This window comes from Tripterygium wilfordii, chromosome 2, assembly GCF_013401445.1.
Source record: "Tripterygium wilfordii isolate XIE 37 chromosome 2, ASM1340144v1, whole genome shotgun sequence".
Taxonomy (NCBI): domain Eukaryota; kingdom Viridiplantae; phylum Streptophyta; class Magnoliopsida; order Celastrales; family Celastraceae; genus Tripterygium; species Tripterygium wilfordii.
The window spans coordinates 10,913,390-11,157,182 of record NC_052233.1 but is presented as its reverse complement, the minus strand read 5'-3'; the positions used below and the strand labels follow the sequence as shown (position 1 = coordinate 11,157,182).

Below are 243,793 nucleotides of genomic sequence, written 5' to 3'. Positions count from 1 at the left end.
TGTGTTATCATAATAACCTTTACCATATCAAGGAAAACTTATATTTGTTTAAAAAGACACACTAAAACGTAAACTTTAATATATATATATATATATATTAAATTTTCTAATGAAATTTTATTGAGATTCTTTTAATTGGTCCATTTAAAGCATTTTTTGGGTTACCGTACCTGAAATGCCCCTCGTCAACTTTGAAAAGCCGAGCCTGCTGAGAGGGAGAGACAACAACAAAATCATTACATGGAGGAAACCGGCGACGTGGCGGAGGTCAAACAACGAGGAGGTAAGACCGCCCCTGTGTTAAGCGTATGATTTTTTTTTTTATTTTTGAAAAAAGAAGCTTCATCTATTTTTCTCCGTAAATGTTTTTTTTATTACTAAAAAAATATGAACGTGCTGCGAAAACATTGGGAGCACATGCATGCTGCATGCACACGTATGTTTGGCTTTAATTTTCCAAATCTTGACTTTATTGTAATACCCTGTGTATGTATATATCTTCTTCACATGGAGTCATTGGAGTGGTGGTTCAAGTATAGTTACATACATATATACATATACATATATACATATATATATATATGTATGTATAAAATGGCATTAGCAATCGATACATGGAGACATAATTAAACATTTTGAGATAGACAAGTGGATAGTGTAAGAGCCTGTCATTTTGTTTTGGTAGACCACCCTCTTTTATGGATCTTTGAATTAGCCTCACCAAACTTCTTTTTCGTAATTATAGTAAAAATGAAATTTTTTTAAAATACTAATAAATGATTCAAGAAATTTTGATTGTGAAGACTGAAGACTAATATCTCATGTCGAATTGACAAAATTCAATCAAATAATATATAAGCAAAGTTCTTCCACCTCTCACATAAGTACGTGTTTAAATAGAGCTTTGAGACCATATATTGGGGTACCCATTGAGAAATCGAGTCATATGTTTGATCAAAGAAGACAATAACTTTGTGTGAACATAGTGCAGCCGTTGTGCCGTTTTGATTATCTCAGGATGCTTTTTCTGAGTCTAAAATCAATGATGACGACTCATGAACAACAAATCTGTGCGAGCCCGTGACCCATAGAGGACACTATCCTTGAGTTTGGATTTCCAACAAGAGACTTCAATTTTCTTCAAGAATATTTATGTTTTGTCCTACGCGGCTTGACTGCGTAGTTACCCAAAAAATGTCGTTGGCATAATTCTAGAAGGCCAACACGAACTTGGTTACCTTTGTGGAACCATCCTTGTACAGTAAAACATTAGGCATTAATACTGAGTTTAATTGCCTTAATTATCACTTGAATTTCAATTAAAAGATAAAATATATATTATACTTAGTTCTATTCTTCTATTTTGTTAAACTCTTCCTAATGTTGGATTTAATTATTATTTTATATACACTTGTTGATATAAAAGCACCTAATTTGATTTAATTAAGTGACAATTTAAAGGATAAAGAAATTATTAGTGATTAAATAAACAACTGTTAAGTGTTAATGCTGATTTACTTTGATTGGAATATTGTTCTTTTCAATAAAATTGGGATAAATAAAAATAGAATGGGGCCCAGACTGAATATGGAGAACGACGTGTGCAAATCCTAAAAACGGCATCTTAGAACATAAAAACAGTGGGACCCTATTTTTTGGCATGTAATCATATCTCGACGGTCTGTCTCGTCGCTCAACCCCCCCTCGTTTTAAGAGAATCCATGAATCTTTTACAGACAACGCAACCCCCTTTCTTTAGGAGAATCCATGAATCTCTTACGGACAACGCAACCCTCGTTTACGAGAATCAATCAATCTCTTACATGCAACTTGTCAAGACCGTATAAATAGTCTAATTATCATATTTGACTTTTTTTTGTTAACCGATATTGATAGTATAAAATTACAAACTCGTTTTTTGGACATCCAATTATATGAACCTAAACTTGAGGCATCACGTACGCATGCATGCACAAAAGTTTCCCACTATGAAAAGTTGGGGTAAAGACTCACGCAGTCGCACGCTATTAGTAAGAATCAAAATGAGTATCTTCCAAGTCAATTATCTTATTTTACCTCTCAATACTATGATATATATATATTCCCTATAATATTTTGTTGACTTGGGATATGGAAACGATAACGACACCATTCAATTTTACTATTTAACAGCCAAGGTCAAGAGCAAGCAGGAGTAGACCTATCTACCTAGAAGGATTCGATAAAGAGAATGTGAGTGGGCACGAGATCAATAGACAAAGAAATAGAAGACCAAAAACATTCGATATAAACCTAAACTTAGACATCACGCCTGCATTAACCTAAGTTTTCTACTATGCTAAATCGGGTCAAAGCCTCGCACATGACCACATGGATACAATTGATATTAGTAAGAATAGAACTCACTAGCTTCCAAGTCAATTATCTTATTTAAACTTTAGTTCTCAATACTATGATATATTCTCTAGAATATTCTATCGACTTGGAATATGGAATTATGATTTGAAAGAAATAAAAAAAACAAAACAAAAACTAATTATTAAATTACAACATCATTTGCGTCCTAGAAACATTGACCAAGCACCCTAAGTTCTTAACCTCATCATGGCATTCTATACTAAAAAAAAATAAAAAATAAAAAATAAAAAATAAAAAAAATCTCATCATGGCATATTATTTACCATATAAAAAAACCTTTATAATTGGCGTATAAGCCCATGCCAAAAAGGGGCGCCACACAGACAGATAAACTTGTATATAATATAATAACAGAAAAAGACAGGCAATAATGCCAACAATATAATAAAGCAATTCTAATTTAATTGTCATTGAAATGGACTTCTTGAAAGATCCATTATTGTCTTAACATGACAAGACTCCTGTGTTGTAAAATTCATGTTTTAAACATGAATCAAGTGAGGTGAAATATATTGTTTAATGTGGATTAGTGGTGGAATTATGAGGACATTGCATAATTAGTATCATGTAATAATTTGTTCAAATTCATGATTTTGAATGAATAAAAATTGACTTCAAAGTGAGCACTTTGTAATGGTAGACACATGACTTGTCCCACATAGAAAAGATAAGGATATATCCATCTGTTTATAAATAAGCGTCAATTTTGAAAAAAATGCTTCGGTCCAAGAGCACCCAAGTTTTTGATGGCATGAACTATGCTAAAGTGTGACCATGGGCGTACCACCACATGTTGCGGCCAGCTCAATTTAGTTCGCACACATGGGCTTGACTCATAAGGTGTTTGTGAGAGGATGAGGGAATTCTAACACATGAGATTCGAATCCTGGTTATTAGAGGAATAAACGTCATTCTTCCTGTTACATCAGCAACCAATAAGATGTATTATAAACTACAGATGTAAAAACTGTTTTTTTACTAGGTGGCCTTCTTGTTAGATCTCATTAGATGATATCATTAGTCAATTATCATCTAATAGATCTCATGGGGGAACTCTAACATTTACGAGATTCGAACTTTGGTTAGCAAGAGAATACACTATTAATCTTTGCCATTCCACCATGTAGCTCAAGTGGTGTGTTTGTCTATGTTAATTAAACATTTTATACCAACTATATATGAAAAATACGATTCACACATTTTATGCTATTATTCCCAAAAGAGTTGACAATTCTCCCCTCCCAACGATTGTTAGAATTCATGCTACTTTGTTGTCATGTTGTGATTATATGAAAAATTCCTTGACTTAGTTAGTTGGACTTTTTAAAAAAAATCAGTAGTACAACTGTAAAAGGAATATGATTTTGTTTGAATACATATAATTATATTGTTATATAGTGATTAATCAATAACTAATTATTGACTAAAATTAAGATATCCAAATAGTATTAAAATTAATATGGAATACTAGATAAGATGCCTCTTATTGGAATTATCGCCCACAAACCACAATATGTTCCCAAGTCAAACTAGGTTGGTTACTAAGCAAAAGAATCACTGAAAATGATTGAAAACGAAAGCTTTAAAGATTGTCCCAAAACCATGAAACCTCATGACCTATATGTGGGTTAAGTTAGGTGGGACTTGAGACTTCAATTTATTTTTTTTTCAGACTTCAAATTTGGTTAGTTTTGTTTCTTTTGTATTATAAGAAATATTGTGTTTCCGAGAATAATAAAGATCTCAGTAGTTGATATTCTAGTTGTTGAGTTAAACGCATATGATTCAAATGAGTTCGTGAACTCCACATGTCTCACATGATGCATATGAAATCACGTGCATACAACTCAACAACTGAGATAATTAGATTACTAGTTGATGAGATTCCTATCATAACTGTTGTATTTATGACTTTATGCATTGGTCATAAGACTCATAACACACTAACATTGCTTTCAAAGTAGGTTTTTTTGTGCTCGTGGGCCTAACAACTTGAGTTTAGGTTTATATTGAATGTCCAAAAAAATGGTAAACTTATATGCTACATCGGTTAAAAGAATGTTTTTTTTTTGGTGAGGGCATTAAATCAAATTGTTTAATGCAATGACCAGTCACATCCAAAACTAACATGACAAATCCAATTTTTCGGTTTAGGCAGGTTAGGCCTTGTTTACGAGGCTTGGCCCAGAAAATTAAATGAGGCCATACAATTGTATTGGGCAAATGGGCAGCACCTGCAGGGCCCAGATGATCTAACCCCATTTCTTCATCAGGAGGCCCAAGTCACCGGCCCATGATTAACCCAAAATGGCAAAATCAGAGAAGAGATAGAGGGCCATGGTCCATGCCACTTCAATTTGACCGAGTTAGCTCAGCCAGTCAACCCAGACGATTCTCCACTGCTCGTTCAATTTCATCTGCAAGGGTCCAATCTGTTAGATTGTTTCAACGGGAAAAAAGAAAAATAATTTGAGGGAATCTGATCTACGCATGGTTTGGTTTGCAGCTTCAAAAACTGCTACTAAGCCTGCTTCCCACATCAAGGTAAGCGCCGGCAAACACTTCGGTCATGTATAATACATATACTAGCTCAACTTTACTCTCTGTTAGGACAAAAGGGTCTGTTTCTTTTTCCTTCAATGACTACTCAAACTTGTTGAATGAAAGATTTGACAAAAACCCACTATCACAATCGCCTTGTTGTTGTTCGTGTTGTTTTCATTGTTGTTCGCCATCATTTGCCTCCAATAGGGTGGCCTTAAATCCTGCCTTATTTTATGGTTTGAGACAATCCACCCTTATCCAGTGTTCTCCCTCGAGAAGGCTGATCTTGGGTGGGAGGGATCGTTATCATTACAGGGTCCCAATTTATGGCTTTGATAGTGAATGTTTTGAGGTTTATTGCTCTTTGAAGCAAAGGGGTTGTAATGAAGGGATTGGCAGGAGAAGAAAGAGAAGTGTTGGGTATGCAAATTCGAGTGAAAGGCGTTGCTTAGGTGATGCGGAGGCTGTGATTAGCTTGTTGAGTGAGGAATTTAGTGAGGAGTTTTTAGGTGATACGAAAAGAAATGGGCGGATGTCAAAGAAGGTGGAAGCTGGGAAGAGAGGGGATTATGTTGTTGGTTCTTATAGGAGGAAGAAGAAAGATGTTGGGTTGGGATTTTCTGACAACAATTCAAAGCAGCAAGCTATTAAATCAGTTGGTGTTGAGTCGAGAGAAGAAGGGTATGGGAGGAAGGAAAAGAGGGAAGAAAAGGAAGCTTCAACTAGAGGAGAGAATCTTAGAGGAAGGAGACAAGATTCTAGTTGTTCATCTTATTACTCCCTTTCATCTTCCGGGGATGTTGAGAGTGATTTAGAAGTTCAGGATAACCCTGAGCAACTCATTGAAGAATTGTCATCTGGGCTTCAGGAGTCGAGAAACAAAAGCAAGGGTAGATTTGAGAAGCAAATGGTGGGAGAGTTAAAGAGGCATACTGATGATATAAAAGATCATGCAGAAATTTCGGAACAAAGAAATTCTGTGGCAGCAAGTTACTCTGGGCAAGATTGGAGAAAGAAGTCTGAGAAGAAGCTGACTGAAGTATCGATTGAAGGAACACATTCTAGAGAGGAAGCCTCTAAATTGCATGGTGAAAATGATCATGTTGAGGCTTCCAGCTCTCATAATCACATTGATCAAGAGGATTCCTCTTTTTCCATGAATTTTGAAAATAGAACAAGAAACCAATTTGGTAAAAAAGATGAGGAAATTAGACAAAAGTCTTTCTCGCAAAGGCAATACCAGGAAATTAGTAAAATTTCAAGGACCAAAGACAGTGGTGTCGAAACAACTTCTCAATTGCAACAACAGTTCAGTGATAGAGAAGGAAGCCACCGAATCGCTACAGAATCTACTTTGGAAACTAGAGATAATTATCATAATATAGTCAGCCATAGGGCTGAAAATTCTAACTTGCAAAGGGAGTCTGAATATAAAATGAAGATCAAAGAAGAAGATACAGCCTTGTTCCAAAGTTCACACCAAGAATCTGGAAAGCACATCTCGCAAATAGATCGGAAAGATCTTGAGAGAATGCAGTTTAGAAGAGAGTCCCGAGATATCACCAGTTTGTCGGTTCAAGCTAGTGATAGAGATACCAACAATACTTCTCAACGAAATTCTGAAAAGAGAATGATTGATCAAGGTAGAAATTCAACTTCAGTTGTGAAAATTTTGAGGGAAACAAAAGAAAAACATACTCAAACTGATGAAACTGAGATTCAATTTAAATCAAACAAGGAGCATCAAAGAGCTACTAAAGTATCAACTCATCTTGAAAAAGCCTCAGAAGAGGCCTCGGGTATCGAAGCATCTTTAAATCTGGTTTCACAAGCTAGAGTGCAGCATGTTGATGTAAAGGAAGGTAGTCAGCAAAACGTAAGTGCAATGTTGATGGCTCCACCATCTCAGTTGGTGGCTAGAGATTCACAGCATGTTGATCCAGTTGATGGGACTGCAGTAGAGCTTTCCTATGAAAGTGACTCCAGTGCCTTAATTCCAAATTCAGCAGGGAGCACTCCAGCTATGCAACATGAAACATATGGCAGAGATAGGCAGAGTGAGAATTATGAGAGCCCTTTAAACCACAGTACCCATGAAGATGCTCTGAGTTCAGTTCGTCGTTTTGAGGAATCATCAATGCATTTTGTTGGAGAGTTTTTTGAGAAGGCAAGGGTTGAAGTCTCAACCTCTAATGTCCATAGAGAGAAGGTATCTTTGAATGAAGAACTTATGCATGAAGGTCAGGGCCATGTGCGAAAGAGGTCGGATGAATATGGTTTTGTTGAATTTCAGTCAAAGGAACACGACTCAAGGCAATCATCTGATAGTTCTGCGGGAAAAGGACCTTCTGATGCTATGTGGGATGTACGAGATACATCTGTTCAACAACCTCCAGAGGTAGAAGAAGCACCAGAGTCTGATGGGAGTGCCATTGTAAGAAGAACTGGCAGGTCTTTATGGAGCATTATTGCAGATGTTGTTCGGCTGCGGTGGCGCTCACATGCCGAAACACCTAAATCAGCTGGAAGATCAAGACAAAAGAACTCGTCAAATGAGTCTGTCAGCAGTGAGGCATGGTTCTCTGGCCGTGACGCTGATGAAACCAATGATGAAAATGTAAAGGGGGAAAGAAGAAGAAGGTTGCATGAAGCCTCTCGTCCTTATCAGCCAGAACTGGAGAAAACTTCAATTCAAAGTGAAGATGAAGATCCTGAAAGGATTCGATTAAAGGGCAAAGTAAGACAACCTAGAGGAGAAAAATCATCTTCATCTGCTATATTAAAGAGTGAATTGCCATCTAGAGGTGTTTTTCCAAATTCTGAGGAGGGAACTAGTACGAATGAAGATGGACAGAGTTCTCAAGGTGCCTCTGTTGTTGTGAGAACAGAGGAACAATTGCAACCAATGCCTTCTAGAAGCACTAGTGAATCTCCCATCATAGAAGAAATTGGGGGCACCGTTAGAACTAATATATCTGGCAGTGGCTCAAAGGAGCTGATGGTACAACCCATTAGTTCTAATTTAAGTGAAGTGTCAGGGTCTGGGAAGAAGGAGGGGGAACTAAAACAAAGAAAGCTTCAGCGTAGTACACAAGTACCACGAGATAAATTTGATGATTGGGAAGAAGCATATAGACTAGAAAGTGAGCAGAGAAAAATTGATGAAATGTTTATGAGGGAAGCACTAATAGAAGCTCAGAAGGCAGCTGATACTTGGGAGGTGCCTGTTGGGGCAGTTTTGGTGCGAGATGGAAAGATTATTGCTCGTGGATACAACCTGTAAGTTTTATAGGCTTATTATTTGATGCCATATTATTGGATGCTTTCTGTTATTGTGTTATTTACACTGATATACATTTTAGGGTGGAGGAGCTCCGGGACTCCACAGCTCATGCTGAAATGATCTGTATAAGGGAGGCTTCCAGCCTACTCAGGTCATGGAGGCTCACGGTAATTTCTTTATCTTTATCTATGTAAATATCTCAACTTTAGATATTTGGCTTATTTTGTTATTATCTTGAGTTCCAGTGTCAATAATGAATTACAAATTTACCTTAGGATTAATCTCTTGCAATTTGCGCTAGGGGTGCTCTTACATTATGATTTCAGATAAGTGATTGTTGAAAGTATTAAATAACTGATCTCCTATAATCCTTTGAACCAATCTTCTATGCAGTGGACCTTGCTTTGATTCATGTATAAGGGATTCTTTTGACTTTTCTTCAAAGACATGAAGGAATCCATGGTCCTAGTACCCTTAAAGCATGATTTTTCCCTTTTGTTTTCAAGGATGCCATTCTGTATATTTTGGCCATTTATGGCTGAGAAGACATGTTATGTGGGGATAAGGTCTACATACATCTTGCCTATCCCCAACCTATCGCCCATTGCGGGAGACTTATGCACGGGAGTTGTTTACCTTTTTTACAGCTGATAGGACATAAAAATGCCTCTAACATCACATGATTAAGCAAGGGGTTCATGATTTCGAAGATCATGACTTTCAAAGAGTGTAGTAGCCATCCTAACCTATATGATGCTAACTAGTTTCAACTGGCAGAAATTTAATGACTGAAATCTATCAAAAATCGCTAGTCGGTCACTAGGCGGTTCACGGGGACTATGGATTAATTGGGGACTAGTCGAGGATTAATCGGATTAATCATTTTGAGTTTTTTTAATTAAAAAAATATATATATGCAATACATATCATATATTAATGAGTAAAAACTTGTTTTGTTTTGCTAATCTCAGAACACAAACACTATTACCAATACCCTAAGAAACAGCAGTAGTTAAGCCAAGAGGCTATAGTGAATGATCAAAATCTGAATGGAACAGTGGTTGAAAATTGTGATCCTCACTCGGAGGATATCCGCTTTTTCCGGCCTCAGTGGAAATTGCAGAGGAAGGCAACACTGTAGAAGCTAGAATGAGTAATTTAGATGAACCCTCTAATTTGTCATTAAAGACGGATCTTGACTTACCTATGGTGGAAGGATGCAATGAGGGTATTCAGTCGAGCATTCCTTCTCAGGCTGGATGTGGTCTTGTTGAAAGACTCAGAAAATTGATGATCAATCTTAGCCTCTCAGGTAATAGTCGGGGCTGGCCTCTTGAAGAAAGTTGGGTTGCAGATTTTTTTTTTTAAAAATCCATCCAAAACGAGGAACTCTGTCAAAAAAAAACGACTAGGCCGACTAGTTGGGATTTAATCGGGTCACCGATTAAGTGACCCTATTACCCTCTAGTCGAAGCAGCAAGCCTCGACTAGTGACTAGTCGCCGACTAGAGGGATTTTTGCAACATTGCACTATACTGACCAACGTTGATGTATATGGTCATGATATAAGCCATAGAGGGACTAGAGCTTTGTATAATAAACAGACCTCGCGCTTGTTTAAATCCCTTTTATTATTTTTTACTTCAAAGAAGTTGCTGATGTTGACTTTGTGATAGTACTTTCCTTTTTATATCAGGATCTGAGGATCTTATGTAAGGAATTCTCATTGTTACTTATTTTTCTCTTACAGGAGACAACATTATACGTAACCCTTGAACCATGTCCCATGTGTGCTGGAGCAATACTTCAAGCAAGAATCAACACTCTTGTATGGGGAGCCCCCAACAAACTTCTTGGAGCTGATGGCAGCTGGATCAGGTACAAAACATTACCTCATCTTCTCAGCTTATTCGTTTCGTCCCAGCAATATGAAGTTGATCACTTATGATCCATCTTCACATTCCTTTTTACTTTCCTTGTCTTTCTGTCTTTTGTTTGGATAGGAAAAGCGAGCTGGTCTCTACCAGCCATTTCAAATATTTTTATGTTGAAGAGATTTTTTGTTTGTTTTAAAATATGACTGGACTGCGTTTTCTCAGACTTTTTCCTAGTGGGGGAGAAGGAACTGGTTCAGAAATGTCAGATAAGCCAGCTGCTCCAGTTCACCCATTCCACCCTAAGATGACAATCCGAAGAGGGGTTTTGGAGACGGAGTGTGCAGATACAATGCAGCAATTCTTCCGGCGTAGGAGGAGGAAGGAGAATAAATCAGACCCATCTTCCCCGCCTTCAAATCTTCCCACGTCAGATCATCTACCAAAACTTCTCAATAAAATGCAAGACATCTTCCACATTATGTTCTGTTCATAAAGAATTGCAAAGTGCAAACTGGTTTTCTCGAGTTAGTAAAACTCTTATCAAAGAAGTTATTATCTTAAATCATATCAGGTTAGAGTTATTTGTGGTCTTTAACAGAATTTGTGGACTGCAGATTATCATATCGGAGAGTGAACCATATGACTGCTTTGAACAAGATCCTGATTCCTGAATGTTGTGACCGTGATGATATTAGATAACAGCCCTCTCATGAACATGACTTTCTTAGTTTTCTACTTCAAATAGTTTCCCTGCATTACATTGAATTGTTGATAAGACCATTGTTGCCTTCGGTTTTCTTTTATGGAAACTTATCTGCATGGATCGCTAGATCTCATGGCAGTATCCACTTTTGGTATTTACCTTGTCTGAGCTTTATTGATGTGCAACTTGCTTCCTTTCCTCCAGGCCGCACTTTCTCGATGACTGATTGACTAGATCTTCCCAAACTAAATAGTTATTCGCGAAGAAGGTTCGGAGACGGTGCCGGTAGAGGAATGTTTAACTTAATGTTCTTCCCTTGGCAACTGAAAATGGAAATGGCTCATCAATATCTTCCTCTGAGTCATCTGAGACTCTCAGTTGTTGTCTTGCAGCTGCTGCTCTTGTTCTGTTCTGTCCTTGAAACAGAGTCCTCCTCTGTATTCAAGTAGAAAATAATATGATGTTAATGTTACAGATCATCCATATAGATATACCCTTCAGTATGACATATAGATATAGTGTACATGATATGTGCAATTTTTGTCAAAATTTCCTTCATATTGATTATTTCAGGTTTTTCTCATTGTAATAGACGTTAACAAGTGAATGGTTGTACAACAAGAAATTACTAGGCTTGGTCCCACCAACTCAAGTCAGGTGCTACAATCTCCCTCTCAAGGGCTAACGTCTTCGTGAGTCCTACCCCCTGAACCCTAGGATCTTGACTCCGATATCAACTAGAACAACCTTTCCCTCCGTACTAGTAATACTTTGTCGAATCCCATGAAAACCTTGACTGATAGGTTGAGAAGACCTACCGCTTATAAGCTAGGTTTGGTCCTCCTATTTTAACGATGTGGGATTCCCATCAGACCACCCCCCTTGGGCGGCCGACGTCCACGGCGGCTACGCTCGCCTGGCGGCTGCACTCGCCCGACAGACGGTAGCCCTTTCCCGGACGGCAGCCCTCTCCGAGGACGGACGACCTCTCAATGAAAGCACCGATGATGGAAACCCACACGTGCCTACAGCACGAATCAACCCCCCTGCCAACCAAAGCCCAACCGACGCCCTTACGGGCCGGCTGTAACCAAGGCTCATGGGCTGCATCCCATGAAAACCTTGGCTGATAGGTTGAGAAGACCTACCGCTTATAAGCTAGGTTTGGTCCTCCTATTTTAACGATGTGGGATTCCCATCAGAGATTTAGAACACCGAATCACAAAGTGATTCGGTAACTTGCCTAACATCATCAAAATTTACACTGCACAATTTGTGACTCCCCCGCACTTGAGCCGGCTGCTACATCCTGCCTTTGTTTTTTATAAAAACGCAATACATATGCTTATCGGCTTATGTATCATCTTGTTGGCATTCAAATCTATTAGGAAACCTAGAGTTCAGCCAAACCCATTACTTGTATTCACAGTCAAACACAAATAATACAATTAGTTAAATAATATTTATATCGACAAGAAAATGAAAGGCAATTCCCACAACGATGGATTAAAGACGCAAATAGAAACACGCCAAGTGCCATTCAAGAATTGGATCTTTAACTATTATAGACTTCTAGTCAATAATTCCATCTACTCTGCCTTACTTGCCCTGCCAATCGATCGTCTCTCTCGCTCTGTGAGCGATCTCATTTGCGATTTCGGCTTCTGCCATGTTTGATTGCTTCTGCTTCTTCTTTCCATGCCAACAAGCATGAACACCCACTATTTTACTCGATTGTTATTGATGCCAGTGCCTCCATCATCTTCCCTGCTCCGAATCTCTGATTGAAAACCCAGCAAAAGAAAATTTCGAAATTAGCTGTTAGGATTCCTAACAATACAACTCAAGATTGGCTCGCACAATAGAACTTTCTCAATCACTCTCTATAAAAATGCCGTCCCAGATCTTACCCATATCAATCAAGCATCCACAATCTTCCATTGGGTCACCCACCTCTGTGTCCGCCGCAGATACATTGCTACTCAAAACAGAGATTATTGATGACCCAGCTACCAGTCTCCTCATCTCTTCGTCATTTGACGATGAAACTAGTTTATCCATTAAGCCCCTTTTGCCTAGGACTTCCAGTTTTAACGGCACTTCAGCTAAGGCTAGTAGCTTATATCAGCATCGGCGGCGCCAGACTGCCAGCGACAACTCTTTATCTTCTCTATCTGATTACAATGGCCGCCGCCATTCCGTTGGCGAGGACGTGGGGCACGCCGCAGAAGAAACTCTTATGGTGACTCGTTTGAGTTTGAAGCTATTGAAATATCTTGGGTACTTTTATCTTTTTTATCTGTTTTATGACGAATTCTTCCTGTTTTGTTCTGTTTGCGGTGGTTGTCGATACCCATTTTGATTAATTAATCAGCGGGTAGAGAGTCTTGTGTTATATATGATCTATTCATTCATTTAATTTGTCATTGTAGTTGGCTTCAAGGATAGCTCTGTCTTGTGTCCTCTGGGGTTGGTTTTGGCAATCCATATTGAGAATATGGACTTTCGGCAATCCTTGCATGTTCATTTTTTTAAAATTTAGTGGAAAGCTTAGTAGTTAGTTTCCTTGATGCTCCCCCCATAGATATTCGCACAATAATATCTTTCAAAGTATAGCTGAGTATTTGGAGCAAGTCCTTACTCCAAAGAGGTGGAATTTGAAAAAGACTTTGAAGTTTATTGGAGGAAGTTAATAAGAAGAATTTAATATTAGATTGACAAAGAACTGCTTTGGAATTTTAGAAGTAATGCACAGTTGGAAGTGCTTTGAAAAGGTAGTTAATGATAACAAGCCTTTGTTTCTTTTTTATTGGCGTCGGCTCATCGTTCTTCGCTACTAAGGCAAATTAGAAGATTCTTGGCTTATAGATATGGCCCATATGGGTATCGCTGATGACACGGAGATCTCCCCATCTAAAATTTCATGCAAAACTTTCAATTCAATTAATTTGGATTCCCCTTTGCAGTTTAGAGCAGTTCTCCCCTAAGCTTTACTAGAACCTGTTATATGTTTTATAGTTCTGAAAGAGAACGAGAACATGATTACTTCTAATTTGATTGAAGTTTTATGGGGATTGGTTAACTTATTATTACGTGAAATGGTTGTTCTTATGTATCCTTTTTTCATATCTATCCTACGTGGCATTAAATGCATCCTGATCTTTTTTACTTATTCAGGGTAGGCTACCGATGGATTGCAAGGTTTCTTGCCTTGAATTGTTATACTTTGCTGCTTTTCCCAGGCTTTGTTCAAGGTAAAAAGTCCACAATATATTTTCCATGTTAATCCCGTTTTATTGCTTTAATGTAGTTATAACACATATCACTGGTTTTGTAGGGCGTTTTTACCTTTCAATATTAGAGAGCTGATATTTTGTTGGATCTAGCTGTAAAAATTTGACGAACCTTGACTGATCCATTTGTCCTTTGCAGTTGGATATAACTATTTCTTCTCTAGTCAGATTCGTAGAGGTATAGTTTTTGGTGATCAGCCTAGAAACCGGTATGCCTTTCACTTGACTTCTCTTGATGATTTTCGTTGAGAGTTTGTACGGTCTGTGATTTCATGCTACCATAAATGCTTTGTCATCACAGGCTATGTTACTTCTTTTTTGCAGACTTGATTTATATCTACCAAAAAATAGCAATGGGCCAAAACCTGTTATTGCATTTGTAACAGGTGGAGCCTGGATTATTGGGTGAGCATTCCATGCTTCTTGATATTTCCTTCTTGATTTTGCATCAGAGATACTTGATCAAATAACAGTTTGCATATATGGTGGTTCTGGGCATATATATGATGGTTATAGACATGTTAATCTCATGCAGCAGATAATGGTCTATTAGCTAGATGATCAAGCTGATAATGGTCTGATATTATTTTATTAGTACCATCACAACATTATTGTGACTGTAGAATCAATCCCCAAATTAACAAAGCAAAGGTCGGTGAAGTTGTGCATGATCTATTTTTTATTCTTCAGTAACAGTAGTTGGGCTTTATAGATTAACAGACGGATGCCTAATCAACTGTTTTTGCAAACTTTAATATCATTGCATGATACATGTCGTAAGTGTCTCTCATAACTGTGGGTCTGTTCTTTGCATTTTTTAAGGAGATTTTGTTGATGCAGTTATAAAGCATGGGGCTGTCTCTTAGGGCAGCAGTTGTCGGAACGAGACATCATAGTGGCTTGTATAGATTACAGGTGATTTGTTCTGGCTTTTTCGTTATACTAGAAGCTAGGTATGCTATACATAACCTTCATGATTGACATGATTTATTGCTGCGTACCATTCATCAATGTGTGGATATTAGGTTCACTTGGCATAGATGTTTTCTAACTACGCTTGCTCTGCAGTTTATCTTTGAAGATCTTCATACCATCTTGTATGTTTACTCTTAATACAAGACTCTTGTTTTTGTACTTATCCTGTTTGGTAATATTACAGCTAGTCAATTTCGCACTACAAAAAAAAAATGTATAGAAGTTAAGGCATCACCTCCATGGCATTCCACACATATATAAAAGACGTGTATTTTCTATGAATTTTTTAACATTTGGCTTGAATCAAAGAGAAATAGAGGTCTGTAATAGCAGTTTCACTTAATCTGTGGAGTTATGCTCGTCAATGTGCAGTATACTTCTCAGCTATGACCATGAGCTTAAATTGTCTTTGTTTCTGTTGAAATAAATTTTATTAATTGTTCCACCTAGTTATATTCGCAGAAATACCTAAATTGTGAACAAAATTTTACCCTTGGCTAAGCCATTTCATGATCACTTTATGTAACTCCATGATCATGAATTCCAGATCCAATATCATTGATTGAAATTTATTCTTTTGTAAGGTGGGTAATTTGATGAAGTTAGCATCACTGTTTGTGCTTCTACTGCAATAACAGCTATGAATTGTTACCCCATTGTAATTTTTCGAACATTCAGGAATTTCCCTCAAGGGACTATGAGTGACATGGTGAAGGATGCTTCTCAGGGTATTTCATTTGTGTGCAACAATATTGCTGAATATGGAGGCGATCCTAGTAGGTAATAGGAAAATTGTTTGTTTGTTTCTTTCTTTCATTGACGGGAGGTTTGTTTTTTCTTACTCTACTCATCATTTCTCTAGGATATATCTAATGGGACAGTCAGCTGGAGCACACATTGCTGCTTGCGCGCTCCTGGAGCAGGCAATCAAAGAGGCTGGGGAAGGGGAAAGCACTACTTGGAGCGTCTCCCAGATAAAAGCTTATTTTGGTTTATCTGGAGGGTAAATAAACAATATTGTATTTCTGTGAATGCTTTCGAGTTTTTCCTATATTACAATGGCAATTAGCTTCTTCATGGTTACTTTGATATTAATGGAAGTGGTTCTAAAGCAATAGTGTACTGGTCCATAGAGAAGATTATAATGTTTGATCATCTGGTTTAGAAGAGATCCTAACGAATCCTGAACGGCCTAAAAATTCGTTATTAAATTTCCTGTCCGATTTAATCTATTAGTCTTTTTTTCGAAAGCATAAAGGATTCAATTTGACCGTGGTCTGGTGTGGAAGTGGATTAAGTTGAAATTATGCTTTGACTCTAGCTCTCTGCCTTCTCAGTGCAATCACAGTTCAAAAAACTCATAGTTGTTGTGCCTCAAAGCATAGCTTTCTTGTTAATGTTTCCTTTTGAATATTGTTCAACCTTTTCACTAGTTTGCCGGTAATTTCTTGAACAGCTACAATTTGTTTGATTTGGTTGGTTACTTCCACAGTCGAGGTCTTTACCGGTCCATCTTTTTAAGGTACATTATTCTTTAATTCTCAGTGACTCTGGATATGCAATCATATCCCTTGGTAGTTCTTTTAGCTGCCCTATATATTCCTAAATTGAGCACTTTCCCCGTTATTGTAATGATCTAATGGCTCTGAATTTTTCACTCAGCATAATGGAAGGTGAACAATCTTTGCAAAGATTTTCCCCTGAAGTCGTGGTACAAGACCCGAATATTAGAAATGCAGTTTTGCTTCTGCCTCCCATTGTTCTTTTTCATGGTACTGCTGATTATTCCATCCCACCAGATGCCAGGTCCGACTTTTTCCCGCACTTCATTGTTTTATGAGACTTCTACTCTGCCTATGTTGGAAGTGAGCTGCATATCTAAATGCTTTTAATTGGCTTCTCTAATCTGTCCTTTCATATTGCAGTAAGAATTTTGGCGATACTCTTCAAAGAGTTGGAGTTAGAGCTGAAACGATACTGTACGAGGGAAAAACTCACACAGACTTGTTTGTTCAGGTAAGCAATATCCGGATAGCCTGCCTGGCTTTAGTTCTATTTTTGGATTCTGTGGCTTATATCTCTGCCAACTGAACTTACTTAAAACTCCTTGGACATCATGGACTCTGCCAGAAGCTCTGCTTTTGTTCTTAGCAGTTTTGGCCCGGAAAACATTTCTAGCATATTTTGACATATCCGACCATCGATTTATATGTTTATTGTCATCGATTTACACCATTTCCTGGTGCTAACGAATACTTGCAGGATCCAATGAGAGGTGGCAAGGACCAGATGTTTGAAGACTTATTAACCATTATCCACGCCAATGATGCAGACGCCCTTTCAAAAGATGCGGTGGCTCCTCCACGAAGACGGCTTGTACCTGAATTCATGTTGCAGTTGGCTCGTAGTGTCAGCCCTTTCTGACCATTTTCCTTTCATTCCAACTATCATACCCCCCAACAAACTTATAAGTTGTCGATTCAATGTCCTTCGTACATACTGTAATAGATCCCAAATTACAAGTCTCTTTGTTCTGTGTTTAGCTTTATACCATTTTGAGAAAACTTGTAAGAAGTCGATTCGTGTTGCAGTTAGCGCGTAGGCACCATCACTGGCTAGGCATGCTCTTTCTTGACCTGCCAAAGAAGAAATATAATTCTGTTGTAGATTGCTGGTCTCTTTGATGCACCGTCTTCTTACAACAACAGTCCTATTTATAGCAGAGTTGTGCAACTGTCATTGGGAATTAGGACAAAATTTAAGATAAAAAGTTGGTATTGGCAGAATGACAGTTGATTAGAATGGAATAACTGATCACTTGGAGAGCAATTACATGTAATAGCATCAGATACGTTGCTTAGGCTTTATTTATATTGTCAGTTACCAACTTATAGTATATTCTGATGCCATGCACGATGCATGAATGAGCGGACGCAGGGTTTCTGTTAGGGGGCAAAGTTATGTGGGAGGTCCGGAGGTAGTACCCTAGGAAAGTTTTATGATTGTCTATTGATTATGCCTTCAAATCATACAAAAATCAATACTAAAAATAAATTTTTTTATAAAATAGCGATAATTAATACTCTAAAGTTGATTTACAAATTTTCTCGATGATTTTTCATATTTTTCATGCTTTCATGCATGCTTGGCTTCAGTCTCAAGAGCAACAAAATGAATTTGGTTCTTGATTCGGTTTTGACATGATTGGATTGTTTTCAGTTAAGCACAACAAATCAATTGCAATGACAGATTAAGTTAAAAAGTCATTATCTCTGCCAAGGAGAGCATAAAAATGATATGTCACATTGATTTGAGGCACCAGTTTACATATAAGCTATGGTTCAAAATAGCGGGCGAGTACTTTCATGGTCACGTCGCTCAGGGAGGATTGCTATACTAATCGCCCCTACACGTCTTTTTCTATACCAAAAAAATAATTAGATGAATCCCAAAGACTGTAAATCCTCGCTAATGAAGGCGTTTATTCGATAGATTGATTTAGGGTTGTAGACTTGTAGCCACCTAAGGCTAGCTCATTACTTTTGCTTTGAAGAAATTAATCAAAACTTTGAGAGCTTTTTCTCTCTATCTCATCAATTCTAGTGTTGATGTTCTTGGCTAAACGTTGGTTTAGCCTTGATCGTAGTTTCCAACTGCGTCATGTGTTTTCTGAGGCTTGAATCATGCTGCATAAATACTGTTAAATTTCCAACAGTGAACACAATGACTTCTTTAAATACGTATTTTATTTAATAGGCCAAGCCTAAAAGGACATAGACATGGATACAAAACATGATGAAAAACTAGTATAGCTCCTTAATGTTAATAAGGACAGCCATGAATCAACTGCTTCATGGACATATTTTCACATGCTGCATCCACTAGCTCATTCTCTTATGCTTTAGCAGCTGACTTGCCTCCTGTTGCCTGTCATAATTCACCAAAAAAAAAAAAACAATCAGATCACTGCAGAAACAAATTGAATGAGTATGGATATAGTTTATGTATGTGTGTGTGTGTATGTATATATGCAACCTTCTTCCTAGGCTCCCGAGGCTTCTGCTCGGTTTTCTTAGGCGCCGGCTTTGAGGCCGGGGCTTTGGGGGTAGTAGCACCAGGTTTAGTTGCAGGCTCTTTTTTAGTCTGACCACTTGATTGAGTCCCAGCAGCAGGTTTCTCAGCCTTCATTGATGCCATTCTTCTTAAGAAAATTAAGCTGCTTTAGAAGAAGAAGAGTATTTACTAAACGTTGCTGGACTGAGTAGAAGTTACAACAATACATGTGTATTTATAGCTGATCAAAGGCGAATAATAATACACAAAACAAGTGGTGATAGATGGGTGGTTGATGGAGGAATAGAATAATAGCTGAAACTAGAGAGCTTTTGCTTGTTAATTATGCATACTTTCACTGCCATTATTTGATGCTTATTCTAGTTTGATTGTAGATTTTTCCAGGGCACAAACAAAAGTGGAATTGATGTGAACATTTCAGTCTGAAAATGAATTGGGTGGCTTAATACATTAATTTGATGTTACACCATTTTTTACAGATGCTGAATTGAAATTTTCTATCTTCTTCATCCGAGAACAACTCAATAGACGTGTCCTTTTTGGATATAGCCCACTAACCTCAAACTCAAGCCGGCCGGCTGGCCAGACGAGACACGAGCAAACCCGTTCTACAGATTAGTTGGGTCGAGGCCTAGTATAAACTACTTGGAAATAATTGCGGCAATTTAGAATCGAACTTCCAATATCGGGTGAGATGTCCTAGGTTGGGACTAGTTAGGCTATTGCCAAATGGTTTCTATGTTCTTCATGTTTAATTGATAAATAAGAATGGCATGTACCTAGAAACTGTTAAGAGAAAAGATAGATTAAGAGATTGTCAAATGTGAAAGAAATCCTGAAATTCACAAGGTGAAGAATTTTGTCTAATTATAATGAAGGGATTGATGCCAGAGTTTTGGTAACAATAGACACTCATGCGGCATGCATCAAACAGGCCTAAATTTGGGCTTGATACTTCCAAGCCCAGCCCAGCCCAGCCCAGCCCGCCTGAAAGACAGCTTTATCACTAGGGCTTTTTGGACAAATGATTCTCCATGTTCCACCTTTCCAATTTGCAACTTTTCAGACCGAAAAGAAACCCAATTTCTAGGGTTTAGCTTTTTGAGATTCAATCTCGTTCATGGCTGGCTGCCAAGGAAATCGAGGTCGATATACCTGAAGATGTGATGATTGAAATCCTCTCGAGGTTCCGGCGAATTCTCTTATGCGATTCAGGTGTGTCTGCAAAGCCTGGAAGCTTGGTGTGATCTCTTCAGAAACTCTCTATCACCCAACACCATCTCAGACAAATCGACATCAGCAACAACAATGTCAGCTTCTCTACAAGGTGAATGTGTCTTTGTGAAGCATGATAACTACCTACAAGGTGAATGTGTCTCCTTGTTCTCTACTGCCATGGATGTTGGTAATGACAAATTCAGTCTCAACGAAAGCATTGAATTACTCAAATTTCGGTATCCGAGGTTTCTCGGTATGCAATGGATTACTCTGTAGAGATTACTATTCGCTGAAGATTGCACTTTTTCCCCTATCAAACTTCACGAAGACACTGACATTGATGAAGGTTTATATTGGCCGGCTTTCAGAGAAGATGATGCTACATTTATCTTGTCCTTTGACTTGGCAGATGAAGTGTTCGAAGAAGTGCCACTGCTGGATTTTGGAGTTCCTTTGATTTATGCTCGGGAACTTACAGTCTTCAATGGATTACTTGCTGTAATTCTTGATAGAATGAAGGGGACGGATAAATTTTTTGATGAAGCCTGGTGTACAGGAATATTGGGTAAAACAAGTGAGTGTTGGACCTATTGAAGGTCTTAAGAGGCCTCTAGGATTTTGGTTCAACATGGGATAATTTTTGGAAGGCATAGATGGGCAGTTGATCTTGCATGACCTGCATACTCAAGAGATGATAACTCTTCACGGCCTTGGTAAGTATTTCAAAGTCGTAAACTATATGGAGATTCTTGTTCCAATCAATGGTAGTCCAGAGGATGAGGTTGGAACTTTGTTTACAGTTCACACAAGGAACTACGAGTGAATGAAGAATCAAATAAGGAAGAAAGGTACAGTCCTTTTGCTTGGCATGCATGAATTAGATATTTTGTTGTAGTTGCTTTTTCTTGAACAGAATGAAAGCATGAAACTCTTATTGTCCATGCTAGCTAATAACTGTTAGGATGAAACCCAGATTTTATAACTAGGCTAGCTATTAGTTAGAGCAACTTGAAACTCTGAACTGAAGGAGAGACAGAACAGGGTTTGTACTTTTACATGGTATGTAGGAATTACAATAGTTGCATCAGTCACATATCATGTTGTAAAACTTCTTGGAGTTTTAATAGCAAAGGTGTTGTTTTTTATTTTCTTCTATAATGTATAGGATGGAAAACAAAAAATCACCAATTGATATGAATTACCCCTGTGAAATTTAAAAGAAGTTGGTTTTTCAAATTTCAATAATCAAGTTTGGTAAAATTTGCTTGTATTTGGTTGCATGAGCCAACCTAAACTTCTTGAATCACATTTACCAGCGGGATTAGTTAGGTCTAATTTTGCTGATAACTTGATTAGTTTCTCTACTCCAACAAATACAATTTGGTGATCTGAAACTAAATGGTCAGTGAGGTTGTCCCAATCTTAGAGCTACATAAGCCAAAAGTCTATATCCCACCAACATAAGCAGCAGAGCTGACACATCCATCCATTTATGATCAAGACCCAGGTACTTGATTGCTGGAAAATCCATTACTCTGCAATGCATCCTTAGTCCACAATCATAAACCTCATTTGCTGAATACTGTACTCCAATCAGAAGCTTATAGCAATAGTGACTGAATGAGATGTACTTCAGCCAAGATATGAAGGGTGGGATGTGCTGAATGTAATATCCCCCAGCTAGTAAGAACACAAGCATTGTCACAGATGCTAATGTCGTCGCCTGCTTTACTTCCATCAGAATTGCCCCTAGTGCTAAGCCTAGCCCTTGAGAGACCAGCACATTGAAAAGAATGATTAAGAGGGTTAGTATAAATGTGACTAATGAAGGCTTGAGACCACCCATCCAGTATGAGATTGTAACAAAGACTGTAGGGAGAACAAGCTCCATTGGCAAGTCACCGGCTGTTCTGGCGAAGAAGTACGAGGAGAGACGGTACATCCCAGAGGAACGTTCTTTTATCAGCATCGGTCGTTCTTGAGGGAACGTGAAGATGGCGTTGAACATTGGATAGAAGCCCCAGAATATTGAGAAAAAGAAAAGAAGTCCAACCTATTCAAAAGTTTGGACATAAACAGTATTAGACTGCTGATGAACGTTCTTTTATCAACAATTAGGATAGTTGAGGCGAAAAACACTGAGATCTATAAAACTGCTGATTAACAGGGAGAATGTAGGGTCGTAGTACCTGATCTTGGATGTGCGACGTATCAGAATGCCACCACAGAAGGCCTGACAGGATTGAAACAGACAATACTTGAAAAATTCGGAGAGCCGAATAGGATTCATGTTTCCTCTCTTGTAAACCCCTTCTCAGCAGCACCTTGAATTCCAACCACCAGCTGCTAGTCCATTGATTCTCCCTCACTGCATACAACTCAAACCAATTGATAAGTTCAAAATCTTTTAATGTATGCAGAAATTTGTTTACTTTTGAGATTTTAATTCTCTTACATCTCAGTTTCCCTGACTTGAAATGGATTGGATCCTGAGAAGTTGTTTGAATCTCAGCTTTCAAGAGAGGATATAGGTTCTTCTTGTAAGATGATATCAGAGACTGTTTGATTGAATTCTGATCATCATGATGATGTGATATGCCGGTAGTGGTTAAATCTAGTTGGTCATCCTGTTTGGTGTCCGGGGCTATACCTGCATAACAAATATATATATAGAAAATAATATGTAACTTAAAATATAGCAACATCAAATTTCATTTTTCAACTTGTTCAAGCGACCAAGAAAATATTCAATGGTCCTAAAAACACTACGTTATCTTTGTTAATGTGGTGCTCCAGAATCAATATGGTCCTAAAAACACTACGTCATCTCTGTTATTGTGGTGCTCCAGAATCAATAAGATACAATGGATGATCAATTTTATAAGATACAACGGATGATCAATTTTGTTTTATAACCTGAAAAATTCATAGCCCAACGGTCACTTTGTGATCTTTGGGCCAGATCTAAATCCCGAGCTGCACCCTCACTATATAACGGGTAATCATAAAGAAGTGTAGAAGGAATTACATACCATTAGCTAGATCAAGCAGAAAATCAGCAGGGTTCATGAAATTAATTTCGGGCTCGAACCCAATGGAGCCGAAATACTCCATGACCCGACCCGCATGCCCGCTATAAATCGGGCACCCGTCCGCTAACACCACGACCTTATCAAACATCCTATACAACCTACTCGAAGGTTGATGGATCGTAGTAACCACGGTCCTACCTCCCCTTACAAGGCCTCTAAAAGTGGCCACAATGCGCTGGGCCGTGGTTGAGTCCAGCCCAGAAGTGGGCTCATCAAGCAATAACAAACTCGGGTTCACCAGCATCTCCTGCCCAATACTGACCCGTTTACGTTCCCCACCCGAGATCCCCCGGAGCAGGGGCCCACCCACCACACTATTACGACACCGTGTTAGCCCGAGTTGCATAATAATCAACTCAGCTTGCTGAATCTTTCCTTCCTTGCCAAGTTCCTTCGGGAGTCGCAAGAACGCGGCGTAAGTTAGCGTCTCCAGCACAGTCAAATGGGGATATAACACGTCATCTTGGCTCACAAAACCCGTCTTGCGCTTCATGGAGCTCGAAAATGGATGCCCGTTATATGTTATCCGACCCGATATCTTCCCTGGTAGACGACCCGCGAGTGCGGTTAAGAGAGTGGTCTTTCCGCTACCGGATGGGCCCAGCATCGCCACTAGCTCACCGGGTCGGACAATTCCGCTGATGCCATTTAGTATAGTTCGGGTTGGTTTTGGATCCTGCGAAGAGCAGCACCCGCCTTTTCCGGGTGCCAAATCAACATTATATGTCACATCTTCAAACTGCACCATCCAAAATGTACAATAAAATTTAGTTGAATCAATTAAGGTCAAATAAATTATGTGATGAAGATTTTAATTAATGTTCATATATTATGTCAAATAGGTCATTTGAAATATATAAACATTTGTAATTGGGTCTCTGAAAGAAAAACGTCTCAAATTAGATTATTGAATGATTCGAATTTCAACAATTGAGTCACCGCTTGTTTCCATGCGTTTTTTGTTTTCATTTTCCAAAAAATATTTTAAAAATCTGGAAAATGCGTTTGTTTGTTCATTTTAGAAAACATAAAAGTAGTTAAAATGACTTGAAAACATAAATCAAAAAATTAAAGTTTCCTATTTTATGTTTCCAAAAAATAAAAACAGAAAACAAACCAAACTGATCCTAATAATTCTTAAGTTTTAGATGAGGGAATGACATCATATTCCAAGATCACTGAATAACTTTCAAGAAAATTAAGGGTACTATATAAACATAGCGAAAATTGAAAGAAAAGAGTACCTTGAGAGTCACAGGGAGTAAGGATTCACCTAGAATGGAGAATCTTGGGGGATCATGTTGTTTGTTGTCTGGATCTTCCAAGCATGGACTGACATTACCAGAAGAACTGGAAGGCATGGTGCTGTTAGCAGGATGACTATTGTTGCCTGGAAGAGTACTACTGGTTTCTTGCTGATCAGGGGGCATCATTTTGAGAAATGTAAACGTAAGGTTTGAATTTATGGAGAAGAAGAAGAAGAGAAAGAGTAGAACCAGTCACATGCAGTGCAAGAACTAAGAAGAAGAGATGAATAAGTGACTTTATATAAAGGGAGAGGAAAGGCACGAGAAGTGGGTCTTGGTGGGTTCCATGCTGTATATAAGTAAGTAAGTAGTATTAATTATAGGGGAGATGTATTGATTAATGATTATTGATTATTGATCAAATTGTAATTATTATTATTATTATTTTTTTTGCATTTGTGTCTACGTGTTTGAATAGAAATCACTAGGATATCTTGTTACGCCACGTGGATTTAAAGAGTTGAATTTTGTAACAAATATAATAAAATCATGGCAATTTCAGAATTTAATCATTACCATTATTTCCATAATATCATATTATTATTATTATTATTATTATTTACATCCAAATTATTAGTTAGAGTAATAAAAATGGTGTGTATCATCCAAGTGATCAAGGTTCGAATCCCTCTCCCCTGTTTCAAAAAAATATATTATTATTATTTATACGCATATGTGAATGTAATTTCGAGTATTTTGAGTCCTAAATATGCAATATATTCAAGATTGTCAAGCATATTCTATTAAACTTGTTTGTCTAGTTTCCATTGTTATTATTGAGCCCGCAAAACTTTCTTAGGCCGAGAGTGGGTGAAAAAAAAAATATTTTCCGAATAAGTCCTAAATATTTTGAATTATCTAGTATACCCTATTAAACTTAATTGTTTGTATAGTTTCGATGGTAATTTAAATTCCTAAAAATCTCAATCTGAGCCCACAAAATTTTCCCAAATTGAACCTTCTTGAAATTCTTAAAAAAGAAAACTACGCAATATATATATACGTATATATGTTATATTCCATTTATCATGGTTGTTGAAATTAAGTACACGACACGTTAACCTCTTCGTATTGTCAAATTACTATTTAAGGTTACCCAATTGGTTGATGAACAATGATAGCAGATCATATTGGCACTTACTTTATTCAATCTGCATTATATGTTGTAATAAAAATTAAAAACTAAAAAGAAAAATCCATGCACAGCCTGTGTTTGAGGTGACCATCCAATAGGGCATTTTGTTTTTAATTATAATATATATATAACGACTTTATCTCATGTCGAATTGGGTAATGCATTTTCTAAATCTAAGAATCAATGACGACAATCCAAATAGAAGAAAGTTGTGCATGCCTATCACGGACAATATTAATTTATAGTGTTTGGATTAAATTTCCGATAAACCTTAATAATGTTGCAATATATTAATTAATTAAGAAGTCACATACAAATTATATGTGTAGGTGTTGGATAGAAATTGAAGTCCAACCAACACCAGCCCCCAGTGTGTTTTCTTTATAAGGTAAAATAGCATCTCCTTTTGCCTAACTAAAGTTGAAGGTGTTGGGGGGTTCCTCGTGCCCTTTTTGAGGTGGCAAATGCCTATTCACTTAGAGAGATGGTGGGGCTCTTATTATGTTGTGGTTCCCATACAAGACTTCTAATTCATAGTCTATCTTCTGTGTACTCCCACATCGGTTAGTTTAGTTCCTCTGGAGTAGTATATAAGTTCCCACTACAACACACTTTTTTGCCTGTGATGAAATATTCACGGGTAGTGTGTTGTAGTATTGCTTACATCTACTTTAGTTGTATCTAAAAAAAAAAAGACTTCTAATTCATAGTCGAGTCACCATCATTAAAAGCCTTACCCCCCTTGTATATACGTATATAATATATATGTATACACATTGTTTTTCAGTCACATGATATATAAGTTTTGGAGGCCTCTAAATACCCAACATTAACAAGCACTAGTCTTATTTGTTGTCAATATAGAGCGATTGACGGTCAGAGTTAAATGCTTGCCCATCTATTCGGTATAGTTGGGATTCTGAGTTAAAAAAAAAAAAAGGAATATAGGAGTGCTCAACTACGTCTAATATTATTGTGATGTTCCTATTTCTTTAATTTTTGAATACACAGAAAAAATGGACATCTGTAAATTTAAAGTTGCCGACATCTGCACCTGATAACTCGTGTATTGGAGTGTGTGTATATATATATATATATTCATGATTATCAAAATCATTATGAGGTCTAGTTTACTGTATCAATTTCAAAAGATTAAAGTGCCACACATGCATTGTCTATAAACCTAGACCATCAATGTTGCTAACATTATCTACAAAACCAATGGAACTCCTTCAAAAGTCATAGACAAGCACTTAGATTCTCTGGTAGAAAAATATTGCACATACTTTTAATAGGAAAGCTTTTACTGTGTAAAAACAGTAAATCAGATTCTTATGAAACATATAGTTTGGCACCATGAACATGAGACAAGTGTCCATGGGTTCTTTTGCAAAGGCATGCACTCTTTTCTTTCCTTCCACTACTTGGAGATAATGCATCTTTTAGTGCCCTTTAATTTGTTTTCCTTTCCTTTTTTCTTTTCCTCTTTTTTTTTTTTAAAAAAAAAAAACGTGTGATGCAAACATGATGTGATTGGAACTGTTTGAGATCCTTTACTGAAATTGGAATTTGTGAGATTAATTTAGGTCAAACTTCCTAACTAATCACAAGCGTTTTTCCTGAAGTCAAATTAGTATGAACTGATGCTGGGTCTGAAAAGACAAAGTCATGCGGGTCAATATGGATTAATCTAAAGTGGACAAAATATTACTAGCGCGAAAGGACAAATTGATACAATCTCTCTCAAATAATTATATTGCCTCCAACTAGTTTGCAATTGGAAATCACAGTATTACAGTTTTTTGGATACAATGTTGTCTTGATTACATATATGCACATTGCAAATATTGAATATATACTTTAACAAATGTGATGTAAGTATGTAACAACAGAAGATCATTCAATATAAACACTTTTTTTTTTCATCCGATCCTCGAAAACAAATTTTCAAAATCACTATTTATAAGATGAAAATATTGAAATGACATGTCTATTCACAAGTGTTTTAAATATTTTATTTTCCAAAAGAAGCAAGTGAAAAATTAAAGAAGGATAAAGCTACTCGATGTCTATCCAAAATCGCGATTTTGTTTCCACGTACGTCCATGCATATCAAACCAAAAAAAAGGTGTAAAATTCAAGAACAATAAAGATAGATACGATATCACATTTCTTCCATAGCATCCATTGTATAAACTCCATTTGTTAGGGAGTGTGGATTAAGAGATTTGGGGAGAATGGAAGAAAAGTGAACGAAAGGAAGAGAAGGGGAAGAGAATGCGGAATGTATAGTATTTTTTCTCTCTCATGTTTGGATAGATAAAAAAAATGATTTGTTATTTCTCTTGTTTGGATATCCATTATAAAAGAAAATAAAGGAAAGGAAATTTGTTTAATTTATTAATTTATCCATATTTTTATGTTAAAATATTACATACAACTGTACAAGTGTAAAACAAATTTTCCACTTATAGATAATTTAATTCTAGCTTCATTTCCCTCCAAATGATCCCATTTTTGGAAGAACGTATTTTGATAAAAATTTATTGAAATTTTCCGGCCTCAATTTTCATTTAATCCTTTCCTTTATTTATTTTTTTGAAATTATCCAAATAATGGGTTTGAAAGGAAACATCATTCTCATTCTCTTCTCGATCCAAATACGCTTTAATAGTTTAATAGGCACGCATTGAAAGTTGGAAAAAGAAATAGAAACAAACTTTTTCTTTTTTATTTGCATGGTCTGGTACTCTGGTTTACGTTATTTTCTCAAAAGATTTGAAAGTGAAAAAGGTTTTAACATTACTAACTACAGTCGTGCACGGTACCTTGTTTGTTATGATATATATATATATATATATAGATAGAGGACGACCATGTCAAATATTAAAGCTGGGAAACACACCCGAGACAGCCACCAGAAAATGCACTAAATTACAAGGGCTTTTTGATGAAAAGTACCTACCATATACCAATTCATAAATCATGATTCTTTCTTTTGAATCTTGTCTATTTTGGTTGAGACCAACAAAGGACAATAAGTGATACAAAACTTAGTACAATCTATGATTGAATGCACACACAAGCCATATGCATCAATGTACTTACCATATTGAAAATTATTAGGGTTTTTACGAACACATTTTGAACAATAGATGTAGATTGCTGCGAAAAACAAACTATCTTACGAGAGACTTAGTTTTGAGAATCAAACTGGAATAGCCTAGTTAGTTATCAGTCTTGACCAAAGGTGTATATCTGTCGGGTTTGGCATGTTGTGCACGTGGTTTGTTCAGTCCGAGTTTAGGTCTAACTTAATTGTCAAAAAAGAGAAGTTTGGTGGTGCCGTTCTCCATTTTTTTTAAAAAAATAGTTATGAGATTATTAGGGTTTCATCAATTATCGAAATTACAATGTTGAAAAGGTTCATTAATGATGTCATAACTAAACATGCATGAATGGCCACCACATACTAATTCAAAATTATATGATAAGAGTAATAGAGAGAGGCAAGAAATTAAAGTTTGTCGATGACGTGTAACGAGAACGCCAGCATACGTGGACAAAAGGACAAATCAAATGTGTGTGCTGCCTAAAATACCATTAATTTGAGGGTGCAATAAGAGCACTAAGAGAAAGCACCATATATCTAGTAGCTAGTGCAAATTGGCCTCCACCATTAACAAGGCAGATGCCAAACAATGCATTCTATATGTTGTTCTAAAGTGAAGCATCCACTCAATTAACTATATCTATTGATCATATCCAAGTTAAACCCACTACTACATATAATTAATGCATATATAATGAATATTATTATTCATTATAATCTCTTTTCTCCCTAAAATCAAAGACTTCTAAAAAATATCTATTATTTTTACTTTTTTAGTGTGTAAATCGATTGGCAAATTGAATTTAAGTAGAAAAAGTATCGTCTTAATTTAAAAATATTTAATATCACTCTCTGCATTGTACGGATTGCCTAGAAAAGGGTCAGCAAAATTGGACGCTTGAATATTATCGGGTCTTTTTAATTAGATAAGGATGTTACGTGTACTTGTTTGATTATATCTTTGGGCTTCGGGTTGATGGTTGTTTTGGTATGCCACCACGATCATGAGTTCAGACCAATTGAGAGTATTTTTCTGGGATTTTCTCGATTTCGTGGGTTTTAGTGTCCACTTTTAAGGAGGGGTTAGGTCTGTTGGGCTATTAGGGTGGAGTTCAGACCAGCATGGGATCAAACTATTTTCATCATTAATTAAGATATATTTTATTTGACCAACAAAGATGCATATATTTATTAACTATGTACATTAAGGGTCCGTTTGGATGAGCTCTTTTTGGAGCATTTATACTAGTTAGTATAAATGTTCCATGTCATCCAAACAATAATTTTTTGGCACCTATTCCGAAGCATTTTCGTGGAGCATTTCTACTACTTTTAAAATGCTCCAACTTTGTACAATTTCACAATTTTTGACAAGCTTTTTCCTATTTTGTCCCAGGTCTATTATTGATATGTCATATACCCTTATTTGACATAAGTGACGAACTCGACTCTCACCTCCAGTTACCGTGTTGCTCGTACTGAATAAATAAATAAATTAATTAATTAAATTAAATTAAATTGGTAATTGATTAATTACATTATTTATTATTTGTATGTTTGGATACAACTTATACAATTAAAATATATAATACCCCTGCACGTAATTTATCACAATATGCTACACAACACAAATGTTAACAACAAATGTTCAATCAAACACCTGCCCAGCATTCAAGCAGCATATCTGCTACTAAAATTGTCCAGCATTTTTGTTATCACCATTTCTACTGGCCTATTTACAAATGCTCTACCAAACTAGCCCTAAATATTGGAGATTTGATCATAGCTAGTCCACATTGGTATTATTATATGATTTTGTACTTGTTTTGGAGGCAAACAAGTGTAATGTTGGCTATATGCGTCCTATGTGTCAATGCCACATCGATCGATGATATGTTCATAGGACGATTATATATTTACTTTTTTAATTATTACTTTGAACTTGACCTAGCCCTTCTTAATTAATACCAAAATTATCACTTTTGCTTTCGGTAATTGTCTTTTAAGGTCAAATTGATTGTAGAGATTTGGTAGGCACAAGTTGAGATGATAAAGTAGCTTTTGACTTGAAAGCAAGATTAATAAAAAAAAAAAAAAAGTCATTAATGATCATGTCAATTTACATGCTGATTTTGACTAATTGGATTTTCCCATGTTAAAAAATTCAAAAGTCCAAATATATCAAAGAGTTTGTTCATTATGGGTCACAGGCCCCGCTCAGATTTGTTCTTCATGGCATTGACATTGGTTCGTAAGCCCAAAAAATGCATCCTTACGAGATTGGAGTGACGCAGTTAATGCACTAAGATCACACAAGGATATTGTTGGCTTTGATCCAAGATATTGTCCGACTCCTCAACGAATACCCAATATGTAGATGTATTGACGGTTTGATCATAATTAAGGTGGTGGAGGTGGTGGTCATTATCATATATGCATCGATCACTCGTGATCCTTATATATGTAGTACGCACATATGTATATATGGGTTTGGGCCGTTTGGCCTATCTCACTAAGCAAAGTCATTATTTATTAATTAATTCCCATATAATTAATTAGTTTCTTCTTTGCCAGCTATGTACGGCCTCCATTTTTTTGATATGATTTCGATTCTTTATTCAACTCTAAATAAATGGAGCACTATGATGCATGAATTACTTAATAAATAATGACTTTGCTTAGTGAGAGATATACCATTATATATGTCATATGTGTAAAATATATGTAATGGTATAAAATATATGTAGTCAAAAAGCATGATTAATGTTTTCACTTATTAATATATATGTATAAAAAATAGCACATGATCATGTTTTTTCTTCTTGATAAACAGCATATCGTGTTTAGAATGTATCTCTAATCCAAACTAATGCATATTTAGTTTTGTATGAACATGTAGAAGTCAGGGAACCAACCACTTCGGGGATAACCTAGAATTTCTTGAGATAGACTAATTACACAAACTCTTTCAAGCCAAGAGTTGGCAACCCTAGCTATTACTATGCGTATGTTGTGGCTTCGTAGAAACAAGTATGTCCATTAGGGTACCCTAACGCATCCTACTCAAGTAGCACATCAAGGTATTCTCACAGCTGAGGGTTAGGGGTCTGTTCAAGTGGTGGAGGGTAATTTGTCTAGTTCAGCCTCCATTAGCAATGTTGACTCAGATTTACAAATTTGGAGAGCTCCTACGTTAAACTTCATTAAGGCAAATTGGGATGCAACCATTAGTTTGCAAACCAGACGTACGGGATTTGGAGTAATTTACAGAGATGTTTGCGGTGATGTGTTGGCTTGTAGTTTAGAGGTGAGGAGGACGATGATGGAGCCTATTTTAGCTGAGGTTATGACAGCATTACATGCGATTAAGTTGGCGGGTGAGTTGGGGCTTCATTATCTTGTCTTTGAAGGTGATTCTTCAGTAATTGTTGAAGCAATACAACGAGGGGGGAATAACCTGTCAGTGTGTGGACCTGTGATTATAGAGATCCGGAGACTATTACAAAGTTTTTCAAGCTGGAGTATTGTTCATGTGTGGCGTACAGCTAATAGGGTTGCCCATTCTTTAGCCAAATTAGCCCCTCAATACAAGAAATGCATGTGTGGATTGAAGACACCCCGAGCTCAATAATGCAGATTGTTCAGGTTGAGAAGGAGTCAGCTGGAGTTGTAAATGAAGATTGATATATTGATATTCTACAAGTAGTCATGCTATAGGGTTGGAGCAGCTCTATCTTTCTTTTATTAGTGTTTTGTTAAAGTTTTTGTTTATTCCACCTTAATGGTAGTCAGAGTGTCTGTTGGCCTCCATTTCTATTACTCCTTTGGTGGGTACATGAAATATATATCTGGGCTAAGACCTTTCAAATAAAAAAAAATCAAATTTAGAAGGATATCTACAACAATTGTCTTGCAAAAAACTTGTCAAAACTCTTTTAACATACCAAATGTTAATTTTTGGCATGCATACATGCACTATCTAAACTTTATAGCAAAACCAATTGTATATACCAACAAATGTAAATTAATTGTGTCACCTCGAATTTTCAACTAGTACATCTCCATCTTCCACCAATTTGGTTCAATCTCAACCTTTCTTTAGAGCAATAATAATAATATCAATTATAGTGTGACATGACTAGCTATTATATAAACCACTCAAATCGGTAACCAATTTGTCAAAAACACTATAAATGTTCGTATATGTCACGTCGAAATCATCACAGTAGTTGGAGTGATAAAGATGATGTATATTACCTTGATGATCAGATTAATCTCTCCTCCTCATTTCAAAAAGAAAAAAAAGAAATGATCACACTATACAAATGAAAATAGTAAGTAATAAGTTTACAAGAAATATTCAGTTTGAATCAAATCAAGTCAGAGTTGTTGATATAAAATTAGGGTTTTTGATACTGTTTCTGATCGAGACATGTGAGGCAAGAGTTCCTAGTTCGTCGCCTAACAAAAAGAAACTGTTTGATTGATCACTTGTTCTTTATTAACAGTAAAATGAATCTGTTAGGCAGGCCGGATATATATATATATATATATATGGATGTATGTATGTATGTATTGTCATTGTGTTCAATCATGTGTTAATGCAAGTCAGAATCCAAAGGAAGGAAATGGAGAACTGACCTTCCACTCATCAAAAACATCTTCAGACATTCCAATACGAAAGCTGCACACGCACACACGCTCGAACGCACTAGTAGTTTGGAGGGGCTCCAATTCTTTGCTTCAATTTCCCAAAAAAAATCATACTAAATCATAATTTTTTTTAAGCATTTAGGGTTTAAGATTTTGAGTAAAGACCTTGCAACCTACTTATAGGGAGCTTCGGCCCACTTATCCCCACAGGTTTAGACCTAGTCTAAAACGCATGTCGTCGTGGTGGAGACTATGACAATCAGACCCAGGTTTAAAACTGACCTTCCACTCATCGAAAACATCTTCAGACATTCCAGTACGAGAGCTGCATATACATACGAGTAGCTTGGAGGGGTTCCAATTTTTAGATACAATTCCCCCAAAAAATCATATTAAATCTTTTTTTAAAATGACATATTAGAGTTTAAGATTTAGGATTTAAGTTTTAGTGTTTAGCGTTTAGAATTTAGGGTCCAGCTTGATCATGTGTTTTTGTCTAGCTGTATGAGAATCATGCCTGCACCTTCCAACTCAAAAACATCGACGACAGTCTGGTACAGGAGCTGCATATATGAGTCACCATGAATATCTGGCTCTAATTGGTGTCAAAAGAAAGCTGGACTGCACCATAAGAAAGCAAAAAAGACTAGTGGAATCGATAATCACAGCATATGTTTTGCAGACATATTCATTGTAACTCACTTTCCACAAGGAAATCACTTGCATAAGTATACAACATTTGGCAACCGGCATCAATGCCAAAGTGTAAATCGAAATGCATAATTCTCACGGCTGGTACATATTTAGGTCTGGAATATCAGGTCATGCATATGGTGGTAAGGACAATATCTTTATGAATAATTTGGGTGGCAACTAAAATGCAGTATCACATTCCCAATAGTTTCAACCTTATTTTTCGCACGGACTTCAACCCGATCTTTCATGTTGCCAACGTATTGAATTGGTGATCAGACTTTAGGGCTAATCTAACTGTCTGATGGACGTGTTGGGCTAGGGAATTCTCAATTATTAAAAAAACACTAATACTTACACGATCAAAGATATGACTCATGCAAAGACACTCCATCTCAGATATACTACCGAAGCAACTCAGATATAGCATTACTGCTGAAGAACCAGCCATATAAGAATTGGAGATAAGAACACTCTTTATCTTCATAATTTACGCTAATACTTTGTTTTAGACAGAGCAAATAGTTTTCTGGACTCTGGCCATCAAAAGGACTGTAGAACTTAAACAAAAGATGAAATGGAAAAGATGGTGCAAGTTTTTCCAGTAAGTTTCACAAGCATTACAGCTAAAAATTAACCCGTGTTTCTCATCCCTGCAGCGATCCCGTTTATGGTGATGAGCAATGCATCTCTGAGTTTATAGTTGTCATCATCACGTCTCAATCTCTTAAGTATCTCCACCTGCAATATGTTCAGAGGATTGAGATAAGGAAGCCTGCTCTCAATTAGTCTCCTCAAGCTCCGGTTATTCTCGGATAACTTCTCATGTTCACTGACCACCAATACAAATTTCTCTGTTGTTAAGAGCTCTTTCCTTAAGTCAGAACCAATCTCTCTCCTGCTCTCTGACACGAGTACTTCATCATATTGTTTAGCTATAGGAATGTCTGCCTTCCCCAAAACCATTTCTATAAGGTCTACAGTAGATTGAAAGAAAGGCCACTCTTTGTACATAGCTTTGAGGTCTTCAGTATGTCCCTTCTCACAAACACCCTTCAGACCTGCACCAACTCCAAGCCAAGCGGGAAGAACAAATCTGGTCTGGGTCCATGCAAACACCCATGGAATAGCACGAAGATGACCAATCCCTGTTGAGCTCTTCCTTCTCGTAGGGCGGCTTCCAATGTTAAGATAGCCAAGCTCAGCCTGGGGAGTAGCCTCGTGGAAGTAGGCAAGGAAATCTGGGTTTTCATAGACTATATTTCGATAGCTCTGGCAACTGATTTTTGAAATCTCCTCCATGAGATCTCGCCATTTTACTTCTCTAGGTGGGTGTGGGGGACGTAGGGTTGCAAGCAGCACAGCAGTTGTGTATATCTCTAGCTGTCTAACAGCAGTGAGTGGCAGCCCAAACTTGGCCTGCACCATCTCTCCTTGCTCAGTTGATCGCAGGGTACCCTGACAATTTAATGGCATTATTTTATGAATAAAAATGTGACTCTATTATTTCAAAAGCAGTCGAGGAAAGCAAGGTGAAAAGACCCTCACAGGTTTTAACGGGAAGAAAAATAATTTCAAGTATGGCCAAGTAATCATTATTCATTAAAAGATTAACTAACCATAACTGAGCCTGGAGGTTGGGACTGAATAGCGAGATATGTGGGCCCACCTCCACGACCAATACTCCCTCCTCGGCCATGGAATAGAGTCACCTTTATACTAAACTCATTGCATGCAGCAACAACATCCTCTTGAGCTTTGTAAAGTTCCCATGCAGCAGTAAACCGTCCAGCATCTTTACCAGAATCAGAATATCCAACCATCACCTGTGCCCCAAAACTTTTAATTTTCAAAAGATTCAAAGAAACTAAGATACTACATATTGGAAATAGATTAAGAAAAAAAGTAAATTACTACCTCTTGATGCCCATTATGATTCTTTATTATGTGTTCTCGGTACCAATCGATTGACAATAATTTCCTGATCACAGAACCTGCTTCCCTCAGGTCCTTCACAGTTTCAAACAGAGGAACGACCCGCAGCCTATTCCAAGATATACATAAAACAAGTAAATGCATTGAGTTCATCATGTGAACAGCACCTAAAAGGGGAATCCAGGAATGGACTAAGATGTCAACATATTGTCCAGCAATTTATCTGAAAGAGATGACAGAATCTAAGTTTCACTCTTCCTATTCAGTTAGTTTTTATACACCCTGCCTAAGTGTGCTTAACTCTGAACCAGCTAAACATCACTTACTAAAACATGACTCGATCAAACTCCACCTTCTGGTAAGAATAGTTGCTAATGTAAGGCTCGAGCCTTGGGGTGGAAATATCCATCCTGCTTTGTTATTCAAAATTCATAAAGATTGAACCATACAAAGCTACAACAACATTCAATGAGAATAGAATTGGTGAAAGAAAAAAGGATCAGCAACATAGAGAAAGCAAGATGAGGAGATTCCTAATCACTATTGACACAGGAAACGACAGCGAAGCAGAGAACAAAAATGGATCTTTATTAGTTGATCCCAACATTTTTACCATCAGCAAAAATTGAAAAACAAAGTTTCTGGAGACGAGTATAGAAATATGCGAAAACTTACGTTCCACCAGGACACGGTCTACCCAGCTCCCCGCTAATGGCGAGTCGGGCATCTTTCTGCAGAAGCTCCACAGCAAGGACATCACTTGCCTGCCAAAAAGCAATATCATGATAATCATGTATGCAATTTGAGAAACACAGGTGGCATTCATACATCATGACAAACAAGGTAGCATTCGTACATTTGAAGCCATTGAAATCACGTACGCTCCAAGTGAATCACTCCCTAGCTCAGCAGCAACACGGAATGTATCCAAGACTTCTTTAACATCAGGAGCAACCTAAAGAAAAAAAAATAGAGAGAAAAAAAATACATGTTTAATTCAGGAAATTATGAAAATGCAAGGGAAAATCAGATAATATGACAATGTACTAGTTCATTTTCCACCATCAAGTATCTAGTTAGTTGGAAATGGAAAATACTGCAAAAAAAAAAAAATTGACAAGAGAAACTTCAAAAAGGTACAGCAAGCAACCACAATTTCCATTAACTTTTAGGACCCAAACATAATTCTTGCAAAAAATAAGTTTCCAGTGAGTGGTTCAACATGGGAAAAAAATTCCTCCCTTTCCTTTAGGGAATAAGACTCAGGGTTTCAAAAGCTATCCCAAAGACAAATATTGACCATGTTCTAGGGCACCATAACTGAATACCTCACTACTTTTTCATCAGATGTCCACAGCGGGACAACTAAATACCCTACTTGGCCGGGTAGGTAATATGTCTTAACTATTAACTCCAAATAGATTCCAACTGATTTTATATATAAAAATGTTCAGCTAATAAAACCAGAGACATTAGACAAAGATTTTTTTTCCTTGATCCAGGCGAACATGTAGCCTAGTGTTAGAGTTGCACAAGGGTGCAACTTAGAGGTCACATGTTCAATTCCTAAAAACACTTTCCACATATTATGTGGAGCTAAGATCTAAGTACATCATACCTGCCCCCGACCATCATACCTGCCCCCGACCCCGCTCACTGCGGGAGCCTTGTGTACGGGTGCTGTTTATCAAGATGAAGGAAAACCAAACAATTCATACAGAAAGAAATGGTGTTCTGTCATCTGTGCCCCCCAGAAAAGGATAACAAAAGGTGAAAAGGTGTCAATCTGTACATCTCGTGCCTTAGGCTAGAGCACCATTGACAAGGTTCAGCTCACAAACCCAAACTGTGAGTCCCTGGAAAATATTTTAACAAGAACATGACGAACTTTTCCTGTCGCATCCACAGAAACTAAGGAATCGTTCTATCCTTTTGGGTTTCCTTTTGACAAGAGAAACTTAGAAAAAAGAAACACAATACCTTGATAGTAGGGGGAACTAGTGGCCTCTTCCCTTTCAGTTCTCTTGTTAGGAACTCCAACTTCTTCTCTTCATCCCACTCACTATATGAACCCATGTCTAAATAATTGGTAATCGCATCCAGTGTTTCAGCATGTCTGCTAGATTCCTGGTACATTTCATAAACCCAGGTTAGATATATTTCTTGTCCAAGTTGTAGCTCATAAACCCCAACTAATATACACACCTGACGCAAATCTAATTTCATTAAAACCATTCCAAAGGTAGTAACTCTTCGTATTAAGTCAACAAGACGACCATCAGCAAGCACCCCAGATCCACATGATTGCTATAAGAAAATGATTATCACATTAAAATAATAAAACATCAACAATTTTTAGGAAAAAAAAATTATATAAGAAAATGAAATAATACCAGAGAATCATAGCATAGAATCAGTGGCTCCAAAAGTTGATCTGCTGTCTCATAGTAATCCCAAGGATCATACTCACAAGGAAGATCCTCGAGAAGAAGCTCCAGCCTCCTCCTTGTCTTCAGGAGCTGAAACCACAAGACATAAAATAATTGTTGATAATTGTCCACGAAGTAGTAGATAAAAGATCACTTTCCTAATAATTATTGGCAAATAAAATGCCTCAAGTGGCAATCCTTTCAATTAATATTTCATCACCACAAGGTTTCTATCATAGGTTGAACAGTTTTTCGATCACTCCTTTAGTTTCAACCTCAATAGCTCAACTATTGGGTTGTACGACTGTTTTCTTCAAAGGGGAACATGACCCCGCGTGAATCACACGAATTGTCCCGAGAGATTGGATAATGGTCGGGGACCTGGAAACTGTACTGAAAAAAAAGGGGATCAAAACTGAGCACAAGGCTACTGTCAAAGCGATGATCCAGTGAAAGCAGAAAAATTATCTGCTTTCACTAGAAGTTTTTACTAGAGGGCTTGGTTCAGGGTGCAGACTCACCACCCCCACCAAAAAAAAACATAGAGAGAACTGAGATCGCACGTATTATAAGTAACTGCATTCTTGTTTTCCTATATAGTTCTTTTGGGTGCTACCACTTGGTGCCTTGCAATGAATTCTTTTTCATTCCAAAAATAAATAACTGCAACCATGCGTTATATGTACTTGAGTAGGTCAGCAAACTCATGGCCAGGCTTCTTAACTTATGAGTCTGGACTTGTTTAGGCTAATGAGACTGGTTCCAGAGAACATTTCAGCTGGCATGCTTATCAGGCAAAGCTGAGGTCAAGCAGCTAAGTCTGGTGCCAGCTGTAATAATCAGACAGCTGGTGACTGGTGAGCATCAGAGTACATCTGACAAGATTTAAGAGCACTACCCCCATATATGGGCAATTGGAAACGTAAATTTATATCCCAAACATCAATTATGGTCTTCCGCTGCTAGGTTCACCAAATTCTAGTACTCTTTATTTGACAACATAAGGGTTTGGTAATAGAGCAAAACCTTTTCTTTAACATTTCCAAGAAAAATTCTGTAAGGAGCTATTCCAGAACGCTGAGGCAGGCTTGGCTCTAGAAGCTTCTGGAAGCTGGATCTTCCAACCTTAGATTCAGCAAATAGCTTTCTCTGAGCGAGGAGTTGACTAGAGGTGAAAGAAGATCCCCGAGGAGTTGTAACAGTCACAGAACCATTAGTATTGTTTCCATTAGCCAGCTTGCCTAAATCGTTAGCGGTATCCTGGGAAGAAGATTCTGAGCTTGAAGAACCCTGACCATCCTTGATGAATTAAATGAATAAACAGCAAAAAAAAATCAAACCATATATATAACACAAGAAGAAGCATGCAATTCAATCCTTGCCTATAAAATAGTCACTGGCTTTACCTGACGATTAGATGGCACATTCGGAAGTTCCAGTTTGGGATACTGAGATCCACCATGATTGCACTCTACATAAAGAAATAGGGTCAAGAAGGGACAACTGACTATGTTATTACTGGGTGTCAGTAAGATAACAGTAACACTATACAGATCCAAAATTTTAAGAAAAGCATGGTTCAACTGTTCAAGTACTGTTTGAGTCAATTTTAATGTAAAAAAGAAATACTACTCAGCACAGGTAAACAACGCCTATGCACAAGGATCTCGCAGTGGGTGGGATCAGGGACATGCAAAAATACTGAGGGAAGCTCATATGTTCGTCGAATTTCAAAACACTATCAAATCCTGCAGTTTGTCAGTTTCTTTTTCTTTTCTTTTTTTCCTTTTAAGGATTAAATGGTACAAACTAAAAACTCCACAAGCATCAACAAAAAGAAGCATTAAGACTTCCTCAAAATGGCACCACAGTAGTCAACGGAAGAAAACAAAACTTCTGTAGACAGTTACAGGTTCATAAATAACAAGATTTGATGCTTCCATGGTTTCAAAGAACTTTCTTTACCAGTGCATGCGGGCAGATCTGCTCTGGGTGGAAGTTGTGTGGGAAAAGGCCGAGCTTGTTGGCTAGGAAATATTGATTGACTTCTGCTTGAAGGTTGATTCCAACTGTCATGTCGGTCCTCTGATGATGTTTCTGGAGAGAAATTAGAATCCACAAGGGCACTTAGGTAGAGGCTGAGAATGATTTGCTAGAATTTTTCAATGTCGCATTTTCTGATATGAACACAATTACAAAACCAAGCAAATGGGCATAATGTAGCACATGAAAGAGACAAGAAAAAAACAAACAAACAAAATTTGTGACAAATGACTTCATCAAACTAACGGCAATACGGCATGGTTGTATTTTGTCATCTCTACAATAAACATTGGCGATCTTTAAAGAAGATGTCGATATATCTTATATCTTCCCACTTTCATTACTTGATTAACAAAAAAAAAAGCCATTTATTTAGCTAACCCCAATGAAGTCAGGATTGGAGACAAATATAAGTCTAGCTGGCACCTTGAACAGAGCAAAATTTACATAATTATCCTCCTCACAAGCAGAAGCAATTATGTCACAAGGCATTGAAACCTACAAGCCAACAGCTATATAATCTATGCAATGACAAACTGCAGATTTGAAGAACAGTAGAGAAATCAACTGTATAAAACAAGGTCCTAAATTGAAGATTCGAGGACACAAGCTGATATAGATCAAATCAGAGTGCACGATAGCATAAAGTATTCAACAATGAGAACAACTTTTTAGAGGCCTCTAGATTAGCCTCCTCACCTACTTGGTGCCTTAATAAATTGACTTAACATTCAAAGAAAAGTATTAAACAATTAAAACAAAAGGGAAAGTTGGAACAAGTACTTGAGATCTTATCATACCAAACTGATTTTAACATCAGTCAAGGGTAATTGGAAAAAAAATTAAAATTAAAGTTAAAATTGCAATTTTGAAAATAAATGCATTTAGATATAAGGCTAGAGAATGAACACCACACCACTTCCTTTTACTTTCATTTTTTGCAATTACAGCTTAACAGCCTATCAATTCCATATTAAAATTCTTAGGTCTCATACAATAAATATAATTCATATGAAAAAAGTTAGTGCACAAGTAAAAGCCAATGCACTTAGAGCACCAAAGCACTGTCATCTAACATTGAGAGCCTCTAAATGGTAATTATTCACTGAGTATGATGTTACTCGTTGAATTTTAATCAGTCTCTAATTCATATTATTAAGATGTGAAGATAATATTTCAAGATTGAATCTCCATGCATAATGCTTAATCAACACATTAATCAAAGGTTTATGACCCGTGCAGGAAAAGATTAGTACCACAACAAGCTAGGACATGCCAAAAACAAACCTTTTTCTAAAATCTCATGTGCTAACTTTGACAGATGGTCACTGCAGCGGCTCATGGATAATTCAAATCTAAGGCTATCAATTTCCCGGATGTAAAGATCAATGGCCATCCACCTAGATAAAAGAGACACATCTCTTGTGACCTGAAAGAAGACACAAGGCCGTAAAATGAACTTGTACCTTCATGGAAACAGCATTTCATGAAAATAATTTGGACAATTGTTAACAGTACAATATGTAATTAGAAAGATGACAAATAACTAGATAAGCAAAACGATAACAGATTAGATCTGGGGAACATAGATTGAGCATTTGAGTATAAAAGTTTAACAATTGAGTTCTTTTGAACATGGAAAAACATAATCTCACCTTTACCTATATAAGATCTTTAGAGTCAATGAAATAACACATAAAGCCTATCTTAACATGCGAATGTTTGTTTTTCGTATAATAGTTCATTAAAATATGTTAGGAACATCACATGAAGCCCACATGTTGAACACATTCAGCAGATGTTTGATGCTCCAATAAACAATGAGATAGGCCAAAATGTGCGAGTTTTTGTGGAAATATTAGAACTATTGATATGGAATGTTAATATTGTCTATTCAATGCCTGCTCGGGAAGGAAGGAATCAAAAGAAAATATGGAAATTTGATTTTATTAACTATTATGACAAAGGCGATGTGTGGTACGTAAATATAAAAAATGGTAGAAGAGGTCAATAACTATGTACTCGTGCTTATTCATAGATTTATCAGTCAGATAGGGTATAGCTTAGTGACCGTAACTCTTTTTTTTGCATTTTCTGTTTAAAGGCAAAACTATATACCTCCCTTCTTTACAATGGCATGGTATGCTACCATTAGACATGATTTTCCCGGAGCACATAAGATTTGCAATCACTTAGCCTATACATGAGTAAATTATTTATCAAGAGAGCAGAAATATCACGTCTCTTAACCTGGAAAATTCTTATGATCCACAACTTAAGATTTCTCACTTTATCAAATCAAAATCTTCCTAACTCAAGGGGAACATATCACATGGCACAAAGAGCAAATACACGATGTTAGAAGCCAAACCTTTGCGGTTACATTTGGGTTTCCATCTCGGTCACCCCCCATCCAAGAGCCAAACTTTATTGGTGTGCAGGTTAAAGGAAGTGGCTTTCCTGTGTGCTGAGAAACCAAAACGCAGAGGAATCATAGGAGAATAAGAAAGCAAAAGAAGATCAAATGTACATCTAAAAGACAGTAGTCAGAAAACACAAACTGAAATCATACCTTTTTCAAAGCATTGCTGACACGGCGTACATAATGAGGTACAGCTTTCCATAGAGATTGCTCCACAATGTTCAAGCCTGAGATGGCAAGTAGTCAGTCACAATTTCTATATACAAATAAAGCCAGAGATTTTAACATGACTAGAAGGTCTAGTCATATACCAGCCCTAGCTTCATCCACTGGAGTTGGTTTATGGCGCCTAAGCTCATCTGTCTGCCATATCGAAGTTATCTCTCTAACCTAAAATAGTCACAAATGAATCAAAATACATGAAAGACTAATATAAAATTTGTTGACATGATCATGTAACCCCTTCCTTGCTGAAGGAGGCTTTGTAGATAGAGAAGGTTTTCATAGGGTTTGTGAGCAGTACCAGATCTTCAATCAGTGTCTCACGATCTTCGTGACTAAGATCAGGGCGGTCATTATATTCCAAAAGATGCTACAAGAAAATTCATATCAATAATAAGAAGATATATGGTTTAAAATATCAACAAATGCATCACCACCACTAAGAGCTTACAGCAATTCTAATGTGTTTGTATTGTAACGTGCGACGGTTAATTTGCGTGGGATGTGCAGTAAGAACAATTTCGATCTCCTGCAGCAACAAGAATATGACAAATAAGATGCCAATATATTTACAAAAAAAAAATCATCTCTGTAAGAGATCCTCAAAAGTAAAATCATATTACGCTCCAATATTTTCCATATTAATGGAAAAGGTTCAGAAATCTTGATTTTGATCTTAGATGTACATTGGGTGGTTCTCCTTCGACAGGATCATTACCATAAGAAACATAATAGAGTATGCCATGGACATAACCAAAGCAAGTTATGCAGAAATCATAAGGCCAAGCAGCATTTATGTGTTTCATTAAATTATTGTTCTGCCATCATTAATCATTACTATAACAACCAACCAAACAATAATAGAAACAAAATCAAAAGCAACTGACCTGCTTGCAAAATGTATTATAGAGCTCATCCGGCGACACTCCGCCTTGTATCAACTGATTAAAAATATCATCACAAGACTTTGATAGGTGAGCCACATTACGTACCTTGCGAACCCTGCAGCAAGCGTTTTCACATTTTTCAGTCAATTCACTTAAATTGAAAGGGATCCGAATGTGCATTCCCTAATGATCCTTGACTGTGGCAGGGAGCATGAATAAGGAGTAAGGAATGAGGTGTGATCCTAATGCTTGGGCAAAGGATTTGTCCTGGCTTGGAGGGGAGGATTAGGAGGATAGAGGTTTTAGAATCTCAGGTCGGCTAGGCAGTAACTGTGCGGACCCTGTCAATCTGCATTATTTAGTCCGCCCAGTAGGACATAGATAAATATCAAGGACGAAATCTCACTCCCCCTATCCCTTAGATATTCAAATAGATCTATATCGAAGTAGTCCACTATAAAGGGAGTCAATGCACATCTCCGAGAACTGGCACTATCGCCTAAAACAAATGATTAACTTCGTAAACTACATAATGATCAAATTTATCTGACAGTGAGGACTTCCAACTATGCACCAATTTCCATTGGTCAGTTTTGGTCATAGAATGCATGAGGTCAAGCCAATGAAATGAAAGAAAAATGCCAGAACAACAAAAATGCTCACTATTTCCCTTTCCAGTTTCGATGCAATCAAAAACTACACGTTGTCAATAACAATAACACTCCATTTGGTGTAACTCATACTGGTGGTCTGCAGATGACTGTTGGTATCTAGGGTTTGCGTCTGCATGGATGGGTCAGATGTACATAGAGGTTCTAGGTAAAAAAAGGTACGACACCCTTCACTTTTCCTTGAATTTTTATGGTCCATAGTTGGTATCACGCCCTTCTCTTTTCGATATTATGTTTTGAAACTTCGATTATTCAATTGTCAGGAGCCATCATCGTTCAATAGAGCAAACAAGAGGTTAATAATCAACCCAATAAAAAAGAGTCAAGAGCAGTGGCAAGGGCAATGTTACCTATGATGGGTCTCAGCAATACCCATCAAATTGAGGTATTGACTGAAGGCACGAGCCAACGTTAATGCTTCCTCTAATGTCATCTTTGACATCTCCGATGAAAGCTGTTTCTCCAACAGCTCGGCTGTGTCCTCTATCCCTGACAGCCTCATATTACAAGCACTCTGGAACATATAGCAAACATCATTTGCATATAAATTATTTTGAACTTCCATTTCAAGCATATTTAAACTTTGAACCACATTTTTGTTTGCCAAGAAAATGCAGAAAAGAGTAAACAAAACATAATTTTAAATAAACCGCTCATCCTTGGTCCCTGGAAATTGTGAGTGATACGACTATTCAACTAAGCTGATCTTACTTTTTTTCTACAAATAATAATGGATCCATAACACATTAAGTCTTGTAGTCTTCGAGTGATGGTTTTTCTGCTTAGTCTTCGAGTGATGGTTTTTCTGCTTTTCGCAGCAGCCAAACAGAGGCAAAGAAAAGATGCGAAATGCATGCAATCAAAAAAAAGTGATCGAAACAGAAATCAAAAAGAGACTTTTCGGTGTTAAACTGCGAGAAACTTCAAAAGGAAAGCATTAGACAAAAATCAAAAAAGTTAAAAAATAAAAACAAAAAAGGAAAGAAAGAAAAACCTGAGCGAGGATTCGATTTCTTTCGAGTTTCTCCATCAATCGGCTTCCGACTTCCCTCTGCAAGACATCGTTGAGAAGATTCCCAAGGAGTTTACAGTCATCATCGAAGCTCTGGAACGAGATTTCCTCAGCTATGTCGTCCGTCGTGTCCGTCATTTCCTAACACCAAACAAAAAAAACAACAAAGAATGCCTGTACCGATTTCTCTCTACACTCAACGAGATTTAATATGCAGAGGTCTTCGGAGAGAGGCAGTGAAGCAGTGGAGGAACGATTGTGATGGTGGTGGAGAGGTTGGGAGAGTGAAGAGCTCTCTGCCACTATTGTACGAAACTTTCTGTTAATATGGGGCCAGAAATTTTGTTTCCATGTGAGTGCCAAGGATTGGTTAACACGTGTCTTTGTCTGCGTGAATTAAGGTAGTTTTGACTTTTAATTTCTTTTTCTCTCCTCTTTTTACTTCCCGGAAAAGACTTGGGTGTGGAATCATTCCAGGAGATTCTTCGCATACAAAATCAAATGCTGTGGATTTTTTATTTTTTTTTACTTCCATTTTTTTAAAAAAGGAATTTATAGCTTTAACTTTTAAGGATCAGATTAATTTTCGATTTTTCTGTATTAATTCTCCATAATCGGATGACACAAGATTAGGAGATCAAGTTATTCACTTATTTGAATGCCAATGAGATAAATTGATGTTATTAGTTTACGAATTTGACTTGTGATAAGGGTATTAAGAATTTAAAACTAATTAAGGGTCTATTTGGTATATTTATTTTTCATGTTTTTTATTTTTTGAAAAACAAAAAACCATACCAAAAACTCGTATAGTTTTCCGTTTTAAAAAATATGGGATATAAAAAAAAAATTTACTTGAAAACAGCTCGAAAATAAAAAAGAAAAAATACATGTTTTTGGGAAAATAAAAAATTGGGAAAACATAAAAAAAAATAATAAAACTTTGAAATTGTTCCTCCTTTTGATGGATTAATTTGGAAATGTAGAAAATAGAGGTGTTTGGGGTGGAGATAAGATTTACTAGGTTTTTATACCCAAACACATTGATGATGTGTATAATCGAACTGATTTCACGAGTACTCGGTTTTGCATACATCTTAGATCATAGTAAGGATTAAGGTGTTGTTATTACGTCTTTGTACAAGTAATAAACGTGAGTTTTTAGGGTTCCAAATGTGTACCTCAAAGTGAATATTCCAACGCTCAAGTTAGATTAGTATGAAATGAGACTAGTGAGACAACTTGGTATTTAGAGTTCTCTCTTTAACTAGTAGTAAATATTGAAAAAATGAGATAGATTTACTTTAGTGAAGATATCATTTTATATGAATTTTGAAATATGGATCTTTCTTGATTGCGAAATCTTCTTTCAAAAGGACTTTTGCTTCTTCAATGAATACCTTGGTAGAAATTTTAGATCCTAAAGATTTCTTGAATATTTCTTATCGATCTTCTTCATGTTTGGTGTTAAGGTCTTCTTGATACTTCGATGTGTTTTGGTCACTTGGGCTCCTGAAGTCACGCTTATTATGGAATGCCGAGGAGTACGTATTACATACTGAGGTGACATCTAGGTGTATCGAGATGCTCCCCAATTAAATTTCCTCTCCTTCCTCCTGTATGATGACACGTGGGAGCGTTTTATTGAAAGTGTATTTTAGTATTACAACACACAATACCCAAAAATTTATAGAGTAAAAAAAAAAATCATGCCATTGCATTGTTATAATGAAAATACCCAATTGATTGTGGTATGTGGGCCCAGAGCGAGTCGTATAAGTGTGTGTTTGTTATGGGACAATCTACCAAGACGTCTCTGTCTCAATCGGGCCTGAAAGGCACATTTCATTGTCCCTATTGGACAGACATTATTATAAGACATATATTATATGGGACAAAAAAAATTATACAACCACATATATGATAACTTATTACTTATTGTCCCACTATGATTTTTAACACTTATTCTCCGCCACTGGGATCCACTGCTTTTTAAATCATACTGGGAGTGGGAACCTTTGTCCCAAGTTGCCAACTTCTTATTTTCTTTGTACTGAAAGCTCTCATAGTTGATCTTTGGGCTTCTTGTAGAGCCATTTTATGATAACCACAATCACTTTTTTATGAGGTAATGCAATTTTTTATTCCTGAAAGTGTTGTCAAGTTCCAACACATACCCCAAATGTTCAAACGTTTTGATTTGGAAACCAAGAATAAAAAGTTATTTCAATATGCACAAATGAGTAGATTTCTCATTGTTTAGGCACTTAAATCATTGATGTGTCATAAGAAAATCGATATAAGAAATATGCACATGTGTGCATATCAGAATAATTTTTAATTTTTAAGTTATAATGTTTGAACATTCGGCGGTGATTTGTGTTCTACCTCACAACTCTTTTAAGTGAACAAAAATTACATTAATTCAATTTGTATCTTTTAAGTTTGACCCTTTTTTTAGTGAACTAAGACTGAAATTTAACCACTAATAAACAGCTGGTTACCGTTCGTGTATTTCTATTCGATGTGTAGGGTTCGAACTTTGTGGACAGCATTTGTGTGAGTGTGTGTGGGTTACATGTGTGAGTTGGAGGAATATATGTGTGCGCTTCTATTGTAAAAAAAAAAAAAAAGACCCACTAATCTCAACTGGGCTTTATTGGGCTACGGCCCATTTTAGTAGTCCATAATTCAAAGATCTGATTCGGCCCTTTTCTCTCCATTACCATTAAAAAAATCATTAGATTACATTAATTACGTAGTCTTAATCAAGACCATGAGTCATACTAAATGGGCTTGACTACTCAGAAAGGTCCAAGATCCTCTACTTGGAGCCCAAGCTTGAAGCATTGACAGAGAGATACAAACGAACAACGATTATACAGAGGATTCCTGCTTGTAGTTGGCGGGAGCTGTCTCAGGTGGGCGGGGACTAAATCGAGACGAAAAAGATAAAAAAAAAACAGAAGTACCAGGAGAGGTTGTGAACCTTTGAAAGAAATTCGGTTTTCACTTTCGGAGTGTTTGAAACTCTAGATCGGAAGAATAATAATGGATAATGGGACGGTGGCGGCGCCGCCTCCAGTGCCAAGAGTAGGCGTGGCGGTGTTCGTATTGAAGGGGAAATCGGTTTTGTTGGGACGTCGCCGCTCTTCCATCGGTGACTGTACCTTTGCCCTACCCGGCGGCCATCTCGAGTTTGGTTAGTGTGTCTGTCTCTGTCTCTCTCTCAAATTGCACAAGATAGGCCTCTAATTTTCTGAAAATAAATAGTAATGTCCTTGTTAGGTTAGGGTATGATATTTTGGGCATCACTTTATTGATTTTGATGTAATGATGTTTTGGAGATCAAAGCATGAATTGAATTTTCAAAGCTATGCATCATATTCAACTATGGAGTTCGGGTTGATTGAATTTCAGGGGAAAGCTTTGAGCAGTGTGCTACCAGAGAATTGAAGGAGGAGACGGGCTTGGACATTGGGGAAACAGAATTCTTGACGGCAACCAGCACCGTATTCCTGGAGGCACCAAAACCTTCACATTACGTGACCATCTTTATGCGGGGAGTTCTGGTGGATCCAGATCAAGTGCCTCAAACTCTTGAGCCCGAGAAGTGCTACGGATGGGATTGGTACGACTGGGATGACAGTCTCCCCAAGCCATTGTTCTGGCCATTGGAGAAAATGGTGAATAGCGGCTTTAATCCCTTCCCATCCAACTAGCTTTTGGCTGGGTTATTGGTCTTGCTCCTTTCAGTATGCTTAATTAGGTTAGGTGATGTGCTCTCTTAATATTGTTTGTGCCCTGGCTCAACCCCTGGCCTTTTGATCTGCTAATACATTGAGCCTGTTAGCCAATGTAACTTGTTAGCATTTGCATTTGGCACGAGCTACAAACGTAAATGGTTGTATTGCATGTTTGAATGACGAAGGAAACATACTATTTGATGTTTTTTACTACAAATGCTCTATATTACTTCTTGACATTATGAAATATGATGCTCTAAAATTTTTTTTTTTTTGTACTTGTCGTCTGCTCTTAACGTTACTATGATTATTAAATCGCATAAAGAGAGCTTGGGTTGAAGAGCATTTACACTGCCATATTTCATGGTTAACTGACCTTCTCTAAGTTGGAAATTGGTTAATATCAGGATCTTCCAGTGATTCTGTTTTTGGCATTGAGAAAACATGTTGGTAACCTCCTCGGCCCATGTATATTTGGTGTAGAGAAAACATACGAGGTAGGATACAATGCATTTCTTGGAATCATTTACTTGTTCTTTTTTGGTATTGCTGAGGTTTGTGCTTAACATAGCCAAGTTACTAAGTTGCATTGTGTTGCATCAAGACTTGTTATGAGAATTATTTAGTTTCACTGTTTTTTGCCCCACTCGGGTTTGTACTTAACATCAGCCAAATGTGTAGTTGTCATTGAGTTTAAATCAAGAGAGATTCTAAAGAGTTCAACTTTTTCCTTCTGAAGAGGTTGGGGACCTCAACTGACCAAATGCTGTTTCTCCTTATTTGCTGTAAAATTTTCACATTTTGAGGTATTTCAAATGGCATTAAACTTATTATGGTTTCAAACAGCAGTAATCCCTAGGGAACTATATTTCTGGTCCTTGCACTCCTGCTAAATATTGCAAAACTTCTAGTTATGAAATGTATGAGGGGATAAACTAAGATTTCATTAGTCTTTGGACAGTAAAGTCTTGAATTTTGGGGAATTACAGCTTATTACCTTCACTGCAGCCCTTCCATTAGTTTACCATATTCAGTTACTTGATAGCCGCGTTGACTTTGATCCTTGTATTCTAATGAAGCATCCCAGGTTGTGATCTTTCAGTGCATCAACATCCTTTGTTCATTGGTGGTATTATAGTTTCTAGCCTGTTAATGTCATTTCTATTTCTTTTTCTTTTTCCCTTTTTTTTCCAAAACTTGTACTAGTTTCCCTGTATTTTGGGATTCAACTTTTTATAAAAAATATTTTGGAACTTATATGAATTGTGATTCTGTGAATAGTTCTGCTTGCTTTTTTTTGGTTTGGGACGCATTCTTTATCTTTTATGCTTAGGTTCACTATGGAAATGATATATTAAAGAGTATTGTTATAAGTGGGTTCCTCGTTAAATCTAATTCTGTTTTAGTTTTTGTCATAGTTGTTGCCGTGTTGGTCATGGATGGTCAGGGTTAGTTGACCTGTGGCTTTGGTTGGTCCATGAAGAGCCATATAATATATGGTTTTCAGATTTGGTGCATATGAAGTGATAGATGGACCTACCATGCTCATCAAAATTCAACCCGTTTGACTATTGAGGTCAGGACCCTATGCACCTTAAAGAGACAAAATTATGCAGTAGTCTTTACCTAGGGATCTAACACGCCCAAAATTTCAACATAACTGGATAATTATTGAAGCTACCCTGTCTGTCTAGCACACACTTGGGTCTGATTTTATTGGCTCAATGTATGATTAGATTGCTTTTTTTGACATTGATACTTGTTAGTGGGAACTGTAATCATCATATGAGGGTAGCTCCTAATGCCTCTTAGTGCGAACTGTTTATCATGTGAGGGTAGGTGGTGGATTCCTGCTGGGACGTTCATAGACCCAGCAAGGAAACAACTCTGAATTTGTTTTAGAGATTGCATAATTTCTTTAGCCAGATGGAGAGGGTATCATAGTCATATTTACACCTGCTTAAATCTCATAGGCTAAAGAGAGCTTTGAATCCAGACCCTTCTGAATTATTCTCTCCACCCAAAAAGATAAAAGAACAGCATTGAGGACTGGAGTTTTAGGATGCAAAACACGCTGTTGGCTCATGGGTCTGTGTGGATGGTTGCTTTGGCAGCTTTGGTTTGGGTTCTTGGTTGGTATGGTTGGTGTGGTTTTACCTGTTTCCAAGGTTAGTTAGATTATACACGGTCAAGTCTCTCTCTCTCTCTCTCTACCACCACCCTCCTTATTTTCAGCTGATTAGTCCCCACTCGTTGTCAGCTAGTGTCAGCTAGATAAAGAAATAACAAAAGCATTGTCTCCTTAGTCCTTAGAGTCTGATTTAGTCTCCATTCTCATCCCAAATCTCTTCCATTGTCAATGCCATCTGCTGCTTTTTAGCTCAGTTCTTGTCCCCATAAGGTCTCTCGAGTTCATGTTTTCCTGATACTGGTAGGTGGGGCTGCTCAACATCTTTTTGTCAGCATTTTCTGGCTAGCTAGTCCCACAAGGCTGACAAAAAGAGGTACAGAACCCAAACAATAAATTTTTACTGACTCACTTGAGCACTATATAGAAGCAAACACAATCAAACTCTTTCAATCTTATTTCCTTACAACTTTCTGTGCTTAAGTCCAAGCCTATCTATAAAGAATTGTCACTTTTGTTGCTTCTCTCAATTTTCTAGATGCAGCCAATAATGGCCAAGACCTCCCATGACTCTTCTTTCTCTTTCTCTAGAAGATACTTCAACTGGAGGAAGAAAGTTGAGGATGAAGATGACATGGAAGAGAACTTAACTTTCAGCTCCTCTTCACATTTCTCTTATGAGGATGACAGAGCAGAGGAGTTTAGTATTCCAATATCCACACACACTCCTTCAGTGCCAGCACCAAAGAAAAAACATCAACTTATGGCAGTCTCTAAGCTCCGATCCGCTCTTACTGTATTCAGCAGGAGCCGATCAGGCAATCGATCCAGTGTCCGCACTCGAATGATTGGCACCCTTTTCGGGTATCGACGGGGTCATGTCCACCTTGCTTTTCAAGAGGATCCAAGGCTACCTCCAGCATTCTTTATTGAAATTGCAACACCAACAAGTGTACTTGTTAGAGAAATGGCTTCTGGGTTGGTGAGAATTGCATTGGAGTGTGAAAAGAAGTTGGAAAAGAAAGGGCTGAAGCTGCTGGAGGAGCCAATATGGAGGACTTACTGCAATGGAAAGAAATGTGGGTACGCGACCAGGCGCGAATGTGAGGCAACAGAGTGGAAGGTGTTGAAAGCGGTGGAGCCAATTTCAATGGGTGCTGGTGTTTTGCCAGGAAAGGATGGGGATGGAGTAGGTTCTGAAGGGGAGCTCATGTACATGAGAGCAAAGTTTGAGAGAGTTGTTGGTTCTAAATATTCAGAGGCCTTTTACATGATGAATCCTGATGGATCAGGAGGTCCTGAACTCAGTGTTTATTTGCTTAGAGTTTAAAACTTGTGCTTTAATGTTTCTGGTGTTGGTTTCTTTGAGCAAATGAATGGACTTCAGGGTCAGATTTCTCTCCTGTATTGTGTTCTTTGAGTAATTCATTTCCTTCATTTGGGGACTAGTTTAATCCCTTTTGGGCTGTTGAGATGAAACAACAAAGGTAGAGCATGGATGGTCGATGGTTGGTGGTGAGGTTATGGTTATAATTGTACCATTGTATATAGGTTCTTATCTCTGCTTTTCTTACTTAGCTGTGCTATCTCATCTCAAATGCTATGATGGACGTACACGATTGAATATGGAGCCATGATTTCACATAGATAATTTGCATCTATCTCATCATTTGGAATAATGAGATCAAAAAATGCTGGGATATTTAACATTTTTTTGTCTCGCGTGAGGTGAAAGCAGAAATATTCAAATACCGGTGAATCAATAAAAATAATGAACGTAATCAATGGTCCAAAAATCATAAGGCTGTGGGGAGCTCTAGGAACAATGGTTTCCCCCCATTCAATAAAATAGCTTCAATTTGGTTTTGAAATTTCCAAAGATTGTGTTCTTCAAGAGAAAATGCTACGTTCAAATGGTTTTGCTTGGTATCATGCGATTGAATCCAAAACAATTCACAGTACGGATGCTGGAATCACCACATCAATTTTTGAAGAGGGAGAGAGACACTTCTTGTTACAAGAACTTCTTGGCAGTCGCCTGTTAAAACCATCATAACAAAATGCCTTCCTTTTTCCTTTTATTTTTTTTTTCCTGTGTTTGTGGGCTTGTGCTTGGAGGTGTAAAGTGGGCCGTGAGCCCGGCCTACATTATTTTTAGGGGCTGGGTCGGGAATCCTGACTTTCAAACGTGCTGGCCCGGGTTGTTGCTAAAATAATATAATATTGCTTTTTTTTATTTTTATTTTTATAAGGAATATAATATTACTTCTGTAAAATATATTCCTAAGATCTGAGCATTATCTTGGAACTGTAGCAATCCAGTTTTTCTTCATGGAGCCAAGTTTGTTCTCGTAAAGTTGATGTATTTTCCAATGTTTCTACTTTCTTGGGCTTCTTTGGGCTTCAAATTTCGTGTTCGTGAAAGCCTGATTTAAGCCCATCATATAGTGGTTTATCACTTCATCGTGTGTCCATCTAAGCAACGGGTTGACGTCGGCCCATGAAACCCTATACCTTGCATCTTAGGCCCAAAATAAATTTTGTCGAAAGTATTGTCAAGGGCTATGATTGAAATTCCGGCCCAAAAGTTTCTTTTAGAAAAAAGAAAAGGAAAATGAGTAATGAAATCATGAGGAGATCATTGTTAAAACTTGCATCCAAGTCGGTTAGGGTGTAAGTGACCGGGGATTGGGTTATAAGTCATGGATTTAGAGAGGGGTAGGATTCGAACCCACAATCTAATGGGTGGATGATCTTTTATATGCAATGTAATTACCGTTCAACCAACAACTCAATCGCAGTTTCAACCCTCTTTTGCTCTTCATGTATGTCTAACCTCTTGTTGGCAAAAGTTAACACCCACATTATATATATTGTGCTTAATAATCAAAATATTCTTTTTAATTTTACAAAAAAGTTGATAATCTAGCCTCCTTGTAAGGCGGCTACATATATATATATAGTTAGAAAAATCAATCCATTAAGTTGACTTCGAAACAAACTTTACAAATGGAGCCCATATGAGTCCGATCCCCACGAGCAGGCAAGTCATCTTTTTAAGGACCACGGCATATATATAGGGATTTTTCTATGCACACTTAAAATACACATCACCTTTTAAGGGTGTAGGTGAGTGAAATGATAAGTGAGACCCATTTCTTTGGATCCCACATATTTTAAATCAATAGTGAAGATATAAGTGAGTAAATTAGGTGCGCATATACTAAGGATCGTAATATTTTGGTGCCAGCTATCTCTAATATTTAGATAAACGCGCATGATCCACGTGAAATCGTGGGTCTCACATGCCCTACATAATCTATATGAAATCGTGTGCGTTTATCTCTCACATTTGGAATATGTGATGAAAAAAATGTTCAAATCCATAAAACCGCTGATAAAATTAATAGCTATAGAATTGTGGCATTGAATTTGAATAACATACATATATCAAAGAAATACAGACGTTGAAATCCAAGCTCATAACTGTAACAAGGATGGATATATAATCCTGACCAAGTCATATATTAATTAATTACTAAGAGAAATTCATGAACATAAGCATCAAGAAGTTGAATGTTAGCATTCTCAATTACTTGTCCAAATACAACAACTTACATTAATTGTTGGTTGATTGGTAAATTAGGTACTCACCCTCCCACTTTCAAGAGGTCATGAGTTCGAGTGTGGGAGACGAGATATTTTCTTGAAATAAAATCTTGAGGGGATGATAGAAACACTCGTAGAAATACCCTAATAGTGAACAATATCTGGATACAAAAATCTCATCAACAGTTACATATATGTATTATTAATTATCACTTGGATTTGACGATTAAATATTGAAGATAAATATCGTATTTCTTAGTTTGTTAGGTATTGGAGAATTGTCAAAGAAAATGGGGTATTCCGTACAACTATATATTTAGTTTTAAAAGGGAAAATAGGTGGGAGATTGAGTAATGAATTTGAGATGGTCAAAAGAGTGACAACATATATATGAAAGCCTTGAATTATTAAAATAAAGAGATTGGTGAGAGCATGCCTAGCTTGCATATGATTGTTTTATAATTTGTAAGGATCTTTGACACTTCAATTTTCATACCATTTGATAACTTTCTTTTATTTTGTCAAATCTCTCTCTCTCTCTCTCTCTCTCTCTATATATATATAGAGAGAGAGAGAGATGAACAATCAAAATCAATCCAAATGGTCACTTTTTTTCTTCTGAATGATGACATTCAAAGTCAATATTTGATAGAGCACCTCTTTTTGAAGGAAATTTAACCTAAATAAAGTCTCATTTTGAAGCAATACTCTCATGGGTATTGGGTTTTAATCCAATTTATCCCATCATTATGTGAGAAATTTCTATGCGCGTATGATATGATAACTTGAGTTTAGACTCATATAAAATGTTCATTGGACAAACTCCTATGATTACATGCCCGATTACAAAGAAAGATAATTATATGCTAATATCACCTCATCAATAATTCAATCAAACCTTATAATCTAAAGCTACATAAGTAGTATATAACTTCATAAAATGAATACCCTGTGTGTAAATAAATAATTAAATCTTCCCCTATACAATTATGCAAACCACAAAAAGAGAAAGAAAAAAAAATATAGGAAAATTACGGATATGCCATCTAGCTTGTGAACATCAATCTTGAGGAGTAGAGTCGACAACCGAATTGTGCTCCTTCGATGGAGCTGAAGGTGGTAGAGGGACTCCTTTAGGGAAGAAATTGAACAGCTGATGATCTTCATATCCAAAACCCCTCACGCGAGGCTCCAAAATCATCGTCGCACCGGGCCTCGTTGCCCCGCAACCACCGACAAAGAGGAGGATGAGGAGGAGGAGGTGGTGGATAGGAACAGAAGAAACTGAAGCCATTATAATCGTAGGAGAATATTAAGCAGTTGGTGTAGGAAGGTAGGGTTCAAGAAAAAAAAAATGTGATTTGATTTTATTTTAGGGAGACAGAGTGAATATGTGTATATATATATACACACATATATACATACATACATACATATATATATATATATATATAGAGAGAGAGAGAGAGAGAGAGAGAGTAGAGAAGAAATTTTGGCAAAAATGGGGAGGCAAGTAGTAGGAAAAGTAAGGAGAAGTGAGGCACACGCTAAAGACTAAATTGTATGTTATTGCCGGCTCCGACTTTGCTTACTATAGCCATGCCCATGTATATACCTGTTTTTTTGTTTCTTCTATTAGAGTCAACTACAGAGATAAACTCAAAAAATGTAACAATCGCTATCGTTAATTTAAATATTGGTTGTGTAATTGGGCTAAAAGCCTGCACATTAACTTGTCAAATGTTATTGTTGTGGATGCGATTTTTTACCTCTACGGCGCTTCTACTCTCCTCTCTAAGTTTTATTTCAGAAAAATTATCTCGTCTCCTTCACTTGAACCCATAAACTCTTTAGGAAAGTGAGTGCCTTAATACCAAGTAGAGTAGATGGTAAAGAGGTTATGAGTTTGATTTTTTTACCTCTAGGGCGTTTCTACTATCCCCTCAAAATTTTATTCTAGAAATTATTTCACATCCATCACTGAAACCCATAACGTCTTTAGTTTGAAAAAGTGACCACTCAAATACCAATTAGATTAGATGCTAACTTGGGTACACTTTTCCCAAACTAAATAGATTATGAATTCGGGTGGGGGAGACAGGATGTATATATAATTGTGTAACATATTTGAAGTGTTTTAAACCATTGAATATAAATTGTGTAACATTATATTTTTTCTATTTTGGTTGTCAATTCCATCATCTAAATAAGTTTCAATTTTTTCCTCAACAACAAGAGGATGATGTTTCGGGGTGGCAGGGGTCTGCTGTAGTTTTTATTACAGCAGACCCCGCTGTAGATGTTTTGGGTGACAAAATTTTTTTATTTTATTTTGAAAAAATTATAAATGTGTAGTTTATGATCTAACGAACCCAACGATATATTTTTTGTTTGAAACAAAAATCAAATTCATCTTGATCCAGACAGCGAATGTTTTGAGTTTATATCCGACGGTCTAAAATTGTTAAGCATTTTTCATGTAGCATATGATTTTTGTTTTGAACAAAAAATATAAGGTTGGATTCGTTAGACCATAAACTACACATCTATAATTTTTTCAAAATAAAATAAAAATTTATTTTATCTTAAATTGTTATTACAGCGGGGCCTGCTGTAATTTTATTACAGCAGAGCCCCGCCACCCGATGTTTCGTGCTTCAACTTTGCTATTATACTTGTAAGCTTAGCAATTTCCATCACTAACAAAGCGACACGTGCCAGGTTTTGATTTATTAAGAGAGTTCGATAATTTATATGGATCTTTTGCGTGTGATGGTCCATTAAGACAAAAACTGGAAAGAGATTGAGTTTGATAAATTACAGGATTCATTCATTCAATGTGACATTGATAGCCAATAGTCTTCCAAAAATGTTAAGATCTCAGTCATCCCAATAATTCATCTTATTCCTTGATTGATATAAGTTTAAGGGTCCATAAGACCTGATGATTGAATCAGATAGTGACATGTCAATCACTAAAATGACTGTGATCCTATTTACTGAGATCTTTATCATCGTGGCAGCATCAAAAACCTACAATGGATACACTTGAGTCAACACTCCGTACTTATTTTGTCTCTCTTCCTTTTTATCATCTCTATTCCTTTTCAATATGTGGCATTATTTGATTGGTTGTGTTTATCACTATTCATCTATTTAGATAAACATCAAACATAAAGTGTGGGTTAAATTTCTATATGTTTTGGAGTGTGAAATGTTACCTAACGCACACAAGATCCAATAAAGTCTTTTCCTTGTGAAGTCCGTTATACATGCATGCTTTACCTGGTCAGTTCTCCCACCGCACGATGACCTGTTGACCATTACGCGTTGAACATCTGTCAAGTTTGGGTTGTTGGATTTTGAGATATTCTAATATTCACAAGTCAACGGAGATCCAAATTACACAAAAAGGTCACCGAAGGAGACTTTTTCCGTGTTGATGGGATCCTAACTATCCCAATGTCGGTTGGGCCTTGGGTGCTGAGCGTGTATGGGCACGACTCTATCAATGGTATCGGAGCATGATCCTGTTGTACCTTCAACTTGGGACCGTGCCTGCGGAGTGGGCGGCCATGGTGCTCGACCAACGGGGGTGCGCCTGCCGGAGTGATCGGCCATGGTGCTCGACCAACATGGGCGTTGGTCTTGAAGGGGAGGGTATTGATAGGATTGTCCCACATCGAAAGATGTGGGAGCTAAGATGTTGTTTATAGGGGGAGGTATGGGCCTCCCTTAGTACCCAAGGTTTTCTAGTATGGGCTAGGAGGCCTTGGGTACAACTGGCCCATATGGATGGGTGTCGGTTGGGCCTTGGGTGCTGAGCGTTTATGGGCTGTATTCAGAAGTTGAGGTAACTGAAATATCAATTATTGAGATATTTCATATTTGTCATTTTTGCCCAGATTATTGTACCAAATTACCTTCATATATATATACTATTTATTTATTACGGTGACTTGAGAAGGGAAAAAAAGAAACTAATTTATCTTTAAATTTTTTATTGAGAGAATTTAATTTTAATTATTCACACGCGTTGTCTTACGAGTCATGACTAATGACACGGCATATGGGTTGACTTAGGACTCTAGAGTCCAATAGCCCATTCCTGCTTTAAAGTCCAAATAACGACTGGGCTTTTGAAAGGATTTTAGGTCCAGTTTGGCGGGCATAATAATAATGACGTGTACAGAAGAATGTGTGTGGTCGTCGTCTTCGTTTTCACACGACTTGGGGTCACAAACATCTTCCTGGACAATTAATGTATAAGGTAGACTTGTGGTCGTTTATCATTAATTATCATTCAAACTTGGACATGACTGAAACAATCTATGAACTTTTAATGACACAAGAATAAGGGGTACTGACCTAGGAGCAGCCACTACAATTTCCCACAAACATCCAGTCTATTTTCCAGTGCGGGATCCACACAAATCTGTGATGGTCACTACAATGTCATCTACTGCAGGGCCCTCGCCTGGGGTAGCTGCGCCAGAAGGGCAAACACTACCTGTTGGAGGGAGGGCTAGACATGCAAGGCCCCTCGTCCGGGGGCACTTACACCAGAAGAGCAGACGCTGCCTGTTGGAGGGGGCGCTAGACATGCAACGTCTTGAGCCCTGAGCTATGCAAGCCGAGTGTTATGAGTGATATGCTTTAAACGCAAAAGATGGAGAAACAGTAAAACGCACACAACCCTTAATAGCAAATGGGGTTACTAAGCCTTGAGGAAGAATTAATGGCTCAGAGAATCTGCAACTGTACTAACCACAGAAAGGGAAAAAAAATTATTATATTGTCGATTACTCGGCCGTATTTTGGAAAAAACAATGTCAAGGATAGGAATAAAATAGCTTTCATTTCACTCTTTCTACCTGGTTCAGTGGCTACTGCGTGATCAATGAAAATAAGTTTTTCATGCCTGAACTTTATATATAGTTCTGCTAAACTCTCTATTAGCTGCGACGATATACCAAGTGATTTCTCACACAGATAACTAGAACTTACATCTTATGTCGCCTGAGATTGTAGCGCTTTTCTCCCACAGCTTGGATTGTTGGAGTCACTGGTTTGCTGCCTCTTCCTGCGCCCACCAGCTGTAGCACTGTCAGAACGTCCTTCACTATCACCACCATCATGTCCTATTTCATTGGTTCTAGAAGTGTGTGCTCGCTCCCTCTTCCTTTCGTTGCCGGATGCTTTCTCAGGACGACTAGAGAGACCCTGATTATCCTTTGCTTCAAGCTTGCTATCATTCGGCTGCAAACTTGCATCCACTTCTGCTTTCCCTGGACTTCCACCGAAGAACACTTTAGCATCTTCAACCACCGCCTTTACGGAGCGTGTTCGATGCAATCCAGACTTGCGTCTCCCACGTTTAGGCCCACCACTCTTCAGCTCTTGTTGCACAGAAATTTCTGGAAACTCTTGTGCCTTACTGCCTATAGAGCTATGATCTCCAACAGACACTGAATAACCATCACATGCCTCTCTAACAGCGTGATCATATTGGAGCTGTTGGACATCAATGGTGTCCTTAGACGTCCCAAGGGATTGTAGCCATTCATCTTCTGGAGCACCAGACCCCATTGCCACATCATAACTAGACCCCTCAGCTTTTATTTCCTCATCATCCCTCAAATCTAACAGAGACGAATCCTCTCCCAATATTGAACCGCAAACAGGCTCAGCCTTTTTTGTTGGGGACATGCTAAATATTATTGAAGTGCATTTGTGGAGCCAAGACACGCTCCTCCCCGACTCTCCATCAGATCTGTGGGTAGCTTTAACATTAGAATTAGCTTTATCTCCTTGAGGATTCCTCATAAATTTACAATCCAGCCCAGTTAAAAGAAGAGCCTCCCTCTCTTCAATTTCAGGTAGTTGGAGATCAGGAAGCATGAATTTCCTCGTGATTTCTCCACAAGTATTGCAACTACTATGCTTCTCAACAAAAGCAATGAAGCAATTTCTTTCCTCTTGAAACTGCTCTCGCCAGCACTGGATTTTCCGGCTAAGCTTAACCAGTTCATCAATGTCCTTCTGTAGTCCAAGTTCCTTTTCTTTTAGCAAGTCCTTGTTCATTACAATTTCCCGCTTTTCCCTTTCTATTCCATGCCTTTCAGATACAATGTATTCCAGTTTCCTCTCAGCAACATCCTTCAAACAATTAATATTGTTAAGTTCTTTCTCCCTCTCCCTCTCAAATGCTCTTTCCTTTCCCTTCAGATCTTTTTCGATTTCCTCCTGCCTATTCATCATATCAATCTCAAGATCACTTTTCCGAGATTCAAAATCTTGAAGCATTTGACCATGATCATTTTGGGCCTTTTCAGACAAAATCCATTGCTCATGTTTCAGTGTTTCTTCTAACAATTCTTTCTCCTGTTTAATTGCCTCAAGTTCTCTCTGAATATTCTCCTGAATTTCATTTTCCAATTTTTTCAACCTTTGCTCATCAGAAGATTGTATTTTTTAAAAATTTTCTTTCTCTTCTATGATTTCCCTTAGCTCTTTGGTAATATTAGCTCTTTTCTCATCAAGCTCTTCCCACTGTCTTTCAAACTTCTCCCTTTCCTGTTTCAAATCTTCACTTTCTTTCAAAAGAAATTCCCAATGAAGTCTGCACTTCTCCAACTCCTGTTTCAGTTCTAATGGCAAATGGAAGTATTCAGACCTCTCCTTTTCACTTATCTTAAGCCTTTCGTTATCCACAACAATCTGCTGCTCCTGCTGTGCAATATCAGCCCTTATCTTCTCACACTCATCTTCGACAATCTGCAAGCATTGTTTATCACCAAGCAATTTTTGCCTTTCTAACTCCAACTTTTTTTGCTCAGCCTTCATAGACTTCTCTTTCTCCTTTACAGTTTTCATCCTCTGTTCAAAGTCCCTTTCGTGTACCTTCATTCTCTCCGACTTCATATCCAGAGCATGCACCTGTTTTCCTCTCTTTTCTTGCTTATGTTTAATTTCAGCGTCCCGTGACTTCACTTCATCTACTCTGCTTCTTAGTTCCTCATCAAGAGCCTTCCTCCTTTTTTCAAAATCTGACTCAACCCCCTGCATTTTAGCACCAAGGGTGGTCTTATATTCATCGAGGATATTCTGAATCTCCATCTGTTAAATATCCATAGAAAAACATTATCTCAGTAAACAAAAAACTAATATTCATCCAAGTTCACATTGAAGAGGTAAATTACCATAAGAATCAAGCCATATGCAACTGATCCCTGAAAACATATCAGATACCAGCCACCGTAACAAGTATAGGAGGCACCCTCAATTACACACACAGTCCACCCCCAAACACACAAACACAGGTAAGAAAAAAAAAGATGATGTTTTGTTTATCCCTAGTACAATTTCTAAACTATCTTCATGAATGCTTATAATAACCAACTCTTTGAAAACCCTTCAACACCTGATAAATTAAAATGCTATTTGACCAACATAAGAATGCCCCTCAAACCTATCAATAAAGAATACAAACTTCACACCCTATTTTAAAAACATCACAACTTCAGCCTGCATCACTTAAGAATAAAAATAAAAAATAGCTGTTGAAGAAAAATAAAGAAATGCAAAGGGATCTCAGTGTACTCTAAGCACTCCATTGGCAACTTTTGCTAAGAAAGGGTTAAAACCTGTATCTTATACAGTATAGTAGGAAGATAACAATTCACAAACAATATATATGCCGCATGTAATGTGCCATGATTGCAAAATTTATTCCAAATAGAGTGCAAGCTATAAAAAGTCAATTTTATATGTTGAGAAATATAAAAAAGAGTTGTACATAATTTAGAGGAAAAATTGGGGGTTTGGACTCACTCTTTCTCTAGCACTAAGCTTTTCTTCCAACGCAAGTAGTTCCTTCTCTTTCCTTTCTAAAGTGCTTCTTATAGAATCAGATTTCTGAAACATTACAAGATAGGCAAAGAATTACACACAAACTTCAATGGCAAACTTAAACTAAGATATGTGGCCCAGAAACCCAAGAAACTCACCATCTCTTTTGCGGCTAAATCGGAGAGTTCAATGTTTAAACCATCTTCTGTCCCTTTCATCTTTGAGCTGGATATATCAATCTTATTTTTTTGTTCTTCAAGGTCCCTCTCTTTCTGCTTAAGAATCCTATCAATTTCATCTGCACTTTCCTCTCTCTGGTTAAGGGCTCTCCTAACATTACAAAACCTCTCTTCTCCTTTTTGTAATCTACTCCCCCATTCTCGTAGGTCTTCCCTCTACTTATAAAAAGCTGTCTCGTGTACTTTTCTCCTAAGAGCAATGCAGTTGTAGTTGATCTAAATATCAATCACACACTAGAGAAAATGTAAGAATATGAAAGCATTAAAGAGAAATCAGAAAAGTTTAAGCATAACATACTCTGTATTTAAAGAGAGGCACTCGCTATGAAGCAGACTTTCCCGATTCTCTAACTCCAGCAATTTCATCTCCAACTTTGAACTCGTTCTGTTCACCTCGGCAATCTTGGTTTCAGCAGCAAACATATTTTCTTTCACCTCAACAGATTTCTCTTCTATTCTACCAACCAAGCCATTAACATCGGACAACTTTGTCTCAGCATCAAGCTTGATCTTGTTGTGTTCCTCTTCCACATCGTGCAAAGCCTTTTCAAGCTGCAACAATCAGATGCATGATGTCAAGAAAAATAAAAAATTTCCAATCACACTGCTTAATTACGAAAATGTACTGGAAACTTCAAAAAGTAAAAAAAGACTTAGGAAAGGTAAATATTGTCAAATGCGCCTACACTTGACAAACATTAGAAATATGGGGTGCAATATACACGCGTTCTTCATACGAGATTCCTTAAATATAGGCTAAAGTGCTAAACATCAACAGAGAATGTTTTAAATTCTTAAGAAAATGTTGTTTATAAACGGTTGCATATAGCATTCACATAATCTTGCAGAATAATTATAATACCAATAAGCAAAACCAAACGAAAGTTCAACCCAATATTATAAAACTATAAAAGTGAGAAAAATAAGAGAATAACGTACATCTACCACACGATGCTTCTCAACTTCCAAGGCTCTCCTTAGATTTTCCACCCGCTGCTCAGATTCAGACAATTCAATCAAATGTGTCGTCTGTTCGCGCTTGAGGATCTCATTAGCTTCAGCCTGTGCTTGCCTTAGCTCTTCATACTTTGAACTCCACTCCTTTTTCTCGATGAGTAGAAGCCCCATATTATATTGATAATCAAATACCTGTACCAAGAAAATAGTTTCTCAAATAGTACAAGACAGATGCTGAAAATCCGGTTGCACAAAGTTCATGCAAAACCTGATGAAATCAAACCTAAAATAGAGATAAAGAAGGACAGTAAAATTATAAGCAAAATAATATAAAATCCTTTCTACCTATCACAACCCTAAACCCTAAGCAGAAGCTTCCCGGAAAGAGAACTGAGTAAATAAAAATTCAAAGGCCAAGCAACATAAAAGTATAAAACACACTTGGATACCACAATCGAAACTAAACATCAAAAGCCACCATAATGCACCAATTCAAATATACAGCGAAAAAAAAAGAGAAATGAAAACGAAACCATGGGTCCTCAACAAACCTCCTTTTCAAGCTTCGAAGCCTTTTCAAGCAGTGCTTCGCGGTCTCTCCTCTCCATGGCGGCTTCATCCAAGAGACCCACCTCCTTAAACTTCTTCCAATCCTCCATGTTTTCAGCGCCCAACCCTATCGCAGCTTCGTTTTCGTTCAGTGAACCCACCAGTGAAGGCGGCGGTAGTAGACCGTCGACAGAAGCAACCGCTTTGCCTTTCTCAACATTCTTCGGATTTGTAAACCTCCCAAAGCCACCGCTTATTCGGGCCTCACTCCGCGGCGTAAACGCCTTCCTCTGTGGAGTGAACATGGCGCAATAATTTGAGGCAAATCAAGAAAAATAAACCGAATTCCTTGTAATTCCTACAAACCCTAATTCGAAAGTTCCCTCGCGAAATCCACTTAACAAGATTAATGTCAGCATGAACAACGACACCAGATTCTTGAAGGTATTTTCAAGTCTGAAAACCAAAATCGATGGCGCCTATTAGAAAATTTGAACTTTGAGTGTTGTTTGTCTCCGCGAAACGAAGAAGGCCCGAAGCCTGTGATTTTGATTTCCGCGGTTGATTCTGCGAAATTAACCGCGGTTGTTTGGCAGAGTGGAAATCTTAATTTTCGCTAACGAAAATGTTAAGAAGAATATGATGAGCTTAAAGCTGTGAAATATGCTGTGAGATGTTTGGTGAACTAAAAACTGACGCTAACGAAAAAATGGTTGAAATAAAGTATTATAATATTAATTTTTTATATTAAAATTAATCTAATAAATATAATTCTGATTAAAATTAATTTTAAGTATTAATTAATAAATATTTTTAATTATTAATTAATAAAATATTAATATTTCTTTATTTTAATTATTATAACTGTTAAAATATTTTTATAGTATTATAACTGTTAAAATATTTTAAGTATTAAAATTATTTTAATACGTAATCTAATAAATATAATTTATATTAAAATTAATAAATATAATTTATTATAAAAAAAATTAAGTATATTAGAAAACTGTATATATAATATTAAATAGAAAACCGTATATATATTAGTAAAATTGTGGGGCCCACATTAATTATTATAAAAACTTAAAAACATAACCATTACGTGGGCCCCACAATTTAAAAATTTTTTTTAAAAAAAAGTGTTGGTGGATCCGCCTAAAGAAGCTCCAAAATGGAGCTTCTTATATTGCAGCGGCCGCTGCACCGTTTGGTGCAGCGGAAGTGGAGACAGCGGGGTGCAGCGGCAAACAGGCAGTAGGATTTGTGATTTTACGCTTATACCCGACTGGATTGGGCTATAGAGAATGTCATGGAAGAGGCCCGTGTCCAACTTCTTGGGCTGAACAAGTTGCCAAGGCCCAAGATTCACATGTGTCAAAACACCCCACTTTGGGCTTCAGCCCTTTTTGTAATTATTTTCTCTTGTTATGTCATTCGCTATACAAATCAACTCATTTACCATGCGTAGTACTTACCAAGTTTAGAAGATTTCGTTAATTTTTATAACAAAAATGCTAGAGATTTCGATAATTTTTGTGACAGTTATCTCAAGTATTGGGATGGAAAACATGTTATTCTCGAGCAACAAGAGGACATTACAAATCAACTCATTCACTGTGCCTAATACTTACCTAGTTTAGAAGATTTTATCATAATGTCCCCCAATTTCAATAGACTAGTTATAATTGTTTTTAATTGCCCCACATGAGATGCTTTTTTAATTTTTATAACAACAATGGTAAAAATTCTAGTATTTCTATGACAATTATCTTAAATACTGACATGGACATATGGTTCATGTGAATCGTGAATCTCACATGTTTCGCACCATCCATATGAAATTGTGTGTATACATTTTCATGGAAAAAAATTATTGGGATCCTGATTTTATAATTAATAGTCTCAAATGAGGTATAATTGCCATACCAAAGATAATCATTTTTTTTAATGTTTGGATTATTTGCCAAGGAAAAGAAAAAAAAATTCCAACTCAAAAGTCAAAAAGACCAAAGAGTCCCAATCCGAGGACGTGGCACTACCCAATTGGCGGTGCATCAAAGTTTAAAATATCGTAACGCACGCAGAAATACAGGATATTACATCTTTCCATTCTGCAAATACTAAATAGGAACCGATAGACAATCACAGAGGGAATCAACAAAACTACCCCCAAATTTCCTGAACCCTAATTTCTAATTTTCTCTCTATGCTTTGACTTGATTGCCTCATTGGCGAATTACAAACACTTGCATGAACTTAGTCTGTGCTTAGAGTGAAGAGATCGATTATGACTACTGAGAATTCTAGTTCCGGTGCGGGTTCAGCGTCGAGATCGAGTTCGGCGGCGGATTCTTACATTGGGAGCTTGATAAGCTTGACATCAAAGAGCGAGATCAGATACGAGGGTGTGCTCTACAATATCAACACCGAAGAGTCCAGTATTGGATTGAGAAACGGTATTGCTGTTCTGCTTATCCAGTCAAACGCCCTTCTTGTTTCTTGTCGTTTTCTTAATTTTGGCTCTCTCTTTTTTTTTTCCTTTCCTGTGGGGTTAGCTTGTGGTTTCGATGGTTTTGTGGATTTAGAGGTGTTTCTCTTAGATTTACTTTTAGCTCACTGTACTTTATTCCTTCTAATTTTACTGTTGAAAGTTCGTCGAATTCATGGATTTTATATGTTTAATTTGCTGTCCATATTTTGCCCATTATCATTTTCGTTATGTATATTATTCACTGCGTTAGTTTGCCAATAATGTCATAATTTGTTCCTTTGACTTGTTTTTTTAATGAATTTTCCAAAGTTCATATGATCTTGGATACTTTAATAACATGTTTTACCCTAATCCTTGTTAACTTGAGTTTGCCAATTCAATTGTATATGTGATTTATCCAATATTTTTCACCATCTCCTATTGTGCACACGTTTGTTGGATATATACCCAAGGTATCCTGACACATTCGTGCTTTTCCTATGTTTTTAGCTTGAAATTGATTTGTTAGAAACTTGGAATTTCAATTGACTTCTCGTTATGAAAATTTACTAGATTTATGGTTTAATGGAGTTTTTGTCCTTAGTTTGTTTGTTGTTTCATCGTCTTCTTTTAATAATTTATTTTTGGATAAGCAGTTCTTCATTTCAATGTTGAATCTGGGTTGGGGATAATGTGGACTATATAGTGAATTTTGATTTTGGATATAATATTTCCTGTTGTTTCCTTATGTTGCCTTTTCATGCTATTTTGAAATTTTATGTTCGGCCCTGATTAGTTGGTTTAATATGGCAGTGAGATCATTTGGAACCGAGGGAAGGAAAAAGGATGGTCCACAGGTCCCTCCAAGTGACAGAGTCTATGAGTACATATTGTTCCGAGGAAGTGATATCAAGGTAGTTTATAAGCAGACATTTAGGATTTTATAACAGTTTCAGGAGTTGTCATCTTACAAAGATAATGGTAGTTTCAATCGACTGGAGCAACATGTTGCATTTAATTACCCTAACCACCCTGTATTTGATTGCTTTGTGCAGGATTTACAGGTGAAATCTTCTCCATCTGTTCAACCTACACCGCCTATAAACAATGATCCGGCTATAATTCAGGTAATTAGAAGGAAGAGTGATTTTAGTTGCATCATATATGATGCATTGGATCAAGTTATTATCACTATCATTTAATTGTAAACCTCTTATGTAGTCTCACTATCCTCGCCCAACATCTACAAGCATGCCTTCTGCTGTTAGTGGGTCTTTGACCGATCTTAGCGCACATAATCAGCAAGTTGGACTAGCCGGTACAAATTTCCAAGGTGGGCTGCCTTTGTATCAACCTGGAGGGAATTTAGGTACCTGGGGAGCCTCACCTTCTCCTGCAAGTGCAACTGCTGGTGGGCTTGCTATGCCAATGTATTGGCAAGGGTATTATGGTCCTCCAAATGGGCTTCCACATTTGCACCAACAGTCTATGCTACGACCTCCACCTGGACTGTCAATGCCTTCATCAGTGCAACAGCCAATGCAATATCCGAATTTTAATGCTTCTTTATCCTCTGGAGCGCAAAACTTGCCAGTCTTAAATGTCCCTTCTTCAAACTTGCAGGAAGTTTCTTCTCCTTTTATATCAACCAGCACAAGTTCCCTTAATTTGCTACCCACTTCCTTACCTCCATCAGCTTTGCCATCAACTTTACCTGCTGTTCCATCTGCTACATTAACATCTGAAGCATTGCCTAGTTTGCTGCCTAATAAGGCTCCTAATTCTGCCCTTCCTGCAGCAACGCCAAGTGGAAGCTTACCATCACAAACAATTTTGACAACTCCGGGTCCAGAATTAAATGCCATCATGCCTCCCATCTCTAACAAGGCTAATTCAGTTACTACTTCAACTTTGCCGTATCAAGGCTCATCCCCACCTATGTCTTCTATTGTTGGGATGCCTAATTCTATTCGCGCAGAAACACCAACACCTGTGCTGATAACCCCAGGTCAGCTTTTGCAATCTGGGTCTACTTCATCACCTGGTTTGTCTCAATCTGTGCTAGCAGATCATAAAGATGTGGAAGTGGTTCAAGTGTCCTCATCATCACCATCAGAAACACCAGTACCCATTGTGACAGAACCTCAGCCTCCTATACTGCCTCTGCCACCACCACAGCAGGCTAGTCAAAAGGTGCTCCCAGCATATACACTTGTGCACATTTACATACAGTACATTCTTCTTATGTGTATTAATTTGTGTGTAGGCTTTGCATGAGCTATCACGTGCACATTGATTGTGCATTGTTTGCGAGGTTAATTTTAAAATGGCCACTGGACGATGTTTTTCCGAATATTACATGCAGTATTGTGAATGCCGTCAATGTTGAGAATGATGGTACTTGATATGATGTCAATGTTGTCTACTTGACAACATAGAATGCTCCCTGTGAATAATTCTTTTGAGAAGTCATATCACTGATTGCTGTATTGGCGTATTGGTGAGTAAATGATGATGTTCAGTTTGGGGATGTGGATGCTAGATATCTCGAGGGACTATCTTTTGGGTTTTATGGTCCCTGTGCTTTTACTTGCCCTTTTCAGTGTAGTGACCTTTGTAGAACGGTATTTTCAACAAATTTTTTTCGTCTCAAATGACGGTTTTACTCTTTAAAGAAATTGCTTAAGGTTTAAACCGGAAAATCATGTAATTCATTCTTTGAGTTGGGCAGTATACAAAGTGTTTTCAGCATTAGTTTAGGGAATGATGTGTTGTGGAGCCTTGTGCACTCGGTGTTTTTGCGTCTTTTCTGGATCTTTTTAAAATAGTTTCATAACTCTTTTCTTCTTTCTTTTCTCCAGCCAAATGGGGTTCCTTTCCAAAGTCGTCATGGCTACATAGCTCGTGAAGAAAGAGGAAGAGGAACTGGGGTAATATGCTACATTCTGCTCTTCTATCCCCCCCCCCAAATAACCCCCACTTTCTCATGTTATATGCAGATTGAAGATTGTCTTGACCTAGCTTTAATTGTTTTTTGGAGAATTATGTATGAATTTTAGCCTTATATTTTTCTGGTAGATGTATGAACTGACTTAAATTTAGATTTGGCTTTGTACGATGCATATATTACCCATGTGCATTGTTGGGTGGGTATAAAGATACTATATGATATGAAGTGTTCGACATGTCAGAGGAGTTTTTCTTTGACAAAATTTTGTATAGCCTTATTATTTTGTTTGATGCAAATGACATTTAATGGGGGAGTTGAGCTTGATACATTGACCATTTATGTGCAGAGCTCACGTCAGGTCACAAAATTTACTGAGGATTTTGATTTCACTGCAATGAATGAAAAATTCAAGAAGGATGAGGTGTGGGGTCATCTTGGTAAGAGCAAAGGAGAAGATGGAATAATTAGTGATGAAAATGACCCGCAGGACGAAGCAGATAGTGAAATACCCAACACTGTGGTCAAGGTGGTGGTGATATCTTGTTCTGTTGTTCACTCTTGGCTAGTTTGGTAGATATAAATTTGATATTTCTTTCCCTTCCCTACTTCGTTATTCTTAATTTTTCTCTGTTTTCCACAGCCTGTTTATAATAAGGATGACTTCTTTGATTCTCTATCAAGCAATGCACTTGATCGCGACACCCAAAATGGAAGAATCAAATTCTCTGAGCAAAGGAAGATAGACACGGAGGTTTTTTTTTTTTTTTTTTTGGTGTTACAATTTCTCTAGGTCGGGGAACTTCATTTATAATCATCATCTGCTCAATGGATGCAGACTTTTGGTGACTTTCCAAGGTATCGTGGTGGTCGAGGTGGCCGTGGTCCTCCGCGTGGTGGTCGTACTCGAGGATCATATTATGGAAGAGGCTATGGCTATGTTGGAAGGGGTCGAGGTAGGGCCATGCCCAGTCGCGGTTTTTAGGTAGTGCTGGTATCTTGAAATGTATCTTACGCGCAGCTGCCCACCCCTGTGCCGCAGATTTAGGCTATAAGCTGTAGCTTTTGAGCTTTTTATTGGTGACTGTCCAGAAAATAAGGTTCTTAAATGCTTGTTTTTCGACTTTCTTTTGCCTTCCAGATCTTCAGGAGACCTTTGTGGAGTTAATGGAGAAGCATTTGATTTCAATTGACTGTGAAATTGTTATTGTTGTGTTCTTTTTCCTATGTTGGCATCATCTTTCCCTTATTGTCCTAATGACTGCTCATCATATGATCTGTTTGTAAGCACGAGGAGTGAATTCAGTCTCGTGTCTGGAGGAGAATTTAAGAACCCGAACAAGCGTCTCTGTAGTAAAAGTCACTGCACAGCGGCCATCAAATATTGTGTGAATCTCACACCGTAGCCACTATCCTTTGAGCGTATTAATTTACAAATTACGCATACACCTTATCGTTAGGCTAACAACATGTTAATCCATTATTCTTCATGTGTGACTCATGCCTAGAGAAGATTGAATCCGGATGAAAGTGTGATTATCATACATCTTACGCCATGCGGACACCATCATTGGCCTTGTACACATTTCTATACATGTTTTTCACCTACATTTGTACGTTAAAGGTGATAAAAGTAATTAACTTCGCCAAAGGTAATAAAAGTAATTAACTTAACAAAAGGTGAGGGTAAAACAGTAACTTCGTTGTGGGTATTACAGTCATAGCAACATCGCCTGAAATGGTTCAAAAAGTTGCAACCTTTGGCGCTGCAAATCTGCGCTCATAGTTTTATAGTTCGTCTTCTATACAGTATGTTGTGGACCTGTGGTTCCTCTCCAAGCAGCCACGCAGAAAGTATGGTTTTCGCCTGCAGGTATGCTGTTCTTGGGCGCAATTTAATTTTGGTTTTACCTGCAATTTAGACTATTCTTTCTGCATCTCTATGTAGATGGAAGTCTTAGATTCAATCATGTTTATGCTCCTTATGTTTGTGTGATTTCACTGTTGTTTTAGGTCGCATCACAAGGAACAGTGAGACAATGAAGTCCCCTTTAATGGGACAGTTGAGAAGAAAACGGAAGTTAAGAGAGCGCCTCTGAACCACTGGTTTGTGTGGATAATGGTTTGGCTGCTGTGGTAGCAGTGGATCCCATACATTTTATGCTTACAGGTTTTATTTTTGTTTCTTCATTCTCTGTTGTCCCACATCTTTACTTAAAGTTGTTGTCCCACATCTTTACTTAAAGTCTTATTTATAAGGCTAAAAACCCCACCCTTAACGCCATACAAAGCCTTTTCCTAGGCTTGGGTGGGTTGGGCCTAGCCCACCTGCTTGGGCCTAAGGAGAAACAAAACCGTGCGGGCCCGATGTATCTACGGGAACCGGACAACCGAAAGCGGACAATATTGTTGCTGTGTATGAGGGTGTGGATTTATAACATGGTATCGGAGCAATTCATTCTTGTTAGACATGACATCTGCTCCACTTGTTGGGTCTGGCATAACCCAGCCCACAAGTCTCCAAACAAAATTGAAGGAAAAAAACTGAATATATTGAAGATTGAAAAGTTTACACCAAGAAATTCCTCGGCCAATTAGTGGATTCCGAATGTTCCATCTATCGATTTTGTCTGCATCACATTCCAGATAGATTGTTAGTGGTTTAAGTTTCTTGTTCTGGGGTTTACTCCTGGTAATAATCAAAGTTAGTTCCTTTGTGTCTATAATCTATATAGACTTGTAGGTTAATCACATATCCGAGCTTTTTCATCTGCCATCCAGAAACCACTAAAAAGAGTGATGGGTGAGAGAATTATCTCCAGAGAAAAGGCAAAATGGCTAATACGTGAATTGGTTGTCTATCACGCAAAAGCTTTGGCTTATCTATATTTGCTTGGCTATTTTTTGCATATGTGCCTCAGTCCCATTAAGTAAAGTGGATGGGAATTAAATTTTAGGCTTACTTTTTAAGCAAACTCATCTACCTTTTATTCTTTGTTTTATGGGGCGGTTGGTCATCTACCCTTTTGAACTATAATGGGCAGTAGCTTACTTATGGGGTGTTGTCTATTACTCTCCTTTTAACTCATGTAGTGGATATCATCCTTAAACGAGACAAAAAGATGCAAAGTTTTACAAAAGTCCATTTCAGTTTCTTTCTTTTTGCCTTTGTTTAACTTCATAAACTTGAGAATGTAAGATACAAGATACATCCATAAGTAAATTGTAGAATCCTTTTGGGGCGAAACTGGCCATTAGTTATTGGTGGTTGTTGTTGCTCTTAGCATGACAATTTGTGGTGTAATTCTTATTATCATGAATTTGTTTCTTTCAGACCAAATATTCCTTGAAAGGTATATAAACCAGATAAGATGGTAGTTTTGACTCTGACAAAATGCATATAGTTGGATATGACAATTAATTTTAAATTGGGATATAGCTGCAAATTTTCTAACCTGGTATTTGTTAGAATTGCACCAGGATTTCCTTGCTAAGTTCTGCACAATTACAGATTCTGGGTACCTGCCGTTGCATTTCCAGGACCCAGATGGACTGAGCGCTCAGTTATGGGGAGGGTAGAGATGCATGGAGTGTTGTTTTGGAGTTGGGCTCTGGCTATGGATGAGCAGGAGGCAAAAGATTTCCAGTCAGCAATACATACATGATAGTAAGGTTAGGTTTCCTGGTTGCTGCTTCAATTGCAGCTTTTGCTGTTAAGCAGCGCAGCATCAAGGTTTCAAGGTCATCTACATCTTTAACCGAGCCTGCAGGTAGCTAAGTCTGCTTGTATTTTTGTCATTATTTTTTGATTAATTTGGCTTCCCTAGTTTTATTAGAAACAAGCTGAAACTTTCTTCATTGGTTTTGGCTTTTGGGGAAAAAACTGGCATAAATTTATGTCAATTTGGTAACCAGAATATGAACGTTTCATCCTGCTATTGTCTTTGTCACTTAATTCCGTTGTATTCATCTTTTTACTGGTGAAACTGTAATCCAGAAAATGGTGAAGGAAGCTTGCAACAGCATCAGCTTGAACAGGAAGATAAAGAGCAGTTCACATATTCTGATAAATGTCTCAAAGAGAACGATGTGAGTATATATGAAACTGTGTCAATAACATTAGCATGTCCTTTTGAGTATCTGTACAGTAGGCAAATCCTTCTTATATTTCATGGAGATTGTAGACTATCCTTAGTTTTTCTCTTACGTATTGTAGGGTATGGAAGAAGAGGAGGAAGAAGAGGTGAAACTGATCAGTAATGTATTCAACTGGGCTCATGGTGATGCACTTGATACTGACGATGACGATATGCTACCTGAATTTGAAGGTCTTTTATCTGGAGAAATTGAATATCCCCTACCCAGTGATAAGTTCAATAATTTGGAGAGAGAAAAAGTTTATGAAACTGAGATGGCTAACAATGCAAGTGAACTGGAGAGATTGCGCAACCTCGTAAAAGAATTGGAGGAGAGAGAGGTGAAGCTTGAAGGTGAACTGCTCGAGTACTATGGATTGAAAGAACAGGAGTCTGACATTGCTGAGTTGCAGAGGCAGCTCAAGATCAAGACAGTTGAGATTGACATGCTGAATATTACCATAAACTCCTTGCAGGCTGAGAGAAAGAAGCTTCAAGAAGAGATTTCTCAGGGAGCATCTGCCATGAAGGAGCTGGATTTGGCAAGGAAAAAGATCAAGGAGCTTCAGAGGCAAATTCAGCTTGATGCTAATCAGACAAAAGGCCAGCTATTGTTGCTCAAACAACAAGTCTCAAGTCTGCAGGCGAAAGAAGAAGAAACCATCAAGAAAGATGCTGAGATTGAAAAGAAGCTGAAGGCCGTGAAGGAGTTAGAGGTCGAAGTGGTGGAACTTAAAAGGAAAAATAAAGAGCTTCAACATGGAAAGAGGGAGTTGACTGTCAAACTGGATGCTGCTGAAGCTAAAATAGCAACCCTCTCAAGTATGTCAGAGGTAAAAGCTGTAGTTACATCTGTAGATATTTATGTGGGCTTTCTTCTCCTTAAGTTTACGAGAGGTCTAGTGTTTCATCATTTAACTTGCTTTCTAGTCCCCTCACCCTGTGTCTCTTGTTTAATTTCAATGTACAGTTTTGTACAATACAAAAATTGCTGGCATGTTTTTGTTAGAATGAGTACAACAGCTGCATACTCATGCAGCCATCTGGGAAAACTATCAAACTCCTTTTAAGATAGAGACACTCATCATGATCATCATCCGAGCCTTTATTACAAAGGTCATCTATTTTTTGTTACTTCTTTCTCATCTAATTCAATCGTTTGTTCATTCCCTTGTTTGCTCTTACTAAATTTACATTTCATACATTCTGCTTTTGTCCTACACAATTTAAATCTTTTTGACTCTTAGGCTTGCTTCCATATCTCGAGTTTTGAGTTAACTCCCAATATTGTCTTATCCACTAGATCTATATCATCCGCAAACAACATGCGTCAATGTACTTCACCTTGGATTTAAGACAGAAATACTATATGAATTTTATTTTGTAGTGAACACCTGTTTTATGTGCTTGCTGTATTGCCCAAGATAGCATGTTTCTGCATCATGAATCTTAGCAATACGAGATTTTTAAAAGAAATAACATGTTGTGACTCTTCTGTAATGAAGTGATTCAGAAATTGCTTTGGACGAGTTTGTAAATAGTTGTGGGAATAGGTTGCATTATGCTTATTATTGTTCTCACTTTACTTTTATTTGGAATGTGATAGAGTGAAATGGTTGCAAATGCTAGAGAAGAGGTTAATAATTTAAGGCATGCAAATGAAGACCTGTTAAAGCAAGTGGAAGGACTTCAAATGAACAGGTTCAGTGAAGTTGAAGAGCTAGTATACCTTCGTTGGGTCAACGCATGCTTGAGGTTTGAACTCCGGAACTACCAAACACCTGCAGGTAAAGTTTCAGCCCGTGATCTCAACAAAAGTCTAAGCCCCAGATCCCAAGAGAGGGCTAAACAGCTGATGGTAGAGTATGCAGGATCAGAACGTGGGCAGGGAGACATGGATCTTGAAAGCAACTTCTCTCACCCATCCTCTCCGGGAAGTGAGGATTTTGACAATGCTTCTATTGATAGTTCAACTAGCAGATACAGTAGTCTCAGTAAGAAGCCTAGTTTGATCCAAAAGCTGAAGAAATGGGGCAGAAGCAAAGATGATTCCAGTGCCCTTTCTTCTCCAGCCAGATCCTTTTCTGGAGCTTCTCCTGGCAGGACAAGCATGAGCCATAGACCTAGGGGTCCATTAGAAGCCTTGATGCTAAGGAATACAGGTGATACCGTAGCCATCACTACTTTTGGGATGATGGAGCAAGATCCAACTGATTCTCCTGAAATGCCAAATCTTCCGCCTATTAGGACAGAAGTTTCACCTGGTGAGTCGCTGAATTCTGTTGCATCATCATTCAAACTGATGTCTAAATCAGTTGAAGGTGTTCTTGAAGAAAAATATCCTGCATACAAAGACCGGCATAAGTTGGCATTAGAGAGGGAGAAGCAGATAAAAGGAAAGGCGGACCAAGCAAGAGCAGCAAGGTTTGGTGACAATTCAAACTTTGAGTCTAGAGCAAAGCCAGACAGAGAGAAACCAATAACTTTGCCACCAAAACTTGCACAGATAAAAGAGAAGGCAGTTGTTTCTAGTGATTCAGGCGACCAATCTAGTGATGGGAAGGCTGTTGATTCTCAATCGATAAGCAAGATGAAACTTGCCTACATAGAGAAGAGGCCTCCTAGGGTCCCTAGGCCACCTCCAAAGGCATCTGGAGGTGCTCCTGTAGGCACAAATGCCAATCCTTCAAGTGGCGTGCCACGTGCTCCACCCCTACCACCGCCACCACCACCACTTGGTGCTGGGCCACCCCGTCCACCTCCTCCTCCCGGAAGCCTGCTGAAAGGTGCAGGAAGTGGTGATAAAGTTCACCGCTCTCCTGAACTTGTTGAATTCTATCAGTCACTAATGAAACGTGAGGCAAAGAAGGATGCACCATCTTTGACTTCTTCAACATCAAATGTTCCAGACATCAGGAGCAACATGATTGGGGAGATTGAGAACAGATCATCATTCCTCTTAGCCGTGCGTTAACCTTTCTTTTATTTCACTCTTTATACTTGCATTGGACGTACTTGGTTAGTGTTTATCGCAGTAATCTAACAAATAGAAACTGGTTGGACTTTGTGTAGGTGAAAGCTGATGTGGAAAGTCAAGGTGATTTTGTCCAGTCATTGGCTACTGAAGTTCGATCTGCTTCCTTCACCAATATAGATGATCTAGTTGCTTTCGTAAGCTGGCTGGATGAGGAACTTTCTTTCTTGGTATGTAACTAAAATTGTATCGAGTAGACGACATAGTCATGGTTCAAACTTGGCTTTATTACACACTATTAAATGATCTAATTGGAAATAAAGAACAAATTTCCCCCCTAATAAAACCATGATGATTACCTTTTGTTGTTAACTGTCTTGTAAGAACTCTAACCGAGCAAGAACTAGGTACTTGAACTCTGCCCTCACACTAAGCTCCATTTAACTAGTTCTGTGGGAGCATATGAACAAACTTCAATAGCCATATAAGTGTGCCTAGGGATTGTTTTAGTTGCTTGACATTTTTTTTCAGTTCCTCTTAACCAATTCTAATTGGCTATCCTATTGATCTGCATGTGATTAGGTCGATGAAAGGGCAGTTCTAAAGCACTTTGATTGGCCTGAAGGAAAGGCTGATGCTTTAAGAGAGGCAGCTTTTGAATATCAGGATTTGATGCAACTGGAGAAACAAGTTTCCTCGTTTGTTGATGATCCCAATCTCCCATGTGAAGCTGCTTTGAAAAAGATGTACAAATTGCTTGAAAAGTATGTTCATTTTGCTCACCGTCTTACACCGTTCCAGGAATTGAACTTGTGACCATAAGTTGCACCCATCCTTTTTTTCACCTCATGCATGCTTAAGAGTAGTGTCTTATGCAGATGTAGTTTGATGAACTGGCCAAAACATTAATTTTGTATGGTACCTTGATTTGTCGTCTTATATTTCTCTCTTTTGCAGAGTTGAACAGAGTGTCTATGCACTTTTACGTACAAGAGATATGGCTGTTTCACGATACCGGGAGTTTGGAATCCCTGTTGATTGGTTATCAGATTCAGGAGTAGTTGGCAAGGTATGTTTCAAACCTTGAATAACCAAACTCCTCTCTTTTTTGAATTAGGGAATTGGTCATAAAGATCTTAGTAATTTAATTAGCCTGCTCTTTGGGTCATTGAAACCCTTTATCCTGCAGTAAACTGATATATAACAAATTTTCCATTGCAGATCAAACTCTCATCAGTACAATTGGCAAGGAAGTACATGAAACGTGTAGCATCGGAGCTTGATTCTCTGGATGGGCATGAAAAAGAACCCAACAGGGAATTTTTGGTTTTGCAAGGAGTACGCTTTGCTTTCCGGGTTCACCAGGTACATTGATCCCATATTTTTTATGTTGAAGCCTTATGTGAGAAACAAAATTGATGAAGATACTGCCATTTGATTCTTCAATAACCTGGAAAACCTATTTCAGTTCGCTGGAGGCTTTGACGCAGAAAGCATGAAGGCCTTTGAAGAACTAAGGAGTCGAGTCGGCTCACAAACAGGAGAAGACAATAAGCAGGAAGCATGAATATTTTTTACACTTGCTGCAGAATACAATTGGGTATTGCACCAGTGCAGTTCAGTTGTTGCTTCTGTGAAAAATAGAGGAAAGGACTCAAAGGAGCTATATACACCTTAAATTTCTGTACACACTAAAACCATGCTTTTGTCTCTTTACTACTGGACAACAGTAGAGGACCTCAAATTAAATAAAATACCAGTAAAAGAACGACCAATCGAGAGTGAAAAATTGCTCCCTTTGCTGTTACTCATACGGGAGATCTAATTGCATTCTCAGGTAACAGAAGAAATAGGAATTGACACCAAGCTATCAAGGTATGGGAAACTGAAAACCTCATCTTTTTCTCAGTATCAATCACTTTGATTGTTCTAATAAGACTTTAGTGCACAACTTTTTTTTTTTTTTTGCCCCCTTTTCAGAACCCTACCTTAGAGCAGTGCGAAATACACAAAATCAGTAAATCGCCCAAAATCAGGGACAAGGAGCAGTAAATTATCACTATCACCGGCCATTGTAAACATTCCCATGAAACATGACAAAGAAGTTGGGGGAAGAAAGGTAACACTTTTCCTGTTGTAATTACACTCTCACTACCGCATGGCGATTACAAGACTCCTGTCTATGAACTTGGCACCTCCCACCTTTCCTTGGATTTTTGGTGGCAGATGAATTACGCGTCTTTGGTCCCCTGCTGCCACCAACAACTCAGACCCTCCTCTGTACTGGATTAGTAAATAATTAAAGCATCATTATCACCTTCGTTTGCAGTTAACTAAAAGGTAATATATATATATATAAAACAGTTTCACCACTTGCAAAACATTTCCAGGATCACAATGTAAAAGATGAAGAACTGAATGGATATGGACGCACCTGATATAGCTTGATCTCTGACTTGTCAAAACCTGGCATAAAAAGGGTAACTGATTTTTTAGCTGCATCGAATTTTACTGGGGATGTCAAGGTACTGCCATGTCTGGCTTGCAAAGAGAAAAGATCCCGTGCATCTTTATGGAAACTGTCCAGAATGATCTCCTTCCAATTTAGAGGAGAATTCATCGAAAGACTTGGAATGAAAGCAAGTGGCAATGGTGAAAACTTCTTCTTAAGTTCTTCAACTGATTCTACATTCATATGTTGAGAGGTAAAAGCTATTGCACCAGATATATGTGCATCAGATTGGATTGTACAACCCCAATATCGTAATGCAGAATTTACAGACATTATACTGCTTGGATCCATCATAAGGAAGCAGCAAAAGAGACTTGGATCCAAGAAAGCAGAAGACCCTCGCTGCACAGCACATAACCAAAACAGAATTCAGTCACATGATTTATCTAAGTAATAGTTTTAAAACGTTGGGATCATAGTTACCTCCAACATGTGGTCCAACGTCTCCCATATTTCTGCACTCAATTTCCCATTAACACGGGAGCTGCTACTTATTCCCATTGCTTCATCCACGAGTCTCAGTATGGAAGGACCAGCCAACCTCCCAAGATCAGTCTTCTCAGCCAGGCTCCGCAGATATTTCAAATATAACCTGTGGATGGTCAACTGGTAAACCTATAGTAAATGGGTCACTGTGAGAGAGAAAGGGGAGGGGGTTCCCAACCTAGCTTTACTGGCTGCACCGATCAGTCTTAGTGTTTCCTCAGTGCTAATACCATCATATATTACTACATCAAATTCCTTTCTTTTGCTGCTCTTCTGAGCCACATTCCTAAGGTATCCAAGGAACCTCTCCAGCGCAAACCCTGAAAAGATAGAATCCATCCCAGGAAGCACCCCAAGCTCTTCTCCAACCACCTAATCCACCACAAATTGAGATTTCTTGTAAAGTTCTCAAATGATAAAAACGAAGCAGTCAAGTAGACCTCTAAATGCACTGCATCCAATGAATAAGACAGCTATACATACCTACCCCTTCTAGAACTCCTTGAGTCATATTAAGTCGAGCATCGGCTTGCTTCAGCAGATTGAGAGGTTCAAGAATGATCTGCAATTATGAAAGATAAAGCACCTTGAATCATAAGAGTTCCAAATAAGGATCTCAGTTTCACGTATGGCCTTAACTGAAGGAAGTGGGAAAAACACACTTTAGTCGTTTCCAACCTAACGGCTGAAAGATTGTCACAACACATGACAGGAGAAGTTCCAATCTTACAGTTGAGAAGAAACTCTGCAGTGGGGTCTTGGCTCTGTATTACCAAGCATGTATCAAGCCCAGCCATTGCATAATGCTGACCAACAGGACGTCAGAACAACATGTAAATTATCTGGAGTGAACTCCAAAGAAATCACTGATTAACACAAAGTAGAATAAATCACTGAAAGCTCAAGGCTGCAAATAAATAACTGAGTAATTTTGCTTATGCACCTTCTTTTGTCTTTCATAAAGGGACTATGATTTCGTGTTTGTTTTTTTAATATCAAATCCTAACAAAATTGGAAGAAAAAGAAAGTTCCTTGTCAGCCAGAAAAAGGCAATAAAGCAAACGTTTTTTTACATACATTGATTGCCAGTTCAACTTAAGGATTCCAAAAATTAGCAACAGCAACCTGTCTTTGACAACGAAATCGCAATTGAGATCCACGAACTACCGATATACAAATGCATAAAAGAGAGCATATTGAGAAAAGAAAAGAAGCACCTGAGCAGCGAATACAGCGGAAGTGGTCTTGCCGGAACCACCTTTGCCCAAGAAAGTCACCAATTTTGTTGAACTGCTACTACCTCCGTCTTTATTTGAAGAAGAAGGAGAAGATGATGACGAAGAGGCCGCCATAGCCGGCGCAGGAACTCTTCTTTGTCGGATTTTCATTGCACGGTTCCGAAATTGGGAATTAGAATTAGGGCTTGCCAGGATGAAAGAAGAAGAAGAAGAAAGGATAGACGCCATTAGGGCTTTGCCAGGATCAAATTGCTACTACCGCGTTTGCAGGGTAACGGTATCGAAGTTGTCCGGAGAATGCTTTTAGCCCGTTAGCCGTGGGTCCCATACACATCATATGATGGGCCTTGCTCTTTTGATGATTGTTAAGCACAGTGGGCCTTTTCCTTGTTTTGATGTCGGTTTATTACTGCGTCCTCTTGTATGCTTTTTATCTTTGGGTCCATGGGCTTGGCTTTGTTCAACAAACCCAATTGAGAAATCGAAAGGGGGCGAAAGAACAAGTGAAAAACAGAAACCCAAAAAGATAGAAAATTCCATCGATTTTAATTTCTCTGAAGAAGCGAATCGGCATAGCTCTTAGCGTGGTTTCTACATCGCTGGTTTACGATGGTATGTGATTTTGCCTCTGAATTTCTTTGTTATTTATTATTCGAGGTTTTTTTCATACGCTTTACCGTCGATGCTCGTGTTGTATGTTTAGATTGTCGTAGTTGTATCTTTTGTCTGGGATGATTAGGGTTTCAATTTAAACGAGGGTTTTGTTGTCTGTTAGTCCAAATCTGTTGAACGATCAGTTGATATTGGAGATTCAACTTTCATGTTGTTCTGGAATTTTCTTTCCGTGGAATCCAACAGAAAAATCGAAAGAAGGATATTGAAGTTCTAAGATGTAGAAACCCCCTAATTGGCAATTTGTTTAGCTGATAATTTTACGGAAATTGCTGGTTTTACTAATTTTAAGGTAGAATCACTGAATCAGGATCAACTGATCAAGCAATTCCATGGATCACCTCTTTTTCTTTTACGAAGAACGAAAATTTGACGTTTTCTACAGGAGATGGAGTAGGTGGTAAAGAGCCGACTAGGGGAAATACAATATTGGAAAGAAGACAACACGTCTAGTTATTGTGATAAAATTTATCGGAGAGGTTAAGATATGCTAACCAACAAATCAGTTTACTGTTTGAACACAGAACAAAATACCAGTGTCTTCAAATTTCTCTGAGAGTGTAACATATACTAACGAACTCATCAGTTTGCTGTTTGAATCTTGTTTGGTACAAAAAAATTATTGAAGTTATTTCGTGTGTTGCAATGATGCCTTTTCTTTTTGCCTTGTTACCGTTTCCCTCACAGAAAGAGTCACCATTAATTTCAAGATACTGATTGTGATGTTTGGTGTATGCAGTCTTCACTTGCAGCTGCTAGAGCCGATAATTTTTACTACCCCCCAGAATGGACCCCGGATCAGGTATGTTTTTATGGTAAACATGAATCATAACCAATTATTTCTAATGTTGTTTATCAATCATCAGTTTTGTGACTCCTCAATTTGGTTTCTATTCCAGGGTTCTTTGAACAAATTTCATGGTCAACATGCTCTGAGGGAGAGAGCAAGAAAAATAGACCAGGGAATTTTGATAATAAGGTAATTAACTTTAGTGTTGCTATTTTTTTGTTGTGGTTTTAGGGTTTTACTTCAAAATGTTTTTGTTATGTAGTGGCAATCTATTGGAGGCTTATGTATGTCAATTTTGAATTCCCAACTGTAATATTGATTTCTGTCTTTCTTCTGCCCTCAAGGTTCATTGTTAGTATAGACTATAGAGATATGCCATTTTGTGTTTGTAATTTCTACATTGCATTTTGTAATATTGGTGTCAATTTGTCTTGGATTGAAAGTTTCGCTTATCCGAGGAATCTGAATTCTTTGGGAAAAAGTAGAGAATATTACCATTTAGTTCTTCACCTGCTGATCGCCAAGTCTTTTCCATTTAGTTCTTCACCTGCTGATCACCAAGTCTTTTTACAAGGGGCTAATCTGATTTTACTGTTCTTCAGGTTCGAGATGCCGTACAATATCTGGTGTGGTGGTTGCAATTCTATGATTGCTAAAGGTGTCCGGTTTAATGCAGAGAAGAAACAAGTGGGGAATTATTATTCTACAAAGGTATTTTCTGCGACTAGTTTTAAATGCGTTTTGACTCTTTATCTAGTGTTGTCTTGAAAAAATGTGCATCCAAGCATGCACATTAAAACAGACACACAGATAAAGGCTGCCGATGTTCCTGCCGGTATCTGTTTACTGTTTGCTTCATGGCAATGTTACGCATCATGTATTTATCTTAGCAAATGGAAGAATTTGTTTTATGATTTCAGCCACTGGGATATACAAATTAATTTGATCTGTAGATGTGTCCTGCCTATATTGTTTCTTCGCTTATTAAAGGTGGACCTTTTTCCCTTTCAGATATGGAGCTTTTCCATGAAATCAGCATGCTGTAAGCATGAAATTGTTATTCAGACAGATCCAAAAAATTGCAAGTATGTGATTATTAGTGGGGCCCAACAGAAGACTGAAGAGTTTGACATTGAGGATGCAGAAACCTTTGAACTTCCTGCAGATGAAGGTTGGTAGTAAACTGAGAAAATTGTGGGTTTTGGTACATATGCTGGAAAAGGATCGAGTTGATCGTGCTTTACTGCATTGTGGTGTTTCCTTGTTAGACCCCACTATAAATGTTAATTAATGAAAACTCTTATCATTTCCATTGAGATGTCCGAATACAAAATGTAGCTTAATTGGAATTCCTGAATGAGAGACTTATTTAATTCTTTGTTTTCCAGAAAGAGGTAAGCTTGCAGATCCATTTTATCGTCTGGAACACCAGGAAGAGGATTTGAAAAAGAAGAAGGAAGCGGAGCCAGTGCTAGTGCGCCTCCAGCGGGAATCTGATGCGCGACATTCAGATGACTATGCCCTCAACAAGGCTCTTCGGGCCAAACTTAGAGTATATCACTTAACCTCGTTAGTCCTTGTTGTTCAATTTTCTTTGCTTATATCAACATTTCCCCTTACTCATTCACTCTTATACTTTCTCAGAGTCAAAAGAAACGAGTTGCCAAAGAAGAGGCTGCATCCAGGAGCAAGGGTCTTGCCATACGGCTGCTTCCCAGTACTGAAGAAGATGTTGCTACTGCAGCAAAGGTGAAATTTTCCTCCAAGTTTGATCGAAACAGGAGGGATAAGCGAGCATTGATTCATGCTGGTTCCATCTTTTCCGAGTCATCTGGATATTCATTGCCCAACAACAAGCAAGTAGACCTAGCGTTGAAAAGGAGGAAGATAAGTGCAGCTGCTACATCTAAGTTGCTTGTGGGGGGATTCAAGCCATCGTCATGGTCAAAGAGTGCTGTTCCATAGAGGGCGTGATTGTTTATTATCGTGAGTAATGGTTTTTCCTCCAAGATTAGATTGAGAACATCTCATGTTATGACTCTCTTGTAACTCAGCTGGCTTAAGACAGTGTGTGTATACATGTGTGTGCTAGTTAACTGTAATAGCTCAACAGTTTCCCCTTGTTTCATGATCTTTTGAGGTTGAAGCGTGTGATGTTTTTTCAATGCGAGGCTCTTCAGGGTAAATGCAGTGAAATGAGTGCGTCTTGGATGTGCTGGTATATCCCTAGCGAACCTTTGGGGTTTGGAGGGGTTCCTCTTTTAAAAAAGCAGGGAGCCCTGTCTTATCTTCAAGTTTTGGTCAAACTCAAGAAAATATTACAAAAAAAGAAAAGTTTACATAATGGTCTGAAATATGGGCGACATGTCTCACATGGTTAACATGAAATTCTATGTATACAATTCAACAGTTAAGATAATTGAGATATTAATTTCTCGGATGAGTCGAAAGGCGACAGAGTAAGTAAGAAATGCTTTAATTGGGATATTAACTGCTCAAATGAGTCAAAAGACAACAAAGTAAGTAAGAAATTCATTAAAGGAGAAAAAAGTACAAATACGAGGGGCATACCCCAAGATGAGTCAAAAGACAACATAGAGTAAAGCACTCAACATATAAACGAGGAACTAGAGCATAAAGAAAACCAAAACTCAAGAAAACCAAACCATCTTTTATAAGCATTGGGAAAGCATTATCATGCAGCTCCAGAAAATGCACCTTGCAGCTCCAAATGAATGGGTTACCACATGTCTCACATGATGCACATAAAATTCTGTGTATACAACTCAACAGCTGAGATACCAACTCTTCAAATCCCTATCATAACTATTTTTTTTCCCTCGATAATGGTAAGCTAAAGAAGTTTTCTTTTAACCTAATAGGCCCGCCACCATATATATGCAACCATCTGGTAACTTTCATTACTCCCCTGCTGCCACAATTTTTTGCTTTGCTTCTGTCGATTTTTCTTATTTCTTTAATTATTTGTTGCATGTCCTTTTCTTTGTATATTATTTGTCAAATTTTTTTTCAATTTCCGCTTCATTAATCCGTCAAGGACTTATTCTATGGTGAAGAATTGACCGCAAGTCCGCAACTGTTAATGTTGTGAGTATTGTTTACTACAGTTGAGAAGTCAACTAGTCATTACAGACATGACGGTTAAGCATTACAGTTGAAAAGTCAACGTCCCACCCCATAAAAAATACTACACATTGATAGCTAGTTAGAGAAATTATCTGCTAATTTTGATTAGTAATTTAATATCAGCTTCCATATCATATGATTATGAAGGAGATGTATAAACATAAGGATTCATGTTTCGGGTGTATCATTTTTTATTCTTAGATGATTTTTCATTGGTAATTAATTAGCATGGGAGTACACACTCGCTGATTGAAACTAACACCCTCATCCTCCCACTCCGAAAATGGGCAGGTCAACGGAACCAAAAAAAATTCCAAGAAAATATTCTCATCAAGTTAGAATTTTCGACCTTAACGTCATCCTCTTTAAGCTTAAAGATATAACCAACTGAGTTATTGATCCTTCATTGATATCATAAATTAATCTCGGAGTACTAGCTAGCACACAAGTTGTTGAGAGCCCAATATTGCTTTCTAGTTTAAAACTTAATAAGCACATATATATATATATATATATATATATATATATATATATATATATTGATCATTTTATAGGATTTTATTTTCCTGTGCAATTTATGGTTATTAATTATGAGATCTTGCAACGGGTGGTGTAGGCGTGGATAATCTAAAAAGATCGTCGAAGTTATCCAGTGGTACTATAGTTGTGTAGGCGTGGACAATCTATAGATATAGCCATAGACTATATAGTACGAAAAGAAAGCAATATTAATCATGAAAAAGAGGTGCATTTCACTTGTATTGTAAAGGACAGGCTAAAACCTACAATGTTGCAGAAACCTTTATACCATATTTAGAAACTTATATAAGCTTGCTTTTACAAAATCTTCAGTAATATTTGTTAGTCAATTTCCATGGAGAAAACTCATCAGCACAAGTCATGAACACCTAGGACTAGAAACCAGCTTGGAAAGAGAGTTTAGGGTTTAGGAACAGCAGCCTTGTTGATGCATACATTTGAGAAACAGAACTTCAAAATCTCAATCCATATTGGCATTGAAGGGCGGAGGGAGGGGGACTACACTAGGTTGTAATCTCCTAATTTTTTGGAAAAAAATTACTACTACTATGTATTTATGTGTATGCTTATGTGTATGTATGTGTTTATATATATTTTATGTTTATATATATATATATATATATATCTTTTTATGTGTATTCTTTAGTGAGTGTATGTATATTTTTGTATATTTAGACTAAGATGTTTGAAAAGTTTCCTTTTTATTTATTATATTTTTGTATATTTAGACTAGGATTGATGTTTGAAAAGTTTACTTTTATTTATTACCTAATAACAATGAACAATAATTATGTGTTCTAATTATACATTTACATATTATTTCATCTTACATGCATGGTTTTTGATTAATTTCCATCAATTTTAATATATAATTATGCTAATGTTTTGGGTTATTTTATGCCACCAAATATCAAGACGAATGTACATCGACAATATCATTTTACATAGAAGTAATGTTGTAAATAGTCTTAAAAAAAATTTGAGGGTGTTACCCCGAACCCCCGTCAACTTCTACTAGCCCCCAACCTCAGTTCTTGCTCCTCTTGGGCCATTGCATGAATGTCCATTGTAATGAAGCAAACCAGCTTGCCTTCCTATATTTATGGCATTGTTTTAGTTTTCTAATCCAACCGTGAATAGTTTTCAATGATGCCCATACTATTATTAGACTTAACTAAATAGGAGAACAAGCCAAGAACACAAAAGGACAACATCAAGAGATCTCCAATTGTCAACTGATTCCATTTTACAGCCTGCTTTAGCTACTTAGTCACTTGAAGTGATTATTTATTTTGTATATTCTTCAAGTATTAATAATATTTGCGCCTTTTATAAAAAATAAAATAAATTGCACAGCTATTAAGTCATTTGTATTAGCGAATTGCTGCATCTCTTTTCAATATATGTACACCATACACTGCTAAAATGTTCACTGAACAGAAATCAAAACCATCAAACCAAACTTTTGTTGGCTCATTTTTTTGAGGAAAAAAAAGGGTTTGTTTTTCCTCAAGATTCTAATATAAGCAGCCATATTTTGAGGGAAATTTAGAATTTCAGAAGAAGTGGTTGTCCTGCTGCAGGAATTGATGATCAGAATGCAAAACAATCTCCGATGATGCAAGGCCCGGATATATATAGTGACCTGCAGGGTTTTGTTCTGAGGAGGAGGGGTAAAGTGCTGAATTAGGGTTTTATCTCTTCAGAATTTGAATTAGGGTTTTGATGTATTGTTGAAACCCTACTTTGTTGTTGGCCATTTGGGTAGGTCACGATACTTGCACTAGGGTTTTGTACTTGATGATGAGGATCAGCATTGTAGATCTCCCAATTTCCAGGAATAACTATATCCTTGGATTTTGAGATCCCAATGTTGTCGGCAGTACTAGTGCCCAAGAGTTTCTCCATAATTATGTTGACTGAAGCCATTTGAACCCCTAACAACACATCACTCGGTGCTTCATTCGTTATTTCATGGCTGCTGCAAGACAACAAATCTTGTTTGATCTTCATTTTCTCCGTTGTCCTCTCCCTTGCTCTTGCTCTTGCCTTGTCCCTTGATTCTCTTGTTTGTAATAATTGTACCACCCCTTGTTTAACCACCTTTTTGTTGTTGTTCTTCTTCTTATAATTCTTCTTCTGTTCTCCACTAACAACATTCTCTGAAGTAGATAAAACAGTGCTCTTGCCACCAGCAAAACAAGTGAGATCCTTGATGGCAGGCTCTGATTTAGATAAGAGCCACTCAATGGTTTCGCTTGCTTTGTCAAAACCCAGCATGTCTTGGAGATCAAAGAACTTTCTTGCAATTGGTAGTGAGAGTGTCATTCTCCTATCTCTTGGTCCATGAGCAGTGTAGATCTTGGTGTGCCTGTCCTTCTTCCACCTTTTACTACTTGACTTCTTCCCACTTCTTGTGCTTACATTATTTGTAACACTAGCCTCGTTTGAAGCCAAATCATGACCATTCATTACTATCTCACCAGATTTGGACCCCTGGATCTGCTGCTGCTCTTCTTCTTCTTGTTGTTGTGATAACAAGAGATTCAACAGAAAATCTTGATCATCATTGTCATTATCAAGAAACAGTGGAGGGAGTTCCAAGAATGGTGGAGGGTTATTCATGTCTTGGTGTATGGAGGAGCTAGGGTTAATAATGTTTTTGGATTGGTTGTATGAGAAGGATAAGGAACCTACTTGAAGGAAACATTGATAGTGATGATATACCTAATTATAAGGTCCTCTTCTTTGTCTTCTTCTTTAAAAGAAAAAAGCGATCAAATATGTGGTGTAGCTTAGAGAGAGATGATTGGTTTAGATGGTTAAGTTAGTTGTTTGAACTTCATAGCATATATGCGTGGGAGGCCGCAAATTCTAACACCCACTCTGGCACGATTTGGAGTTATTTTCTCATTGGGTTTCGACCCAGGACTTAACCGGCTCATGCATATGGTTTACAGGTATTGCATGTGACCCGTAGATTTACATTGAGGTGGAATCCAGTGAACTGTGCTTTCAATGGATTTCCTTATCACACAAAAAAAGTAGCTTAGATCGAGAGAGATAAAGATATAAAAGCAATAAGACTGTTGGAATAGAAAACATAAGGTGGTCACCATGTGCCAAAAAAGATGATGAAAGTGAAGGCACACAAATATGAAAAAAAAAAAAAAAAACCCTACTACTTCTACTACAGTGGCTGGACTTTTCCTCCATTTTTCGGTGAGATTCATCACGTGGTGCAGGGGGTACGTGGTTGCTTGATAGTTGATGGCCACCCCCGTGGCCCTTGGCATTGTGTGTCTGAGCTGCCATGACTATGATCTAGAGCTAAGAGACCTAGCCATATGATTTAGAGGAGGAATAATTGTTGTAAATAAACCTCGTAGACAAGACACAGACAATAAAACAATAAACAGAGCAATCAAAACAGAGAGAAAAAGAAGAACACAAGGTTTATATGGTTTGAAAAGAGTGTCTACGTCTATGGCTGGTTTCTCTATAAGAATTCTAGTAGTACAATTGAATTAAGGTTTCTCCCTTTTATAGCAAGCTACTTAGGTACTCAAAAATACAATTATATCCCTACTAAAAATAATCAATACTCATCAATAACACCCACTCTGACTCGACTGGTATGCTTCGCTCCCTTCTCGCCCAACTTCCCCTATTCTAGAGATTTTATATATTAAATAATTTTTTCTAATATGTGTCATTTTATTTAACAAGAAACTTACAATCACCCATTTGTATCTTCATAGACCAATTTTGACTGCACGGCCAAAGAAGTTACCATATTTAGCAGTTAGCACTGCTGTACTCCATTATAAAGCGTCCTGCACCTGAAACGGTCCGTGTTAGGCACAGTCTTGTACTATATGGATATAGAGTTCCTTTTATAGCAAGTATATTGTTGGAGGTGTTCAGACCCCAGAATGTATGGGGTTAGATTTGGAGGGAAAATCCCATGTCCAATGCTTCTGGAAGGACAAGGCTAGGCCCAATGGTTCCTGCCAAGACCGGGCTTTAAAACTAAGGTACCAAGCTCAAGCCCGGACTCAGCTCACATTCTTAAAATGGCTCTACAAGTCCGGCAGGACAGATTTCATGCATGATGATCAACTCTACCTACTTTCTAAAACTCTGTTGGATTGAAAAATGAAGAGTTAAGGTAGAATTAACGGAGGGAGAGTTAACAGAGGAGAGTTAACGGAGGGAATTTCTCTTAAATGAAGAATTAAGTAGAGTGAAGGTCCTTAGGCCTTAATCAAAGGGTGTTGACTGGGCTCCGAATAATAATTGGGCTGGACTCTAAAATTGAGGTCAGATTCCTAGCCTGATGGGCCTTGTTACATCTCGTGATGAGCATTGACTATTGAATCAATGGGAATTGTTAAAAATCTCACAAAAGAAGCCACGCGGGCCATGGGCCCATAACGTGAACAGTAACTCAGGTGCATTTGATCAAACTTTTCTCGCTTCTTCTTTTAATCTCTCTAAAATGGTTCAAACTACAAACAGGGATAAACTTTCTTTAGAAATTTTGTTGATTTTTTTTTTTGACTCTTGCATAATGTAAAGGAGCACCCTTGGTCCTGCTAGACAAAGGATACAAACTTTGTTCTTCACTGCTTAATTTATATATCCCCTAGTTATTGCAGAAGTAAAACTTTAACACCAATTTTATGAGAGAATCACGAGTGACTTAGATGACACTCATGTGTGTGATATTTCATAAATGTCTCGAGTTTTTCGAACCTCCCGCATGGCCCCATCTGCTTCCCCTATATTTAAAAAAAAAACTCACCAATTTTATGGAATTTGTGTGAAAAAGTGTGATTTTGTTCGGGTCCACAGAGATCTTTACTGACTAATTAAATCCTAAGCGATCCGATAACTTTAACCAGTTCAACCTGCTAGATTGTGATTCCTAATTTGGTCGGATACATATTAAGCACATCATTAGTATATAATGCGACTTCTCAAAGGCTAAGTGCGGAATCTTGGAAGTGTTTGGATCTAATATCCTATTGCGTAGACATGGCCCATATTAACACAAGGCCCACATATATACACACACATGACACATATATATACATAGGAGCCTAAAAAGCCAAACGTCATGACAGAGTGGCACTGATGTCATCATGAGCAAACCACACACCAAGGTCCTTTCTCGAGGGCTTGCAAATGTTGTTAGTGGTGCTGCAGCTATCATCAAAGATTTGAATAAGGGTTTTTCTTCTTCTTCCTTTTTTTTTTTGTGTAAAATATCAATTACACACCACCATGGCACCATGTATATAAAAAATAAAGTGTACTTATAAAGATGATATATACAAGTGTAAGGAATGGGGACCAAAGCAGCCATGCGTGTGACCACATTTACAGTAAAAAAAAAAAGGGCTAAATCTTTCAATATCCCTGGTGGTTTAGGCCATTTCTAGATATCCCTCGTGTAATTCATAATTTTTGATAGGTGATCCCCTATATTTAGATTTATCTATTGTGAGATCATTTGCATTGTCTGAAGAAGAAGGTGGTTAGAGAGGGAGGTATTATAAGAAGTGAAAATTTAGTTTCATACGACAATGTATAATGTTTAAGCGTATTTTTCAATGAAAAAATTTAAATGGATGAAGGAACCTCGCAAGAGAAAAATTAAGTACAATCATTGTTTCTCAAATTTCTATAACTACAGAAAATGTACCCAGAAATGATGCAAACCATAAGCGGTATTGTTAACATTTAGCCCAAATAAAAAAAAAAAACAAAATCAACCATTCCTAAAGGCTTCCTCTTGTTCAAGCCAATAGAGAAACATCACGAGGAGAAAGAGCCAACAGTGTTTTTTTTTAGACGTAACAGAAAAAGGGACAAGAGTGTTTTTTGAGTCTAGGTAGCTTCCGCCCTCAGATTGGTCTAAACAAGTATGGTGTCGAAAAGGGACACAAAAAGGTAAGTTGGTTAAATGATTTATGTTCAACTTTTGTTAGCAAAACCTACTTATTAACTGTGTATTTACCAAGACCATGCATGCTGGTCGACTGCATTGAGCCTTGTTAGCTTATACTCTACTTCTGTTATATATATCTAGTAGTATTTTTTTTTTACCCAAACACATGATGGTTCAGAAGAGTTGCCGAAACTCTTCTGGACCAACAAACACAGCAGCCCAGCGGCAGCCTAAACTTGGTACTACTTGATAAAAGAAAACAGTGATTAGCTAGAAGCTCGGAATACCGTGCCACTTGCCCAAAGTCATATCAAACATCTATCATACCTATGGATTCTAGCTCTTAAACTAACCATGCAACAACTTTTTTTGATAACGAGAGAATCCACCGAAAGCACAACTCAAGAGCCACATGTAATATCCGCAAATCATATGAGCCGGTTGGGTCCTAGGTTGACACTCAATACGAAAATAACGTCAAATTGCGTCAAGGTGGGCGTTAGAACCTACGATCTCCCATGCACCATTGCAACAACCCAGTGATGATGTTGTCATTTTACTTCAATATATTCAAAACTTAAACAACACACCAAACAATAGTCGACTCAAGTTCAACTTATGAATAATAATTTTATATAAGCAAATCAATAACATTTAATCTTTTTGTGAATTCTGAATATGTGTCGATGTGTGTATTGTCCAGCTTTATAACCTAAAGACAAACAAAAACTTAACCAAACAAGACACTCACATGCTGTTGGAGAAAAGGGGGGCCCGTCCTTCCACTATAAGAGTTGAGTAGTGTACGTGCTCCAAAATTCTCCTATACCTACCAAAACTAAAAAAAGATCCAATAAGTTCCAAAAGAGCCATGAATGTACATGTAACTGAAACCAAGAAACTAAAAAAAACTTGTGGCCAGAGACAGAGAGAGAGGGAGAGATGGAGTGTGTTCCAAGACACAATGATTACATGGTCTTGGGGAAGCAGAAAGGTTGGCGTGGAAATAGCCCAAGAGTATGGAAGAACGTGGGGAGGTCTTGACTAAGCTTATAAACAAAAACATTTATGATAGGAATCCCATCAGTTGAACATTAATTCAATTATCCTAATAGTTAATTTGTATGTATAAGATTTTATATGTATTATGTTGGTTGTTGGACATGTAGAACCTATGAATTTATTTGAATCTTGTGCGTTCAACTCAGGCAATTGGGATAACGTGTTGGGATTTCAAAACAAAAGAAAATGTTTTATTTGAAAATTATTTAACAACAAAACAAAAAGGGAAAAGAAAAAAAAGAAAGGAAAAGGTTTAGCTAAGGCTTTTATCATGATGATACTATCAGCCTTTTTTGGTCTTTGGTCGGTCGACAATCTGTGTGTTGTGTCTTCACTCTGTTTTTCGTCTTTGTGTTTCCAATCCCACTCTCTCTCTCTCTCTCTCCATTGCACTACTCACATAGTGTAATAATACACTTTGAACCAATCACAAAGGAACAATACTTTTTCTTTTTTTATAATCAATAAAATGAAAAGATCCCCACCCACACCCCCCACCCTGATAGATCGATAAACGAATGTCATAAGCATAAAGTTTAACAGTACTCTCCCCCTCTACATCAGTTTTGATAGTGATCCCAATAACTGAGACACCGGTTATGATGAGGATAGGGATGTCAATAGTTGATATTTCAGTTATTATAATTGTTGAGTTATATATACAAGATTTCATGTAAGACATGTAGAATTCATGAATTCATTTGAATCATGTACGTCAAACCCCACAACTTGAGATAATTGAAATTCTAACTGTTGGGATGTTTATGGCACACCACACACCCACAAGACTCTATATATATATTTAGCGTGGTGAACCAAATAGAGCAAAAATACAACAAAGAGGAAAGCTTAGTTCCTATCAATAAAGGATAAAAAGAGATAAGAGCACTCAAGTGTCCATGTCAAAGCAAGCCCTCCGTTGAAGCCATGAAAGAGGAAGATTATCAAGGAGAGTGTTCTCAGAACATCCAAAACCTTCAAGCCTACTATGGAGGAGGAGCTGGAGGAGGAGGAGGAGGATTGAATGATTTTATTCCAGAAGTTTCTCCAATCCAGCTTCCATGGTCTCTACCTCCGGTCCGGGTCGACCAAGACCCTTTTCTAATCCATCAACCCCAATTACCTCCGCCGTCTTATTCTGGTTTGTTCAATAGAAGAGCTCCCGGGCTTCAGTTTGCTTATGATCATGCCACGTCAGCGGCTGATCATCTTCGGATCATCTCAGAGGCGCTTGGAGGACCCGCCGGTGGCTCAGCTCCTTTCGGTCTTCAAGCCGAGCTTAACAAAATGTCCGCTCAAGAAATCATGGACGCCAAGGCTCTCGCCGCTTTGAAAAGCCACAGCGAAGCTGAGCGGAGAAGAAGAGAGAGAATCAACACCCATCTCGCTAGGTTAAGAAGCTTGCTTCCCAGCACCACCAAAGTAAGAATAATAATTATATTATTATTATTATTATTTTGCAAGATTTTATATACCAAAAATCAAAGATCTAGGTTATAAATAGGACTTAATTGTGTAGTCATGACATTCTATTATCTCTCAGTCGTGTCTTACGGATCTCAGTTTTTTTTGTCTCATGCTATCCTAAATATTGAGACGATGAGATCGATGAACGTACGTCAAGTATTTGGCATAATTGAGATAAAAAATAATTGGATCTTTAGTATTTTCGATTCTCGTTCGGTGTGGCAATTGTGGTACCTATTTCCGAGGAAAAAGGGGTTGATTTCCCTGGTTTGTTATGATAAAGAGGAACCAAAATGAGCTCAAAAAAGCTTACACTAGAAATTTCTTGCCGGCTATAACTCAGTCAAACTACTAAATAGCTAGCCGCTCCTTCTTGTGACTTGTCATAATCTTCTTTTTTATTTTACAGACGGACAAGGCGTCATTGCTGGCTGAAGTGATACAACATGTGAAGGAGCTGAAGAGGCAGACTACGTTGATCGCAGAAACAAGTCCGGTGCCAACGGAGATGGATGAGTTAACAGTGGATGCGGCGGATGAGGATGATGGTAGGTTTGTGATAAAAGCGTCGCTGTGTTGTGAAGACCGGACTGATTTGTTGCCGGACCTTATAAAGACATTGAAAGCTTTACGTTTGAGGACATTGAAAGCGGAGATTACTACGCTTGGTGGGCGTGCTAAGAATGTTCTTTTTATTACTGGAGATGATGAAGATTCTAGTTGTGATGATCAGCAGCAACAACAGTATTCAATAAGTTCAATTCAAGAAGCGTTGAGAGCTGTGATGGAGAAGACGACTAGTAGTGGGGATGATCAGTCTTCTTCTGCAGGGAATGTTAAGAGACAAAGAACCAATATTAATATCCTTTGAAGTTTGAACCGTTGTTTGTGGGGGCGGTTTCTTTCTTCGAAAATGATAAAGATCATATCAATTGGTGTTTCAGTTATCCCAGTTATTGTATTGGACGCAAATGATTCAAGTGAATTCGTGGGTTTCACATGATACACGTGAAATCTTGTGCGTACAACTCAGCAGTTGAGATAATTGAGATATCAGTTGTTGATCCTATCATTATTGTTTTTTTCTAATTTTCTTTTCTTCTTCACATTCTTCTTCTCTTGTTTTTTGTCTTTTTTCTTTCCTTAGGGGGTGTGCTTACGTGTATTTTTTATCAGTGAGGAAAACAGGTAATGATGGTGTGTTTTGTGTACTTGCATGGCTAGTGCTACTCCATGACATAGGAAATAAATAGAGAGAGGCCGGTATGATCATGAACATCAAGTGTGGTTAGGTTTTCAGTTTGTTGTGTGTTTTTGTTTAGTTTTGAATATTATATGAATCTGAGTGTGACTGTGTAGAGGGGAAAAGGAGTCAGAGAGAGGTGTATGAAGACATTTAACGTATGTACTGGAGAACAAAACAAACACTCTGACTATGGTAGTGTATGTTTGTAACCAAACGAAATCAGCAGCAGAGAGGAACAAAGTCTACATTTTCTATGTTAGGTCTCGATATAAGGTTTATCTTCCCAAGAAAAAGATATTTGCTATTTCTTTACCCCTCTCTCTCTCATATATATGTGTGTATATATGGTGGTGGTGGTGGAAGTTTATATATATGAATCTTGATCATCATAAGATATTGTTGTTGTTGTGACTTCTTATTCTATTTTCTTGTCCCCACCCACCATGATCCCTACATACATATATATAGTTCCTTTCCGGACAATGTTGTTTCAGGCTTCCCACCTCTATATATATATATATAGTTTCAGGGACCCAAAAGAACAAAGATGGTTATGGTCCTTAATTTCCTTGATTGAGGTTTGTATTTCCTTCTGAAATGGCAAAACCATACTTGATCAGCTGTTTGAAAGGTTTGCATGCGCTAATCAGTGGCCTGCATGTGACACATTACAAGTTTTCATGGCAATATTATTCTGATGGATGGTAAAAGGGGAAGATTGTTGTATAATTGCTTAGAATGAAACATGATAGACTTCCCTTGTCCCTTCTAGGTAACCAACAAAATGGTAGTAACAAACGCTCCAAAGTTATTATGGTGTTGGGGTGAAAGGATATGGACAATGATTGTGTAATATTGGTGGTGTGGAGAGGTATACTAAACAGATTCGGGGGCTTTTCAATTACCTAGAATTTACAATTCATATTTAATAGTGGTGAAAAAATGGGACATTTTTTTTTTGATAAATGTCAGACAAGTTTAAAAAATGGAAAAACAAAAGTGTGGAGCCCCGGATTTACAATAAGCATGACATTATTATAAATGTAACATTTATACGTAAATGCATGCTTGGAGCATTACTTCTTCTTTTATTTCATGAAGAACAGAACTTAATTTGAATCTGAATAGCCCAAAAGAGAATTAAGTTTGAAGCCTTTGAAAATGCAGCTTAATTACCTATATATGTGAATTATCAAAACATGCATGCATATTATTCTTGCCTTCATGGTATATGAGTTTGTCTACATGAGTCTAGTCAAAGTCACGCACCAAAAAACCCTAATTAAAGTCATGACGTGGCAGCATATTCTTGGTCTAAAATATCAATATGACAATTATTGTTGGGAGAATAATGAAGATGAATATTGTTGAGGTATTGTTTTATTTTCCTTATCCAGAAATCGGTTGAGCAAGGCCTGGTATTGCATAATGTACCGGGCCCGTGTTTGGTCAACAGCTTGGGCCGTAGAAAAACCCTCTTCAATGTTGACTATTGATCTAGCCCACGCTTAGTCAACAAACTTGGGCCGAAGCTTGTGTATCCACAGGCAGCGGAACAAAAGGAATGCCAGATAGATATGAGGTTGCTTTCTCCTCTTCCTTTTTCCTTCAATGAAGTCTGCCTGCATAAACAAATTCGGTTAAAATTCACTCTATTTCTTTCCTTTTTTTTGTGTTGACGAGAATTAAACTCCGCCTCTCAAGTCCGTGTGTACAAAAATTTCTTATCTAACAATAGAATAAATTGAATCAAAATTCAACGAGTTGCCATAAAAATATTACCCCTATTGATTTCGAACTCATGATATTTTGAGTCATAGAGTTTGATCTAAGTGAGATTGAGATTTGATGTTTGATTAGACTTGGACCATATTGGAAGTTTGGCGATAGTGGGGCTCTTTCGATGGTTGTTAGGAAGCTTCCCTTGACAATAATTGATTAATTTCTGATCAGGATAAGGTACAGTACAAACAACCAGTCCATGATGTCGACAACATATTGCTAGAGGATAGAATAAAGTATAAACTGTTTATTTATAAGATAGGACAACTACACAAACATCAAATGTTTTATTTTTCTTTAATTGGAATATATCATTTTCAGTTGTTGAGTTATACACATATGATTCAAGTGAATTCATGGGTTTTACATGTCTCACACGATGCACATGAAATTCTGCAAGTACAATTCGACAGCTGGGATAACATATTAACAACTATTGAAATACCTACCATGACTGATATTAATTCACATATCTTTGAATTTTGCATATTTAATTGTAATGTAAGATGAAGTATCCGTAGGGTAAAGAGGTTGCCTAGCATCTTTACTATGAGAAACGCTAAACGACGCTCTCTACCAAACAGGTAGGAAACGACATTGTATTTCTTCACTACCACTTTTGCTATTCACGATCCTATAACTTCCTTAACTTAAATTTTAAGTTTTAAGATTTTAGATTTAGATGAGTGTCAATCGTGTATGTTAACCCCATGCACGCACACGGGTGCACAAACATGTGCGAGCATGCATACAAATACTCCCCCGATCATATCCCCCAATTTATCGATTAGAATTATCAACCAATCAAGTACATTCAAACACGTTTGCCACCTATAGCACCATAGAATTATTTATTTAGCACACGAATATCCACTTACCTAATGATGGACAAATTTTTTTATTAAGCAAATTATTTATTTAACTACTAGTTAATCCTTTGAACTTTTATTTTATTGGAAAATATCCCCAACAAGAATAAAGAAGGCAAAAAGGTCATTTTACAGAATATTATTATAGGAAAATAAATAAATAAACACTTTGCTTTAGCTTGAAAGCGAAGACACAAAGACAAAGGTCTCCCCATTCAAAATCCATTCTCTCGCTTTCGTCGATGTTCTTTCTCTTGTAAATTCCGTCTCTCTGCCAATCCTTTCAAACCATCTGCCGCAATTTGAATCTCAATTACAGACTCCGAGTAGAGAGAGATCGCCGGAGAGGAGTGTTGTGTCTGTTTAGTATTATTGGGAGTATGCTGGTTCGGAGGAGAGTGGTGATAAGCTGGAGGAGAGTGGGCACGTCGCTTCACGCCCTCGTTGCTCATTCCTTGCTTTTCTCCTTCACGGTTTTGCTTGTTCTCAAGCTTCAACTCGCGAAGTTCTACTCCTGGTGGTTAGTTTTATGTTCTTTGTTAATTTTATTAGACACAGAACCTTTTGTTTTATGTTATTAGTTTACAGAACGCGTTGCAAATTCTCTCTGGTGATATATCGCATATCTGGAGAAATTTCTCTCGCAGATTATGTGCGATTTGAATGGTCTGATTACACGAGTCTAATTTATTCGGTGCTGAACTGCTGATAGAATTTAAGTTTTCTTGTTCAAGTTTTCGCAGTTACTTGTTTATTGACAATATAATTTAGCGCTTAGATGTGAAGACATGAATAACCTAGTATACCAATTAATCTGGTTGGCTAGCCATTGATATTGAGAACAATCTGTAGTTGCGAAAGAAGAATATCATTCAGGAAAGACTGACACATATGTTATGCTAATCTTAATAGAATCTATTGACCTCAAATACACTTAAACAATTGCCTTCTTAAACAAGATTCCTGTATTAGTCTTGTCGGATTGAAGGACCTCCTTATTCAATGTACATACAAGCCAATACGGTGATGCAATGCAATCCGTTGACCTTGTGATTCCCAAAAAATTAATATGATCAAGAGAAACGTTAAGAGAAACTATGGTTGATGAAGAATTACCAGTGCTGTGTTACCGTCGAGGAAAATGTAAATCATGTCTGAGGCTCTGAGAATGCCAACTAAGATTGCCATCATATACTTGGGGGTTTTGCCACTTTGCCTCTTTATTGTTTGCGTGATTGTCGATTTGTCCGAATTTTCTCCCCAACATTTTTTTCCCATTGTGATGGTAGTTTCTAAAATAACGAGTATTTTCCAAATACGAAGAGTTCATAAATAAAATAACGAGTATTCTCTCGTTGACAAGAAAACATACTGCATATATTTTTGAAGTTGGTAACACATTATTCTTTCTTTTTATTGGCCAATAGGACTTAATACATGTTAATCTGACACATAGAAAAGCAACTAGCCCGGAATTTTTCATATCTACATGACAGTAATTTCTTTATTTATTCTCTTAATCTAATGATTCTATTTCATCTTGCAGGATTGTATTTGCACCATTATGGCTATTTCATGCTGTTGTTTCACGAAACAGGTTTTCGTTGCCTGCTCCATCAAAGCCTCATGGTCGCGAAGTACTATCTTCAACTTGTTTGGGATATAATCTTACTTATTTGGAACATCAAATTTTGATTTTCAAATCTATCATGTTAACAATATGTTAATCATCTCTTTTTCATGGAAGTGGGCGCCATTTCATGCTGTCATGGCAACACCGTTGTTTATCGCTTTTGAACTACTCCTTTGTATACATCTTGAAAGCCAATATGGTAAAGATGCGCCATCCTTACTAGCTATTTCATTGTTTAGAAATTCTTGCTTTAATCATTCTTCCATTATTCAGACATTGGAAACTTAATTGTATATGTTCTTGACTGTATTGCAGTTGTGAACTTGAAGATTGTGTTTGTGCCCTTGTTGGCATTTGAAACAGCCATATTGATTGATAATATCAGGTATGCGTCTTTTCCCAAGGTATGATAATTTTGTCTTGAGAGTAACTACTATTTAGTCATTGGGCATTAGTTTGGATCAGTCTGTTGATTCTCTCTTATTGGATGATTATGTAAAAAAAAAATTTGTGTTCATATGCTGTCCAACGAGGTGGAGTTCTCACAAACTTTTCTTGCATTCAAATTGTAAAATATGTGCATACAATTATCACCATTCACTTAGTGTTGATTGTGTTTTTTGTACCTTTTGTTTTTCCTTTTCTTCCCCTCAAACAGAAAGCATGCTATTTCAGTGACTTTGTTGTCTACATGAGTCCTTGCCCCTTATTAAATTGGGAACTTGCCAATTATGGTATGAGGCCAGCCAAGGAGCTAATTAGAAAGAGTAGGCAAACAAGGCAAAATAATTTCCTCATTTAATATTTTATTGTGAGTATAGCAAAGAACCAAAGGCATAAAGTTATTTGAAATGTGCATATTGCCCTGACTTTAAGATTATATTATATAAAAAAAATTCCTTAGCCATGCTAACCAATGTTTGTGCTTTACATAGGATGTGTAGGGCTTTGATGCCTGGAGATGAGGAAAGCATGAGTGATGAAGCGATATGGGAGACCCTTCCTGTAAGTCTTAATCTTCTTTGGGTTCTGTTATTATTTTTATTTTTGGAATGGAAAAGAATTTTATTGAGAAAGTGTCAAGAAGGTGCAGAGAAAAATACAAAGAGGTCAGGCAAATGACCTTAAGGAGATTGTTACAAGAATTCTGTTGTCACTCTGCTTAAATATAATCATGATAATTGAAGTTTTTTTTTTTTTTATAATCATGGTGGTTGCTGTTTTTTTTTTTTTGGATATAATTGATAATCATAGTTGTTGTATATCTTGTATCCCTTTTTTTTATATAACTTGCATACTAAAAACCAATTTTTGGATTCCAGCACTTTTGGGTTGCAATATCAATGGTCTTTTTCATAGCTGCAACAACATTCACTCTATTGAAGTTATCTGGTAAGTTGTTTATTTCTCTATTGAAATAATAAAAACTCCTCGAGTTACCACTGCATGCTTGAAAGAATGTTAAAGCAACTATGATACGTACTGAAATCAATGGGAAATATTCGTAGGAGTTGGAAGTGGATATGGTACATCAAATAATGTTGGCCACTAGTAATTGGTGAGCAATACAGTTATCACAGGAAAAATTCGGTGTGTGTTTCTGCTTTTCTGGTAACACTGAAAAGTAGATACCTTTTCTATGCAGAATTTTGAAGCGCTATAGTGTCTTCATTCTGTTCATTTTGCACTGGATCACTGTTCTAATATTTACACAAGGGTAAACCATTCAATGGATAGGATATATTCATGAGCCACGACTATTTTGCTACAGACCCCTAGTTTGTATTCTACAATCTGCAGCATCTTGATGCATTGTTTGGTAGCTTTAATTGATATGCATTAATAAAGGAACTGAAAAAATTGTGGTTCCTTGTGAACTCATGAAAAATAGATGTGTACTGCTAATATCCAAACTGTATCTGGCATGCACTCTAGCATTACTCGAGGTTATCATATTTTATCTTCGCAATTTATTTGGCGAAACTATTCTTAACTTGATTCCTGGAAATAGCGCATGTAATGCTAGTAGTAATGCATTGCAGCTCTTTTTACTCTTTTTTTCGACTCTTTGCTTTCCCTGATTGCATTTACAATTTTTGTAGGTGATATTGCAGCTCTTGGTTGGTGGGACTTATTTATAAATTTTGGGTAAAGTAGTGTTCTATTTACCATAATTTTTTATGGCTTGTCCCCATTGTCTGTGTGTTTACCTGTTGCACTAATATCTTTGGATCGGCTTTGACAGTATTGCAGAGTGCTTTGCCTTCCTTGTTTGCACAAAATGGTACAATCCTGCAATTCATAGGCATTCTTATATTGGAGAATCTAGCTCAAATTCAGTGACTATTAGATATCTTGATTGGAATAGAGGGTTAGTATTTACTTCGGAAGAAGATCAGGAACAAAGCAGGATATGCAACTTGCAGGATATTGGTGGACATATTATGAAAATTCCTTTTATTATATTTCAAATACTTCTTTTCATGCGCTTAGAGGTATTATGGTTGTCGTGAAGCCTCTTGTGGAAAGTTGCTCAAGAGCTTTTTGAGTTGATATTGATACTGTTTACTTGTTGCTTCAAAAAATTTCAGGGAACGCCACCTAGTGCTAGAGATATCTCATTTCCAGTTTTATTTGTTCCGCTTTTTCTGCTACAAGGAGCTGGAGTTCTGTTTACTGCATATAGATTGGTAGAGAAAATTTTTCTTTTGCTTAATAGTGGAGCTGTTTCGGGAAGATGCTTTGCTTTAGCATCAAAGGCTAGAGATTGTTTTGGGTTCTTGCACCATGGATCAAGGTAATGAAGGACATTAATTGAACTTCTGATATATACAAAGTAGCTGTTATTGCTTATGCTTTATCCCTGTCAACAGATTACTGGGATGGTGGTCAATTGATGAAGGAAGTCGAGAAGAGCAGGCCAGACTTTATTATACTGGAGTGTCTGGGTGTGTTTTTGTGATCTAAAAATTTTACTTTTATGTACTTTTTTTTTTCCATTCCTGCACCACGATGCCAATTATTTGAGTGTTAAGTTGGAATGTGCTTGATATCCTCAAATGTTACAACTTGAAAGTTTAGTACCGTTACCATATGGTTGTTGAATGAATTTCTTGGGTTAACTTTGTTGACCTTTTCTTGGATCCTGGTTATCTAGGTATGACACTTTTTCATCTGATGCTATGAAGAAAATGCCTAAATCGGATCTTGTTGAGGAGGTAAATTCAAGAGTTATTTATAGCGTGAACGCTGAAGTTTTTGCTCCCAATTTCATGATTTTCTCCTTAAGCAGCGGTTGTCATCTTTTGTGCGCTTTAAAGCAATACTTTTGGAATTGTTGACCTAATTGAACACAACTCATTTTCTCGCTTTTTGTTTTTTCCTTATAATTTTAGTTTGTTTTTTCTTCAGATTTGGAGACTACAGGCTGCCCTTAGTGAGCAAACAACAGTTACAATGTTTAGCCAGCAGGAGTATGAAAGGCTACAAAATGTAATATCTAAGAACAAGCTCATCTTTTTTGTTTTCGCTTCTTGTGCTAATGCTTGTTTCAAAGGATCTAGCGAACTGCGCTAACCTCCATATTTGAAAATCTCTCAGGAAAAGATCCTTTGTAGAGTTTGCTTTGAAGAACAGATTGATGTAGTTCTGCTTCCATGTAGACATCACGCCTTATGCAGGTATTTCCGCCTAGACTTATGGTAATGTTGTTGTCATTTTGATTGTTTGCTTCTGCTTTCTCCTTCGCTGTGATGAAGATGAAAAAACCACACTGACCGTCCTCATCACAACCCGATTTATGTTTGGTCATACAGATGCTTTGCTTACCTTTCACAAACTAATAAGGTTTCACCACTGACTACCCTTCTTGTTGATGCGCAGCACTTGCTGTGAGAAATGTAAGAAATGCCCAATGTGCCGCGTTCCCATAGAAGAGCGATTGGCTGTATATGATGCGTAGCTTCCCCTGTTTATTGCAAATTACAGATGTATGATTCTCCTTTCAAAATATTCAACCATTGCTTGTGATTTTTAGAAGCAAGCACTGAGACACTGTTATGGTTTCTCCCATCATTTAAGATGCAGTGTGTGCCCACTTCAACAACTGTAAATATTTTTCTGCACAATTTAATGAAAGACTCTCATGGTTTCAAATTTATACTCAATCCATTATTATTTGGAGGTTTTTTTTTTTGTAATAGAATATTCAAGGGTAAACATGGCTAGTTTTTTTTTTTAAAATTTTTAAGCTAACATGTATGTCGGATAGTTGGGTCAGGTCTAAACTTGGGTGGGGAGTGCGTTTGGTTTACATGTTTTTTAGTGTTTTTTTTTTCATTTTTTAGAAAATAGAAAATAAATGGAACATGTGTTTGGTTGGTCAATTTGAGAAACATCATAAACGGAAAATTCTTAGAAAATAATAAAAAGACGTTTTCTATTTTTGTAGAAAACACGGGCTCATTAATTACTCCGTCCTCTTCGTATCTCAACCTCTAATGCTAACGCTCTAAGGTTGGCGTATTTTGAGACGTATCGGAAAGTCATAGAGAAATAACAAAGTCATGAAGTGACTAAAATGCCTTATTAACCAAGAAAGTCGAAAGTCGAATGAAATTATAGCCTTGGATAGTGTGTGTATATGTCCACTGTAATGCATGTATATATATATACTAGTGTCGTGCCCGCGCGTTGCTGCGGGGTTGTTAGATACACATGTAGTACAATCGATCATGTTGATAGTATGTTAGTTAGCAAATGTAAAAAAAAAAATATTACCGACATTAGACATGATCTTCAGAACTTAGAGTACTCTATATTTCTTCATGGGTTGCTTGTTTTCCATGCTTTCCTAGCAACCAAAAAAAACAGTGTATGATTACTGGAAGTCCAAGTTTCATCAAAGCACATCGAAACATATAAGGCCATTAGTCATTTAGTAGCACTGGGCATAATCTGTCTCTTGAAAAAACAATCACGGCACTGAGTGTACAAAAAGTAGAGTAAACAACTTATGGAAGCAAAGAAGGTCAACAGCTGCAAAGATTATGATCAAAAGATTAAATCTGCGGAAGAAAACGTGAAAGGATAGGTGGATTTGATATGAAATGGGGGCGCATGAATCATGAATATGAAAAGAACAAATACATTAGCTCTTAACTGAAATTCAAGCCTCCTGAGTTAGCATAAATGCAAGTTCAACAGACATGTCAAATCAAGTAACTCTGCATAGGTACTGATAAATATAATATTCACTGCAAGCACACAACTTTCAACATTCAATGAAAAATGAAAGTTAGTTGCTTAAACATCTGATTAATTGCAAGCATATGGCTTTCAAAATCCAACTAAAAAGGAAAATTACTTACTTGACCATCTTTTTGGATTAGCACTTCGAAGTCGAGTTCCCTGCATTATTAATTTGAAAATCATGGAAACGCATACAAAATCAGCGAGTTATATAGCCAAAAAAAAAAATATATAAAGGAGCAACATATCTGTATTACAGGTTAGGAAAGGAAAGGCAAAAGTAACATTTTATCTGGTAGTGCAACAATGGAATTTATCAGATAGCCTTACTATAAGTTCTTTTGGAGGCCTCGAAAGGATCCTTCTCACTCTGTTGTATCCCACTCAAACTTGCTCTTGGTCCCCTTTGTCAAGAAGGAGCTGATCATCCTATTGAAGATAAGCTACCACCATGGAACATTGATGAACACCTTCACAAACCAAAACACAAATGATTGTAGAAAAGGTATAAGGTGGACTGACTTACCGGGAAGGAGGAAAATAAATTTTGATAATTATCTGCACAGATATTAAAAAAATCCAATCACAGATCGAACTATATGCATTATCACTTTCCTTTGAGGAACCAACAAATATGCTCAACTAAGGAGCATCATATAATGTGATTAAAATGCAAGTTTATCTTGGCACAAATGCTGGATATTCTAAGACTGGTAAAAACAAAGTAGGAGTTATACCATCGGCTCTAGCATGCTTGGTTGCTGGCGAATTTCTGTCCTCCAGTCACTGAATGATATACAAGAGTTAATTGAGTTGCAGTTTTTTCATATTTGACAGGATAGGCTTCCAGCAACCATTACCAACAATGATACTAAACGTTATCATGTGGTTGCCACAACCGTAACCTCCAATGCCAGATTCTCAGTCAACTCGCTATAAAACAGGAAATAAATAAGAAAACCTAAAGCTCAAACATGATAAAGTGAACTTACATGATGGTTCTTTTTTGCATACCACTATTGCTTCATCTTTGTTTGAATTTGTTGGATCTATGTTATACACTCTTAATTAAATGTACAGAAACTTTCGCAAACCAGCCTATTAATCAGAATAAGAAGCTGAGCTTAGACTCTGTCTGATCAAGCTATGGCTTATGTGATGATTCCATTTTTCTTTGTTACCGATATAGGAAATCCTGAACCAACAATCATAGGACGATTAAAACAGCACCTGTAATAAATCATTACAAATCAACACAAAAGTCAATATTGAAAAACAACCTCTTATCATTAAAATAGGAAACACCCTCTCATCCTATCAGGTGTGTATTTTTGTCTCGCATAATAATGAAAACCTTTTTCAGTTTTGCTGTGGTGATAATGTTTGATGTTTAGGTGTTTTCTTCAAAAGCAAATGTCTCACACATCCACCCACCAAGTAGGACTCAAATCCTGCATATTGTAGGCAAGAGAGGCATGTGAACCATCTCATCAGAGAAAAGATAAACAAACAAATATTACAAGGATATTCCTAAGCATCTGCAGCCCTGGATAAGTTCTTCAGAAAAGCGATTACCTGGTGAAGTCCTGCTTCCCTCACAGCACCAAACAATTAGAAAAAATTGATATTCAATAGCATGGTATAAATCGACAACTAACTAATCCATAAAAAATTAGTAATTTTGAAAAAAAATGACAAAGCAGTGGTTCTTGGCCCATAAAAGGATACCTATTATGCTTTAGAAAAACCAATAAGAACATAAATTATCCCTACAGAGAGAACAACAATGAGAAAAAAGTCAAAATACGAAGGAAGCAAATGGAATGACTGGGAAATAGAAATGGAAGTAGGCAGTGACTAACAACTCCCAAATAACAACAAAACCAAGGAAAGATGGTCCAGGATGGTCTCTAATCGACATATGTTTCTTTAATGTTATGGTTTATGAGCTTTGTTTACTTGATATTGCTTTCATCATTGCCCTTGGGTGGTTCTGCTAATAAACCCTCAAACATTAAAGAAAGGGCAGAGGAGTATGGTAGTATGCAGCTTTAATCTTGGAACAATTGGACCCAGATAAGCTTGGATACATGGACGTCGTTACACAAATAATCAAAGCTCACGAAGAGAACGACAACGAAGATAAAAAAATGACAGATGCCACACCGACAATAAGTGAAGATGAGCGAACTAAATCAAACACCCAACGAAATCAATGAAGGAGTTTACGAAATTAGCCGAACCTCGCCCTCGGTGAAAAAAGCCAAACAAAAAAGTTGTAGTTGTGAGTGCGGGAGTGAGGAAGAAAGAATAATAGCTTCTCAGGAAGAGTGTAGAATTTTGGGGTGCCGACAACTTAACAGCTTCAGTTGGATTGTCAGTATAGTGAACGCAACGTACAACGGACATACATGCACCGCAGCAGTGCACTAACCAAAGTAGTTGAGAGCAGATGTGCCAGACGCGAGCTCAGCAGAGGAAAAACGAACCGAGACGACGTCGCCCCGCGAACAGAGCTGTGGGAAGGAAAAAACGAAACAGAAAAAGGAGCGGTTCTGAAAAATGAGACGCGAAAGCAAAAAACGGGAAACAAAAATGGGGAACAAACACTTTCACGAGTATGCAAACAAAATGAAATCACCATCTGAAAGAGGGAAAAAATATAACAAAATGAAATCTAGAACCATGACCTGAAAGAGTCACCTCTCTGGATTTTTTTTTCACAGATCGGCGGAGAAGCGATGGTCAGAAAAGAGAGGAGAGAGCTGTGAAAGCGACGCCAATCACCCGTAGAGATACTTCAAAACCAACACCAAAACCTGCAAAGAAGAGAGAGGAGGTCAGACAACCCAAGAAAAATGACCGTGTAACAAAATTGAAGAACAACATAAGAGAAGCACACAACGACAAAGAACGAAGGGAGGACTGCACAAAATTACCCAGATTCAAAGAGAAGAAGAGTACGAAAGCTAACCCAAGCTGAGGAAGGCGACCCAAGGAAGTAAACACCGACAACTTAAAAGTTTCAGGTGGCTTGTCAGAAACAACAGTGGAGATACATGCACTGCAGAAGTGCAAGAACGACAAAGCGGTTTTGTATGTAGTGAAAAAACTAAGAACAAAACGGCGTCGTTTGGAACAGAGAGATGACAAAAAAAACAATAAACGTGCGAGTAGGAAAAATACGTTGAACTCGCGTCCAAATCTAGGAACTTTAAAGTAAAGTATAGATAGATATGTCTACATGTATATGTTATATATATATACACACACGCGTGTCAAACAAATAATAATAGCTAAGCCCTATCCATTGGCCCGACTCATTTGGGCCGGCCCCAGGCCTAGACTTCCATTTTCGTCTCAAGCTTGGCCCGAGCCCGACCCAAATAGTAAATTCAGGCTTAGGCTTGGGCCTCATATTTATGAGCTTGTCCGGTTCAATACCGACCCTTATGCATCGATAAATTGAGAGGTGAGATGTGTAGAAAGAGGGGTTGCTCGAGAAACAGTATTGTGATAAAGTAGCATAAATGTGGTATTTGGTACAATGATTAATTGACATGCAGGCAATTAATCCATTCTAAAGACAAGATTAAGTTAATTACTGTGACTTTCTTATAATATTTTGGGAAACCTGTGTCATATTTCACGTGTACTTGTATTTGTATATGCAATATACATTGTCAATCCATTTTTTATTCTGCTTCAACCCTGAGTATGCATGACGTCGCTTTTAAAGAAATAGAAAATATTTTTCTAAACATGTTTTCTATACTTTGGAAAATAGAAATAAAAAATGAAAATAGAAACAGAAATAGAAAATAAAAAATAGAAAACAAACCAAACGTACTCTAAACATCGCTGGTTGAATAAAATGCAGAGGCATTACAACAAATCCATGTCAAGCAGGGATCTAAACATCGCTAATTGAATAAAATGCAGAGACATTACAACAAATCCATGTCAAGCCCAAGTTGCTGACAGGCAGCGAATCCCCCACTGGATTTGTGTTGGTATTTTCATTGTTCCGCGTCCCCGACGGACCTTCCAGCTTTGCTTTGACAAGGAAGTCTTCGAAACATTCGTCCAACGTACGAAATGGTTCGTCTGGATACAGCTTGCATACTTCAAGATCGGCAGAACCATCGACGGAAAAGTTAGATTGACAGCCCCTAATGAAGATGTCGTGCGTGAATGACGCCACCACACTCTGTGGTATGCGATTCTCTACACAAATTTTTATTTACAGTTTCAAATTTCAATCACAAATTTTTGAAAAATTAAAAATAATTTTTGAAAAGTGGAGGAATTGAGGGAAGACCTGCAGCTGCGGCTATTAGGTTTTCTTCAGTGACGGTGACTCGAGGGAGGGTGCGACCAATTTTTCTTTCCCACAAAGAAGCAAGCTCGTTCATGTTATAGAAATTGCAACTTGGTCGGAAATGGACTGATTTGTTGAGAGTTCGAATGTCATCCACAGTTTTCATTGTGAATTTTCCAATATCAGTCCCAGCAATAAAGTAAGCTGCATAATAACAATAATAATAATAATAATAATCACGTCATTATTTTATGTATTTAATATTTAATAGTTATTATCTTAAAAGAAATTGGTTTAGATTTCTTATCATGGGTCGGGTCCACTGCCATTACTCGAACCTTTTGACGGTGGTGCCATGGACATATGGAGTGTGTTGGGCCCAATTACCTTATCAAAAACGGTCATATGGACAAAACTAGATAAAGGCCCACTGGTCCACAACCATTGGGCTTTTAGCCCACCTACCCTTATCTACAGCATAGAGTCTATATATATATATAGATTTTTTTCCCTTTTCTACGAAAATTGAAGAAAAATTCCAAGGAAAAATAAAGTTACAATTTTTAAAGAAAATAACAAACATAGCATATATATATATATATATATATATACACGACTATATAGTATTATATTCTATTTTGTATTGCCATTTTCAATATAAACGTCAACATCAGGATAAATATTACCTTTGACGCTCCCATCACCGTAGATTTCGAACTGATCCAACGGTGGAATGACCTCGGAAGGGTGCTTGTTGTTGTGGTAGGGCCAAGAAGCAATGGAGTTGCAACAGATGTAGGTGTAAGGGACATCGTACTTCTCGATCAGGCGCCTGACGAGTCTCTTGTGATTGTACATGGTTAGCCCTGGCTCCACCGGATCAGCCCGGTCCACATCATGCCCGAACTCCGATGGCAAAAATCTCTGCATCACAAACGTAAATATGCATTAAAAGTCTTATACATGCTTTTTTTTTAAACCTAAAATTTCTCATCGTAATATGTCCACTAAATAGTTAGGTCTAACCGTTGGACGTGAGAGTTAAACTTACGACTAGGGATGTAAACGGTCAGTTTCAATCAATTTTTTGATTTTTTGACAAGACTTTAACTGACCCATCTATCAGTTTTTGATTATCACTAAATATTTTTTGAACACAGTCAATGTCACCATTCTAACAAAAACGTATGTGTTAATAAAAGTCTTGCACAAATTTAGCAAGTCATTTATTGCTTCCTTGTCTATGTTTTACCTTAACAGTGCCGACAGCATTGATTGCTTCCACAAGAGGAAGCTGATCCAATATTTCTTTACCACCAACGGCAGATATAACTACATCGATCTTGTTCTCCTTCAGAGTCTTTTCCACGAATTCCTTGTCATTGATCATCCCCTGAAATCAAAACCCTTAAAAATTACAACATATATATACCAACGTAGATTTAATATTCTTAAGAAGTTCAAGGGGCCTAGAACGTACAAATAATATGATGGCGGCCCTGTCTTGAAAATATTTGACGGCTTTGGATTTAGAAGGGCAGCCGGAACTTGAACGCACGAGAAGGAAAGTGGGTCGACCGGAAGCAAGGCTGGCTCCGGTGATGAAGCGGCCGATGAAACCAAGTGGTCCGGCGATGAGGACCCGGCTACCATTGGCCGTCGAAACAGTACTATGATGGATGGTCATTTTTCTTTTGGTGGTGGTTGTTTCAGCCTATGTGATATGTGTGTTGGTAGTAAAAGATGTTGTTACACCTTTATAAATAGGACACAAAGAAAGTGCACCAGGATTAGTTGGAGGATGAGACGAGTCGTAGTTGTATAGTATATATATATATGAGGAAATATCATTCTTATCCGAGTCCTTATTTTAAAAATCTAAGGTCAGGAATCTATGAGAAATCAATAAGAAATCTTGTCATATTAAAAATGCACCAAACATGTATTAAAGTGAGGGCAGCGAACTCTTTCCGGCCAGCTACCGGTCATCACGTCTCCTAATTTCTTTGGGGAATATAAACAAAATGATTAATTTAATAAATAATTTACAAAAATTATGTATATAAATGGGAATTTATATTTATCAATATATACATGTATATATAAGTTATTAATACTTTCTAAAAAAGCATAATAATATTAATCATTCCAAGTAAATTTGTGTTTTATTTTAACAAATGTGTTGACCATAAATTGTTAGAATTCATAGAAATGGAAAGAAAAAATTATTTTCTTTATGTCATTGTATGTGTTGACCATAAATTGCTTTTTATTGTCATAAATTTGTTGACTCTTAGATCACTTTGACTCGTAGATAAGAAGCTCGTGCAACCAAAACAAGCTCGAATTGGGTAGCTGTCGGACATTTTGGGCCCAAAATTTTGTGTTTTCTTAAAAATTTGTTGTATTTAGGTTCACGGATACAACATATATTTTTGGTGCAAAATAAAAATAAATTCAACATAAAAAGTTGAAGACAATTAATTCTGAACAGTTAGATATAACCTCAAAGTATTCTACTTCCCTCTTACGATTAATTTCAATTTTGTTTCATAAAAAATTTATATAGTTGAATATGTTTAGTTGAATGCTAGACATCGATAATTTTTTAAGAATTTTTTTATGTCACCATAATTACTTACAACAGAGTCCCGACACTCGGTCAAATTAAGCATGAGTCTAATGCGACCAAATTTGGACCAATCGAGGAAAGAGAAGCACTTAATTAAAATAAATTAAAGATTACTTGACAAAATGGAAGATGGTTTAATCAAGATTAAGCAAAAAAAATGTCGATGCTTCATAACCAATTGTGCTGTGTTATTATGAATAATTATTAATAATAAGTTTCTATTTTCATAACTTTGTATTTGTTACTAATGACTCTTCTCAAAAAGAGTGATATTTGTCACTCTCAAGTCTCAATGACCACTAGCTTTATGAATTATGGTACTTTGTAAACCAATAGAAGCTTGATATGTGTACAACTCAATTAGGGCCTCAACTAATTAAGATGGGTGAGGTTGATTGTCCAACCAAGTCTAATCAACGGTTAATGGCTTTCCATACCCATCGAGGTAAAAATGTCATTGCATATTTTCTCACTCGCCTGTGAATCTCCATCAAATAATACACATTATCGCAGTGAGTTTCGTAATTTAGTAATTATCCAATGTGTATTGACAAGAGAAAATTAATTCAAAGACATTGCACAACAAAAGATTTGTTTTTGTTAAACGAGGAATCATCCAGTTTAGCATGCACTTCGGACAATTGAGTGAGTATAAAATTCGGGTCGTCAAAACAGCTCGCACTACGTTGATGATATGTAAGACTATACTAAAGCTCATGAGGATGAAAATGGGCCTACTAACCCCTCCCCGAAAATGAGCTGAAGACCACGAGACCATAAAAATCACAAGAAAATACTCTCAATTAATTCGAACTCCCAGTCTTAACATCTTCACGAAGCCAAGAGACATTACCAACTAAACTATCGCTAATATATAGCTAAATTTAATCACGGGAAATATCATGTTTTCCATCACTTCAATTCAGAAACTTCTTATTATCAATTTTTGAACAGGAAAAAAAGAATGAGCAGGCTAGGGATGACCAGTATAGCTACTCTTCCTGAGCATACCTTATTCTCTCACAATAGTTTTTTCTCAAATAAGTTTATATAATTTGGTAGTTACTCAATTTGTCTATTGACAAGAGAGGAGAGAATTACTTGGAAAATTCATTAGATTGCTTTGAAAACGTCAATCTCATTGCGGTTAAAACATGGACAAAAGACAACGTGCGTTAAAAACAGAGAAGCATTGTTGAGTGCACAGATATGTGGATCCATTATTCAACCGGATCGATCGTACAAAGAGGATTTTGAACTTATTATGCACACCAGGAGGCAGGATGTCCCTCGTCGTCAATGTGTATATAGAAAATAATGCATGCATAAAACAAGAAACCAAAAAGCAAAACAAGAAACGACATCACAACTACTTGACACGTCCAAGCTAGAGCCTAGACCCACTTACTAGGTGTACGCGATGATTTATAATAGGGTGGTGCTCTTAACACCCCCTATTTTACTTTATAAACTCTCCCTATTAAAAACATGTCTTGTCTTGTCACTTACAAAATGTCAGTTAGATGGTCCCCTAGCAGTAACTATCCCTTTGGCCCCTCTACAAATATAGATATATTTCCGTTCAACCGCCGTTTCCGTTCCCCTGGCCGAAAGTTTTTGAACTTTTGAGTGGAAATTCTTGTGTTACTGTTACCATATAATGATGCATCTATTTATAGTGTTCTTCCTGGGTTTTTTTTCCTTTCTTTTTCTTTGTGATATAGATGAGCTAGGTTGATATAATGTTGCGTCCAAGTGCATGGATGTTTATAATTTCAGACTATGGTACATTGCATTTGTACCATTGGTTTGTTATTGTTATTAAAATGTCAGAGATTGGTGGATTCGGGAGGGGACACAAATTATTGTTACAATATGATCGTGGTGGCACTTACAATAGTAAGAAAACCTCCATAAGGTTAACTGGCACAAGAAAACGAGATTGTCCATTCAGAGTGAAAATGATGAAATTGAAAACAGCTGATGATTAGATGGTAAGAGTAGTGTGGAGTGCATGACCATTCCGCGACATTATATATGGAGGGTCATTCATATGTCTCTCCTCAATCCGTTTCTCTCTCTCCTCTTTCTCTCTCCTCACTCCTATCTTTCTCTCTCCTCAATTTTTTTCTCCCCGCATCTCTCTCCAACAACATCTATTCTTCCTAGATCATGAAATCAAGCAAAACAAAAGTTAAATTTCTCCAATTTTTAATAACATTAATTTATTATTTTAATTAATTTATTGTTTTATATATAATTAATCTATTGTTTTAAATGTAATTAATTTATTAGTTTAAATAGAAGTAATTTATATGAATAGAATAAATAAAGGAAAGAGAAAGAAATATTATTTTAATAAAGTAAAGAATATGATAGGTAATTTGATGCAGTGTTGGTTAGATAGGAAATCTGTAAAATATGAAAAAGTGACATTTTGTCTATATTTTAGGGAATCTGTTAAGGGAAACTGATGCAAGTGCTCTTACATTGAATATCTAAACCATCACATAAATCATCTATTTTTTAAAAATTAAGACAAAAACATCCCTTCATCTCTTATTTTGTCACATCAATAATTATTTTATTATTAAAATTAAAAAGGCAAACTATTTCTGAATGACCCATTTATATATATATATATATATATATATATATATATATATATATATATATAAAAGTCTGTCTTGAAAAATTCAAGTAAATCCGGTTAATTAGTTAGTCAAATGTGAGTTGTACTTTCGCTAGAGCTAGGCCACCTTTTTATAGAGTAGGGGGGTGAGAGAAGTAAAATGAAGGGTGAGAATAGTCACGCAGTTTATAATAAGGCTAAGGAAGTGTCCAACGACTACACACACATGAGGAATTATCTTATCATCATATCATCAATCAAGTCTTTATTCGGAAAAATTTAGGATGAATTACATGATTCTATGAGAAAATAATTGAGAATCCATCACATGTATTTGTTTTATCTATTCATTTCTATCATGAATAATACATGAGGAATTATCTTATATGGACTTAAAATGCGGATGTAAATTGTACGTAAAATAAAACAATTTCCTTTTGGTTCTGTTAATTAAATTATTGAGATTAAAGTTGATTAAACAATCATGGATTCTAAACCTTAAACTCTAAAGCTTAGACCATATTTTTTGAATATGCCTAAACTTTTTTTTTGGGTAAATTCCTAAACCGTAATTTTTTGTTGATGTCAGAAGCCATCAAAGAGTTTGCCACCCCAAGACCTACCCTTCTATGGAAAACTAAGGAGACATCGATAGGTCTCAATTATTTAGTCACAATACAAACACATAATCAAACTCGAATACTTGCTTCTAACCCACACCTACCAAGATCCACCCAACCACCCAATGTACTTCACAGGGAATTGAATCCATCTATATAGATATCTATCTATAGATGGATCCCTGATGTAATAATTCTCGCAAGTGCACAAGAGTCTACGAATAGTACAATGTATGCAAGTACGAGGTCGATCCCACGGAGACTAGTTAATCTAATTAATGTACCTAACTTGATGAATGATTGAGATTTGGGGAAAAAGGAAGAATGATTGATGTAATAAAATAAAATAAAAACAAAGAAATAAAATTCAGATTTTATATCCAATAAGAGAAGAACACTAGGACAATGATTTCACCTAGTAATCCTATCACAAGCATCCAATTAAAAAACACACAATTATGGTTCCGATTCAAGGGTTGATTCTTTCTTAAATATGTTGGTTCGTTCTTTCGCGGTGCCAACAAATATTATTAACAATGGATTAATCCTGTTCGGTTCGCAGTTTTTAACCCAGGGCTAACAACTCATTACGATCTAAAGAACTATAACAACCAATCAATCCCCTAAACCTTGTTCATGGCAGTCGACAATTGATTTCCTTAATTTCAGTTCCACTAAGACACGTGAATTCGGTTCGTTCCTTAGTCCTAGCTAGATGAATCTAATTGAGCATTCAATTGGTGGCCAATCAACCAAACAAACAATAGATTATAAACATAGAAATTAAAGACAAGAATCATGAACCAAAATTATGCATTCAATTAATTGAAGTACTTGCAATAATCATACTAGGCTACATCAATCCCTAGCAAAGAGGTTTAGCTACTCATGTTATAAGAACACAAGAAAACTAAATATGAGAACGTCATGAATCAAGAATAAGAACAAAGAGAAAAGCTAGAGACAAGAACAAGAACAAAAGCTAGAGAATGTGGCTCTCCAATTCGTGTTTTCTATTGTGCTAGAGGACTCCCTTTTATAGTGCCAAAAGCTTCCTTCAATTAATGCCAAAATTCAAGTCCAATTCGTTGTATGACTCGGTCTCTTTGTTTCCTTCTTTCTTGCCAAAATATTTCCTTCAAAGTCCTTCATATCAAAGCTTCCTTGTGCCTTCCTTCTCTCACTCTTCAAAAGATTCATTTTCCTTGCTTAATTTGCTTGCCCGAGAAGTCTCTTTGAGTTGAACAACAAAAGTCCTTCCTTTGTCCTTTCTTTGCTTAATTTGTCTTCTTTTGATTTTCTTCTTATTCTTCTTTTTAGGAAACCTTACAATGCCCTCTTTTCTTGTTTGATTAGGATTGGACTTGAAATAATCCTTGAATTTGTGGGCTTCTCCGTTGGGCTTAAATCATAGGTCCAAGAAATATTTTTTTTCACCATTTTGTGCAAATTAACCTACAAACCAAACCAAAGATAAATTATGCAATATTCATCTCCATTCCCATAAATAGAGACAAAAATAAGTGTAAATTGAGGTACAAAAAATATGTAAAATATAGTACGATCAATCCCAAGTCCCAACAAATCACAAAAGGTTCCAAGATATATATATATATATACACACACATATATATGTACAGAGAGATATCACTGTTGTAATATGATTGCATGCAATTTTAGTGTAAGTGGATCGACTATTAATAATAACTGGATTCACTCGGATATTCTTTTAACTTTTAGATCTTAGACTTCTGCAGATCCTATTCCTATTGCTCCCTTTACCAAAATCATGCAACAAAAAGGTTAATAACTTTAGTATTGCCACATTCAGCTTCTTACAAACCTCAACACACTTTTGATCCAATAAATGTAACTATTTTTTTTTTTTTAGTACATTGAAATCCGTAATCATTTTTCTTTAGATGTGCATAAATTATATGGATCCGGGAGAGGAAATGTGCATATTGCACAGGTCCTATGATCGGTGCATCAAAAAAATTTGTAAAATTCATAAGTATGTAGTATGTAGCATAATGAATTCAACAATATATTTTTTGTTTGAAATAAAATTCAAATTCATCGCAACTAAAATATCGAATGTTTTCAGTTTATATCCGACGGTTTAGAATTGTCATACCTATATGTAAGGTGTAAATAGGTGGAACAGAGTTGAACTGAGTTTTGACGTGGTCAAGCTTAGCTAGACACAGTTTTATATGTGGTTTGAGCCGAGCTGGGCTCGTTAAAAATTAGTTTTTGTCAAAATTTTAAAAATAAAATAATTTATCTAATATTTTGAACTAATCTATATTGCCTTGAATAACTAATATCCAAAATAAGTCAAATCTAACATTTCAAAACATTTATATACATAAAAAACCTACGGGCTGAATTTTCTTAAACTCAAGCTCGGCCCCTTTGATACGTATTCTCGTTCGGACATTATTCTGGGCCTATAACGGTGATGGACTGATGGCTATTGGAGTTACTATAGTGGGCTTGGGCTTTAGCGTCAATTCTATCAAATAAGCCCAAGCCTGGAAAATTACCTTGTCCAGTATCAGACTAGAGAAGCCCATGTCTTAGTCGTGCAATCGTGCTTCCGTTTTCTTCCTCTCTTCCTTGCCGACACGCCTTAACCCATAACGGCCGTTGATAACATTCCCAATTGCTACTGATTGAGTCGAAAGTAAATAACAGCCGTTGATCTATCTCCTGAATCCATTCTTCGGTCTGGATTGGCGGACTCTGCCCCCTCCATTTTTCCATTTTCAATCCTTCGTAGTGCGCTCACAGAGGAACAGGATCCCGGTTTGAACTTGAAAAGATATATGCTTTTAGAGCATGTCCAATGGACACTTGATAACACATTTTTAAGTGTTGAAAAGTGAATTTTATGGAAAATTTAGAGTGCTAGAGTTTTACAATGGAAGAAAATGAACACTTGAAAACACACTTTCTTGATAATGACACTTGAAATATAGGTTGTTATTAAAAATGACACTTGAAATATGAAATATGTATATAGTTGATGAATAGTGAAGATGTGAAATATGTATATAGTTGATGAATAGTGAAGAGATGATAAAAAAGAAGAGAGAGGTGATGAAAAGGAAAGAGATAATCAAAACGATTTCAAATTTTGAATTAAAGCAAAATTTTTTTAATCTAAAAGGAAGTGAGAAATAATAAAATATTGCAGAACCCCTTTGTGTTCCCGTCATCGAGAATCCCAAAACCAAAAGGCAGTCGCAGGAGCGAAACCCAACTGATGTTTTCCGAACTTTTGATCCTCTGATCACTCCTCCTCTCTGTATTCTGTAATGGCTGGGTAAGAATTCTTCTTTCTCTATCTGTTGACTGGAGTTTACTCACATTGACTGCGTTTTTGTGCCTAAGTTCGAGCTCCTACGTTATTGATGGTCGAATGATACTGCTGACGATAAATCGGCGATTAATATAGCCAGTGACTTTTAGTTCTGTTCTCTTTAGTTATCAGTATGTTTGGGTATGTATCTATGCTCTGATTGACTTTTTTCGCCTGGTTTGTTGTGGGTTTGATAAGTTATGGATTAGGTTGGATGCTAGGGTTGTTATTATAACAGTTACTCAGAAAGTCGAAGTCTTGAAGCTGTAAATTTTGAAGGGCTGTAGTTGTCTTGTTGATGTTTTGAATTTGTCTTAATGCTGTCTCATGAATAGGATTATCTACGGAATCTAAGAGTTTGCTTTTATAATCGTTTTGTTAAGTACCCAATTTCTTTACAAGGAACATGAAAGGGTTGCAGTTAATTTGAGTGTAGGATATTGTTTGAGGGTTTGGCTCATAGTCCATTTGATATTTCTGCTGTGCTTTTGTTGCTATTTGCGATTCATATTTCCAGTGTGAGCTAGAAAGCATGTTGATGTAAGGTTTTTGCATTCTAATGGGGAGCAATTCATGGTGTTAATTGGAAGTTCTTCTGGAATATTTGCAGATCATGGTTGGTGGATGGTAATAGATTTGCCACAAAAATCAAGAGTGCATCTGGAAAGTGTGATCATGAAGGAGTTAATTGGAAGAGCAACCCATCCAGAGCGTGTCCAAACTGTCAGCATGTTATTGACAATAGCGATGTATTTTCCTGAACTTTCGTTTGAATTCCAGTGGTCTATTGTGATTTCATATTGATTATCTGTTATTGCAGAGCTTTTTAAGTGTTATAACTTTAAATTTTGCATTTTATTAGAAAAAAACAGTGTTGTGTTAGAAACTTGATTGCTTGTTAGAGTCATAAAAACTATGACTTCCTTATGCCCAAATTCTCCAGTGCTCCGTTTTGTTCTCAACTTATTTGAAATGAGCATGAATAATGCCATCCTCAGCTGCATGAAGATTTAAATCTCCACAGCTTAAAAATTGAATAGTGAGGCAGTAGATACTGGTCCTCCTACAGTTTTCGGGACTCAAGAAGTATAAGCCTGGTTATAATTTCCCTACTGTTTTTTCCCTAGCAATCACTTTTCTAATTTTGTGGATGCTACTTGATTTCCCTTATTCTAGTACCTCAAGTCTGTATGTAGGTTACTCAAGAGTGGCCAGGATTACCAAGAGGTGTGAAATTTGATCCATCTGATCAAGAGATCATATGGCATTTACTTGCAAAAGTCGAGGTAGAAAATTTAAAGCCCCATCCATTTATTGATGAGTTCATCCCAACTGTCTTATCTGATGATGGAATCTGTTATGCACATCCTCAGAATCTTCCAGGTTAGTAGCAGGAGCTTGCTTCCATTCTTTCTTGGACCCTGAATTCCCTCTGTTTTAGTTTAAAAGTCTGTATTGACAGGTGTTAAGCAAGATGGCAGTGCATCACACCTTTTTCATAGAGCTGTCAAGGCATACAACTCTGGAACTCGAAAGCGTAGAAAGATACATGGTGATGATTTTGGTGATGTCCGCTGGCACAAGACTGGTAGGACTAAACCAGTGTTCTTGGATGGAGTGCAAAAAGGGTGTAAGAAGATTATGGTTCTTTATGCGAGCACGGTAAAAGGAGGTAAGGCTGAGAAGACAAATTGGGTGATGCATCAATATCACCTGGGAACCGAAGAGGACGAGAAAGAGGGGGAGTTTATAGTTTCTAAAATTTTTTATCAGCAGCAACAAGCTAAGCAGAATGATAAAGCTGAACTGGACCTTCCTCAAATATCTGATTCTGTGATTGCAAAAGTTGATCCAGTTACTCCTAAGTCTGTGACTCCTGACCCTCCTCATACTGAAAGGAGATCTTTAGAGTTTGACAAGGGGCAGAAGTCTACAACTATTTTCCTGGATACCAATGCACAGGTGAATTCTCCCTCCCTCCCTCCAATTCTTTGAATAATTATGTCATTTATTCTCTTACTAAAGTGTTCTGCCAAGGGAAAGGTAACCATAAGTCTGCATTTGTTTTGTGACAAAAGAAACGGGGCTGCAATGATATTGGGGCAATGTTTTCCGGAATAAACTATAAGATGGTAACAAAAGTCTGTTAACTGTATTTAGCGAAAAATTGGGTAATTTTTATTTTGTAATGAGTTAACTGTTTTTTGATAGGTAGTTACAGAATTGTGTATATATATATATTTTAAAGTTTAAACTTCAATCACATTTCCTTTGTCATTTGTCTCAACATGTCATGTGCTCTAATATCTCAATATATTGTTTCTTGTGGGTAAGTTCAGGGGATGGGGGATTTGAACCCTATGACTTTGGTCATGGAAGATGTGAGATTGTGTAATTTTTATGTATTTGGTAAATAGGTAACAGAGAGGAGAAATGTTTATCCTCAGTTTGAAGGTAAACATTACCGTGGGCAGATATTTACTTGGGAGTCAGGGTACCTAACTATTACTAAGAAGGATGAATATGTTACTCCCTTTTCCCCAGTAGAAACATGCCGTAAGTATCTGTATTTTCAAGAATTAAGTTACTGCCTATGAATCTGTCCCTTTCATATTTTGAATCATCTGCTTTTGTAAGCAGAGATGCTGATACCTGGTATCCTTTCTGTTTCTGATGTATTAGCATCTTGAGATTGTTGAAATAGAAGATGAGGTTTTACCTGGAAGTGACCAGCCCAATTTTGTGATCGTTGAAATAGAAGATGAGGTTTTACCTGGAAGTGACCAGCCCAATTATGTGAATCAACTTGAGACAGATGATCATGATAACCAAATGCTTCATGAATCCAAGGCAGAATGTCCTGGTAGTCGAGAAAGTGATAATGCTAATCATCCTGAGGATCTTGAGATTGTTGAAATAGAAGATGAGGTTTTACCTGGAAGTGACCAGCCCAATTATGTGAATCAACTTGAGACAGATGATTGTGATAATCAAATGCCTGATGAATCCAAGGCAGAATTTCCTGGTAGTCAAGGAAATGAAAATGGTTATCACCCTGAGGAAGACTCAAAATGGTGGGACAGTGAATCTCAGCATCTGCTGAATTCACAACAACTTGTGGAGGGTTTATCCTTGTGTGATGAGCTACTTCAGAGTCAGTCTCCAAGCAGGGGCGATCGCGATGGAAAATGTAGAGAATCCGATGGAAAGCCCTGCCTTTCTGATTATGTTAAGTTGGGTGCTGAAGAATTAAAGAAGGATATGGAGGTGTGCCAAAATCTGGTTCTTGATCCTGCAAACATCGAACTCGATACACCTCCAGAGTTCAGGCTGAGCCAGCTTGTATGATCTCTGTCAAATGTCAATGTTTAGTTTATCTTCTTCTTTTCCGCTATGATTTTCCTCAATCTGACTTGACTACGTATCACTTGTAGGACTTTGGATCACAAGAAAGCTTTCTTGCTTGGGGAGGGGACAAGGTGATTGATTAAAACTGCTCATAAGATCTCCAGTTTTGGACATGGACATGGACATGAAAGGAGCAACTCTATGTAGCTATTTCTGTTCTTACACTTGTTAAACTATGCATGGAAGTTAATGGGTAATATTTGTGGAATGGTTTTGAATTTGGGTAATATTTGTGGAATGGTTTTGAATTGTGCCAAGGATGGTGAGTGAAACTCATGTCTGATGTCTTTAACTTATGCTCTAAGTGTACTTATTTTTGGAAAATGGTCCATTAATCTCTTAATTACTGCATCAAAATGCAGCTTCAACAGTTTGCTTTCTTTCTTTTTTAATGTTGTCATCATCTAAAAGCTTGAAGTTAGCAACTGTTGAGAAATGTTCTAGCTTATTAATCTGGGTTGGTGCCTGCTATGAATGAACATGGAATTTGTACCAGGCGGACCAATAAGCATGAAAACTCTGATAAGCTACTAAGCTAGTGTATCTGGCACTGGTCCATCTTATTATTGGATGACTTGATGTGGATTGGTCATCACCAAGAACATTGAACAGGTCATGAAAAGCAACGGGGTTTTCATTCCAGGCTGGTGCCTTGGTCCATGAGCAGCATAGCATGACTGCTTTTGAGGAAACTCGAGTGAAGAGAGAAGACCTGGCTTTGGTTGATTGGTGGCTCGGTATGCTGTTGCTGGGCCCGAGGTGTTTTTGTGGGCCTAAACACGTGAAATGGGCCACAATGCGTTGCTAAGTATCCAAAGCCCGAATGATCATTCATATTCTCCTCCTAATCAGTAGACAAAAGAAGAGACAAATGTGGCCCATAACCAATATAGTCGCTGTGGTGGAAAACTGGAAATGCAAATGCCAGTGAAGAACAAGTCTTAATCGGGCATCATGAGACACATATGGTGCTGGTGGGAACTACTGAAGTAGAGGTCGCACGTGGGTTTGGCAAAAGCTGCCATTTTGACCAATCGCCTTCTGTCGGCTCCCTCTCTCTCTCTCTCTCTATATATATATATATATGATGATATATCAATGTATATGAATACCTAATACGTACATGTCTAAGGAAAAACAAAGCTGCAGAGCCAGAGAGGAGTTTCATGGTGTGGCCGACCACAGAATATTAGATTTGCACATGATCAGCTCCTGTGCAACTGACAACTCTGCCCCACGCAAGAACATTTTTTCAGTCCTAACGCTAAAAATGTCATAACTATTACACGTGTGTATTTGTTTCTTGAAAATTCTCAAGTGAAACGACTAATGGTGTGATCCAATAAAATTTGCAAGGTACGAACAAAAAGAAGATCGAAAATACTAAGAATTTCAGTATTTTTTTTCCGATTATGTCAAATATTGAAATCAACGTCCATGATTTATATGAAATCCGTGAACCTTATTTGATTCATATGAAAGTGTGCGTATTTATTTGGACGTTTCGAATGGTTGTGAAAAAAAAAACACTGAGATTCGTAAGTGTTAAAAGAAGATAACCACTTGATGGGGACCATCTTTACCGTACACGTGGCACGTGTTGATCTCAGTTGTAACTTGTAACACCAATAATTCATGAGGCCCCACATACGTTAGATTTGACCACAAAGGCACAAAAGGCCAGAAGTTGATCCACAAGTGACACCAAGGGCAAGGGCTTGTTTGTTTATGCTTATAATATCTCAAAATAAAATAAAAATGATTCAATACGTGGTAATGCTGTTTGGTTGCAGACAGCAAAATCATAACAAGATTATGATGATAGGTAGACCCATCAGACGATCAAGATTTTCTTAATCCTAGTATTAAGACAAGTTCTTCCAATAAACCTTAATACAAATGAGGTTAATCACACACAATTCTCAGTTCAAATGATTAATGGGCCTACATGGTGTTTAATGACGTGGATCGTTGTGGATGACTTGAAGTACGAATGGCCCTAAAACCAGCATATGTGGCCACTTTATCATGATCTTTCGGTGCTTTAGTGGGCCAGGCTTGCTTCTAATAGCCCATCTACTCTTTTAGTATAGTCATAACTCATAACAAAAAGAATTGGTCAAAAGCTTCATATATATATGTGGTTTAGTGGATAAGGAGTAGACAAATTCACTATTTTGTTTTGTTTTGTTTTGCTTAATCATCATCATCATCATATATATATATAATCACTAAAAAAAACCTCCACCCTCTAAGCTACTCTGGAAATTTTTTGTATTAAACGAAATGAAGTCTTTGTTGTATGTAGGAGTAATTTAGTGGTGCTTGCACACCACATCATACATCGATGTGGTACACCACACGACTAATGAGATGATGTCAATTTACATTTGATGGGTGCATTTTTAAAATTTGAATGGTAAAGCTGAACTACCTAATTTCATTTTGAACTATCCAAACATTGTCACAAAATCGCTCATGAATTGCAATCATCCCATTAATTTTGATACACCACGTTAGCATATGACATTATGACATGGTGTGTCAGTAGCATTATTGAATTTGTATGCATGTAGTAGTAAAGCGTTCATGTTTGCATCAACAAAAGGAATTGTAAGAGGGACAAAAAATAAATTAAGAAAAATTAGTAAGTAGGCAATTAATGGTCTTCCTCTTGGTCTTAATGGGTTGATGATGGGTCTATGCTATCTCTCATTTCTCTTTAGACCTCATTTCCTCATTAGAATCTCTATCTTCTTTTGATATGATATGAATATCAACACGAATGTATGCAAAACAATAACTAAAGAATATTCATGAATAACAACATCCACAATTTGCCAAAATAAGATCTAATTAAGCTTGATTTTTGTTTCTTTTTCTTCCCAGTTACTACTTTCTTTTCACATGTATACAAGGCCAACTGATAATACAAAACTTTTGTGTTATAAACCTCCGGCCGTGGCTATGTACACTCAACCAAGAAGAAGAAGAAGAAGAAGAAAACCCAAAATTCCTCCTCGAAGAAGCTGGCGATGGATTGATATTGAGAGGTGAAATGAATGGACTAATCATGCCAGCAAAGTAGCATCACAACACATCTCCTTATAATGTAAAGCCTAGCCCTTTGTTCTCTAAGTACTCCACCAACTCCTCTGCTTGATGATGATAGCCTTCTCTTGGACCCTCCCATGGAAGTTGCACTGCTCATCTTCATGATCTGATATTCTCTTCTGAGCCAAACTTGGATTGCAATCCAATATGTGGGTGTGGTGAGTCAGAGAGAAAGAGATTGAGCTTAATTAGGTGAAGCTGAAGTAGTTTGGTTTGGAAATGAAAATGCAGGGGACTAGGGGAGGGTGAGGGGTTCATATATAGTGGAAGAAGATGTGGGTTGTGGTCCAATTAAGGCTATATTTTGGTCTTTTAAAGAACCAACATGGGGCATGAGACAATGCCATTTGTGCCCCACTTTTTTTTTTTTTTTTTTTTTATCTTTTTTATTTAATGTGAACCCCATCCAGTTATCCATTGGTAAAGCTTGGGCCACATGAAAAATTCTATAAACCCATGGACAAGTTAATTAAGATAACGTATGGTGACATTGACACACGTTGGTCCATCTCGCAAATTACGATAATGAAAACATTCATGGAACTTGAACTTACGACCTCTCACTTACGTTAAGAGTAAGCAGGGTCAAGTTCACTTTCACAACCAACGATTTGTTATCTTTGCCCCACTTAAACACTTGGGAATCCATACGCCTTAAAACCATAAAACAAAACCCATAAACAAACAATGTCTCTCTCACTCACTCTCGAGGCTTGTCATATTCCTAATTAACTTGTGTAGGGGTCACCCACCAGCACAGTGGGTCGGCCATTAGCCTCTGATAAGGTTGCAATTTTCCTTTGTTTATGGACTACCCTATCAACTTGTTTATTGTGATGTTTGATTTTGGTTGGATCCACTAAAACGGGCAATAAAGGAGAGTAAGTTGGAATCCTACACGAGAATGCATGTTAACAACCTTTAATTAAGCCATTAGATAATGTTTAGAGACTCATCATGATCTCGTCTTCTTTTCTTTTTGACTCCTATTATAAGGTCATCCATGTAGATGGATGATATTTTGATGTACCTAATTACTAGCACTATCTAGTTGATGACATCAGAAGTACTTGTATTAAACCCAGTCCAACATGTCATTCGGATAGTTGGGTAGACGTAAACTTCGTGCCATCTTAACAACTCACGTCACGATGATGATAGGTAAATGACAAAACATTAACTTGTGAGTGTTTACAGTGATGGAGGCCTTGTGTCTGTGTGTATGTTGAAAATCTTGAGTAAATATATACCAATTTGGCTCTTCAGGAGTATCTGAAGCCACTCCAAATCCCAAGCTTAATGTCCACATATAAACAAACTAGAAAAGGAGTGTCAATTAAGAGAATTTTTGGGTCATAACCCGGTTTCCACTATTAAGTAATATATATATATGTAAAAAGCTGGAAACCCAATTAAGTGGCTGATTAAACTATATTTAATTTAATGATATTATAGTTGATCTACCCACTTGCTTAGTCTCGTGTTCCTCCCATTTTATTTATTTAAGGACACCTTCTTCCACAAAATCAATTCTCCTAATAAACAATTTAATTTTCAGAATTTGTGTACTCTCCATCCATTATTCAATTTGAACCATCTCAAGCATTTTAAAGAGCTGACCAAGCACATATATATTCAGACAACTTATGGGGCTTAGTTGTTTAATGATTTGGACGGTTGATTTGCTTATAATCATCTTTGATCTCTCATATCCCACTGATTCCATCAGTTCTAGTACTTGGCATCCCTTATGGGTTACAAGTATCTACGTGAATCAAACTATACAGTCAAAATGATGCGCTATATTAGAGTATATTAATTGCATAGTGGGTGAATTTCGATGGGGCCAAATCGTATGGATTTGGAAGGTTTTAGGTTTAATTCTCATTGGGAACAATACATTTGTGGCCAAGTGTTGTGTCGTAGGCCCAATTTATCCTATCGTCATGTAGAAAACTTCTGTGCTCACAAGCCTGACGACCTGAGTTTAGTTTCATATCGAATATCCAAAAAGTAAACTTGTATGGTATATTAATATACTAACTAAAACTAATGCAATGTAAGAAAAGTTACAAAAATGGTTTTCATTTTTTGGAAATCCTAACCAAACAGGATCCATTGTTTTGAAGTGTTCTATGTTATGCTGTCTTTGCTTGTACAAAAGGAATACTTAAAATAGCGAGCTAGATTGTACTGAACAAGAAGGCCAGACTTGCACGTGAACATCTCGTGATTCACAATGCCAGTGTTCGTTGTAGCCTCAACACATATATACGCTATAATATAATATAATTTTATATATATATATATGAGTAATTCTCCTATAAGTACTCAAAGTAAGGATTTAAAATAAGTAAAGTTTTTTTATCATTGATTTAAAACATGTGGGATCCAAAACAGTGGGTCCCACTAGTCATGTCACTTAAATCAATGATCAAAAAACTGTAGTTATTGGTCAGCTCCATCACTACGTTCTCGTTCTTGGAGCCTCTTTATTAGGCAACCTGGCATGACTTCCGTCTTCTTTGTTGGTTCCTAAATTAAATTTAAACTAGGAATTATTATTGATCATGTGACAATAACTTAGCATGGACTGAAATGTTCATGTGGAAAATATCATTGAAAGTACGATTTGATCAGTAATACACAGTTGTCTTTTGCTTGTCAATCTGATTTTGACAGAGTTTGCATGCTTAATTCCTCGACAAACAGAGGATTAAGGGAGTTAATTAGCACGTCACTCAATATGCTAATAGCCAGCGAGCTTTTTGCTGTCTATAGGTTTAAGCACGTAAGCTGACTTGTTAAATTCATTTTCTTAGCATGCCAATGTGAATGCCAACTAATTATGTAATGGAAATCAACGGAGAGAAGAAAAAACATGGCATGATGTGTTGGGCCAAATTTGGTACAATTTCCAAATCCATTATGTTGAGCTAGGTATGAATAGGCTCGTAGGCCTCACCAAGCTCCACAGGCCCAAAGCCCACCTACTCAAACAGTCACCTTACGGGCCCAAAGGCTCTGACATGGCTTACATCATCTGACCCAAAGGCTCTGACATGACTTACATCATCTGACGGGTACCATAATGCACCCATAAATAGAGGGACTCCCATTTTGACAAGGGTTGAAAGAAATTTCACTACATATATACTGCAGCGATTGCCTCTGAAATTATTGCAGGTCTTCAGACTTCCAAGCAGTTGCACTTTATTCAGTTACTTTCTTATATAAGTTAACTCGTGAGCCTACGCATACAGCCGATAGATTTCAGGAGATTTCTTTAAGATTCCTGCTAAATATATTTCATTGCAAAACATGATTCATCTGTCCACAAGTATAGTTAAAATATGATGAAGACACAAAATTTGCACTAAAGGTGGGAAAAGGTTTGTATATACATACAAATACTATTCCTCTCTGGGGATCCACCTACTCCACCAGAAGCTCTTCCTGCGTACGTTGAGCTCATCCACGCTCTCGTTTACTGTTTTTATGATCTTTCTTTGAAGCCGAAGGACGGAGGCTAGAGCATTCCTTCCTACAGTTGCCTTCTTCTTAGGCTCCATCTCCTGCAAAAATCAGAGGAAAGTTATAGAATTTTATCTTGCTAGCTGTTTCTACAGGAAAGACATTGGCATGGTTTAGATACAAACTCTGAGCTCTTGAAGCTGTCCTTCTGTGAACCCTCCATCCTTTTTTGTTCCAGATTTTGCCATTAGCTGAATTATCCAGCTTACAGCTTCTCCGTAATCCTGTTGTGTAGCCCGAAAGAGCTGAAGCCTTAACTTCTGCATGACTGACAAAGCTAATATGCCTTCTCTATCAAAGTAGGGATGAGCTAAAGCCCCTTTGGCACTAATTCGTTGGCGTGCTTTATATCGAACCATTGATGTCAGAAGCTCCCACCCTACCCCTCCATCTAAATCCAACAATTCAAAGCCCCTACGGAGATCAGGGCTGGCTCGAGGTTCCACACTTTTCCTCCATTCATTTAAGTCATATTCACAGCGTTTTAGCTGCCGTTTGAATTGTATGAGGCTACTATCACTGCGTATTGATGGGAATGCCTGTAAGAAGAAAAGTGTCACAAGTTAAATGGACTCGGCAAAATGTAGCATGAAAGCATTATCGATGGGTTTAGTGGAAACTAACCACCTTTCAACGTTAAGAAATATTAATCACTTCAACAAATATTCTTTCACCAAGTAGAATCTAAGTATTCAGCTATCCCAAAACCTTGTTTAAAACCAATTCAAACTTTGCCAGTGTAAATTTCCAGAATCTACCATGCAATTTGGTGTTTTTCATCAATATTACAAAAGTTCAAAATCTAAATCAATTTTGGTCATGTTTGCAATCAGCAAATCTGATGCTCTCTGAAGCATTTGCCATTGAGTAAGCCTTGATCGGTCACTAACTCATTCATGAAATGATACTATGCATCAAAGCCCTTGCTGATGGATTGTTAGAAACAGATTCTATCCCTCAAAATCCACAAGTTTGTCCAATATGTGATGTAATTGGCCAAAATTCTAACCCCTTAATATTGATTGTAGAAGTATATGGTAATCAAGACTAAGTAAGCACTTCCCTGTCACTCACCATTTGCAAGAATATGAGGCCAGCGCTGTATATGTCAAACCTATCTGGCAAATTCAGCTGTAACAGGAGAAAAACATCAAAACCAACAATGGGGAGCCTAATTGTCACATGAAATGGCGCTAGCCATGTAATGATCTGAGATCAGATGGACATTACACCTGCCACAGGACAGGAGAAAGTGCAGCTGCCATTGGAGCTGAGGGCGCAGATGGAGTTTGTGTGCTCATAATGTATTGTTCTGGTGCAGCATATCTATAAAATGAAGGACCAAACAATGTCATGAATGCCATATGGTAAGGAAAATGAAAAAAGAGTCACTTCAAGTGAAGAAGATGATGTGCATTAAACCGGATCACAGTTCTAAATCAAAATTTGGAAGCATACTAAGACAATTCTGAAAGACATTTGACAGTGACAGGTATGTTTTATCTCAAACTATAATGTTCGAAGACATAAATTTCTAGGAACAATAAGTTCATAAAAAAGGAATTTTGAGAGAATTTTCTTCGGTCAGCTGTCAATTACCAGCTTACGTTACATAATGGGAAAGAAATTTTACCTAGGATCCAAAAGAAACTCCTTTGGAACATAGTTGATGCCCACTCTCAAATCTGCTGCAGCTCCAAGGTCAATGATCTTGAATGTGCGAGACCCTGATCGAGTTAAGATGTTAAATGAAATTATCAATCTGAGATGGTTTGAGCTTTATCAAACTGATTGATATCAAAATCAATTGTTTCACCTTCAGAGAAAATTACATTCTGTGGCTTAATATCCCTATGCACAATCCCCGTTGAGTGGAGACCATCCAATGCAAATAATAGCTGTCTCATGATAGTTTGAATGATTGCGTTTTCCCTTTCCAGACCCTTAGGCAATTCCTGCACCTCTCCAAGAATCATGGTTTCAACCTGACAATACATGGTAAACACAAGGTTGGTACTCTTCAGTTAAGTTAAGCAAATATGTAGCAAGATGGCATTTGAGTCGATATATCTAAAGATCACAAAAAACCAACAATCCCAAAAACAATGACGAATATCGCGCTATACAGAAAATCAAAAGAGCCCAACATTGTAAGTAAGTTGCAGACAGACATTTTCAACCTCCACAAGATTAGAACACCAGAAAACTGAAAAAGTTTTTTTTCTTCCTCCACCGCAATTTGTGACCATAGATATTTTGAACTAGCAAGCAATGTTTACTGAAGAAACAATTTCTGACCCAGAAAGCAACGAATATATTCAAACAACTAAAAAAAGAAAAGAAAGACATGTGAGGAAGTACCAACATTGTAGGGGAACTCTTTTCGCTGTGTCAAGTCTGCTAGTGTGTCCTCCCCTTCAAACCGCCATATAAGCCAATATTCAGCTCCTTTCTTTGAAGAACTCTGAAATATTTTCATGATGACGCTTCTAATCACAAGGTGAACGTCAAAATTATATCCTTATGAGCTATTTAAATAGATATCCTTCGTATACATGAACGCACTACTAATAATAGAGAAACACCTCAAGGAATCCATACAAAAAATCAGCACAGCTATTTGCACAAGCCCTTCGCACACGCTCATTCATCCAAATTTCCACCGCTCCATATTCAGTAGCCTTTTTCAAGACCAAGTCACCATCCTTCTAGTACAATGGAAAACTATAAATTTAGATGCTGTATTCTTTTGCATAATACTTTCATAACTTTGAACTTCACAGAACTCAGCACTTCAACAAATTTGTTAAAAAAACATGGTTAAATTTCATTGATAGCAAGACAAGATTCAAATATTATCCAAAATAAACATAACTAAAAAACTGGAAATTGAGTGTAGATAATCCTTGTAGGAAAACACTGAAAGTCCTTGATACCTTTGAAGAAGGTTTCTTGGCCAACGAAACTCTATACACTACTCCAAAAGCTCCCTCACCCAACTTCTTCCCCAAAACAAAATCATCCTGTCACCAAAAGCCAAAAACCCAAATGCTAATATTTTAGACTAAAACGGCATAAAATCTAATCAATAGAACATCACTAGCCAATTTCACAAACCTTTCTGTAAGTGGGTCTAAATAGCCTCTCAACAAACGCAAGAACAAACATATCAAAGAACCCTGGAGCCACACCGGGAGTGGCCCAAAGGTACGAGAGAGCACCAACAGCCAGAAGTACACCGGGAGTGGTGAGTGTCAACCCATTTGATTTTGGTAAAGTGCTTCTGTATATGATATCGCCACACTCCATGACTGTACATGGCAGCCCAACCCCAACACCCAGAAAAAGATTGCGTACCACATCGACCAATTCGCCTCCCGATGCCCAAACTGCAAGTGTTCTAGGGTTTGAAATTATGGGTTTTGAAGCGGGTTTGAGGCTGAGTCTGCGGCCGAGAAATGGAGTCGTAGGTCTCGATTGGCGGGGCTGGGGATTGATCAGTCCTATACTAGCTCCTCCTCCAGGCGCAATTGCGGTCAGGCTCATGATGCTTGTGATTGTAGGTAGTGCAATGTGTGAGTAACAGAGACTAAACTCATTAGAGTCTGCTTCAAATCAAGACCACGAATGTATATTTCCGCTTACAGTGACGGTTACTTCCGGTATTATTTGTGGCGGTGGAGGAACGAAACTGGATTGAGTGTGGGACAAATATACACCACAAATGACACGTCCGTGCAAAAACGTTGGGCTGGGCTTGAAGTAGAGTCGGTATGAGTCCTTATGGGCCTCTAGAAGCCTTTGAATGACCTTTTGGGCCTCAATGAAATCTGGCAACTCGCGAATGGGCATATAAGGGTTCACAAACTAGCAAGTGGCGAGCCTAAACAGGTTTTTGAAGTTCTTTTAGAGCCCAGCCCAGCCAGAGTTGGCGAGTGGCGAGCCAGTGTTGGTTGATATTTTCTTTTGTATGGAATGGATGGCACGTTTACGTACGATAGCGCGGACTTTCTTTCTTTCTCCATTTCTTTACTAAATAGTCAAATCACTCCCCGCTAATTTCGCCTTCAACGCTCGTACTCTCTGTTACTTGAAATTTACCAGAATTTATGTCCAAAAAACTCGATTCTTGTACATGTCCAGCTCCAAACAAGCAACATAGAACAGCTGGTTCAGCTATCACAACACCACCATGTCTCTCTTCCTCCTCCTCCTCTCCTTCTCCATTTTCTTCTCTTCGTCCATGGCCATCCCCTCCTACCCCTTCGGTAAGGTCCTTTCTCTCTCTCTCATAATAACTAATTTGATAGACCTTTCGACTGTCACTGACCGTCAATTGACTCACATTGACAGATATATCATACCACATTGATTGCGGCAGCTCCACCAACAGCACCGACCCCTTCAACAACACTTGGCTCTCCGACCGCTTCTACACGGGCGGTCTCACCTCCGTAGTCTCCGAGCCTCTTCACTTCCGCTTCCCTCACGAGAAGAATCTCCGCTTTTTCCCTCTTACCTCCGGCAAGAAGAATTGCTACATCGTTAACCTCCCAAATGGCCGCTATTACTTCCGCACGTTCACTGTCTACGATAACTATGACGGTAAATCTCACTCGCCTTCCTTTGACGTCGCCGTTGAAGGGACATTGGTCTTCTCCTGGCGTTCTCCCTGGCCCGAGAATCTCGCTCGCGAGGGAGCTTACTCCGATCTCTTCGCTTTTGTCAAAGATGGAGAGGCTGATGTCTGTTTTTACAGTCTTGCCACTGATCCTCCAGTTATTGGTTCACTAGAGGTCATACAGGTTGATCCCTTGTCCTATGATTCAGCTACCATCGGCGACAACTACATTCTTGTGAATTACGGGCGGTTGTCCTCTGGTTCCGACCAGTGGGGTCCCGGATTCAGCAACGACACCGATTTCTTCGGCCGGTCATGGCAGTCAGACGCTGAATTACGGTCCCCAAACGGAGTCAACAGAATCAATTCCATCTCGACCCGAGAGACTATAACAGGCACCGATCAGGAACCGAATTACTTCCCAACGAAGCTTTACCAGTCGGCGGTGACATCAAATGGGGCTTTGCAGTATAAGTTAGAAGTTGATGCAAAGTTAGATTACTTGGTGTGGTTCCATTTCGCGGAGATTGATTCGAGCGTCACAAAGGCAGGGCAGAGGGTATTCGATGTGGAGGTCAATCAGAAGAGTGTTACGAGGATTGATATCTTTAAAGAGGTTGGGGGTTTCGCTGCTTACAATTGGCATTATACCGTGAAGAATCTGAGCAGCAGCGTATTGGAAGTGAAGCTGTTGCCAGTTGTTGGTGCGCCGTTGCTTAGTGGGCTTGAAAATTTCGCATTGGTTCCCTCGGCTCTCTCCACCTTGCCTGAGCAAGGTATGAGGAATTTGCATCGCTGAAAGGATTTGGGGACCTATGTGCATTAGGGCTGAAGTCTATGGTTTCATGCATTAGAATTTAGAAATTATTGCTCTGATTTGTTTTTGCAGTGATTGCTATGAGAGCATTGAAAGACTCACTTCGTGTTCCTGATAGAATGGGTTGGAATGGTGATCCCTGTGCTCCTACAAATTGGGATGCTTGGGAAGGAGTTACGTGCAGTCCCACCAAAGGCGGATCACTTGTGATATCTCAAATGTAAGTACTGCCTGTACTCCTTTTTCCTTTCATGTTTTTTGCCTCCTTTCTATGATCTTAATGAGCGTACATGTATCTATCAATGCTATTTTTACGCCATGTTAGATCTCACCGACGGAAAATGTTTATAATGCTTCTGGATCATATAGCATGTATAGAGCTATTTTGGATAACTTTGATTGTCCCTGAGAACTTGATTAGTAGACAACCCCACCCCTACCCACCCGGTTCACCCAACCTCAGATTAAAGATTTCGGCTCTTTGCTCAATGATTAACACATCATATTCATTTGTCATTCATGTAATTTCAGAGATCTTGGAAGTCAAGGCTTGAAAGGGTATATCAGCGACCAGATTAGTCTTTTGTCAAACTTGATGAGCCTGTAAGTATTAGGTACTAACTTCTTTTGATATGCTGCTCATATATATGTTATATAGTTTCAAGTTTCAACTGTTTTGACTTGATTACCTATCTACTGCTCTCTGGGGATATATCATATAAGATATAGCCATGTAGGCACCCTTGTTTTATCGTAAGGGTCATACTCTTTTCAATCTATTCATTGTGCTTGTGGTGCCTCTTGCCAAAATGTTATTTCAGCATATCACTCTCTGCTGCTGTAGTCCTTGCCTTCCTCTGTTGTACAATTGAACAACTTCGCTTGTTCATTCTGCTTTCGCTTGTCGATTTAAAGTTTCTTGATAGCTTTACCGGTCACTATCGGAGCCCTTATAGGGTATGTAGCCATCATGGCTCGTCGAGCCACCTTTTTGTGTCTAATCATGGTTAGAACTTGTTTGTCTTCCTTCTACCTGTTCTCGTGCTACTTCTAGTGTGTAGAACCATCATGTGCGTCTTGGTTGATGCTTGTTTCTTTGATGCACTGGCAAAAATTCAATGTCTTTGAAGACAAACTTATATTGTGATTCCAAAGTTTTCATCATATTTTGGCAAAGATTTATAAGTAATATGATTTAATGAAATTATTATTTCCTCTTTTAATGTTTCTTGATTATCAATGATCATCATATCTATAAATGCCATGTTTCTTAGTTTGGCACATTGACTTTGATATTCTTTGTCCGCTTATTTTTAGACTTAAATGGGGTGTACTTAAATGTGGCTATTCTTTTTTTCTTTTTTTGTAACTATTGATAAGTTTTAAGATGTGTTCATTTATTTTCTTGCAGGAACTTGAGTTCTAACTCATTGAGTGGTGCTCTACCATCAGGGCTAGGTCAACAAGCACTCATGCGGTTGTAAGTAGCTCTAAGTTTTCATTGCTCTGGCAGTTATATTACTTCCACGTATTTTTTTATTTCTTTTTTTTTTTTGGGAAGCAACATCCATTTACTAACACATCAGTCACACAATCGCATGTTTTGCAAATATGCAATCACGATTCATCCGAAAATGTTTTCTCATGGAATATGCCTTGATTGAACACTGGTAGAATTTTATTCAAATGACTAATTTCCATTCTCATCAGCTTCAGATTTTGTTGTAAATAGGTTATGTAACTTGACCTTGGAGGCAAGGTCGTTAGTTCAAAATCTGACTTATTCAATACATTTCCTATTTTAATTAAATGTCATGCATGTTGGCCTGCCACAAGTATGAAGGGGAAGTGTATGATACGTTAAAATTGTTAAACCCACTATTTCCCAATTATTTCTTTCTTATAGATCCTTGTGGCAACCCGAAATTTTTTGGTATAAAGGCTTGGTGATGATGAATCTCGGTAAAGCAGAGAAATGTGGGAGTTTTGAAGGAAATTTTGTTGATGATGAATCTTAACTGACCTTGAACTTTGAAAATTTCTTAACTAGACAGGTCTTAAGCTGGTAGTTCTCTCTCTCTCTTTAGCCATTCTGGTTTTCTTTTTCTTTCAAGGCGGGGGTGGGGTGGTATCAGATGCATGTTGATGTCATGTGGATATTCTTCTTTATAACCAATCTACGTTTCCGCAGCCTATTTGTTCTACATGTTTGAAAAGAGAAGGTTTTTTTCCTGCCAGAGAGTTCTTCAATTAGCTTAAAGTTTTCACTCAACTTGGTTCTTTTCAGTTGTGTTAACTTTCATGCCTCTGATGAGGTAGCTGTGGTTTGGTAACTTATTTTGATCTTCTTCCATTAAGATTTAGCAAAAGATAATATTTTCCTTATTTTAGTTGTTTCTTAAATGTTTTGATAGAATATCTTTTCTTGCACAAAGTGGTAGCAGTGTCAAGTACTATCAGCATAAATGTCTTTGTTTGACCCTTGCTATACCTTTTTTGCAGGGATCTGTCAGACAATCAATTTTCAGGCTCTATACCAGATAGTCTGACCACTTCTTCAAATCTACAGCTTGTGTAAGTCTTTTCCTTACTTTACTTTGGCTGTTATTCAGAATGCCTTTTCAATCCGGATGCAATGGAGTTCCTACCAACAATGCGTACTACAATACTTTTGTGTATTGATAAGATTTATTTTTCAGAAAGTGTTCAAAGTATAAATCAAGCTTCAATTAGAATTAACTCTCTTTTATTATTCTAACTCTGTTTGTTTTGTTTTGCTAGAGTTTTGTCATTTATTATGGGATTATGCTTATTCCAATAATCACTCTGTTCCCCATCTGAATGAACTTTTTTTTTGTGAAACTGTGTAACAGAGTGGGAATTTAGTTGTATGAGTTTTTTGTGTCTTTCAACTGCTCGAGGAATGGATTAAACCATTGATGTTAGTTTCAGATATTAGCAGCCAAATTTCAAAAATTTTGCCATTTTTTTCGAGTATGGGGTTGGCTGAGGCCCAGTAAAAAGAAAAGAAAGAGAAAGGGGAAAGAAGCAGGGATGACTTTTGTTGGAGCTCAATTATATTTGTAGGATCCTTAATGCCTGAAATTCTGAGACTTGAAAGTTCAAATTAGTTGTCTTCCTTGTACTGCAAAAGCTTTATTTTAATCAAACCAGATTTGAAGGACTTAAGACAAAGTGGCTGGAGTTGGTTGAATTCTTACCATGTTCATTGATTCCCCCACCCTCCTCCTTTTGGTATTTACGTGCTTTGTGTTTCAGGCTGTTGAATAACAACTTATTGGAAGGGCAAGTACCAGAGGAACTTTACTCAATTGGTGTTCACGGTGGAGCTATCGAGTATGTAGGCCATGATAAGCTATGATTGTTATTCTTTCCTGCCCTTTGTACATTCTTGTCCCTTTCTTCCTTTAGTTTACATGTCAAAGTTATATGCATCTTATTGTGAACCAGCTGGTGTGCTATGAGAATGACTGGGATTATTCACTTTTTTTCACAACTGTTATTGGCACTCGTCACCTCTTTGCTAGCGATGATCTGCATGCAATTACCGCTTAGCAAATTTCTCTTTATACTTTGCTTGCTTAATTCCTGCAATGGTCTTTTTTTTAGTTTTGTATTTAGCTTGTTGCTGAATTGCTATAATGTCTCTTCACAGTCTCTCCGGTAACAAAGGTTTGTGTGGTGTTCCTTCTTTGCCGGCATGTCCTATGTTTTGGGAAAATGGGAAACTATCCACAGGTGGCAAAATTGCGATAGGAATATCGTGTCTTGTACTTGTTTGTCTGGTGGCATTGGTGTTTTACATATGGATCAGGAGGCGCAGAAATGACTATGACTTTGGTCTCCCCCAAGATTTGATGTGTAAGTATAACTTTAATGCTTCTTTTCTTAAGTCTTCCAGTTTCAATTCAATATACATATCTGCTTGGGCATGTTATATTGGACCAATTAGTTTGCTCATTATGTGTAATTTTTCCTCGAATTCTGCACTAACGACTTGGTCTGGACGTAAATTTTTTCCAGCATTGGCTGCAAAGAGAAATAAGTATCAGAGACAGAAGTCCTTAATGCTTCTCGAGATGGAAAGCCAGCATGCCAAGGCATTAACACCTTTTACTCCGCAATCATGAATGGTCTTCTTTGTAAATAGGATTATGGGCTCTCAAAAGGGGGCATAGATAGTGCAACTGAACCTGATTACATATTAATACTCAAAAACTACACAAGCCGCAGTCCTCTGCTTCAGGAAGATGACTTTACAAGGTTAGCTTCTTTCGACTATTTGAACCGACGTAAGAAGTCTATTCTTTCAAGAATGCATATTCATTGCTGCACACTGACAAACGCATGCGCCTTCCTGTGTACAATAGCTGTTTTGCAGAGTATGTATTCTGAATTCATATTTGAATGTAGTTTAACAGCACCACAGCTTTGTATTTTACATCAAGTGCTCTCGGATGACCTGAATGTTTGGCGTGGTAGCTGTGATGGCATTTTTTTTTCCCTGAACTCCATCTTCACTTGCTCAGTTTTCTTCATAAATTTGCACTTTGATATTCATGAATTCTTTTTGTGAACTACAATATGCAGAGATTAGCAATTAATTTGGATTTTGGTTACATTTGTTGTTGACTTCCGAAATTGGATTTGGGAAAACCATGGGCTGCTATCGGATGAGGGCTCATCCGTAACAGTAGAAGTCACTGTAGTGGCCATTACATACGTCCAGTCTGTTTACCAAAATTCTAAAAGATGTGTGGACTTCACAATAGTAAATAGATTGAACGTCTGCAATTATGATTGCAGGAAAACTTCAATGACTACTACCGCAGGGTCGCTTAACCCGGCTACTAAAATCAGAAAAGTCGGCAGGCAAACAGGGAAGGGACCTTTTCAAGATTTCGTGTCGCATGATTCAGCGGCATTGTCGTTGTTAATACAGAGAGGCCCATATGAATGAAAAGGAAAAGAATATCTCGTGTCATGTTGTTGACATTAGATTGTACGGACGTGCCCAAATTGTCAAAAGCTTAAACTGCGACCATGCATTTTAATAATTAGCTTTTACTAAAAAAAATGTGAGGACTATTGAATTATACATACCAATATACCATTAAACAAAATTAGGAGCCAACAAAGGTTGGCCTGACTAGTAAGGGACTCTGATCGCTTAAGCAAGCTCTTGGATTCGAGTCCTTGTGGATACAAAAACCCTTATGGGGAGAGGTTCACACCTTTGACGTCTGATCGTACCTTAGAGGATTAATAGACTTGTTTGGGGATATCTTGCGAAACCAAAAAACAAAAGTAAGACCCACGTTAGTGTATTGCTTGTCGTTGTTTCTTGACCAATTCTAGCTTTTGAAATGAATATGATACTTCATCAAAGTCCAAAGAATTTTCTATATACAAAAGTCGTCTCTCTTGCAAATTAGCATCCACTTGTTCTTATGTTAGTAATTCATATGTTATTAGGGGTTCAAGCCTTTTCAACTGCATGATCATAGTGTATGGATTCAGAGGATTCTGAATTCAATCATAATTAGGAGTAAAACATTTGTGGCAACTCGTTAATTTTTTACTCAATTTGTACTGTCATCAAGTGAGAAATTTATGTGCGAGCGCGTTTGACAACTTAAGTTTACGCTGATATCGAATGTCCAAATCCACTTAAAATATCAAAGTATGAATCTTGAATGTATTTCTATTTCATTGGTCATTGTATTATTTCAATCAATGCCGTCCCTTCCGGGTATTTTCCACTTGTTTTGTCAACTACTTAATATAATATAGTGTGGAGCCACTAGACTAATACACACACATGACTTTGCGCCCTTTGACTCCAAAGTTTGATTCAAACACAAATAAATAAAATAAAACTCACAACTACATTGTTTTTTTTTTTTTTTTGAAAACCAGGAGAAACTACATTGTTAATTAGTGACAATGAACTCTACACGTCTTAATGCATGTGATTAAGCATATTTAATTACTTTTCTGAGTCTAAATGTATGAAGCAGAGGAAAGACACGTATTGCCTCTCAACATACCCAGATTCAATTGTGGAAACAAATTTGTTCACAAGATGGTGAATACCTTATAGAATGTAGAAAATCATATTAATTTTGTAAACTCCCATGCTCAACAGTTTTAATGTCATTTCACAAGGGTTTTGACCCGATCTTACATATAGCCAATGAGGAGCGGTCTGAGTTGGTGACCCGAGTTTATAGTTGGCCTAACTGTCCGATAAACATGTTGAGCTAGGAAAATTATAAGTTACCAAAATTTTTTTTATGTAATTAGTTTATAATAAGTAATCTAAAAAACAACCAACAAGAGTTGGTTTTGTTGGTAATCAATTAGGTTAAGCATATGTGTATTCAAGATTCGATTCCAACCATAAATGTAATTCTTAGTGGTATTTCAAAAAAAATTTCTAAAAATCACGGTTTAATTATGTGAGAAAGCGCGTGGAGTGGTCTTCTTTTTTTTTTTTTGTCTAATTATGTAATTTATGGGAAAAAAATAGTGAATTGGGAATAAATTGACTGGGTTGACTGGAATAATATAAAATGGCACAAACAACTGAACAAGTCATTCTGCCATAACTTTCTTCACTCGCATTGCCAAATTGCCAGTCCATTCAATGTTTGCTGTCTCATTCAAACAATTCCACGCAACATTTTCCTTTAATATGCAACTAAAATTCCAACTAGTAGCTATTGGATTGGATTGGATTGGATTGCTAATGTATAAATTATTAATAGGAGAAGATAGATAACGATTGAATGTGAAAGATGAGTGCTTATCTCCATACACACAACCAAACAAAACAAAATATATCTTCCAATATTGCTTTGCTAAGCCAAATGGATTGCCGACATGCCACCCAAATGGATATTAATGAAGAGAAAATGATAAAAATCCCAACAGTTGATATCCCAATTATCTTAACTATTGAGTTGGATATATGCAAATGATTCAAGTGAATTCGTGAGTTTCATATATCTCACATAATATACATATAACTCAACAGTTAGAATAACTCATAACTGTTAAAGAAGCTTCTTATTGTTTGCATGTAAAGCTAGAAGATCCACCAAGTCAGCTAAGAAATATTGGGAATACATGCATACATACATTATATAGATATATGTATATTACAATCAACTTCTAGAACTAGAGAGGATGAAACCCTAATAATAATGAAGTCAACTGTCTCACCACCAACTGGAAACTTCCACGAGAAACCCCAATTTGGCATTGATTGGAAGATGGAAGTTGCTTCATGCATTGCCACCGATGATGAGCTTGCAGGTCAAGTTGACTTACTAGTTGAGCATAAGAACAAGGCCTTTGGACCAATGAGAAGATTTATGTGGCATGCAGGAGCTGGCGGGGCCCAATTTGTCACAAAAATACTAGAATAAATATTTCCATGGACTAAAATTGCCTACAAAAGTCAACAAAATCAACTAGTAAGTTGTAATAATTATATTCCTTTACAGCCCTGCAATGTACTATTTTTTGGCCTAACCTTTGTTTTTTTGTGCATGATTAGACTCTTTCAACATACCATCGAATCTCTAATCAACCCATTTTATTATTTGTTAATAATTTGATTACTCAATTTTCCATCAGTCAAAAGGTCACGAGTTCAAGTTGAGAATACGAGATTATTTTAAAATACGTGCCTCTTAGGCCCTAAACGCAAAATACAGTTGGGTTAGGTAAAGCTAATCAGTTCTATCACCACGAGTGGCCTAAGATTATTATGTAATTAGTTTGTTAAAACTAGTTACTTTTAGATAGACAGATTAAGCATCACTTAATTAAGCTAATTAATCAAAAGAGAGAATAGATTCGTTGGATTGTGATTGTACCAATATAAATAGAGGTGGGTAGTTTTGACAGATTTGTAAAGCAAGATACGATCACGTGTTTTTACCAGAAAAGGTGGGCCAAGGTCCACGTCGGTTGTGAATCAAGGGCAATAGTGAAAGAAATCATAATTTGTCACACTTTGGCTTTTGTTTTTCTTATTTTAGTTGGCTTTTTCAAGATTATTTGTTTTAATAATTATTGCGTGTGAACGGGTTGAACAAAACAAGTTTGAAGGATAAGCAGCAAAATTAAAAAAAAAACATATAATATGTTTTGTTAATGTCTTTATATATATATGAAAAATTTTCCTATGCTCACATAATTTGTGTATTTAAAATATACATTATTTTTTAAGAGTGTTAATGAGTGAAATGACGAGTGAAATCCACTTCTTTGGGTCTCACATGAATAGCTTTTCACACATATTTTATGTTGTTCTGAGGAATATCAAACAAATAACCATGCACTTTTTAATAGTTTAACTAATCTGTAAATGCATGTGGAGCTCACGAATTTACTTTAATATTTTGCGTCCAATTTAACGTTGAGATAACTGAGATATCAATAATAGGGATGTTTATCATTTTCATTGTAGTTGAGACGTAGGCAAGTGACATACGTGTTTATCTTGGAAAATGATATATGTGATGATGTTTTCTAACCCTTAAAGCGCAAAAGAGATACGCATATATAGTAACAGAATAAAATCCTACCTCTTTTTGACTCCTAATTCTCCCTTTGCGCCACCAACCACTGTGAATTATTATTATTTAGAGTGAGTGTTAGTAAATTAATGTTCCAATAAAGTTTCAATTGCATGCCGTTATAGCTACGCACTTAGTTTTAATCCAATTTATCTTTATTGTTAGGCAAAAATTTATTTTTGCGCGATCTGACGGTATGAGTTTAACTAGATAAAAATTTTATTTCTATGCAATTTGACGGTCCAAGTTTAACTCCCTATCAAACGTCTAAAGATATTACCCTAAAAAATATGTATACAAGGATGCGTTTCTTTCCTTTTTGTCGTATTCGGCTGCTCCGATTTGGATAAATGCCTCGATAAAGTAGTGCAATTAAAAAACAAAATCTCTTAAAAAGCCACCAAAACCAAAAAAGATTCCCACATGGGATAAATATGTATCGTCACAAATTAATATATAACATATGTTAATTAATTTCCACTTGAAAGTGTGAAATGGCACGGCGTAGCCATCTATTAAGTCATCTCCAACTGAAAATAAAAAAAAAAATAAAGCCCTTGGGACTGACAAAGTTGGGAATGTCATGCACATTTTTATTAATCTTGTGTGATAATCGAACAAAAATTAAATCAAATTGAGATAATGATACACACATATATATAAGAAATCGAATATTTGTTTGGTTGGTTTAAGATAACAACATGACCAATAGTTGCAAAATAAATATATGACTTAATTAGAGGCTGCACTTAGTATAAAATTAGAAAGAGGACTCTATATTACTTATGTTAATGTTGTAAAGTGGAAAAAATAAATTAAAAAGATTTATCCTGGTTACTAGATAAAAGGACATATGAACGGTTCATGTATAACAATCCAAAACAATGAATACTATATGCATCTCATATAGTGTTGATGTACAAAACCTGACATGACTAAAACTAAAAAGATGTGCATTAAGCATTATAGCCCATGATTTTAATTGGCTGGTTGTTTAGTGGGATCGTACAAGATTACATTAATCTTAATTAATAGTTTATTAAAAGAATATCACACCACGTCATTCAAGACATCAGAGACGTACAGTGATAGCCAAAAGTAGTGCCCCTCAGCTGGTAAGACCTGGACAGTTACACTGACAGGTCCAAGGTTCGAGTCCCCAAAGGGGTCACTGGAGGCTTACATGGTCGTTAACTTCAGGGCCCGTGAGATTAGTCGAGGTGCGCGTAAGCTGGCCCGGACACCCACGATAATCAAAAAAAAAAAAAAAAAAATGTGGAAAACGCACGATGATCATCAACATACAAAATCAATCTGGATCCTCCCTCTTTAGCTGCAATTATTTTTGCTAATCCGTGGATTACTTGCGACCAGTTAAATGTTTTTTTTTTCTTATAAAACTAAAGTAATTAAGTGACTAATTAAGCTAAAAAACTTTACCTAATTAGGCAAAATAGTGTTGTCGTGTAACTCGTGTTAATTGAACTAATTTTCTTATCCCCTTCAAGTCTATCGTCATATTAGACTATTATATGGAATGGATTTCAATCTAAAAACACTTAATCAAGTTGATTGTGAAATTGGGATGGGGGCTACAATGCAGTTTGCAGAAATTACCTGAAATTCTCTTAATCCTAATCATATATTTCATCTAATGGTGTTATGGCTCCTACTCCGATCTTCCCGAGGAGGTGCTGCACGTCATACCGTCCAATCCATACAAGTAGCTCAATGTGGCTCGCTAGATATCTTCCATTGCTCTCACGACCCGAGTCTCCCTTTCTCGAATCAGATTCGTCATCTCTGTGTGCCAAAATCGTCGAGGACACGCTCATCGTCGAGGGAAGAGGTAAGGAAAGCTAAGTTGAGAGTGGTGTATCGCGCTCTTTCGATCCCCGTCCATAAAAATGTAAATTGAAAATTGAGGGTAGGGTGTTCACGGTCCATTTTTGTTAATTTTTTAACATAAATTTAATCGGTTATTCAATTGGTTATTGGGTTTGGTTGGGTTTTTTTTGTTCGGTCCTCACTGACTAGGGTAATAACTCCATAGTCCATATGTTGTTTTTCCTCTGAAACATGACGAATAATCTATTGTGTTGGACAACTTTTCTGGATAAGCATTGGACAAAGGAAAATATCAAACTGGTACACCTACACCAGCTCAAAATGCCAAGTTGCCAACCAAATTGGCCAAGTTGGGATAAACAAGGAGTAATGGGCGGCTCAGATCATTGCGATCTCCAATCTTCTGCAAAAACAAACCAGAGTGGGGTCCACTAAAAACAATGGACCTCAACTCCACCTCAATAATTCTCCTCTTCCAGACAAAACCCAAACATCATTGTATTCACACGGTTCCCACTTGTAAGGACTAAGGAGTAAGGAGTGGGGGAGGGAGAGAGAGGGAGAGAGCTGGATTAACACGAAGAAGACGCAGCTTTTCCGTATCAGTATACCTACTGTTTGTTTGTTTCTTTCCTCGAATGTTAAAATTCTACTAGTTTTTAATCAAGAAAAACCTGAATTATCTTAAACGTACCATCAATCAACCATTGGTACGTACTACGTATCATTGATTTTTCTTCATAAAATAAATAAATCCATCAACACGGCAAAACCACAGCCACCGTCTTGGTTGGGCTAGGTTTTATCAACTTGCATGTGGGCCCTTACTCGTCCGTACAAGATAAAACAATATATTATTATTAAAAACTAGATTCTCTATCGCTCAACAAGGTGATTAATTTTTTTTTATTTTGGGTGGTGGGTGGGGGTTAAACAATGAATGAACATGCAAAGAAAAAAGAAAAAAAGAGGATGGGACTACAATTCTTTTAATTAGAATTGACTATAATTCTTCTGAAATTATAATTTAAAATTATAGTACCAAAAATTAGATTCTCTATCGCTTAACAAGGAGATTAATTTTTTTTATTTTGGGTGGGTGGAGGTTAAACAATGAATGAACATGTAAGAAAAAAGGGGATGGGACTACAATTCTTTTCACTAGAGTTGACTTTAATTCATCTAAAATCATAGTTTAAAATGCCTTAATTGGTTATTTTTGATACTTATCTAATATTAGAATATAATAGATTTTGAAAAAAAAAAACTTCAATAGTAGTCTCAAAGGGCAATGATAATTTGTGTCATAAAAGCACTAGATAAGGAGAAAAATAGTGCATTGAAATATGAAAGAAAATGTATTTTGAGTTTAAAAAACTAGGTAAGAGAGTGTTTATCACACTATCACATAGGGCATAGTGTGATATGTTGTAGCATGAATTCTTAACAAATATCCTTAAGGCACACGTTATCAATACTCAATCATAAATTATAAATTCTAAACTCTTGTACATTATTTTCAAAAAAAAATAATAATGATCTAACATGATTTTGGAGAATAATTACAGCGAATACCAGTTAGAATAATTGTAATTCCTAGCTCTAAAAGAAACCACTTGTCTCGAAATTGTCTCGAAATGTTTTGTTTATGATTGTTTTGGAAGATACTAGGATGAATCTAACCAATAAGACAAAGGCACAGTGTAAGCAGGGGGGTGAGGACGAATCAAATCAAGCCAGGTAGGACTTTATTATGGGGGAGAAGAGTTTCTTTGTTCATGTCTATCCATCCCTCGTTTAATCTTTTTAAGGCCCACTACCCATCCTAGTGGCAACCAAGCAAACTCCCTCTCCCAGTTGAAATCTAACTGGAGCAATAAAAGCAAACAACAACAACAACAAATAATTGAGAGAAGTGATATTGGTGAGGTGGCAGTATCAGATAAGATTGCATACATACATGCCTATATGTTTTCTTTTAGAAAGAGAGGCCATGCCTTTGGGAAGGACGGGGTCAGCCCTCAGCAGTAGCAGCAAAGCTCAGGGGGGGATGAACTTCACTGAAACAAAGGTCCACACGGTCATGTGAACCCCATCAACGTACGGCTTCCACTAGGTCCCACCTCACCATACACGACTTACATATACTTTACTTACCATGAATCTTCCCTACCTAGTTCCCGGCCTCAACTCTCTCTCACCGGGGTTGACCCACCATATATACCCAATAATATTACGGATCTCAATATTTTCTGTTCCAATTATCATAAATGCTCATATGGATCCTGTGTAGCATGTGAGATTCACGATTTTACATCAATCATTTACATCCATCTCTGTATTTGAGATGGCCAAGATAAAAAAAAATACAAGATTCATGTGCGATATATGGAGTCCACGATTTCACTTGAATTTTATTCATCCATTTAGATATTTAAGATAACTAGAATAAAAAATATTAGAATTCTTAACATTATCATCTCTCAAGACATACATTATTTTTATTACTATTTTGAAAAGTGAAACAAAAATAAATATTATATAGTAATATAGTACTTATAGTACCCAACAATTGGCCAAGCTTCTGTATATATAGCCTAGTCCTCAAACAACCCAATTTAGGTTTAGCACACTTAAAACAATTTTCCTCTATTTCTCTCTTGGTCAAATACTACCAATTTCCTCTCAATCTCTCTCTCTCTTGTTTGAAAACGAAAAAAAAGAAATGGATGCCAGTTCTATAGATGAAAGCACAACGACTACTGAGTCCACTTCCATCTCACATCCACCGCTGCCACTACCACCAACTCTCTCTCCTTTATCTAAACTGCCGGGGAGTCTCTGCCGTGTCGGCAGCGGCGCTAGTGTCATTTTGGATTCCGAGAGCGGAATCGAAGCCGATTCACGAAAACTCCCCTCCTCCAAATACAAAGGCGTAGTCCCCCAACCGAATGGACGCTGGGGGGCTCAGATTTACCAGAAGCACCAGCGCGTCTGGCTTGGAACCTTCAATGAAGAGGACGAAGCCGCAAGAGCGTACGACGTCGCGGCTCACAGATTCCGCGGCCGTGACGCTGTAACTAACTTCAAGAACCTAACCGAAGCCGAATCCGATGACGTGGAGATTGCGTTCTTGAATTCTCATTCTAAGGCGGAGATCGTCGACATGCTGCGTAAGCACACGTACAACGACGAGCTAGAGCAGAGCAAGCGAAACTACGGAATCAACGGCAACGGGAATAACGGCGTCGTTTCATGGGGTACGGATCGTGTGCCCAAAGCGCGTGAACAGCTCTTCGAGAAGGCCGTTACGCCTAGTGACGTAGGGAAGCTTAACCGTCTCGTGATACCGAAACAGCACGCTGAGAAGCACTTCCCCTTACAAAGCGGAAGCACATCGAAAGGCGTGCTGTTGAATTTCGAAGATGCGACGGGGAAGGTGTGGAGGTTCCGGTACTCGTACTGGAATAGCAGCCAGAGCTACGTGTTGACCAAAGGTTGGAGCCGGTTCGTGAAGGAGAAGAATCTAAAAGCCGGCGACATTGTCAGTTTCCAGCGATCCACCGGTCCTGATAATCAACTCTACATTGACTGGAAAGAGAGGAGTGGACCGGCGTCTGTGTTGAACCCGGTCCGAACCGTTAAGCAGGTTCAGGTGGTCCGGTTATTTGGAGTCAACATATTCGAAGGGCCTGGGAGTGGTTGTGGAGGTAAAAGAAGTAGAGAAATGGAGATTTTGTCCATGGAGAGTAACAAGAAACAATGGATGATAGGAGCTTTGTAACATATTTTTTGTTTTTTTTTTTTCTTTTTTAATTTCTGTTACTTTTATGTAACTTTTTTGCATTTTTGTGAATGTGAAGAAGGTGGGGGATGGAGGATAGAGATGGGGGATGGTGTTTGCATGTGTAGGTGCAAGTTGCAAAAGGTGAATTGTAAATTACAACACAAAAGGCTGAAGAAAGCTTAAATTAGGTGGAATCTGGTCTTAAAAGAAAGAAAAATAATAGAATGGATAGCTAGTCTAATTTGGTGTTTGATTATTGAACCGTATATTTTTATGTTTTTGTTTCTAATCGAGCAACTCATTCAAGACACGTTCATAGTGAATTTTATCCTATACGCATCAAGCAATTACATAACCGTTGACCGATGGAGGTAACTCCAAAAAAATTTGTTGGATCTGGGATTGGAAATTGAACTTAAAGATTTGTTGTCTTAAGACATTGATGAGAACCAAGAATGACGTGGACATGTTAGAGAAGTTGCCGATCATGCAGACCAATTCAACTACAAATTCTCTTTGATTGCAGACTTGTTAGCTTGTTAGAATTACTGGTATTTACTTCTAAGTTAAGTAGGATTATTCTAGTTATTTTCTTATTAAGTTTCGTACTTTAAATTCTAAGTGGAGTATGATAGAGAATGGGAGATAGCCTGGTTGGTCGAGTTGTATGCCCAGGACCTTGAGGTTCAGGGTTTTATTCTCACCAGGGGGTTTGGGATTTGAGTAGTTTTTCATCCGCTGTTGTGGCCTTTATGCCCCTTGGACATGACTTACAATGTGTGTGGCCTGTGGGCCTTTCAAAAAAAAAAACGGAGTATGATATGTATTCGGCTATATAAGCCAGAAGAGTTCTTGAGTTTAAGGGAGAAAAAAAGAAAATTAATACCAAAATCGAGATTCGTCTCAAAAACCCTTCTCTGTCTTTACGTGGGTTTAGGCAAAGATATCCAAAGGCTTTTAAGGTTTCATCAGACATATCCAACTCTCTTAGGGCTTACTTTGATTGATGTTTTGGATAGTTAACTGAGGAGGTTAAGGAGGGTGGAATGGCTCTACCTTGCTTTGATTGTAAGAGGGAGAGGTAAGTGAAGTTAACTAGGGGAAACTTTCTCCCTCACGTAACTTTCAAACTCTATATTTTGTAACCCCTCAATTTGGGGGTTTGTGAGGTGATAAAAAATTTTGTTTATAATTTCTATAATCATACATAAAGTTTTTCATTCATTTCAACTTAACTCTACCTCCTATCCAAGTAAGGATGAGTGATGCAGTCTCATATCGATAGTGAATGGGTGACAAGTGTGGTTTATAAGTGTGGACAATCCTAACATTGACAAGCCGGTTTTTTAATGGTTAGTTAGGCCCAACTTATAGCACTTGAGCATGCCCATGCTGTATGTGGGCTGCGTCATTCTTGGCCGCGGGCGCTTAGCCCCTCTATATGGCTATGGAGACGACCTTGCTGCATCAATGAGTCAAGTTAATTCCCCTCTCATGACTCCCCCAATTAAGTCTCCCTCCATTAACTTTACTCTACTCTACTATTCATTTTACAATTCAAGTAAAGCCATGGTGTTTTCTCATAAATATCTCTAACCATGTTTGATAAACTATGCTTGATGAGAGAGAGAAGGTGGTCGGTATGAAAAGCAACCCTTTGTCCCAAGAGAAGGGTTAGGCTAACTGGAATTGGTCATTTCTGGTTTGTTGAGTGACAAACATAATTTGGTTTCATTGTATAGAGTCCAAACTTTCCGCCTACCTTTAAAAGTATTGTTTTTTAAATTTCCGTACCACTGATATTGCTGGTTTGATCCAGTCTAGAAGAGTTGTTTTCTGATTATTAATGGAATTGAATAAAGAAGTTAATTTTAGAAGATTTGGTCTTTAGAACTAATTTATGATTTATTTCATACTATAGCTTTCCAAACTAGTATTAAAATAGGCACATTGGAGACGGATCTTCTAAGGACAGGGACAGGACTAGATTTTTTTGCGGCCAATGCATTTGTCCAACTTACCCTTTTGTCGTAAGTGAGTCGTTGATTGAACGGTAATCACATTACATGTAAGGGATCACATATTAGGTCATAGGTTTGAATCCTACTCCCTCCCCAAATCCTTGTTTCAAAAAAAATAAATTACCCTTTTGTCATTTGCCCAACTTACCCTTTTGTTAGATGATAAATTTTTGTGTGTACGGGCCTGAAAACCTGAGTTTAGGTGCATATCAAATATCTAAAAGGTAAGTTTGTATAATATCATAATCCTGATTTTATGTGCATATCGAATATTAAAAGATAAGTAGTTTATGTGCATATCGAATATCTAAAAGGTAAGTTTGTATAATATCGTAATCAATTAAAAATAAGTATAGGAAGATGTTGTTGTTAGATACCCATGTCAGCCCGGTCCATCTTTTAAGTGCTACAAGGCCCTGGTCCGACCTGATCATCAAACACTCTTCTCAAGTTAACCCGGTCCATCTTTACCCAAGTCCATTATATTAAGAAAGCCCCATTAGCCCAGAAGAAAACTCATTTTACTTGGGCCAAGCCCTAAAGCTAAAAATCTTCAGATTCGTCTTCTCTGTCAATCTGTCATTTAAGCAAAACCAAAACCCTCCTTATCCCCTTATCTGCATTTTTCTATTTTATTCTCTCCGGTGAAGTGGGTTTCCCCGCCTCGATGTCGCAGGCGGTGTATCAGCAACACATAATTCCGTTACATGGCGATCCGATAATAAAATTGCTATCTTCGTCAAATTCAACCGTTTTTGTAGGAACCCCTCTCTCTTCCTCTTCCTCGAGATTTCCCGGTATGTGTTTATCACTCAATTGATTCGATACCGCCGTATTTCAATGAATTTTTGTATTCATGAAAATTCTGGAAATAAAACTACATAATCGAGTAACTTGTTGATAATACGACGTTATTGTATACTCTGTGCATTTGGTTTGTTTGATGCTACATATATCTTGATTTTGTGTTGTGTGAAATTCTGATAGGGAAGCAATTACATTCTGGAAAGAAAGTGGTTGTTATGGCCCGGAGGTTATTTGGTCTAGAAGAAGCCATGAGGGTTCAAAGGTTTGTCCTGCGTATCAAGATTCTTAAGTCGCTACAAGCTCTTGTTTGGTCTAATTTGATTCCTGTTTTTGTGTGTGAGGACGAGCTAGCTTTCAGTAGGAGCTGCTGTCAACTAAATGTGACGTTATGAATATATCCGCTGGGTACGACTGTGCTAGTGTGGCTTTTGTGTATGGGAGAAAGTATATTATTTGGGTTTCACACCGGGCCTCTTGATGTCGTGAGACCGAGAATGATTTTCCATGTGGTTTATCTTTCCTAGTTTGGCCCGTTTAGGTATTGACTGTTTGCATGAAGTGTTTTCAGTGCTCACAAGAGCATCAAGTGACAGTTGTGTCTCACTTAATATACATCGTATGCTAGTTTACAGGTCAATGTGTTTCAATTTGGAAGTCCAGATTTCTATCTTAGGCTATTTTTTAATTGGAAATTGCACTAAGCTACAATAAAAGTGCTTTCCTAGATTTAACAGCCATTTTTCATCGTATACCTGCTATCACTTTTCTTGTTTCTCATTGTGTTTGTGTTTTTGCAGTGCCTCATGTAAGATACACGTGTGTATATTCATGTCTGTATAAGAATTTATATGATTGTTCATATGCTTACACAGTTGATTTGTTGTTGTAGAGAACGTGAGCTTCAGCCTAAAATAAAGAATAGGAAAAGCCCTCCTTTGAGACGTGGAAGGGTATCACCACGTCTTCCTGTGCCTGATGACATACCAAAGCCTCCTTATGCGAGCTCAAATTTGTTGCCAGAACTTTCAAGTGAGCATCAGATCCACGATGCAGAAGGCATTGCTAAGATGAAGGCCGCTGGTGAACTTGCTGCTCGCGTACTGGATTATGCTGGAACATTAGTTAGGGTGAGAACATAAAATATCCATTTCGTCACATGCTTATTCAGTAAACTTGGCAGTCTAATTTTCCATTCAATATTAGTGCATTAATACCAAACAGATTGCTTGTCCTAGTTACTTAAGGATTGTCTGTCTCCTTACTGTTCTATTAGTAATCCCCTTCAGAGGTGTAGAATAAGATGCTCAAACATTTTTCTCAGGTTTGACGAATAAAAATAGTTGTCCACTCCACATGCTGCACTTAAAGCATGAGAGGTCCTCGTAGAAGAACTCCTTCCTTTTTGTTTGTGAAAAAACATTTGACTTAATATATCTTCTATCAGCATGATCTGTTATCTGACATTCTGACGTAGTATCCTGTGTCTTAATGACTTATTAGCCATCAGTGACAACGAATGAAATCGACAAAGCAGTGCATCAAATGATCATTGAGGCTGGGGCTTATCCTTCCCCTCTTGGTTATGGAGGATTTCCTAAAAGCGTGTGCACATCTGTCAATGAGTGCATGTGTCATGGAATTCCTGATTCTCGTCAACTCCAGGTCTGGTGTATGCTGTTGCTTCTTACATTATTTATACCTATGTATCTTGACATATGTTTGTCTCATGTGCAGGATGGCGACATCATAAACATTGATGTAACAGTCTTTTTAAATGTATGGTCCTAATCTATTAATCTTATTCTTATATTAGCTCTTCATATAGGATTGACCTCAAAAATGGGCTGTCTATTGCATGAGACTCTGTCATTGTACGATCTTGGTGGGTTGATGATTGACGGCTTGGATTGAACTTTTAGATCACAAACATGTCTGAGGAGTCCTTGTGGCCTGGCGCCTCATCACCTGGTCACTATGTTTTACTCACCAAGTTCATTTTTCTCATTTACTGAAAGTGTTGTTTCATCCTCTTTCATCCTCAAAGGCTTTATCCCAAATGATGTTCTTTCATCCTCGCTACAGAAGGAAATGGCTGGATACATCCATGCACATATCTTAAATATAATACTTTAGTTTCTACTTTAAATGAACTTCAATGTTCAGCTGATTGCTTTCTAATGATGTGGTTACTTTGTTTCAGGGTTATCATGGAGACACATCAAAAACATTTTTTTGCGGAAACGTTAACCAAGGACGTAGGCGTCTTGTGAAGGTGGATATTCATTTATGTAAAAGGAGGAATATCAATTAAATCTATTTTGTTTATACTGTTCCAATTATTGTGTCTTTGTGATTATATGAAAATTTGATAAGCTATGTGCATAGATGTAATACCTCCAATGGTGTGACTAGGAGGAGACTGGCAAATGCTGAGTCATATTTTTTTGAGTATTACAGAATTAGGTCAAACTAGCCTAACAGCAGCGACTCTATGGGATCCAGTCGTTACTACTTTTGGCTAAATATGTATGTTGGGAAACATGTCTCTTGTTGATGACATTGCATCAGAGCCTTGCTTGTATCTACATCCATGGGTGTTCTGAGGGACTAGTTTGTTAGGGCTTTGAGTGAAAGAAATCATGATATCTTAGAAGATTTGGTTAGGCGTGTGATTGTGGATGATAGAAAGGGTTGAATTTTGCGTTGGTTTTGTGCCTTGTCAAATTAGATGATGCAAGCAACTTTAGGTTCGCCAAGTATGACCAATGTTAAGTTACCATTTGTTGTGGCAGGTAACTGAAGAATGCTTAGTAAGAGGCATAAACGTTTGCAGAGACGGTGCCAGTTTCAAGAAAATTGGAAAGCGAATTAGGTTTTGCTTCTCTTACCCTATGTTATGCTGGATTGATAGAACTCTTCTTCTTGAACATCTTTTTGTTTCTAAGGATGGATATGCAAACTGACATTTTACCTATCTAATTATCTTAATTTAGTTAGACATTATTATTAAAGTCTTATAGTTGAAGTAACGATGCAGTGAAATCATACCCTCAATAAATGACAATAATTTTATTAGTAATTTTGTGTTGTGTATTTTCCCTTTTTTGAATTTTGTATCTCTTCAACCTATTAGTGGAGCCATCATTTTCTCCTTAAATATCATGGTGTAAGTTTTTCTTCTACATTCTCTTTTACTGTTATTCTTAACGCATTCTATGCATTTCTGTCACAGTGAGTTTGCTGAACAATTTGGTTTTGGTGTGGCTGAGCGTTTTGTTGGGCATGGTATAGGGACCATATTTCATTCAGAACCCATAATATTACATCATCGTAAGTAATATCTTCATACTATTTATATTGCATTGGCTTTTTTTCCAATTTTTGTTAGCTAGAAAGAGGGGAGTTTGGAATTACTTCTTTGTCCACTGCGTTAATTTAATCTCCGTAAAGATGTATGGCGAGTATGATTTTATTTGGATTCATAGGATATGGGTCACACCATTGATTGATGAATAGGAAGCGTTTCTTCAGTCCAACTGCTTTGCTACATTACATGCATCCTCCCTGTTCTATGACCCACTTCAATATTTTAGTTGTCCTATCCTACATACGACACAATTCAGTCTTGCACATTATCATCTACATTTAGGCATTCTTGATTAATTTTGATGCTGGATATATTGTCTTTGAAGGCCCAATGTGATGGCAATGGGGAATCAAACAACTGAAACAACTAACATCTGGCATGTCTGAATGCATTCGAACAGATTGCATGAAGTTTTGTGACTTACATGCTATATGTATTTATGTATATTATACACCATCATACTTGAATTCTATGCATTACACCATTTTTAAGTACTACGGTTCATTAATGTTTGACAGGCAATGAAAAGGCCGGTTTCATGGTTGAGGGTCAAACATTTACCATTGGTGAGTATCTATTTCTTTGCCTGATACATGAAGCCTTTTTTTTTCCCCCTGAAAAACATTGATATCCCTCTTGATGCAGAGCCAATTCTTACAATGGGACGCACCAAGAGTATAACATGGCCTGACAATTGGACGACCTTGACGGCTGATGGAAGTCCTGCTGCACAGGTTGAGCATACAATCTTAATTACTAAAACTGGTGCGGAAATTTTGACAAAGTGTGAAACTAATCCTTCTTAATAATGTCTTGATCTCATATTTACATTTTATTTAGTTTTGTCTTACTGTAACCTGCAGTGAAGGCAGCAAATTCCCTTTCCTTACTATTGCTTCCTGTTGTGCTTAGGATTAAATGATACCTCTGAAACTGAGAATTATACTTGTGTAAGGCATTAGCCATTAGTGAACTTGGTGACTGAATCGCTCTATAGAATTTGTTTGTCACGAGACTAACTCATAGATTTACCCAATACACTTCTAAATGGAATATTGACTGCGAATTTTTTACTTAGTAAAAAAATGTAAAAGCAACTAACCGACCGTGATAACTACCTAAGAGTGCTTGAGTTGGTTTGGGGTAAATACTTGTAAGTTTAGGGATTCAACTTCAACTCTTCACATCACACCCTATGATTTATTAGGTAAATGGAAGGAGCGGTGATTCTTCGGATTCTTCGGATACATTCCCTATGATTTATCAGGTAAATGAAAGGAGCGGTGATTCTTCGGATACATTCGTGTATCCGAAGTTTATATTAGCCAAAATTTCATATTTCTTTGTGAAAAATAGAAGGGAAAAAAGTTAATCGACCGTTGTTAACCTCTCGGGAATGGGTGAGTGAGCTAGGGATAAATTCAAATAGCTTCGGGACTCAAGTTCAACTCTTCACATCAACATCTACGATTTATAAGTAATTGAAAATACGGGACTATTCACTTATCCAGAATTTATATGGAGTCAAAAAATTCATAATTCATCATTAAAAAAAAAAAAAAAACTAACCGACCGGAAAGTTAATGCGGTGCGAATGTGAAATGGCATGAATGGATATTTTCTTTCACATGGAAATTCATCATGCTTGATATCATCTCCTACCACGACCCACCGTCCATTCAACTTTCTATATTATTGCTCCAACCACTCCAAACACTTTACAACCCATTCATAGTTGCTGCTTCTGTCCTACGAAGCTTTGATCTCCACCACCATCAATGGCGTCCATTAGCTCTCTCAAGCTAGTTTCGTCTCTCAAGCTCTTCAACAAAACATCTATCTCATCCTCCCAAACATTGAACCTATTTGGCTTCACTCACTCACAAGCCTTCGTGAACCAACCACTCAAATTCTCCACGATCAAGCAAAATTTCTCCACCGGAAGTAGCTCAAAGAGCTCCACTACCGCACTCTTCAACAAATCTGAATCTCATCAAGAATCGCCCCGGCCAAGTAAGAATTAATGACCTGATTAATAATTAATTCAGTATTATTTTCTTGTGAGTTTGTTTGTAATTCGTGAATCTTTGTCGTTTCAACAGCGAAAATTCAGGAACTAACCGTGTACGAGATCAACGAGCGAGACCGATCAAGTCCAGTTATTCTGAAACTGAGTCAAAAACCGGTGAACTCGCTCGGCGACCTGGTGCCTTTCACTAACAAGCTCTACAGCGGAGACTTGAAGAAGAGGTTGGGCATAACCGCAGGTCTATGCGTCCTGATCCAGCACGTGCCGGAGAAGAAGGGAGACCGCTACGAGGCCATCTACAGCTTCTACTTCGGCGATTACGGCCAGATCTCGGTGCAGGGATCGTATCTGACTCACCAGGACACATACCTGTCCATCACCGGAGGAACTGGGATTTTCGAAGGGGTGTACGGACAAGTCAAATTGCAACAGCTCGTGTTTCCTATCAAGCTGTTCTACACTTTCTACTTGAAGGGAATACCTGACTTGCCGTCAGATCTTCTGTGGACGCCAGTGCCTCCATCACCTACCATTGAGCCATCGCCAGATGCGAAGGCACTGGAGTCTCACGCTTGTATCCCCAACTTCACCGATTAATGCTCTGTTTGGATCTCTCAGATGTTTTGTTTCAATAATTAGAATATTAAGCTAGTTAATGCTGAGATTCAATAATTTGAGAGATTCGTTTGATTTAGTGTAGTAGATGCGGAATCTATTGCTATGAATAAATAAACTGGTCTCTGGGTGCTTATTTATGCAGTGTTGTGATTGACGTTTGAAAGGCCATCTTAAACCGCAAGGCATTTTTTGGGTTGCCATACCCCCATAATATTATGGGCCGTCTACGGATTCCAATATTTTCTTCAACCATTTCAAATATTTGATATGGACGTACACGATTTCATATAAATTATGTGAATGAAGTGTATGATTTCACATGGATTATGTTATCATTTGAGATAGTCGAAGCAAAAAAGCATTCGAATGCTCGTCATTTTCATAACATTATAGTTTTTTCTTGCACAAAATGATTGATAATGTTGAAGGGGTGTTATGAAAGGGGTGTCATTTTCTTAACATTATAGCCTTTTTCCAATACAAAATGATTGATAATGTTGAAAGGTGGTGCAGCGGGCCCCACCCCACAGAGGTCCTCCCTCTCGTGGGCGTGGGTTGTCAACCCCGAGCCCATTGAAACCCACGCATGGGCCACGGGCCTAAGGGCCTAGCCCAGCTCCAACAACCTGCGTTGTGCAGCTCGATGGTCGATGCTAAGGCGTAACGCCTTAGTGTTAAAGGGGGCTGGGGTTCGACTCCCAGCTCCAACAACCTGCGTTGGCCGTAATAATCTCATGATGGGTTGGAGTGTGCGGCCTACAGGCTTGTTGTAGTTGGGCTAGGCCCTTAAGCCCGTGGCCCACGCGTGGGTTTCGACGGGCTCTGGGTTGACAGCCCACGCCCACGAGAGGGAGGACCTCTGTGGGGTGGGGCCCACTACACCAAAAGGGGATTTCGAAACCTAAGTCCAACCTGGTTCCCGTAAACAAAACAATAAACAAAATCATTTTTTTAAACCGAGAATGACACTAAACACTAGACAAGATTGTTTTTTTTTAATATTTAACATAGGTCTAAACTTGTAATAAAGAAAGTCATACCACTATACTAATATCTCTACATTGATATTGTTGACTAGGAAGGTAGATGTCTGAAGACTGTGGTCAACATGCATGCATGGTCAATGCAAGCCCTGTAAAGAAGCTTCTAGCTGGTGGCTTAATTAACATGGAAAAAATGTTGGTTATATCATCACATCGCATGTTAGGTCCCCTCCAACATAAAAGAGAAGGTCACCTTTTAAAAAAAAAATCAAATAAGGCACGTGACTGAGTTCAAGAATAGAGAACTGTTGCTATGCAGAAATGTTGTTACATGTTGAAACCAGCATTCACGAGTTCTCGGGGCTGCTGTAGTCAGCTGTAGTCCTTTTTGGGCTTCAAAATATTTTTATTTTTATTTTAAAAAATTATATATGTGTAGTATTCAGAGTAACGATTCCAACGACATATTTTTTATTCGAAACAAAAATCAAATTTAACGTGAAAAATGCATAACAATTCTGAACCGTTGAATATAAACTCAAAACATTCGATGTTTCGATCGCGATGAATTTGATTTTTGTTTCGAACAAAAAATATGTCGTTGGAATCGTTAGACCGAATACTACACATATATAATTTTTTAAAAATAAATAAAAAATATTTTAAAACCCAAAAAATTTATCCCGTTGCTGGTGTTTACTCTGCTATTATTTACTGCCAAAACCACATTTATTATTTTCCTACCCACCTCTCTTCGTTTTATTTTTACATTTATCTTGCTTGTGCTGATGAAGAATGTCTGATTCTTGACCCGATTTTCACTGAATTCTTCATTTCCAGACTTCCAGTATCTCTTGATATTCACTTGTAACATTTTCAAGCAAATAGTGATAGCGCCCCTGAATTTTGGTGAGCAATTAAACCATACCACGTGCTGGGCCCCCAATAACCTACTCCGTTGGGCTTCCGTGTAGCTCACATAAAGTTGTAGTTTTGGGCCTTGTTGGGCTTATATTTTTTCAGTCAGTGATGCAGATTGCAGAGTAACCGAATATATGTAGCCATGACTGCATCATAACTAACCCGTTCAATTAGTTACTGCCATGTGTCTTGTGCTTCAACTTTTAGAGACTCCTTTTCGGCCCATTAACAGAACCTAACCCGTCAATTACGTTACTGCCAGGTGTCTGGGAGGCATTTAATCAGGCTTAATTTTCAGATCAGCTTCAGCATGGCACTATCATGGAGAGACAAGTCCGTAGTGGAAATACAAAGCATGTTTTGCGTGTTCGTGACTGAATCTTCTACTAAATTCTTCCCCACTCTTCAGCCCATGGGCCCATATTAGGCCCATGCACCTCAATTAGTACTTGCCAGGCTTCATTGCCATTGGCTCGTGTGTACACGCGCAAGGAATGGCGGGTGAAGAAAACAATGGTTCGGTAAACAAGGGGCGGTAGGGAGCAAGGGGCTGGAGCCTGGAAACATGGGGTGGCTTTACAGAGCGTGAAAAGCCAACAAACCCATGCGTCTGGCCACGCTCACAAGATTCGTCGCTCCCTTTGGTATATTCCGAAGTCAGATTGATTCCCAACCAAAGCATTAACGAATAAATATGTTTTAAGTGAGGTATTAACGAATTTTACTTCGGATAATGCCTTATCTTAACTTTTGTCCCATTAGAAGAAAAAAAAAATTGCCATAAGTAAATTAAGGAAAAAAATAGGAGTTGTTAGGTCTTATCAAAAGAGGAAGAAGATAAAAGTGGAGCTGACATCATCTCACGAGTAATTATTCGGTGGTCCTGATACATTGCGTTATTCACTGATATGATTTATGCAAATCAATTTTCAAAAGTAAAATCTCATATACGTTTGACATAACACCGTCGAGTGATTTATAACCAGCTCCTCTTAAGTTGAAAATACATTTTCAAGAGTAAAATCTCATGTATGTTTGATATAACACAGTCAAATTGGTTGATATTACACAACCGTGTAATTTATAAGCAAATCTCAACTCCTCTTAAGTTGAAAACACATTTTATGGGCCTAAACATCAGTAGTGACATTACGTGAATAGCAAATATGTGAGAGCCAATAGGTCAGATCGGGATAATATGGTTTGAAATTTTCAACATGGTATTCAAGCAATATCTTGGTTTAGTTGGATGGGCACGTATCTATCCACTCATGTCTAACAAAACTCAATTCATAAATGGAGAGAAGTGTTAATTCTAAAATGTCACATTAAAGAATAACTTAATTTCTCTTAGAATAACTTAATTTATCTGTAATTGTCGGGCCAGAGAGAAGCGACGAAACGCGAATCACACCCTCGAATATTCAACCCCCCATTCACTCTCTCTCTATTTCCTTATATATAACTCCAACTCTCTCTCTCTCTCTACCAAAAATCAGAAAACCGCACCAAAGATTCGTTTTCATATGCGACGCCCCGACTACGATATCTCCTTACGCGCTCCTCCATTCTCTCTCTCCAATTTCATACCTAATCGCCACCGCTTGTTCTAAGAAACTCTTTGTTTGTTAATTTATTTTTCTTGGCATCCAAGTTTATTCCATTTCCTGATTCTGCTGAGATCCCATATTCCCCTTCGTTATCCTCATCTCTCTCCTTCTATGGTCGGATCTATCTATGTTTTAGACCAGAAACTGTCGTTTCTTTGCACAGAGAATCTTCTCTTCAATATAAATAAAACTTCTCAATTACCATTATCATTATCATAATCATATAAGCAGAAATGGATTATGCAGAGAAGATGAAAAGATGCAATGATTATGTTGAAGCGTTGGATAAAGAGAGGCGTAAGATCCAGGTCTTTGAACGGGAGCTCCCGTTGAGTTTGGAGCTCGTCACGCAAGGTAAAAAAAAAGAGAGAGAGAGAATTTCCTGACAGTCTGAGATTTTTTGCTTTTTGATTGTTTTGGATTTCTTGATGAGGATGTTTAATTTTCGTTTGAGCAGCGCTTGAAGCTTGCAAGAGAGAGTTATCGGCGACGACGGAGTGCGTGCCAGGCCAATCGGAGTGTTCGGAGCAGACAACGAGCTCTAACGGACCTGTGTTGGAGGAATTCATTCCGATCAAGAGAGCTTCATCTTCTTCTGTTAATGATGATGAGGAACAATCGCGTAACGAGGGCAAGAGTAGTACTAGTGATAAGAAGAAATCGGACTGGCTTAGATCCGTACAGTTATGGAGTCAATCTCCAGATCCATCGTCCAAGGAGGTACCTATAGAAATTAAACGAATCAAAACTCACAATTTAAGATAAAAAGATGAGGAAATGAGAATGAATTTTGTTTTCTGTTTTTCAATTTCAGGATGTGACGGAAAAGGCATCTGCAGTGGAGGTAAAGAGCAATGGCGGTGCGTTTCAGCCTTTCCACAGAGAGAAAGGCGAAGGAAAAAGCAACCAATCGACAGTAAAAACGCCTTCGTCGGTGCCGAATACAGCGACAACGGAGACAGCGAGTGCGACAAGTTGTGAAAATGATGCAAAAAAGGAAGACAAAGAAGGGAATGCTAATAGAAAGCATAGGCGGTGCTGGTCACCGGAGTTGCACAGGCGATTCTTACACGCCCTTCAACAGCTTGGTGGGTCAGAAGGTATGCATTTCGTAATCGAGAGAGCTTAATTATTTCTTTATACAAACATTGGTTAAATTAATTTATATGCTAATTTGTAACCTTAATTAATGTTCTACAGTTGCCACACCAAAGCAGATAAGAGAATTAATGAAGGTTGATGGGCTTACTAATGATGAGGTCAAGAGTCATTTACAGGTGTGCATACTATCACTGATAGTAGTTCATAATTCTCATTTTGTTTTATCTCTACTTTATCTCTATCGACTTATGGCGTAAAGAATTTCACCCGAGAGGTTAGTCGGGTGAGTTTAAATTTGGGCTTTATGAATTGTTCAAAGGGCACATTTATTGTGTTATTCTCGGTTAAAAAAATGTACTTGGATATCACAATTTGAACTGGGAATTTCTCACTAGTACTTTTGAACAAGCTGCTTTGGTTCTGGGAACTGTGCAGTGGGTCTAAAGCTTTTCCTGAAATGAAGCATGAAATTGATTCTCATGCACTCCATATCCATCCATGTATTTGTTTCAGAAATATCGTCTACACACAAGAAGACCAACTCCTGCTGTTCACAACAACAGCAATCCTCAACCACCCCAGTTTGTAGTGGTAGGAGGCATATGGATGCCACCGCCCGAATATGCAGCTTCAGGAGCACCAGGGGACGCAGCCACTGTCCCTGCAACCAAGTCCAACGGAATTTATGCTCCAGTGGCTTCACCACCCGCTAAAGTCTCGCGATTGATTGAATCATTGATGCCACAACCGCCGCAGCAGACACAATCCGAGCAATTGCAATCAGAAGGGAGGGGCTGCAAGAGCGAGGGAGGTGTTCGTCCTAATTCCCCCGCTACATCTTCCTCGACTCATACCTCCTCGACTTCTCCTGTACGTTTGCTTTGATTCCGAGTAAAGCTGAGAATGGTGTAAAAATTTTGTAACAAAACTTGAATAAAGAGTTTACCATATTACATGATATATAGAGACATCATCATTCTTCGTTTTTTCTTGCTGGTTGACCTTATCTTTTAGTTTCTTTTTTTTGATAAGCCATTACTATTTTCACCCAAACATGTTTAATTTCGAAGTTCTAATGGTATCCGATGCATTAGTTGTTTCCTTGTGATTGTAAATTAAGAAATTCTTCTTGGATACATTGGATGGTGATAGTTAAAGAGTCTTGAATAAGAGGATTCTCTCGTTGTGAACCAGCTGGGAATCTACATTATCAACTAATATATTCTCCAATAATAGATTAAAATCAACCTTCTGATGCTCAACCACTACAGCAATGGATGATTCCTCCTAATGAATTTGTCTTTAAGGACCAAGACAGCTACAATGACCAGGATGGCCCTATGTATGATTAATTGAGTTCTTTCTATGTTCTGGGAAGCTATTTGGAATATAAAGATTGAGTGAAATGTAATTCTTTCCTTTCACAATGAATAAGCATATAAGAATGTTGACCCAACAGAAATCTTGTTGTTCAAGAACAGAAAAAGAGGATTACATGAAATCTTCTCCGTTGTTGGGTCGTAGATGCCCATTTCCTAGAAAACATGGTTTCGTAAGCCAGTCCTTCTCCTCGACAAACACCCAGAAATTCCGCCACAATTTTGACCAAGAGCCCAACATGCCCATCCGATAGCTATGTCAGTTCTAAACTTGGATCGTCAACCCAGCTCGCTCCACGTTGACGAGAGATAAGACTATACAGAAACCCACGAAGCCTCCCATGTCCCCTGCAAAAAAATAACACCGAAATTGTGGGGTATGGGAGTTGAACTTACGATCAAAGAGTTATCACAGTCAACTTTAACATTTCAACCAAAGTTTGTTTGTTTGATTGTTGCAACACAACATCTACAATCTACATACTACATTTCCTATGGAATATGAGAAGACTTGTCGAATATTCCTTTTATGTACAATGTCTTGATGTGATTATATTTATGTATATATATACATATCTGTATGCATGTATGTATGTATAGAATATAGAATGATAGATAGTCCTGGTTGTAACAAGGGTAATGCTTGCTTGGCGGTGATGTGGACCTTGATTATAAAATGTGGCGGCTAGAGCTAGAATCTTAATACAACAAGGGCTACCAAGATTGTCAATAGAAAAAACAAGCTTTGTTGAGTCCACTTCTATCCCTAATTCCTATATTATTGTCTTAAACAAAAACAAAATAATATCCTGCTGAATATACTACTTGCTCTGTGGTCCCACAACAAGAATATTCCAGATTCAAAGGCATATTTCACATATATATATATATATATATATATGTTGGATTACTTTAATTCACTATTTTTAATGCATAATCAGTCAAGTCAGCTTGTAAATTATCGTCTAATTTGTTCTAGAATCTTTCTCCATTTTGTTTAATATATCTTCTAGTAGAAGCACAGGCCAGGAGATATTCTGATACTCGAATAGTCGTCGAATCTTTACATTGTTCAAGATTCGACTTAAATTTAGAATGGGGAATCTCTACTCTTTCTCCGCCCGCAAACCAAGAAGCTGGCTTTGCCATACAACATTAGGGCCGTCCCCTTCACTCTTATGCTGACCCCGACCGGAGGCTGGCCTTTTGGGAAGTCCGTTTCCACCGCGTTCTCTATGTATTTGATTATGATGACATACAAAATCGGATGACTCCAACTATTCGATTCTACAGACTTATTAGTTTATCAGACTAGAGATCATGAGATGACTGTTACGTATCTGTAAAATTAGAAAACGTGAACTTTGAGATGCTCGAGGTGTACTTTTGACGATGCTTTGATGCTTTAGTAAGCTTGGTAGTTAATAAGGCTATTGAGATTGCTCGGTGTTTGGAGCTCTCTTTTTAGCTAGTAGTGAATAATGAAATAGTGAGAGAGATTTACTTGAATGAAGATCTCCTTTTATATGAGTTTTGAATTATTGATTGCCCTTGGTTGTGAGTGAGATCTATAAAGGTTAATCTCCTATAATTCTTTTGTAGATTTTCTTCAAATTCAGACTGTTCGATGATGAGTGTTTCTCGATATTTCAAAGTGTTTAGGTCACCTGGGGTTCCTAAGATTATGTCTGTTAGATCGTACAGAGAAGTCCAGACCAATATGACATCTGGATTGATTGAGATGCTTTCTACTCTAATCTCCTCTTTCTCATTCCGTTTGGTGACACGTGTAAATATCTCATGGAGAGATTTTTGATATTATCATATTCTAATATGAAAGAAGACGAGGATAGTTGTAAATTTGTGATTATCTGTGTTCATGTCAAAGAGATAGACATGGATCCATGAATTGAGGAGCCGGACAAGGAATAATTAGGAGAGAGAGAGTCTGTGTGTGTAAGAAAAGTGGCTCTTCAGTGAATCTAAGGCCAAATGACTTTTGAAGTATTTAAAAAACTAATAATATCAAAAAACAGGACAGTATTAATTAATTATTAAACAAAGAGACGATATAAAAGTCATTGTTTGGTACATTGGATGAGTTGGAAGTGTCACACTATGGGCCAATTCTGGGAATATTCTCTTGCACCAAACTTAACTCACAAAGAATCCTTCATTTATTTTATTAAGGCCATGTTTATCACCTGAATAAACAATTAACAATCCATCCATTCATTAAAAAAACAAAAATTCATGGAATGAGCATTGCTTTTGACCCTGTCTCACCCATTTCGTCCATTACAGGACTGGCCTGGCCCTTTGCCGGATGCTAATCCTATATTAGTTTCGATTAAATCTAATTTTCTTGTTGGCATAATTTACAGTTGACAACTGTTATGAATTATATGTCCTGCATCGCTTGGCTAAGCCAAGTGATGTGGGTTTATAAGAATAAGGCTTCATCATAATAAGACATAAAGTTGTGAGAACAATACAATGTATCCACGAGAAATAATAAACCCAAAACGGATAATATCATGGATGTGAGTGGAATGAGATTTTCAACATGGTATCAGAGCATAGTCTTGGTCCTATTGGATGAGCATCCACCTGTCCACTTGTGGGGTTTGACATGACACAACCTATAAGTGCGGGAGAGTGTTATGAATTATACCTCTCACATCGTTTGGCTAAACCAAGGGACGTGGGTTTATAAGAACAAGACCCCATAATAAGAACAAAGCCACGAGAATAATTCAATGTATCCACGAGAACTGGTAAACTTAAAGCGAATAATATCATGGATGTGAGTGGAATGAGATTTCTAACAATCACCACAAAGTAATAACTTAGTTGGTTATATTTCTGTCCTTAAGGAGGATGACGTCAAAGTCGAGAGTTCGAACCATTTAAGAGTATTTTACCTGAGATTTTTTTTATTTCCGTGAGCCTGTTCACTTTTGAGGAGGGTTAAGAATCCCATTTATTTCGTATGGATTTCGATCCAGTCTTATCTATTGATGAAGGCTAAGGACATGTTGATGATTCTACTGTAAAGAAAAAGGTTATAGTTGACTTCTGCTAGGTTGGCAAAGTTGAATTCCAAATCGTCATCTTTGTTTTTGATGAAAACTTTCTTATTGGTTTAGTGGGCTGGGTAAAACTATGAATAGCAGAGATTAATGATGCAATTTGGGCCACTGGGCCTCCAATGAAATGAAATCCGAAGGCCCAAAAAGCCAACAAAACCTCCAATACTGTGAAGCCAATAGCTTAGTACATAACCGATTTGCCAAACTTTTCTGTTTCTTCCATTATAAGTCTTCTCCAATGGATAAACTAATTCAAGTGTATGTATATTTATGGAGTTAAAAGTTTAAACAACATATGGACAAGGGTCCAGTACAGCAAATTTAAGGCCTTGAGATTTCTAGTGGTGCACCAGCGGTAGGCTCCAATACCTGAGCATCCGGTAGTTCTTTCGCCAAAAGCTCCTGTTCAATGAGAGATTATAATGTCTGAATCATCAATCATGTTTTCAGGGAAGATTAATGTATACATTCAAAGGAAATCTGTACACGAGAAAAATGAAAGCTTATTTTAACACCAAATCGCGTTATTTCAGTTTAAGGGTGAGGGGAAGGAAGAAAGAGCGAGCGAGAATAGCAGATGAGATAACGTCTCTCATATTATGCCCGAGGGATAATGCAATTATGAGTTTGCTTCACAGATAAGTCAAAGAAAGCACACCTTGAATGATTCTATTGTCCCCTCTGTTTGAAGTATGCTGGCAAGAATACCTTTACTATCCAGGTCTCCATTTCTCATAGGAACGATGTATCTAGAAAAGAAAGGAAAAGGAATGGCAGTCATTGACAAATAAACAACCCAAAGAGGCAAACATCGATTCAATAACTGAGAGAGAGGTGCAAGTTGAATACTTGGCATGCAGCAACTTTGCAAGTTGAACAGCATCTTCTTGTCCTGAAACCAAAGTAAATTTAGGAAGAAGCTGCTTTATGACTGGTGTGATAACTATGTCAGCCCGCCGCTTCTCCAGACTACCCTTGTTGTAAACACAGTGGGGTTCATAGTAAAGAGTCAGTCGATCTTCTGGAGAACTAACAAGGTATCTGAAATAAAGGGGACACAATAGAACACATTTTTGTAAACATTGATTGAAGATTAAATCAGAATTGAAAGGCTATGGAGTCACACATGCAAGACCAACAAACTTTACCCATTCTCAGGGCGCTGCCAGGGAGGGCCCAGAACTGGCCCTGCTGTAGCCTGAACTCTGATTTTAGCACCATTTCTAGCTTCAATATCAGAGCTCTGACCCGGTTCTAGGTATATAACCTGAAAGAATCTGAGACTATATTTGCATCTGAATATGGAAATGTCTTAATGCAACAATATATAAGCATGTAGTCCAATGGATTATCATGAATGTTTGCATAATATGCAACATCTCAGTAAGGCTCCAAACACAGAAAGACAAGTTTCTATTTGAGACTAGAGAGTCTCCATGCTGCTTCAGTAATGGCATGGGTATAGCAGTTGCCTGAAGTAACTTCCATATCTGGGAAAAAATATAGGATGGTAGAAGCAGTAAAGTGTGATGTTCAATATTAGACAAAACTAACAAATCTTACCAACCTCCTTGATGCAGTAAAGTGTGATGTTCAATATTAGACAAAACTAACAAATCTTATCAACCTCCTTAATAGCAAAACATATGGATTTTGAACGCCTCTATACATAGTAACGCTAGAAAATGGCCCACAAAACATATTGATCGGAACACTTAGAAGTCTGTTTCTATGCCTCCATTACCAGTAAAGAAATGTCTAGTAAATGTAGATACTGGCAAATTTGGAACATAATCATATACATCAAAGCAGTTGCATTGGTATTAATGCACACATCCATCATTAACAGCCTCAGCAATAAACTGATGTACACGTCCATCTTTAACAGCCTCAGCAATAAACTGATGTACCATAGAAATATCAATTATTCAGCAAACCTGAAAGTGCAGATGATTCAAGGTAAGAGAATTTGATTCATTTCCTATTTGGCACCAGTAAGGATTGGGCAGGAGGGATTCAGTCAACTAACACTGCTTTTACCCTCTAAGCTGCCTTCTGGCCCTTCTCTTACAACAGCAATTTTCGGTTTGACAGAAGTAAAACTGTTTCATATTTTGAAACAGTAGTCTCTCACCTTCCGTGATACAGTATTCTAATAATTTGATCAACACTTGCAGGCTGGAAGGCTATTCATAACTTTATCAGCAGCCTTGCAAGATGATTCCAATACTTGTTTTATGTCTCCTATTTTTCAAATTTTTACAAACGAACATGTGGTCCATACTCCATAGAGTTGCAGGGACAAGTTAAATTCTTGGAAACAACCTATCCACATAATATGTAAAGTAAACCGTAGACATACATGGAAAAATGAAGTAAATACATCTTCCATAGTTTTCAGCACATAAAAATATTGGACTTCCTTTACAAAGAAAAAGGGTTTGTATCCTTCACAGGAATTTTACAGCAAAAACTTTGAAGCGCCTCTCATTTTTAGTAATCCAAATGTCTATGTTAAGTAGCGCATTGCAAGTTCAGCACCATGTCAATTTTAACGTGTCAACATCAAAAAGTATACAGAGTGTTCATATGCCTTTCCAGTGAACTGCATTTATTCAAGTCAAGATTCAAGAAACTTACATTATTGAAAAGGGGATCCAGCAAGGGCTTAGCATTGGGGGTTGCAATGACTCTAAGATCTGATCTCATCTCAGAAAGTGGCTTTAAGGTCTTTAAATGGCAGTGGTCATCAAGGCTTTGTGTAATCAGCAAGCAATCCAGTTCAGGAAGATCACTGAGCTGTAATAAATTTCCATTCAAAGTTAATTAACCCCATTACCTTCACACAAGTCACAACAGAGTTAAGAATACAAACAAACAAATTCGAAGAAAAAAAACGTTAAAAAATTTCCCGAGGTACCTGGAAATTTTTCAAGAACTTCTTGGCAGCATCATAAAGCCAAGGAATTCCAAAATCCAAGTTCCCTACCAAGATTGGGTCGACCAATATTTTGACACCACCCACATCCCACAGCCAACTATTCCCCTACAAAATTTGAGCAATTTATATCCCAAAAACTCAAATTCAATAGAAACAAACAAATGACCCACATCAAGAATACCACGTAGAAGGAAACACACCTCTAGGTAACTCAGCTTGAACACATCAGTGGCAGAAGAACTCGACCCAACAGTGTTTTCCTCAGAAACGACAGCGGAAACAACCCTATCCAATCTGTAACGAACAAGAAGGCATAATAAATAAAAAAACCCTAATCGAGAAAGCACAAAAACACATATGAAGAGGCGAGTATACGTTGAGAGACCTGGAGGTGGATAGCTTAAGGGTGTTGGAGGAGATGCGGATTGGACTATGCGTAGAGACAAAAGGGGCGGATGAAAAAAACCTGAACGGAGATAAGGAAGGTCTGATTTTGAAAGGGGTGAAGGGAAACGATTTGAGTTGAGTTGCCATAATTATCACCTTCAGATTTTCAGAGTGGAACTATGAGTTGGGTTTTTTCGCCCGGAAATTGTTTCTACATTCCCGCGAATTCTTTCGACGTGCTTAAAGATTTTTTATTTATTGGTTTAGGTTTTCTTTTTTCTTTTTTTAATAACCACTCATAGTCATGGACATGGTTAGCTGGAATGGTGGTGTCTCTGCCACTTGGGAACTTCTAGTCCGTCGTGTCCAGTGTCCATTCAGTCTGATTGCCATAAAAAGTTATTTGCAAGTAGAATCATTGAAGTATGATCCTGGGAGGGATGTAAATGGTCGATGATTACGGTTTTTTGTTTCTTCAATTTTTGACATGAATTTAACCGATCAATCGGTTTGTTATCGACGGATACCCTTTCTATTATTTCGTTTGGTTATCAATCAGTTCTAAGGAAATTTTTTTGAAAACAACAACCAATCGATCGGTTTGACGATCAATTCTGTTTCTAAAGATTTTTAAACACCCTTATCTACACCCTTTTCATGTAGTAAAAAGTGAAATACAAGAGAATTCAAAACGAATAACAAAACTCATATACACTCGCTAATCCAAAAGAAAGAATATTCATGCAAGCATATTTGCTTGAAAATGCCAAATTTCCAATACAATATACGATCATGAGTTTGTACAATTAAACCTGGAAAGACAAGAACTGAGAATCGTATGATGAAATCCAGAACCAATCCACCTTTGATGCAGACCAACTGTTGCAATTTACAAATGATTTTTGTCTCTACAATTGGATAGCCCTGTGTGAGAGGTATAGACCTTCAGCAATCTCTGGACACAAGCAATTACATCTTTTCAGAAGAATTTATAGCATCGTGCAAGAAAAAACGAAAGGAAGAACAGAGCTTGATTTCCCTTGCTTCCCAAAAAATAAGACGAGAAATACCACACAAACTTCCTCTTCATATATTTGCTTATATCTTAAAAGCAAGTTCTCTCTCCCATCTTTCGGGCTGATACGGTTCTGGGCGCACAAGTTTGCAACATTGGGGTAATGGCAACTCATGTCTAGGAGGTATCTTCTCGTGCCAAACAAATTCATTTTCATGTTCAAACTTCCTCAGAATATCTTCCACAGCATCAATTTCTTTCCTGAATATAGATCTCCATGAATCTTCCCCTGGTAGATTCTTTTTCACATTGATCAATGCTTCACTGAGAACTCCAACAGCAAGCCCAACTCGGCCATCAACCTTGAGACCTTGTGCTAGGTATTTTTGGCTTTGCAGCTCATGTAGAGCTTTGCATGATGAAAGGAATTCCTGTCCAGACCACAGCATAGATATCATCTATCAGTTCCATGGAGAAGGATTTTCAACCATTTATATTTATATTTATATTCAATAAATAGCACAAACCATCCTCTCCCAATAACGAGGCATGTGCCCCACCCTGTACAGGGGTGGGGAAATCAACAAGAAATCTAACAGCAGGCAACAACCAATCAAACAGGAAAAGGCACAATGATAACAAAAAAATCCTCCAGATTTTACTTTTGGAACCATGTTGGGATGCGAAGGAAGGATTTAAGAGCAAAAAATATTGAATATATTCCATGGAAACAACAAAGCTATAAAATCATCTCGGTTAAAGTATGTCTATCAGCCTATCACTTCAACACTTCATGGTATATCCAGTACCACCTCCACATAGAATCCCTATCATGGAATCATTCAGGAATTTCAACTGTACGTTGTGGAACTTTGCATATTAAAAAGTTCTAAGGAAATAAATATGGTTAAACTAGACCTAATTGACCAAATCTCCTCATGCTAAGCTACATAAATCCTTCACAACACCTTACCATTTTAGGTGAATTATACATGAAATGTCATTTTAAATTTGATTAAACCACCTCGTTACAGGAGTACTCATTGATCTCTGATGAACATTCGTGAACCATCTTAGAAAATTCTAACTTGGTCCACCGTGAGTCTCTTACAATTTTTTATAAATGTGTTTATTTCTTATGTCTAAATTCTAATTATAAGGGCACAAATTTCATCATGTCAGCGTACTCAGTTAGTCAGTTATGAGTTATGACTAGTACCCAAAGTTTTCAGCAACATCATTTATCAAACACATGGCAGGAATCTCACTAAGAAGGTCCTTTGTTCTCCAACTCTCATAAACCTACTGTAAAAAATAATTGCAGCTAACTTCCACTCCGGTTCAGCGGCCATCACCTCTCCTACTTTCGGACCTGTCCAATATTGATTTCTATGCAAGAAAGCTAGTTGTATCTTCACAAATGAGAAAGACCCACCTGATAAACAGAGCATACATAGAAAAACACCAGCAGTGACACAATCTGGAGGACATCTCTCGCCCAAAGACAAAGGAAAAGGAAAGGCTAAAAATAAATCTTTGTACTCCATGTACATACCAAAAGTCTTGAAGAGAGAGCTTTGTGCTCTCCTGTTGCTGAATTTAAAGCATGCGTGGCCTCAGCAAGAAACTCTGCAACACCATGGTGTAGCTTTTCGAGAACACCAATGCTACCTCTTTCTTCAGCCTTCCTTATAGTTGCAGCCTATCACGTTTATCTCAATGACATTAACTATCAAGAAGAGAAGCTAATAAAAAAATTTATTATCTGATTACGACATATGGGAATCAGACACTTCGATAGTCATAATTTGCAAGTGTTGAAAACAATTTGGATGCAAATATTATGTTTGAGCATCCTCATAGAACTAGTATTGGAAGGCTGAGGGACAAAATGCCAACCTGTGCCTCAGCCAAACAAATTAAGCTCATAGCAGCCGACAAAGATGGGGTAGCTTCAGGTGGCTTATCATTGGATAATGTAGCCTGAAAAGAGGGAAGAACCTCATGCCCCAGGTAATGAAAAATCCCAGCAGCTTTTCTGAAGAGGGCAGCAGATTGCACCAAATCTACGATAATCCAAATACGTAAGTAAGAGCATGACCAATATATTAGTGTCAATGTAATAGGACAGTGGAATTTTAATTGTTACCAGATGGCAGAAACTCTGAAGCTCTCTCCCGAAGAATTGATCCATAAAAAAAGAGGGTCATACCAAGCTCAAACCTCACATTATCAATTTGAAAAAACTTTGGACCCATGAGACTAAATAAAGATGATGAGCCAAGAGCACTACTCCATCGTATCTTGAGTTCTGGAATCCACTTAACCATATGGCTGTTGCTACTAACCAAATCTACATGAGATATGAAATTTTCAAGCAATGGCAAATACTGCTCCAATTTGTGCAGGACCTGGGATTGAACATGTAAAATCACATAAGGACAACCACTAAATACAGCCAGCAACTAATGAAAGCAGGTTGCTGTGTGCAATGAAATAAATTCATTTTAAGGTTGAGTAACACCTGGCTACACAAACAATCTGAAGGTGGTTAAAGCACTGAAAAGATGATATAATACACAATGATTTCATAGATTTAAGAGAAAAAACACATGAACGTTTTATCTACATGTTGTAGAATCTAAATGCAGGTAACATAGAATATCCAAATGAAGCCAAAATAACTGGTTTAAGTCAAGAAAGTTGGAATAATCAAATTCATCAATAATTACAACACCATCAACAATTACTTGTTGACAATGAGAAGTCGAACCCCCAGACATTTCTCTAGCAATAGCCTCTGTTATAAATCTGCTCTGATTAATAGACTCCTCAAGTACTCTGCGCTTGGAGCTCAACTCCTTCAAATGCTCAAGTGTAGCAGAATCGCGTGCTGCGATTACATCTTCAAATACAATCTGTCAACATTGTTAATATGATCAATGTGTGTCCTGAATAGCAATTAGGTATGGACGGATGGTTTTATGCGTTTTAACAATTTATTTTGAATAATCTGTTGTTCTAGTGGAAGACTACTGTCGAGAGATTTCTATTATGCTTATTAGTAATAAAGAGCGTTGTAATTTTGCATACTGCTTGGCGGAATAATCATGCATATTATCCTTTCTAGAAGAAAATTCAAATCGCATAGCATCACAAAAACCTAATTCTTACATATTCCGCATATCAATAATTTAGAAGAATCAAAATCAGTTACCCGTTTAGTTTTAAGCTTTGACGGGTCTGAAAAACTCAGCATCATCTTCACGCACACGCGATGAACGCCAAGAAAGAGTAGGAGTAAACAAAACCCTCAATCGGCTCGAGAAAGCTATGGAAGCTCACTCGTCTTCTCAAGCTTCCGCAAATCCCTTCCGGAGACGAAGCGAGACAATCAAGCCATCCAATGAGACAGAAATTACAGAGAGAATTTGGGTTGTTGTACGAGTCCACCTTTATATGAGCAGTGGTGCAGATTTTACAGATTGTTTGGGCATTTGGGGGTCGTTTTCGAAGTTTCTTCCGTTCGGGTTCGTTTCCTTCGTTGCCAAGCTTACAAGGAGTCAATGGCTAGAAGAAATCTGTTGGATTCTAAATTTCTAATGACAATGCGGGTTCCCGGACTCCCGCCCGATGGAGCTTGCCCCGATACTGCAACCCGCAGAGAGGTTTATGTGGGATGGGCTTGATTGGCCCAAAAATGGGGTTATTTTATTTTGATTAATTATGTTATATTTATCAATCGTGAATAACGATTAATTATAAATGAAAAATACTTGGTCGCGTCATTTTCTTATCCCTATGTTAAACCCCTATCCATATGAAGTGCCGGATATTTAAGGAGGTCTACATATGTTTTCATAATCAATCGATATTCCATATGCCATGTAGATTGAGGTTAAAATAATATTATTTTATTGACCTTTTAAAAGTATATATGTAATAAGAACAAGGACAAATGTGAGTAGAGACGATGAATTATTGACCTAATGATAATAACTATTTGAAATATATGCAAAAATTATTCCATGGGAAGTGGTTGAGCTTGCGGTTGGTTATGGTCTCCAGAATGTGACGGTATTAAGTAGCTCTAAGAGTGCAGTGGATAATGTCAATTCGAATGAGATTGGGCCGAATGAGAATGGTGATGCGATTAGAGATATCCACTGAACTAGCGTGGCAATTCAAAGTTTTAAATGTTTATTTCGTCCTAGGGGTTGCAACAAGGTTGCTCATGGCATTGCAAAGTTTGCTTTGAGTTGTCACACTCCGGTTGTTTGGAGTACTCTTTATGAACCTATATGGCTTCAGGAAGTTACATTGGCAGACTCACTGTCACATAATTCTTAATTAAATGCAAACTTTCCTTTGAAAAAAATTTATTGCATGGGAACCTTTTACTAATCATCCTTTTATCTATGCAATTAATTAATTAAATATACTCTTAAAAATACATCGTTTACAAATCATTAAATACGTATTCAACACAAAGTTGTTTTCTTTTCTTAACTAAAATTTTGTTATAAACACTGAATTTTTTTGCCGAATAAGTAGTTATTTAATTTATGGGATAGGTCTTCTATATGGGCATCCCTAACTTTACAAGTGAGCCCTACTGCTATGCACTTTTCAGCGCTCATTTTCTTACTCAAAAAGTGGACACTGGCGTCCACACGGACCACGCCCGAGATTGTCTCTTAACTTGTGTTCGTTTTGATTTTTTTTTTCGTAAGTCGTTCATGGTTGTTATAATGTGTCTGCTTGGGCGTGTTGTGAACTGTTGTGTTGTGTTGTGAGGTCTAAAACTATGATACTGTGAGGTTAGTTCAAATGGGAAGCTGTTTGGCGCATCACTTTTAAAACTATTGTGCGGTGCTGTGAGGTGCTTCTGACATATCTAAATTACGGTTATATTAGATGATTAATAATATTAATATAAAATCACTTAACATTTACATTGTATATTAATCTATAATAAAATAATTTACCTAATTTGATTACGTGGGACAATTCAATATATATTGTAAGCGTTTGGGAGTGCTGTGAGTGAGGTGAAATGCTGCGAGGTAAAAAGCTGTAGTGCTATGAGGTGAGATGCACCTAAACGCAGTGCAAACACACTGCCAAACCGCACCATTATATACATTTTTACTAGCACCTAAGGGTGATCATGGGTAGAGCTTTGCCATGACTCTATATGTTTTAATTTTTATAAACTTTAGTTACACTCCTAAATTTATTAAAAACACCTAAATTTTAGTTGACCACCCATTGTAAAGATAAGTTGATGATGTGTCTTTAGTAAACTTAAGAGGGTGATTAAAGTTTACCTTTCACTTTGTCCAAGACCGGCCTAGGGCTTTGGGTCTATAATTTTGACCAAATCCGGCCCTTAAAAAATTACACAGACCCAAGTTTGTCCATGAGACCGAACATATTATAGTAAAATAAAAAATAATTCATATCTCAAGGTAAAATTTTAAGAGAGCTATATAAATGATAAAGTTTTATATTAATATACAAATCTTCAATATATGTTTAATAACAAAATAATAGTATTAAATATAAAATACAAAAAAATTATATTATGTGTAAGAAATATATATTTCGGGCGAGGCTGGGCTAAAATTCTAAATTCCCAAGCCCGAACCCAAAACGCACCCGTATTACCAATTAATCCTACGTGGCTTGCACACGAAAATGGAATGCCACAACGGCTCGACGTCCAAGCCAAGCTCTTGGACAATTTTGCCCTTCGCGTGCATCTGCAAACCAAGCTTTGGGGCACAAATTCCCCCCTCGCGATCTCTCCGAATCCTGAAATCCGGCATCATCTGTTCAAACACAGGTGGGAAAAAGAGTGCATACAATGCGTATTGAGAAAGGAAATCGAGGTGGTCCGACGATCATATATCTTTCGAGTGTTACATATTCTCGCTACAGAGCTTCCTGAAAACCCTAAGAAAAACTACGAAGTGAATCTTCGGCGCTAAAAGGCTCACTCACGTTCTGACCTACGCATCACCAGCAATGGCGGAGTTTAAGAAGTTGATTATCGCCGTTGAAGGGACTGCGGCCATGGGCCCCTTCTGGCGTACCATCCTCTCTGATTATATCGAGAAGATTGTCAGGTTCATTGACTCGCTTTAAACTTTGTCTTCTTCATACACAATTTGATTCTATACTCTTGTCATGTAATCGAGGTTAGGGTTTCTTTTTTAAAACGGACCTTTTGCGGTTTTACCGACTTAATTTGTGAGATTGAAGTTTGAAATTCACATTACTGAGGTAATGTTGAGCGTTTGAAAATTGTCGGGTGATTTTAGGTATTCAAATTCTTCTGCTGTTTTAAACTGGTCGTTTTGAAGTCTTAATACTTTTTTGTCCTTTAGTTCTTCAAGTCGGCATTAGCTGAGTTTATCTGTATCCCCAATATAATGTGGCCAAAAGCTGCCATATCAATAAGGTTGCGGTAGGGATCTACTATTTTATTGAGTTTGCATTGTGGCTGTAACGGAATGAAAACGCATTTGATTTGTTTTTGTGGCATTTTGATTCTTAGTGATCATAGGTTTGCTGTTGTAAGGCACGGATATTTAATACTTTATTTTCTGCAGGTCTTTCTATGCTAACGAGATAACAGGACAGGTATGGGTTTATTTCTCCCTTTTCATGATCAAGTTACCAAAATCTCTGTTTTGCCACTTGGCCCAAAATGTATTAAGAACCTTAGAAGTGTGGTTAATAAAATGTGGGTCAGATCTCATGGGTCACTTTTATTAAGCTTACCAACATCTTAAGACTTTTGACTTTCTAAAGGAAAAGACAAAGATTATGTTTAAGTTGGTTTTTGGTTAGTGTTATTCATAAAATAAAGTTGGTTGGCGTTGACTGATCTTGGAATATTTCGGGCTTTTAGCCTGTCATCTTGTATTTCATGTATGCGTACTTCATCTATTACTGAAGCGCCCTTGTAAGCCAAATTGGTATTCCATGGAATTATTTCAGATGGAATATTTTCTCTCTTGGTACTTCTCTAACTTATTTAGTGAAGTTGAAACTCATTGGCAGATAATATTTTAAGATTTTCCCGATGTTAAATTTCTGGCTTGCTAATATCAGTAATCACTGATTTTGTTTGTGTTTGTGTTCATAATTGTATCTATACAGAAGCTCTCCACACCAATTGCTGAGTTCTCATTGGTCTCATTTAATACTCATGGACCTTATTGTGGTATGCTTTTGTCCCCTTGTACCATTTTATACAAATTAGTTTCTGTTAATCTTTCATTGCATCATGATGCCAGAACCCCTTTTCATTTGATATTCTTATGATGACAAAACGTGACCATGATTTACTAGTTTGGGGGATCTAGAATTCTTAAATAGTCGTCTGTTATTTTTTTTTTTAAATCTTAGATCTCTTTTTATGAAGCTTGCTTAGTACAACGGAGTGGGTGGACAAGAAATGTTGATACCTTCTTACAATGGCTATCAGCTCTACCCTTTAGTGGTGGTGGTTTTAATGACGCTGCAATTGCAGAGGGACTTTCAGAAGCTCTAATGGTATGCAACATTGATATTTTAAACATTTTTTTTGGATTTAAAATCTTTTGTTCGAATATAAAGTTATGTTCCCCCCTTCATTAGTTAAAATTTTGTTCCACTATAAAATTTTGATTTAAAATTTTAATATTTAACAGCTATATTATGCGAATTGCTATGGTTTTCTTCAAGATTCTTTTGAAATAAATTTTTTTTACACACAATACTATGGTGCCCCATATTGTTTCCTTCACAACAAACTCTTATGCTCAATTTCAACTGCCATAGATGTTCCCTATTCCTCCAAGTGGAACTCAAGCTCAACAAACCATAGAATGTCAAAGGCATTGCATTCTTGTTGCTGCAAGTAACCCTTACCCTTTGCCTACACCAGTTTATAGGCCGCAATTGCAAAATTTGGAACAGGGTGAGAATATTGAAGCACAAACGGAAAGTCGTTTATCTGATGCTGAGACACTTGCTAAATCATTTGCCCAGGTAACTTTGTACTGTTTTCTCTTTTGATTTACTGACGTTCGCTCACCTTTTTAATGGGGTCATTCATCATTGGCTGATTGTCCTGTGGTTTTTGATGCAGTGCTCTGTGTCACTTTCTGTCATCTGCCCGAAACAGCTTCCAAAACTTAGAGCAATCTACAATGCAGTAAGGAAGATAGTTTTTTCATTTAACTTAGTTTTCGTTTTGTTATCTTGTATTGACCTTTCCAAAGGCGTCTGTCTCGTAAAGCATTCTGCTGAACTTTAATCTCTGTTGAAGGGGCTAAAAAACACTGGCTATATCATTTTTCTCTTTTAAGATATATAGATATGTGGGGAGAAAAATGAAAGAAAGAGTAGGGAAACAATTGCGTCTTAAAATCTCTTATTACTTGGTATGCATGACTATGCTCTCATCCCTAATGGAACTTTTGGAAAAGTTTTTCCTGACCATATTTATTTAGTTTTTTTGACCATATTGATTTGTTGATGTAGGGAAAGTGCAACCAACGCACTCCAGATCCTCCAGTTGACAGTGCTAAAAATCCTCATTTTCTAGTTCTAATGTCGGAGAATTTCATGGAGGCTCGTGCTGCTTTAAGTCGTCCTGGAGTAACAAATTTGGCTTCTAACCAAAGTCCCTTGAAGATGGATATAGCTTCTGTTAATACAGTGACAGGAGCACCTCCAACTTCAATTCCAGCAGGTTTTTAATGCATTGTTTGTTTGTTTTTTTTTTTCTTTTTTTTGTATGATAACTTTATTAAAGAACCCAAGAGGTGCAAGCTAGAACATTATGAATAGGACAAAGTAATAGCCTCAAACAAATTGTTGCAAGAGCTGGAGCAGTAAAGTTTCAAGTACTTAAAACAGACGTAAAAAAATCTATCTATAGAGGTGTTGGGCTTGTGGACGCTTCTGTTGTTCCTCTCTTTTCGTCTCAGCTAGATCGTAATAATAGGGATGAAGTGAATGCTTATTTTAACTCATTGTTTGTTCTTATTCTTTCGCATGTCCTGGATCTTCAGATGATTTTTGTTATTGGGTGTGATTGACTAGTTTGTATGGATTTTGTGGTCCTTCTGCCCTTAAACTAAGTAATGAAGACGATTTTTGTTAATGGATTTTGTGATAGACTAGTTTGCATGGATTTTGTGGTTCTTCAGAGTCCAGATGATTGATTTTGTGGTTCTTCTGTATGTTAGTCAAACTTCTTTGTATGGAAGAAAGAAGTAATGAATCAAGTAACGTCCTGCAATAATGCTCTATTTATTTAAATGTTCTAAACTAAACTTTTGAGTTTCCTATTTGTTTATTAATTTGACTCAATTAGGAATGGCGATGGGAAATCCATTAACCCGCTTTACAGGGCAAGTGACGGGGGCATTAGATTTGTTTGTGTGGCAGGCCATTGGAAAATAGGGTAAATCCATTATGGGGATGGGTTTAGGTCACCCTCCGTGACCTGTATATATCTGTATATTGTAATATTTGATATATTCTCTTGCTTTGAGTGAGAAACTTATGGAAAGAGCACCAAGGAGGTGCTAACAAAGAAACAGTTACAAGACAATGAGTAAATTATTCCATGGGCATTAAGCCAAAACTTTACTGTATTAAGCCAATTATCCATCAAGATATCAAAAGAGTTCTCATTGTCCTCGAAATTTTGAGGTTCTTCTCCTTCCAAACTAACCAACAATTGAATAAAGGGATGAGCTAAACAGCTTTTCACTTAGTTTTGTGTATGGTTATTTTGCTCCAAGTTGTCAGTTGTAAAGCTATATCTCTTCACATAAACCCAACTGTGTGTCATCTGATTCCAAGTTGTTATCCGAACTCTCCTGGTCCAGTTACAATGCAGTATGATATGACTAACATATTCTTCATCATTTTTGCCAATCAGGCATCTGTTAGCAAGGTTGAGACCCCTCTTTTTCTGTTTGTCAGTATTTAATATTTTTCCTCAAGCTACTTCACAGCTGAAGAAGGCTACTTTTGGAGGTTATATTGTCTTATATGGTAATATATTAACTACATATTTATCAGTAAAAAGAATTACAAAATATAGAATTCGTCTAATCTAAACCCTATGTTTTTTAGTATGTGTTAAAGGAATTAAAAGAAAATTACTTTGCTAATATTTCAATGTGTAAAAGCCTGAAGTTACCTTGGGTTTTGGACTTTTAATTCTCTTGCGACTTCTTGAAGATCAGTGTGGGAAGGAGTTTCACCTCCAAGCCTCTGTGTTCTGTCTTTCTTCCCCATTGAACTCAAATTTACTTCCTTGGTCCTACAAGCTAGAATCTTTTCCCTGTCATCACAGAAGGTGTGTGAGTTCGTTTCAATTTTCCAAATGTGTTAGCTTTGGTGTGTTTTCCTCAAATCCTAACATTTCTGTCATACAGACTCATCACGGTTTTCATGTTCTTGAGAACGGGTTTGCAAAATGGACAAAATTCTTTTATATAAGATCTAGATTTTTCTCTTTCTGCTCTTAATTTGTTTCCCTTTTCTTTGGGTAACTGATGTTGTCTCACTTGTTGTGGGGCAGGTCACGGTGGGGACAAATTTGTGTACTTTGAAATTGGGGTGTCGATGAGACAAATGTTTTTAGCCCTTAATGGGTTATGGAGTTGGCATGGTGTGGGCTTTCCATTTAATGGGGTGGCTGGGTTGGAAAGCGGACTGCACCGCCCCGTTGCCATCCCTATGTTGGATTAGGCTAGGCGGCAACATTGCCCTTTTGTAATTTTGAGGTGGCATCTTGCCAGGTTGTGTCTGTGAAAACTGTTAGTCTGTTGTCTTTATTTTTTAGAATTACTTGCTTCAAAGTACCTCAACATAGATTTACTTTATAATATATATTGAGGAAAATTATCTCTGTAATTTTACTTATTGCTATGGCGCATTCTCCAATTCACATCTGTATACCTTTTGGCTTATATGTTGATTGCAATGTCTTCTACTTCAAATCCGTCTATCTTTTGCGGTTGTACCTTATATTGGATTGCTGTGGACACATCAGATGTATTGCTATTATCTGCCACTAATAAACCTTTACCTAATATTCTTGTTTCTGGAGGACTTACTTTTTTCTTCTTGATCTTTTTTTCCCTTTTAATTATCAGTGAATGGATCGGTCATGAACAGGCAAACAATTTCTGGTGGAAATGTTGCTACTGCCACTGTTAAAGTTGTAAGGGATTCTCATCCATTAGTGTTAAAATATTTGGTGTCTTACTATAAAATAGTTTGTTTGTATAGTAGTTCACTGAAATCCTTACGTATGTTTTTATGGGTACATAAATTCCTTTAGGAGCCGATCTCTATCACTTCCATGGGAAGTCAACCTACATGTCCACAAATTCCGACCGTTGCCCGCCCTGCTTCGCAAGGTGTCCCAAGCTTGCAAACTTCGTCACCATCTTCTGCTTCTCATGACATTATCACAAATGGCGAGAATGTGCAAGAAGTAAAACCTATTGTCAGTGGAATGCCACAGTCCCTCCGTCCTGTACATCCTGCTGCTGCAAATGTGAGCATTCTGAACAATCTCTCTCAAGCACGAGTGATGAACTCTGCAGCTCTAACTGGAGGCACTTCTATTGGACTCCCATCCATGGGTCAAACTCCTGTTGCCATGCATATGTCAAACATGATATCCAGTGGAATGGCATCTTCGATGCCAGCTGCTCAAACTGCTTTTTCTTCTGGGCAATCAGCCATCACTTCAGTAACAGGGACAGGGGCTCTTGCAGCAACTTCACAAGGTCCACAGAACTCAGGTCTTGGTTCATTAACTTCTGCAACTTCTAATATGCCTGGAAATTCAAACCCTGGGAGCTCACAACCAATGGGAAATCTTCAAGGAGGCATTAGTGTGGGACAGTCCGTGCCTGGCATGAGCCAAGGAAATATTTCAGGAGGACAAATTGTGCAAAGTGGTATTAGCTTGAATCAGAGCATGATGGGGGGTCTTGGTCCATCAGGTGTCTCTTCTGGAACTGGCATGATGATTCCTACGCCGGGAATGACTCAACAAGGACAACCGGGGACCCAGCAACTTGTTGCAAGCAACAATTCAGCAGTTAGTATGCCATTGTCACAACAGACATCAAGTGCCTTGCAGTCCGGCGAGGCTGCACAATCAAAATATATTAAAGTCTGGGAGGTAAGTCTAGCGTATATTTTGATTCCCTGGTGGTGGATGGAAATGTCAATGCCAATTTTGAGCTCAAAAGAAATTTTATTGCTGGGCACCCACACTGACAAAAAGTCAGTGAAAATAAGATGCATCAATTCTAATACGTTGACGACCCTACTTCATGATGAATAAGTGTTAAACCATTTGTTCGAAGCCTTTCCTAGCTGAGTCTCCAAGTCTTCGGATACTCTCTTATTTCTCTTCATGCAGATGTTCCAGCATGCAACCAAAGCAACCCTGGAGATAGTTTTATTTCTTCCTTGCTACTGCATGGTAATGTCCAGGCCTTTAGTTCATCCTCTAGGGTATTAGATATGATCCAATTAATGCCCATAAGCTTCCAAGCCAGGTCCCAGAAATCTTTTGACCACTCGCTGTAGTGGAGGGGAGGGGATAAATTGTCTTCAAGTCTTGTAATTACGATTTCACCCAATAGGCTAACCTTTTAGGTGGGGGCGAATTTAATCATTTATATACACTCCAACACTTGTAATTGTTTATTAAATTTGTTTTTGAATGCCACAAAGAGAGAAATGTGATTTGTAGTTGGCCCTTTTATCACTGAGTATGGTCTAATTGTGGATCCGCTAATTTTCTTATCTGTGAAAATCACATGCAGGGAAACTTGTCTGGGCAGAGGCAAGGGCAACCAGTATTTATCACCAGACTTGAAGTATGTTTCTCAAAGCCTGATTCGTGTTAATTCCAATGAAGAGAACCTATGAAATATTTTTATAAATACGTTCGGTCAACATTTCATCCACTTTAGCTTACACCCTTTTTATGCATGAACCTTATGCCCTGTTATTTTTGTGGCAGGGCTACAGAAGTTTTTCGGCTGCTGAGAAGTAAGTGTGGATATATATTTTTTCCCTTTAAAAAGTTATCAATGGACTTTCTCTGCTATTCAGGAAATGATAAATTAAACGAAAGGGAGTTTTCTCCATTCATTAATTTGCTTTTCAATGAGTCTTTAAATTCCTTATATCACATAAACCTGCATTTAGCTGGATTTCTTCTGTTCTTGTCCACAAAACTTGGAATAGAGATATGCGAATATCAATTTATGTTGTCCAGCTAGGTGAACTCTTTTTGTCATTCCCAGTCTTGCAGCTAACTGGCCACCAACGATGCAGATAGTTAGGCTCATATCTCAGGACCACATGAATAACAAGTAATGTTTGCGCACCTGAATATATTCATCTTGGTTGTTCTCGAGTACACTTTTGATGTTATTATATTTCTGATCATTTCGATTTCACTCTCATTTAATTCTAGGCAATATGTTGGAAAGGCTGATTTTCTGGTATTTCGGGCATTGAATCAGCATGGGTTTCTTGCCCAGCTGCAGGAAAAGAAACTTGTAAGTTCCTTTAGTTACCTGTCTGCCTTTTTCAATCAGTCATAAGATGGCCGATTTTCTAGTATTTCCTGCGTTCCTGGCCTTTATTCAAAGTATTGATCTTTACATTCCTGTGCTTGGAATCACATAAAAACTTGCAAATGAACCTTGTGAATGTAATTAATGTGTTTCATCATATCTCTCGTCCTTCAAAAAGGGGCAGTGGGGACATTTTTTTTCAATCACAATTATTTTCTTTTAAGCCTTTGTACAGGTGAAATATGACTTATTAATGTTATATGGCTCTGACGCTGAACTGTCCATCTTAATTTCTCTAGTGTGCAGTCATCCAATTACCATCACAAACGTTGCTGCTATCTATTTCTGACAAAGCCTTCCGCTTGATTGGAATGCTCTTTCCTGGGGTGAGATTTTGTTCTCTTAATTACTTTCTTCTACAACTGATATAAGCTTTTGTACAGCTTAATAGCATCTGTGAGCTCTCTTTCCTATGATCATTTTTCAACCCAACATAAAAGTGATAGCAACCTGCAAAATAAGTTTTTATTTTTGAGTGTTCCTGTAGAACTTAAATACCTTTGCTGCATAAACAATTTGCTTTTGTGTTGACGGATCCATGTAATTGAAGTCTCCGGAGCAAGGATGTTGATTGGAAAGCTGATTTAACTCAGAATTTTGCATTCTAATTAACCTGAACTCTCCCTGTCGTAGGATATGGTTGTGTTTAGGCCACAGATACCCAGTCAGCAGCAACAATTGCAACAGCAAATGCAATCACAGCAGCATCCGCAGCTACAACAGCAACAGCTTTCTCAAATGCAACAGCAGCATCCGCAGCTACAACAGCAACAGCAACAGCTTTCTCAACTGCAGCAGCAACAGCTTAACCAAATGCCACAACAGCAGCAGCAGCAGCAGCAGCCGCTCCATCAGTTGCAACAACATCAGCAGCTTCCACAACAGCAACAAATGGTTGGGACAGGAATGGGTCAATCTCATGTTCAAGGTTCAGGACGGTCACAGTTGGTTTCCCAGGGACAGGTTTCATCACAAGGACCACCTAATAACGTCCCTGGAGGTGGGTTTATGAGTTGAATAGAACTCCCTTCAATCGTAAACACAATGTATCACTAACGCAAGGAAATGAGTTCTAGGCATATTGATGGTCACTGTTATAAGACTCAGAGAATTATAGAACCTACGGGACCCTGCGTATGGCGTGTGTAGACACCCTGCTTTCTGTTTCGGAATGTAAGATTCGCCCATGAATACCACAAGCGTGATAAAAGCATATATATGGGTAGGACAAAGGCACACATCAGAAAACAATTCCAGACCTTTAAAAAGTGGTGAAATATCTGAATTATGAACTTTCCAGGAGTGTGTGCTGTGCAGCAACCAAATAGACCATAATCACTATGAGTCTATGATGTGTAGGTGAAGATAATATTCAATGAATGATTAGCTAAAAGCCTAAAAGAGAGATTTCATCTAATGCTTTCAACCCATAACTCCATCAACTTCCTGAAAAAGCCATCCAGAATAGCAATGTGGAATGGTGCAGTTGTTTCCTACTTTATTAATGCCCTTGATACATTATGCAGAAGGGAATGGCTTTTCGTGAAGAGATTGCTTTGCAAAACGATGTGTTTTAGGATACTTTGCAAAGGAAGGAAAACGACGTCATTTTTTGATTTTTTTTCTCTCGCCTTAGGGTACCGACTGAGCACCACCACCAGTTTATTATTTGCTTTTCTTTTTTAATTATTTGGTCGTCGGAAATGGAAAACAAGCAATAACCATTTCTCATTTAGAGAGAGAGAGAGGTATGGAGACTGCTATTTGTGGGAGATTTGCTCTCTCACCTAATCACGCCTTCAACCCCAAACCAGGTACTCCTTTCCATCTCACTTCTTCTTTTATTTTTCTATTTTTGATCTTTTTAAGGTGGTGTTGATTGTTCGATGGTAATTTTTTCTTTATTCCTTTTGAAATTCTCGTGCTTGGGAATATCTAATGTAGTGAAGCGGCCGATTTCAATCAGAATGCCATATTTGATTTTTGCGGGAATATGTGATTTCGGCTTGCTTTTTTTTTTTTTTATTTTAAATTTTATCGAACAATTTGCGCTTATCCAGAGAAAGGAAGAAGAAGAAATCTATCTGATGATTTTTTTTTTCTATGTCCTTTTATGTGTTTGTTCTGGCAAACTGTTCTCTTAGAACCCAGTATATTGTTTGCATGAAGTTGGGGGCTTTGGATTCCCAAATTTGATGGGTAGTTTTGCTTGGAGGTACTTTCACATTTTTGTATGCTCTTTTCTGCTACAGCTAGGATTTTCTTGTTGTTTGTTGTTGCTGTTAGTGGTATTATGTTCGAATTGTTACTGTTACTTTCGTAGTTTGTTTATCATTGTTTTGTCTATTCTTTCATGATTATATTCAAATAGATCTAATCTTCACTTAAAGAATAAATGTTCTTCCGAAACTTGAATCTATGATGTCTCATCTCTGATCTCTCCTCCTCATTAGTAGTTTGATTGGGCTTAAATTGTGTGAACTTGAAAATGTGCCTTCCATGAGCTAATATTTGGAATATTAGTGCATTAGTCAATTCATTCTTGAACATTGTCTTTTGAAAACCCTGTTTTAACAAAAAAGAAAAGGAAGACTTTCTGTCTCAGGCTTCTTCTGTTATGCTGCAGCTAGTGCCTAGTTCTGTTATTTTTGTATTGCCGTTCTCTGTTTTTCATCTTGATCTTCCTCCCCTTGCCTGTGGACTTGATTCAGGTGCATGGAAATTACTTTGATACTCTTTATAGTTGTACTTATTATAATTCGGCATAGTGATCTTGTTAACATTACCATGGCAGGGGACAAAAACTCTCTTTGTAAAGGGTCATGCGCCCATCGTGGAACTCTCATGGTAGTATCAGCAACAGTAGCAGGCAAAGGAGGTGGGGTATTAGAGAGGCCAGTTATTGAGAGAACCACACCTGGCCGTGAATCAGAATTTGATGTGAGGTATATCCAATAATATTTAGGCTGTTTTTTATGCTGTTTTTGAAGATCATTGTTTCAACATTTGTTCTGTACGTTAACTTTCTGCTTGTGTGATTTTTTTATTAGCCGGATATCTTCAATAATATGTGTTTGAGAGAGAGTGTAATTGTTAATTCAACCTCTCGATAAATAGAAACCAACTTCGAGTTGATCCAGGGGCATTTCCATTTAGTTCTCGTTCAATTGTTAATTCAAAGTGATTTAGATTAGATAACGATAATATGTTCGGTCATTCCTTGAATACCTCGCAAAGGAATGTGCGTTATTTGCTTGGATGCGTTGGTGTTCTGTTTTTGTCTTGTTTTTGGTGACCATGCCACCATTGTGGATATGCCAGGAAATCTAGGAAAATAGCTCCTCCTTACCGTGTTATGCTGCATAATGACAACTTCAACAAACGCGAGTATGTTGTACAAGTTCTGATGAAGGTTATTCCAGGAATGACCGTTGACAATGCAGTTAACATAATGCAAGAGGCTCATATCAACGGTTTGGCTGTGGTGATTATTTGTTCTCAGGCTGATGCGGAAGAACACTGCGAGCATTTGAGGGGTAATGGGCTAATGAGTTCAGTAGAACCTGCAAGTGGTGGCTGTTGAAGACAGGCTTATATTTAGAGATCCATATGAACCTGTAGCTGTTAATATATCATTCTCAGAATTACAGTGTATAGAACTCAGTAGTGCCAATGTCTGTGAAAATTTGGTCATCCTATCATCAAGATGAGGACAAGGATGGTGATAATTTTGAATAAAAGCTGTGTAAGTATACTTCTATTACTCGGAATTAAAGGTAGTTCATGTGTATTCTTTGAAATGTACTGGTCCATGAACACTCGAACTGAGCAGCTATGCGAGATTGATTGATCCGCTAGTCCAACATAGGGGGGTGTATCTCCTATCTAACAACAGGTCGTTGGCCATTGGGTGAGATGATGAACATACAAAAAGTAGGTCTGAGATTCTCAAAAGGGGTTGTCTGAGATGGACATACCAAGATCTAACAAATATAATTCAGATGACATTGAACAATAGTAGAGAGAAAGAAACACTACTATCAGCTATGCCAAGGATGCCACAATTTAACTTATCCTGGCCCTTCTGAGCAATATTACAGCTTTGAATCAGTTGGTTCTGATGAAATTTCATCAGCCTCCTAGAAAATGATAATCTCAAGCACCAAATGACAATTCAATTATTGTCTCTGGAGTTTCTAATTCGCCTAACCCCGCTTTCAATCCTGCACGCAAGCAGAAAGAATTAAGAAAAATGAAAACTAATCGCCATGTCAATGTAAGTCGGTTGAAGAAAAAAGGGGATATTCAATAAGAGACTTATTCGGGTAATATTATATGAAAACATAGTTCAAATCCTCAAACTGTTAGGCTCTTCCTCACAAACCAAACACCAATCTATTTTAAACGATATTAAATATCATGCAAAGAATATCAGATACAATTACTAACCATTGTTAAGATGTTGGACACTAAGACTCCACCGTTGAAAGAAAGGACTGGATCCCAAAAACAATGAAAAGAACGCCACCTGATAGTGCAACCTGCATTTGACCTTTAGCATTACAAACTGCTTAACAAAGTAAAATCATAAGCTAAAATCCTCATTCCAACAAGAAAAAATATTAGAATTTAATTGTATATTACTAATTTCTCCGATATTTGAGATGCCAAGCTCTTTCCTCCAAGGACAGCAGCAGTTGTACACAATGCCTGTCCCCTAAGATAAGAAACAAGCAGCAAGAATAAATATGTAGATGACTATATTCATACAATTTCAGTAACCTAAAGTGGTCCTAAACTTCTACAAAGAAAAAAAAGATTACACACAGATCTTTAAATAGAACTTACAGAACTCCACCGAGAACCACCCCAAATGGATTCTCGTCTGAGGCTAAACCAATGGTAGCGAGCTGAAATGGAAATCATCAGTGGAAAGCACCAAACCACGAAGAAATACCAGTGCAATGATAAATGCACACAGATAAGCAATGCCTGTGGAGATGCTTACCTGGCTCTTGTCACCCCACTCGCCGAAGAAAGTGATTGAAAATGCCTATAAAAATCACATGATGAAATTGGTTTGAGAAACATCACCTTGCAGAAGTGTGATAATTCATATTTTAAATAAATTACAACCTTCAAAAATATGGGAGAGAAGAACTGCGAGAGAAATGGCCGCCCCTTCTTTTTCGAATCATCATCAGCCTGAGAATTCAAACTATAGATTAAAAGATATTTATGGGTTGAGACAGGATTATCATGCGGCTTGCTCTCTAGTCAAGATATGAGCATCCTGATATGTAGCACAGACACGGATATGACATGACACGGACACGCGGACACGTGATTTTTCAAAAAAGTAGGATACAGAGACGTTGGGGACACGTTCAATAATATATATACATATGTATATGTATATGTATAGGTGTGTGTATATATATATATGTGTGTATATATATATATATGTGTGTATATATATATATATATATATATATATATATGTATCACTGTCTTTACTGGAGGCCCAAAAGAATGAAGCCCAATACTAAAACTTAACATTTATCTTCACTGGAGGCCCAAATGTATAAAAGCCCACTAAGACTGATTTGAAGGCCCAAGACTATATTGATTAGACAACAACCCCACTAGGTCACTAGGGACAGAGATAGCAGGTTCGAGAGAAGGCAGGCAAGCTAGAGAGACCAAGCAATCAGAGATGAAGAGGTTGGTGTACATCTCACTTCTTCTTCTACCTCCAGCTTCTTCGTCACTCACTCTATTTCTAACTCTGTTAAAAGTTCTTCACTTTAAATCAATCGGAGGTCAGAAATCGAAGAGGTTCGTTGGTTCTTCTCATCTCTGTTGGCCTTCGGCGATCTCTGTTTGGTCATCGGCGAAGAAGGTTGCCGATACACGATCCTCTGTTTGGTCTCTGTTTGGGAAGGTTGGGGCAGCTAGGGTTGCAGCGTGTCCAATAACGTATCCAAGCGTGTCTAGAACGTGTCCAATAATTAAAATAAAAATAAAAAAATCGGATACTCAATTTCACGTATCCCAGACGTATTTTGAGCGTGTCCGCACGTATCCATGTCAGACTCCGACCAAAACTTATATGTAGAATTTTACTGACATTATGATGTTATCACTACAGGCCCACCCACCGGATTTCTCTTACTCTACATCATGGAACAAGTTGAGGATAGCTTTAGCAGGACAACTCTCTACCTCTCCAAGAATTATTTTTTGTTTAGCTGACATAAGTTCATGCATACCAGAATTATTTTTGGTCTTTGGGTTCCACCAACAAACTAATTGGACAATTGTGTCATTTAACTTCAGAAGAAACAGAGGACCTTTTGGCAATGCAGAATCTAAAGCAGAGATCACATGCACTAGATATATTTAACTTTAAGGTAAAAAAAGTGGGTATTGTTAGTTGTTACTCTTCATGAAACTGAAGTACGACTGCAATACCTTGCTGCCGTCTTTTGCTGTTCCCTTGTTAGCTTTCCAGTCAGCATCCTGATTATACAACACGGTTCAAAATTCAAATTAATTTTTTTTTTTTTTGTAATGCTGTGAGCCTCACAACAACAAAAACTAACCAATTTTGCTTCAACTTCAGCCAACTCTTCGGCCTCCCTGTTGAATATAGCAAAATGAGATTCCATTAATCCAAACATGAATTGGAATGCAAGATTTAGCAACAAAAAAAAAATGGTAAGGGCAAATCATTACCCTTCGCCCCTGAATGCATCCCACAACGACCACAAACCAAATCCAAAAAACAACAATGTTGTTATGTGATGGGTCCATTTACGAGCGATCTGCATAGATTAACATTCGTGAAGGAGTAAATGAAAATTAATACAAGATACTACGAGCTTGCACTTATAGACAATTGATGATCAACTAGTCAAATTAAATTAATTGTCAACAGTAATGAATTGTTTGGAATAGAAATGAGATCCACACATTCAGAAGCTCAACAATATCATCAATAGTCAGAAGCACAAAAGAGTTAAACTAGTTGGTAAAATTTTCCATTGATTCCCATAGAGGCTTTAAGTCCTCGTGAAAAGCTTGAGATCAACACCAGTGCCCTAGATTTGCTCTATTACATATTTACGTATTTTCAGAAGATAGTTTAGTATTTTATCTAGTGGAGATGGAGTTCATCAATACTATCACTGGGGCGTGCGTCTCCTCTAAGCATCTACAAAGAAGGAAAAGAAAATAAGGATTTCCAGGTCGCAAATGAGGTACATACAAGATTTGGAGCAGCCCAACCAACAAGGGCAGAAAGAATCGTCATCACCTAGAAAAAAGCAAAAACTTCTGGTAAGTATACCATAGAAAGAATGAACAGAATAGTTTTGGAAATACAAAATAAATTGGAAATGATAACTTACAATTAAAGCCGCTAGGCAACCTGATAAAACAAATCTCCTTGGGTGACGCATTGCCAATATCTTGAAACAACCAAGAATATGTCAAATAAAAAAGCATTTGGGCAGCTCGTCCCTAATTAGTAGAAAATCAACATCCATGTCGTGGTTTCTCTCTCAAAATATCACATTAATGGGAAATTCAGCCGCACCGCAACGAATATGATTTTAGCGCAAGTCAAAAATGAATGAGACGCAGCCATTTATTGTATTGTGTATTGCATTTAAGCCTCTCAATCAAATTTAGCAAATATTATAATCACGAAAGACACAATCATGCTAGGACCAAGCTAAAAGTGCTAGGTTTAGATCATATGCCTTTGCTTTCTTCTTCTTGTAATCCCCAGTTGTTTTGCTTCATAGTTCATATAGCTAATACAGCTACTGCTTATATTCATCAAGGCAATATGCAATTCCAGAAACAAACCAACAAAAGAGGGACAAGATCCACAATCATGTACATGGAACATTTATACACTATCCGTTGTTTTCAAAATCAGTCATAATTATGCTTTCATCCTCTCTTTACTACCATAATATTGCTTAATCAAATCCAAATCACTCGCCAATCAAATAAAAACACTTACCGCGGCGGCAAAAAACGTATTGTCGCCGATTTCCGATAGCATAGTGATGGCAAGAGACTTCGTAAAGCCCTAAATCAGTAAAACCAAATATTAAATTTATATTAAAAACAAACTATAAAAACAAGCTCGAAATCAAGAAAACAATTCCGAATCGAACGAAACAAGCATGGTTCATAGACCGAATCAATTACCTGTAACACTGAGCTCATTTTGACTCCCCTAAGCCAAGATTTTGCAGAGATTATGAAAGACTCAGAAGGGTTGACTCTCTCGTCTATTGTGGTCTAGTGGTCTCTAATACTCCATGGAAAAGGAAATATTCTTCTTTTTCACGCAAGTAAATTCTCGATGCCTGATTCGTGAATGAATCAATGAACGCGAATAGAGTTAAATTTAATAACCCTAAATTAAAATTTTAATTAGTGTCCTAATAAACAATTAATAATGTACTGGTTGATTGAACAATACAGCACAAGTGCCAGTCCAGATTCCTGAATACCCAATAATGAGTTTTAATTAATTGTCATGACACTTTTATAATTGAGTGAGAGACACGCTTATAACAATTATTTATTTATTTTGTATAAAAATATCGAAGATTGTGATTCTCCTTTAGTAAAGTCCAAAAAGGCAATACACACCCGAGCAACTATTAGTGGAGTGATAATAATGATGCGTATCATTTTGATGGTTCGGGTTTGAATCCATTATGTTTCAATTTAAAAAAAAAAAAGAGTCTAAATAGAGAATTTGTCATATAAAAAAAGAGTCCAAATAAGCAATTTGTCATATTTGATGGCTCGTTTCATTCACGTAAAAATAACAATATTTATTTGATTTCCTCCTTCTTTTGAGAAAAAAAGAGAATTCCTCCTAAAAGAGGAATCTAGTTTTCATTGAAATTTTAAATTCCAAAGATTCCATCAACCAAACATAGAAATCCATATTATAAAAAAAAACTATTCCTTAAAAATTAGATTCCTCGAACCAAACAACACCTAGATGTGAATGGTGATGACGTGGGTTGCCACCAAGTGGCTTATATAATAATTTAATCATAGGGCTAATTGGTTAAATACATTTTTAGTTCATGAGGGATAGGGGTACTACATTTTTCAGTCATTGAGGTTTTATGACTTGCCACTAAGAGATAATTCCACATTTATATAAAAATATTTGAGATTGCTTCTTTCTATGGTGGATTCCAATTTCATGTGTTTTAAGGTTTAAACGCAAGTTTAATCTTAGTGTTGCGTTTTCGACTGCATCATTCTTGCTCCCATTCTAATAGTCATGAGGCAATACACGACCACATCTACAGCTTCAACTGTTGCGCAACTCTAAGCGACTCATGCCTGGTAAAACAATCGGCGGCGTAATCTGCTCCCGGTTCCATCTCTCAACATTGGCTTCCCAACCTTACCAACACACAAAACACATATATGGATCAGCAAATAAGATCGATGACGAACATTATCAAAGGCTAAGTGAGATTTTACCTCGAGATGGATCGATTCCGCGGTTTTTGAGTTCCCTGTGCTCTTGACAGAGAGCGCAACGACTACAGAAGCAATGCACCAAGAAATCTGCGCACGGAGCGTCCGGCAGCGAAAAGTGGCTGCGCAGTTTTGAACGGTTCATACAACTATATAGGCAGCCACATAGCATGTTCTCAAGGACAAAGAACACGCACATCGCAGCAAAACATGCCTATGTGCTCGTCAAATACCAAGAAACAATGTAAAATTCAGTGTCTTGCATGCTCTTAATTATACATGACAAATAAAGAGTTATGTATTAGAGATTGAATTTACAGATTGTCTACCTGTACCGCCTCTATCGGCAATTTCAGCAATCCGGCCGGCGACCACCCATGGACAGAAAATAGTGAAGCAACCTTCAATTAAAAGGTCAATTAATTAAGCAACCTAGATTCATTAATTTCAGAAACATGATCGTACAAGGCCTAATTAACTCACAATTATAGGGATCTCGGTGGCATTCGCAGAGGCCGGAGGTCCATAGCCCTTCGGATTGGTGTGTAATGTAGGGAGAATAGGATCCTTGCTTGTGCATATTTCTTTCACTTGTTAGACAAAATTTTAAGATTGTATGGAGAGGGATTAACGAAAGGGAAGACGGTGTTGGTGTGCCCGACTGATCTGCATGCGTTGATTTTTAAAGCCGTGAAGGGATTAGTTATGAAAACGATTTTAATCTTAACTAATTTGTTGTTTTTGTACAGAACCTGATGGAATTACAGTCAGAAAATTTCAGTTAATTAACGACGAAGAACACTTTTTTTTACCTGTCAATACCATATCTAGCTGTATATGGTTATTATAAAATGTAACGACTCTCCATTAATATTGTTTTTTAATTTAATTAATTTAATACAATGGAAATTCACGTCACCATTGGTTACCAAACCCGGTGCACACAAGACTACCGCAATGAACGGAGTTGAGATTCGAGAACATGCCGGATATATGCAGATTTTACCCACACATTCACTTGTAAAATCATACAAATCCAAATAAATTAAGAGAAGCAACAAAAGTGGCTAGGTTTCATTCATCAATATCAAGTAATTAAAATAAGATTTTTATTGGTATTAATATATGTAGGCCTCAAACAATTATGTTGATAGGAATGAGTACATGCAAAGTTAAAAAAGGTCTGGCATGATACTATTTGTTCTTTATGCAATGTTTTAAGCCAATAGTTCAATTTTACAGCTCCTTCAACCATATATTTAAAATAGGTGAAAGTTTGATAACCCTAAAAGTATGTGTCGTCTGTCATTATAGCTGGAACTACACCGACCCTGTTGAAGGTCCGAGGTCGAGGTAGCCTTGAAGCACATTGGCCTCATGCTTCCCTTATTTAGGAAGCTAACAACATCTTGCTCAAATGAGTATTCCAAATGAAAACAAGGGAAGCTAACAACATCTTGCTCAAATGAGTATTCCAAATGAAGTATCAGGGTCCTGTTCCTGCAATAGTAATAAATTGATGAAGTTCATATCATTATATCAATATCTGCAGTACCTTTTGTAGTCATCTTATATGACAAAAACCCAAGCACCCAAGAGACATATATATTGATATGGAGAGTTCCATTAATGGAGGAGCAGGAGTTATAAACATGTCAAAGAAAACCTAGCCATCAACAGGCATGTTTGCTGCCATAACCCTAGCTAGAAATTAAGTTTCCATGGTAAGTTAGTAATTACCTTCATCTTCATGTTGTAATTTCTTCTCTTCCTCCACATCTGTTTCTTCCATTTTCTTGTTCTTGCGGCAAGAATAATGAAGAAGAATTAATGGTGTAGGAAGAAGAGAGTGCTCAATGTTTGTTATGAGAAGAGTTTGGTGATGAATGATTGTATTTATAGGGAAAAAAACCTACCTAACCTAACCTAACCTAACCTAACCTTCCAGTCCAAAATATACTGTTAATTCAAATGTGTGATGCTCGATCATTTGTCAGTACTCTATAACTAACCTAATTAGTTTGACCTTCCAATTAACAGAGACATTATAATTATTAGGACTTCCGCAAGGGTGTGTTTAGATTGAGTGATTTCGGGGAAAGGAGAGAGGAGAAGAATTTTCAATTACCTTGTTTGGATAGTTTTGAAGATATCTGAAGAGAAAATACTTCATTCTAAAATGGGATCATTTGAACGGAATGGAAGAGAAAATTAGGTTATCTATAAATTTAAAATTTATTTTATCCTTATAGATAAGACTTTAACATAAAAACAAGGATCAGTTATTAAATTAAATCAATTTTATTTCTTTTCTTTTACAATCGTTATCCAAACAAAAGAAATGACAAGGTGATCGGGACATCACATTAGCCACTTGGGACCAGCCAGTTCCGTTTGCGGGTCCAGGGATTCCATCAGTATGTACTGTTTTGGTCTTTTAGGCTTTATCATGGGAACAGACCCACGCTGCATGTGGTGGTCTTCACGTGGGCTTCATGTGGGGGTATAGTTCGGTTTCTGTCGTTCACCAAAGACAAACAAAGACGGTTTAAATATACCATGGTTAGCCTGCGCATGGTTCGAAGCAAGTGGACTAGGATGGGCAAAATCACTTTACAAACCAATTCAAATTGACAAGATAAAAATGTAGCACCACACAGAGTGTCTGGGAGAGAGAGCTAATATGATCAGCAGAAACTGAATACCAACAGTTGCCATAGTGTCTTCAAAACAAGCTTACATTCACAATAACGACAATGTTGCTAGCTAGACATCATGACCTGATCAATCGACTGCAGCGCTTGGTTGGCGAAAAAATGGACATCAACATCTGGATCCTCGCTGAGCTCAACCAAGCAGGGTTGAATTGTCTTCTCCACCACCTTTTGCAGTCGTTTTTTTTATAATCAGAGAAGGGTGCACTTAATCAAAAAAAAAAGAAACAAAAACAGATGTATTAAACAATTATAAAGCTAGACAAATAAGCACTCACCGACTGATCAACTATGGGAATCAGGGACTGCAGCACCTTTGCCACATTGAATTTAATGTTGGGTACTCTGCAAATTTAAGATTAAGACATGCATTCAGAAGCCATAAAAATGGCGATAATCATCAATGTAGAATATAAAATCCTCTACATCGGGTTCCTATTATACAGATACCTGTCATTTGATGCATTGACGACTGCTGGCAACAATTTAGAACATGTAATTTCTGAGCCCATAACAGGGGCAAAGAGAGAGATAGCATATATAATGATCATCCGATACAAATAATGTGAATTGTTTACCATCTCCAGCACCTGAAAAGTGAAATACCAACTTCAATGACTCTAGACTACAAAGAAGAACAAACACAGAGAGATTTCACACATGAGAGTGTGTGCAATTCAAGCATTCAAAAATTACTTCAGCACCTTTCATATCATTATTTTAGACTCTAAAAATCTCATTGCAAGATGCCAGGCATAAATACCAAGTCAAAGGAAGCAATTTCTACAAGATCTAAGCAGTTTTATCATTTATGCATGAAAGCAAGGTTGCAGATGCCAGAACCGAATTCATCACAGCAATCCCTATCTTATTATCATTTTCCATGTTGCTAAGCCCTTAAAAACTGATGGGAAAGCTGTTATAAAGGGAAGGTCCAACTCATTGTACAAACCTGAGGGATTATGTGCTGCATTGCCCACTCCGGACCAAACTCTTCAGCAAGGCGTTTTAAATTGTTAGCAGCAGCATCTCGAATCGAGTAAACCTGCAAAGGAAACCAAGCAAAATTCTTCCAGAATTGGATAAAACTCACTTCATGACCCCATGATACTCAAATATTTATAACAAATACACCTACTAAAAATTTAACTGAGGACAACATATACAATAGGAAAATTTTGGAAGTATGCAAGTCAAGCGTGACCATAACGTATTCCCCCCCCCCCCCCCCAAATACTCCACATGTATACAAAAACCAACCAACAGTAATGAGACTTAAAAAAAAAGAAACAAAATGCAAACTTTTTTGAAAAGAAATTTTTTTTATTAACGGCACCGAGGGTGCAACCCAAAGAAGACAGCAAAACAAAACAAGAAGCAAAATGCAAACATAACGTAGTCGCAACCAATCAGTGATTTCATGTTAATGACAGAACATGCAAGTTCTCCTATGCACATGTCATATGGCCTTATCCAGTGCCTGTTCTCCACAAATGCCAAACTACCATGAACAAAGGTTTATCAATTGAGCATCAAACTACCATGAACAAAAGTCTCCTGTCTCGTATATCAGCAGTTTAAAATTAAGAAACTTCCATATTGCACATGTCATATGGCCTTATCCAGTGCTTGTTCTCCACAAATGCCAAACTACCATGAACAAAGGTTGATCAATTCAGCATCAAACTATCATGAACGAAAGTTGATTAATTGAACATTTCTTCTGAATGAAATCAGTTAAAGCAATATGGAAGTTTCTTAATTTTAAACTGCTAATATACGAGAAAGGAGAAGACAGACCTTATCCTGCAGCCACTGCATGCAAAGGGAACCAAGTTTATCGTCAAAAAACCCTACACCCAACTGTCTAGCCAACAAAGGAATATATTCGATAATTGCAAGGCGAACTCTCCAATGTTTATCCTCTGCAAGCTCAACAATGGCTGGTAGCAATGATTGGGACAACAAATCAATTCCAATAACCTGCACAAACATTTTCATTCAACATCTTCTACAACAAATGAACAAAGAAACACATGTTTGAGTAGAACAGTCTTTGTGAAGAACAGTGTGTGGGAAACATATTGTTTTGAATAGCGCAGAAATGCATTTAAGATAAGTGTAACGATATTATGAGTTTGGACTTAAATCCCGAAGCAAACCTACTGCCAAACAATAAGTTTCAAATATCATTTTCATGATTCAGTGTCAAACGTCGAGCCAGTAGGCTGAGGTTAGCTCCCTTATTTACGAACCTGATTCACTTGATCAAGCTTGCTGATAATGTTGAGGCGTACATCGGGAAATTCATCCTTCAAAAAGGAGAGAAAAATTGGAAGAAGTTGCTCGATGGTTGCATCCTGCATTTAAAACAAATATCAAGTCCGAATGAGCTATGCACAAAATGATGTTTAAATGATACCATCATGAAATTCAAAAAGGCGTAAATCTAAAGAAATAAATTGTGTATAAATGACAATAAGTTAATTCATATCAGTTCAAAAGTTCCTCAAATAATTTCCGTCGGAAGAAAGCTCCTCAAATAATCTAAATAAAAATGATGTCTCGAATTATACTCAATACTAAAATATTTTCTTGACTGTAAAGTGCATAACATTGCAGACTTACCTTCCCTAACACAGGAGCCATTCCCATTATAACAGAGGCCAAAGCAGAGCGCACATGCTGGGAAGAATCTGATGATAATTCCTGCCAAAAAAAAGTGGTGCAAAGAATGCGAAGAAATGCTTATATAATGAAATGCAATTTCTCTTCTCGCATTAAACGTCTCAGCCAAGTGAAAACTTCAATCCACATATATATGTTTACGTATATACATTAAAGCACCTTCACGGAGGGGAGAATATGTTGGATGGCAAGATTGGGACTTAAGATCTGGCAAAACTTAGTTACTTTGCCTGCAGCTGCAATACGTACTTCAGCCTCATTATCACGAAGTAACCGCACATATGCAGGGACCAAGTCCGTCCTTCAAAATTTTTTTATCAAAACTTTCAACAACAATCACAGGCAAACATAAAGAATGCATCACCAAACACAGTAAATTTAAAAATACATAAAAATAAAGCCAAAATAAATAACCTGATATATACAAATGTATTTTTTGAATGGAAACATGATATATACAAACGAGCTTACAAGGTCAAACAAGAGTACGTGTTTATGGGTATACACGTCTGTGAACACTTACAAGGTCCAATAAATCCTGAAGATAATAATCGCAATAAATGGTATAGACTACACTTTGTCAAAGACATCCATGGTCATGGCATCTATTTAAAATAAGGGGAACAGAACAGGAGGTTCAAATTGGATATACCTCGTGGGTTCTGGCCCTACAGCTTCACAAAGCTCATATAATTGATTTGCAACCATATAACGCACACGCCACGACTTATCCTGTTCAAAAACAATTAAAGAAAAATAATGATAAAATCATAATAATGGTTAATGTAAGCTGGTGAGGAACACATTGCATGTAGATATCTCAAAATAACATGCATATAAATATCTCAAAATAACAAAAACTATACAAAACTTTGGCAACAATATAAAACTTTTTGTCTTAGAAGCTATAAAACTTCTTGTTGACTTAACAAATTAAAATATCCAGCATTACGTACCTGAGAGAAATTGACAATAACAGGGAGAATATATGCAACACACTCCTGAGGTTCCAACAATTTGCCAAGAGCAGCACAACCCTCAACAGCCAATAACCGTACAGAATCTTGATCTGAGATAAACGTTTTAAAAAAAAAAAAGCAGATGTAGTTGTACATTTATGTATACACCACAAACTTACTGCAAAGATTGAAAGACATAATGTGTACTGATAATGCATATGCTCAGTCAGAATAAAATGGTAGAACCATTACATTGTATACACTAAGTTATTTATGCACCAGTGTCGCCAAGGCGCGCCGAGGCACCAGCTGAGTTGGAAACCTTTTAGGCGAGCAAGTTCCAAAGGCCAGCTGGGTTGTGGACCGTGTTAAATTTATGGCCTTCCCTCATTCCACATTCAATTAATATATGATTGACATCTTATTTTTGCACTTTTGTGGTTTCAGCTAATAGCTCATCCCTAATTTGCATTTACAATCCACATAACAGTCTGATTAATGGTTGAAGGATTTAAAATCCATAAATCCCCCTTGTCAGCATTTGGAAGTTCCAAGTAGAAAGACAATTTTTTTTGAATGGGTCAAATTTTATATGGAACAAAATATTTTCACATTTGTATACGTTATCCTAGGGACCATCACTCACTAAATCAATGGACACGGCACCACTGTGCAAACACACTTCATTCAACAAACAACTAGCAATGAGATAAGTTGGCATGATCCCTTAAATGATGACTTAAGAACCTGAGAGAAATTAACAGGCACCATCAAAATTTATGAAACACATAAACTACACACCATCCTGGGTAAGATTGTCAAATATTGACATGATTTTAGACTTCAAATGAGCAGGTTCAACTGTTGCAGCAAACTTTCCCAGATTAGAAGCAGCAGACCTCCTAACCATTGGCATGTCATCCTGAGACAGCTGCCCATATATTGATCGCAGTTCCGTCTTCACCATTTCCGGGGCATTTGGGTAAGCAATATGAAATAGACCACATGCAGAAACTCGAGCTGTAAACCATTCACCAACTGCCAATCTCTGTAGATTATAAAGCAAAGCTTGAACAAAGCAACGCATTAAAGTAAATAAAAAAAGATTATACATAAAGAAATGAATGCGAAAGAGCTGCATTCCAAATCACGCAGCATGATACACCAATGGCCTTCCTACTTTACGTTTCTCGCATGTAAGTTCTCCTAAACGCTATATATAAATATATAAATATAATATATGTCACGCTCTCAAGTGGTAAGGTAAACCTTAACAACTTAAACTAAACAATGACTTGGTGACAACTCAGAACACAATGACTTGCTGGAAAGAGATAACCAGCAAAGAATCATTTTTGCAGCTGTACCTAAAACTAAAATGTCAAAGAAATAGCATTCAAAAAGTCACACCCATTTAGCATAGGAATTTGACTGACCTTGACCAGAGGAATAAACCAGTCAACCAAGTCATTCTCCCTTATGTGAGAACCTATTCTGCACAATGACTCCACTGCTTTGTCTCTCACACAGGTTTCCTCAACAATGCAAAGGGTTTCCAGAGGAGGAAGTAAAACATGGGCATGTTGCACTCCCCCGACATATGGAATAAACACACCCAACTCTTCCGCCATTGCAAGAAGCACCTCATTATCATCATCATTGTTTTCACTTAGGAATGGTATGAGTTCCTTCCTGGTCCGCTCCTCACCAAGAGCACAAGCAATTGTTGACAGCTTACGGATTGAGTTCAATCGAAGCTGGATGTCATCATTTTTAAGCTCATCTATGAGAACAGCTACTGGATATAGTGGTTCATCAACCATAGACATTTCACCTTAGCGCTTCTTGATATGCACTGTAACAGAACCCTAAGTTTAAACATAGAAATCCCGGAAACCATAAACTGATTCTAGAGTGGATTGAATAGACAATAAATGATGCAACTATCAGAGTATCATCACAATAATTTATTTTGACGCAGTAAAAGTGCAAAACTGAAAGTATGTTGCATATAACGAATAGAATCTTTTTCCTTCCCGAGCCATAGAAACAGAAGTACTACATGCAGATGCAACCAATTACTCGAACTCAACAACCATAGACATTCAATTCAACTTTTACATATAATAAGATCGCAAGATTTTAATTAATTTCACCATAATGATACAGTTTTTGGGGATTAACTGTAGCATAATTGAAAATTGCAAGGACTCAAAGCGACAAGATCTGAAGGTATAGATTTATTGGTAATGATGTCGCAAGCATTCATTCGACTATATGTGAAACGATAATAGAGGCGCAACTTCTGTACAATCGGAAATTTTAAGGTATTAATTTCTTCTATTCTCCCCTTTTTCTAGGCAACCAAACAGAAATAACCTAATGTTCACAATTTTAGAACAACCCGATGAGGGGAAAAACTAGAGTTAGATCTCACCAGTCTAATTGCGTTCCCGCCGGCTGCTTTGATGAGAGTGAGGCAGAAAAGGGAGGGGGAGGGAAGGAGAGCGAGATGAATTTTTTTCCCCTTAAATTCTGTAGAGATTTCTGATTTCCAACTATATTGCCTCTTACCACCTAAGCCCAGTCACTAAGAGCCCAACAACAATGGAGTATTACAAGCCCAAAAAATGCAGACAAGCAGATCTTCGCCCATGGATGTTAAAGAATTCAAGGTTCTCTGATCTATGACATTTATGGAAGCTGCAAGCATGGATTTTTTTTTCCATGGCATGTTTTTAACAGATGTTTGTACTGATGCAGGAAGAACTTGGGATTGAATATGATGAAGATGCAGATGTGAGTTTGCATCATATGGTGACCTACTCCAACATGGTAAGAAGCATGCCAGAGGCCAGTGACCATTACAGGTTTTACATGATTAGTCCAGGATTTAGACATATCAGTTATTGGTACCCAAGAGGTAAATCTATTTCTAAATATTTGTAGATTCTGCTTCCTTGTAAGATTTAGATTAGTGCTACTGGATCATCAAGTAGTTATCTTTTTCACAAGTATGCATGTAATTCTGCATGCCCAGGGGTTTATTTCTTCTGGATCACATTCTATTTTCTTGCCAGTCCTTGTTATAGTACACAGCCAATGTCAACGTTAACGTTATTGCCAAGAGTCTTGACTCAAGACCATGGCATTGTGAAGATGCTTTAGCTGAAGTCAAGGATAAATGCTCCTGCTAGCTCAAACTACTTTGAGCTTGGCAATATAAATCTGTTCACTCTTCCAATTATGTTTGATAGGTTGGAACCATGTCATTTTACAGTATATTTGAAGCTTCTTGCCTTTAAAATTTGATGTTACTTGGATTTGGACGAAATGCTCTTGTGAGTGGTTTATTTTCTGTCTTTTACATATCTGAACTTTGGTATTGCATGGATTCCTTGGGAAATAGTTTGTTTTCCTCTCCACCCCTGCCAACCTATTTAGTAAAAAGTTTATGTGTGTGTAACGTGTTAACATTGTAAGTCTGGATTTGGAGGTCAGAGGTCTCTTCTTAAGTCTTTGCTTAAGGGGAGTAACCCAAGTTTAGAAATCCGGAATTTCAACAGCGAGCATGAGTACATTTCTGATAATCTGTAAAAGGATAAATGAAGAAACAAATTTTTTGCATATACTCAGCATGTGTTTATCAGGCATAACCACAAAACTTTTGGAAAATAACAAAATAATGATCTATAAATCTTAGTTCCTCGGAGTTTTTCTGGTCCTTAGGGAAAATGGTCGCTTCTCTTTGTTTAAGGGCTGTGTATTCATTGCACCTGGGTATTCAGTGCCATGTGACCAGTGTTGTCCAGCCCCAGATTCCACCATTTGAACAGCTCGAATGCTTGTAGGGTTTTCCTTTGCCGAACTAGAATTCTTTGTATGCTGGACCTCATCATCACTCTCGTCAAACACTATCTCCTTTTCCAAGAGCTTGGCTACAACATCAACCTCCGGTGATGTTATGGTTTCCGTCACATTCTCTTGTGCTGAATCTGAACTTGACGCAGACATTGACCTCTTCACTACTGCTGCAGTCTTGTCCTCCTTTTGTCCTGCTTGATTTTCATTTTGGATTACACCATTTTCCTCATTAGATTCCACTCCAAAAGCCTCATCTCCATCAGATGCATTTCTTCTCCGAATATTGGGGCTGTTCTGATCGTCAGAATTATTGTCTGTTCGAGAGAGTTCTACTGCTGCTCTTGCAGCCTCAGCTGCATACGCAGCTGACTTAAAAGCTGCTTGAGCTGCGTCTGCTACATCCCTATATTTCTTCCTTGTCTTCATTGAATCTGAGAATCCATCATTTAGTATTGCTTCCGGTAAATTCTGCAAATCGTCACCCAACTTGCTGCTGCCTGAATTAGTTGATTTATATTGGTCAGGCTGGTTTTGATTATTGTTTTCACCCAGTTTTTCCTGAATTGTTGACATGACAAGACATATACATACGTAGTTGTCAGCGTTTTAATTACAGGACTATAAATTGTTGCATCTTGTTACTGAAGAACTGCGTACCTTGGTGGACACAGAGGAAGCTTCCTCAAACTGTAGAGTAATTCTCTTCTCAGAAGCAATTTCCTTGAGCAACATCATTCTGTTCTCCAAGCCCGGTTGCCTGGTCGACAGCTTTTGTATCATCTGCAGGAACCCCCAAGACATGTCATTGTTACTAAAGACTGATAACTGTTCATGGACAGATGACGCAAGATGTTATGTACAAACTAGTTGAGGGTCAGAATCCCATAAGAAAGTTTGTTGATTTAGCATGATTTAAGCTTACTGAGGCATCCTGCAGAAATAAAATCTCCTCATTTGTTCATTGACGTCCTTTCTGCTGTGTTTTACTACCAAGATGCTCATGATTCATGAACTCATTTTATTCTAACTTACACTTAGAGCACTGCAACTAAGCACTATGTCAATGGGGTTAGGGCAGGGAAACTGCAGTAGTTTTAATTACACGTGTCCAGTCTGCTTACCATATGGGATTCACACCATTTTTTGAATTTGGTAAACAAATGGACATGTATGATGGCCACTGCAATGACTTCTACGGCCGGGGACCTCGTCCGATGTCAATGGATGGGTGCCTTTAACATCTCCACCGGCTTTGTCATCACTCATCACTGTCACAGTATGTTTTAATTTCTGTTTCCGGCTAATCTTTTATAGTTTCTTTAGAAAGTTTAGGAAAAAGTACAGAAATTACCCGTTTTGACTAATATTCACAAATCACACTTAGTTTACCAAGTAAGCATTTCTTGCTCCTCTCTTTGCAAAAAAAGATAGAAAAAACAAACCTTAGGATTCACTCTGCAATTGTTACGCAATTCAATGGCATTAGTAACAAATTCCTTGCCATAGCGAGTGGTGAAAACTGCACGAATCTCTTGAAGCTCTGGGAAATCCCCACATCTAGAAGATGCATAAAGCAAGCTGGCTATTGCCTCTTTGAGTTCATCAGGACATACTCTGCACCAGATAAACAATTAGTTCAATCAAACCAAACTAAACTCTGGAGTTCATCGAAGAAAATATGCAAGTGAAGGTTTAAAAGAGCAACCTCTCTTGTTCAATAAGGCTCAGCCTCTCAATCAACAGACTGCAATAACTCTCCATCATCGTATACACATCCAACATATTCTGCTCCTTGATCAATTGCTCAACCTGTTAAAGCAAAAGGCAAAACACAAAAACAACCAACAAATCAAATCAAATCAAACTGAAAATTCAATGGAAGAGAGATTTTACAAGCTGTCCGGAATCTTCTTACTCGAAGAAGAGCGCGTTCATGATGGCTGATTTCGAGGAGCTTAATGACGTCAGACCTGGCTTGATTGTAGCGGACCTGGCGCTGGTTTTTCAAGACGGCAAGGCGCGAGAGAGCAAGAGTGACAAGGGCATTGAACTTGTAAGGCTTGAAGGTTGATCTACCAAGTAGAGCATCGAGTTTCTTTCCCATTGCCCACTCCTCCTCTGTTGGAAGATCTACCACAGAAGCAGGTGCTATAAAATCACCAAACAGAGAGAGACTGGTATGAGAGAGCAGAGCACAGTTGGCTATAAGACGTGTTTGCATGCATTCCTTATATGCCAAGTCTCCTAATAATTAGTAGCCAAATGGAGACTTGGAAGATAATAAGGAAACGCGGTTGGTTTTTCGATGTCAATTTCCAAGAAATTGATCTCATTGGATTTTGGCCCACCGACCCCACCAGATACATTTGTCAAACTCGTTTTTGACACGCTGACTGAAGTAGGGCTCCACTTATTTCAAAGTAACGATTTTTTTCCTGTCGTTTTATTGTTTTGCAAGTAAAGGGGAAATTATCGATCCAATAATTGTCGTCCCTATTTTGTCAAACGAACGGGCGGAATGTTCTCATGGATCCGTCAGTAAGAGCAGCTTTACATATCCAGTGCTTAAGTTTATAAATCAAGTTTTGGACAAGTTATACGTTCAAAATTCAAGTCCAAACATAAAAATCTTGTCCGATTTACCTATCCCAGACCCAAACCCGAATTAAGTTATTATCAAATTTACTTATACGGATTTAAACCAATCCGAGATTGATCAATTAAGTACGTCCGAAATCTAATTTGGGTTAGGATTTGAACATACAAATATTTCATAAACATATAATGTTGTCCGACTTAAAACCGCCATCCCTATTTTCAAATGATCACAAGTACCCGCATCAATGTTGAGAACGCCAAGACCAAGTATTACAACGAATCAAAATGAAGAAGAAAAGATCCCACGCCCCATAAAAACTACATTTAGAAAGTTTACAAACTCCAATTGGTCTAGTAGCCAGCCCACAGGACACCAGACCAAGGGTTCAAATTCTCCCTTCTAAAAGCTTGCTCACAACCCAAAAGAAAGAAAGTTGACAATTCCATAGATGTCAATTTAGTGCAGTTGTATTCAACATCCCAAGAGTCAAAATTTTGATTTTTCCTTCGTAAACACAAAAGATTTGGGGGAGGGGATTTAAAGGTTAAACCCCAAACTTCTTGATTCTCGGGCATGGACCAAACGACTTCAAAGTTTAAACCCCAAACTTCTTGCCTCTTTCTTGGCCATGGACCACACGACTTCTCTTCTTTAATGCATGTAGTTTTCAAAACAATTAGAAAATTATAAAAGGGGCGATTAGGGTTCAATTCTGTTTTAACTACGTAAACACAGATACAACTGCCAAGTCAAAAATAACGGGAAAATTTATGCAATCAATCCTACGTAAATGATCACAAGCACCCGTATCAATGGAGAGAACGATACGACCAAGTATTACAACGAATCATCATATCCCATGTCCAATAAAAACTACATTTAGGATCAGATATGTTAGAAAGTTTACAAACTCCAATTGGTCTAGTAGCCAGCCCACGGGACACCAGATCAAGGGTTCAAATTCTCCCTTCTAAAAGCTTGCTCACGACCCAAAAAGAAAGAAAGTCCACAATTCCATAGATGTCAATTTAGTGCAGTTGTATTCAACATCCCAAGAGTCAAAATTTTGATTTTTCTTTCGTAAACACGAAAGATTAGGGGGAGGGGATTTAAAGTTTAAACCCCAAACTTCTTGCCTCTTGGGCATGGACCACACGACTTCTCTTCTTTAATGCATGTAGTTTTCAAAACAATTAGAAAATTATAAAAGAAGCGATTAGGGTTCAATTCTGTTTTAACTATGTAAACACAGATACAACTGCTAAGTCAAAAATAAAGGGAAAATTTATGCAATCAATCCTACGTAACATATTTCAGAAGAATCAAGGGGAAATTTAAAAATCAGCTAGACCAAATAACTGTGCAAGCATTCGTATTAAAAGGGACAGCACTCCAAGAAAATGATGGAATACTTACAAGAAAAGGCACATGGAGAATCCCCTAAAAGACAAGTTAATACTGATAAGTTAACCACATTGCCCATTACCATATCACGGTAAAACAGCAGTACGAAAATTATGGAAGAAGACTACTCCCTAAGATATTCTTTCACTTCAATAGAGAGCGACACACGTCCGAAGAAGTTCCCCCCAAATGACAATTCCATGAATCAGATGTACGAAATTTCATTAGAATATACAGATATTTAAAGGAAAACAAAATGGAAAGCATAATATTTTACACAACCACAACAGAAATTCAAGGGAAAACAGAAGCCAGCTAAATGTAAGTGCCACATATAAGCTGAAGGGAGAACCCAAAGTATTCACATTCAAAAGTACAGATGCTAAGGAAGCATATGCAGAAATATGCCTACTTTTCTAGTTTCACGATCATGGTGGAAAAGCATTTAATTCTACAATTTAAACTGGGTGAGATCCCATGGAAGCCTAACAATTTTAAAAAGAAACATAAACGCATAAAAAAAATAATATTTTGTTATCAGGGTGGTACAATACGCTCCCAATAAACAAACCATGGTACCTTCTCCTGGGTGCCTTCTAAGCATCTAAGCACTGAAGGGTTGCCTCAATGCAGGGCAGATATCCTGGATGAAAAAATGAATTAGACTCTCCAGGCCTCAAATAATTAACTCGAGGCAGAAAATAGAGATGGCAGAAGAGGTATTTCAGACAGATAACTAGCCTTGAAATGAGGCAGCTATGCAAGAAAAATTATGAACAAACAAGTATATCAATAGTGAAAAAAACCACATTGTCATCCTCAGACAAGGCTCTAACAAATAAAACCATTTATCAGCTCAAAGGAAATCAATAAATTTATTCACTTATTATATTTCCCACAAGATCAATTGCAGAAAATAGTTCAAGCTACAAGTATAACATAATTATAGCAGACGGAATAGCCTATAGAATAAGACGGCTTCGAAGACGAATAATGCTATAATCAAGAATGGTTACAAAAGAAGAAAAAATGCCTTTGGGGTTGGCTTAAATAGAAACCGTACACTCGACTGAAAGAACCGCCAGTAAAGAGTACTCCACGACCAAAAATTACCCCCTTTGACTTCAACCATGCCAAACACCATGTCCAAAGCCCTCAAGCCAGCACAGATAAGATAAAAGACAGATGACACCCCATCGTTAGATATCTGGATATGAATTATGACATAATGTACAATAATCTACTACAACAGCATTTCTGGATCAGAAAACAGCAACACAATTCACTTGCCCGTGATGAATGGATGATTCAATGCTTGAGAAACCGTTATCCTCTTTTCTGGATCCAAGACAAAAATTTTATCTAGAAGATCCTTAAAATTTGCCAACATTTTTGGATCCTCACCGGGAGAGCCGGTAATGATTGATCCAATATCTTTTGGCTTTATGTTGACAATCATCCTCTTGATTGCCTGCGAATGCAAAAGTAAGAACTCAGTCAAATTTAATGGGTGATCCTCCCATCAAGTTAGTACAAGCTAGAAGGAAAAGGAGTGCTTTATTCATTATTCATAGGGGATGGGATTAAACTCCTTCTCTTAGCAAATACATGCATAAATGGTGTGCTACCTTCTTAGTAACGGGATCCTCTTCAGTAGCATGAAAATTTAAATCTTGATCAAAATGCTGATCCGTAAATGCTCCCTGCGAAAAAAAAAAGTACATACAAAAATAATATCAGCAAAGCAGATAACAATATGTGAAAAAAAAGAGAGACATCAACCACTAAAAAATACATAAAATGCATCTTATACTAAAATTGAACACCCAAGTGAAACTAAATTTAGTATATTTCATATGCAATTCCACCCTACATAATACATAATTCAAATATAATAGCAAATTCGGATAAAAAGTCTAAAATAAACACCTTACCCTGCGAAGCATCTTTTTCGGAAAAGGGCCTTTCAGTTCCATGTGAAGTCGTAGCATGTCATTGTTTGATGGACCCGGAAAAAGAACTTTTCCTTTATACAGCTCAAACAAACAGCAACCAACAGACCAGATATCCATTGGATGATCATACGGCAAGCCAAGAACTGCGGGGAAAAATATATCAAAACCAAATAATTCACTTTCATTATGAGGATCTAAGACAATGAAGAGAAATCTTTTCCACATCATAACTAACCAGTACAAATCAAGGGCTAGAAACTCACTAATTTCAGGAGCACGATAGAAACGGCTCACTAGATATGGCGTAATTTCATTTTTACCAGCAAACATGGCATTACCAAAATCACAAAGCTTCAGCACATTTTTTGCCTCATTCACCTGCAGAAAATTAACAATACAAACATCATATCCAGTCAATGAATAGTTAAATTGAGAAGCAACACAGTAATAAAAACAAAACGCAGAATACCAGCATGTTATCCGGCTTTATGTCACAATGAAGAACACCACAATTTTTTAGATGTTTCAGCGCAATGAAAAGCTGCTTTGCATAGGTTTTCACAGCAGTCAGTTTAAGGCCAATGTTGCGACCAAACTTCTTCAAAACCTCACGCAAGTTCATATTTAAAGATTCAAAAACTAAACAAAGATGATTCCTGTACTTGAAACTTGAGAAGAAACGAACACAGTGCCGCTTATTTTCTGGATCCGCTCCCACTAATTTCTTTAGTATCTGAACTTCTAGTTGACCTGCCTTGTGCCTACAGTATGCATATTAGTAGTAAGAAAAATCAGACAATGCCAACAACAGGAGTCTATTTATCAAACAAAGGAAAGGAAGAAAAGTAACCAGAATCAAAGAATACATACTAAAACTAAACATATGTCACTCACATAGTTTCATTATTGCGTATAATTTTAACGGCGACCTCCCCAGGATCACCATTATCAGTCTTAACATCCTTAGCACGAACAACGGTCGAAAATACACCTTTTCCATGGGCAGCAGTGACTTCATATCGACCATCAAGTATTTCACCAAATCGATGCCCTACACAATATTCGTGTCAGCGGACACCAGAAATTTGACTATTTGTATTAATAATACCCTTATCAAAGAGCTCTCAACTAAAATAGCAAAAACTCTACAAGGATAAAGCAAAATAAATCCAAGAATACCATGTAAATGAGTCAGCAACAGATGGAAAAAGAAAAGAAATGCACTCCCCAAAGGACAGGGAGAACATATTGACAGTTGATCATAACGTTTTACCAGGATCTGGAAGGTTAAAAACAGTGTAACAACACTTACTATTGTAAATTATCCAGGTCTCACATATATACCCTTTTTTTTCAAACAAGGAGATCATGAAAAAGTAGTTAAATTACCCAGGAACTTCAAGTCATGCGATAAAGGCCAAGGAACTTGTGAAGTCTATCTAAGTTACTGTAGCTACTAATATCTTCTATTTGCTTAAATAGTTGTTACTCTATTTAATTTAGGTTTCTTTATTTTTTGGAATGAGATTTAGAACTGCTCCAAACTCCGAAAACAACAAAACAGGATTTAGTATGTAACATTTTTTACAATTGGATCTTGACCACCGCACATCACCAGAGTTGGACATAAAAATTAGCATCGACTCAGTCAATACAAGAAGTGGAAGAATAAATCTAAAAGGCACGCATAAAAATAAAAGATGAAAAACAAGAGTACAAGGAAATTCGAGATTGATAATTACCATAGTACCCCTCTGCATCATCCCAGTTGTCATGTAGACCACTCCTTACAATTGGCAGACTGTCTCCTTTGCCCTGCAAAACAAAAGGTTAAAAGGTTCAGTGTCATAACTCATAACATCAATAATGCTATCATCTATTCATCAAGATCCATAGCACACAATCCACAAACAGCATCGTGAGTTCTATATCGGAGCATCACAAAACAGCTATTGAAAAGATTGAGTGAGCAAGCTTCAAGGAAACAATATAAACGAAGTCTATTAACTTCTGCAACTAATAATCTCCTTATGAATATGGTTGACTGACAGGAAAACTTATATCGTTTACACGAGCAACAAAGCTAATGCTTATAAGTTCAACATTATTAATGTAGGAATCCATTTAGAACCTCTACCCAGGTTCTGTATTGGTTTGGTCTAAAGCCAGCGGTGTCAATTAGTTTCCATAAAAATAATTTCATATTAGACTTAGGAGTTATAGTAATAAGATGAAGTCCTGCAATTTGAGAAACAAATTCCTAATAGTGTAAAAATGCTTTCATATGTGTGTTTATCATATTTCAAAAGATTTTCGAATGCTGCACACCAAGAATTCTTGTCTCTCTTGTTCTCAACCTAGTAGCTACTGCACATTTTTCTTTTATTTTTTTATGGAAAGTCAATTTTATGTCCGTTACTTTGGAACAGCACCAATAAATTCTTCTCAAGCATGATGTTAAACTTCTTTTAGTGCTACTCCCATACAACTCCCAACCTCTTTCACACCACAAGTTCAAACAAAACACCACATATTCCACAGTGCCACACTGCCACTATTTTCCAGTAACCAGGAGCTTGAAGTTGCAACCATTATTTTCTCTTCAAAAGCTTTTGTCTAAAAACTCTGAATCACCCAAAAACCCTTAGGACAGAAGTTCTAAATCTATCCTGCAACACAATTATTAGTAGTTGTGCATGAGAGAGAGAGAGAGAGAGAGAGAGAGAGAGATCAGCATAGAAGTTGAACAGCAGTACATCAAAGAGCCTGAATCAATACTGAGAAACCAGGACGCAAGCAAGCAAAGGATGCATGACTGTAATAATTACCGGTTTACGAACTCCAGCAGGTGAATCTCCAAATATATCGTCACAAAATATGTCATCCAACCTCTCACTCTGCAGAGTCAACAAATTAAAATTATTACGTAAATTTAAATCAACTCAAGAAAATCAATACAAACCCATCAGACCAACAATAGGAGTACCGAAGTCAATGATTTTCAATGCATTAAGAGAGTTGAATGTCCAGATCACAACTTTTTCAGGTTCAACTGTGACATTGTAAGGAGATGATTGTAGTTATATCTACCCGAAATATGTCATTGTATGATATGCATCAAGTCCTGTAAGTTTTAACAACGATGGGCCAGGCAGCCGGTCGGTGTAGGGTCTGAGAGGGCCAAATGCATTCCAACACCGCAAAGTACACAGACCATCTCCAATGTAATAATTTGTGATGACTGTACAAGCTATCGCAGGAACAAAAAAGAGCACTATTGCAAGGAAAAAAGAAAGGCCATACCTTCGGCGTACCCTTGCCAAGACCCCCATCACCAGATGTCTTCTCAGAAACATTAATTTCATTAACTTGAGGAGACTTCCCAACAACAAATAGTTGGTCAGCCACCTTAGCATCTGATCCATCGGTCCTACCATCAAGAACTTCTGCAGCAACATCAGAAGCACCTAACAATCGACCAGGAAGCTCTGCAGCAGTCTCCTTAGCTGGTCCACACACAAAAAAAAGAGCAAATTGTGCAATCAGAAAATTTTAAAAAAAAAAAAAAAACCAATAAACATAGATAACAGCACTAAAGCACTACTTAAAACTTTCCAAGAGTCCCCTTCCCTTACCGTTGGGCTACCCTTGTTCAGGTTATATGAAAAGTCGAGAAGGGACATATCCAACCTAGATATGTGTGCTTTATACTGAGACCAGGACCAAACTAGATTTCACTGTAAAGGCTATTTAGTTTAATGCTCTCCGCCAAAAAAAACGATGGCACCCTAACTTCCAAGCTATGTATGGAAATATAAATACATAAATAAGTCGGATGAAGCACAACCTTTTTGCATGTCCTCCGAACATGACTCAATTTGCAGCTGTGACTGCTGATGCTTAAACTTCTCCAAGATGGCTTGCCTTCGCTTCCTGCTTTCCTCCTTGATTCTGTTGAGATCTTCCTCCTCCTGTTCAGCTAGTTTGAAAGAAACCCTCCCTTCAAAATCATCTTGTTCATCTTCATCTCTGAAGCAAATATAAAATATACAACGGTAAAAGGTAAACAACTCCCATACGCAAAACGCCCGTAATGGGCGGGATTAGAGACAGGCAAGATGTACACAACATTCCCTAGCATAATATGCGGAGAGGCTATTTCCATGGTTCAAAATTGTGACCTCTAAGTTGCACCTACAACTTAACCACTAGGCCACATGTTTGCCTAAAATCATACAACGAATAAAAAAAATACACAAACAAAAAGAGATGTGCATGCCAAACTTGCTCCAGAGACCTATTGCAAATGCAATGCACATTCTTTTTTTTTCAAAGTAAATGCAATGCAAATTCTAAAAGCAGATTTTCAAAAGAAAATGCAATCAATATAAGCGCTAAATTCATCAGAAGAATCTTCGTATAGTTAAAACCTTTTACTAGAGCACAACCAGATCCTGAACAAATCATATTGAAGATTCACAACAAATTTCATATGATACCTGTTAAGCTTGCCGCCAACACCAGTAGAATCACTATTAGAAACATTAGTATTTCTATCAATCTCATCGTCCCTGCCTTTATCCCTATTTCTTCCACCTCGCCTTTCACTCCCCCTTTCATTCTCCCAACTCCGATCTCTAAACCTGTCCCTATCTCTATCTCGCTCACTAGCCCTGGTTCCATCTCTAATATCTCTTTCCACCTCTCTTTTCCTATCCTTCTCCAGCCCCCTTTCTCGGCTCCTCTCTCGCTCTTCTCTTCTCCAATCCCTGAAAGTATCCCTATTCCGACTCCTCCCTCGCTCCTCCCATCTCCAATCTCTATCAGTATCCCTATTCCGACTCCTCCCTCGCTCCTCCCATCTCCAATCTCTATCAGTATCCCTATCCCGACTCCTCTCACGCTCATCCCTTCTCCAATCCCTGTTGATCTCCCTATCCCTGCTCTTGTCCCACTCACTTCTTCTTCGGTCCTTGTCAATCTCCCTATTCATGCTTCTCTCAACTTCTTTCTCCCTTCTCCGTTCCCTGCCAACATCATTGTCCCCCCTTTCCCCCTCCTCTCTCTTATAACTGTATGTTTCCCCGTCCCTGCTCTTCTCTCGTATATACCGGTCAACCTCCCCATCCCTGCTTCTCTCTCGTCCATTGTCCCTTCTTGGATTTCTATCCATATGATTCTCAAGTCTCACCTCCATGTCCTCCGCCTCATGGGTTTGACACCTATCCTTTCTTCCAGTATTACTCTCCCTAGTGTGACAATTCATTCTATCATCGCTAGAGTCATTCGTTATCATCCTTTCATCATAAAATTTTACATCCTCACCATGACAATGTCTTTTCTTCGAAAGAAAATCATCTCCAGTTATGCTACAAGAATGAGATCTCACCGCAGGAAAATCCTGTGATCTAGGCTTCACATCAACCTTATAATGGTCCTGGTCATCAGACGATGAGACTGTCGACATTCTGTACCTGTCGCCAGCACCTTCAGAGGACCCTTGATCTCTTGATGTCCTCACATCGTCCTCTACTGTTTCATCATCACAATAATTCTTCTGCTTGCCAATTTGTCGCCTATCCATCCTACTGTACTCACAATTCAAGTCCCCATTCACATAATCACCAGCACCAGATCTATAAATAAAATCTTCTGGATGCTGAGCACCAGATATTCCTAGCAAATCAACCTCAACATGAATTTTATCAACAATGTGACACATCTTCTCCTCACCACAATCACTCTTTGCCTCACCCAAATTCCTCAAAATTCCAGAATCTATTGCTTTTGTATGAGAAGAATCATCCTCCATGCTATTACTCTGCAAAATAATACCAAGAAAACCAAGCACACAAAATTAAAGTGGATAAAACTTGGAAGGTACATACCAAATGCAATAAAAATACACAATTCTAATAAACGGGTGGAATAAATAAAGCCCGAAAAATGGATCTTACAAATCAATAGTAAGCCATCAGTCTCCATTGAAATGCTAGTAAACTTCTTTCTTTTGCTGTGCAAGCAGGTTCTTATATAGGTCTATGAGAGTCACTCAGGTAATCTAAGCAACTCCTCACGAAACGAAAACACAACATGATAAGCCACTGGTTGGTCAAAAGAATAAGATAAAAGACTAATGCAAGAAAGATACTCGATGTTAAACCAATACTATCAAAGCTCGGCCTCGTAACAAAACAAAAAAAAAAACCTCACTTACCGAAAATTTTGTAAAACGCCCCCAAGTAGTTGCTGTAATTCGCATCACAAATATTGGAAGGTAAACAAAACAAAGCTTGCTTAAATTTTTTAAAAAAAATTGAACTTCCTTTTTCTTTAACCTCAATTTCAGCAACCAAACAGAATAACTAGGTTTATAAGGGAGTATTAAAGAAACAATCACACACCGGATTCAGAAAATCGGTCTGAACATCCTTGTTCTCATTGAGAGCCTCGTCCTCAAGAATCTCGCCTTCCTCAACATCGTCATCCGCACGAGAACCAATAGCAAGAGGAACCACAGTTGGAGGAGGGGATATATCGTTCGTGTCGTCTTTTCTTTCCTCTTTGTGCTTCTTGCTGCTGTGGCGATGACGGTGACGGCTGTGGCGATGCTTGTGTCGTTTTGATGATTCTTCAACTTCCTCCACACCGGAGGCAGACCGTCGGTGCTTACGCCGGGAGTTATCGTTGTCGCTCGCCATCCGCAGTCAACAGGAGCAACAACCTAGGCTTAGGGTTAGATCTTTTTTAAGAGCGAACCCTGAAATTTGTATCTATCTACGTTTTGAGAAGTGGGGTTGAACGGTTGAACCCGTTGATATGTATGGCTTGCGGTTCCTGGTTGGGTTGGGGAAACCGGGAAAGAGTAATAACCCACGTGCGAAAGCGCGTGAATTAGCCACCTCCTTATTTTTTATTTCTTATTTTTTAGATCATCTTATTGAATTTTTTATATATACTACATACAAAATCCACTTTTTATGTTGAATTAAACTCTTTTTTAACCGAGAATTATCGAAACAAGCTTGCTTTTTTGACAGTCAAGTTTGAATCTAAACTCCGGGCTGAACAAGCTGCATACACAATCCATTTACAAATAAGTTGAATTGAGACCCAATACGAAAACGAAAGGGGATAGATCCCACGAGCCCACTGGCGATCAAACCATGGAAACCCTATAAGCATACTTTTTGACCGAAGCCGATAACCGGCTGTGCTATCCCTATTTGGTTCCTTACACAGTTCTACTAGCTCTTTCTATCAATGAATGAAGGATGAAATTTGCCATAGACTTTTCCATTACAATTTTTTTTAATGTGACTATATTCAATGCAGGCTCTAAATAATTATCATATCATTCAAGCTGCTAAATCATTTCAATAATCGTATATCCTTCTGTCAGGGTTGATTATAGACAATGCAAGCTGCAAATGGATCATTAGCTGGGATTTTGGTCTACTTGTTCCCTGCTGCCATCAATTTCTTGAATCTCCAGGATTTCGACTCTGCGTTTCAACTTCCTTCCCAACTTTATCGCCACATCCGATGGCGCAAATCTCCCACAAACATAAACTCTACATTGGTGCTTCTCAATCAAGTGTGTCTCTATCTCTACAATATGAAAAACAAAAGAGAAGATATCAAGTTCCATTTCTTATATGCAAAAACAGTACTCCTCCTCACCTTTCATGTTAAGGATAATTCTCCTTATTTTTCTGCAACAACCGTTGCAGTCGATGTTTATTCTCATTACGATGCAAAAACTCTGCGATTGTACAACAAAATAAAGAGTTAGAAATCAATCTATGATTCCCAAGTGAATGAGCATTTTCCATGAGAAAGATCGATATGCTGTAGTCCTGTACTTGCCTTTGCTGGGATATAGCTATGGATGGACATAGTTGGGTTGGGGATAAATGATTGGCTGATGCAACAGCAGAAAACCCAGAAAGAGATGCTGAAAAGTGAGAACTGGGAAGATCAATTCCTTCTCCTTGGATAGTACTTCATTTGGAAACTCTTGGACTTCATTTTGGAATATGATTCTTCTTAGGATTAGAAAGAAGATTTTTGTCTCTTATATGTGGCTGGCTTATCATCCATCCTTAACTTTAGTTCTAAGCTTTGTTCATCCTAATTACAATAACAAAGATAGGCATCTCTTCCTTCTCTGTCCTATGTTTATGTTTTACCCACTTTGTACTATTCTGAAGCTTCCTTTTCTTGTATGGAAGGCCTGTGTTTGCCCAGAATTTAAGCCATTTCAGAATTAATTTATACTAATAAGAGTCATAAGACTAGCCTATGCACACTTGCACATTGAAACAATTCAAACACTAGCCTCACTGCATATTTTACATGGGGTAAGGTCTACGTATATCATGCATGTTTCCAACCCCGTTAATTATTGCAGTCTGGAGATGTGTTCTTAATCATCTGAGGGAAGAACGGAATATATGCTTGATTATGGCAGCTTTGCCTAGAGGCTTCTTGTACAAGGCAGCAACTAGCTTTGGGGGTGCTTTAACTACAGGATATCTACTAGTGACTGTCACCTTCTTCTCCAAAACATTTACTGATACAGAATCCATTTCTGCCAAGAAAAAGTACCAAGTTAGGTTCTCGATTGTGCTTCTTGCACAAGGTTTGATGAAAAAAAAACTTACCTTTCATCCTTGACATTATCTCAGCTACTCTGCTTTGACACCGGGCGCATCGAATATCTGCTGATAGAACAACTTCTTGAACCTGCTCTCCACCCGTGAAAAAGCCATAATCCATATATAAAACTGCGCAGAAACTATGACTAACAGATACATAAGAAAGAGAGTGAAAGAGAAAACAAACAAGAGGCATGGACAAGGATTCCACTGCGGCGAGGCTGAGTCCAATTGCAGGGACTTCCTTCTTAGACCGATCAGCAAGAACCATAGCTCTGTTATGAGACTAATCAAAACACAGCCAAATCATTCATATAGAGCAGAAAGGTAAAAAGTTCTATCTCATATTGGCCAGATAAAAGATCTAACAACAGCTCCCCTACTGTACTGATAGAAAAAAAGTTCATCTTTTTGGGATTTTTCGGGAAAGAGATTCCATTGTAAAGTTTGAAAGGTCTAGATGCATAGTTTCACAAAGATGCTGATTTGGTGTACCAAAACCAATAGGATGGTGTCAATTCACGAGTAGTTGGTGATAATGCATGGATAGTTGTAACGCAATGTGTAAGGTCTCAGGACCATCAATTGAATAATTACTCCATACCTAATTGTGTTTTCCCTTGCCCAGATGCAACATATGCCCACAATTTATTATCTAGTTTGAAAATTAGAGAATCTATGTCCATATTAGCCTGTTAAGTAGGCATAATTTGTTACGTAATATCATCTTAAATACTGTTGAGAGATTTTTAAAAAGGGTAATAAGTATACTCAAAAGTTTTCTCTAAATACATTGAGAAGTTGTTTTCTTATACCTGGGCCTATAGTGCTGTACAAAATCATTTCTGGGTATTATTAGATCTTCAACTGAGCATGATTCGTCTATGTTTTTGCTCATGTCACTAAAAAAAGGTTGGAAAGTAATCCAAGAAATAAATGTTATCCTTATAGACTTCCACATTGTATATCCATCATCCATGGTCTACATTCTACATTCAAATTCCGACTAATGATTAGCAGTCGAACTGGTTAGAAACCTGTATAAAGAAATATTATGGTCTACAAATGTTTATGTACAAACCACCCGATTCTTGTCTTCTCATTCTTCATGAAAAACTAACCGTAACAGCATGATTCTCAACTCTCAAACAGACTACAAAACTCACCAGTCCAAGGTGATGTTTCTAGTTATGTAGAGCTTATCAATATAATCTATAACTGGAAGTGAAGCCTTGATATACCTTCGCATCCTTTTCTCGGCTGACTCATCTGCAATACAGAAATTTGAAGTTGGGAATGTATCCTTGGGATGAATTTATAATAGAATCAAAACAAAATGATGGGAGATACGACAATAGACTATAAGCTGAAGAGGGTGAGATGATATCTTAGGTTGTGAAATATTGGATTAGGCTCGGAACTAGCCTAAAGAGATTTAGCAAATCGAATATTTTTTAGAAAGTAGACCAAAATCAATACTTATATGCAGTTAAGAAGACACTCTGTCTCTTTAGAAAGATATATTTTGAAATGAAAATTAAGCTTTTAACTGTCCATTACTAATTAGTATTCGGCAATGAAAATAGCATAGCATTTAGAACTATCCATCATATACAAGCATACTGATTTTTTCAAGCTTATGTTAACTAGGACTGGCTATAAACAGACGTAGGTTTTCCAAGCCATGACTCATACTTTTACTCTAAATTATGAAAGTTCAAACTTCAAATACTGCAAGAATTTATGGCAATTCCATGCCAGGAGTGTCATGCACTCATGCATCAATTTGATTAACAATTCATTTAAACTCACCGGTTTCATTCAGCTTTTGAAGAAGTTGGTCTCTTGTTGGAAGAGCATACATTCCAGCAGACACTGCAGTCCTCACTGCCCAAGTGTGGAATGGTGCGCAAACTTTGGCATAGGCTGTTGAAGCTGCTTCCCTTAAAGAATAATCACTAGAAAGACAAGACAAAATCAAAATGTTCAGAAGTCAGATGTAAAAACTAAACAAAGTTCAATGCTTATAAACATAACCACCTGTATTTTTATGTTTCACATAGCTCTTTTTTTTTTTGATAAAGTGTTTCACATAGCTCTTAGTTCACTAAGACAGGTAAACTTTCCAATTCAACCTTGAATTTGATTGTTAAAGAGTTGCCTCTCCATTAAAAACAAGTATACAACTCAACGCTACTTATAAAAAAACCACAACACAAGAGTATTTGGTCTCGACGGCATTACTTAGTTGTCTGATAGCATATGCCATTACATTCAAGTTTCATGATATATTGTACAAGCATGCAATCAGTTATCCCAGAATGGCTAGTCAATTCAAATAAAAACATAAGCCAACAAAAAAGTCAATCTCATCTATCATTCCACTATGTTACAGCATAATAATAATTTGAATATAAACCTACAATTAGCAAATAAGCACTTGATTTAACAATGTAAATTAGTTAAACATAAATTTGTCAGGAAATGAGATGTGGAAATCATGGGTGCAAGGATTTACGTTTTGAAGCCATTCGCCATGTAAAATCATGTTTTCTTAAAAACTCTCAGGCGTTCGCTTCGGTTTTGGGAAGTGACAAAACAACGGTCGTAAAACTGTTGTTCACATGAAAAGAAGCTTAAGCATAAACAACAAGATGGCAATGAAAATTTTCCTTCAGCAATTACCTACCGCTGTTGCCATATCATAGCTAATAGGCTCTATCGCATAATGCACAAGGAAGAATAAAAAGTTAAAAACAGAAGTCGAAATTCCACTATGACATGCCACTTAATATCCAAACATATCATGTAGATTATTCTGCATTAACACAAGTCCTCTAATAAACACAATATAATCAAAGAACCCAGAGCATATTTCATTATCTCCAGATTGCACTGATACGGATATGAAATTATTTAGAGGCAGTAAACATACTCAGTGGACAAAAATTGCTCAAACAAAGCTCTGATAAGGTCTAGACCCTGCCTAACTCGACGCAGATTCCGTGAATGGCTTCCAGGAGTTCTCACTGTACCATTTGCAACATCAAGATCAAGTATATTCTGTAAAGTGTCAAATTTCTCAGATGCCTCCACAAGATCACGTACCTAAGAATGAATCAACCAAGTCATTAGAACCAGGTATTACTATACAGATCATTTTTCTAAAATCTCCGAAACCAAACAAAAGGCTAAAACCAGCTTGGAACAACTGGTGGCATGCTCCTAATCATCACACAAGGTGCATGGTTCGATTCCCCCTTCCCTTAGAAAATTAATAGTATGAATAATAACCACATGAATTATCAAAGAAGAATAACAATTGATAATTGTGGAATATTGACCTACATTGGATCGTTTTGTAAGTTTGGGTTCTCTGAAACCCTTTTAAGACAGGTATTGCAAAAAACCGACATATAGACTGCAATGTATCTTCATCCAGCATCAAAAAAAATCAAAGACATACATAATTACCAAAAAAAAAAATTGTGGCGGTAAATGTAATCACCATTGTTTCCAGATCTACCACAATTACTCCAGGTAAACAAAAAGGCTGATCCAGAAGGGCAAACTCAAACAAATCTCTACAAACTCCATAAATTAAAAATACCAGAGGCAAAACAATTAAACAATCTAAGCAATTCATGATTCAGCTTTTGCCATTCAAGAAAAAAAAAATTATATTCTCCCTATCCAAACGTGACAGAACAATGGAAAAGGAAGGAGAGTGCAAAAGCAACAAAGAACCTTGGCGACGTACTCCAACTCGGCAAATTTGAAAGCGATGCCAAGGCAATTGAAGAGTACAGACACAAGAGAACAGGCATCGCAGAACTTATTCAATCGAAGCTCTTCCTGGGCACCATTATACTTGAGAATCGTCGCCAGCTCCTCAAATGCCTCCGCGATCGACGATAGGGGCGTCCCCCTTAAGGTCGGCATATTGTTGGAGTTCCCTTCACACGACACGACGGTGTTTCCGCCGGCGGTGTTTGGCATAATATGAATCCTTGACCATGCTTTGAATTTTTCCAGCTTCGTTTCGTAGTCTTTCTTTGAACGATGAGTTTGGAAGAAAATCGGGCAAGCAAAATGTGCATGACCTGGCTCGTTGCTTTTCCGTGTTTTCGCTATTTGAGACGTGAGGGTTTGGAGCTTCTGAAGGTTCGTTCCTACGATCGCGCGTTACGTAGCTCCGCGAATGGTCAAACCTCTGGTTCGTGGAGGTTCCCGGGACTTTCGGGCGATCTCCTTTAAAAGAAGAATTCAATTCGGCCCTTCGGAGTCTTTTTTTGGGGTTCAGCCCATTTTAGACAAGTAGGCCTCAAACTCAAGCCCATCCTTATAAGAGATGGAACTTCATTGGACTTAGTTGTGGCAACAACCTCGGCCCATTAAGAATGTACATATTTGTTTACTGTTAGTGTGTTAATGAAAAGGGAAATTTTATCTACATACCACAAAAACACTATCTTTATATTATTTTTTAATTTTGTATAGTTTACATAAATATTCTTGTATAGAATGACATATTAATCCTTAAACTAAAATTTTAAAATAAATATTTTTTACATATTTAATTTAAGAGAAACTTAGATAATCACAACCATTCATTCAGTCCAATGATCTTACCGTGGACACCTCAACATAGTAAAATTACTTTTTTATCCACTTTTTCACAATTTGTCTTAACATTCTTACTTCTCCTTTTCTTCTACTTTTTTGTGCTACTCCCCTGCTCCTCTTTTTAGTCCATAAGTTCAGTTGATCTGTGCAGCCAACTCCGATGACAAACACAGTAACAAATCCAAGTGCATAGATCGTGTGATGGATAAGCCTTCTTCGTCAAATCCTTGATATCGTTGCTCTCGATCCCAAATCTACGCTTCTTAACCTCCGATTAATCAACGCTATTCACCGAATCGGAAGGCTAGTCCCTGGCTCGACCATCATTCTCTGATTAACAGCCGAAAGTGATCAAGAGATGAATTGCAAAATCTATCAACCATCGGGAGAAGATGGAGGCTTAGCCGATCTCATACGAAATCAAATTACAGAGGTCTAAAACTTTCGATCTAGTAACCAGTCTCAGAGGATGTAAGTGGATATAAGAAAATTTCCATAAGAGGAGAGGCGGGGGTAATACACGTGACATGTAAATTTAACAATAGTATTTCTAATATTTTACACATCAAGAGTAAATTAGTCTTTTCATTACAATTTTGTGTGTAAACTTATAATTTTTTGATGTAAATTTATCATGTTCAAAAAGTGATATAAAGATGGTGTTTTTGTGATGTGTTGATAAAATTTCTCTAATGAAAAAACTAGTATGGCTCATTTTAAATATCTAAATTATTTATAACAGATATTTTAGGTTTGTCTGGCCCACTAACAACGGTCCGAAGAGGAGAGAAGAGTATTTCATTGCCATAAATATGGATTATTGAAAAAAATAAGACATGTATTTGATATTTTTCTTTTAATTTAATGAAATAAAAATGTATTATTTATTTGACATGACTAGAATTGCACATGTAGGTCGCACGTCTACATCAATTTATGCATCTGAATCATTTAACACGTATCTGATGGGGATTTAAATTTTTAACGTCCCAAATGTCGCAAATATGAAAGGTCAAGTATGGAGTAGATTTACGTGAATTCTATATTTAAGTTGAAAATAAAGAATACATTTGTGTGAACTAATAAGTTAAAAATAAAATAAATCTTTAATATTTGAGACACTTGGGATACTCACTTTTGAAATTATGATCATTGTTGCTAATTGTTCAAGTGTGAACCACTTGCTTTTAAGTTTAAAATAAAATAAATCACTCGGAATACTCATTTTTGAAAATAAGTCACTTGAAATGCTATCAAAGCTACTCCTAAAATTAAGGGTGTCCACGAGCGATTTTTGTAGATTTTTTGATATAAATTTAATTGACCATTAGACCAATTATTGACGGTTTTAATCGGATTTTGCTTGATTTTTCGATCGATCCCCACTAACATATATTTGACAATCGATTTAGTTTGATGCGATGTTTTGAATGACCCAAGCTAAAATTTTCATCGAATAGTCAATTATTCTTCAATAAATTTTCCCCATAATAATTCACAACGCAAAATAATTCTCACCATTGCCACAATAGGAAGAATAGTACCACTTTTTCTTCTTTTCTTTCCATCATAACTCATAAGATTAAAACCATTTTGTTACTAAAGCCATCTTTTACATTTCGTTCTAAAATCCTAAAGGTATATATTTTTAAAATTATAAATAAATAAGCCAAATTTAAAATATACCACGTTCCGTCCACCAAAACAGGGACTTCCCTTTCTAGTCTACGGTATTTCAGGGACTTCCGTCACGAGAATTCCGTGTAATCCGACGGATAGAAAACATCTGAATGATCGAACAACCCGTCAAGCGCCACGTACTCCTGGTCAATATTTTCACCGGCTCCATAAACAAACGAGTCGTAACTCGGTATCTGATCATCGAACCCCCAGAAATCATCGATTCCTGAGGAGTCAGACGAGACTCGTACCAACTCAATCACTTCATTCTTAAATTCGTCGCTCGAAGTATTCGTGGGAGGCAAACCAAGCTCGTCGTCAGAAGCTTCTAGAAGATACCCGAGATCCGTCCGAGACTCGCCGAAATTTGAAGTTAGATCCACGACGGGGACCGGCGATGGGGACGAAGCGGATATTTCTTCTTCAAAACTCTTCATGAACGAATCCAGGTCCTGGATGGCCGGGTCGGGATCTGATTCGTCAAGCACACCTAATAAATCATCCCTGAGTCGTTTAACCTCGGGTGAGTCAATTTCCGGCTCGTCCGATTCATCCCTGACTCGCTTTCTGCTACTAATATCCTCCATGAGAGAGTATGAAAATTAATAAACAAGAATTCGCTGCTTTAGCAGTTGTGAGACGCTAATAACATCCGAGGCTTGTGGTGAGAGAAAGCCGAAGATACGCAAGCTTATATAAGGAAGAAAAGGAGGAGAGAGAAAGATAGAGACGAGAGAGAGAGAGAGGGGTAATTATGGAAACGCAGGCGCGTGAGATCGAATACTTAGGCCATCACGGGGACGTCTTGTCTTTAATTATTTTTCCATATTGCCTGTCGGGTTTCCCACACCACCTTATTCTTTTTATGATTCTAATTAAATTGGTTTGAATTCCGACTTCAAGTCCGGGTTCTTGTGGGACCCAATGGCCTAGTCCAATCACGATCCTTTAGCTAACTCATTTTTTTGGCTCGGCTCGGCTCGGCTCGGAGTGGCAGGTGTGATGTGACCGTATTGAGGTTGGTTTTTTTCATGTTGTTGGTTAAGAAATAATAATAAGTTCGATTTGAGAAATTTTAGATTTGTAGAGGTGACGTGGAATTTGTGAATTGGGTAGTTGAAAGTTGTAGGTAAATTGATGACGCATTTTCTTGGTAGCTCTCGTATATTTATTTGGTGTGTGTTTGGTGGGGCGATCCCGTAAACAGGATTGTTAAGCCAACATAGCTTTTCATAAGCTCCGGAATGAAGCTTGTGACAAGTGTTTTGAAGCTCTTTTTATTTTTATTTCTTTTATAATGTGAGGTTCACTGTAATGATTATCGATTAACGTTGAAAATTAATAGAACTATCTACCAAACGAAGCCTTAACTGATTATTAAGACGGCGATTTCCTTTAAAACAAATTAATAATATTTTAATTTAATTTCTGGAACTGTACCGCACATTTTCCACGATGGCGCCGGCTACAATACCAGCAATAGTAGAACACACGATTTTAACAAGTAAGCATTTGTATTTTAGTGGTGGCGGCATGTCTCTTGCATAGAATCTATTCAATCCATAAATTTTTTAATAAATTTTTTTTTGTTTTTTAATAACTTTTTTTTTTTGTTATAAGTTGTCATTAAGATGCTAGTGGCATTCATTTTCCATATGGCGGTGGGTGATTTGTCTTTATGGTTGTGTTGAGTTTTGTTTTGCTTTTACTTTGGTTTAGGACAATTAATTCCATAGGGAACTCCCTAAAGGGTTTTGTTTTTTGGGATGGGTCATTTGCCGATGGTTTTCAATTTCCTTGAATATATTGGAGGTTTTGGTTTTTGGATTTTATTGATTGAGATTATGGAAGCCCGGGACCTGCTGTAATTTTATTACAGCAGGCACCACTGTAATGTCTTTTTTGGAATTGAAAATTTTATTTTTATTTTTAAAAATCATAAATATGTAGTGTTTATTGCAACGAGCACAGCGATATATTTTTTTGTTAGAAACAAAAATCAAATTCAACATGAAAAAGACGCGACAATTTTATACCATTGGATATAAACTCAAAATATTCGATATTTTGACCACGATGAATTTGATTTTTGTTTCAAATAAAAAATATATCATTGGGTTCGTTATGAAAAATACTATATATTTATAATTTTTAAAAATAAAAACAAAATTTATTACTATCCATAAAGGGCATTACAACAAGACCTGTTATAATTTTATTACAGAAGGTCCCGGGCACCCGTGAGGTTATCCCTTGTTTGGAAAAGTTTTACAAAATAAGATTCTCATGCGTAATTCTCCCAATATTTTATGGTAATTTAGCTGGCCTAGCGAGGGATTAAGCTGTTATTTCTTGAAAATGGTAGTCCCTTCTCTTTCTTTTAAGTCCAATCATAATGACACGTCATTACATTTATTTACTTGGATTTAAAATGTCTTCCTCGGGTGCCGTTACTGTAAATTCATTATGGAGGCTCACAAATTTTTTTAATTTTTAAAAATAATATTTATATTTTTATCGATTTTACAAATCCAATTATAGATTTTTTTTAAATAAAAATTAAATTTAACATACAAAATGAATGTAATTTTTTTCATTTATATCAAACGATCTATAATTATCATATACTTTTCATATTGAATTTTATTTTTGTTTTGAATAAAATATATATTGTTGGATTCGTAAAACCGATAAAATATAAATATAATTTTTAAAAAATTTAAAAAATCTATGTCATATTACATAACTAAAGTAGAGGCTGTCGTAATTAAACTAAACATTATAAATTAAAAAAAAATGTTCAAATAACAAAAATTAATCTTTTAAGTGGTGCTCGATAATATTTTATTGAGCATAAATTTGTTATGGTCGAGTTTGAACTTTTGAACTAAAAATCTCAGTAATCCCTCCTATAATATGAAGAATCATGCATCGTGCCTTTTAACCTAATGGAGTACATTAGAATATTAGTGCACAATAGCCAATTTTCATTCAAAACCTCAAAAGGGAAAATCACTCATAAATATTATATAACAGAAATAGATTGAACATTTTAAGAACCATTTAGCTTTCAAAATCATCTTTTTGGAAATAGGTAAGCATTCGAAAACCATATAATTTTTAAAAAGGTTAAATAAATAAGTACAATCTTTTTATATGGATGCAATTTTTGCATTCAATGTATTGTCTGCTCTAAATACCTCTATCAGCAATCAATACCCTCTCCCTCATGGATCTTATTTCAAGAAATTATCCTGCTTCCTCCATTCGAACCCATAACCTCCTGAATATGAAAAAAAAAATAGGAGATGCAAGATAATTTCCTGTAAACAAATCTATGAGGAAAATATAAGAATACTCATAGAGATATTCATAAGAATACTCATATTAAGACCTATTTTTTGGGCCTAACCAAGAATGTAGAGCCTAAAGAAACAAATTTATGACGATTTTGACCCAAAACGGATAATATCTTAATGTGTTTGAGTTTATGAACGTTACGAGTTTATCAAGGGTCCAACCAAACTTATCTGAACGCGAAAGGTCTTTCTGTAGGCCATAAGCACAATTGACTTGTTTTAATATATCTGACAATCTCTCTTTTTCTGGTGACACGCATAACATGTGTGTACAAAATCCTATCAAATCCCGCATCCGAAACCGGTGAAAAAGCACATGATCCTTCTTTCCCACACCGTTCAACCACCAATTGGTCGTCGCCTTCGCTTAGAAAAATACCCAATCAGTGACAGTGGGAGACAACCAGATCCAAACTCTCTCATGATCCATCCATTCTACCATTTTCAATTTGTCGGAAAACGTAAACAAATTCTCTCGATCCCTCATTTTTTTATCCTATGAGCACCACTTACGGGCCCCACACAAAAACACACACAATCATATTTTCCCTCGGACCTAGCCGATCAATCATAGGCTTTAGGCTTAGCCGTTTATAGAAGCAATGTCCAACCCCCACACACATGCGGTACCCAGAGATACGTCGAAGTCTACGTTGCCGTGTCGCGGCCAAGCTCCGTTGTCCGCTCTAATTTTCTTTCAAGATTCTCAACTTGCCCTCATGTGTACGTTTTCACATGGCATGTCCTATTCAATAGCTTTATGTATTTCTTTCAACAATGTATTTGCATTGCGTTCAGGTGCACCGTATCTCATAGCACCATAATTTTTTGTGACACGTCACACGTTTGTCAACAGAACTCGCCTCACAACACCTCACTGCACAACACTCTCAACACAGCTTAATATATATTTTAAATTGTTTCATGTAATCAAATTAGATCAATTATTTTATTTTAAATTAATGTAAAATGTAAACGTTAAGTGATTTTATATTAATAATATTAGTCATTTAATATAACCGTAATTTATATACGTCAAGGAACGCACCATAGTTTTAAAAGTGATACGCTAAACAGCTTTTGCGTTCCAACTCACCTCACGACACCACAGTTTTATAACTCATAGCACGGCACAACGCTTCACATCAGTTGACAGCACTCTCATACAACACCTATGTTTGGTTCAACATGGGAACCAGAACAGGAACAGAAATGAGAATGAGAACAGGAACTGGAACGGGAACAAACATTTCTTACATTCCTATGTTTGGTTAGTCAAGGAATTCCCCAAAGAATATGATTTTCCTACGTTTGGATGTAATAATTCAACATGGAATGAGAATATGAATAATGATTAAATAACTAAACAATCCCTCATTTATATTTAAATGACTAAATACAAGGGTTTTTTTTGTCATTTCAGCACTAAAACACAATTTCTACCTGTCTAGAATTGGTGGTTCCTAAGTCCAAGGGGAAGCTAAATTCTCAAGTTAGCCATAATACATCATTACACATATAATTAAAAGTACGGGTCTTAAAAAATCATTGGAACCGAATCGCCAAACCACCAAAGAGTCAATTATTTTCATTAAAAATTTATTTAGAGTATGTTTGGATGGAGGGATTTAGGAAAGGGAAATGAAATTTTCTTTCAATTATTTGAATAGTTTAGAAAAAATTAAGATGAATTGAGGGAAGGATTTCATTAACCTTTAACCGAAATACTTTATCCGAAAAATGAAGTCTTTTGGAATGAATAAATGACTAATTAGGTTATTTACAAGCTAAAATCTTATTTTACCCTTATACATTATATTTAAACATAAAAAGTAAATATAAATTAATAAATTAAACCATTTTTTCCCTTTCTTTTTCCTTTTTTATACATAAAAAAGAAATATATTATCTCTTCCATTCTATTCTCCTCTATCTTCCATTTCCCTTCTTTTTATTTCTCCAAATCCTTCAATCTAAACACACTTTAGACCCCATTGAAATCCTTCAATTCAAACACATTTTTAGACTCCATTGATAACTGGCAAAAATAATCGAACAATCAATATAACTGCCAATAACCGATGCATTGATAGGTTAAAAGGAGATCTGGATATCTAGAAAGATCAGGTACGTTTTAGGACGTAGGGGGAGTGGTGGAGTCTTAAATCACGTGAGGGAGGGAGGGAGTTCGTGGATGAATAATCGCATGCGGCCAACTGACAGTGTTCTCAATACGTGATGTAATGGGCGGTTGCCGAGGGGTCCCGTAAGTAACAGTACAATAAGGACAGTTGATATTTGTGTATTTTGAAAGGCGAGGAAGACTTGATGCTGAAGATTTTTTTAAGGGGAATCACTATTGGCCACAGCTTTTTCTTTTTTTGATTTTGGTACATAGCCACGTGCACCACAGATTGTCCGTCTCTGTTCTCTGTATGTTCGGTTTTAATTGATTTCTTCAAGTACTCGTTTTTCTTCTTTTTTTTTTCAGATTCAATTGTTCTACTGAGGTGACCTACAAAAAGTGTTTTTAATTTGATGTGATATGGTGTTGGTTCATAGACGGAACCTCACGGAGAGGTGGTGATGCAAATTTCTGTCATTGAAAGAGGTGATCGGGTTTAACTGGGTTATCGGATGTTAAAACATTTCAATTTAAGAATACAAAATTAAAATTTATTTCGATATTTTAACTTGGTTTTTGGATGTTCAAATATTTCAATTTGAGAATACAAAATTAAAAATTGTTTCGATATGCATACTCACATAAATTTTCGATAATTTGGACAATCAAATTATTGATATGACATAAAAAAAGCAATATAAGTAATCTGCCTATTTAATAGTGAGAAATATGTTCGTGTGTGCATATTGAAACAACTTTTAACTTTGGATTCTCACATTAGAACGTGTGAACATTCGATGACTGAATTGAAAATTAACAACTCTTTCAGCGATCAAAAATTACATTACCCCTCATCGGGAGCCATTGGTGAACCTTTAGGTTAAGGAACATAAGCAGTGTAGTAACCCAGTTGGTAAGATTTTTGATTGCAAGTCCAAGGCTTATAAAATACAAGACTACTTCATTTTTCATCTGTATAAATTGGGATAATTTGCGCTCGCGAACATTTATAGAAAATGATTCATTTTCATATGATATCATGTTGAGATTATGGTGACAAACTCACCCTTTGGACAATAACTATAATTTAGACCGAATATTTCAAAGCAGATAATATTAGAGTTTCAGCCCACACACATCAATAATATTGTCAATATTTGGTTGTCCGATTATCGTGGATATATCGAGCCCGTACGGCTTTGTCTTTTCAGGAGGTCGTTCATTCCAATAATGTTATTGCAAAAACACGTTTAACTGTAGAGTTATTGTGTGATGTGGTTCACAGAGATTAAAATGTTTGGCTATTGGCATTTAAAAGAATTTATATACACGTAATTTGTAGACTATTCTTCACTGAGTTGGACTTTGCGAATTTTAAAGTAGAAGACTAACAGAGCCCTTGTCAAAATCTTTAATTATGTATGGGTGGGTCAAAGAGACCGCCAAAGCTAAACCTAGCGACAATGGGAGAAATTGTCCATAAAAGCACGTCATATATTAATAAGTTGCTGGTCCATGGAGATTAGGAATTCAAATGTTTTAATTTGCTCTAGAATTCTATTATGTAGACTATAAACCACGTCCTTGATAGAATTCTTGGAATTAGTCAAATCCAAACTACTCAGAAACTATTATTCAACTGCGTAATAAGAAAGTTCTAGATTTGTGTTTACTTAATAGACATCGTTTTAGTCAAGTCTTCTATATATGTTAGTCTACATGTCATGAAATAATTACTATTTGGGTGATACTTTATTGATAATTTCTCTATGGTTAAATTAGATGGACTCGAAATGTCCTAGATTTGATTCTCACTATGATTAAATACATTTGTGGTCACGAACTGGGTTTTAGTCCAATTTACCATGTTTGTGAGGTGTAAAAATTTTGTACGCGGACATGATTTCATGAGTTTATGATCATATCAAATGTTCAAACGATAAACTTGTATGAAATCTAAAAAAAATATGTTGAGAGGATAAACTTGTTATGTTCAAAGTCCTTGTATGACTTCTCACCCCTAACTTATATGTATCGATCTTAACCATTCAGCACAACTTACCTAACTTCTATGTATGGATCTTAACCATTTAACCAAACTACCTAACGTGCCGTCGTGCCACACACACCGTCGGATGATGTAGGTAATGCATAGCAACAGGTTAGAGGTCAACATGCATTCAAATAATTTTATATTTTTTGATAACGTTCAGTCAACTAATGATAATTATCCCACCCCTAACTTATATGTATGGTCTTAACTATTTAGTCCAACTACCCAATTTATATGTATGGATCTTAACCGTTCAACCCAGGTACCTAACTGGCGGTGTCGTGCCACACACACCGCCAAATGATGGATCAACATTGTTACACATCTCAGTGACGTGTGACACTTATTTATTGGACGTGACAATACTGCTGAGATGCTTTTGGGATGGATTTTATTGGGATATTTATCATTTCCCATCATGTATATGCATAGGCAGTATAGCAAGAGGTCACGGGTCAATATGCATTCGAATAAATTTATATTTGTGGTTAAGATATTTCAAATCTTGATTTTACATGTTGTCTCATTCATTAATGGAAATTCTTTTTCCACACGATATGACTAACCCAAACACTGGTATTTCCAAAGACTTGTCATATGGTCCATGTATATATAGTATATGCACGATATGAAATGTTGGCAAGTGCTTGTCTTTCAAGAAGATTGGGAATCAAACCACTTGCATCAAACGTGGAAAAGAAGTTTAGAAGACAAGTATAAGTACGTGGTGGGCCTAATTATTCCGTGGAAAGCATGCATTTTCACACTTTATCTTCCCACTCTCACTTCTTCTGCCTTTTCTAGATAAAGCCTGATAATCTTTACTCTTCTTCAATGCCACAATTGTCAACCTCATAAAATGTATTTTTAAAAACAATATACGAATAAGTTGTGATTAGCGGGTACTTACTCTCTCAAATTAAATCGGTTATGAATTCGAATGGGAAATGCGGGATTATTTTTTGAAATAAATACTTGCATGCCCGAAAGATCATCCAAAATTCATAATGCTTTAGTTGGACTGAAATACTGAGTAAAAAAAAAACGAAACTAAGTTTTTACATCCACAAAAATAAAATTCTTCTTGTTGCAACTGTTTTTTTCCTTGCCCTAATTTTACATTGATATATATAGGGATTAATAAAACATCTCATCACCGAAAGATAGATCATGTTCTAATTTGCACATTGATAATCAAAACGTGCCACCTTAGTAATTTGAAATTCAAAATTATGTCAAATTGATAACCCTGACATAATTTGTTACTTTCGATCAGTCAATCCGTCTATGTGACAAGCTGACCGTTAAATAGTGATTCCATTTTGATGACATAGCAAACGACAGTGCCTATGTGGCAAACAAACGTGGAATACCGCATGACTAATCTACCCAAAAATCCCAAATTCCCTCCAATTCATTCGAACACACTTACACAAATCTCTTTTTTAATCCTAAATCCCCTCAAAATCACTCAAACACAAACAGAAATCTCGCCATCTCAATCATATTTAAATAAATGTACGTACACCCAACAAAAGTAGATGGTCTAACCCAATCAACAATACATAATTTTATATATGTGCTACACAGCATCCACTAGCCGAAGGGAGAGGACAAACCTAAGCTTATAAAAGAAAAAGATAAAAACATGTGATGATCACCACTACCACCACCACATGACAATTCACATGCGTAGTGAGACAAAATTAGAACAGCTTAATCATCGGATTCATCGCCCTTGTTATGTACTTATGTACAATGCAAGTATTAGCTGTGCCATACCTTCAATTTTGTCTGTGTGATTACTTCTTGGCTTATTATATGCTTTACTTTGGCTTTTCCTTTAAATAGGGATTGCTTAAAGGGTTTTGTGTCTTAGGTTCGTCGGATGTTTATGTGAAACGAATGATGATCATTTTAGAGGTCAAATCGTTTGGATTCGAAAGGTGTTGAGTTCAATTCTTACAGTGAGCAATATCATCGTGCTCACACGCTTAGTTTTGACCAAACTTACTCTGTCATCATGTAAAAAATTTCTGTGTGTACGGGTCTGACGACTCGTGTTTAGACACATATAAAATGTTCAAACTTGTATAACATTGTTATAGATTAAAGAAAAAGTTGATGGGATATTTATGTTGCTGTGTATTATGCTCCAATTTGTTGGTATCTATTTAACAAATGAAAAAGACAAGGATCTAATTAGCTCATTTTTGGAATTATTTTGTTGGGTTTAATACATACTTTGGTTTCGTAGTTGAACATTTGTTTAGTAGCAATGAAGACAAATGGTCAAGAAAGAACCATATGTATGGCATCGATGGGTACTTAGATGAGTTCTTGGCCGTCGTCATTGGTGACAAAATGGGGATAGTAATTAATTTGTCACCCAAAAATATAATAGCCTGCTATTATATACTAATTACTTCTATGTTAAGGATCGAATGAAATCTTTAATATAGATATATTTTATTATTTCGTTTTAAAAACAGATTATTGCGTCACATAATTGAGTTTAGAAAAGAAATGGGCCTTTTCATATTTTGTAGCGTCTGAAGATATAGAGGCCCACAACTATCTTGATGGGCTGCCAGTCTACTTAGTGAGTCCAAAATACTTGGATATTTTGTAGGCTCTGGCCTCTGAAGTTCTCAAGGCCCAAAACAATGTTGATGGACCATCTGTTTGTAATTTGTCAGTCCAAAGTACTCTCATAGAAAACAAGTACGGAGGAATGTTAGGGATCCCACATTGAAAACATGTGAGGATCTGATTTGATTTATAATGATAACCCTCCCCTAATCTACCAACAATACATTTTCCCTTAGGCTCAAATATCATTAAATGAAAAGGTTCAGGGAGAAATAAAACCATGCGAAATCAATCTATTCATAGAAATCGATAAACACAAAACGAACAATATTATTGATGTGAGTGAGTTGGAAATTTACAACAATTGCATTACCTGATTAAAATTTAGAGTTTCATACATTATAAGCAGTACAATTAGCCAGGGTAGACATTCTTCCAATAAAATTAACAAAAAGGGAAGAAATCCATCAGTGAATCATTCGAAGCCATAGCCATATCTTAATATTAGGTTAGAGGTTTTTATTACACACAGACAATGGAGAAAAGAAAAAAAAAATATATATATATATATATATATAACTAAACGGAGTTCTTGGATGGAGGATCCGAATTCAGATCGAAACTACGCTGTCTCTTGTCTCCATTAGAACCGCCGGCAACAACCTCGAAATCATCCTTCCTAAAACACGGTCTCCATCTCTTCTCCCTCATCTCACGGCCTCCCTTGCTCTCACCTTTATCAAAATACTCCACCGCAACTCGTATCCTCCTGAGTATCGCAAAAAACTCCTCCACCTCCTCCTCCTTCACCGTCTGTTCTCCGTCGCTCTTGACTCGCTTACCACCCAATATGGCGTCATCTTCACGTTTTTTCTTCGGTTGCTCCATGTTTAATTAAATGTTCTTCTTTCTTCAGAAAATTAGGGGGCTTTGGTATTTAAAGGCAGGCAATGGTCGTGATCTGTGACCAGTTCTATTTGATCGCCATGCCGCCATCTTTTTCTAAAAAAAAATATTTTTTTTCTCTAAAGTAAGATCGACGGTAGAGATTGAGTGAGAACGTCATTGTGACATGAGCGTGGTCCGTAATGCGAATCCAAAATAATGACGTCTTAAACACGTGTTGACACCACCACATCCACAAGGAGGACTTTCGGGGGGTGGGGGACACTTGATAATTCTTTTCACTACGTGCGTATAATTTCAATTAGTTTACAATTACCTTTGAGGTTTGTGTTTGAACATGTCAAATACTGTTTGAAATAAATATTTAATGATGGGTTATAAGCCTACGATTTACTCTTAGTAAGACGCGTTTCACAACCGTGAGTCTTGAAAGGTCTTGGAAAATTTTGCAATCATATGATGAGTTGGGAATGAACTTGAAAAAGCGGACGATATTTTATAATGATAATCAAGTTTGGATAGAAAAGTCCATTGACGTTTTCTAACGGGGATGTCAGATTGAAGTTGTTCAGCTTGAATGAAGTTTGTACATGTATGACTCTTAATACCCCTTGGTGAGCTTGAAGTCGTGGGTTAAGAATAATGCGGTGATGAGCGCTGACTAAGCATTTTTTGGGTGCAAAGAGGTGATTCTTTGGCATTGGTCATCTTCTCATAAATTTAGGAATTAGTTCATCTTCGACTGATGTGATGGTAGCAACTAGATGACCTGCATATCAAAAGCATTAACTGGTTGTGGAAATTTTGCGATGCTTTTAGAGTCGGCAATCAATTAGTTGGTTCTTGACTGATTAATTGCCGACGATGTCAGCAAATCTGGGACCATCAAGTTTGTCACTGCCCAAGTCTTTTTCCACGACAGAGAGAGGGATATGAATTCATTCAACTTCGCTCGAGGCCCATTGCATTTTTGACGGAATAGGCCTACTTCATGCTTCAGCCTTTTCTAGGCTTTCAGTTTTGGGCCTTAACTCGACAGGTTGGACCCTTGCGAATACATTCGGTCCATTACACCTCTTAAATAAAGACCATTGGAGGCACGTTCCACACACCTGTGTAGAGCTCCCCGCATCATCGAACAAGAGACACGCGTCAAGATCTCCTTTGACTCAACGCCGGTGTTTAAGGCGGGAAAAAGAGGAATGTGGGCTCCATGAAGTTGGCTTTGGCGGCAAAACGAAGCGAACTCACACACACTCCCTCTTTCTCCCGGCCCACTATAGAGGTACTTTGCGGAGCCCACTTGGCCTGCTGTCATCCATTGGTCAACATTGCATGTATGTTGTTAAATCGTTATGGCATGCTATCACATGGTTGTCATGCCATGCCGTATTTAGTATTTTAATTGGTCACGTGATTAGAAATCCCTATATTTTATTGGCAAAGACAAAGAGCGAGTCCACTGTTTGCTACTATTTATCAATATTTGCCTAATTAAAACAAGTGGGTTAGAGCAAACACAATGATATTTTTGTTAGAGACAATAAAATGGGTTGAGAGATATATTTTGTTGATGTGATTGAGGTAACAAAATGCATTGATATAATGATATAAATTTATTGATTTGATTTTTATGTAATAAATATGAGATTGAATGTTAAATTTAAAGATAAAAATGTGAGTCCCATTTTGAACCAACATGAAGGCATTGCATGTCCCACTCCTTCATATTGGGGCAATTAAAAAGATATCAACAAATGAATCTCGTTGGAGCAAAAAATATTTTAATGGCCCAAGCAAAAATCACTTTTTGCCTCTCATACCAAAGCAAATGGACACTATCGCAATTGCTCTTACGATAAGTTGGTATTAGAGCAATTGCAATGGTCACTATTTGTTAGGACAGCAAAAATCAATACAGGGTCTCATCTCTATTACATAAAAAGTGAAACCAAACACATCTCTCAATACAACAACATCAATAAAAAACAAATTCCTATACATTTTTCCTTCCCACCCAATATGAAGGCTAACAAATTCCCATGCCCTCCATGTTGTCCACAATAAAACTACATCCACATCAACAAAACACATCTCCCAATACAACCACATCAACAAAACACAAAACCCTATACATATTAGTATGGGCCGTTCGATTGACCATCGTTAGATTCGAGATAATCATGGTCACGTGCGGACCTTTTTTAAGTATTTTTTTGTTGATAATATAGTAATACTCGTACTAGTCGCATATTATATGACCAAATTCAATGTTGAGTTGTTGACCACTTTAATTTATTTGTCACACCAATATAATTAATATTTGATATATCACATATAATAACCTACCCCAGATTGGTCTCTGAATAAAGTTTTTCCTCCCTTTTGTTTTAAAAAAATAAAATAGTTTAAATTTTAAAATAGTTGAAATTTTTTTTTAACATATACAACCACATCATATAAATTTATCATTTTGATATTCAACAGGTCTGCGTATATATAAATTTCCTACTTGAACATAGTTTAAGCGAATCACTCTCTTACAAATAACTACGAACTTCACGCGATGGTGGATTAAAACTCTAATGAAGTATTTGGTTACTCACATAATTTTTTTTTATAAGTACAGCATAACGCAAAGTTTTGTTAGTGTATATTAGAGAAAAAGTCTATCGGTTGTACCATAGTTTGAGTCCTCAACTCCGTTGACGTGTAGCAAAAAAAAAACAACGATAATAATTAGTAATAAATTTATAATTTTTTTTTTTGAAATACTATCGAGAAATTTGTTTTTAATTGGAATTAAATATTGACAATAAATTTGTGTAAATTTTGGCTGTAAATGCATCAATGACAGTTATTAATTTACGACGGTTACTTAAGTTAAGAAATAAGCAAAAATGGGAGACACCATCTTTTTTTTTTTCTTTTTTTTTTCTTCTTCCTTCTCTCCTTTTAATGCTTTTATATTCACCTACCCCCGCTCTCCATGTAAGGTACATAAACATAACAATCATGTCCTATGAATAAATACATATATAGAGAAAGCATGATTTTTTTGAAATACCGTTCATAAATATGTTTCTCATTTGAATTGAACCTTTGACACATATATATCTAATACAACCGATTGTCAACCGAGCCACCTCTAATTGGTAGAGAAAGCATGATTAACCTGCCACAAAATTTAAATTTAAAATTGAATGAATTATTATTATTTTCTAACCATCTTGTAGCTTTAAAATTCAAAATTTTGAAGATTTATTTCCACAATGAGAGTTAAAGAAATATCGTAAAAAATTAAAATACAATTACTTGGAGTCCAAGGAAAAATGTCAACTTTGATAAAGATTGATTTTAGATGCTAATATTTCAAACACCATAATTTTATCCGAAATATATGCAAAGGTCAAAAATCAAAACTTTAAAAGGATACGTCGATGAGAAATAATCTACAGTGGAACTCTGATCACGCAATCATAGCCGTCTGATTCGAAACTGTGATCACGCGCGTGAGATGTTGTTTGATATGAGAACTCTTTTGGAAAAGAAAGATGGGATGGTCATGCATCATGGATGTGCATGAACCTATGCCCATGCCAGCTCATCACCAGATTTTCCATGAAATTTAATTTCCAAAAATGCCTTTATAACATTTTAGTATATATTAATACCCTATTTTTGACCGCATAGAGAAAAGTGAATGGCAGAGAAAGAACAGTCGTTATAGAAAAACTGTGGCAGTGAAAGAGACCGGGAGATCTTGGAGAGAAAAATATCACGGTAAAACTCGATTTCCTTTCTGGGTTTTGGGTTTTTTTCGATGACTGTTGTTTTTTAATAATATATTTTGTGAAGATTTATGTTTTGATGTTTATATGGAGATTTGCGTTTGTTGCTGTGGTAGGTAGGTCTTTTACTATGTCAAGTTTCATTGTCATGTTCTGTTGACTGAAGATTTAATCTTAGCCATAGATTTGTAATCGCTTTACCCTCTCTCTAGAACCTTTTTCAGGGTTTTAGTTCGCCGCATTAGATATCTATTGGTTTCTCACATCAAGTGTGCGTTTATTTTGTTGGTCTACTGAAGCAGGGAGCGAGAACCAGAGAGGCGTTTTGGGTTTGAGTTTTTAGGAGGTTGTCAAGCGGATTTATGTCGGCTGAGTTTGATTTGGGTTTGATTGTGGCTTTGTCGATCTGCTGGATTTACTCATCTTTGTGTTTCAATACAACTTTAACTGGTGGTTTCGCTCTCTGCTTCTGTTCTTTCTGTTTTATGTTACTCTGCTGCTTCCAGCAGAGTTTGATTCCGGCGAACGAGTCTGTTCCGATGCGTTTGAGACCAAAAAGGTTTGTGCGTCTGATTCAGTTTTTCAATATACGTAAACTCTGTTAATTTTTTCTTTGATTTTCGTCCAAATCTGATATGGGTTTTTGGGGTTTTTGATGCAGGACTTGTTCTGGAGCCGAGTGTTTTGGGGGATTTCACATAAAACGGTTAAATTCTCTTTTCATATTCTTAAGAGGGGCTCTAACCTGATACTACTCTGATAATCAGGGCTTCTCTACTGAGTATTCGTTTAGTTCTTCTGTTATTTTTCTCTGCGGGTTCTGAAATTTTTTTGAGGGAGAGTTTTGGTTGAGTTTCTTCCTCAAAGATGCCGGGTCCTATGATTCAATCTTCGGATAAGAACAAGTCCAAAATGGCCAGACCATGGTTGCCTGAAGACTGCAAAGTGAGAAAAATAAGAGTCTTCTGCAATGATCCTTATGCTACCGATTCATCCTCAAGTGAGGATGAAGCCATTATTACTGAAAAAAAGCCCAAATCAAAGCGATACATGAGTGAAATCAATCTTCCTCTAGTTATTGTGCCTGGATCCACCTGTTTTGAACCCGATGGTTCTAGCCAAGACAGTAACACCAAAATTTCACTTAAAAGGCAGAGGGCTTTGTCTAAAACCCCAAACTCTACCCCAACATCACAAGCATCAGCTAGAAGAGTTGGTATTAGGAGAAGAAAATGGGGCAAATGGGCTGCTGAGATTAGAGACCCATTCACTAAGGGTCGTAAATGGTTGGGTACTTTCAACACTCCTGAAGAGGCTGCAAGAGCCTATGATGCTAAGAAGCTTGAGTATGAGTCCATGAAGAAGGAGGCTGCTGCTGCTTCCACTGATAAGGGCATGAACATGTCCTCTTCTGTTGCTCCCTGTCAATCTTCCAATCACAACAGCTCCTCTGCTTCAGCAGAGGACTCTGAGAGTGCGTTATCTCATACGTCTCCGTCTTCGGTTCTCGAGCTGGACTCATCAGTCTCAAACTTGAATACTAAGCCCACAAAATGTGATGATTCCATCACAGAATGTTTTGATGCTAATAGTGTCATGGATCTTGAAATTCCTGCTGATTTTGGTTTTATTGATGAGCCATTACTGTCTACACCTATTGATCAAGACATGAGCTTTGGTCCAGAATTTGATCGCCTCTTTGTGGATGATTGGAGACTATTCGACAACTTTTGTAGCATGGAAGATCTCAGTATTTGCGGGATTGAAGATGAAGAAGCTAGTGAGCTTCCTGATTATGATTTTGATTTTTGCACCGAGGACATTGGTTTCCCTGATGATCGAGCAGCACCACTTGATATCAAGTGCCTATAAGTTTTTGAAGTCAGGAATTTTGAAGCAGAGTTATTAAGAGTTATGGTTTTAAGTCTAATCATAGTCGAAATGTGATACCAGAGACTCTTCTTGAGATGGAGTTTTTGTTAATTTTATTTGTTTTCAGAGAGTTCTGAGAGATGGAGGATGGTGCAATGTTTTGTTCAGGGGTGTAACCTTAATGGGTTTTTCTTGTGCTGTTCGGAGCCGTCCACAGGGTTACTTCGGTCTCTTTTCACAGTTTTGAGAGGGTTTGGTTTTGACCATCCTCGCATCTCTCTTTTTATTAAATATTCGTTATCTTATGAAATGAATATTATTTATCTGTGGTGGTTTAATTAAAATCTTTATGGATGGAGGCCCATGAAGTTATGATCTTCTCAATCTTTATGGGGCCTGGTTCCAGTTGTGCACACTCACACTTTATCTTGCTCAGTATTTATTGAAGGCTGTCACAAAATAGGGTGGATGGGACCTGCTGTAATAAAAATTACAGCAGGTCCTGATGTAATACCCTTTATCGGTAGTAAAAAATTTTATTTTTATTTTTAAAAATTATAAATATATAGTATTTTTCATAACGAATCCAACGGTATATTTTTTGTTTAAAACAAAAATCAAATTCATCGTGATCAAAAACATCAAATATTTTGAGTTTATATCCGAAGGTCTAGAATTGTCATGTCTTTTTCATGTTGAATTTGATTTTTGTTTCTAACAAAAAATATATCGTTCTGTTCGTTGCGATGAACACTATATATTTATAATTTTTAAAAATAAAAATAAAAATTTTTAATGTTCAAAACAGGTATTATCATAGGACCTGCTCTAATAAAGTTAGAGCAGATCCCGGGCTTCACACAAAATAGCTGGGTTTTGTCTCGGG

General features: G+C 37.3%; 37 protein-coding genes and 2 long non-coding RNA genes across 88 annotated transcripts; 18 read left to right on the top strand and 21 right to left on the bottom strand.

The window, feature by feature from the left end:
* The first annotated feature begins 4,883 nt into the window (after nucleotides 1-4,883).
* Nucleotides 4,884-11,392, top strand: LOC120013569 (tRNA(adenine(34)) deaminase, chloroplastic). Of its 3 annotated transcripts, none has more exons than XM_038865423.1 (5): nucleotides 4,884-8,241; nucleotides 8,325-8,412; nucleotides 9,996-10,123; nucleotides 10,345-10,548; nucleotides 11,030-11,392. In XM_038865423.1, exons 1-5 carry the CDS (start codon nucleotides 4,988-4,990, stop codon nucleotides 11,049-11,051), a joined length of 3,696 nt encoding a protein of 1,231 aa, XP_038721351.1. In that variant the 5' UTR covers nucleotides 4,884-4,987; the 3' UTR covers nucleotides 11,052-11,392. The 3 variants fall into 3 exon arrangements, with proteins under 3 accessions (XP_038721351.1, XP_038721350.1, XP_038721343.1); XM_038865422.1 differs by having other exon boundaries at nucleotides 10,345-10,581; XM_038865415.1 differs by having other exon boundaries at nucleotides 10,345-11,392.
* A 970-nt stretch (nucleotides 11,393-12,362) lies between these two features.
* On the top strand, nucleotides 12,363-17,774 carry LOC119982529 (probable isoprenylcysteine alpha-carbonyl methylesterase ICMEL1). The gene is made up of 11 exons (XM_038825973.1): nucleotides 12,363-13,105; nucleotides 14,003-14,079; nucleotides 14,258-14,327; nucleotides 14,443-14,523; nucleotides 14,959-15,033; nucleotides 15,772-15,873; nucleotides 15,956-16,096; nucleotides 16,550-16,615; nucleotides 16,756-16,899; nucleotides 17,019-17,109; nucleotides 17,356-17,774. The coding sequence occupies exons 1-11, from the start codon at nucleotides 12,717-12,719 to the stop codon at nucleotides 17,515-17,517; spliced, it is 1,398 nt and encodes a 465-aa protein (XP_038681901.1). The 5' UTR covers nucleotides 12,363-12,716; the 3' UTR covers nucleotides 17,518-17,774.
* A 1,047-nt stretch (nucleotides 17,775-18,821) lies between these two features.
* On the bottom strand, nucleotides 18,822-19,371 carry LOC119982405. The gene is made up of 2 exons (XR_005464393.1): nucleotides 19,129-19,371; nucleotides 18,822-19,020 (listed from the first exon to the last, which is right to left on the bottom strand). It is a non-coding gene; the product is annotated as an uncharacterized LOC119982405 (long non-coding RNA).
* A 2,226-nt stretch (nucleotides 19,372-21,597) lies between these two features.
* LOC120004963 (ABC transporter G family member 21-like) lies at nucleotides 21,598-24,983 on the bottom strand. 2 transcript variants are annotated; one of them, XM_038854363.1, is made up of 5 exons: nucleotides 24,722-24,983; nucleotides 23,418-24,216; nucleotides 22,841-23,035; nucleotides 22,575-22,753; nucleotides 21,598-22,438 (listed from the first exon to the last, which is right to left on the bottom strand). In XM_038854363.1, the coding sequence occupies exons 1-5, from the start codon at nucleotides 24,908-24,910 to the stop codon at nucleotides 21,788-21,790; spliced, it is 2,013 nt and encodes a 670-aa protein (XP_038710291.1). In that variant the 5' UTR covers nucleotides 24,911-24,983; the 3' UTR covers nucleotides 21,598-21,787. The 2 variants fall into 2 exon arrangements, with proteins under 2 accessions (XP_038710291.1, XP_038710283.1); XM_038854355.1 differs by having other exon boundaries at nucleotides 22,575-23,035.
* A 9,846-nt stretch (nucleotides 24,984-34,829) lies between these two features.
* LOC120016862 (phosphoenolpyruvate carboxylase 4) lies at nucleotides 34,830-46,304 on the bottom strand. 3 transcript variants are annotated; one of them, XM_038869815.1, is made up of 20 exons: nucleotides 45,981-46,136; nucleotides 45,337-45,500; nucleotides 44,316-44,430; nucleotides 43,880-43,957; nucleotides 43,730-43,798; nucleotides 43,518-43,596; nucleotides 43,357-43,433; nucleotides 43,156-43,251; nucleotides 42,072-42,213; nucleotides 40,707-40,838; nucleotides 40,148-40,212; nucleotides 39,768-40,040; nucleotides 38,706-38,831; nucleotides 38,518-38,619; nucleotides 38,293-38,439; nucleotides 37,169-37,267; nucleotides 36,988-37,076; nucleotides 36,295-36,421; nucleotides 35,997-36,203; nucleotides 34,830-35,835 (listed from the first exon to the last, which is right to left on the bottom strand). In XM_038869815.1, exons 1-20 carry the CDS (start codon nucleotides 46,134-46,136, stop codon nucleotides 35,011-35,013), a joined length of 3,168 nt encoding a protein of 1,055 aa, XP_038725743.1. In that variant the 3' UTR covers nucleotides 34,830-35,010. The 3 variants fall into 3 exon arrangements, with proteins under 3 accessions (XP_038725743.1, XP_038725752.1, XP_038725761.1); XM_038869824.1 differs by having other exon boundaries at nucleotides 35,011-35,835; nucleotides 39,768-40,031; nucleotides 45,981-46,304; XM_038869833.1 differs by having other exon boundaries at nucleotides 35,011-35,835; nucleotides 39,768-40,001; nucleotides 45,981-46,304.
* Nucleotides 46,305-48,873: 2,569 nt separating this feature from the next.
* On the top strand, nucleotides 48,874-49,991 carry LOC120016283 (nudix hydrolase 1). The gene is made up of 2 exons (XM_038868981.1): nucleotides 48,874-49,200; nucleotides 49,419-49,991. Exons 1-2 carry the CDS (start codon nucleotides 49,050-49,052, stop codon nucleotides 49,718-49,720), a joined length of 453 nt encoding a protein of 150 aa, XP_038724909.1. The 5' UTR covers nucleotides 48,874-49,049; the 3' UTR covers nucleotides 49,721-49,991.
* A 2,023-nt stretch (nucleotides 49,992-52,014) lies between these two features.
* Nucleotides 52,015-53,403, top strand: LOC120008908 (protein MIZU-KUSSEI 1-like). The gene is made up of 2 exons (XM_038859286.1): nucleotides 52,015-52,248; nucleotides 52,411-53,403. Exon 2 carries the CDS (start codon nucleotides 52,411-52,413, stop codon nucleotides 53,200-53,202), a length of 792 nt encoding a protein of 263 aa, XP_038715214.1. The 5' UTR covers nucleotides 52,015-52,248; the 3' UTR covers nucleotides 53,203-53,403.
* Nucleotides 53,404-59,762: 6,359 nt separating this feature from the next.
* LOC120008390 (protein CROWDED NUCLEI 1) lies at nucleotides 59,763-61,955 on the bottom strand. The gene is made up of 2 exons (XM_038858697.1): nucleotides 60,489-61,955; nucleotides 59,763-60,100 (listed from the first exon to the last, which is right to left on the bottom strand). The coding sequence occupies exon 1, from the start codon at nucleotides 61,785-61,787 to the stop codon at nucleotides 60,492-60,494; it is 1,296 nt and encodes a 431-aa protein (XP_038714625.1). The 5' UTR covers nucleotides 61,788-61,955; the 3' UTR covers nucleotides 59,763-60,100; nucleotides 60,489-60,491.
* Nucleotides 61,956-62,340: 385 nt separating this feature from the next.
* Nucleotides 62,341-65,628, bottom strand: LOC120008343 (protein CROWDED NUCLEI 2-like). Of its 4 annotated transcripts, none has more exons than XM_038858692.1 (5): nucleotides 65,080-65,628; nucleotides 64,511-64,720; nucleotides 63,870-64,123; nucleotides 63,491-63,787; nucleotides 62,488-62,600 (listed from the first exon to the last, which is right to left on the bottom strand). In XM_038858692.1, the coding sequence occupies exons 1-4, from the start codon at nucleotides 65,380-65,382 to the stop codon at nucleotides 63,547-63,549; spliced, it is 1,008 nt and encodes a 335-aa protein (XP_038714620.1). In that variant the 5' UTR covers nucleotides 65,383-65,628; the 3' UTR covers nucleotides 62,488-62,600; nucleotides 63,491-63,546. The 4 variants fall into 4 exon arrangements, with proteins under 4 accessions (XP_038714621.1, XP_038714620.1, XP_038714619.1 ...); XM_038858691.1 differs by lacking the exon at nucleotides 62,488-62,600 and adding an exon at nucleotides 63,315-63,398; XM_038858693.1 differs by lacking the exon at nucleotides 63,491-63,787 and having other exon boundaries at nucleotides 62,341-62,600.
* Nucleotides 65,629-67,205: 1,577 nt separating this feature from the next.
* On the top strand, nucleotides 67,206-71,712 carry LOC120016969 (protein decapping 5-like). Its single transcript, XM_038869993.1, has 8 exons — nucleotides 67,206-67,533; nucleotides 68,361-68,461; nucleotides 68,603-68,674; nucleotides 68,769-69,740; nucleotides 70,409-70,477; nucleotides 70,844-71,023; nucleotides 71,138-71,248; nucleotides 71,333-71,712. Exons 1-8 carry the CDS (start codon nucleotides 67,365-67,367, stop codon nucleotides 71,477-71,479), a joined length of 1,821 nt encoding a protein of 606 aa, XP_038725921.1. The 5' UTR covers nucleotides 67,206-67,364; the 3' UTR covers nucleotides 71,480-71,712.
* Nucleotides 71,713-72,243: 531 nt separating this feature from the next.
* Nucleotides 72,244-79,379, top strand: LOC120016978 (protein CHUP1, chloroplastic-like). 8 transcript variants are annotated; one of them, XM_038870045.1, is made up of 11 exons: nucleotides 72,244-72,367; nucleotides 72,508-72,600; nucleotides 74,006-74,264; nucleotides 74,492-74,583; nucleotides 74,711-75,463; nucleotides 76,237-77,595; nucleotides 77,703-77,834; nucleotides 78,187-78,368; nucleotides 78,562-78,673; nucleotides 78,826-78,969; nucleotides 79,073-79,379. In XM_038870045.1, exons 3-11 carry the CDS (start codon nucleotides 74,156-74,158, stop codon nucleotides 79,169-79,171), a joined length of 2,982 nt encoding a protein of 993 aa, XP_038725973.1. In that variant the 5' UTR covers nucleotides 72,244-72,367; nucleotides 72,508-72,600; nucleotides 74,006-74,155; the 3' UTR covers nucleotides 79,172-79,379. The 8 variants fall into 8 exon arrangements, with proteins under 8 accessions (XP_038725973.1, XP_038725957.1, XP_038725932.1 ...); XM_038870029.1 differs by having other exon boundaries at nucleotides 72,508-72,664; XM_038870004.1 differs by having other exon boundaries at nucleotides 72,508-72,664; nucleotides 73,975-74,264.
* A 109-nt stretch (nucleotides 79,380-79,488) lies between these two features.
* On the bottom strand, nucleotides 79,489-82,120 carry LOC120017029 (uncharacterized protein At1g26090, chloroplastic). Of its 5 annotated transcripts, none has more exons than XM_038870086.1 (8): nucleotides 81,820-81,942; nucleotides 81,666-81,727; nucleotides 81,265-81,408; nucleotides 81,090-81,164; nucleotides 80,781-80,974; nucleotides 80,540-80,708; nucleotides 80,039-80,458; nucleotides 79,577-79,887 (listed from the first exon to the last, which is right to left on the bottom strand). In XM_038870086.1, exons 3-8 carry the CDS (start codon nucleotides 81,397-81,399, stop codon nucleotides 79,756-79,758), a joined length of 1,125 nt encoding a protein of 374 aa, XP_038726014.1. In that variant the 5' UTR covers nucleotides 81,400-81,408; nucleotides 81,666-81,727; nucleotides 81,820-81,942; the 3' UTR covers nucleotides 79,577-79,755. The 5 variants fall into 5 exon arrangements, with proteins under 5 accessions (XP_038726006.1, XP_038726014.1, XP_038726020.1 ...); XM_038870092.1 differs by having other exon boundaries at nucleotides 81,680-81,727; XM_038870101.1 differs by lacking the exon at nucleotides 81,666-81,727 and adding an exon at nucleotides 81,546-81,604 and having other exon boundaries at nucleotides 81,820-81,938.
* Nucleotides 82,121-82,310: 190 nt separating this feature from the next.
* Nucleotides 82,311-85,427, top strand: LOC120007804 (coiled-coil domain-containing protein 130-like). Its single transcript, XM_038858261.1, has 7 exons — nucleotides 82,311-82,452; nucleotides 83,252-83,314; nucleotides 83,412-83,491; nucleotides 83,905-84,013; nucleotides 84,314-84,473; nucleotides 84,691-84,854; nucleotides 84,947-85,427. The coding sequence occupies exons 1-7, from the start codon at nucleotides 82,450-82,452 to the stop codon at nucleotides 85,265-85,267; spliced, it is 900 nt and encodes a 299-aa protein (XP_038714189.1). The 5' UTR covers nucleotides 82,311-82,449; the 3' UTR covers nucleotides 85,268-85,427.
* Nucleotides 85,428-88,675: 3,248 nt separating this feature from the next.
* On the bottom strand, nucleotides 88,676-89,614 carry LOC120011263 (transcription factor TCP12). Its single transcript, XM_038862340.1, has one exon. The coding sequence runs from the start codon at nucleotides 89,612-89,614 to the stop codon at nucleotides 88,676-88,678; it is 939 nt and encodes a 312-aa protein (XP_038718268.1).
* A 5,242-nt stretch (nucleotides 89,615-94,856) lies between these two features.
* Nucleotides 94,857-97,050, top strand: LOC120012210 (transcription factor bHLH30-like). The gene is made up of 2 exons (XM_038863528.1): nucleotides 94,857-95,429; nucleotides 95,884-97,050. Exons 1-2 carry the CDS (start codon nucleotides 94,935-94,937, stop codon nucleotides 96,343-96,345), a joined length of 957 nt encoding a protein of 318 aa, XP_038719456.1. The 5' UTR covers nucleotides 94,857-94,934; the 3' UTR covers nucleotides 96,346-97,050.
* A 2,497-nt stretch (nucleotides 97,051-99,547) lies between these two features.
* Nucleotides 99,548-105,163, top strand: LOC119982688. 2 transcript variants are annotated; one of them, XM_038826193.1, is made up of 14 exons: nucleotides 99,548-99,891; nucleotides 100,918-101,008; nucleotides 101,119-101,203; nucleotides 101,320-101,389; nucleotides 101,940-102,009; nucleotides 102,327-102,396; nucleotides 103,107-103,152; nucleotides 103,250-103,499; nucleotides 103,596-103,801; nucleotides 103,878-103,952; nucleotides 104,162-104,222; nucleotides 104,416-104,496; nucleotides 104,605-104,684; nucleotides 104,820-105,163. In XM_038826193.1, exons 1-14 carry the CDS (start codon nucleotides 99,752-99,754, stop codon nucleotides 104,896-104,898), a joined length of 1,404 nt encoding a protein of 467 aa, XP_038682121.1. In that variant the 5' UTR covers nucleotides 99,548-99,751; the 3' UTR covers nucleotides 104,899-105,163. The 2 variants fall into 2 exon arrangements, with proteins under 2 accessions (XP_038682121.1, XP_038682110.1); XM_038826182.1 differs by having other exon boundaries at nucleotides 99,550-99,891; nucleotides 104,887-105,163.
* Nucleotides 105,164-105,668: 505 nt separating this feature from the next.
* Nucleotides 105,669-109,466, bottom strand: LOC119982751. Of its 11 annotated transcripts, none has more exons than XR_005464455.1 (5): nucleotides 107,247-109,466; nucleotides 106,992-107,040; nucleotides 106,585-106,812; nucleotides 106,374-106,413; nucleotides 105,669-105,856 (listed from the first exon to the last, which is right to left on the bottom strand). It is a non-coding gene; the product is annotated as an uncharacterized LOC119982751 (long non-coding RNA). The 11 variants fall into 11 exon arrangements; XR_005464450.1 differs by having other exon boundaries at nucleotides 106,992-107,187; nucleotides 107,269-109,466; XR_005464453.1 differs by having other exon boundaries at nucleotides 106,992-107,705; nucleotides 107,830-109,466.
* A 626-nt stretch (nucleotides 109,467-110,092) lies between these two features.
* On the bottom strand, nucleotides 110,093-112,380 carry LOC120008990 (leucoanthocyanidin reductase-like). The gene is made up of 5 exons (XM_038859412.1): nucleotides 112,056-112,380; nucleotides 111,828-111,968; nucleotides 111,262-111,499; nucleotides 110,576-110,779; nucleotides 110,093-110,481 (listed from the first exon to the last, which is right to left on the bottom strand). Exons 1-5 carry the CDS (start codon nucleotides 112,260-112,262, stop codon nucleotides 110,168-110,170), a joined length of 1,104 nt encoding a protein of 367 aa, XP_038715340.1. The 5' UTR covers nucleotides 112,263-112,380; the 3' UTR covers nucleotides 110,093-110,167.
* A 7,252-nt stretch (nucleotides 112,381-119,632) lies between these two features.
* On the top strand, nucleotides 119,633-123,604 carry LOC119980698 (SUPPRESSOR OF GAMMA RESPONSE 1). Of its 3 annotated transcripts, XM_038823502.1 has the most exons (7): nucleotides 119,633-119,790; nucleotides 120,437-120,575; nucleotides 121,023-121,209; nucleotides 121,289-121,788; nucleotides 122,509-122,538; nucleotides 122,593-123,168; nucleotides 123,261-123,604. In XM_038823502.1, the coding sequence occupies exons 1-7, from the start codon at nucleotides 119,783-119,785 to the stop codon at nucleotides 123,315-123,317; spliced, it is 1,497 nt and encodes a 498-aa protein (XP_038679430.1). In that variant the 5' UTR covers nucleotides 119,633-119,782; the 3' UTR covers nucleotides 123,318-123,604. The 3 variants fall into 3 exon arrangements, with proteins under 3 accessions (XP_038679430.1, XP_038679434.1, XP_038679424.1); XM_038823506.1 differs by lacking the exon at nucleotides 122,509-122,538 and having other exon boundaries at nucleotides 122,725-123,168; XM_038823496.1 differs by having other exon boundaries at nucleotides 122,509-123,168.
* A 2,466-nt stretch (nucleotides 123,605-126,070) lies between these two features.
* Nucleotides 126,071-126,617, bottom strand: LOC119982452. Its single transcript, XM_038825835.1, has one exon. The coding sequence runs from the start codon at nucleotides 126,449-126,451 to the stop codon at nucleotides 126,302-126,304; it is 150 nt and encodes a 49-aa protein (XP_038681763.1). The 5' UTR covers nucleotides 126,452-126,617; the 3' UTR covers nucleotides 126,071-126,301.
* A 2,625-nt stretch (nucleotides 126,618-129,242) lies between these two features.
* LOC120007891 (serine/threonine-protein kinase STN7, chloroplastic) lies at nucleotides 129,243-133,562 on the bottom strand. Of its 5 annotated transcripts, XM_038858377.1 has the most exons (11): nucleotides 133,000-133,562; nucleotides 132,819-132,905; nucleotides 132,484-132,590; nucleotides 132,248-132,371; nucleotides 131,699-131,867; nucleotides 131,516-131,609; nucleotides 131,115-131,208; nucleotides 130,957-131,013; nucleotides 130,008-130,421; nucleotides 129,757-129,923; nucleotides 129,243-129,643 (listed from the first exon to the last, which is right to left on the bottom strand). In XM_038858377.1, exons 1-10 carry the CDS (start codon nucleotides 133,426-133,428, stop codon nucleotides 129,762-129,764), a joined length of 1,737 nt encoding a protein of 578 aa, XP_038714305.1. In that variant the 5' UTR covers nucleotides 133,429-133,562; the 3' UTR covers nucleotides 129,243-129,643; nucleotides 129,757-129,761. The 5 variants fall into 5 exon arrangements, with proteins under 5 accessions (XP_038714305.1, XP_038714298.1, XP_038714313.1 ...); XM_038858370.1 differs by having other exon boundaries at nucleotides 129,630-129,923; XM_038858385.1 differs by having other exon boundaries at nucleotides 129,630-129,923; nucleotides 132,484-132,587.
* A 331-nt stretch (nucleotides 133,563-133,893) lies between these two features.
* Nucleotides 133,894-139,808, top strand: LOC120005161 (receptor-like protein 4). The gene is made up of 9 exons (XM_038854651.1): nucleotides 133,894-134,150; nucleotides 134,236-135,279; nucleotides 135,393-135,540; nucleotides 135,852-135,923; nucleotides 136,732-136,800; nucleotides 137,823-137,894; nucleotides 138,600-138,677; nucleotides 138,997-139,202; nucleotides 139,365-139,808. Exons 1-9 carry the CDS (start codon nucleotides 134,075-134,077, stop codon nucleotides 139,469-139,471), a joined length of 1,872 nt encoding a protein of 623 aa, XP_038710579.1. The 5' UTR covers nucleotides 133,894-134,074; the 3' UTR covers nucleotides 139,472-139,808.
* An 8,586-nt stretch (nucleotides 139,809-148,394) lies between these two features.
* LOC120016739 (AP2/ERF and B3 domain-containing transcription factor RAV1-like) lies at nucleotides 148,395-149,823 on the top strand. Its single transcript, XM_038869651.1, has one exon. It carries the CDS (start codon nucleotides 148,506-148,508, stop codon nucleotides 149,562-149,564), a length of 1,059 nt encoding a protein of 352 aa, XP_038725579.1. The 5' UTR covers nucleotides 148,395-148,505; the 3' UTR covers nucleotides 149,565-149,823.
* A 2,342-nt stretch (nucleotides 149,824-152,165) lies between these two features.
* LOC120016266 (methionine aminopeptidase 1B, chloroplastic) lies at nucleotides 152,166-156,781 on the top strand. Its single transcript, XM_038868956.1, has 10 exons — nucleotides 152,166-152,385; nucleotides 152,576-152,657; nucleotides 153,285-153,522; nucleotides 153,896-154,057; nucleotides 154,130-154,171; nucleotides 154,596-154,667; nucleotides 155,188-155,267; nucleotides 155,628-155,725; nucleotides 156,281-156,328; nucleotides 156,408-156,781. Exons 1-10 carry the CDS (start codon nucleotides 152,256-152,258, stop codon nucleotides 156,566-156,568), a joined length of 1,113 nt encoding a protein of 370 aa, XP_038724884.1. The 5' UTR covers nucleotides 152,166-152,255; the 3' UTR covers nucleotides 156,569-156,781.
* Nucleotides 156,782-157,424: 643 nt separating this feature from the next.
* LOC120016275 (allene oxide cyclase, chloroplastic-like) lies at nucleotides 157,425-158,546 on the top strand. The gene is made up of 2 exons (XM_038868967.1): nucleotides 157,425-157,775; nucleotides 157,865-158,546. Exons 1-2 carry the CDS (start codon nucleotides 157,541-157,543, stop codon nucleotides 158,386-158,388), a joined length of 759 nt encoding a protein of 252 aa, XP_038724895.1. The 5' UTR covers nucleotides 157,425-157,540; the 3' UTR covers nucleotides 158,389-158,546.
* A 3,214-nt stretch (nucleotides 158,547-161,760) lies between these two features.
* LOC119983072 (transcription factor HHO3-like) lies at nucleotides 161,761-164,013 on the top strand. Of its 2 annotated transcripts, none has more exons than XM_038826733.1 (5): nucleotides 161,761-162,277; nucleotides 162,381-162,643; nucleotides 162,732-163,023; nucleotides 163,124-163,200; nucleotides 163,538-164,013. In XM_038826733.1, the coding sequence occupies exons 1-5, from the start codon at nucleotides 162,157-162,159 to the stop codon at nucleotides 163,907-163,909; spliced, it is 1,125 nt and encodes a 374-aa protein (XP_038682661.1). In that variant the 5' UTR covers nucleotides 161,761-162,156; the 3' UTR covers nucleotides 163,910-164,013. The 2 variants fall into 2 exon arrangements, with proteins under 2 accessions (XP_038682661.1, XP_038682669.1); XM_038826741.1 differs by having other exon boundaries at nucleotides 161,774-162,277; nucleotides 162,738-163,023.
* Nucleotides 164,014-167,691: 3,678 nt separating this feature from the next.
* Nucleotides 167,692-171,061, bottom strand: LOC120008447. The gene is made up of 8 exons (XM_038858773.1): nucleotides 170,822-171,061; nucleotides 170,637-170,730; nucleotides 170,416-170,541; nucleotides 170,136-170,294; nucleotides 168,644-168,762; nucleotides 168,345-168,536; nucleotides 168,154-168,244; nucleotides 167,692-167,897 (listed from the first exon to the last, which is right to left on the bottom strand). The coding sequence occupies exons 1-8, from the start codon at nucleotides 170,968-170,970 to the stop codon at nucleotides 167,817-167,819; spliced, it is 1,011 nt and encodes a 336-aa protein (XP_038714701.1). The 5' UTR covers nucleotides 170,971-171,061; the 3' UTR covers nucleotides 167,692-167,816.
* Nucleotides 171,062-171,542: 481 nt separating this feature from the next.
* Nucleotides 171,543-175,403, bottom strand: LOC120004773 (programmed cell death 6-interacting protein). Of its 2 annotated transcripts, XM_038854066.1 has the most exons (6): nucleotides 175,056-175,403; nucleotides 174,589-174,756; nucleotides 173,988-174,249; nucleotides 173,738-173,904; nucleotides 173,394-173,540; nucleotides 171,543-172,269 (listed from the first exon to the last, which is right to left on the bottom strand). In XM_038854066.1, the coding sequence occupies exons 1-6, from the start codon at nucleotides 175,098-175,100 to the stop codon at nucleotides 171,922-171,924; spliced, it is 1,137 nt and encodes a 378-aa protein (XP_038709994.1). In that variant the 5' UTR covers nucleotides 175,101-175,403; the 3' UTR covers nucleotides 171,543-171,921. The 2 variants fall into 2 exon arrangements, with proteins under 2 accessions (XP_038709994.1, XP_038710003.1); XM_038854075.1 differs by lacking the exon at nucleotides 174,589-174,756.
* A 2,153-nt stretch (nucleotides 175,404-177,556) lies between these two features.
* On the top strand, nucleotides 177,557-186,746 carry LOC120012785 (mediator of RNA polymerase II transcription subunit 25-like). 2 transcript variants are annotated; one of them, XM_038864292.1, is made up of 15 exons: nucleotides 177,557-177,969; nucleotides 178,456-178,486; nucleotides 179,012-179,072; nucleotides 179,274-179,404; nucleotides 179,672-179,881; nucleotides 179,982-180,047; nucleotides 180,377-180,587; nucleotides 183,013-183,080; nucleotides 183,201-184,055; nucleotides 184,708-184,761; nucleotides 184,908-184,936; nucleotides 185,194-185,262; nucleotides 185,367-185,451; nucleotides 185,769-185,855; nucleotides 186,163-186,746. In XM_038864292.1, exons 1-15 carry the CDS (start codon nucleotides 177,869-177,871, stop codon nucleotides 186,544-186,546), a joined length of 2,442 nt encoding a protein of 813 aa, XP_038720220.1. In that variant the 5' UTR covers nucleotides 177,557-177,868; the 3' UTR covers nucleotides 186,547-186,746. The 2 variants fall into 2 exon arrangements, with proteins under 2 accessions (XP_038720220.1, XP_038720212.1); XM_038864284.1 differs by having other exon boundaries at nucleotides 177,558-177,969; nucleotides 179,009-179,072.
* A 441-nt stretch (nucleotides 186,747-187,187) lies between these two features.
* LOC120012812 (ATP-dependent Clp protease adapter protein CLPS1, chloroplastic-like) lies at nucleotides 187,188-189,329 on the top strand. Its single transcript, XM_038864348.1, has 3 exons — nucleotides 187,188-187,343; nucleotides 188,324-188,474; nucleotides 188,851-189,329. The coding sequence occupies exons 1-3, from the start codon at nucleotides 187,280-187,282 to the stop codon at nucleotides 189,110-189,112; spliced, it is 477 nt and encodes a 158-aa protein (XP_038720276.1). The 5' UTR covers nucleotides 187,188-187,279; the 3' UTR covers nucleotides 189,113-189,329.
* Nucleotides 189,330-189,474: 145 nt separating this feature from the next.
* LOC120012805 (GDT1-like protein 4) lies at nucleotides 189,475-194,020 on the bottom strand. The gene is made up of 13 exons (XM_038864335.1): nucleotides 193,756-194,020; nucleotides 193,565-193,633; nucleotides 192,942-193,001; nucleotides 192,800-192,847; nucleotides 192,268-192,356; nucleotides 192,135-192,171; nucleotides 192,004-192,051; nucleotides 190,666-190,734; nucleotides 190,538-190,582; nucleotides 190,378-190,439; nucleotides 190,174-190,246; nucleotides 189,979-190,070; nucleotides 189,475-189,752 (listed from the first exon to the last, which is right to left on the bottom strand). The coding sequence occupies exons 1-12, from the start codon at nucleotides 193,771-193,773 to the stop codon at nucleotides 189,999-190,001; spliced, it is 690 nt and encodes a 229-aa protein (XP_038720263.1). The 5' UTR covers nucleotides 193,774-194,020; the 3' UTR covers nucleotides 189,475-189,752; nucleotides 189,979-189,998.
* Nucleotides 194,021-194,686: 666 nt separating this feature from the next.
* LOC120012822 (protein PLANT CADMIUM RESISTANCE 12-like) lies at nucleotides 194,687-195,455 on the bottom strand. The gene is made up of 2 exons (XM_038864358.1): nucleotides 195,064-195,455; nucleotides 194,687-194,982 (listed from the first exon to the last, which is right to left on the bottom strand). The coding sequence occupies exons 1-2, from the start codon at nucleotides 195,257-195,259 to the stop codon at nucleotides 194,888-194,890; spliced, it is 291 nt and encodes a 96-aa protein (XP_038720286.1). The 5' UTR covers nucleotides 195,260-195,455; the 3' UTR covers nucleotides 194,687-194,887.
* A 2,144-nt stretch (nucleotides 195,456-197,599) lies between these two features.
* LOC120012799 (serine/threonine-protein phosphatase 2A 65 kDa regulatory subunit A beta isoform-like) lies at nucleotides 197,600-204,004 on the bottom strand. Its single transcript, XM_038864306.1, has 13 exons — nucleotides 203,859-204,004; nucleotides 202,858-203,276; nucleotides 202,223-202,469; nucleotides 201,419-201,531; nucleotides 201,115-201,194; nucleotides 200,622-200,763; nucleotides 200,403-200,483; nucleotides 200,030-200,134; nucleotides 199,575-199,757; nucleotides 198,727-198,819; nucleotides 198,225-198,364; nucleotides 198,053-198,119; nucleotides 197,600-197,942 (listed from the first exon to the last, which is right to left on the bottom strand). Exons 2-13 carry the CDS (start codon nucleotides 203,248-203,250, stop codon nucleotides 197,823-197,825), a joined length of 1,764 nt encoding a protein of 587 aa, XP_038720234.1. The 5' UTR covers nucleotides 203,251-203,276; nucleotides 203,859-204,004; the 3' UTR covers nucleotides 197,600-197,822.
* A 1,023-nt stretch (nucleotides 204,005-205,027) lies between these two features.
* On the bottom strand, nucleotides 205,028-207,521 carry LOC120012800. The gene is made up of 5 exons (XM_038864324.1): nucleotides 207,201-207,521; nucleotides 206,991-207,094; nucleotides 206,728-206,899; nucleotides 205,943-206,065; nucleotides 205,028-205,843 (listed from the first exon to the last, which is right to left on the bottom strand). Exons 1-5 carry the CDS (start codon nucleotides 207,504-207,506, stop codon nucleotides 205,121-205,123), a joined length of 1,428 nt encoding a protein of 475 aa, XP_038720252.1. The 5' UTR covers nucleotides 207,507-207,521; the 3' UTR covers nucleotides 205,028-205,120.
* A 2,083-nt stretch (nucleotides 207,522-209,604) lies between these two features.
* Nucleotides 209,605-218,039, bottom strand: LOC120013157 (serine/threonine-protein kinase prpf4B-like). Of its 5 annotated transcripts, none has more exons than XR_005471370.1 (13): nucleotides 217,648-218,039; nucleotides 215,743-217,064; nucleotides 215,091-215,272; nucleotides 214,547-214,749; nucleotides 214,072-214,140; nucleotides 212,986-213,058; nucleotides 212,138-212,294; nucleotides 211,713-212,004; nucleotides 211,507-211,621; nucleotides 211,223-211,386; nucleotides 210,917-210,991; nucleotides 210,352-210,759; nucleotides 209,605-209,931 (listed from the first exon to the last, which is right to left on the bottom strand). XR_005471370.1 is itself a non-coding variant. In XM_038864892.1 (13 exons), exons 1-13 carry the CDS (start codon nucleotides 217,942-217,944, stop codon nucleotides 210,571-210,573), a joined length of 3,087 nt encoding a protein of 1,028 aa, XP_038720820.1. In that variant the 5' UTR covers nucleotides 217,945-218,039; the 3' UTR covers nucleotides 210,128-210,570. The 5 variants fall into 5 exon arrangements, 4 of the variants coding, with proteins under 4 accessions (XP_038720820.1, XP_038720836.1, XP_038720808.1 ...); XM_038864892.1 differs by lacking the exon at nucleotides 209,605-209,931 and having other exon boundaries at nucleotides 210,128-210,759; nucleotides 215,743-216,061; nucleotides 216,113-217,064; XM_038864908.1 differs by lacking the exon at nucleotides 209,605-209,931 and adding an exon at nucleotides 217,201-217,304 and having other exon boundaries at nucleotides 210,128-210,759; nucleotides 217,648-217,685.
* A 384-nt stretch (nucleotides 218,040-218,423) lies between these two features.
* Nucleotides 218,424-220,920, bottom strand: LOC120005598 (heavy metal-associated isoprenylated plant protein 26-like). Of its 7 annotated transcripts, none has more exons than XM_038855379.1 (5): nucleotides 220,087-220,667; nucleotides 219,910-219,991; nucleotides 219,113-219,836; nucleotides 218,927-219,008; nucleotides 218,424-218,854 (listed from the first exon to the last, which is right to left on the bottom strand). In XM_038855379.1, exons 3-5 carry the CDS (start codon nucleotides 219,140-219,142, stop codon nucleotides 218,682-218,684), a joined length of 285 nt encoding a protein of 94 aa, XP_038711307.1. In that variant the 5' UTR covers nucleotides 219,143-219,836; nucleotides 219,910-219,991; nucleotides 220,087-220,667; the 3' UTR covers nucleotides 218,424-218,681. The 7 variants fall into 7 exon arrangements, with proteins under 7 accessions (XP_038711307.1, XP_038711299.1, XP_038711270.1 ...); XM_038855371.1 differs by having other exon boundaries at nucleotides 220,091-220,667; XM_038855342.1 differs by lacking the exons at nucleotides 218,424-218,854; nucleotides 218,927-219,008 and adding an exon at nucleotides 220,719-220,920 and having other exon boundaries at nucleotides 219,638-219,836; nucleotides 220,087-220,189.
* On the bottom strand, nucleotides 220,864-224,112 carry LOC120005588 (ACD11 homolog protein-like). The gene is made up of 4 exons (XM_038855321.1): nucleotides 223,651-224,112; nucleotides 222,839-223,011; nucleotides 221,716-221,861; nucleotides 220,864-221,172 (listed from the first exon to the last, which is right to left on the bottom strand). The coding sequence occupies exons 1-4, from the start codon at nucleotides 223,900-223,902 to the stop codon at nucleotides 221,066-221,068; spliced, it is 678 nt and encodes a 225-aa protein (XP_038711249.1). The 5' UTR covers nucleotides 223,903-224,112; the 3' UTR covers nucleotides 220,864-221,065.
* A 1,908-nt stretch (nucleotides 224,113-226,020) lies between these two features.
* Nucleotides 226,021-226,887, bottom strand: LOC120006974. The gene has a single exon (XM_038857104.1). It carries the CDS (start codon nucleotides 226,794-226,796, stop codon nucleotides 226,278-226,280), a length of 519 nt encoding a protein of 172 aa, XP_038713032.1. The 5' UTR covers nucleotides 226,797-226,887; the 3' UTR covers nucleotides 226,021-226,277.
* A 14,275-nt stretch (nucleotides 226,888-241,162) lies between these two features.
* On the top strand, nucleotides 241,163-243,257 carry LOC120016181 (ethylene-responsive transcription factor ERF118-like). The gene is made up of 2 exons (XM_038868829.1): nucleotides 241,163-241,594; nucleotides 241,697-243,257. The coding sequence occupies exon 2, from the start codon at nucleotides 241,903-241,905 to the stop codon at nucleotides 242,905-242,907; it is 1,005 nt and encodes a 334-aa protein (XP_038724757.1). The 5' UTR covers nucleotides 241,163-241,594; nucleotides 241,697-241,902; the 3' UTR covers nucleotides 242,908-243,257.
* The last annotated feature ends 536 nt before the right edge of the window (nucleotides 243,258-243,793 follow it).

Excerpts from the sequence above, each read along its gene's own strand:
- LOC120016283 (XM_038868981.1), top strand. The coding sequence starts at position 49,050 with ATGGATAATGGGACGGTGGCGGCGCCGCCTCCAGTGCCAAGAGTAGGC. Across the intron at positions 49,201-49,418 it reads CGGCGGCCATCTCGAGTTTG|GGGAAAGCTTTGAGCAGTGT; the intron begins GTTAGTGTGTCT and ends ATTGAATTTCAG.
- LOC120007804 (XM_038858261.1), top strand. Across the intron at positions 84,014-84,313 it reads GGAATTATTATTCTACAAAG|ATATGGAGCTTTTCCATGAA; the intron begins GTATTTTCTGCG and ends TTTCCCTTTCAG. Across the intron at positions 84,855-84,946 it reads CTCTTCGGGCCAAACTTAGA|AGTCAAAAGAAACGAGTTGC; the intron begins GTATATCACTTA and ends ATACTTTCTCAG.
- LOC119983072 (XM_038826733.1), top strand. The coding sequence starts at position 162,157 with ATGGATTATGCAGAGAAGATGAAAAGATGCAATGATTATGTTGAAGCG. Across the intron at positions 162,278-162,380 it reads TTTGGAGCTCGTCACGCAAG|CGCTTGAAGCTTGCAAGAGA; the intron begins GTAAAAAAAAAG and ends TCGTTTGAGCAG. Across the intron at positions 162,644-162,731 it reads CAGATCCATCGTCCAAGGAG|TTTCAGGATGTGACGGAAAA; the intron begins GTACCTATAGAA and ends TCTGTTTTTCAA.
- LOC120008343 (XM_038858692.1), bottom strand. The coding sequence starts at position 65,382 with ATGTTCACTCCACAGAGGAAGGCGTTTACGCCGCGGAGTGAGGCCCGA. Across the intron at positions 64,721-65,079 it reads CTTCGAAGCTTGAAAAGGAG|GTATTTGATTATCAATATAA; the intron begins GTTTGTTGAGGA and ends TTCTTGGTACAG. Across the intron at positions 63,788-63,869 it reads TGCCTCTCTTTAAATACAGA|ATCAACTACAACTGCATTGC; the intron begins GTATGTTATGCT and ends ATTGATATTTAG.
- LOC120011263 (XM_038862340.1), bottom strand. The coding sequence starts at position 89,614 with ATGAATAACCCTCCACCATTCTTGGAACTCCCTCCACTGTTTCTTGAT.
- LOC120008390 (XM_038858697.1), bottom strand. The coding sequence starts at position 61,787 with ATGCTTCAAGATTTTGAATCTCGGAAAAGTGATCTTGAGATTGATATG.
- LOC120005598 (XM_038855333.1), bottom strand. The coding sequence starts at position 220,882 with ATGGATGATGGATATACAATGTGGAAGTCTATAAGGATAACATTTATT. Across the intron at positions 220,179-220,718 it reads GTACAGCACTATAGGCCCAG|AGCTATGGTTCTTGCTGATC; the intron begins GTATAAGAAAAC and ends GTCTCATAACAG. Across the intron at positions 219,837-219,909 it reads GATAATGTCAAGGATGAAAG|AAATGGATTCTGTATCAGTA; the intron begins GTAAGTTTTTTT and ends TTTTCTTGGCAG.
- LOC120012785 (XM_038864284.1), top strand. The coding sequence starts at position 177,869 with ATGGCGGAGTTTAAGAAGTTGATTATCGCCGTTGAAGGGACTGCGGCC. Across the intron at positions 179,073-179,273 it reads TACTCATGGACCTTATTGTG|CTTGCTTAGTACAACGGAGT; the intron begins GTATGCTTTTGT and ends CTTTTTATGAAG. Across the intron at positions 184,937-185,193 it reads AGTTTTTCGGCTGCTGAGAA|TCTTGCAGCTAACTGGCCAC; the intron begins GTAAGTGTGGAT and ends TGTCATTCCCAG.
- LOC120008990 (XM_038859412.1), bottom strand. The coding sequence starts at position 112,262 with ATGACCATCCATCATAGTACTGTTTCGACGGCCAATGGTAGCCGGGTC. Across the intron at positions 111,969-112,055 it reads GGGCCGCCATCATATTATTT|GGGATGATCAATGACAAGGA; the intron begins GTACGTTCTAGG and ends TTTTGATTTCAG. Across the intron at positions 110,482-110,575 it reads CCTAATAGCCGCAGCTGCAG|AGAATCGCATACCACAGAGT; the intron begins GTCTTCCCTCAA and ends AAATTTGTGTAG.
- LOC120016862 (XM_038869815.1), bottom strand. The coding sequence starts at position 46,136 with ATGACGGACACGACGGACGACATAGCTGAGGAAATCTCGTTCCAGAGC. Across the intron at positions 43,799-43,879 it reads ACAAACACATTAGAATTGCT|CATCTTTTGGAATATAATGA; the intron begins GTAAGCTCTTAG and ends ATTTTCTTGTAG. Across the intron at positions 40,213-40,706 it reads AGATCTGCCCGCATGCACTG|AGTGCAATCATGGTGGATCT; the intron begins GTAAAGAAAGTT and ends TTCTTTATGTAG.
- LOC120005161 (XM_038854651.1), top strand. The coding sequence starts at position 134,075 with ATGTCTCTCTTCCTCCTCCTCCTCTCCTTCTCCATTTTCTTCTCTTCG. Across the intron at positions 135,280-135,392 it reads CTCCACCTTGCCTGAGCAAG|TGATTGCTATGAGAGCATTG; the intron begins GTATGAGGAATT and ends TTGTTTTTGCAG. Across the intron at positions 137,895-138,599 it reads TCTTCAAATCTACAGCTTGT|GCTGTTGAATAACAACTTAT; the intron begins GTAAGTCTTTTC and ends TTTGTGTTTCAG.
- LOC120016275 (XM_038868967.1), top strand. The coding sequence starts at position 157,541 with ATGGCGTCCATTAGCTCTCTCAAGCTAGTTTCGTCTCTCAAGCTCTTC. Across the intron at positions 157,776-157,864 it reads TCAAGAATCGCCCCGGCCAA|CGAAAATTCAGGAACTAACC; the intron begins GTAAGAATTAAT and ends TCGTTTCAACAG.
- LOC120016978 (XM_038870045.1), top strand. The coding sequence starts at position 74,156 with ATGATAGTAAGGTTAGGTTTCCTGGTTGCTGCTTCAATTGCAGCTTTT. Across the intron at positions 78,369-78,561 it reads ATGTACAAATTGCTTGAAAA|AGTTGAACAGAGTGTCTATG; the intron begins GTATGTTCATTT and ends TCTCTTTTGCAG. Across the intron at positions 78,970-79,072 it reads TTGCTTTCCGGGTTCACCAG|TTCGCTGGAGGCTTTGACGC; the intron begins GTACATTGATCC and ends AACCTATTTCAG.
- LOC120012812 (XM_038864348.1), top strand. The coding sequence starts at position 187,280 with ATGGAGACTGCTATTTGTGGGAGATTTGCTCTCTCACCTAATCACGCC. Across the intron at positions 187,344-188,323 it reads CGCCTTCAACCCCAAACCAG|GGGACAAAAACTCTCTTTGT; the intron begins GTACTCCTTTCC and ends TTACCATGGCAG. Across the intron at positions 188,475-188,850 it reads GAATCAGAATTTGATGTGAG|GAAATCTAGGAAAATAGCTC; the intron begins GTATATCCAATA and ends TGGATATGCCAG.
- LOC120016739 (XM_038869651.1), top strand. The coding sequence starts at position 148,506 with ATGGATGCCAGTTCTATAGATGAAAGCACAACGACTACTGAGTCCACT.
- LOC120012800 (XM_038864324.1), bottom strand. The coding sequence starts at position 207,506 with ATGCAAACACGTCTTATAGCCAACTGTGCTCTGCTCTCTCATACCAGT. Across the intron at positions 207,095-207,200 it reads ATGAACGCGCTCTTCTTCGA|GTTGAGCAATTGATCAAGGA; the intron begins GTAAGAAGATTC and ends TTGCTTTAACAG. Across the intron at positions 205,844-205,942 it reads CTTCCTCTGTGTCCACCAAG|GAAAAACTGGGTGAAAACAA; the intron begins GTACGCAGTTCT and ends TCAACAATTCAG.
- LOC120006974 (XM_038857104.1), bottom strand. The coding sequence starts at position 226,796 with ATGGAGGATATTAGTAGCAGAAAGCGAGTCAGGGATGAATCGGACGAG.
- LOC119982529 (XM_038825973.1), top strand. The coding sequence starts at position 12,717 with ATGCCGTCCCAGATCTTACCCATATCAATCAAGCATCCACAATCTTCC. Across the intron at positions 13,106-14,002 it reads AAGCTATTGAAATATCTTGG|GGTAGGCTACCGATGGATTG; the intron begins GTACTTTTATCT and ends TTACTTATTCAG. Across the intron at positions 16,616-16,755 it reads TACCGGTCCATCTTTTTAAG|CATAATGGAAGGTGAACAAT; the intron begins GTACATTATTCT and ends TTTTTCACTCAG.
- LOC120012210 (XM_038863528.1), top strand. The coding sequence starts at position 94,935 with ATGAAAGAGGAAGATTATCAAGGAGAGTGTTCTCAGAACATCCAAAAC. Across the intron at positions 95,430-95,883 it reads TGCTTCCCAGCACCACCAAA|ACGGACAAGGCGTCATTGCT; the intron begins GTAAGAATAATA and ends TTTATTTTACAG.
- LOC120008447 (XM_038858773.1), bottom strand. The coding sequence starts at position 170,970 with ATGGCAACTCAACTCAAATCGTTTCCCTTCACCCCTTTCAAAATCAGA. Across the intron at positions 170,731-170,821 it reads CTTAAGCTATCCACCTCCAG|ATTGGATAGGGTTGTTTCCG; the intron begins GTCTCTCAACGT and ends TGTTCGTTACAG. Across the intron at positions 170,542-170,636 it reads TCAAGCTGAGTTACCTAGAG|GGGAATAGTTGGCTGTGGGA; the intron begins GTGTGTTTCCTT and ends CAAATTTTGTAG.
- LOC119982688 (XM_038826193.1), top strand. The coding sequence starts at position 99,752 with ATGCTGGTTCGGAGGAGAGTGGTGATAAGCTGGAGGAGAGTGGGCACG. Across the intron at positions 99,892-100,917 it reads GCGAAGTTCTACTCCTGGTG|GATTGTATTTGCACCATTAT; the intron begins GTTAGTTTTATG and ends TTCATCTTGCAG. Across the intron at positions 101,390-101,939 it reads ATATTGATTGATAATATCAG|GATGTGTAGGGCTTTGATGC; the intron begins GTATGCGTCTTT and ends TGCTTTACATAG.
- LOC120012799 (XM_038864306.1), bottom strand. The coding sequence starts at position 203,250 with ATGTCTATGGTTGATGAACCACTATATCCAGTAGCTGTTCTCATAGAT. Across the intron at positions 202,470-202,857 it reads GGTTTATTCCTCTGGTCAAG|AGATTGGCAGTTGGTGAATG; the intron begins GTCAGTCAAATT and ends TATAATCTACAG. Across the intron at positions 201,532-202,222 it reads TGACAATCTTACCCAGGATG|ATCAAGATTCTGTACGGTTA; the intron begins GTGTGTAGTTTA and ends CGTTTATCTCAG.
- LOC120012805 (XM_038864335.1), bottom strand. Across the intron at positions 193,002-193,564 it reads ATACGTTTTTTGCCGCCGCG|ATATTGGCAATGCGTCACCC; the intron begins GTAAGTGTTTTT and ends GGTTGTTTCAAG. Across the intron at positions 190,583-190,665 it reads TCTCTCCCATATTTTTGAAG|GCATTTTCAATCACTTTCTT; the intron begins GTTGTAATTTAT and ends TGATTTTTATAG.
- LOC120007891 (XM_038858377.1), bottom strand. The coding sequence starts at position 133,428 with ATGAGCCTGACCGCAATTGCGCCTGGAGGAGGAGCTAGTATAGGACTG. Across the intron at positions 131,868-132,247 it reads GAAAAGAGTTCCCCTACAAT|GTTGAAACCATGATTCTTGG; the intron begins GTTGGTACTTCC and ends ATGTATTGTCAG. Across the intron at positions 131,610-131,698 it reads GAATGTAATTTTCTCTGAAG|GGTCTCGCACATTCAAGATC; the intron begins GTGAAACAATTG and ends TAACTCGATCAG.
- LOC120013569 (XM_038865415.1), top strand. The coding sequence starts at position 4,988 with ATGTATAATACATATACTAGCTCAACTTTACTCTCTGTTAGGACAAAA. Across the intron at positions 8,242-8,324 it reads ATTGCTCGTGGATACAACCT|GGTGGAGGAGCTCCGGGACT; the intron begins GTAAGTTTTATA and ends TATACATTTTAG. Across the intron at positions 8,413-9,995 it reads TCAGGTCATGGAGGCTCACG|GAGACAACATTATACGTAAC; the intron begins GTAATTTCTTTA and ends TTTCTCTTACAG.
- LOC120016181 (XM_038868829.1), top strand. The coding sequence starts at position 241,903 with ATGCCGGGTCCTATGATTCAATCTTCGGATAAGAACAAGTCCAAAATG.
- LOC120008908 (XM_038859286.1), top strand. The coding sequence starts at position 52,411 with ATGCAGCCAATAATGGCCAAGACCTCCCATGACTCTTCTTTCTCTTTC.
- LOC120004773 (XM_038854066.1), bottom strand. The coding sequence starts at position 175,100 with ATGATGCTGAGTTTTTCAGACCCGTCAAAGCTTAAAACTAAACGG. Across the intron at positions 173,905-173,987 it reads TTCAGAGTTTCTGCCATCTG|ATTTGGTGCAATCTGCTGCC; the intron begins GTAACAATTAAA and ends GGATTATCGTAG. Across the intron at positions 173,541-173,737 it reads TTTGTTTGGCTGAGGCACAG|GCTGCAACTATAAGGAAGGC; the intron begins GTTGGCATTTTG and ends TAAACGTGATAG.
- LOC120005588 (XM_038855321.1), bottom strand. The coding sequence starts at position 223,902 with ATGCCAAACACCGCCGGCGGAAACACCGTCGTGTCGTGTGAAGGGAAC. Across the intron at positions 223,012-223,650 it reads AGTTGGAGTACGTCGCCAAG|GTACGTGATCTTGTGGAGGC; the intron begins GTTCTTTGTTGC and ends ATTCATTCTTAG. Across the intron at positions 221,173-221,715 it reads TCAAAAGCTGAATGAAACCG|ATGAGTCAGCCGAGAAAAGG; the intron begins GTGAGTTTAAAT and ends TCTGTATTGCAG.
- LOC120012822 (XM_038864358.1), bottom strand. The coding sequence starts at position 195,259 with ATGTGCGTGTTCTTTGTCCTTGAGAACATGCTATGTGGCTGCCTATAT. Across the intron at positions 194,983-195,063 it reads CGGAATCGATCCATCTCGAG|GTTGGGAAGCCAATGTTGAG; the intron begins GTAAAATCTCAC and ends TGTGTTGGTAAG.
- LOC120017029 (XM_038870072.1), bottom strand. The coding sequence starts at position 82,068 with ATGGCGTCTATCCTTTCTTCTTCTTCTTCTTTCATCCTGGCAAGCCCT. Across the intron at positions 80,459-80,539 it reads CGTTGGACCACATGTTGGAG|CGAGGGTCTTCTGCTTTCTT; the intron begins GTAACTATGATC and ends TGTGCTGTGCAG. Across the intron at positions 79,888-80,038 it reads CAGAGATCAAGCTATATCAG|TACAGAGGAGGGTCTGAGTT; the intron begins GTGCGTCCATAT and ends TTACTAATCCAG.
- LOC120004963 (XM_038854355.1), bottom strand. The coding sequence starts at position 24,910 with ATGATGCCCCCTGATCAGCAAGAAACCAGTAGTACTCTTCCAGGCAAC. Across the intron at positions 23,036-23,417 it reads TCTGCTTGATCTAGCTAATG|GTATAGCCCCGGACACCAAA; the intron begins GTATGTAATTCC and ends TTTGTTATGCAG. Across the intron at positions 22,439-22,574 it reads CGTCGCACATCCAAGATCAG|GTTGGACTTCTTTTCTTTTT; the intron begins GTACTACGACCC and ends ACTTTTGAATAG.
- LOC120013157 (XM_038864880.1), bottom strand. The coding sequence starts at position 217,944 with ATGGCGAGCGACAACGATAACTCCCGGCGTAAGCACCGACGGTCTGCC. Across the intron at positions 215,273-215,742 it reads GTTGGCGGCAAGCTTAACAG|AGATGAAGATGAACAAGATG; the intron begins GTATCATATGAA and ends TATTTGCTTCAG. Across the intron at positions 214,750-215,090 it reads TTCGGAGGACATGCAAAAAG|CTAAGGAGACTGCTGCAGAG; the intron begins GTTGTGCTTCAT and ends TGTGTGGACCAG.
- LOC119982452 (XM_038825835.1), bottom strand. The coding sequence starts at position 126,451 with ATGAAGATGAGCAGTGCAACTTCCATGGGAGGGTCCAAGAGAAGGCTA.
- LOC119980698 (XM_038823496.1), top strand. Across the intron at positions 120,576-121,022 it reads ATGTTATTGACAATAGCGAT|GTTACTCAAGAGTGGCCAGG; the intron begins GTATTTTCCTGA and ends GTCTGTATGTAG. Across the intron at positions 121,789-122,508 it reads TCCTGGATACCAATGCACAG|CATCTTGAGATTGTTGAAAT; the intron begins GTGAATTCTCCC and ends CTGATGTATTAG.
- LOC120016266 (XM_038868956.1), top strand. The coding sequence starts at position 152,256 with ATGTCGCAGGCGGTGTATCAGCAACACATAATTCCGTTACATGGCGAT. Across the intron at positions 155,268-155,627 it reads AAAATTGGAAAGCGAATTAG|TGAGTTTGCTGAACAATTTG; the intron begins GTTTTGCTTCTC and ends TTTCTGTCACAG. Across the intron at positions 156,329-156,407 it reads GGGTCAAACATTTACCATTG|AGCCAATTCTTACAATGGGA; the intron begins GTGAGTATCTAT and ends CTCTTGATGCAG.
- LOC120016969 (XM_038869993.1), top strand. The coding sequence starts at position 67,365 with ATGACTACTGAGAATTCTAGTTCCGGTGCGGGTTCAGCGTCGAGATCG. Across the intron at positions 67,534-68,360 it reads CAGTATTGGATTGAGAAACG|TGAGATCATTTGGAACCGAG; the intron begins GTATTGCTGTTC and ends TTAATATGGCAG. Across the intron at positions 68,462-68,602 it reads TCCGAGGAAGTGATATCAAG|GATTTACAGGTGAAATCTTC; the intron begins GTAGTTTATAAG and ends TGCTTTGTGCAG.